This window comes from Cervus elaphus, chromosome 6 (assembly GCF_910594005.1).
Source record: "Cervus elaphus chromosome 6, mCerEla1.1, whole genome shotgun sequence".
Lineage (NCBI taxonomy): Eukaryota > Metazoa > Chordata > Mammalia > Artiodactyla > Cervidae > Cervus > Cervus elaphus.
Genome location: NC_057820.1, coordinates 42888291 through 43158205, shown reverse-complemented (window position 1 = coordinate 43158205; position 269915 = coordinate 42888291). Strand labels below are relative to the sequence as shown.

The 269915-nt window shown below is 41.2% G+C and overlaps 5 protein-coding genes, 3 long non-coding RNA genes and 3 pseudogenes across 20 annotated transcripts; 7 read left to right on the top strand and 4 right to left on the bottom strand.

Moving 5' to 3' along the window:
* Positions 1 to 9272: 9272 nt before the first annotated feature.
* Positions 9273 to 15790, bottom strand: LOC122696650 (annotated as a pseudogene). The gene is made up of 4 exons (XR_006341797.1): positions 15720 to 15790; positions 15098 to 15182; positions 14049 to 15002; positions 9273 to 13164 (listed from the first exon to the last, which is right to left on the bottom strand). The product of XR_006341797.1 is annotated as a nitric oxide-associated protein 1-like (transcript).
* Positions 15791 to 15930: 140 nt separating this feature from the next.
* On the top strand, positions 15931 to 32830 carry LOC122696557. 2 transcript variants are annotated; one of them, XR_006341785.1, is made up of 5 exons: positions 15931 to 16527; positions 22904 to 23013; positions 25730 to 25841; positions 29726 to 29882; positions 31688 to 32830. It is a non-coding gene; the product is annotated as an uncharacterized LOC122696557 (long non-coding RNA). The 2 variants fall into 2 exon arrangements; XR_006341786.1 differs by lacking the exon at positions 25730 to 25841.
* LOC122696687 lies at positions 28180 to 28328 on the top strand (annotated as a pseudogene).
* A 14991-nt stretch (positions 32831 to 47821) lies between the features above and the next one.
* Positions 47822 to 66994, bottom strand: LOC122696556 (serine protease inhibitor Kazal-type 2-like). 9 transcript variants are annotated; one of them, XR_006341778.1, is made up of 5 exons: positions 66882 to 66994; positions 65392 to 65435; positions 58185 to 58294; positions 52940 to 53089; positions 47822 to 48116 (listed from the first exon to the last, which is right to left on the bottom strand). XR_006341778.1 is itself a non-coding variant. In XM_043906670.1 (5 exons), exons 1-5 carry the CDS (start codon positions 66949 to 66951, stop codon positions 48111 to 48113), a joined length of 246 nt encoding a protein of 81 aa, XP_043762605.1. In that variant the 5' UTR covers positions 66952 to 66994; the 3' UTR covers positions 47822 to 48110. The 9 variants fall into 9 exon arrangements, 2 of the variants coding, with proteins under 2 accessions (XP_043762605.1, XP_043762604.1); XR_006341780.1 differs by lacking the exon at positions 52940 to 53089 and adding an exon at positions 49096 to 49198; XM_043906670.1 differs by lacking the exon at positions 52940 to 53089 and adding an exon at positions 49096 to 49111.
* Positions 66995 to 101506: 34512 nt separating this feature from the next.
* LOC122696555 (RE1-silencing transcription factor-like) lies at positions 101507 to 124932 on the top strand. 3 transcript variants are annotated; one of them, XM_043906668.1, is made up of 5 exons: positions 102722 to 102855; positions 110392 to 111295; positions 115412 to 115495; positions 119231 to 120198; positions 120247 to 124932. In XM_043906668.1, the coding sequence occupies exons 2-5, from the start codon at positions 110401 to 110403 to the stop codon at positions 121312 to 121314; spliced, it is 3015 nt and encodes a 1004-aa protein (XP_043762603.1). In that variant the 5' UTR covers positions 102722 to 102855; positions 110392 to 110400; the 3' UTR covers positions 121315 to 124932. The 3 variants fall into 3 exon arrangements, with proteins under 3 accessions (XP_043762602.1, XP_043762603.1, XP_043762601.1); XM_043906667.1 differs by lacking the exon at positions 102722 to 102855 and adding an exon at positions 101507 to 101851 and having other exon boundaries at positions 119231 to 124932; XM_043906666.1 differs by having other exon boundaries at positions 119231 to 124932.
* Positions 124933 to 136774: 11842 nt separating this feature from the next.
* LOC122696549 (nitric oxide-associated protein 1) lies at positions 136775 to 147373 on the bottom strand. The gene is made up of 7 exons (XM_043906663.1): positions 145908 to 147373; positions 144693 to 144857; positions 143866 to 144071; positions 141363 to 141494; positions 140205 to 140321; positions 137363 to 137483; positions 136775 to 137089 (listed from the first exon to the last, which is right to left on the bottom strand). The coding sequence occupies exons 1-7, from the start codon at positions 147052 to 147054 to the stop codon at positions 136893 to 136895; spliced, it is 2085 nt and encodes a 694-aa protein (XP_043762598.1). The 5' UTR covers positions 147055 to 147373; the 3' UTR covers positions 136775 to 136892.
* Positions 146743 to 191244, top strand: POLR2B (RNA polymerase II subunit B). Its single transcript, XM_043906661.1, has 26 exons — positions 146743 to 146853; positions 147845 to 148034; positions 151824 to 151896; positions 155442 to 155592; positions 159152 to 159264; positions 159391 to 159610; positions 159967 to 160125; positions 163830 to 163994; positions 165721 to 165917; positions 166068 to 166187; positions 166952 to 167138; positions 170054 to 170197; positions 170443 to 170582; positions 170680 to 170791; positions 174096 to 174250; positions 175362 to 175560; positions 175860 to 176028; positions 182469 to 182565; positions 183695 to 183789; positions 184785 to 185035; positions 185116 to 185205; positions 185675 to 185782; positions 186675 to 186788; positions 187196 to 187356; positions 190272 to 190467; positions 190993 to 191244. The coding sequence occupies exons 2-26, from the start codon at positions 148016 to 148018 to the stop codon at positions 191080 to 191082; spliced, it is 3525 nt and encodes a 1174-aa protein (XP_043762596.1). The 5' UTR covers positions 146743 to 146853; positions 147845 to 148015; the 3' UTR covers positions 191083 to 191244.
* LOC122696552 lies at positions 148056 to 150480 on the top strand (annotated as a pseudogene).
* Positions 167167 to 169763, top strand: LOC122696553. The gene is made up of 2 exons (XR_006341776.1): positions 167167 to 169631; positions 169730 to 169763. It is a non-coding gene; the product is annotated as an uncharacterized LOC122696553 (long non-coding RNA).
* IGFBP7 (insulin like growth factor binding protein 7) lies at positions 191160 to 265816 on the bottom strand. Its single transcript, XM_043906664.1, has 5 exons — positions 265231 to 265816; positions 203024 to 203133; positions 193540 to 193656; positions 192767 to 192893; positions 191160 to 191424 (listed from the first exon to the last, which is right to left on the bottom strand). Exons 1-5 carry the CDS (start codon positions 265703 to 265705, stop codon positions 191405 to 191407), a joined length of 849 nt encoding a protein of 282 aa, XP_043762599.1. The 5' UTR covers positions 265706 to 265816; the 3' UTR covers positions 191160 to 191404.
* Positions 214104 to 225216, top strand: LOC122696554. Its single transcript, XR_006341777.1, has 3 exons — positions 214104 to 214848; positions 215239 to 215307; positions 224653 to 225216. It is a non-coding gene; the product is annotated as an uncharacterized LOC122696554 (long non-coding RNA).
* Positions 265817 to 269915: the final 4099 nt, after the last annotated feature.

Genomic DNA, 269915 nt, shown 5'->3' with positions numbered 1-269915 from the left:
ACTTTAACCTATTCAGTACTGGGGGATACCCTTCTAAGCTAAGTGAGTTCTCCAGGCCAGAATACTGGGCTGGGTAGCCTTGCCCTTCTCCAGGGGATCTTCCCCACCCAGGGATGGAACCCAGTTCTCCCACATTGCAGACGGATTCTTTACCAGCTGAGCCACAAGGAAAGCCTAGGAATACTGGAGTGGGTAGCCTGTCCCTTCTCCAGCTGATCTTCCCAACCCAGGAATTGAACCGGGGTTTCCTGCACTGCAGGCAGATTCTTGACCAACTGAGCTATTAGCTGCAAATTAAGACAGGTCCCTGCTTGAGTGTGAGCTACAACAGTAGCTGGAATTTGCCATTTCTAGTGAACTAGTGTGGGGATGCCAGCAGGATTTTTATCTGCATGGAAGAACAGAGGTTTTTCTGATGTGATACAGCACATCCTACATATATGGAGAGTAAGGCAGACAAGTTTACCTACCTAGTAGCAAGCATGGGGCCTTGCAGTTAACAGGAGCAGAGGCAGCTGTAGGGATTGCATTACCCAGGGACTGGAGGGAGCCAAGGGCGTGAGTCTGCACTGCTTGTTAGTGCTGACATGGCCTCTTTGGTAGAGGTAGTGATGAACATGATTTTTCTGCAGGTCAGTCGTGGCAGCAGTGGAGTGCTGAGGCGTGCGTGTTTCTGCTCTGTGGCCTGTGTGCAGGAGTATGAAATCACACTAAAGGGAGCTGCTGTTGGAGAGGAAGGGACTGGCTGACTTCACATATGAGTAGGCTAGCCTTATTCATGATCCGTCTGAGCCACCCCTGGGGATACCCGGAAATAACTGGGAAACATATTGCATGGAACTGGAGATCTCACATGAACATGCAGGAGTAATCCTTTTCTAAGTACCAAGCACTCTTCTGAGCATTGCATTAACTCAGTCCTCTCAGCGTCCCCAAGAAGTAGGCTGGTGTTCCCACTTTGCTTCCTGCAAACAAGCAAATTGCCTAATGTCCCGCAGTGTATGCCACACTGCTTTTCTGATTAAGTGAATATTATGTGGGGAGATGGATGCTGTGGTAAATGGAGCAACGAGGAGTGGTGGTGAAAAGGATTTCAGCCTAATCTGAAGGTTTTCGATTTATAATAATGTGTTATTAACATGATAAAGAGGGTACTCTTTAAGCAGCCTTCCCTCTATCACAATACCTAACCAGTTCATAATATCTACCCGGAAGCTAAACATAGCTTTTATATGCCCAGCAGGCTTTCTCTCCTGTTCTGTTTCTGTTTTTGTGCCAGCACCATACTGTTTTGATTACTGTAGCATGGACATGGACAACAGACTGGTTCCAAATAGGAAACGGAGTCTGTCAAGGCTGTATATTGTCACCCTGCTTGTTTAACTTATATGCAGAGTACCTCATGAGAAACGCTGGACTGGATGAAGCACAAGCTGGAATCAAGATTGCTGGGAGAAATATCAATAACCTCAGATATGCAGATGACACCACCCTTATGGCAGAAAGTGAAGAACTAAAGAGTCTCTTGATGAAAGTGAAAGACGAGAGTGAAAAAGTTGGCTTAAAGCTCAACATTCAGAAAACAAAGGTCATAGCATCTGGTCCCATCACTTCATGGCAAATAGATGGGGAAACAATGGAAACAGTGGCAGACTTTATTTTTTGGGGTCCAAAATCACTGCAGATGGTGACTATAGCCATGAAATTAAAAGATGCAAGGCACATTGTTATAGTCACTAAGACAAAGCAATGTGGGGGAAAAAAACCCGTTTGTCCTCTCCTTGAGAGCCCCAGACCCCTTTCTCCTCCTCAGGGACCCTGGACTTCTTATCAACCTACCTAGTAATTGACTCTCAGCATGTTATACTGCATTTTCCTCAAGGTGATGAACATGCTGAAACCTTGTGATGGATGAAAATGGCTACAGATTCTTGGCAGCCCTTCCTGTCAGCCTGAGTCCCCGCCGCCACTGCGGCTTGCTCTGACCAGTGGAACACAGCAGAGTGACGCTGTGCGATGGTGAGCTTCAGCCTCCAGAGGCCTTGTAACTTCTGCTTGTGCTCTTTCTGAACACCATCACCTGTGAATGAGCTTGAACTGGCCTCCCTGAGGATGAGATCCTAGGTGGAGTGAGCCATGGGAAAAGACCCAGATTTCCCAGCTGCTAACAGCCATCCCAGGTGAAGTTCCTGATATGGAGTGAGGTCTGCAAATGGATGTCCCGTAGAGCCTAAGAAGCACTGATCTGAGCTCAGATTAAACTGCCAGTCCAAAGAATTGGAACAAAGCTTGTTTCAAGTCACTAAATTTGGGGGTGGTTAGTCACTCAGCAACGGATGTGGATGAGATGGTTGGATGGCATCACCGACTCAATGGACAGTCATTTGAGCAAACTCCAGGACATAGTGAAGAATAGGGAAGTTTGGCAGGCTGCAGTTCATGGAGTTGCAAAGAGACACAACTTAGTGATTGAACAACAGTCAGAGCAAAGCTTGTTTAAAGTCATTGTTTTGGGGTGGTTAGTTACTCAGCAACAAATATGGATACAAACCTAATTATGCCCTCAATGTAGTTTAAAAAGAAGCATTTCCAATTGACAAATGAGCAACTGTACCTAGAACTTTCTGAACCCATGCTGAGTTAGTGAGTTAGTAAATGGGACTGTTAAGCATTGTTTTCTTTTGTTGAGCAATCTCATCCAAGTTCCCATGCTATAAATTTTGTGCTTATATCTTGGAATTAATTTACATAATAGTTTTTTCATCCAGTGAAAAAGACATTTTCTTTACCAAGTATTTCAGTAAAATATACTATCTGGTATTTAAAGGAAAGTAGTCAGCATTTCTCTAATTTTTCTTGTGTTGAATATTTAACCTTAAAGTGAACGATAGAAAATGATAAATCTCTTCCAGCTAGATGTGTGTGCAACTAAAATCCCCTTTTAATGAAAGTCAGTAAGATATGAAAAGGAATAGGAAACAGGATGAGTGCTCAAGGAGAAAGGCAAGGCCATTTTTAAACAATTTTAAGGCCAAATTAATTTTTTAAATAATTGTTTTTGAAGCTATTTGACATGTGAATAAATAGAAACCACTAGTTTTTTAAAATCAGTTTCTTTTTTAGGATAGTTTACTGGTGTATTTCTTTGTGTATTTGCATTGCAAATTTCCTGTGAATCAGAATTGTGGGTCAGGTTCTCCACGCATGCTGTGATCTGTCCGTGGTACTTGGCAAAGCTCACTAGCAGTGTGTAAACATTCCCAGCCAGTCCCGAAAGCACTTTCGATTTAAAACTATCTGAGATGGTAAGACGGCACAGAATTCACAGTGGGACACAGTTTGGACAGCACTGCTGAAGTGAGCAAGGGTGCAGCCCATCTCGCACTCACGTGCTAGCTCTGGAGTATTCTTAGGCTGGGATTGTATATGGGAGGATTCAAAGGAAGCTAGAGGGAGAACTAAGTGGCACTAACAATTTCCAAGGAAATTGTTACCTTTGAGATCTTCAAAATGGGCTGCTTTTCTGAGATGTGTCCCTCCTAAGGTTGAAAAGTTCCCGCCTTTAGATTTGAGATGGATTCTAGTATATACAGGGACTGTTGTGTGGTGGTGATAACGCTGGGTGCTGTTAGAACTGTTACATTTTTTGATTATGCTGGTTAATGAGCTTATACATACATTAAAATCCAGAGAACTGTACATCAAAAGGGGAAAAAGTGAAGTTTTACTGTATAATTAAACCCACAAGGTGCTGGAGCACAACTGCTTGGGTTTGTTTGGAATCACAGATCCATCACTCCTTAATTCTGAGCTAATTACATGAACCTTAGGTTGCAATCTCTAAATGCAGGTAATAACAATACCTCCAGCATGGGGTGGTTGTAAGGATTCAGTTAATGTAAAGTGCTTAAAAGTGCCAGGCTCGTTGTACATGTTTAAATAAGATCTATTAGTAGTATTAAAAGACTATAAAGAAATAGGCACTCTATGGGTTATCATATGATCATAGTAACTGTGAATAGCCTCAAATACAACTGTCCTGAGGTTCTGTCTTTAGGCAGGATAGGAAGAAAAGTGTCAGTGCTACTAAGCAAATTTAATTCTGCTATCTTGCTATTTTTTAGGGAAGGCAAAACCAACTGCCGAAACAAAACGGTTCTCTCTTTTTCCTAATTCATTCATTCACGCTGGCTGCTTTCCATCATCTGCTTTCCAGGGACTTACTGAAAGCTTAGGAAGGATTTTGGCAATTTCTCATGTTCACAATCACTTGATGATGTCGTCTCTAGAACGTGTGTGTGTGTGTGTGTGTGTGTGTGTGTTTGTCTGTCTGTGTGTCTCTGTCTGTCTGTCTGTCTGGCCTCAGTTTTCTCAGCTCTACCAGTGTTTCTGGCCAGAGGTACTGACAGTATCTGATTAAGCATCATCTTATACCTACAGGGAGAATACTACAGCGAAATGCTTCCACCAGGTTAAACAGCCAGAAGGTAAATTCTGAGAATTGTTTGAGAAGCAAAAGGAAACTTCTGAAAAACAGGAACATGCGGCTCCAAGACATGGGTTTTTTAAGGATGGTCTAGACCTAAAAATATTCAGATCATGAAACTTCTGTTCTAAATGAGAAAATATTGGTGGTCTTTGACATGAAGGGACAAAGTGAAGCATTGTTCCTATATGATGTTAAAATACTAATCTCAAGCCGTTCCCACCTACTGCCAGGCATCAGTGGGACAGATAGCAGGACAAAGATATTAAGAGCAGGCAGAGGTGCTGCTGGGCTCACACGGGCCCAAAGTCTTGTTTTTATTGTTTAAGCATTACTCTGACATTTGAGAGAAAACAATCCCTTGGAGGAGAGCAGCCAAGAGAAGATGGAGCAGTCTAAGAAAGAATGGAAATGGTTGTTGCTCCACAAGCCAGCCAGGTGGGAGGGAAGCCAGGGTAAATGAGCAGAGGCCGTCTACAAAACAGCTCGCCTCAGCTGGAGCACGGGGTGCCTGCTCTGAAGCAGTGAGAGGTCTGCCGTGTCTGGCCCCACTGGAGCTCCAGTTAGTCATCTGCAGGAAACCAGCATGATCTCCATCCTGCAGAGAGTGAGTGATCAAGCAGAAGCACCCAGGATCGCGTCTGCGCTGCACTTCTCGGCTGTCAGGGGAAGTGTTGCAAGTTACAGAGACAAATGAGACACTGGGGAACTACACAGTAAAGCCCCACTGATTGGTAGGGCTTGCTGTTGATTGTGATGAAAAACTAAATGTGTTAAAAACATCACTTTGTCTCAGAAACTAAAGAAAATGCTGCTGTTTTACAGAAGGGAGGAAAGATATGGAACTTTAAAAAGATAAAACTGCATTTAATATCAGAGAAGTCAAAAAGCTCTTTGATGGCACATTTTTTACTTCTTCTAAGGTGTCATGAATACAAAAGAGGTGACATGCTGAACACAAGTCTGCAGAACCAAGTAAACAAACTCGTATAAAATTTGCTTAATCATTTTCTAGTCCCTTGGAACAACCCCTGTTCTGTGGACATGAGGGGTTGTCTTGACACCTTGCCATTAATACCTGCTCTCCTGATTCCTGTGTGCTGCCACAGTATAAATGATTAGAGAGAGGAAGTCAGTCTTCATCCTGAGATCAGTGGATTAGGAAGTATTAGGAAGCTGGCTGATGCTCAGAAGCCAACACAGTAACAGAACTTTCTTAAAGCAAATCCCCACTGGATCAATTGGATACAGCAACTGGGCTATCATTCTGGGCTGCACTAGGTTGCTGAATGTGTTATAAATTAATAGCAAATCCTAGCACCAGTCTCCACTGTCTATGCTCAGAGGGCCTTTTTCATCTGAGGTCTTGGAACCAACCTTTCTTGGCTTTCCTGCCTGTTTTTGCTGAGAATCATAAAAAGGATTGAGAAATATTTAGTGTCATTCCCTCATTTTATAGATGAGAAAATGAAGACCCAGAGAGATTAACTAATGTAACCAGTGAAACTGAAATTTACCTAGTAAATTTTACAGTTTGAAAGTTAGCAAGATACCTTGGAACATTTTTAGATATGCCTCAATCTAACCATAACCATTGAATATTAGAAGCAAGAGAAACCTGAGGATGTAAACTCTGAACATTTAAAAATGGAATCTTTGTCGATGTCTAAAAGCCTGTAAGTTTTCAGGTAAATAACAGCATCAGTTTTTGGGTTCTGTATTTTTCTAAGATGCACATTTACCATATTATCTTCTTGTCTAGATTCGGGACTAAGCTACAAACTATGAACAATACATAGAAATGTAATGGTCACAATTTTAACTTGTAAAGTTAACAGTATTTCATTCTCCAAAGTAAACTAGAAATCAGTTACCAATCATTTTCTCAACTTGGGAAGCTACCACCCTCTAGAGGGTGGGTCTGGAAATGCCAGGGGGGTTTCACCAGTGTCACAGTGAGTAATGGGGCAGGGCGTTTATGCTACATGCTAATGACATTTAGTATCTAGGGATGAAGGATGCACATTCCCCAAGGATGCACACCTTCCCCAGTATGCCAATAGTATTCACTTTGAAACACAACGAAAGTGAGATCTATGAAGTTTGTTTTTTTTACCAGTTTCATTTTAAAATACCATTTATCCAACAATGACTTAGTGAGAAGGGGGCTAGAGTGTACCTGTTGACAGAGAACCTGGACTATTAAGTTCATGGTAAACTTGAGTCTACAGGAAGTTCATGGATCTGCATTTCAGGCCAGCCTACTCCACAAGCATTTATCTCAACACTGGGACCTGGGACTTGACTCACCAATTCATTGTCCACAGCTATAGTGCCACTTGCTCAACTAAGCATACATAAAGGCACAGACTTCTGACTGGTGTAATGTTTTATGTACACTGTTTACAGGCAAATGCTGAGAAAATAGCTGAAGTGCTCTTATCCTTGCAGAATAGATCTCAGATACCAAAAAGATATAAATCATTTTCTACGATCTTTGGGCACTTTTAGATTACATAAGGGAAACTTCTATTTGTTTTCCAGATTTCTTTCACTGTTTCTTCCCTTAAGTAATAAACATCTGACTCTGCATTTCCGTCTACATCCTCCAGCTTCCCCATGGTGGGGGGTGGGGGGTGTGTGGCCATCGAACTGTTGCCCACTGGGCACTGTGATGCGGGCAACTTCCAGCTCTTCCCTTCTTTTCAGCAGGGTAGCTGCGTGCTCTTCACTCTCTTCTCATTGCTGTGTAAGGATGACAACCTGAGCAACCGCCTTAGACCCAGAGACGGAAGCCATGGAGTGTTCCCCAGTTGGGTGCTTGGCTGACTGCTTGAAGCACAGCCACTTACTCATTTCTCTTTCATTTAAGCCAGTGTATTTTGGAGACACTGACTTTCTGCCATTTTCTCTTATGCCAACTGCTAAGCTGCTCTTCAGATTCTAAATAAGAAATGCCATCTGGTCTCAATAACAAATACTAGTGGGAGAAATGTATGTTACATTCAGGAGAATCCTGAATGTAACAGAACTCCTTTTTAGGTATGTTTGAACCACAGATACACACATGTACATACCCTACTTAAAAAAAACTGTGTTTACAAACTTAATTCATTAAAAAGAGGCATGGTCTGCTCATGGATTGGAAGAATCAATATTGTCAAAATGGCTATTCTACCCAAAGCAATCTATAGATTCAATGCAATCCTTATCAAGCTACCAATGGTATTTTTCACAGAACTAGACCAAAGAATTTCACAATTTGTATGGAAATACAAAAAACCTCGAATAGCCAAAGTAATCTTGAGAAAGAAGAATGGAACTGGAGGAATCAACCTGCCTGACTTCAGACTCTACTACAAAGCCACAGTCATCAAGACAGTACGGTACTGGCACAAAGACAGAAATATAGACCAATGGAACAGAATAGAAAGCCCAGAGATAAATCCACGAACCTATGGACACCTTATCTTTGACAAAGGAGGCAAGGATATACAATGGAAAAAAGACAACCTCTTTAACAAGTGGTGCTGGGAAAACTGGTCAACCACTTGTAAAAGAATGAAACTAGAACACTTTCTAACACCATACACAAAAATAAACTCAAAATGGATTAAAGATCTCAATGTAAGACCAGAAACTATAAAACTCCTAGAGGAGAACATAGGCAAAACACTCTCCGACATAAATCACAGCAAGATCCTCTATGACCCACCTCCCAGAATATTGGAAATAAAAGCAAAACTAAACAAATGGGACCTAATGAAACTTAAAAGCTTTTGCACTACAAAGGAAACTATAAGTAAGGTGAAAAGACAGCCCTCAGATTGGGAGAAAACAATAGCAAATGAAGAAACAGACAAAGGATTAATCTCAAAAATATACAAGCAACTCCTGCAGATCAATTCCAGAAAAATAAATGACCCAATCAAAAAATGGGCCAAAGAACTAAACAGACATTTCTCCAAGGAAGACATACAGATGGCTAACAAACACATGAAAAAATGCTCAACATCACTCATTATTAGAGAAATGCAAATCAAAACCACAATGAGGTACCATTACACGCCAGTCAGGATGGCTGCTATCCAAAAGTCTACAAGCAATAAATGCTGGAGAGGGTGTGGAGAAAAGGGAACCCTCTTACACTGTTGGTGGGAATGCAAACTAGTACAGCCGCTATGGAAAACAGTGTGGAGATTTCTTAAAAAACTGGAAATAGACCTGCCATATGACCCAGCAATCCCACTTCTGGGCATACACACTGAGGAAACCAGATCTGAAAGAGACACGTGCACCCCAGTGTTCATCGCAGCACTGTTTATAATAGCCAGGACATGGAAGCAACCTAGATGCCCATCAGCAGATGAATGGATAAGGAAGCTATGGTACATATACACCATGGAATATTACTCAGCTGTCAAAAAGAATTCATTTGAACCAGTCCTGATGAGATGGATGAAACTGGAGCCCCTTATACAGAGTGAAGTAAGCCAGAAAGATAAAGAACATTACAGCATACTAACACATATATATGGAATTTAGAAAGATGGTAATGATAACCCTATATGCAAAACAGAAAAAGAGACACAGAAATACAGAACAGACTTTTGAACTCTGTGGGAGAATGTGAGGGTGGGATATTTCAAAAGAACAGCATGTATACTATCTATGGTGAAACAGATCACCAGCCCAGGTGGGATGCATGAGACAAGTGCTCCGGCCTGGTGCACTGGGAAGACCCAGAGGAATCGGGTGGAGAGGGAGGTGGGAGGGGGGATCGGGATGGGGAATACGTGTAAATCTATGGCTGATTCATATCAATGTATGACAAAACCCACTGAAATGTTGTGAAGTAATTAGCCTCCAACTAATAAAAAAAAAAAAAAAAAAAAGGCATGGTCCTTGGTAGGTTGAAAAGGGTGAGGGGGCTTTATTACAGTGATATTTAATAAAATGCAATGTGATGTACACAGTACATTCTATATAGTTCATCTTCAATGTGAACAGGTCAGCTTCATACAGCTATCTTTTTTTATTTTTCTGCAGATTGTACAATGTCAGAACTGTCCCTTGAGGTGTATAGCATCGGAGGTGCAGTCCTTAAACTTTGGCCTTACTGCTACCCAACCTATGTAGGCACACGACAGAATACAGATGGTATAGGCAACCATCCTGTTAAAAACACCAAACACAGCTCCAGATAGAGACCCAAGGGAAGCTACTGCTGTCTCACTCCATTTTTTTTTAAAGCATACAATGCATTTGTGAAAATGTACAGATTCATTTTCAGAGTAGGTTGCATCTTACAAATAATCTAGCATGTATTTCTTAAAATTTTCAGTTAATGTCGGTTAAGGCAACATATACATGCATATACTTCCATATTTTTATGCATAAAATACATATTTTTATACATGACTATAAAAATATGCTAAACATCAGTGTGTATGTGTTTGAGCTGCTCAGTCGTGTCCAACTCTTTGGAACCACATAGACTGTAACCCACCACGCTCCTCTGTCCATGGGATTCTCCAGGCAAGAATACTGGAGTGGGTTGCCAGTTTCTTCTCCAGGGGATCTTCCTGACCCAGGGATGGACCCAGGTCTCCCACACTGCAGGCAGTTTCTTTACCGTCTGAGCCACCAGGTAAGCCCAAAACATCAGGAAGGCTACATTATTCCCCTTTTGAAAAGTGCTTGGTATAAAATTATCTGCAGAGGAGAACTTGATGTCAGCCACTGCTTCAGATTCCTCAAATCCTTCATCTAATGTGATGTCTTAAGCAACAAGAGGAGGAAATCCTGCCATTCTTTCTTCACCCATTGGAACCTTCCATTGGGAGGAGATGAAGTTATTTGGAAATTCAAATGAAACCCCTGATAACTCTAATATTAAGTTAAGGCACTAATAAGATAATATTGTACAGGTTATCAAGAATAAAACCATTTTAAACATTAAACTATTGGGAAAAACCCTCAATCACTTCTAGATCAAATGAAAAGCCCAGGATCTCTGTGACAGGATGAAGCCTATGGATCCCAGTGATGAGGGCCCCATGGCATCCATCTGGTGGTCACCTCCAGACAGCAGAATCTTGTTTTATTAGCTTACACTGTTTTGACAGCCCTCCATAAAGCTTTAGACATAGTAACTGGGCAATTAAGGCAACAACCTTCCAAACACCTCAGTTCTTACAGGCCTAGCTAGACAGAAGTTACTCCCCGCCTCATTAGAATTGAAGGGTACCTGGTAAATGGGTAAGATTCAGCTCTGTGTTTACAAGTGTTTCCATGTATTGGAGGCATTAATAGATCTCTCTGTGTTTAGCACCAAGGACACAAAGATGGTACAATATGGTCTCTGATCCCCCAGGGAATCAGAAGGTGGAAGTAGAAGTAAATAATTTATAGGATAAGAAAAGCGATGAAAGTCATCTATTAAGTACTATGGTTGTGAAGAGAGTAATGAATGTGATTTGGTTAAGGGAAACATGAAGAGCAGAATTTTGAAAAATAGATTACTCAGTGCAAAGGTATTGTGGGTTAGAATCATGTACGGACACAAAATCTGGAAAAAGGATGATGAGTTCAGAGAACTGTAGTTTAACTGTGCAGAGTATGTTAGGTGTACGTGTGTGTGTGTGTGTGTGTGTGTGTGTTCTCTCAGTAATGTGGAACTAACAAGGAATTATATGCAGGAAAGAAAAGAATAAAAAATAATACTGTGACCAGCTTAGTATTTTGGAAAAGTTTGTGTAGTGCAGGTTTTGTCAACCTCAGCACTACTGACCTTTGAGGCCAAGTAATTCTTTGTCAAAGGAGACTGTCCTGTGCACTGCATGACTTTTAGCAGCTTCTTCTCGGTGTCCATCAGATTGTGAAAACCAAAACTGTCTGCAGGCTTTGCCAAACATTGCCTTGCGGTAAGAGTCAACCTGGTTGAGAACTACAGCTGTAGTGGAGTGGGGGTGGGAGGAAGACAATAAAACTGGAATCTAGGAAATACCTCATAATCTCAGAAAGCAGGCTACAGTTTGGACTGTGAGCCTGATCTCAGTGATGATTAGGAGGCAGGATTGACTTTGACCTGGGAGATGAATGAAAACCAGAAGGCAAGGCGGAGGCACAGAGCGGCCCAAGAAACTGTATGATGAGGGGAGAGAAACCTGAGTGTCACTTTGAGAAGTATCAGTGAGTCCACCCTGAAGACTACACAGATGCATGAAGGTGGGGCCCTCCCCTCAAATCCTACATGTGTCTGGAGCATCAACTTCAGGCCAGTTATTTCAATGGAGTCTTAATTTCACTCTGGCTTTTTTAGTTAGTCCAGAGAGAAAGAAGCATTTGCTTCTGCAGTCAGGTTGGTTTTATCCTGGTTGAAAGGCAGGTGTGTGTTTTGACTTATTTATAGTTGTATGAGCATTCATTAATGTAAATCATATCTGCATTGGATGCAGCTGGTGTTTTTGCAGGAGCTCTGTCCCAGCCCCCTCCTCATCACCACAAACACACGGCAGGGACAACGGTGCCCGGGCACTGGATCTTCTCCACAACCTCATGGTGTGGTCACAACAGACAGAGGTAGAGGACTTGCCCAAAGTCACACAGCTTCACTGAGTGGGGGGCAGAGCGGGACGTGAACCCAGCCTAGCTCCAGTGAGCTGAGCCGTCATGCACTACAGGCCAGCCGACGGTGTGTGCGCAGGTCTGCTTAAGGAGCCGCAAACCGGCCCCGCCTCTGGTGAACGTGGACCGATTTCAGCGGCACAGAAAGGCCACGGCAGGGACTGCAGAGGATGGGAGGTGAGGAGCAGCAGTCGGCGTGATTGCAAAGAAGAGGAAGGAGCGGGACAGAGTTTTGTTTTGTTTCTGAAAGATCAGAGAAATGTTCACACACTGCTTCACAGGTCAAAGGAAGGATCAAGTAACCAGGAGAGAAGATGTATGATAGCCTCTAAGTGTCTGTGATTGAACCTGGGAGGAGAGCTTTTCCACCCAGACAAGGGCTACTAAGCTCAGCACTCACATGTGGACCAGATGATTCCCTGTTGTAAGGGGCTGTCCTGTGCATGCATTATGCTTAGCATCATCTCTGGCCTCCACCCATTACATGCTGGTAGCATCACCCCATTGTGAGAAAATCCAGTGTCTCCTCACTCACATTATCCAGCACAACTTTTTGAAATGATGTGACCACTGGGCAGTTGAAAAGTGGCTAGTGCAAGTAAAGAACTAAATTTTAAAGTTTATTTAATTTTAATTAACTTATTGAAATAGCCACATGTTGGCTATTTAGCCACATAAGGCTACCATATTGGACAGTGTCACCTAGAGAAAACCCAGCTCTGTCAGTATCCTGGGATCAGTCCAATCCAACATCCCTCTTCTTATCAGAACCCATCTCACTTTATAGCCAAAATCCTCAAGGTGAACAAGGTCAGAGAGAGCTAGCTGATGGTGTAACAAAGATGGTTCTGTCCAACAAAGGCTTTTTATCAGGGCTGTGGGACTATCCACAGTGGGTGTTATTAACCTAACTATGCAACCATCAAAGCCTGTTGCCTCACCTTCAGTAGCATATGACCCATGTGCTTCTGATATATAGTATCCACCTTGTCCAACGAAACAGGAAGAAAGTTGGAAGCCACAACTATAAACCAAGCTGACTGGTTTCCCTTAAGAAAGAAAGAAGGAACTTATTTTATACAACAAAAATCTACCAACCAATATAAAACTGGTAAGTAAAAACAGGGTCTTAAAAGCACCTATTTTGCAATTATTACAGATGTTTCTTAAAGCCACCTATTTGACGTTTCTTCTCAACAAAGCCACAAATCATATTGCATTAGTGAAGAATTCAAATGTTAAATCTGTATAGTAGGGACTTCTCTGGTGGTACAATGGATAAAAATCCACCTGCCAATTCAGGGAACATGGATTCCATCCTCCATCCGGGGAAGATTTCACATGCTGTGGAGCAACTAAGCCTGTGCGCCACAACTACTGAGCCAGTGCTTTAGAGCCTGGGAGGGGTAACATGAAGCCCATGTACCCTAGAGCCTGTGATCAACAAGAGAAGCCCCCTCACTGCAATGAAGAGTAGTCCCCATTGGCTGCAACTAGAGAAAGCCCACACACAGCAACAAAGACCCAGCACAACCCAAAATAAGTAAATAATAATAATAAAAATCTGTATAGCATTCTCATGAGTAAACTCAAGATATAAAGAGGAAGACAGGAGTGGAGGAGGAGTAGAAAGTAAAAGAAGGATTTTCTGGAGAAACAAAGGACTAAAGCTACAAGGGAAACCTCCAAGAGAGCAGACACTGCCTTGTCCCCTGGTTCAGTGTTTAGAACAGTGGCTTGAACATCAGAGTACTCTAATTAGTTCTACTGAAAAGTTACTACAACATATACTGAATTTACAAGCACTAAGCTGATATGGAAGAGAAATGTGACCAAAGTAGGAAAAGCATGTTTTTAAAGGGAAGCATCCCACCAGCCCCTGCTGGACATTGAAGAAGACAGAATGAGGTGCCTGAAACATGATCAGACTTACAACTTTTCTGAAAACGAAGGAGATGGGCGCCCCAAGGCTAACCAGGCCAAGGGGAGGTGGCGGCCCTGTCGATAGCCTCAGCGCCCTTGGCGATGCAGTAATCGGACTCCAGAAGCGTAGTGAAAACAGTGGACTTGCCAGCGTTGGTGGCGCCAACCAGGTAGACGTCGCCGCGGCAGCGCCAGGAGCTCTGGAGCACGGAGATCTTGGCGCTGATGAGCCGCACGTCTCTGAGCACCTTGCGGATCTCGGACGGAAGATTTGCATTGTCCTCCCCGTCCCATGGCCGGTCCCCGCTGAGATGTTGTGGCCTTCGGTAGCCGCGGGGCGGCAGGAGCCCGGCGCCGATAGTCATCCCACAGTCGCTCCTGGAGTCGCTGCTGGTAGTCGGGAGTGTCCTGGGGCATAAGGGTCACCATGCTTCCCAGCACCATCAGCAGCTTGGGGCCCACCAGAGCGGGCAGATCCAGCAGGTCCACCTTGTACAGCACTAGGGCGGGCTCGGGCCGCCGCAGCGCGGCGCTCACCACCCCCGGAACTGTTCCGGCTCACCTGAAGGCGCAGGGCGCGCCGGTGATGCACCAGCACTCGGCAGTGCTGGCACACGGTCCGGGAGCGCCTGCTGGCCAGCCCGTAACTTCTGCAGCCGCCTCTCCTCCCCTCGCCGCTGCCGCCGTCGCGCCTCCTCCTCCCGCCGCTGCTGCAGCTTCCGCAGCTGGTCTTGGAGGGTCAGTTCCGGCTCCGAATCCCTGGACGCATTCGGGGAACAGAAAACTCTCCTCCAGGTCAGCCCCTCCTGGGATACCCCCAGTCGCCGTCGCGCCACGAGGAAGGCCACGTCCCAGGCCCGCTGGGGGCCGGGAGGAGGAGTCGGCTGCGCGTCTCCTGGAGGAGCGTCTCCCGGACGCCGTGGCGCGCTCCAGTGGGAGTGGGTCCCCGCAGGAAGCCGCAGAGCTTCCGCACGCGAGGGCGCGGGCAGCATCATTATGCTGGAGAGGGCAAAGGGGCGGAGCCGCCTGGGGCAGGAGCACTGTGGCTGGGGAAGCCACGGGGACAGGCCCGGAGGACCTGAGGATTGTCGCCCTGAAGCTACTTCTCCCGCGTCTAATGGCGTGAGTTCTCTGGATGAAGGCTCTATGGCCCAAGAACCCATCTGAAGCGGAGATCAAGACATCGGGGACTTAAGACTAGAGTGTGTTGGTGGAATAGGCTTGCGAGTGAGGGTCTGTTCATTTTCAGGCTTCTTCAGCGCGCCGCCGCTGGCACTACCCGCTAGTAAAAAATCTTATTTTTAAAATCTTAGTGTTTTTCGTCTTTGCAACTAGGAGAGGAAAAAAAAAAAAGTTGAAAATCGAATGCCGCAGACTTATAGCCACAACAGAAACCTTTTATTAATACATCTTCTTGGCTTTTCCCCCCATGTGTCATTATGCGTGCGCGCTCAGTCGCTTTAGTCGTGTCCGACTCTTTGCGACCCCAGGCTTCACTGTCTATGGGATTCTCCAGGCAAGAATACTGGAGTGGGTAGTCATTTCCTTCTCCACGGGATCTTCCCGACCCAGGGATCAAACCAGCGTCTCCTGCATTACAGGCGGATTCTGTATGGCTGAGCCACCAAGGATCCCTTGTGTCATTATGTAACAGGACTAAAAAGCAAAAACTTTTCATTGCCTATATCCGAGGCCGAGCGTGTAGGAGCGATCATCCCTGTCTGTAAACCGCTTGAAGCGTCCGCCTACCATTTGCGCATGTGCAGAATTTCTAGCCGTTAGGAAACCGTAACCTACGCTTTGCGCAGGCGCAGAATTTATATTCCCCCCCCCCCCCCCCCCGCCCCGCTCCCGCTCCCCTCCCCGCTCCCGCCCCCAGCGTAAGACGAAGAGCATTCTGGGAATGCCGGAGGCTGAGGTGCTCTGGTCTGACGATACCTGTGTGTGTGGTTGCTCGGCCATTCTGTCTGTGATTAAGAGTTTGTCGTGAACCGTTAATCAGTATGTGTGACGCACACAAGGGTACGTGAACATTCAGAACACTCCGCGGCGAGCCATCTAAGGCGGGAAACGTAGGGAGCTGGACGAATGAAGGGTTTGTGGCCTCATTCCCGATCCAGGATTTTGGGCTTCCCTGGTGGCTTAGGCGATAAAGAATCTACCTTCAATGCAGGAGACTCGGGTTGGATTCCTGGGTGAGGAATATCCTCTGGAGGAGGGCATGGCTACCCGCTCCAGTATTCCGGAGAATTGCCTGGAGAGAATTCCGTGGACAGAGGAGCCTGGCAGGCTACAGTTCTTGCGGTCGGAGGCGACTGAGCGACCAACATTCTTTCACTTTACCGGGCCGGTCGGACCACGTCCCCAGTCGTTTACCCACATTCTCCAGGCTGGGAAGGAGTCCGGGATTTTGAGAGGTGGAGGGTTCGGGAAACGTAGCCTTTATGATCTCGGTTGGAGGGACTCTTCTTTCGGTTGTCTGCTTCTCGGTAAATCTGACACTCCCTTCGCGTATTGAAAATAGCGTACAGAAACAGGACAAATTCCTCTGTTCTGACTTTGATGCAAAGGGCAGCTTTCTTGATTTCCCTTAAGGCCAAAGTTAATGGATTTATTGAGTTGGTGAATTTTTGAGCCTCAGCCTGTGCCAGGCACTGTGCTTGGCTCTGGAAATACACCGGGAGACAAAGAATGGAGTGGGCGGTGGGGAGCAGGGACTGATCTGGTTTGGCATTTCTTCATGATGTCATGTGCCTGTGTAAATTATCCTAAAAGATGACTTTTACATATCCTCTTTCCACAGATGATACAGTTATAGGCACATATATTACTGAACACGGTCAACATATCTCTTTTTATTTCTTTTATTATGTAGAATTCTTAGTCATGTCCAGTGTATTTTGAAAGCTCCCAGTTCCATTCTCTACAGCTTCTGTTTCAAACGTCGTTTTCTTCTAGCTCCTTATACCTTTTTCAACCCTTTCATTTCTCCTCATTCTCTCAGTTGCTTCATGGAGAAAAATAGATGAAGAAGCTTAAACGCTACTATTTATTTCTGTCACCTTGAGTCTAGAAATCATTACATTCAAAATTGAAACCGTTTTTTTAGCTCAGTTTTCGAGGTCATGTATTCTCGTGGTTCATAAACCATTAAAATGTTAACTGTGAGGTCTTATTCTTTTCCACCTTCCTTTCCTGTCCACCATCTGCTCCTCTGTAGGTAACCACTATTTTAGATTCTTAGCTCTCCAGATGCTTCATTTATATTCAAGGAAATACAAATAGTGTTCTATTTTTCCTGCTTTTACAAAGCAAAAGTAACTTGACACTTTTCTGTACTTTTATTTTTTGCTTTATATATCTATATCCAAAAGATTTTCATATCAGTACATAGAGAGCATCCTAATTTTTTTCACAGATATGTAGATTGTATGGATATACTATAACTAAAGTTGTGTCTTGATGTATAGTTGGGTTATTTCCAGTCTTTTTCCACTTCAGACAGTGCTGTAATGAATAATCTTGTACATATCATTTTGTTCAATACAAGTATATTCTGCAGGATAAAGTTTTAGGTATAGAATTTCAGGTTAGAAAATGGACACTTGTTACACAAATTATTAACATTTTGCTAAATGATTCCAAGCAACCACTGTAGTTGATTGTGTTAATTAATATTCTCATTAGCAATGTATAATAATCCTGTGGGAAAAGAAGTAATGTTAGATTGGTGATCACATTTGCTCTAGCATTGAGTCTTCATTAAATTCCTGATTGTGTCCTTTGATATCACTGTTAGATATGCTCTCATCGGGTTTTAGACACTTGTTTTTCAGCTGGCTTCTTTTTATGTGAAATATTAGCTCTCTCTTGTCCTTGGGAAAACATGTTGAATATTTCCTTTTTCTTTCAGTATTTTAAGAAAATGAGTGACATCTCAATTGATAAATAAAATGGACATTTTTAAAACCTTATGTAAACCTTTTGGTAGTCAACACTGTTGATGACTTTGCCATGAAAACTCCTTCCTTCCAACTGCTACATCCCTCTCACTTAATTCTCACCTGTGTGACTTTTTTTCTCATTCTCTTCTGCTGTTCACATTATTCCTGGATGATTTCATTCATTCTCTGTAGCTTCAGTTACCATGTATGAGTGGATGACTCCTAAGTACAGTTGGCCCTCCATATGGGTAGGTTCAGCATCTGGGGATTTAACTAACTTTGGATGGAAAATATTTGGGAAGAAAGTTCCAGAAAGGAAAATTTGAATTTACCTTGGGCTGACAAGTATTTATAGGCATGCTTTTAAAAATTTTGCTCCTCTTTATATGCTTCACAATATTACATTCTTTATAGATTTAGCTTTATGACAACCCTGAATTGAGCAAGTCTATTGATGCCATTTTTTAAACTGTATTTGTTCACTTCATGTCTCTGTGTCACATTTTGGCAATTCTTGCAATATTTCAGGCTTTTTCATTATTATGTTTTTTATGGTGATCTCTAATCAGTGATGTTTGATTTTACTACTGTGAGTGGCTGAAGGCTCAGATGATGGTTAGCATTTCTTCACAAAAAAATGTATTTTTAAATTAAGGTGAGTGCACTGTTTTTTTATTTTTAAAATTTATTTATTTTATTTATTTTTGGCTGTGCTGGGCCTCAGTGCTTTACAGGCTTTTCTCTAGTTGCATAGAACAGGGACTACTCTCTAGTGGTATGTGGGCTTCTCATTGCAGTGACTTCTGTTGGTACAGAGCATGGGCTTTAGGGTGTGTGAGTTGCAGCTCCAGGGCTGTGGAACACAGGCTCTGTAGTTGTGGTACACAGGTTTAGTTGCTTCATGTCATGTGGGATCTTCCCAGATCAGGAGTTGAACCCATATCTCCTGTTTTGGCAGGCAGATTTTCTACCAATGAGCCACCAGGGAAGCTCCTACATTTTTTTTTTAGACATAATGCTTAGTAGACTATGGTGTAGTGTAAACATAGCTTTTATATGCCCAGCAGGCTTTCTCTCCTGTTCTGTGTTTCTGTTTTTGTGCCAGTACCATGCTGTTTTGACTATTGTAGCTTTGTAATATAGTCTGAAGTCAGGGAGCCGGACTCCTCCAGCTCCATTTTTTCTTTCTCATGATTGCTTTGACTCATCTGGGTTTGTGTGTGTGTGTGTGTGTGTGTGTGTATTTCCATACAAATTTAAAATTTTTTTTCTAATTTTCTGAAAAATGCCATTGGTAATGTGAGAGATTTCATTGAATCTGTAAATATCCTTGGGAAGTATAGTCATTTTGACAAATTGATTCTTCCAATCCAAGAACAAGGATTTTCTTGGATCGGAAATGTTTGTGTCATCTTCCATTTCTTTGGCCACATTTTATAGTTTTGGGGATATAAATCTTTTGCCTTCTTAGATACGTTTATTCCTTGTGTGTGTTTTACTCTTTTTGATGTGATGGTAAATGGGATTGTTTCTTGAATTTCTCTTTCTGATCTTTTGTTGTTAGTGTACAGAAAAGCAAGAGATTTCTGTGTATGAATTTTGTATCTTACAACGTTACCAGATTCATTGATGAGCTCTAGTAGTTTTCTGGTAGCATCTGTAGGATTTTCTATGAATAGAACCATCTGCAAACAGTGACAGTTTTTCTTTCCCAAGTTGGATTCCTTTTATTTCTTTACTCTGATTGCTGTGGCTGGGACTTCTAAAACTGTGTTCAATAAAAGTGGCAAAGAGTGGATATCCTTGTCTTGTTTCTGATCATAGAAGAAATGCTTTCAGTTTTTCACTGTTCAGTATGATGTTAGCTATAGGTTTGTCATTTACAGATTTTGTTATGTTGAGATAGGGTCACTCTAAGCCCACTTCTGGGGGTTTATTACCATAAATGGGTGTTGAATTTTGTCAAAAGCTTTTTCTGCGTCTATTGAGATGATCATTTGGTTGTTGTTAATATTTTTCAACTTATAATGTGGTGAATCATACTGATTGATTTGTGGATATTGAAAAATCCTTACATCCCTGGGATAAATCCCACTTAATCATGGTGTATGATCCTTTTAATAGATTGTTGGATTTGGTTTACTAGTATTTTGTTTAGGATTTTCTATGTTCATCAGTTACATTGGCTTATAATTTTTTTCTTTTTTGTGTGTTATCTTTCTCTGATTTTGCTATCAAGTAGATGGTGGTCTCATAGAATGAGTTTGGAGTGTTCCTTCCTCTGAAATATTTTGGAATAGTTTCGGAAGGATAGGTGTTAACTATTCTTTAAATGTTTGGTAGAATTCACCTGTGAAGCCATATGTTCCTGGACTTTTGTTTGTTGGAAGCTTTTAAATTACAGTTTCAATTTCAGTGCTTGTGATTGGTGTATTCATATTTTTTATTTCTTCCTGGTTCAGTCTCAGAAGATTGTACCTTTCTAAGAAATTGCTCATGTATTCAAAGTTACCCATTTTATTGGCTTGCTTGTAGTAATCTCTTATGGATCTTTTATATTTCTATGGTGTCCCTTGTAACTTCTCCTTTTTCATTTCTAATTTTATTGATTTGAGTCCTCTTCCTTTTTTCTTGATGAATCTGGCAATAAGTTTATCAGTTTCCTTTGTCTTTTCAAAAACCTGGATTTTAGTTTAATTGATTTTTGCTATTTTTTTGGTCTCTATTTCATTTATTTCTGCTTGATCTTTTAAAAATAAACTTTTTATTTTGTATTAGAGTATAGTGTATTAACAATGTTGTGATAGATTCAGGTGAACAGTGAAGGGACTCAGCCATACATATACATGTATCCATTTTCCCCAAACTCCATTCCCATCCAGGCTGTGACATAACATTGAGTTTCTGCTCTGATCTTTGTGATTTCTTTCCTTCTACCAAGTTTGGGTTTTGTTTGTTCTTCTTTCTCTAGTGACTTTAGGTGTAAGGTTAGGTTCCTTATTTGAAATTTTCCTTATATCCTGAAGTTAAGATTGTATTAAAAGCAGAGACATTACTTTGCTGACAAAGGTTCATATAGTCGAAGCTATTATGGTTTTTCCAGTAGTCATTATTGGGATGTGAGAGTTGGACCATAAAGAAGGCTGAACACCGAGGAACTGATGTTTTTGAGCTGTGGTGTTGGAGAAGACTCTTGAGAGTCCCTTGGACTGCAAGGAGATTCACCCAGTCCATCCTAAAGGAAATCAATTCCTGAATGTTCATTGGAAGGACGATGCTGGAGCTGAAGCTCCAATACTTTGGCCACCTGATGCGAAGAATTGACTCACTGGAAAAGACACTGATGCTGGGAAAGTTTGAAGGTAGGTAGGGAAGGGGATGACTGAGGATCAGATAGTTGGATGGCATCACTGACTCAATGAATATGGGTTTGAGCAAGCTCTGGAAGATGATGATGGACAGTGAAGCCTGGCATGCTGCAGTCCATGGGGTTGCAAAGAGTCGGACACGACTGAGTGACTGAATGACAACAACAAGATTGTGTTACTATAAACTTCCCTTTTAGAACTGTCTTTGCTGTTCTAATCCATGGGTTTTGGATTCTTGTGTTTTCATTTTCATTCATTTTTATTTTATTTCTTCTTTGATTTGTTCAGTGATACATTGATTGTTTAGTAATATATGGTTTGGTCTCCATAAGTTTGTGTTTTTTACAGTTTTTTTCTTGTAGTTGATTTTTAATCTCATAGCACTGTGGTCAGAGAAGATGCTTAATACTGTGTCAGTTTTCTTAAATTTACTTAGGCTAGCCTAGTGGCCCAGCTTGTGATCTATCCTAGAGAATGTTCCATGTGCACTTGAGAAGAATGTGTATTCTGCTGCTTTCAGATGTAATGTACTATAAATATGAACTAAGCCCAATGGTGTAATATGTCTATTAAGATCTTTGTTTCCTTATTGATTTTCTGTCCATTGATGTAAGGGGATTGTTAAAAGTCCCCCACTATTATTGTATTACTATTGATTTCAGCTTTTATGATTGTTAGGATTTGCTTTCTATATTGAGGTGCTTTTATGTTGGGTGCATATGAATTTAGAAAGCTGAGACCTGGTGGCTTAGTCAGTAAAGAATCCTCCTGCAATGCAGGAGACCTGGGTTCGATCCCTGGATTGGGAAGATCCGCTGGAGAAGGAAATGGCAACACACTTCAATATTCTTGCCTGGGAAATCCCATGGACAAAGGAGCCTGGCAGGCTACAGTCCGTGGGGTCCATATTTACAATTATGCAAGACAGAAAAAGAGACACAGATGTATAGAACAATTATAATGTCTCTTCAGATTGATCCCTTGATTATTATGTAGTATCCATCATTGTCTCTTATAACAGTCTTTGTTTTATTTATTTTAAAAACTATTTGTTTATTTATTTGGCTGCGTCAGATCCTAGCTGCAGCACTTTGGATTTTCGTTTCATCATGCAGTATCTTTTGCTGTGGTGCATGGACTCTCTAGTTGCAGCATACGTGCTCAGTAGTTGCAGTGTGTGGGTTTAGTTGCTCTGTAGCATGTGGGGTCCTAGTTCCCCAACCAGGGTTTGAACTCACATCCCTTGGATTGCAGATGGATTCTTAAACACTGGAACACCAGCAAAGTCCGGGCATATGTATAGTTTTTATTTACTTGTGATATATTATTTCTATTTTTGCCTCTGTTTTAAGAAAGTGATGAAGTATAAAACTTAATGTCTATGGAATATGGCTGTTGACTCTGAAGAGTATCCGTATTTGTAAAGTGGATTAATTTAGCCAATTTATATGCCATCTTCTACTTAAAATGTCAATTTTGGTTTAAATGGAATCATCAAAACTTTTATGGAAAAATATTATTTGCCTTTTTTATGTTCTTTGTTTTCATTTTAGCCAAGATATTTGCTGAAGTTTGAATAAATTTACCTCTCCAAACCTACCCATTGGGAAAGAGATGATGCTACTTCAGTGATGCCTCATGAAGCCAGGTTAAGAAATCTCATGTAAGAAAGAGTTATTTTAGCAGCTGATACTGAAATAAAATAGAAAATGTAATTTTAATCAATTGAGAGTTTTAGCAATTACCTTACTATTAGTTTGTGATCTACTTTTATTTTCTGGTCCTCTTTATGTTGATATTATGGAAATAGTCATAAAGGAAGGTAAAGAACAACTTCAGGTGCAGCATCAGAAAACTTTCATGGTGAAACTCCAGTTATGTTGCAGTCAATATACTGCCTATTCAGTGGCTTAACAGATCATGATCTTTGTGAATTAAATGGATGCCCCTTGGATCCTGATGGCTCTTTCATTCTTAATGGATCAGAGAAGTATAGTAGCTTTATGTAAAAAAAAAAAAATTACACAATTAGCATTAGATTTATATTATGAAAGTTGAAATTAAAATGTAAGCCTTTATACAGAATAATCTGAAAGTGGCATTTGAATTATTTAGGAGGGTGACAGCTGAATTTACATACCAAAGTTTTACTCAGCTGCATATACTATGCACTAGAAATTTGGTTAGTTGTAGGTTTCTATGGAGCAGTTTTGCAAAGTGGAGTTTATAAAATTCAAGAGTTGATGTTTCAGTGAGCCTATGTGATGACATTAAATTAAGATGCAGCTTTCACTGTTCTTTCTACTTCAAGGACCTTGTGGGTTTTTATGGATATAACTTTTATTGTCCATGTAGGTTGTGACTGCTCAAGAGAAAATGGCAGCACAGTCTATGTGTTTGCCAAAAAGGATTCTAAATATATGTACACAGGATAGTGTGGATCATGTCTGGAGATGTGAAGTATCTCTGCAGAGATACTGATTCCGTAGGGCCTGATTCCCTGGGGCCACATTACCACACCTGTTTGTCCGTTAAGCTGTTCGAGGAGTCTTACTGGATTGTCTGGTTTCCCTTAGAGGCCCACCTACCCATGAATGCTCCCACCGAGGCCCTACACTCATCTTGATCCTCCTTAACTCCTTGCCTTTTTTCTGTAAGGCATAGTCTTTTTACTTCCTTGTGGCCTGTGACACTAGTTTATAACTCTTGAGAGAATATTATAAGTGCAAGAGGACTTCCCAGGTGGCACAGTAGAATCTGCCTGACTATGCAGGAGACGGGATTGGATCTTTGGGTCAGGAAGATCCCCTGGAGTAGAAAATGGCAACCCACTGCAGTATTCTTGCCTTGGAAATTCCATGGACAGAGGAGCCTGGTGGGCTGCATGGGGTTCCAATTAGTCCTGAGACACGACCGAGCAACACACATAAATGCAAAAAAAAAATCTTCTCTTGTTTTTATCTTGAATGTTTTGAAACACTGAAATTTTTGGAAAGGATAGACTTTTTTTTTTTTTTTGGTAGACTATCCTTCAATTTGGATTTTTCTAAAATTTCCTCATGATTATATTCAATTTATGCCATTTCTTGGCAGGACAAATCTAGAGGTCATATTGTGTGCTTCCCAGGACATCATATCAGGAGTCACATGATGTCATTATGTCCCATCATTGGTAATGTTAACTTCACAGTGGCAGCTGTTAGGTTCCTCCACTGTAAAGTTACTATTTTTGTGGAAAGTTTTATTGAGTCTAGATAAATATGCATTTCCTTATCAGTCTTTTCCATTGATGATCTTTGTCTAAGGCATAATTGATATTCATCAATGGAAAAGATTGCTGAGAAAATGCATATTTATCTAGACTCAAAGCTGGGCTGAATAAAGCATAAGCTGGAATCAAGATTGCTGGGAGAAGTATCAATAACCTCAGATATTCAGATGACACCACCCTTATGGCAGAAAGTGAAGAAGGACTAAAGAGCCTCTTAATGAAAGTGAAAGAGGAGAGTGAAAAAGTTGGCTTAAAGCTCAACATTCAGAAAACTAAGATCATGGCATCCGGTCCCATGACTTCATGCAACTAGATGGGGAAACGATGGAAACAGTGACGGACTTTATTTTCTTGGACTCCAAAATCACTGCAGATGGTGACTGCAGCCATGAAATTAAAAGACACTTGCTCCTTGGAAGAAAAGTATGACCAACCTAGACAGCATATTAAAAAGCAGAGACATTACTTTAAGGAAAGGTCCATATAGTCAGAGCTGTGGTTTTTCCAGTAGTCATGTATGGATGTGAGAGTTGGACCATAAGGAAAGCTGAGCACCAAAGAATTGATGCTTTTGAACTGTGGTGCTGGAGAAGACTCTTGAGAGTCCCTTGGACTGCAAGGAGATCCAACCAGTCCATCCTAAAGGAGATCAGTCCTGGGTGTTCATTGGAAGGACTGATGTTGAAGCTGAAACTCCAATACTTTGGCCACCTGATGGGAAGAACTGACTCATTGGAAAAGACCCTGATGCTGGGAAAGATTGAGGGCAGGAGGACAAGGGGATGACAGAGGATGAGATGGTTGGATGCCTCATGCCGACTCAATGGACATGAATTTGGGTAAACTCCAGGAGTTGGTGATGGACAGGGAGGCCTGGCGTGTTGCGGTCCATGGGGACACAACTGAGCAACTGAACTGAACTGAATAAAACTTTGCACAACAGTAATAACTTTATTTTACAGTGGAAGAACCTAACAGCTGCCACTGTGAAGAAACTTCTCACTGTGGCTGAGTGTGTATAGATGCAAAAAAAATTTTATTGTTAATCTTTAATTATAGCTTATTATAGGGTTACTAAGTATACAGTGCTTTTGATTTTACATTTTAGTGCAATCAAGATTTTTGTTAATGGCTGCTGAATTGGAATACATAAATATCTTGAACAGCATATGAATACTCTGTGGAAATTGTGGTGTCAGATGGACATCATTGTGTCCCAAGTAAGAGTCTTTAATTAACTAAGATCTATGGGATTTCCAAACAAGGCATAAGACTAGTGAAAGTTATCTTTGTATTTGTATCTTTCTTGAACTGCTTTCCTTTGAATTGTAAATTTTAGTCAAAAGTTTAAGTGATACTTTGAGCTAAATTTAATTATAAAATATTGCTGGCTTTATTGCTTGAGATATATGCATCTAAAATTTTTCTTTTGAGAATCTTTTTGTAAAGCTGACAACAATATTTTTTAAAAAATGAATGAGGAACTTCCCTGGTGATCCAGTGGTTAAGAATCTTCAGAGGGTACAGGTTCGAACCCTGGTCAAGGAAATAAGATCCTGCATGCAGCACAGTTTAGCCAAAAACTTTTTTAAAAAAGAGAGAGAAACAGAGAAAAATGGATGAGCATTCCATGATTTCCCCTTTGTCTTATTCTAGAGATTCATTCATGAAATGTGATACACCTCTAGATTTTCTCATGTTTAGATAGCTGTTAAAGTACCCTGGGATTAGGGTGAATTTTTTTTTAATCATTAAAATAGAGTATGAGTTCAGTTCCTCCCCAAAATAGGGCTTTTGCTTTTAGTGTACTGTATTGAGGGATAGGGCTCAGACTTTTGATTCTCTCAAATACGCATCTTGGAGTCTGTTTTGGTGAAAATGGGTTTAGAGAGAAACTGTAACACACTTTAGCCAGAGCTGGTCTTCTGTCTATGTAGCAAAGCAGAGAATTGAGATTTGGCTGCTCCAGGTTTTGCTCCAGTGGATGATAGACCCTGAGTTTTGACCTGAGTGTTTTCATAGCTTGAAGTTCAGGAGCAGCATGCTTCACTTGCAGGGATAAGAGAAAACCAGATAACCAACACTGGCTGTGTTTCTATGACTGAGAACTTACTGTTAATGCGTGTATTTCTGAAGAGAACTGCCTTCAGCTTTTCTGTGTTCTCTAGGGTAAAATTAAGTTCTTCATGTTGTTTTAGGCCTCTTTACCTTCCCATGGGCAAATTCCCTCAACCTGGAATGCTTGTGCAACCTATTTCCCATGCCTCCTCAAAAATGGGTAATAGGAAGAGGGGTGCTTATTACTTTTTTCAGGTAAATCTCACTTATTATGTAAAACTTTAGTATTGACTCTTCTTCAGTGTACTTTACCTGACCCCCCAATTTGATTTAGATCAGAGATTGGCTAACATTTTCTGTGAAGGGTCAGATATTAAATATTTTAGTCTTTGTTTACCTTACAGTGTCTGTTGTGTATTCAACCCTGCCATTGTAGTGAAAAGCAGCCATAGACAGTACATAAACCAATTAAACTTTATTTACAAAAGTAGGTGGCAGATGAAGGCAGATTTGGCCTGCAGGCTATTCTCTGAGCCCCTGATTTAGACCCATCTCTGTGACTGTATATGGCATATTTTCCTTAAATAAATTCTGACAGAATGTGTACACCAGATGGTAATTATTGGTATATTTGCCTACTTCACTCACTATACTATTCACTTCTCAGAGGCAGGGAATGTGTCTTAATAGGACTTTGTATTTTCAGCTCTGAGCATGGTGCCTGACACGTAGTGTCCGACAGTGAGTGTTTGTTGAACCTATAAATGGACCCTGTGTCCTTGGACTGGGCTCTTTAATCTCCTGTTGAAGAGCGTTAGGAGCCTCTAAGTAGGAATATTGTGTTTATTTTTCATGTCTAGTACTTTTCTCTTCCTTCATATTTTCTGATAACCAGAGGTCCTCATTTTGCTGGTTTCTAATAGACTTTCCTGTCAATAGTCCTTTCTAGATCTACTGAAACTCATATATTTCCTTTGGAGCACATGATACTGTTTAGTCTTCGAGGAGAACACAGCTCGCTTTATTTCTTCCTGTTAAAGACAACAGTTATATTCTATTAGCTCTATTGTAATATAATATTCTATGTTCTATTCTGAGTTCTCTAAGGATTCAAAGCAGGCGTTTGAGAATGCCACTCATACTGTTTTGGCTCCCAGTGTTTCATCTTAGGTTGTTTTCTATGGACTGGAAGTGGGCTCAGAATGTAGCACATTTTCTGTTTCTTGACTTTGGACTCTCTGGGAGAACTTGATGTTTTTGACCAAGCTTTTATGATTTACTATTGTTTTAAAACTTACTAATCCATGTAACTCCATGGCTGATTCATGTCAATGTATGACAAAACCCACTGCAATGTTGTGAAGTAATTAGCCTCCAACTAATAAAAATAAATGGAAAAAAAAAAAAAACTTACTAATCCAAGTCTTTTCCTAATAAACCTGATCTTTTTTTAAATAAAAGTATCCAGATGTGATTTTACTTTTTTAAAGTACTGTTGTGATCGCTTCTCAGCCTTTTGGCTAAGATCAAGTGTAAAGTACTATTGTGGAAAAATGCTGTTTTTCCATTTTCCAACTAACCAGCTGTTCGTTTCTTAGTTGACTTCCAAAATTATATATTAGATATAAATAATTCACTGGAAATTCTTCTTTGTTTACTTTTTGACTTATATCTTTATATATGCATGCATTCATGCTGAGTCGCTTCAGTCGTGTCCAACTCTTTGTGACCCTATGGACTTTTAGCTCTCCAGGCTCCTCTATCCATGGAACTCTTCTGGCAAGAATACTGGAGTGGATTGCCATGCTCTCCTCCAGGGGATCTTCCCGATCCAGGGATCAAACGGTTATCTCTTAAGTCTCCTGCATTGGCAGTCAGGTTCTTTACCACTAGTGCCGCCTGGGAAGCCCATCTTTATATACAGATACTTCAAAATCTGAAATGCTCTTAATAATTATTATGTCCTCTATTGCATATTTTCATGGAGTATATTTTCTAGTGCTTCTCAGTAGAAATAAAATGTAAGTTACATAAGCAATTAAAATTTTTCTAGTTAGCCATATTAAACTAAAAAAGAGATAGAGGAAAATAATTTTAATAATATTTTTATTTGACATGATAATCCAAAATATTTTAATTTCAACATACAATCAATGTAAAAATTATTAATGAGATTTTATATATTTTGTGTGTATGTGATATGTCTTTGAAGTTCAGTGTGTAGTTTATGCCAACAACATAATTCATTTCAGAATTGCCATATCTCAGGTGCCCAGTGACGACCTGTGGCTAGTGACTGCTCTGTTAGACAGCTTGACTACAGCCCGTTTGTCTGCTGGGCGATTGTGAGAAGTCAGGCTTATGATTGGGAAAGCCTGATCAAGGCAGAGTGATACAGGGCTGGATACTGAAAGATTACAGAGTGAAGTATGTATAATTATCAAAGAAGCAAAATAAGAAATTGTCATATACAGTTGACCCTTAAGCGACATAGGTTTAAATTACATGGTTTCACTTATATGTGGATTTTTTTTTTTTTAATTTTTTTTTGCCACACCACGTGGCATACGAGATCTGACCAGGGATTGAACCTGTGCCCCCTGCAGTGGGCAGCGTGGAGTCTTAATCACTGGACTGCCAGGGAAGTCCCGTATGTGGATTATTTTCAATAAACACATTAGAAAATTATTTGGAGATTTGGGACAATTTGAAAAACATCACAGACTAGCCATGTAACCTAGAAATATTGAAAAAAATAAGAAAGATATGTCATGAATGTATAAAATATATTTAGATACTAGTTTATTTGATCATTTTCTACCATAAGATATATAGTAATCTATTACAAGAAGTTAAAATTTGCCAAAATGGGTGCAATGACTTATAGATAGTACATGATCCAGTATACATGATCCATTTACATGCAAACATGTAAAGCTGCAATTTTGAATCATAACTGCATAAAATTAAATGTCGTGTACTATTATAATTGATCTCTTAATATTGTGGTAAGCTCAAGTGTGTTTTATTGTTTGTTGCTGTTTAGTTCCTAAGTCATGATCAACTCTTTTGCAACCCATGGACTGCACCCCAGGAGGCTCCTCTGTCCATGGGATTCTTCAGGCAAGAGTACTGGAGTGGGTTGCTATTTCTTCCTCTGGGGATATCCACTTAAAATGCCATGAGACACTAATCATTTCCAGGTGAGCACTTCATCTTTCCAGTAAACTGCATATCACAGTAAAAAGTGATCTCTTGCAGTTCTTGTATATTTTTCTTTGTGTTTAGTGCAATACTGCAGACCTTGAATAACACCATGAGACCAATATGAAGTGCCACTAGTGATTCTAGAAATGCTTCCATGAAGCAGAGAAAAGTCATGACATTTCAAGGAAGAGCTGAATTGCTTGATGTGTACTGTAGATTGAGGTCTGCAGCTGCAGTTGCCAGCCATTTCAAGATAAATGAATCCAGCATAAAAACCATTGTAAAAAGAAAAAAATGAAAGGAAATGTGTGAAAACATCATTACACCTATGCCAGCATGCATGAAAATTTACCTTTTGTGAAATAACTTTTTATCTTATATCAAAAATGCAGTTTTTATGTGGGTGTAGAATTACTATAAGAAAAGCATACCTACTAATATGATTTGAGAAAAAGCAGTCATTATTATATGATGACTTAAATGGGAAGGGAAGGATCTTAATGCCAGCAAGGGTTGATTTGATCATTTTAGAAAGGGGTTTGACTTAAAACATGTCAAGATAACAGGAGCAGCAGCTTCTGCTGACCAAGAAGCAGCAGATCAGTTCCCAGGCACCATTAAGAAAATCATTGAGGAGGAACAATAACAGGCTAAACAGGTTTTTAATGTAGACAAAAAGAGCCCTATTCTCGGTGGAGGGGGGCGGGGGGGAAGTGCCACAAAGGTCATTTACTAGTAAGGAAGGAAAGCGAGTACTAGTTTTAATTCAGGAAGGGATAGGCTAACTCTCCTGTTATGCACAAATGCAGTGGGGTTTAGGATAAGGACTGCCCTCATCTATAAGATCCATGGGTCGGGAAGATCCTCTGGAGAAGGAAATGGCAACCCACTCCAGTAGTCTTGCCTGGAAAATCCCATGGATGGAGAAGCGTGGTAGGCTACAGTCCATGGGGTTTCAAAGAGTCGGACATGACTGAGTGACTTCACTTTATCTATAAAGCTGCTGACCCACCAGCCTTGAAGGGAAAAGATAAAACACCAGCTGCCAGTGTTTTCATTGTACTGCAACAAGGAAGCCTGGATAATGAGAACCCTTTTCTTAGATTGGTTCCACTGATGCTTTGTCCTTGAAGTCAGTAATTATATTGCAAGTAAAGAACTGCCTTTCAAAGGTTTCTTTTTATTGGACAGTACCCCTGGCCACCCAGAACCCCAAGGATTCAACACTGAAGGTGTTGAAGTGGTCTTGCTGCCTCCAAATACAACATCTCTAATTCATTCTCTAGATCAGGGAGTCATAGGGACCATTATGTCTCATTACACGTAGTGCTCTATGTAAAGGATTACCAGTGCTATGGGAGAGAACTCCATGGAAAGGTCCTGGAAGTCTGGAAGGACTACACGATTGAAGATGCCATCATCACAGGAAAAGCTGTGAAGACCGTCAAGCCCAAAGCAATAAATTCTTGCTGGAGAAAACTGTGCCCATATATTGTGTATGACTTCACAGGATATACACAGAACCAATCAAGGAAATCATGAAGGACATTTTAGATAATGGCAAAAAAGGTGGGGGTGAAGGGTTTCAAGATAGGGAGCTTAGAGAAATTCAAGAGCTAATAGACACGATACAAGAGGAATTAGCAAGAGATGACTCCGACAGAGTGCTTCCGAACCAGTGCCACACGATGAGGAAAAAGACATGGAAGAAGGAAGAAGCAGTGCCAGGAAACAGACTGACATTAGACTATCTAGGGCGAGAGTTCTGATCATTAAAAACTGCTTTTGACTTCTTTTACAGCGTGGACCTTTCTATGTTCCTGGTGCTGGAACTGAAGCACACAGTGGAGGACGGATTCTTACTTTATGGAAACATTCATAGAAAAATAAAAAAGCAAAAAAGTCAGAAATTAGGGTGTATTTCCATCAAGTTACACCCAGTGTGCCTGCCTCTCTTGCCTCCCCTCCCATGCCTGGGACAGCAAAGCCAATCCCTCCTCCTCCGCCTCCTCAGCCGAGTCAATATGAATCAAAGACACCTAGGATGAAGACCTTTGTGAGGATCCACTTCCACTTAATGAATAGTAGATAATCATCATGTCCTGCAGTTAACCAACCTATCTGTTATGTATGTGTGTGGGTTCTTGTATTAAAGTCTAGTAACTGCTACAAGAACTGTATGAGATGCTGTGTCATCATCATCACCACCTAAGGAGTCACCATGTAGAACGTCATGTGCAAGACTTGTGTTGAAGTGGAAAGCCTACCTTATATAGAAATAAGATAAGTGGCATTTAATATTAATAATGTGTTAGTTTTCCTACTGCTTTATAAATTTGCTTTCAAAGAATTACATTATCATACAGTATGCATTTCTCTCCCTTCCAATTGGAGAACCTGTGTATCAGCCTGTTGTCATAGGTAGGTGGATTTTTTTTAATGTAACAGTGTTTCCAACACTGTATTATGAATATGACTGTAATACTGTATACCATAAAAGTTCTATAAGGATTCATTCACTGTGTCTAAGCTAGGCCACTGTGAAACAATTATATCAATTACACTAAGCTTAACCATAAAGTAATCATATTGCTGCTGCTTCATTATCGGTGCATGAGTCTTTAGATCTGTGAATATATAATATATAAATGTGAATTTGTTTTTCATGTTATCTTTTCATTTGTTATGTCTAGAATTAGTAATTCATATTGTATCTACAATGTTTTATCTCGTATATATAGTATGGATATAGGTGCTGATAGATAATCTTGTAAACAGATGATATTAACTTGTGGTATCAGTATCAATAGTCTCTAGTTTATTAAAAGAGTACAATCAGTCAGTTTAGTCGCTCAGTTATGTCCTACCCTGCGACCCCATGGACTGCAGCATGCCAGGCTTCCCTGTCCATCACCAACTTCCAGAGTTTGCTCAAACTCATGTCCATTGAGTCGGTGATGCCATCCAACCATCTCATCTTCTGTTGTTCCCTTCTTCTCCTGCCTTAAATCTTTCCCAGCATCAGAATCTTTTCCAATGAGTCAGTTCTTTGCATCACATGGCCAAAGTATTGGAGCTTCAGCTTCAGCATTAGTCCTTCCAATGAATATTCAGTACCGATTTCTTTTAGGATTGACTAGTTAGATCTCCTTGCAGTCCACAGGACTCTCAAGAGTCTTCTCCAGCACCACAGTTCAAAAGCATCAATTCTTTGGTGCTCAGCTTTCTTTATGGTCCAACTCTCACATTCATACATGACCACTGGAAAAACCATAGCTTTGACTATATGGACCTTTCCTTAAAGTAATGTCTCTGCTTTTTAATATGCTGTCTAGGTTGGTCATAGCTTTTCTCCCAAGGAGCAAGCATCTTTTAATTTCATGGCTGCAGTCACCATCTGCAGTGATTTTGAGTCCAAGAAAATAAAGTCTGTCAATGTTTTCCATTGTTTCCCCATCTATTTGCCATGAAGTAATGGGATTGGATACCATGATCTCAGTTTTTTGCATGTTGAGTTTTAAGCCAGCTTTTTCACTTTCCTCTTTCAATTTCATCTCGAGGCTCTTTAGTTCCTCTTCGCTTTCTGCCATAAGGGTGGTGTCATCTGCATATCTGAGGTTATTGATATTTCTCCCGCAATCTTGATTCCAGCTATTCTTCATCCAGTCCAGTATTTTGCATGATGTACTTTGCATATAAGTTAAATAAGCAGGGTGACAATATACAGCCTTGACGTACTCCTTTCCCAATTTGGGACCACTCAATTGTTCCATGTCTGGTTCTAATTGTTGCTTCTTGACCTGCATACAGATTTCTCAGGAGGTAGAAAAGGTGGTCTGATATTCCCATCTCTTGAAAAATTTTCCAGTTTGTTGGGAGCCACACAGTCAAAGACTTTAGTGTAGTCAATGAAACAGAAGTAGATGTATTTCTGGAATTCTCTTGCTTTTTCTAGGATCCAACGCATATTGGCAATTATATTGCTGATTCCTCTGCCTTTTCTAAATCCAGCTTGAACATCTGGAAGTTCTTGGTTCACGTACTGTTGAAGCCTAGCTTAGAGAATTTTGAGCGTTACTTTGCTAGCGTGTGAGATGAGTGCAATTGTGTGGTAATTTGAACATTCTTTGGCATTGCCTTTCTTTGGGATTGGAATGAAAACTGACCTTTTCCAATCCTTTAGCCACTGCTGAGTTTTCCAAATTTGCTGGCATATTGAGTGCAGCAGTTTCACAGCATCATCTTTTGGGATTTGAAATAGCTCAACTGGAATTCCATAACCTCTACTAGCTTCATTTGTAGTGATTCTTCCTAAGGCCCACCTGACTTCGCACTCTGAGATGCCTGGCTCTAGGTGAGTGATCACACCACTGTGGTTATCTGGGTCATTAAGATCTTTTTATATAGTTTTTCTGTGTATTCTTGCCACCTCTTAATATCTTCTGCTTCTGTTAGGTTCATACCATTTCTGTCCTTTATTGTGCCCATCTTTGCATGAAATGTTCCCTTGGTATCTCTGATTTTCTTGAAGAGATCTCTAGTCTTTCCCATGCTATTGTTTTTCTCTATTTCTTTGCATTGATCACTTAGGAAATCTTTCTTGTCTCTCCTTGCTTTTCTTTGGAACTCTGTATTCAGATGGATATATCTTTACTTTTTTCCTTTGCCTTTCACTTCTCTTGTTTTCTCAAATATTTGTAAGACCTCCTCAGACAGCCATTTTGCCTTTTTGCATTTCTTCTTCTTGGGGATGGTTTTGATCATTGCCTCCTATACAATGTTACAAACCTCCGTCCATAGTTCTTTAGGCACTCTACCAGATCTAATCCCTTGAATCTATTTGTCATTTCCACTGTATAATCGTAAGGGATTTGATTTAGATCATACCTGAATGGTCTAGTGGTTTTCCCTACTTTCTTCAATTTAAGTCTGAATTTTGCAATAAGGAATTCATGGTCTGACCAGAAACTATAAAATTCCTAGAGAAAAATATAGGCCAAACACTCTCTGACATAAATCACAGCGGGATCCTCAATCGCCCACCTCCCATAGTAATGGAAATAAAAGCAAAAATAAACAAATGGGACCCAATTAAACTTAAAAGCTTTTGCACAACAAAGGAAACTATAAGCAAGGTGAAAAGACAGCCTTCAGAATGGGAGAAAATAATAGCAAATGAAGCAACTGACAAAGAATTAATCTCAAAAATATACAAGCAGCTCCTGCAGCTCAATTCCAGAAAAATACACAACCCAATCAAAAAATGGGTCTAAGAACTAAACGGACATTTCTCCAAAGAAGACATACAGATGGCTAACAAACACATGAAAAAATGCTCAACACCACTCATTATCAGAGAAATGCAAATCAAAACTACAATGAGGTACCATCTCAGGCCAGTCAGAATGACTGCTATCAAAAAGTCTACAAACAATAAACGCTGGAGAGGGTGTGGGGGAAAAGGAACTCTCTTACACTGTTGGTGGGAATGCAAACTTGTACAGCCACTATGGAGAACAGTATGGAGATTCCTTAAAAAACTGGAAATAGAATTGCCATACGGCCCAGCAATCCCACTGCTGGGCATACACACTGAGGAAACCAGAATCGAAAGAGACACGTGCACCCCAGTGTTCATCGCAGCACTGTTTATAATAGCCAGGACATGGAAGCAACCTAGATGTCCATCAGCAGATGAATGGATAAGAAAGCTGTGGTACATATACACAATGGAATATTACTCAGCCATTAAAAAGTGCATTTGAATCAGTTCTAATGAGATGGATGAAACTGGAGCCCATTATACAGAGTGAAGTAAGTCAGAAAGAAAAACACCAATACAGTATACTAATGCATATATATGGAATTTAGAAAGATGGTAACGATAACCCTGTATGCGAGACAGCAAGAGAGACACAGATGTAAACCACAGTCTTTTGGACTCTGTTGGAGAAGGCGAGGATGGGATGATTTGAGAGGGTAGCATTGAAATGTGTATATTATCATATGTGAAGCGGATTGCGGGTCCAGTTTCAATGCATGAGGCAGGGTGCTCAGGGCTGGTGCACTGGGATGACCCTGGGGGATGTGATGGGGAGGGAGGTGGGAGGGGGGTTCAGGTTGGGGAACACATGTGCACCTGTGGCTGATTCATGTCGATGTTTGGCAAAAACCACTACAATATTGTAAAGTAATTAGCCTCCAATTAAAATAAATAAATTTTAAAAAAAAAGAAGAATTCATGGTCTGAGCCACAGTCAGCTCCTGGTCTTGTTTTTACTGATGGTATAGAGCTTCTCCATCTTTGGCTGCAAAGAATATATCGATCTAATTTCAAGAGTACAATAATATAGTGTATATATAGTTTACATGTATTTTGTGTAATAATACTATAATTATCATATAATAGTATTATACTATTGTATAATATTAATAGTATATATGTAGTATATAATACACATAAAATTATCTCGTAGTTGACTGTGTATATTATCTGTATGGCTTCTGGTCTGCAATAGCCTGTTGGTTGTTAAGTTTTGGAGGAGTCAAAAATTACGTGTGAATTTTTGGTGTTGGCGCCCCTAAACCCTGTGTTTTCAAGGGCTGCCTATACAAGCATCTTTGAAAAGATAGTCTGGATCAAAGCCAGTCACTGCCTTTGTTTACAATATATGTGAAACCATGAGATTCATGGAGAATTGTCTCCCAGCATTCAGTTGTTATTTGTAACAAGTGATATGCATACATTGAAAGGTAAATATTTTACTTTAACAACTGCAGTCACTTGGTGATAGAATATGTATACCTACAGGGCACTCCACAACTCCTCAAACCTTCAAATCAGTTTGGACAGCACTACCCCATTCCCTGTCGCATACTGATTTTCTCAGCGTTCCAGCTTTTTATCGTGGCAGCCACCGAAAACCTAGATTCAGAGATATCTCATGTTATCAAGAGGAGGCAATGCTCTCTGATGTTGGGATTGTGAATCTCCAGGTAGTGGTCTATGTGGTGTACATTACATTCTGAGGGTCACCATGTTTTCCTCAAAATGTTGACGCATCCTCTGAGTTCACTGAGGCTCTTTGGGACAACTTGGGAACCACAGTCCTAAGCAGTGGTGGAAGAAGGATTGATTCTGAATGACCTCTCAGACTAGTGCTGTCTTGGTAGTGTAGACTAAATGGTTGTTTTATCAGAGAGAAGTAAACTTCTATCCTCTTTCAGCCAGGTTTGTGGAAGTCCTTGTTGCAGTGGCAGAGTCTTTATCCTAACTAGTACAATCTCCTAATAAATGTGACTGTGTCTCAGTGTGGTATTTGATGACATGTTCTTACATGGTGAGAGACAGTATTCACTGTGTGTGTCTTTTGTCTTTCCAGCCTCAGTCATCACCTCAGTCCACATGTATTGAGCCCCTACAGTGCCCTGGCACTGGGCCAAGCATCCTCTCAAGTTCCAGTCCACTCCTATGTTCCTCAGTCCCCTCAGCTGCAGACCAGCTGCTCTTGACCATTTAGCCACATCTAAGCAAGTCCCTCCCCATTTAGCAAGTAGGGTCTGGAAGGTTCATTGATGCTTTACTCCCAGGAGTGGCTGGTATGCTTTCATTGCTGGCTGAGCTTGGGCCGGGAACTCAATGAGAATGGGAGTGATCTGAACTGAAACCTGGATCAGCCCTTTTTGGCCTGTCTGGGTAGGACTAAGAAACATCAGACCAAAAGCCAATCTGACACATCCAGCAGGACAGAATGTGTCCAGGAAGAAGCCTGCAGGGAGCAAGATAGACGGCACTTGTTTTCACTGCCTAGTGCTGAGCTGCATTGCCGCTGGGGTAGTGAGCACTGTGTGTGTCTATAAAAAGGAAGCAGGAAGGAGGACAGACTCTGGCCCGTCAGTGACTGAAAGGAGAGAAGAGGTGAGGGATGACTGGGGTGGCCCTGAGTGTTGGGAGAAGCAGACCCTTTGCCTACTCACTTAGGCTTAGACTTGTTGCTCTTTATCAAAAGACATAGTTTAGGAGACAAATTTTCCTAATAAATCAACTCTATGGCAAACAAAGGATTTCTTCACTCCTACAAAGACTAACACACCACATTGCAAGTTAGGGTCATCTGTCTCACAAATATTCATTGACAATTTCATATGCAGGGGTGCCCTGAAAGTCTTTGAGTGGCAAATGCTTCTACAGAACTGCCCTACCCTTCCCTTTCTCTTCAGAAAGAAATTTGTCCCTGAATGCCATAATCCAGATTCTGACACTTCCAATCTGCCCACGTCACACCCTTTATCCTGCAGCTTGGTCTGTGTTGCCAAACCAATGCAGTGTCCTTGGCACTGGATCCCCAACCTCTCATTGGTTCTTCTTATTATTATTAATTTATTTATTTGACTGTGATGGATCTTAGTCACAGCCAAGGAATCTTCAATCTTGGTTGCAGCATGTGGATTCCAGTTCCCCAACCCGCCTGGGCCCCCTGCATTGAGAACACAGTCTTAGCCACTGGACTACCAGGAAAGTCCTTCACTGATTTTTTATATTAGCTTTGGTCAGTATGATGGAATCTATTTCCAGTAAAAAAAAAAAAAAGAGTCAAAAGTGAAAGTGTTTCAAATGGCAAGTGAAAATATACGTGAAAGTGCTATACAGAGATTTCCCTGGTGGTCCAGTAGTTAAGACCTTGCCTTCCAGTGAAGGGGACACAGGTTGAATCCCCTGTGAATCCTCAGTCGGAAAACTGAGATCCTATCTGCCTTGCAACCAAAAGATAAAAATAAATATTTTAAGAAAGCACAAAGTATGAAAGAATTTGGAAACTGTAAATGTCCAGGTTAATATTTGATATTATGGATTTTCTGAATTAATGAATATGTTCACCCAGGCAGAATTTTAGTTATGATGAAAATCATTGAACCAGAGGGGGACAGGGAGGTAGAAAACCTAGAAAGGAAAAGTTGGTGGCTTTTTTATAACCCTGCCCACCACAGAAAAGCAGTCACCTCTTAGGCCTGTCAGGTCAGAGCTTTCTGCTCAAGTCAGACAAGCTTGTATGTAGCCTTCTCCTCTGGCAGCTTTGCAAACTCCAGCTATTCCAGCCGCGATCTGAAAGCCTGTGCTTAACTCCTTCTCCAGATGGTAAAATTGTTTTTATTTGTCATTGTTTTTAATTCACCTAGATCCTTGACCCCAATTAGCTCCAACTTGACCATTCATTCAGTGTTAGTCACAGAAATAGTATCTTCAAAGAATCAAAGCATTATTGTAAAGCAATTATCCTCCAATTAAAAATAAATAAATAAATGAAAGCTTGAGTCTTTAGGAGCAGTTTGCAAGTCAAGTGTGACTCTCCCAGGCCAGTGGCAATGCTCTAGAGAGACATCACTCAGCTGGCTTCAGGCTGAGCGGCAGGATTTGCTGGAATTGGCGGTTCCCAGGGAGCCACTGCCCCCTTGTGTCTCAGCGCTGGCCAGGAATTGTTCCATGACAGGGAGAACATTTGGCAAAAGTCTGTAAAAGATTATTGGTGGGCTATTTCTGGCTCTTAATTTGTTGCTTCAATTAAGATTTCCTGTCATCTTATGGCTTTTTAAGTTGTAATCGTCCTTCTTTTAAAACAGCAAAAATTTAAAAGGCATATTTGTTATAATTAAGGACTGCCCAGGTGGCGTTAGTGGTAAAGAACCTGCCTGCCAAATGCAGGAGACATAAGAGATGCAGGTTCAATCCTTGGGTCAGAAAGATCCCTTGGAGAAGGAAATAGCAACCCACTCTAGCATTCTTGTCTGGAAAATCCCATGGACAGAGGAGTTTGGTGGGCTAGTCCATGGGGTCACAAAGAGTTGGACACGACTGAAGTGACTTAGCATAGCACATTATAATTATAAATACTCTCCTCAAAAATTTGTGTAAAAATTTTTTGCTAAATTTTGATGTATTTCCTCTGTATTTTTTTTTCCTTCATGTAAAAATGCCTAATTTTACTTGGAGGCAGAAAAAAAAAAAGCCACAGAACCACTGAATCTAATTTTATCCTAAGTGTTATATAAATATGATCTCTTATCCACAATAAGAAAATCAACTTTTGAATATGCCAAAGTATTAAGAGTTGCCTTTTTTTTTTCTTACAAAATTTAAAATGTAAAGGATAGCATTTTTTTCAAGTTTTTTTGGTCACACTCGGCATGCAAGATCTTAGTTCCCTGACCAGGAATCAAACCTGTGCCCCTGGCAGTGGAAGCACAGAGTCTTAACCACTGGGACCACCAGGAAGTCCCAGGGGTATGTATTTTATATTTGGGCTTCACAGACAAAGTGTTTGGTTTAGTCAAGAAGAAGAAGAAAAGTGTGTCAAAATAACTGTATACCTTTAAAGAAATGATGAATAAAACAAAGTACTTCCTTAGTATTGTTGGGAATTCCATGGTGGTCCAGTGGTTAAGAATCTGCCTTGCAATGCAGGGTACACGAGTTGGTCCCTGGTCTGGGAACTAAGATCCCACATGCTGTGGAGCTACTAAGCATGCTTGCTGCAATTACTGAAGCCTCTGCTCCAGAGCCCTCACCCCATAGCTAGAGAACCTGCATGCCCCAACTAGAGAGAATCTGTGCAATGTATGCCGCATCTAAGATCACTAGAAGCCAATTAATTAATTAAAAGTAAATACTGTTGATCAACTATTCTGGTAAACTAGGATGCCTACATCAAGGCTCATGGCCAGGTGAGTTTCCTCCAGCACCTGGTGAGGAAGTGGCCATCCCTGAAGGTTGAATGGGAGTGATTTGTGTCTGACCTGCTTTACTGCCTGAATTTCAGATTCTCCTGCTGTTCAAGATACTCTTACCTTCCTAAATCTGGCCATAGAATAGAGAAGGCAACAGAATAGAACTGAGGTAAAGTAGCCAGCCCACAAGTATGTACCAACACTTACTGTGTACCAAGTTAGGAATACAGTAAAGAACATGACAAGTAAGGGTACTAGCCTCATGGAATTCACAGTCTATAGCAGATACCAGGCTTTCAGTTTCCAGAAGTGAGCGTTGTTTACTTTTCAGAGAAACTTAAGCGTATGATCCTGTAGGCTCTGCATGAACAGGGCAGTGCTTCATTCATCACTGTATCCTCAGTGCTCAACACATGTAATAGATATCTGCAAATATGAACGGCATAATTGAGAGAATGATCAGATGTAAACTGGATACTTAACAAAAAACCTAAACCAGGTTTGAGGTATGCTCTAAGAATTGTTCAAAATCATCTGGACATTCAGTCTCGTTCCCTTTTTCAGAGTAATGAAGGAAAAAATTGAAATTCATTGTTAGCCAAGAGTCAAAACTTTGTTTCCTTTGTAGCGTGTGGGTTGTGTGTTTTGCCTGTTTGGGTGGAAGGAAGGAATTCAGGGAGGTTAGTGATTTTGTTGTCATTATTTTTTGAGGCTTTCTGGGCTGTTTTTTTCCTTCCTTTAATCACTAAATATGGACTGCGGGCTTCGCTGGTGGCTCAGCTGGTAAAGAACCTGCCTGCCAATGCAGGGGACGCAGGTTCAATCCCTGGTCTAGGAAGATCCCACACACCGTGAAGCAGCTGGGACCAGGAGCCACACCTGTTGAGCCTGTGCTCTAGAGCCCGGGGGCTGCAACGAGATACTAGCCCCCGCTCGCCACAGACAGAGAAAGGCCTGCACAGCCGTGAAGACCCAGCACAGCCAAAAATATGGAAATAAAATAAATAAATACACACCGTGCCAGGCACTGCCCAAGCGCAGAAGATAACACGATTAGTAAGACTGGCAAGTACCCCAGCAGCTTCTGTTTCAGAACTTTCCATGGATTGGTGGGCTGTTTTCTTCTACACTTACTTTGGGTGATTATAATCACTACATATCACTTTTATAATGAGAACATTTTTAAGAAGGTATAAAAAGAGTCTTCTTTAACAGGATGGATACAAATCTGAGTTTTCAGTACAACTGAGCATATTTGGGCAGCACTGCTTCCATTGCACAAAATGAAAAGACCAGGCACTAATTTACCACAGAGAATATGTAAGCACAGCTTTTCAGTCCCTTTCAACATTTTAAATTTGTTTATTTTCTAACCAAGTGATTCCAGTTTTTTTAATTTATCCTACAGAGTGCTTGCATAAATAAAAAAGGACATATATGTGTGCACCATTATCTGTGATGGTAGAAAATGAAAAGTAATTGAAATGTTCATCACTCGAGAATTGCATAAATAGGTCATTGTATGTCCATGTAATAGAATATAATACTGTTCTCTTTAAAATGAAGTAGATCTAAATGTACTGACTTGGGAAAACATCCATGATATATTGTTACAGGATCAGGTATAGGGCCAAAAATCAGCCTACTGGTTTTACTCTTTCCTTAAAGGTATAGTTTTGTATAATAACCAGCGTTTTCAAGTGTTCTGAGCGCCTTATGTGTATGATCTTATTTACTCTTCACAGCAGCCCTGTGAAGTAAGTACCGTTACTATTCTCACTCTACAGATGAGGAAACTGACTTAAATTTGTAACTTGCCTAATGAACACAGATACCTGACTTTGTGCTCATGTGCTAAGTCCCTCTGCTATATTCAGGAACCAATTACATAATTCTATTTTTAGCTTAGACTAGTTTCAGTTGGAATTTTCAACTTTCAATCAAGAGAATTCTCAGAAACAATCCAAATAGAGATCAACATAGACTGGATAAATTATGAGACAACAATATAATGGAATACTATGCAGCTCTTAAAAAGAAGGAACTGCATATATTGACATGAAAACATACATAAAGGAGAAAAGCAACTTCATAGAATACGTGTGTTTTATAACAACAGAAGTTTGTACAGAAAAGCATGGAAGTAGTGATAGTTCAGTGTCATAAAAACAGTACTTTCACAAAAACCCTTATAGTACCTGTTTATACATTTGAGTTTCTTTTTGAAATACCATTATTATCAGTTTTTTTTCCTGAATATAAAAGTCTTCCATTGTCATTGTTGTGGGAAATAATTGTTTAGTTTACTCAGGAGAGGAGAATGGGACTAAAACGGGGAAACTCTTTCACTTCACACACTTCTGAATTGTTTGAATTTATTAGCCGAGTTTGTATGATGACAACCCAACTCAAACTGCTATAAGCAAAAAAAAATAAATAAAGTGTTGGAGGCAATATTGAATGAACAGCAGGCCAGCTCACAGAATCAAAGGAAAAGCTGACCAACCAAGTATAAGCCATGGCAAAGTAGACAACCGAGGTGCCCCAGGGACCCGAAGGCCTCAAACCCGAATGCTGAGCCCCACTGAGACTGTGGGCCTTTGGTCTCTGCCCCCCATGGCATGTTGGTCTCGTGCTCTCCCACCACAGTCTTGCTTTGTAGTGAGGGACCGCTGCTTCCAGCAGCTTCCAGTGACACAGACTGTCGATCCCACCACCTAAAAGGAAAAGGCTGTCCTCTGAGAAGGACTCTGAATGGTCAAAAACAGACTGCAGACCAACCTCTGTGACCAGGGTAGTGGGAATTACTACTGGTCATGATTGGTTTGATTTGAACTACGTGCTCACCCTTCAACCTATCACCAGGGACAGGATATGGGATTGACTAAGAAGGCAGTGGTTCCATTCAACCAGAAGTTGGGAGTGGACTGAAGAAGGACAGTTGGAGCTAGAAAAAAATGCCTTTTTTGGAGCAGAAGAAGGGAGAAATGCTGGGCAAGCCAAATGATTATGCTACATGAGCATAAATGGCCGCTAAACATTTTTTAAAGCTATTTTCGTCGTGTATATGTGTATTTAAGTGCCAAGAATGTGTTAAGAAGGATATTTTCTGAAACAGATTTATTATCATTAAAAATTGTAATAGTACAGATAAGCAATTATAGTTAACATCTACTGATTTTTTTCTTCTTGAATTTTCCCCTATTTTTCCTCTGGGAACATTGCACCCAATCTCTCATCTCAGCTGAACCAATCATATATCACCTTATTTCCTGTGACCACAATTGGGCCTAAATGGTGGGTGTGTGATCAACATGAACCAATCAGTGTCTTGGCCCAGAAAAGACTTTTTTTTTTTTTTTTAAGTAACAAGGCTGTGGGGCTGTGACTCCAGCACTCTTTTTCACCTGGAGTTGCTACAAAAGACTCATTTCCTGTCAGGTTAGGAAGTTGCTAGGATACGATCTAGAGCTGCCAATTTTGCCTCCAACTCAGGGGGGTAAAGCTAGTCTATGAATGAAGTTGTTTATGCTGAAATAAGCAAAGATGAACATGAAGAGACAAGGAGTCTTAATGCATTAGAGTCCCTGGTACTAGGCACCCTCTGAGGCTAATGCCACCTCTACCCTCCAGCTTTTCTGCAAATATGACTAAATGGGACAATTTCTTCTTTACCTAAGGCTAGCTTGAGTTGGGATTCCTCCAATTTCAGCCATAAGACTCCTAATAATATAAATACAGATCAATAGAGAGGGCTAACTTATGGCACAATAATAAAATTCTATGCAGCTTTTAAAAGAACTACATATATTGGTGTTAAAAACCCAAATATAAGGAGAAAAGTAAGTTTACAGACAGGGTGAATTTCTGTATGTGTGTGATTTTATATGTACCCACATATGTAGGGAGACTATATTCCAAAAGGTTATTGGTCACCTCTGGAGACTGCTATGGGCAAGACTTTCATCTTTAAATATACTTCTGTGTATTTTTAGCTTTCCTAAAATTTTATACTTTTTTTCCTATTATACTTTTATAAAACTTTTAAGCCAAAAATAACTATAGACATAATGTAGTTGTGGCACATTTATGTTATACAACTTCCTACTTTATTGCCTCTATTCTATTAAAAACAAAGGTCTGGGTATTTGGAGACCAGGCTTCTAGGCCACAAAAAATACGTGTTTTGCATGTATTCTATAACCTTTGGCAAGTTGGCTTGCCTCTGTGGGCCTCAGTTTCGTCCTTCCTAAGAGGGGTACTTGAAGTAACAGTAGCTACTATTTCAGTAGTGTCCATGGACCAAGTGCTATGCTAAGCAGTTTCCTCACAGCAGCTCCATGAGTTGAGCATGATCCTTCTTTTCCAGATAAGAAACAGAAGCCCAAGTAAATACTGGAATCAGAATTCAAATTCATGTTAAGCCCACTCCCCAAAGCCATGTTCTTTTTTACTACATACTCTCCCAGCCACCTCCTGTCTCATGTCTCAATTTTCTGGCCCCAGAACTCAGTTAAACACAAGACTCAACTCAAAATCCTCTACCTGGACAACACTATCTTTCTAAATTAACTTTTGGTCACTTTTATTATTGCTACATCTGTATGTATGTTGCATCATACTTGAAGACAGGATGTCTCTACCTCAGCACTATTGTACAGGAGCCAGTGACCAGAACCGTCCCAAACAAAAAGAAGTGCAAGAGGGCAAAGTGACTGTCTGAGGAGGCCTTACTAATAGCTGAGAAAAGAAGAGGAGGGAAAGACAAAGAAGAAAGGGAAAGACATACCCAACTCAATGCAGAGTTCCAGAGAACAGCAAGGGAGAGAAGAAAGCCTTCTTAAGTGAAAAACGCAAAGAAACAGAGGAAAACAATGGAATGGGAAAGACTAGAGATTTCTTCAAGAAAATTGGAGATACCAAGGGGACATGTTATGCAAAGATGGGCTCAATAAAGGACAGAAATGGCAAGGACCTAACAGAAGCAGAAGAGATTAAGAAGAGGTAGCAAGTATGACAAGACCCACTGAAATGTTGTGAAGTAATTGGCCTCCAACTAATAAAAAATTAAAAAAAAAAAAATAATAATAAATAAATGCAAAAAAAAAAAGAAGAGGTAGCAAGAATATACAGAAGAACTGTACAAAAAAAAAGGTGTTAATGACATGGATAACCATGATAGTGTGATCACTCACCTACAGCCAGACATCCTGGAGTGTTGAAATCAAGTGGGCCTTAGGAAGCATCATTACGAACAAAGCTAGTGGAGGTGATGGAATTCCAGTTGAGCTATTTCAAATCCTAAAAGATGATGCTGTGAAACTGCTGCACTCAATATGCCAGCAAATTTGGAAAATTCAGCAGTCACCACAGGACTGGAAAAGGTCAATCCTAAAAAAGGGCAATGCCAAAGAATGTTCAAACTACTGCAGAATTGCACTCATTTCACATGCTAGCAAGATCATGCTCAAAATCCTTCAAACTAGGCTTCAACAGTATGTGAACTGAGAATTTCCAGATGTTCAAGCTGGATTCAGAAAAGGCAGAGGAACCTGAGATCAAATCGCCAACACCCGCTGGATCATGGAAGAAGCAAGAGAATTTCAGAAAAACATCTACTTCTGCTCATTGACTACACTAAAGCCTTTGTGTGGGTCACAACAAACTGTGGAAAATTCTTCAAGAGATGGGACTACAGGACTATCTTACCTGCCTCCTGAGAAATCTGTATGCAGGTCAAGAAGCAACCGAACTGGACATGGAACAACTGAGTGGTTCCAAATTGGGAAAGGAGTACGTCAAGGCTGTATACTGTCACCTGGCTTATTTAACTTATATGCAAAGTACATCATGCAAAATACTGGACTGGATGAAACACAAGCTGGAATCAAGATTGCAGGGAGAAATACCAATAACCTCAGATATGCAGATGACACCACCCTTATGGCAGAAAGCGGAGAGGAACTAAGAGCCTCTTGATGAAGGTGAAAGAGGAGAGCGAAAAAGCTGGCTTAAATCTCAGCATTCAAAAAACTAAGATGATGGCATCTGGTCCCACCACTTCATGGCAAATAGATAGGGAAACAATGGAAACAGACAGACTTTATCTTCTTGGGCTCCAAAATCACTGCAGATGGTGACTGCAGCCATGAAATTAAAAGACAGTTGCTCCTTGGAAGAAAAGCTATGACAAACCTTGACAACATATTGAAAAGCAGAGAGATTATTTTACTGACAAAGGTCCCTCTAGTCAAAGCTATGGTTTTTCCAGTAGTCATGTATGGATGTGAGAATTGGACCATAAAGAAAGCTGAGTGCCAAAGAATTGATGCTTTCAAATTGTGGTACTGGAGAAGACTCTTGAGAGTCCCTTGGACAACAAGGAGATCAAACCAGTCAATCCTAAAAGAAATCAACCATGAATACTCATTGCAAGGACTAATGCTGAAGCTGAAGCTCCAATACTTTGGTCACCTGACATGAAGAGGTGACTCACTGGAAAGGCCCTGAAGCTGGGAAAGATCAAAGGCCAGAGAAGGGGACGACAAAGGATGAGATGATTGGATGGCATCACCGACTCAATGGGCATGAGTTTGAGCAAACTCTGGGAGCTAAGGACAGGGAAGGCTGGTGTGCTGCAGTCCATGGGGTTGCAAAGAGTTGGCCATAAGTTAGCGACTGAACAACTGACATTTTGGACTGAAAATATCTTTGTTGTGGGAGCTGGATGTGTTTGGCAGCATCCCTGGCTTCTGCCCACTAGATGTCAGGATCATCTACCATTCAAGTTGTGACACCCAAGATGCCTGTATAGTTCCAAAGGTCCTCTGGGGAAAATTCACCCAGGGTTCAGAATCACTGCTCTCAAAGAAGGGAAAAAGCAATTTCCTGCATTAACCCTGAAGGAAAATTGTACTGAAAGGAGATTATGTTTTTGTATTTTGTATCTTGCATTTTTAACTTTGTGATTCTTTTTGACTTTACCAACTCTGGCTAAAGTCAGCTCCAGTATACATATTATTTGCTCTGTGCAGAATGCTGTACCAGCTACACCTACATTGTACTTTCAAGATTTAGAAGAATGTGGAAGAATAAACCTTGCCTTCTCAAAAATGACCACTTCTCCCTTAGTGAAATTCACCCTTACTTGAGAGGAAAAGGTCCACATGAGGCTGCTGAGTGAGAATGGACAGTCGATAGCAAACAGTGGTGATTAAATACAGTGCTGATTTTATTCCAATTAAATAAAGCAATGCATAGGTCATATGGGCAATAAGCTTAACTAAAAGGATAACAGCCAAAAATGAGGATTTTGTAGTTGTTTTATCAGTCACTGCCCTCTTACACAACTTCAGAAAATCTCATGCAAAGAAATACAGGAAAAGAGAAAAGCGGGAAATGAAGTTCATTTAGTGTGCAGTGGAAGGTGGTTTCTCCAGTTCCTCTTCTGTGAACTGCTCCATCAGCATGGTCCACTTCGGATTATTTTAATATCATGACCATCATCCCTGCAAATTGAACAACCATAAAAACACGTTTATTATTAAATCCGCCCCCCCCCAACTGTCCTGAGTTCTTGTGGCTAGACTAAAAATAAAATGAACCCAAGACAGAGTCCCAGGAAGAAAAACAATTTTAATTCTTGTGCATGGAAGTCTCATAGAAATGAGACTTAATAAGTGACCAAAGCAGAGAGCTTTTATACTTTTTAGACAAACAATACATTTGTGAGGAATTAAAGAGGACAAAGAAACTTAGGCTTTGGCTGCTTAAAACTAGTAAAGAATCTATAAACAGTTTCTGCTTATGGTAGTAAATAACAAAAACCTCAAAGACCATGAATAGGACTAAAGTCTGTTTTATAGTGTGTATTATAGTTTCCTGCTGAAAGATAATTTTCTTTCTACAATTATTACCAAAGATGGCCAAATAAGACTAATTTTTTCATAAAATAGGTCTAGATTCAATAAACTTGGCCTGGTTGTTTACATAAGTACAGCAAGAATAATGATTGACCACATAGACTCTCTTAAATCTGCTTTGCAGGAACTTTTTATGAGGAACTTCAGATTGAATCTTTAATAGCCTCTCAAGGATAAGAAGTCAAGCCAAGCATTCACCAACCCACTTCGTCTGCAATAGATACAGATTTGGGTGAATTCCTCTCTTCACACAAGTCTCCAAAGTACACTGTTTCCTAAAGGTCCCAGGAAATGACCTTCCTTCCTTACCTGGTAAAGCTGCTGGGAAACCTGAAAGTAAGATTCTAGGCTGTTTTTCCAAAGGGCTTTATTGGCTCCGTAAAGTCAACCTTAGTTCCTCAAAGCTCTGTGGTCATATCTGAGTCTATGCATGTCTCTCTCCAATATGACATTCCAGTCAAAGCTTTGATACTACAATCAATGTTTCCAATTGTGTTCTAAGAAAAGCAGATTCTTACTGAACTTATGCAAATAACTATATTGCCAAGAAAATAAGAATACTCACTGAGAGTTTCTGACTTCTGAAGGGATCCAGTAGAGAGAAAAAGAAATGTTTCAGTGCTGCTTACAAATGTATAGTGGACCAAATTGCTCTAAGTCATAGTTAGCTTAAGAGAAAAGACAAAAAACTTTCCTTAAATCTGGAGAAAACATTTTTAAAACTCAGCAATGTTTCAGATTTTAATAAATATTAAAAAATTATAATTATCTTCCTCAGTTTATTTAATCTTGTAGTGAATTCTTGTTCCACTTGATCTTCTGTTAAAAAATTTTTGAAGCCATCAATTTCTCCATTAGGGTTCTGTAAATTCTTATCCAGGTATGATTTTAAAGTCATCAGACACCTATATTCTAGAATATTTGTTAGATTTCTTTCCATGAATTTCCCTGAAAATAAAACACATTTGCAGAAAGCCTTTGTAGAAGCATCTGAGTAAAAGAGTTCAGTTCAGTTCAGTCGCTCAGTCGTATCCAACTCTTTGCGACCCCATGAATTGCAGCATGCCAGGCCTCCCTGTCCATCACCAACTCCCAGAGTTTATTCAAACTCATGTCCATCGAGTCGGTGATGCCATCCAGCCATCTCATCCTCTGTCGTCCCCTTCTCCTCCTGCCCCCAAGTAAAAGAGTAACTGTGTGTAAATGATAAATGAGTTTAAAATGTCCGCTATTGAAGATATGATTCATTATAATGGAATTGATAAGAAAATTTGTTTATCTCTAAGACATACCATTTTAAGGTAGTAACTAGAATTATGGCTAACATATAATGACATATCCAAAGTTTAGGGATTTCATTTATTTTCTAGAATATTTATGTTAATAACAAATTTATCCATACAACTTAAGAAGGTTTATCATTTACTTGATAAATGTTTCCTATGTAATTTACATAAAAAAGAAGCCTAATTAGTTTAATAGCTCTTTAATAAGGACAGAAAATAAATTTTTGAGGTATCCAGGGGCCCTGTGGAAAACCCCAAAGTCATTTCCAGTTCAATTAAGAGTTGATTTGGAATTTGCAGAATTTGTCAAAAATATCAAACGTTTTTGAAACACATGGTCAAATAGGACCATTGGTCACTGTGAAACAATATTTAGCTACCCATATAATCAGTGACAAACATGTCCCTGGCAAATACAGAAAGCTAAATAGTTGTAAAAAACTTTAGTTCTTTTAATATTGAAAAGACTTAGGAGTTTTTTTGTGGGTGTCTTCTAAGTGATCAAAAACCTGATAAAGACAAAATATAGAATCTGGATTTCTATTAAAGGTAAAGAAAACTTTTTTTCTTTTACAATTTCTTATTAAGACTAGACCAACAATCTAAGAGAACTTTGTACTTTTGAACAAGAAAACTTTTTAACAGAGATAAACACCAAATTTTAATTTTGTACCAGTTTACTTTTGATATTCCTTTACTTAATTAAACTCATTCCAGTCTTAGTCTTGATCACACATAAAATTCCTTAAGATTATTTTTTCATAAACCTTTTGCAATTTTCTATGTTCATTTTATTTGTCCCTTGTTTTCTTTCCCATTTAGAAATAGCCAGCTTTAGGACAAAACCTCTTTCCTTTTCCTTAACAAAGGCACCTGTTTACCTTTTCTTAGCCCAAAACACTTAATACTTTTTTTTCATTTCTGGGACCTTTAACTGCATATATTAATTAGAATTATTAATCCTTTGAAATCTAAATTTTTGGAGGGAATAAAGAAGTAAACAACTGTGAACCGTATTTTGTGACTTGGCAAACTTATAAACACATTTCATAATTTCTAGAAATAAATGAATTTGTCAATAAAGCACAAGAGGGGCCTCCCTGGTGGTCCAGTGGTTAAGAATCCTCCTTGCAATGCAGGGAACATGGGTTCAATCCCTGGTAGGGGAACTAAGATCCCACTGGCCACAGAGTAACCCAGCCCACAGCTGCTGAGTCTGCATGCTCTGGAGTCCCAACACCACAACTAGGGAGCCCGTGTGCCGCAACTGGGGAGTCTGTGCACTGCAACGAAAGAGCCCATGGTGCAATGAAGATCCCACGCGCTGCAACATCTCTATTTTGGAAATGATACAGATATCCAGTGACCTCCCATCATTTAACTTAACAAACTCTAAGGGTGTAAATTAAATTACCGAAGAATTTAGAAAATTAAGTTCACTTACTGAGATGGCTAACCTCTTTTATTATTTGTGGGAAAGACTTAAACTCTGTATTTGCCCTTGACAAGCAGTTGTAGAGCAGTGTGATTAACTCAAATTTGGGCAAGAGATCCTTTCAGCAGTTTGTGTTTTAAAAGGGATCTTTCCTTCTTTTTCGGTTTCAGGTTCTACCAATTTAGCCAATCGAAGCTTAGTCTCAGGCAAGGTGGGCTGTGTTTACATATCAAAGATATGACAATATTTATAACCTTTAAGGCCAAAGAAAGGCCTTTTAAGGTCAGTTTTCCCGTAGGAGTTTTGGATTATATTTATCTATTATTATAAGTCTTAGGGTAATTATTATTTTAAAATAATTTTTAAAGTACAGGACAATTTTGCTCTAATATTGTGATCTTCTATAATATCTAAAGGCATTTTAAGAGGAACAGGTAAGCTTTGGGGAATGGTATAAACAAGTGGGTCTTGATTTGTTTCTACAGTTGCATTTCTGATTTTGTAGTTTTGCAAGACAAAAAAAACCCTGTTTCTATTAGCCCTTGATAATTGTTTGTATTAAGCTTCCAGCTAATCTACTTCCTGGTTATTCCTAGGAGGGCCTGAGGAATTGTAGAGGAGGTAGGCATTTTTTTTTTAAAGGGGAATTTATGTTGGATCTTACTTTTAAGTCTAATTTCTGTTTTTTTCATCTTAATAAGGGACTCTCTAAGGCTCACCATTATAGTTTATTTTTCTTTTCAATTTGTTCCTCCCATAAGTACCAATGTAATAGTTATTTACAATAAGAACTTTCAAATTTTTTTCCTCTTAAATACAACCTGCTTAAAGGATCTTTTGACCTATGGCTGATTAATGTATGGCAGAGACCAACACAATACTGTAAAGCAATTATCCTCCAATTAAAAATAATTTTTTTTTTAAAAAAGGATCCTTTGTCCGTTGATGAGTAGGACTTTATATTAATTTCAAATACAGACTCAAACCAGTAAGCCTTTTTTATGGCTTAACAAAAGATAAAAACGTGTTTCCAAGGATAGAGCTCTCACATGATTAAAAAGTTCACTCCCATGGATAGTCTAAGAAAATAAGGCAATGAAAAAAAAAAAACAAACAAAACAAAAAAAAGGCAATGAAAGCTGAGACAACAACAGCCCATTATGGATAGAGACCCCATGACCAACTCCCCTGAGAGCTGGTATGGCCGGACAAAGAGAGTGCTGACTTTGTGTCTCAGAACTCAAGTCTAGTCAACTGGCCACCAGACACACCTTTCAAATGGCAGAGCTCTCAGAACATAAAACAAGACGGAAGAACACATCTCATGTGGTTTTATATGGAAGACCCACAGGAAGGTCTGTTTAAGTAGATGCAGGTCTGGTGAGAACCATTAACTCACCAGTCTGTGAGACCGGCTCAAACAACAGGCTCACAGGGCCTGTGGCTGCCGGCTGCCCCGTGGTTCTTCCTTCTTATGGCAGACAACACAACAGACAGAGACAAAAAGCAGTGACCATCTCTGAGAAGAAAGGAATTTCCAAGAGTTACCAAATACGAGGAGCTAACTCGACAAATATTTTCTCCTGCTATTCTAAATTTAGAAAGGAAATAAGGAACTCTCGCCAACTTCCCCTTCCACCAGGCTTTGCAGGGAGAGATCAGGAAGCTGAGGCGGTAAGAAATCTTACCTTCTGCTGGTCTGCATCAGAGGGCCCAGGATCTCTCAGCTGCAGGAGCCTCAGGTTGGGAAGTGGCTTCCAGCCAGGATCCTCCTGGCTCACCAACTGTCAGGGTAAAAGAAATTTCCCCCTCTACCCTCTTGAGTTCTTGTGGCTGGACTAATAATAAAATGGACACAAGACAGATTAACAGGAGAAAAAGAAAAATTTTTATTCAGGGTGCACAGAGGTCTGATGGAAATGGGACCTAATAAGTGACCAAAACAGGCAACTTTTATTCGTTTTAGACAAAAAAAGCAATACATTGGTGAGGAATTGATAAGACAAAGAAACTTAGGCTTTGGGTACTTAATAAGTGAAGAATCTGTACAGAGTTTTGGCTTGGGGTAGTAAATTTAAAAAGTAACAAAGTTTGTTTATACAGGCTTTTTAGCTTTAAATTCCCAATCTCTGATATAAGAGTGTACCTTCAGAGGCAGGAAGTGCATCTTTCACATGACATTAATTTCCTGCTTTCAGGGAGAGAGACAGAAGGGTCAAAGCATCCCTCATGCATTGGCTTTTTCTTAAGCAACTTTAATACACAATAATATGCTACTGTGGCACATTTTGGGGTAGCCTGCCCTGGGCCACCATATTGAAACATCATCTGTCATATTGAAACTGCCCCACTATTTGTATTAAAAAGACCCATGTCATTATACATTATATTCTCTCCAGGGTGACAATCATTTTTAAAGCTAAATCTAGGAAACAGTGAGGGCGAAAGCCCAACTCTGCTATTTTTCTCCTAACCCTAGGGCACAGGGAACTGTTAACATTTCCAAGGACTCACTCTTGAGAAGACCTAGGTAACTCACTTAAGACTGAGGTCAAAAAAAAAAAAAAAGACTGAGGTCAGAGAATGGACCCCTGAAATACAAACCAGCATATCTGGAGGAGAAGGCATGGTCACATGAGCTGGTCGGGTGTTTTACAATAAGGGAATCGATGCAATATATTTATTACTAAGCATTCTACCAGATAGAGTTATTAAGACCTATTTTCCAGCTAATAGTGCAGGGTGTGTAGGTTGCCTGTACCTTCTGACTTTAAAAAAACACAATATTCTGCCACGGAGTTTAACTATTAAATATATTCTTGTTTTATTTAATTTTTATTTTATATTGGAGTATAACTGATTTACAGTGTTGCTTTAGTCTCAGGTATACAGCAAAGTGGTTCTTTTTCCTTTTAGGTTATTACAAAATAATACATATGCATATATCCATTCTTTTTCAGATTATTTCTCCCATATAGGTTATTACAGAATATTGAGTGAAGTTCCCTGTGCTGTGCAGTAGGTCTTGTTAATTATCTATTTTATATACAGTGATGTGCATGTTAACCCCCAACTCCTAATTTATCCCTCCCCCAACCTTTCCCTTTTGGTAACCATAAGTTTGTTTTTGAAGCCCCTGAGTCTGTTTCTGTTTTGTAGCTAAGTTCATTTGTATCATTTTTAAGATTATACATATAAGTGATACCATGGTATTTGTTTTTCTGTGTCTCTCGGCCCATCCACTTGCTGCAAGTGGCATTATTTCATTCTTTTTTATGGCTGAGTAGTATTGAATATATACCACATCTTCTTTATCCATTCCTCTGTCGATGGGCTATTTAGGCTGCTTCCGTCCTGACTGTTGCTGCTGTGAACATAGGGTTAAATGTATCTTTTCAAATTATGGTTTTCTCCAGGTATATGCCCAGGAATGGGATTACCGGATCATACAGTAGTTCTATTTCTAGTTTTTTGAGGACACTCCATAGTGGCTGTACCAATTTACATTTCCACCAACAATGTAGGTGGACCTTTTCCCCAACTCCCTTTTCTGGCTGTAAGCATTTGCTGTATATATTGAGGTGCTCCTATGTTGGAGACATATATATTTACAGTTGTAATTTCTTCTTGGATTGATCCCTTGATCATTATGTAGTGTCCTTCTTTGTCTCTTTTAACAGTCTTTATTTTACAGTCTATTTTGTCTTACCTAAGTGCTGCTACTCTAGCTTTCCTTTGCTTTCCATTTGTGTGAAATACCTTTTTCCAGACCCTCCCTTACAGTCTGCACGTGTTCTTGTATCTGAAGTAAGTCTCTAGTAGACAGCATGTATATGGCACTTTTTTTTTAATCCATTCAACCAGTCTATGTCTTATGGTTGGAGCATTTAATCCATTTACATTTAAGCTAATTATCTATCAGTTCAGTTCAGTCGCTCAGTCATGTCTGACTCTTTGCAATCCCATGGACTGCATCACACTAGGCCTCCCTGTCCATCATCAACTCCCAGAGCTTACTCAAACTCATGTCCATCAAGTCGGTGATGCCATCCAACCATCTCATCCTCTGTTGTTCCCTTCTCCTCCCACTTTCAATCTTTCCGAGCATCAGGGTCTTTTCCAATGAGTCAGTTCTTTGCATCAGGTGGCCAGTTATCTATAGGTATGGTCTTACTGCCATTTTGTTAATTGTTTTTGGGGGGTTTTTTGGTCTTTCTTCTTCCCTCCCTCTTTTGTTCTCTTTAGAGTTGTATTTGGATTGCTTTTTTCTCTGTGTGTATCTATTGTAGATTTTTGATTTGTGCTTATATGAGGTTTTATATATCAGTCTATATACATAGATAAATAGAGATATATACAAGATTGTTTTAAGGTGCTGGGCTCTTAATTTCAAATGCATTTCCAGTATCCTGCCTCTGTACTCTCCTCCTCTCACAGTTGCTGTTTGACTTCACCTTTGTGTGTAGATGATTTCCTACCTTTACTGTGTCTTTGCCTTTACCGGTGAGCTTTGCATTGGTAATTTTCTTGTTTCTAGTCATGGCCTTTTCTTTCTCATCTAGAGAAGTTCCTTTAGTATTTGTTGTAAAACTGGTTTGGTGGCACTGAATTATCTTAGCTTTTGCTTATCTATAAAGCTTTTGGTGTCTCTGTCAGATCTGAATAAGAGCCTTGCTGGGTAAAACATTCTTGGTCCTAGGTTTTCCCCTTTCATCACTTTAAATACACACTCCCTTCTGGCCTGCATAGTTTTTGCTGAAAAAAAAATCAACTGACAATCTTATGGGGATACCCTTGTATGTCATTTGTTGCTTTTGTCATTTCGTTTATTCTCTTTATTCCTTTATTTCCTCTGTCTTTAATTTTTATTAGTTTGATTTATATGTGTCTTGGCTTATTCCACCTTGTGTTTATCCAGTGTGGGGCTCTCTGCACTTCCTGGACTTAAATGTTTCCTTTCCCATGTTAGGGAAATTTCTGGTTATTATCTCTTCAAATGTTTTCTCAGGCCCTTTCTCTCTCTCTTCTCCTTCTAGGACCCCTATAATGCAAAATATTGGTGCATTTAATATTGTCACAGAGGTCTCTTAGACAGTCTTATTTCTTTTCATTCTTATTTATTCTGTTCTGCAGCAGTGTTTTCTACCAGTATGTCTTCCAGCTCATTTATTTGTTCTTCTGCCTCATTTATTCTGCTATTGATTCCTTCTAGTGTATTTTTCATTTCACATATTGTATCGTTCATCTCTGTTTGTTTGTTCTTTAAATCTTCCAGCTCTCCATTAAGCATTTCTTATGTCTTCTGAGCTGTGCTTCTGTTCTTTTTCTGAGACCTTGGGTCACCTTTACTGTCATTATTCTGACCCTTTTTCAGGCAGATCGCCTCTCTCCACCTCTCACTTAGCTGTTTCTCTGGGGTTTCATCTGGTTTCTGCATCTGAAACCTAACTCCTCTCCTATTTTACTTTGTCTAACTACCCGTGTTGTGGTCTCTGTTCCTCAGGTTGCAGAACTGGAGTTCTTCTTGCTTCTGATGTCTGTCCCCTGGTAGATGAGGTTGATCCAGGGGCTTGTGCAGGCTTTCTAGTGGGAGGAACTGGTACCTACCCACTGGTGGGTGGAGTTGGGTCTTGTCCCTCTGGTAGACAGGCTGTGTCAAGGGGTGTATTTAGAGGCAGATGTTGGTGCAGGACAACTTTAAGCACCTTGTCTGCTGATGGGTGGGGCTGCCAGCTGTTGGGTGGGGCCAGGAATCTTTGCGAAAATGGAGACTTCTAGGAGAGCTCATGCCAATGAATGTTTCACAAAGTCTCTCCCACCAGTGTCCTTGTCCCCCAGTGAGCCACAGCTGATCCCTGCCTCCCCAGGAGACCATCCCAGACCCACAGGTATGTTGGGTTCAGGCTCCTATGGAGTCACTGCTTTGCCCTAAGACTCAATATATGTGAAACCTTGTGTGTTCCCTCCAAGAGCAGAGTTTCTGTTCCTCCAGGCCTGTGGAGCTCCTCCACGCAAGCCTTGCTGACCTGCAAAGCCAAATGCTCTTGAATCTCCTCGTCTCGATGCTGGACTCCCCAGGCTGCAGAGCCTGACATGAGGCTCATACTCTTACTCCTGCAGGAGAACCTCTGCAATATAACTATTTTCCAGTTTGTGGGTCACCCATTTGGAGGGTATGAGATTTGATTATATCATGAAAGCACGCCTACTACTATCTTGTTGTGACTTCTTCTTTATCTTTGAAGGTAGAATATCTTTTTTGGTAGGCTCAAGCTTTTTTCTGTCAGTGGTTGTTCAGCAGTTAGTTGTAATTTTGGTGTTTTCATGAGAGGACATGTGCTTAAGTCTGTCTCCTGTCTCCTAAGGGACAAAGCATTCTTGATGGCCTGGGACATCCCTGCTCCCCTTCCTGCTATGCCAGGATGGGTGAGGTTGATAATGGGCTAGGGTTTTTTACATAGCAGCGCCTCAGTTCCATGATCTGCCTCGAAACCCAGAAATAGCTATCATTCCTTCCCTTGTCTTCTTTCATTCCTCTGAAAACACACTGAATCATAACCCTGGAACTGTCCATAGACACTGCATGACAGACCCAGGTCTTCTTTCTTGGTGGTCGGCACAGACTTGAGTGATGAGGCTGCAAACAGCACCACTGCTACAAGCCTAAATAAATTTTGGGAAACTACCCATCCCTGGATAGTACATTACTTAATTATCTCATCTATAATTGATTAATCACACACTTCTTTTTCTAACCTTGACCTAGAAAATACACTGAAAGATTCTGGGTCTTTTTAAATGTCAGTCTTAAAACAGAGCTACTTATGTCACATTTGATTCTTATGTCCAAGAAGAGTCACAACCTGCTAAGTTATCAAAATGCAAGAGAAGAACTAAAGAAAATGGGCCTAGTTTATATTATAAAATTGTTACCTGATTTTCATGCATAGAACACACTCAGTGGGATAAGTGGACATGTCGCTTCCACACACAGGGCTAAAGTCCCTGGGACATCCTGGTAATTTATACTGATCACAGTTTGGCTAGAAAAGAGAAAGGAAGACAGAAATTGGAGAATAACTTGAGATATTCTCATCAAACAGCAGTTTAGAGGAGGACAAAGCCCTAAGTTTTCCTAGATTTCCTGGAAATATCCTACAAAAAGATGTCTTTTTCCATACAAAAATATGTTTTTTTCTAATACAAAAATCAGATGCAGTGTTGAAGCAGTGGATCAGTATCTGCTATGTAGGAAAAAGGACCTCAAAGGAAGGTTCAATATGGCTGATTTTTAAAATGAAAGTCCAAGGCATGCCACCAAACGTACTTAACTATCTATCCTCCAGCTTCATAATTTGCTCTTCACTACCACCTACGTGAGAACGGCCTGTTCCATTCCCCTAATTCCTTGGCATAACACCCAGACATGCTCAGGAATCTAATCTTTTTCTCTGGACTTTTAATATACTGGCATTTGAACAACATCATTAAAGAAAGTAAGTAGTAGGTTCAGGATTAGACCTTCAGGGTTGTTATGGGTTTAACTGTGTTCACCCAGAGACATGTGTTAAAGTCCTAACCCCTAGCACCTCAGAATGTGACCTTATGTGGAATTAGGGTCTTTATATAGGAAATTATGTTAAAATAAGTTTAGGAGAGTGGGTCCTAATCTAATATGACTGGTGTTCTTATAAAAGGGAAAGTTTGGAAACAAAGTCACACACAGAGGGAAAATCATGTGAAGACACCAAGAGAATGCCATTTACAAGCCAAGGAATGCCTGAGACTACCAGATACTGGGAGAGAGGATTGGAACAGATTCTCCTTCACAGCCCTTAGAAGGAACCAACCCTGCCGACACCTTGAGTTTGGACATCCAGCCTTGAGAGCTGTGGGACAACCCATCTCTGGTGTTCAAGTCACTCAGTTTGTGGCTTTATTACAGCAGCCCTAACAAACTGATGTTGGATCGTGGATCTCAACCCTCAGATTCAATGGAATTGAGGCCAGAGAGGTAATAGGTCTTGCTCGTAACCTCTAGTCTCCAGCAGGACCAGGACTAGAACTGGTCACAGTGGTCACACCAAAGCATGCAGAGGCTCACTCTAAGAACAGGTTGAATATATGACCTGCTGTATTTGTTTTGTTTTAGTAATAGTGATCGTCTTTCCTCACTTCAGAATAAGTGTTTAGTACTCTGAATAAATGAAATATATCATTTCCTTCATATTCTATGGATTCATAGAGACCTAAGTAGACAGGGCATTGGCCAAACTCTGAACTAAAGAGAAACTTTTAACCCTTTCCACCCTCTGTTCAGCCTTCTATCTCCTTCTAGGAGCCTGATGTGTTCTTCCTGCTCAAGGCTCACTAAGATGATGACTTCCAGGGCAGCTTCCACAGGAGACTAGATACCCTTTTTCTCACTGGAAAAAGTTCCAATGAGATTGGGACAACTGGTAACTGGTCATTTTACTGAAAAAGTCAATTAAAGCAGGGAAACAATAACAAAAAATACATACCCTAAGCATTTTCTCTTAAAACATAAAAGAAAATAGGATCGCCAATCTTTTTGATGTAAGACAATGACAAGGCACATGGCCAGGGGTAATACTACTTACACTAAGAGAACTTCCCTTGCAGCTAGGTATGCCCACACGATCAAGATTAGGCTGACCGGATACAATGGGAGTATTGTGTAGTAGCTTCTGAGGACCTCCTTTAAAGGAAAATTGAGCCTGTCCTCTGGTTCCCCTAATTTTTAGTCTCCTTTGTCCATTCCTCTCTCCTGTTCCTGGGTGCATGAAACCCTCCCCTTTACAGACCGGGACAACAAAGGCCACATCCTAATGGCAGCTCCGTGAGCTATTATTTTGAATTCATGTTACTTGCAGCTGAATCTAATCCTACCTGACACCAGACATAAGACTTTTCCTATTAATGTTTCAAGGAATTGAGTTCTATGTGCTATCACTGCAAAAATCATACCCATAATAAATCACCTACGATTTCTTGTTTTGTTTTTTTTCAGAAGGGATTTCTCAACTGCACTCATATTTGGGGCCAGATAATTCTCTGCTGAGTGAGGTTGTCGTGTGCGTTGTGGGATGTTTAGTATTCTTTGTTCTTTATCTACCGGATGCCAGCAACAACTCCCTGGTGACGACAATCAAAATGACAGTCTACATGTCTCCCAGGGGTAAGACTACCCACTTTTAAATATGGCAAGAATGTAGAGACATGGTTACAACAAGGCAATGTACAATTAAAAAACAATTCCCCGATTACTTACTATTGTTTTACCTACACCTAATTCAAGAGCAATTATTTTGTTTTAGAATTTGTCTTTTAGCAAGTCTCAAAAGTATTTGACACAGTTCTCATATAAATGGCTTTATTTCTTTATAATCATGTTTATACTGTCTTTACATTTTTAATTAAAATAAGACTGGAAACTCTCATAATAGGCTTGTGAACACAGCCACTTGAGTCTTGGTGAAAATATAACTCCACTGATGGGAAATAGTCTGCTTCATAAGAGAGGAGTCATACAAGATAGTAATCTACAACCAGTCAGTGATTGGTCTCCTGTGGAAATTATTCAGAGAGAAAGGAGAGGGGCATTTGTAAGTTGCTTAAATGGAGGATGGGAGAGTGAATTTTCACTGTTATTATCCCCATTTTCTGAAAGAAATTCAAACTCAAGAAAAACTGAGTCACCTGAACAAAAATATTATTGGGTATCCACTAAGTGCTGAAAATTGGGCACCAAACAATAAGACATCACAAAATATACAGTTTATTGGGGGGAGACAGACAATTACAATTCATTGCTATGATGGGGTAATTAAAAGCACTGGATCTGAAGTCAGATGCCTAGGTTGGAACTACAGTTGCAGCATTTCCATGTGACCTTGGCCAGAGAGATAATAATGGTACCCACTGTTAGTGCTGTAAAAGATTAAGTGAGTGATTCTACACAAAGAATTTAGGACACTGATTGGTATCCTCTACTGTTAAAGAAACCCAGGCTATGTCACCCCAAAATATGGCTCCTTGACATAAACATTACTTGGAGCTAAAGGCAGTCAACATGCAGTTTTGACTTCCCCTTTACTGCCTAAAGGCAGAATATAAATTCTCATTTACTGGAAATGATTCTGGTTTCTTATCAGCCCAGAAATGGCACCTAAGGAACCTGCAAACAAATTTTATTCCATTAGTTTCCTCCCATTATTTATCTTCCTACTGTTTACCACCCTTGAAAGCCTAAAACTATTTTCCTTTGTCCTGTCATTTATCTACAAACATTGTTGTTATTCAGTCCCTAAGTTATGTCCAACTCTTTGCAACCTCATGGACTATATAGTATGCCAGTCTCCTCTGTCCTTCACTGTCTCCCAGAGCTTGCTTAAATTCATGTCCACTGAGTCGAAGATGCTATCTAACCATCTCATCCTCTGCTGCTTCCTTCTCCTTTTGCCTTCAATCTTTCCCAGCATCAAGGTCTTTTGCAATGAGTCAGCTGTTTGCATCAGGTGGCCAAAATATTGGAACCTCAGGTTTAGCAACAGTCCTTCCAATGAATATTCAGAGTTGATTTCCTTTAGGATTTACTGGTTTGATCTCCTTGCTGTCCAAGGGTCTCTCAAGAGTCTTCTCCAGCACCACAATTTGAAAGCATCAATTCTTTGGCACTCAGCTTTCTTTATGATCTGACTCTCACATCTGTCCACGACTACTGGAAAAACCATAGGTTTGACTATACGGACCTTTGTCGGCAAAGTGATGCCTCCGCTTTTAACATGCTGGCTAGGTTTGTCATAGCCTTCCTTCTGAGGAACAAGCATCTTTTGATTTCATGGCTGCAGTCCCGGCCACAGTGATTTTGGAGCCCAAGAAAATAAAATCTGTCACTGCTTCTACTTTTCCCCCTTCTATTTGTCATGAAGAGCTGGGACCAGATGCCATGATCTTAGTTTTTTGAATGCTGAGTTTTAAGCTAGCTTTTTTACTTTCCTCTTTCACCCTCATCAAAAGGCTCTTTAGTTCCTCTTCACATTGGAGTGGTATCATCTCATATCTGAGGTTGCTGATATTTTCCCAGCAATCTTGATTACAGTTTGTGAGTCATCCAGCCCACCATTCCACATGATATACACTGCATATAAGTTAAATAAGCAGTGTGACAATATATAGCCTTTACGTACTCCTTTCCCAATTTGGAACCAGTCAGTTGTTCCATTTCCAGTTATAACTGTTGCTTCTTGACCCATATACAGGTGTCTCAGGAGACAGGTAAGGTGGTCTGGAACTCCCATCTCTTTAAGAATTTTCCTTGGTTTGTTGTGATCCACACAGTCAAAGGCTTTAGTGTAGTCAATGAGGCAGAAGTTTTCTGGAACCCTCTTGCTTTCTCCATGAGCCAACGAATGTTGGCAATTTGAACTCTGGTTCCTCTACCTTTTCTAAACCCAACTTGTACATCTGGAAGTTATTGGTTCATATACTGCTGAAGCCAATCTTGAAGGATTTTGAGCATTACCTTATTAGTTAGTATCTGAAATGAGGACAATTGTACAGTAGTTGGAATATTCTTTGGCATTGCCCTTCTTTGGGATTGGAATGAAAACTGACCTTTTCCAGTCCTGTGGAAACACTGTGGCCAAGACTGGGTATTCCAAATTTGCTGACCTATTGAGTGCAGCACTTTAACAGCATCATAGTTTAGGACAGCTGGAATTCCATCACCTCCACTAGCTTTGTTCGTAGTAGTGCTTCCTAAGGCCCACTTGACCTCACTCATACTCCAGTCTGGCTCTAGGTGAGTGACCACACCATTGTGGTTATCTGCGTCATTAAGATTTTTTTTTTGGTATAGTTCTTCTGTGTATTCTTGCTACCTTTTCTTAATCTCCTCTGCTTGGTTAGGTCCTTACCATTTCTGTCCTTTATCATCCCCATCCTTGCATGAAATATTTCCTTGATAGCTCTAATTTTCTTGAAGAAATCTCTAGTCTTACCTATTCTTTTGTTTCCCTTTATTTCTTTGGATTGCTCATTTTAAGAAGGCCTTCTTATCTCTCCTGGCTATTCGCTAGAACTCTGCATTCAGTTGGATGTATCTTTCACATATTTATTGCTTTCTGTTAAATATGCAAGACAAGGCAGATTTCTAAGCCACCTCTTTGAGTTACTCATTTCTGAGTACTCCCATGTGTATGCACAATACACTTGTTAATAAACATTTGTTTGTTTTTCTCTGGTTGATCTCTCCTTTGTTGTATAGACCCCAGCTGAGAACTTAGAAGAGTAGAGGGAAGATTTTTTTCCTCCCCTACACTAGTATGGTGATGATGATGCAGTATAGTGTGAATGGAAACAAAGAGAAAGTGCATTTATGTCTACTTTGGAGGAAGAAAACAGGGTGGGAAGTTTCCTGGAAAAGGTCTGCACTGACATGAATACTCAAAGTTACCTTACCCACTGAGGTCAATATCCACGTATGTAAAATAATCATCTCTATTTATTTTACAAGGTCATTGTGAGAACAGAGATTGCATGGAAAAATGGACAGTGTCAGACCAGATATTAAAACAGAACTATGGCCCCAAACCTTAGCAAGCTAGCCAGGAAACCAGCCCATTATTGAGAATAACCAGTCCAGGAAGCCAACCTGCTGTGAATCAGACTTGTAAGAAATCAGACAGCTATCTCTCGTGACACCCAGGTAATCAAGCAGTGCGCTATGTACCAGTTGGCCCCAAACGGCTAAGACTTGATTAACAGCTGATATTTTCCCCAAATTTTACCCCTGCTTCCAACTTAGGCCCAATTAGAGAAAGCCAAATATGCCCTCTGAACCATTCACATACTATGCCTGCCTTTAGTTTCCCACCTCCAGCCTCCCCATGCCAACAGCCTCAATCAGGGCACACCTAATACCTTCCCTTTTTCCCATTATAAAGCTTTCCCACTCCTCTGCCTTTGAGTCTCAGCTAAAACACAAGTGACATGACTGACTCACTTGCTACATCAAGCTCTGAATAACTAGCTCTTTTTTTGATTAACTTAAGATAATTGACGTATAGTTATTTACAATGTTATGTTAGTTTCAGTGTACAGCAAAGTGATTTTCTAGATTCTTTTCCATTATAGCTCACTAGTAGACACTGAATACAGTTCCCCATGCTATACAACAGGCCCTTCTGTTTATCTGTTACATATATAGTAGTGTGTATATGTTAACCCCAAACTCCTAATTTATCCTTCCCTCCCCCACCCACTTGGCAACCACAAATCTGTTCTCCGTATCTGAGTCTGTTTCTGTTTCATAGATAGGTTAATTTGTGTCATAGTTTGGATTCACATTTAAATGATATCACATGATATTTGTCTTTCTCTGACTTACTTCACTTAATATGATAATCTCTATGTCTATCCATATTGCTGCAAATGGCATTATTTTATTCTTTTTTATGGCTGAGCAATATTCCTCTGTGTGTGTGTGCAATCTTATTTTTTCATTCATCTGTCAATGGACATTTAGATTGCTTCCATGTCTTAGCTATTGTAAATAGTGCTGCAATGAACACTGGGGTGCATGTTGAATAACTCCTTTTTCTTGTTCTTATTCGGTTGGTCTTCCTTTACTTTCACACAATCTAATTTGTTAATATACATAAAATGTCTAATACAACGTATAATTATTAGGCCCAGAACCTTCTGAATCATCAAAGGAAACAAAGCCCTGAGGCTCCCAAGGTCTGAGCTGTTTCCTTTCTTTTTAAAAATTATTTATTTATTTGGTTGTGCCAGGTTGCAGCTTGTGGGATCTTTAGTTTGTGGCATGCAACCTCTTAGTTACGGCATGCGTTTCCCTGATCAGGAATCAAACCCTGGCCCCCTGCCTTGGGAGCCCTAAGTCTTAGCTACTGGACCACCAGGGAGGTCCCAAGGACTGAGCCTTTTTCAACCAGAATTTACAGTGTTATCAAAACGCCTGCCTGATAATCTGGTTTCTAAAGGTTCAGTCAACTGTTTCCAAAGGGGCAGGTCAGACCTGAAAACCAGTCTCCAACCCCAACCTTTGTGGGCTTCATTGTATTAGTCGAAACAGTAGAAGTGGTTTCTTACTTACTGTTCTATGTTCTGAATGTTGACTAAATTGAGCATTCAAAGAGGCTGCAAGAAGAAAACAGACATTTAAAAGGATATGATTAAGGCCAACTCTTCATCATAAGGGGTTTTTTATTTTTTATTTTTATTTTTTTTATAAGGGGTTTTTAAAATCCAGCTTGTAATTTATACAAGCTGTACCTTCTCCCTTTCTCTCCCATGTCCAGCTTTTGAAGAACTTTAGAAGGTATATTCAGCTGTATTCTGGCACCTCTCTTAGCAGGCACACAGAAAACGTTTGGTACAGTTCTATAACTGACCACTCTAATAGGTCTGCTTGAGAGAGGACTTTGGAGCTACATAACAAAAGTCAGAGAAGAGGCGCTCACGCCTTCCTCAGATATATATATATGCACAGGGTTGGTGATCCTCTCCCCTCACCCCCACCAGCTGCTTCCTGAGAAGCCAGTGGAAGTTTAGAGATCAAAGAAAACCTCCCCTGAGCCTCAGTGGGAGAATGCTTACCCAACCCTTGGAGCAACCGAAGAGGCCATGTCCCACGGCCCACCTACTGTTCCTTGAGGGGGGCTTCCCAGAGGAACAGGATGGAGCTTCAGCTGCAACAGAACTCACTGCAGCTTTAGTCCCCGCGGAATGGGTCCCTGTATCCGGCAGGACATTCAGAGCCAGCGGAAAATGAACCCACAGCCGGTACTGACTGACACCTACCTCAGAGGTATGCCAGCCAAGAGATGCGAGCACCGGCTAATTCACAAACGGGACTGCAGGAAGACCCTGACTACTGCCCCCGGGGCTTCCCTAATGCCTCAGGATCCCTTGCTCTTTGCTCCACGGCCCTCCATCATCAGGGGACCATTTCCCCTCTCATCCTTCACAGTATTTAAGAAATAAAAAATCAACTTTCCTGGCTAAAAGAACCCAAAAGTCAGAGAAATAACTCAAAAATTCACGATATTCTTTTCCTTTGTTGCTCAGAATAATAAATACAAAGCTTACCACTAGATGTTACCATTTTAACTTCATTTTAAAGTGGGTGTCAAGTCTGGCTGGCCCGAGGCCCTTTTCTCATGAGCCCCAGAGTGCCTGGCACACTTGGCATTCACAATTCCTGACTCCTGTACATCTCCTGCCAAGGTTCTGTAGGGCCCCCGCTACATAAAAACCCGACCCCTGATCCTGGACTCCAGAAAATCTGCTTTAAGGGAGAAAGCGCAGGCAGCAGGGTCAGTAGAAAAGCCCAAGCAACAACACTGTGGCTCCAACATGTCACCCGCACACACCCCCGAGTTTGTGTCCTTAGACAATCGCGGGGCGGGCCTGGAACCGCCAGTAACGGGTGCGTGGAGGGGCAGTCGTTGGCGAGACCCTCTACATTTGATCCCAGTCAAAAGGCCGAGAAGCGATGAGACCCCCCCTCTCCACCCCTCCCCCCCCCACCCCCAGGTAACTCTTCCGCTTCCCTTGGCTGCCAAGCCCACTGGTGACCATTACCTGCCGAGTCCCCGACCAAGAACAACAGCAGCAAGCGCAGCCCCACGAGCGCCATCCCCCCGCGCGCCATCCCCCCGCGCGCGCCATCCCCCCGCGCGCGCCATCCATCCCCCCGCGCGCGCCATCCCCCCACGCGCGCGCCTTCCATCCCCCTGCGCGCCAGCCATCCCCCCCGCGCGCCATCCCCCTCGCCTGGCCAGCGGTCGGGTCCCGGGCGCCCAGCGCCTGCGCGCGGCACCCCTTCTGCCTCGGGCTGGACACGTGACAGAGGGCTGTGGAGGAAGGGTAGGCAGGAGGAGGGAGGAGGGAGGAGGGAGGAGGGCGGAGGGCCGGGGAAGGACAGACGCGGGGAGGGGGGATGGAGGAAGTGGGAAAGTAAGGTAGAGGAGGGTGGTTACTAGCTTCCCACTTCCCTACCGCCCACCCGCTTCTGTAGGAGAAAGCGACTAAGGCGGCCCTGTCCCTGCAGCAAACAAGAAGGGTGTCAGAGCCCTGGATAACCTTGTGAGTGACAGTCACCCCCAGGTTCTTCAGCATCTGTATCCCAGAAACTGTTTGGGGACTGAACTTTACAAAGGAGTTCAGGGCTCTCTAGAAGCTTTCTAGTGTAGGTGTTGGGGACGGGGTCACACAGGAAACCCCACAAGTGCCGTACAGTAATTTCTAAAATTAAGCTGGAGACTGGAACCAGCTGCCACTGCCAGTGAAGGGCCGAAGCTGGGTCACCACTGGAAGAAACAGTGAGTCCCTCCTCTGTCACCCTGACTTGGCGGTGTCCCCCGTACACATCCTATTGGCACAAGAAGCCAGCTAGCAAAGCAGATGCGAGGTCTGCAGAATTCTGTCATCAGAGTCTGAAAGGCTGGGTGTAGAGCTTGTGGTTGCTGCTCAGTTGCTCAGTCATGTTTGACTCTTTGCGACCCCATGGACTGCAGCACGCCAGGCTTTTCTGTCCTTCATCATCTCCTGGAGCTTGCTCAAACTCATGTCCATTGAGTCAGTGATGCCATCCTCTGTCGTCCCCTCCCCTCCTTCAATCTTTCCCAGCATCAGGGTCTTTCTAATGAGTGAGTTCTTCGAATCAGGTGGCCAAAGTACAGGAGCTTCAGCTTCAGCATCAGTCCTTCTAGAGATGACATACCACAGCCTAATGGTTGGTGCCATCATGTGCCCACCCCGTGATGTCAACAACATCAGATACAGGGACAAGAAGACAGTGTGTGCCAGGCACAGTGCTCGGCTAAAGCTCTGGCTAGTGTCCTGTTGAGGCCAGAGCATAAATTTGAAATGTGTTTATACTTTTCTGAGATATATAATGTAAATTCTTTGGACAAGAGTCTTAAAATGACTTATTTTGATCATAAATATGTTTTTTTTTTTGCTTTCATACCAAAATATTTTCTCAACTTTGTGAGATTTCTATCACCAGATATTAATAACATAGACACTTGCTTATAAACATCTTCCTCTTTGACGTTCAGGAACATAAACTGATATCTGAGCACAGATTCAGGGACAATGCTTAGAGTTGTGTTAAGAGGAATTTCAGCTTCAAACAGAAAACCATTTACCCCTCAAGGTAGATTCCTTATAAATTCATGCTGCTGCCTCTTTGTTATTTTGTTCCAAACAGTTGATATCACACCTTAGAAATATTTCATACCAGGGTGCTTTCCACATAACTATCAGCATTTGTCAGATGAGAATAAGAATAACAAAAATTTTTCTGTAAAGGGCCTGAGAATAAGTACTTTAGACTGTGGGTCATGCAGTCTGTCACAACTGATCACCTCTCCCATTGTAGTGCAAAAGCAGGCAGATTATGGGTGAGTCAGCAAAGGGACGTGGCTGTGTTCCAGCAAAACTTTATAAAAACAGGCAGCAAGCCATGTTTAGACTGTGGGCTGTAGTTTACTGACCCCTGGACAAACATGCCAAATAAAAATGGTCAATGCAGCCATTGGCGTGTTAGTAACACCAAGAGCAAGATAGGAGATGTGTTCTGAGGTTAATCCTTGTGGCTTTGTTTTTCGTCCTCCTCTAGTTACTCACTACTACTTAGATCTCCATAGCTCCAAATGAGTGAACATTTGATAAAGTATCTAGGCAATTTTGGCAAAATAAAAATTTTTTCTAGTCCTATTATATGGTCACTTCATTTAAATACATTTTTCTTTTCTCCTGAATCACCTGGTTGACTATGCCTCTAGGAAGTCAGATTTTTAACTTTAGTGTTCTGTTGATTACAGGTACTGGTGAATCTTCTGAAATTATGCAATATGAAGGTACTTTTACTGTTTCTCATGCTACAACCAAACAAGAGATCTTATATACAAACCCTATCATAGGAAATTATCCAGTCCATATTTAATTATTGATACGAGGCTTTTAAAAGGCATCCATCCATAAGCTTAGAAAAAGGAAGTCTTGTTACACTAAAATTAACTCAAAATGGAATGTGAATTTAAATGTAAAAGTGAAACTTTAAAATTTTAGAGATACGTAGAAAATCTTCAGAACTTAAGCAAGGAGTTCATAGACTTGACACAAAGGTATAGTTCATGAAAAGACAAACATAAATTGGACTTCATCAAAGGTAAAAAATTTTGCTCTGCAAAAAACCTTGTAAAGAGAATGAAAAGACAAACTACAGATTGGCCAAAAATATTTGCAAACCACATATCCAACAAAGGACTTGTATCTAGAATATGTAAAGAGATCTCAAAAATCACAGATGCTTCTAGTTAGCTGGAAAACAGAGAGGGGTCAAAACTGAGAATTTATTGAAAACATTTTTGCTAGCTTATTACATGCATGGTTCTCAGAATTTTTAAAAAACTATCAGTAAATGTAAATTGTACATCTTTGAAAAGAATTCTCAAGCACTTATGACTCTTACCACAAAGGTGTATTTAGAGTCCCTCCCCCAACGTTTTTAAAAGGAGATACTCTGCATATCACATTTGGAAATTACAAAAAAGAAAAATTTAAGATAAATAATTACTTTTGAATGAAACCATCCCTACTATCCAGAAGGAAGTACAGTCCTAGAAATATCACATTCATTTCATTCACTCATTCATTCCACAAATATTTACAAACTATTTACATGTGTACTGTCCTAGGAATCAGATTTAGCAGTGACTAAAACACACATCAGAATGAAAACCCCTGCCCTCAAGAAGCCTACATTATAGTGATTTTACTGTGACAAAAAGCCCAGTTAAAACAGCAAGAAACTGTTCAAATAATGTTCACGATCAATGTATACCTACTCTTAGTTGATTACACAAGACCTGTGGATCAGAGAACTCTTTCTTTTTTTTTTTTTTAACTTTTTGGACATTTCCTGTGGCATGTGGGATCCTAGTTCCCTGACCAGGGATTGAACCTGCACCCTCTGAATTGGAAGGTGGAGCCTTAATCACGGGACTACAGGGGAAGTCCCCAAGAGAATTTAAAAAAATTTTTTTAATTTAATGAGGGACTTCTCTGGTGGTCTAGCGCCTAAGATTCTGCACTACCAATTCATGGGGCCCAGGTTAAAGCCCTTGTCAGATAACTAGATCCCACCTGCTACAACTGAAGATCATGTAGGCTACTGATAAGAGCTGGCACAGCCAAATAAATAAACAAATATTTTTTTAAAAATAAAGTAAAAATAAAAATGGAATCAGTGTAGTAAATCAGGCTATATAAATACCAAAATGTATATGATCACTCCTAGGCCCATCTTGGGCCACCATGTTATCAAATCTCATCTAATCAGAAGTTGCAGAAGCACCAAAGGCTCTGTGGAAAACTTTAACTGGCTCCCCCTGAATCAAATCCAAACCTTTGTGGGGTTTTGGAATATGCAGTTCCTTTTCACAAAAATTATTTTGTTTATTTAAGTAATGAATATTATTATTTTAAATGAGTTAATAAATATTTTCTAAATTTCTTAGTTTAATTCTAATAACATTAAATACTGATAGACAAAACAGGAAACACTCTTTAGGATCTTCAATAATTTTTTTAAATGTTAAAAATATATTTGGACTCCAAGACCATATTTTGAAGATCAATTGCCAAATGAAATAAGCGGTATTCCCAATTTATATTTCATGTAAGTAGGGCCAAAATGGTCAGGAAGATGTAAAGGACAAGGCTAATTTGATCTTGTCTTCCTTTCTGTTCAGCTCTAAAAAGTAATAGATATTCATTTCATATTCTGAAACCAACATAAGTAGAATTCTACTGTATTAAGTGAACTTTGGCAACCTAGCATGTGTATTCCTATTGCCTCTGTTGTTTTTAAGTCACTAAGTCATGTCTGACTCTTTGGGACCCCTTGGAGTGCAGCACGCCAGGCTTCCCTGTCCACTATTTCCTAGAGTTTGCTCAAACTCATGTCCATTGAGTTGGTGATGCCATTCAACCATTTCATCCTCAGTCACCCCCTTCTCCTGCCCTCAATCTTTCCCAGCATCAGGGTCTTTTTTAATAAGTTGGCTCTTCACATCACGTGGCCAAAGTATTGGAGCTTCAGCTTCAGCATCAGTCCTTCCAATGAATATTCACTGTTGATTTCCTTTAGGATTGACTAGTTTGATCTCTTTGCATCCAAGGAACTTAAGAGTTTTCTCCAGCAACATCAAATTTAAACTTTTAAGAAAAATTATCCCAAATTTGGAAATAAAGCAAAATATTACTACATGCCTTTGTAAAGTCATACTAGAGCATTCTCTAAGAAGCCTAAAGGGGATCATCAAATTCTAGGGGCTGTCATCTTATATGGCTTATTATTTTACCCAGTAGAGCCTAGAGCGACAATATATAGACTTGACGTACTCCTGTTCCTATTTGGAACCAGTCTCTTCCATGTTCAGCTCTAACTGTTGCTTCCTGACCTGCATACTGGTTTCTCAAGAGGCAGGTCAGCTGATGTGGTATTCCCATCTCCTTCAGAATTTTCCACAGTTTATTGTGATCCACACAGTCAAAGGCTTTGGCATAGTCAATAAAGCAGAAATAGATGTTTTTCTGGAACTCTCTTGCTTTTTCGATGAGCCAGTGGATGTTGGCAATTTGATCTCTGGTTCTCTGCTTTTCTAAAACCAGCTTGAACATCTGCAGGTTCACAGTTCATGTATTGCTGAAGCCTGGCTTGGAGAATTTTGAGCATTACTTTACTAGCGTGTGAGATGAGCGCAATAGTGTAGTAGTTTGAGCAGTTTTTGGGATTGCCTTTCTTTGGGATTGGAATGAAAACTGACCTTTTCCAGTCCTGTGACCACTGCGAGTTTTCCAAATTTGCTGGCATACTGAGTGCAGCACTTTCACAGCATCGTCTTTCAAGATTTGAAATAGCTCAACTGGAATTCCATCACCTCCACTAGCTTTGTTCATAGTGATGCTTCCTAAGGCCCACTTGACTTCACGTTCCAGGATGTCTGGCTCCAGGTGAGTGATCACACCATCGTGATTATCTGGGTCATGAAGATCTTTTTGGTACAGTTCTGTGTATTCTTGCCACCTCTTCTTAATATCTTCTGCTTCTGTTAGGTCCCTACCATGTCTGTCCTTTATTGAGCCCATCTTTGCATAAAATGTTCCCTTGGTATCTCTAATTTTCTTGAAGAGATATCTAGTTTTTCCCGCTCTATTGTTTTCCTCTATTTCTTTGCACTGATCACTAGGAAAGGGAGTACGTCAAGGCTGTATATTGTCACCCTACTTATTTAACTTATATGCAGAGTACATCATGAGAAATGCTGGGCTCTGGAGGAAGCACAAGCTGGAATCAAGATTGCCAAAAGAAATATCAATAACCTCAGATATGCAGATGACACCACCCTTATGGCAGAGAGTGAAGAAGAACTAAAAAGCCTCTTGATGAGGATGAAGGAGGAGAGTGAAAAAGTTGGCTTAAAGCTCAACATTCAGAAAACTAAGATCATGGCATCTGGTCCCATCACTTCATGGCAAATAGATGGGGAAACAGTGGAAACAGTGGCTGACTATTTTTCTGGCCTCCAAAATCACTGCAGACGGTGATTGCAGCCATGAAATTAAAAGACGCTTACTCCTTGGAAGGAAAGTTATGACCAACCTAGACAGCATATTAAAAAGCAGAGACATTACTTTGCCAACAAAGGTACGTCTAGTCAAGGCTATGGTTTTTCCAGTGGTCATGTATGGATGTGAGAGCTGGACTATAAAGAAAGCTGAGCACCACGGAATTGATGCTTTTGAACTGTGGTGTTGGAGAAGACTTGAGAGTCCCTTGGACTACAAGGAGATCCAACCAGTCCATCCTAAAGGAGATCAGTCCTGGGTGTTCATTGGAAGGACTTATGTTGAAGCTGAAACTCCAATATTCTGGCCACCTGATGAGAAAAGCTGACTCATTGAAAAAGACCCTGATGCTGGGAAAGATTGAGGGCAGGAGGAGAAGGGGATGACAGAGGATGAGATGGTTGGATAGCATCACCAACTCGATAGACTTGGGTTTGAGTGGACTCCGGGAGTTGGTGATGGACTGGGAGGCCTGGCGTGCTACGGTTCATGGGGTCGCAAAGAGTCGGACACGACTGAGCAACTGAACTGACTGACTGACTGAGAGCCTAGAGTCTGTAAAATTAGATCTTAGCTTGTAGAAGATCTGTTATAAATGACTTTGTCAGGTAGAAAAGATTATGCTAAATGTTACTGTTTTCCTAATGTGTCAATAGTAGTAGTAATAGTATCAATAGGGCTTCCCAGGTAGCTCAGCTGGTAAAGAATCTGCCTGCAATGCAGGAGACCCTGGTTCGACTCCTGGGTCAGGAAGATCCCTTGGAGAAGGGATAGGCTACCCACTCCAGTATTCTTGGGCTTCCCTGGTGGCTCACATGGTAAAGAATCCACCTGCAATGCAAATGACCTGTGTTTGATCCTTGGATTGGGAAAATCCCCTGGAGGAGGGCATGACAACCCATTCTAGTATTCTTGCCTGGAGAATCTCCACGGACAGACGAGCCTGGTGGGCTACAGTCCATGAGGTCACAAAGAGCTGGACACGACTAAGTGACTAAGCACGATGTGTCAATAAAAAGCAGTGTTGTATTTAATTTTCAGTCTTATTCCAGCAGTCTTTTCTCCATAGACTGTGTGTTTACCAGTCTCCTCTATCCTCCTTGAACTGGACTTACCATCTTGCTCATTCCCTCACTAACTAATTAAATAAGAAGACTAAATAAGAAGCCAATTTTCCTAGCACATGGGGAAGAGGATCTTTCCCATTTGAGAAGACCAGCATGTGCAAAGGCTTCATGACTCCTTTAGAGAATTTTAAGAAGTTCAGTGTGGCTAGAACTGTGCTTCTCAGACTTTGATATGCATGCAAATCACTTAGATACAATAAGTCCAAGCTAAGGCCTAAGAGTCTGCGTTTCTACAGGCTTCCAGCTAAAGCTCTTGCTGCTGATATACTAACCACACTTTTAGTAACAAGGGGCTAGGCCCGAGCATAGGAGTATGTGAGACTCTCCAGAGCTGAAGATGGGAACTGAAGATGAATGTGGGTCTAGAATAGGCGATCTAATAAAAAATAACCTTTTTTTTTTTTTTTTTTAAACAATCTACATCAAACAGAAGATTCCTAGGGCCAAGTAGGAAGTCCACTCTTCTGAAATAATATATGTGCTCCAGCCCCATTTCAGTATAATTACAGAAGCGGGACAAGGCCTACTGAGTAACTGCATGAAAACTGTCCTGTTTTTTTGTTTTTTCCTTTTTGTTTTGGCCGCTCAACTTGTGGGCTCCTATCCTACTCCTGATCAAGAGTTGAGCCCAGCCTGTGGCAGTGACGTGAAGTGAGAATCACTCAGTCGCTCAGTCGTGTCCGACTCTTTGCGACCCCATGGACTAGGATGGAACCCTGGTCTCCCGCATTGCAGGTGGATTCTTTACTAGCTGAGCCACAAGGGAAGCCCATCTACCGGACCACAAGGAATTCACAGCTCCCTCAGTTCTTTGTTTAGTTGAGCTCAGCTGTATTTGATGATGTCTACTGCCATCTAGGGATTCCCTGGTAGCTCAGCTGGTAAAGAATCCACCTGCAATGCAGGAAACCCCGGTTCGCTTCCTGGGTTGGGAAGATCCCCTGGAGACGGGAAGGGCTACCCACTCCAGTATTCTGGCCTCCGGGTTGCAGAGAGTCAGACATGACTGAGTGACTTTTAATAAGCAACTGCCATCTAGTGGAAATGAGTGGACATTTTAACTATGCTGTGCTGCGCTCAGTCATGTCCCACTCTTTGCCACCCCATGGACTGCAGCCCGCCAGGCTTCTCTGTCCATGGGGATTCTCCAGGCAAGAATGCTGGAGTGGATAGCTGTCCCCTTCTCTAGGTGATCTTCCCAACCCAGGGATTGAACCCAGGTCTCCCACATTGCAGATGGATTCTTTACTGACTGAGCCACCAGGGAAACCAGACATTTTTTTTTGGCTGTGTAATGGGGTGCTTTATTCTCCTCAGAGTGATACGTGCTAAGGTGGGCTGGGTTTGGGCCGATGTTCCCATATGTTCAGAACGGAATAAAGTGAGTCTCTGAAAAGTCTGATCTGCCTCGATGTGGAGGGGAGCCAGGGAGGATGACAATGGATGTGACCACCAGGGTGTGTTCAGTCCTGCGCTGTTCCGTCCCTGCCTGGAATGCAGGGAGGTAAGGCAGTCCTCAGGGCGGTCACTTCTAGACGGGGGCAGCCTGCCGGGCTTGGAGGGCCTTTTGCACCCCATCTTCCCACTGGGCATCTGATATCTCACGAGCCCGGGCTGGAACCGCTGGTGCAGGCGGGCGTAAGCCAGCCATCGTCCTTTTCACCAGCTCTCCGTGTTCTGGGCCCACGGGAACAGAGCTGTGGCTGTTCAGTGCTGGAGCTCCCTCCTCATCGTCATCCTCACTTTCTAATGGGGGGTCTGGTAGATGAAGTCCCAGGGCCTGGTTTTGATCCCAGGTGAGGAAACTAGATCCCACATGCCGCAGCTAAAGACCCAGCACAGCCAAATGAATAAATATTTTTTAAAAAAGAGAAGAATTCAAACCCAGGAGAGGCAGTCATCACTGACACAAACTTTCTACTCCTTCTTCTCACCGTCCTCTTCCTTCCCTCTCACCATCATCCTCATTATCACAAACTATTATGATTATGTGCCGGGCATTTTCCTAAGCCCTTTACAGGTATTATATAATTTAATTCTCACAACTGATGTGAGTTAAGTATAATTATTATTCCTGTTTCATAGGCCCAGAGCAGTTAAGCAAGTTATCCAAGGTCATTAACTAAGGAAAGCATAGCCAGAATTGGGACTTGGGAAAATTTTGGGTTTTGTTTTAATATTTTAAAAATTTTAAATAAAATTTATGTCTTTAAAGTCTATGAAAAAAAAAAGTCTATGAAGTGAATTTTTTCTCATTTCTTATTTTGTTCTCCAGATTTATTGAGGTATTGCTGACATATAACATTGTTAAAGTTTAAGTATACTATATGATGATTTGATACTAAAATGTATGTAAAATGATTACCACAATAAGGCTAGTTAACATATTCATCACCTCACGTAATCATAAATTGCGTATGTGTATGATGAAAACATTTAAAATCTACTCTCTCAGCAATTTAAAAATACATAATACAGCATTATTGTCACCATGCTGTTCCCCAGAACTTGCTGGTGCAGCTAAAAAAAAAAAAGGTTTGGTACATGTATATAATGGAATGCTACTCAGCCCTAAAAAGAATGAAATAATGCCATTTGCAGCAACATGGATAGATTTAGAGATTATCAATACTAAGTGAAGTAAGTCAGATATACAAGTACCATATGATATCACTTATGTGTGAAATCTAAAATACGACACAAATGAACTTATTTATGAAACAGAAACAGACTCAGAGACGTAGAAAACAAACTTTGGTTACCAAAAGGAAAAGGGGGTGGGGGAGGGATAAATTGGAATTTGGGATTAGCAGATGCAAACTGCTATATATAAAATAGATAAGCAACAGGGTCCTACTGCATAGCACAGGGAACTATATTCGATGTCCTGTAATCACCAGTGATGGGAAAGTATTAAAAAGAATATATATGTATATATATATATAACTGAATCATGTAGCTGTACACCAGAAACTATACAACATTGTGAACCAACCATAACTTTAATGTTTTTAAAGGTGTACAGTTCTTTTCGTGTATTGTTGAATTTGGTTAGCTGATATTTTGCTGAGGATTTTTACACTTACATTCATCAGTGATATTAGCCTGTTATTTTCTTTTTGTGTGTTGTCTTTGTCTGGTTTTGGTATCAGGGTCATGCTGGCCTTGCAGGATGATTTCAAGAGGTTTTTTGGGTTTCTTTTTTCCCCTTCATTTTTTGGAATAGTTTGAGAAGGATAGATGTTAACTATTCTTTAGATGTTTGATAGAATACACCTATGAAGCTGTCTGGCACTGGACTTTTGCTTGTTGGGAGTTTTAAAAATTACTGATTCAAAAAAAAAAATTACTGATTCAGTTTCATTACAGGTAATGCGTTTGTTCACATTTTGAACTTCTGACTGAATCTTAGACATTGTACATTTCTAGGAATTTATTCATTTCTTCTAGGTTATCCATTTGATTGATTCTAATTGTTTATAGTAACCATTTATGTATCTCCAAAATCACTGCAGATGGTGATTGCAGCCATGAAATTAAAAGACGCTTACTCCTTGGAGCATCTTACTCCTCTTACTTACTCATCTTACTTCCAAGGAGCTTACTCCTTGGAAGGAAATTTATGACCAACCTAGACAGCATATTAAAAAACAGAGACATTACTTTGCCAACAAAGGTCCATCTAGTCAAGGCTATGGTTTTTCCAGTGGTCATGTATGGATGTGAGAGTTTGACTGTGAAGAAAGCTGAGTGCCGAAGAATTGATGCTTTTGAACTGTGGTGTTGGAGAAGACCCTTGAGAGTCCCTTGGACTGCAAGGAGATCCAACCAGTCCTTCCTAAAGGAGATCAGTCCTGGGTGCTCATTGGAAGGACTGATGCTGAAGCTGAAACTCCAATACTTTGGCCACCTCATGCGAAGAGTTGACTCATTGGAAAAGACCCTGATGCTGGGAAGGATTGGGGGCAGGAGGAGAAGGGGACGACAGAGGATGAGATGGCTGGATGGCATCACCAACTCGATGGACATGAGTTTGAGTAAACTTCGGGATTTGGTGATGGACAGAGAGGACTGGCGTGCTGCGATTCATGGGGTTGCAAAGAGTCGGACACGATTGAGCAACTGAACTGAGCTGAATGTTGATTATAACTTCTTTCATTTATGATTTTATTTATTTGGGCCCACTCTTTTTTGCTTAATGAACATTGCTAAAAGCTTTATCAATTTTGTCTGGTTTTCAAAGAACCCACATCTCCTGCATTGGCAGGCAGATTCTTTACCACTGAGCCACCAGGGAAGCCCTATAATAAGGGATAGGGATCTCAATTTTAGGCATATGTAGGAGTACTACCCAAAAAAAAGGAAGTTGAGAGTATATACATGAAAATATAAGCATATAAAATACTAAAAAAATTTGGGATCTATTCCTCAATATTAAGATAAGGAAAATAAGGGGAGCTGAATTTTCTGGGGGTCTTCAAAACATAAGATCTATCAGATTTTATAGCCACCTGGAGAGGAAGTTTTCCTGGTGGCCTGGAGCCATTATTGGCAAAAATAATTGACAGGGTGATAATTTGTGTAAGATCTCTGGTTTGAATTAATGTGCCTGTCTGCCCACCTCTGTGGTCAAATTGTCTTTTACCTGAAGCAATGCCTTGCACGTACTTGGTATCTGCTGTAAGCAAGAGAGGAGTATAAGGACTCACTGTGGAATGGAAAACAGATGTCACTACCTTGGAAATCTAATCAAACAGCTTTTGAGGTATAGGGAGGCATGCATTTGCAAATCAGGAAATATTCAACCCCAGGAAGCAGATGTGGTCAAAACTCCAGGGTCATATTTTTACTCTGGTGACTATCAAAACATTTAATCTGCCCAGGGAATTTATTTCCAAATGACATTCTGAGTGACTGCTTCCATTCACTACAAGCTGGGTTTTGCGATAATTGCCTTTGATGTCTGTTTTGTAGTCTTCCTTCCTCTCCTAACCCCTGCCACTGTCAATTACTCTGGGAGGCTGCCCACAACAATGGAGACTATGGCCTCAGTAAAGGTAGGGCCCACAGTGCCAGAGGTCACAGGCTCTGCTGAAAGCTATACTGAGAGAAAAGGGAACTTCTAAAGGTTCATTTGTACTGATATATATTATTTTCCTTTCTAAAGTGTATGCCCATCATCACATGGGCGAAACATGCCATTTGCAGCAGCAGTTTCATCTCAGATTTTCAGTGGATTTACTGCCTCTGCTGTGGGCCAAGTGATTCTTGACATTGCAGGACTGTAGCTGGGGAATTCCGAAGGCAGGTAGAGAAAGAGGGGATGCTTTCTAGGCCAATAACAGTACCTTAGTGCCCTAAGGGCTTCCATAAACTATTTCTACCTTCTATACCCAGCAATCTTTCTTGAAAGAGTAAGACATTTTAGGCAGTGCCAGAGAAAGGAACTAACATTTATTGGTTCATGATTATAGGTCAAAGGTTGTACAGATCCTTCTTAGTCCTAGAACATTATCAGACCCAATTTACAGATGAGGAAAAATTAAGCTACCTTGGGATCTAAGCTCAGATCCCTAGACCCTAAAATCATGTTCTTTCTCATACAGGGAGAGAGGGGAATGAGAGTGGGAGTCAATATTACTGGCTTGTTTGGGACAGCATCTCAGTAAATACACCAGGACAGTGGCATTCATAGGAATGGGCATAAAATAGTCTCCTCCAATATATTACTTTAGATATAATGGAACAAAATGCTCACCTTTAATTCATCCTGATTTGGGGGAAATAACTGAAAATTTAAGACTATTTAAAGTACCTGATTATAAATTTTTTAAAGTTAAATAAGTCCTGATTGTATCGCACCAAGCCCATCGTATCGCAACAACTAATCAAGGACCAGAGGCACCTTTTTCAGATCCTAACTCTCCAGGTTTCTGCTGTTGGCTATTTCCCAGTAAGATAAACACTAGATGCCTGTCATACTGGATAAAGTTGTACTTTGGGTTCCCACTGCCTTCCATAATTCATTACGTTTCAAATATGCCCAAGTAATATAAGCTGCACTCATCATAAAATTCTTAATGTCTTTTTGGGCTCACTCCTAACATTATTTAAAATTGACAATCTATACTTGCAAACATGATGACTAAAGTTGCAAGTAGATGTGTTTACAAAAAACCTTTGAAACTAAGAAGTTCACAGAAAAGACATTTTAAAATTATCAAATTCTTATGTGGAATAATACAAGAAACGAATTGTCATAGAGAACACTGAGTTGTCCACAAGCAGTAAAAGTTGAGTTTAGAAACAGGAAAAGAAGATTTTTTAAAGTGGCTACCATTGACTCTGGAAGGGAAAAATAAAAAAGAAGCTATGGCAAGGAAAGCCATTTGACTTCTCCTATTTGACCTATGTTCTTAGAGATGACTTTGTCCCAGGGCCAAGTCTAAAATAATGTGTCCTTTCCGTTGTCATTATTTAAGTCCTATTTATCAGTGAGAAAGGCCAACTCTCAAAAAAAGTTGAAAACTTAAAAAGGAGTTTAAGCATTCAGCTGTGGCAAGTCACTGGAATGAGTAGACAGAATGTCACAAGTTTTATTTTGAACTTGTACACCTGATTTTGGAAAACATTTGCATGATATGTTTAGTTTTAATTTGTCCTACTTCAGTGCAAAAATTCTTGGATCCTGGAAGTCTTCCTAAGTTCTTTTTACCTCCTTTGTAACCGTGCCTCTTCAACTTTAATGTGCACAGACAGCTTGTCAAAATGCAATTCTGATTCACTAGATCTGGGTTGGGCTTCAGACTGCATTTTTACTAAGCTCTCAGGTGATGACAGTGTTTCTGATTGATGGGCTACACTCTGTGAACCAAGACTTTAGATCAGAGAATTCTTAAAACTCAGTGGAATGATATCTCAAAGGCAGGAACTAAATGGATTTATTGTTGTTTAGTCACTAAGTCATGTCTTACTCTTTTGCGACCGCATGGACTGTAGCCCACCAGGCTCCTCTGTCCATGGGATTTCGCAGGCAAGAATACTGGAGTGGGTTGCTGCTTCGGATCTTCTGGACCCAGGGATCAAACCCAAGTCTCCTGCATTGGCCGGTGGGTTCTTTACCACAGAGCCACCAGGGAAGCCCAAATGGATTAACAGAGGAAGACTTTTACTCAGGGGACATTTAAGAGTGAAAAGAATATGAATAGGACTGCCCTTGTGGCCCAGAGGTTAAGAATCCACCTGCCAGTGTAGGGGACATGGGTTCAATCCCTGGTCCAGGAAGATTCCACATGCCACAGGGCAACTAAGCCCATGTGCTGCAACTACTAAGCCTGCCTGCCTAGAGCCTGTACTCCTCAACAAGAGAAGACATCACAATGAGAGTAGCCCTGAGTTCACTGTAACTGGAGAAAGCCCCACAAGCAGCAGTGAAGACCCAGCATTGCCAAAAATTAAATTAAATTAAATTTGAAAAAAGGATATGTATAGAAACTATCTTAAACCAGACACGCTTTACTATGGAGAGATACTGGTAGATTTAAAACAAGAAGGAACTTGATCAGATTGACTGATTATTAAATATCACTCCTTTCTTCCTAAGTAGTGATCTATTAGCAAGAGATAGACAACACACAAGCCACTACTGAGGAACATAGCTAGATAATTGCAACAAAGCCCTAGTCAAGTCTTTATCTTATCTCGACCTCCCTCTGTTCCTTGTGGTAGCTATGTGCAAGTTGAGAGATTTCAAGCTTGGATGACAGACATGGTCTTTATTCAAGATATTATCTCTACAATGGAGTCATGAACCAGAGTCTACTAACTACCCTTTTTTACAGACGAGGAAACTAAGACTCAGAGTTGTGGTAATTGCGGAATGTCATTGAGCTAGTTAGTAAAATAGCTGGAATTGGAGCCCAGGTGGTCAGGGTCTAGAATCCACATTTGAAACTTCCTCAAGTATTGCTCTCAGTATTTCAACATTGTAGCGCCATCGTGTGTGTGCTAGGCATCCAAACTTGTAGGTGAAATCATCAGGATTCCTCTAGGAATGTAATTAATGTTTGTAGAGTCTAAATCTCTTCCAGAAGTCTCAGGTACATCTGCATTATACGTTTTCTACTTTTAACATCTCCACATCTTTAACTTTCATTTACCCTTCAACCCATTCAGATTCAACCAGGCATCTGACTTCATCACTCACATGAAGTGATTTTTTTTTTTTTTTTTTTTGGCTGCAACATGCAGCATGCAGAATCTTAGTTCCTGGACCAGGGATCCAACCCATGTTCCCTGCAGTGGAAGCGCCGATTCCTAACCATTGGATCACCAAGGAAGTCCCCTAAGTGACCTTTGAAAAGCCCTGGCTGTCTCCCATGTTGCCAAATCTGGTATATGCATTCTACTCCTAATCTGACACAGCCTCTCAACAGCATTTGGTCCAGCCCTCTGGTTTCTCTGACACTGTACCATTTTGTTCTCTGATATCTCTGTTCCCTCTCCAGTCTCCTTTTGCTACCTCTTCATTCTCCATTCCAGCTTGATATTGTATCACAACAAACTGTGGAAAATTCTTAAAGAGCTAGGAATACCAGACTACCTTACCTGTCTCCCAAGAAACCTGTATGCAGGTCAAGAAGCAACAGAACAGGACATGAAACAATGAACTGGTTCAAAATTGGGAAAGGAGTACATCAAGGTTGTATATTGTCACCCTGCTTATTTAACTTCTGTGCAGAGTACATCATATGAAATGCCAGGCTGAATGAATCACAAGCTGGAATCAAGATTGCTGGGAGAAATATCAATAACCTCAGATATGCAAATAATACCACTCTAATAGCAGAAAGTGAAGAGGAACCAAAGAGCCTCTTGATGAGGATGAAAGAGGAGAGTGAAAAAGCTGGCTTAAAACCCAACATTCAAAAAACTAAGATCATGGCACCTGGTCCCATCACTTCATGGCAAATGGATGGGGAAAAAGCTGAAACAGTGACAGACTTTATTTTCCTGGGCTCCAAAATCACTGTGGACAGGGACTGCAGCCATGAAGTTAAAAGACGCTTGCTCCTTGAAAGAAAAGTTATGACAAACCCAGACAAAGTAATAAAAAAGCAGAGACACTGCTTTGTAGACAAAGGTCCATATGTCAAAGTGATGGTTTTGCCTGTAGTCATGTCCGGATGCGGAGAAGGCAATGGCAACCCACTCCAGTACTCTTGCCTGGAAAATCCCATGGACGGAGGAGCCTGGTAGGCTGCAGTCCGTGGAGTCGCTAAGAATCAGACATGACTGAGCGACTTCACTTTTACTTTCATGCATTGGAGAAGGAAATGACAACCCACTCCAGTGTTCTTGCTTGGAGAATCCCAGGGAAGGAGGAGCCTGGTAGGCTGCCGTCTATGGGATCACACAGAGTCAGACATTACTGAAGCGACTTAGCAGCAGCATGTCCGGATGTGAGAGCTGGACCATAAAGAAGGCTGAGGGCTGAAGAACTGTTATTTTCACAGTGAGGTACTAGAGAAGACTCTTGAGAGTCCCTTGGACTGCAAGGAGATCAAACCAGTCAATCCTAAAGGAAATCAACCCTAAATATTCATTGGAAGGACTGATGCTGAAGCTCCAATACTTTGGCCACCTGATGAGAAGAGCCAACTCATTGAAAAAGACCCTGATGCTGGGGAAGATTGAGAGCAGGAGAAGGAGGTGACAGAAGATGAGATGGTTGGATGGCATCACTGATTCAATGGACATGAGGTTGAGCAAACTCCGGGTACAGTGAAGGACAGGGAAGCCTGGCGTGCTGCAGTCCAATGGGGTCACAAAGAGTTGGAATGACTTAGGCAATGAACAACAACAGGTCAATTAATCTCTGTTGGTCTATTTCTTCTCTCATCTTTTCCCTTCCTTCATCCCTTCCTGTTTATCCTCATGACTTTAAATATCTTCTTAATGATGCAAATGACTCCCAAATTTACATTGTCAGCCCAGGCCCCTTCCCTGAACTCTAAACATAGAACTTTTACTTTGACTTCTCCACTGGCTTGTTTTACGGGCATTTTAACTTGCATTCAAAACTAAGTGTTTAGCAGAACTTCACATAGGCATGATGATCATACTGGTTATTGAGTACATGGTTCTTTGGTTTCAGGATAAATTTAAAAATTCTTAACCTGGTATCCAAGGCCAATTTGGGGCAGTCTTTGCCCAGGGATCTTTCTGTGATCATACTAGGATTTCCTTGATGGTTTCGTGGTTAAGACTCCATGATTCCAATGCAGGGGGTACAGGTTTGATTCCTGGTCAAGGAACTAAGATTCCACATGCTGCATGATTCAGTCAAAACAAAACAAAAAAAGGCTTACCTAGTTCCTGCTCATTTGTTAACTCAGCCTAACTTGGTGCTGACCAACAGTCACTCTGCTTACCACTCATTCTATGAGTGAGAAAAATGGATGGTACCTGACCACAGGGTAAGTTAGTCTGGCAGGCTATCAATGTCAGTATCTGAATATTCCTGAAAGGTCATTGAGACAGTTCCCCTCCCTCAGTGAACCCCTTCCCATATATAAAACTGTGTGAGGCTTGTTGGATGGATTTCCTCCACAAAGTTGTTACCCAAAAACTGGGTTTGCCTTTTGGTGGGTGTCAAGCCAAAAGATGTAACCAAGCCAAAGATTGGAAGAAGTAAGGATTTGTGAAATAAAAGTCATATTTTTGTGGTGATACAGGAGAAGTTTAAACAAGAAATCTTCTCAGCCCTTTGGAGTCCTCTCTCCCTGCACCATGTATTGTGTATCTGCATTATGCATTACCAAACCTCCTCTCCTCCCTGCCCCTGTAAAGGGGGAGGGGTACCTGCTCAACCTTAAAGAGCAACTTCTAGCATCAAAAAGAGGACTCCTTAAAAGATAACATTCTTTCCTGATGTTGTAAGGGGTCATATGACCTACCACAGTGACTCATTCGATGTCCAGCCCTCTGTCTCAAAAAAGCTTATATAACTGTGCCTTTACTTCTAAAGGATGTAATAGTTCTTGGAGCTGAGATGCTCTTCCCAGGTTGTAATCCTCCAGTTTGGCTCAGATAACATTTTCCATGTCTTTCTTAGATCAACTGATTAATTTTCCATCAACAGATTTATTACCTGTAGCAAGTAAGGAGAACACCAGAGAGCTTTCCCAAAGCAGTGTCTCCCCAAACAGCAAAATGTGGAAGTTTTAAGCAAAGGGTTCATGCATACTCATGAAAGGGCTTGGGCGGTATGTGTATATTCATGAAGGGAGAATTGAGTAAGAGAGATTTCAGTCTAGAATTGGTGCAAACTTGACAGAGTCCAAACTTTAGTGGAACGAAGTTGGAAAAGGTTGACATCATCAATTGATCCTCCACCTGGGTGGGGTCTTTAGTTCTTGTAGAACTCAAAGGTATGTATCAGATGGCTTTGTATACTCCCTGAGGAGGAACTAGAGTTCTGTTTTACTGCAGAACTGTTGTTTCCTGACTGCGTTTCCTTTGTTCCTTCATTCACTCACTTCCCTTAAGACCATTAATTACTGAGACCCGTTCAAGGGCAGTTATTGTGGCCAGGCTTAGATCACAAAATGGCTTATACCAAAAATGACTTCTCTTATGTCAAGAAAACCACGCCTGGTTCTCTTTGGGGATCCCCTCCCTTATCTGTTTACAGAGTCACTGTCTCCTTCAGTTAGCCTGTCCTGGTCCAGACTAGGTTAGGCATATCATTAATGGATGTCATTGGCTGCCATGCATAATTAAATAAATGGTGCTTACGACCACGACATCCAAGTACCAGGTGCTAACAGAGCTCATAGAGGCATAGTAGGACTTGATGTAGTTCAGGTGAAGTTTTTCTGGAAGACATGACATCTAAGCAAATTCCTGAAATGAGAACAAGTCCCCCAAGTCAAGTGGGTCCATGTTGGAGTGAGGATAGGTGCCCATAAGTACCGTCCAGGTAGTTGGAACAGCATGTGGAGATGGTTTAAGACTGGAAATGGCCATTGTGAAGGAGCTGGTGGCAGGAGAGGTAGCAGTCTAGGCCAGGCAGCTCCTTACTGAACTTGTTAAGCAGCTCAAACATTGCCCTAAAAGAAATGAGAAGGCTCGGAGGGGATTTTAGCACAGGAATGATGTGATCAGATGAACTGATTTGCATTTTTTAAAGTTGACCTTATAAGTCTTCTAGGTGAAGAATGGAATGCAGAGGAGCAGGAATGGGCAAGGGATATTAAGGCAAAGAGATAACGGTGGCTTGGCTTCCCTGGTGGCTCAGATGGAAAAAGAATCAGCCTGCAATGCAGGAGACCTGGGTTAGGGAGATTCCCTAGAGAAGAAAAAGGCAACCCACTCCAGTATTCATGCCTAGAGAATTCCATGGACAGAGGAGCCTGGTGGGCTAGAGTCCATGGAGTTGCAAAGAGTTGGACACAACTGAGCAATTAACACCACACCAATGCTTGTATATAGAGTGAATGACAGAACTTTCTAATCAAAGTATAGGTTACAAGGTCTGGAAAGTCCCCACACATACCTTTCAGGTTCCAGGTTTTATGTCTCAGTGAACAAGTCACCATGATTTTTTCAATACTAACTTATTCATCCTAGCTTGCTCATTCAATACTAGCTTGCTCAAAATCCTCCAAGCCAGACTTCAACAGTATGTGAACCGTGAACTTCCAGATGTTCAAACTGGATTTAGAAAAGGCAGAGGAACCAGAGTTCAAATTGCCAACATCCTCTGGATCATTGAAAAAGCAAGAGAGATCCAGAAAAACATCTACTTCTGCTTTATTGACTATGCCAAAGCCTTTGACTATGTGGATCACAATAAACTGTGGAAAATTTTTAAAGAGATGGGAATACCAGACCACATTACCTGCCTCCTGAGAAATCTGTATGCAGGTCAAGAAGCAACAGTTAGAACTGGACATGGAACAACAGATTGGTTCCAAATTGGGAAAGGAGTATGTCAAGGCTGTATATCGTCACCCTGCTTATTTAACTTATATGCAGAGTACATCATGAGAAATGCCAGGCTGGATGAAGCACAGACTGGAATCAAGATTGCAGGGAGAAATATCAATAACCTCAGATATGCAGATGACACCACCCTTATGGCAGAAAGTGAAGAAGAACAAAAGAGCCTCTTGATGAAAGTGAAAGAGGAGAGTGAAAAAGCTGGCTTAAAGCTCAACATTCAGAAAACTAAGATCATGGCATCTGGTTCCATCACTTCATGGCAAATAGAATAGAAGGGGAAACAATGGAAACAGTGAGAGACTTCATTTTGGGGGGCTCCAAAATCACTGCAGATGGTGACTGTGGCCACGAAATTAAAAGACGCTGATCCTTGGAAGAAAAGCTATGACCAACCCAGACAGCATATTAAAAAGCAGAGACATTACTTTGCCAACAAAGGTCCATCTAGTCAAAGCTGTAGTTTTTCCAGTAGCCATGTATGGATGTGAAAGTTGGACTATAAAGAAAGCTGAGTGCTGAAGAATTGATGCTTTTGAACTGTGGTGTCGGAGAAGACTCTTGAGAGTCCCTTGGACAGCAAGGAGCTCAAACCAGTCCATCCTAAAGGAGGTCAGTCCTGAATATTCATTGGAAGGACTGACACTGAAGCTGAAGCTCCAATCCTTTGGCCACCTGATGTGAAGAACTGACTCATTGGAGAAGACCCTGATGCTGGGAAAGATTGAAGGTGGGAGGAGACGGGGACAACAGAGGATAAGATGGTTAGATGGCATCACCGACTCAATGGAGATGAGTTTGAGTAAGCTCCGGGAGTTGGTGATGGACAGGGAGGCCTGGTGTGCTGCAGTCCATGGGGTCAGAAAGAGTCGGACATGACTGAGTGACTGAATTGAACTGAGCTTATTTATAGCAGAGCTAGGACTACACACCAATTGTGTATTTTTCTCTTGCTACCTTTCGTCATGAACCTCCTCATATGACTCAGTGAGTTTTCAAATTTTAAAAAAGTTGTGCCATACTAAATTACAGATATGGTCTCTCTACTTAGAGGTGTTTGAGAATTTTATAATAAACAGTTCTATATAAACAGTGCTTTAAAACTATTGGCATACAGGTACGAATTCCAGGCCTTTGAAATGAGGTTAGTGATGGAAACCTGTCCAGGGCTTCCTGAGGCTCTCATACACACACCACAGCCTCTGGGCCCCGACCTGGTAGACTCAGAGGGATGGCATCTGGGCTGATTGCTGTAGTCATAGATAATGTCAGATTTCTGAACTCCATGGCACTCACCAGGCGCAAGACACGGAACCTCCCTTTGAATCTGTTGTAAATTGGGAGTCCATACTGTCAAATGACAAAAATAATACAATTTAGTCATGAGCTTGATGTCCCTTATCCATGGGAAAGCCATCCACAGATTGAGGACTGCCTCATAGACAATAGAGCACTCTTCCTGCAGGAGTCTGGGCAACAGCGAGTTTATAGAGCTTCAAAGAAGAAACAGAAAAGAGGGCAAGATGACCTAGGAAGTCAGTTATTTCCTTATAAGCTTGTTTTTGTTGTTCAGTTGTTAAGTCATGTCTGACTCTTTTGTGACCCTGTGGACTGCAGCAAGCCAGGTTTCCCTGTCCTTCACCATCTCCTAGAGTTTGCTCAAACTCATGTCCATTGAGTCAGGGATGCCATCCAACCATCTTGACCTCTGTCGTCCCCTACTTCTCCTGCCCTCAGTCTTTCCCAGCATCAGGGTCTTTTCCAACGAGTCGGCTCTTGGCATCAGGTGGCCACAGTATTGCAGCTTCAGCTTATAAGCTTAGCAGGTCCTATTTTCCAGGGTGAGGTGAGCTAGCTAAAGCTGAGCTAGGGGATTGTGATGGGCGTAGGTTAGGTTTCCTCGACAGTGGGGCATTTTCTGGAAGTGCAGCCTGGCTTAGGTTTAGATTTGTGACCTGGGGCCAGCTGCTGCAGTGGCCTCCATTTTCTGGGTCCCCATATAGGAATTATATTTATCAATGCTTTTTATACAGGAGATGTTGTGAGAACAAAGTGAGTCTGTATTGGTCCCACATTCCTGATCATTGATAGCTTCTTTTTTTCTTAACTCTTACTTGACATTGAGTTATCAATGTCACCGCAGCTGTCTACATAAACTACCAAGTGGCGATATAGTGACCTATTTATGATTTATATTACATGTGAAAATAAGCTTGAAGAAGTCCTGGGTTGGTTTATTTAAGCTGGGGACTGTTACTCATTTAATAGCTTCTAAATATAGAAAGCAAAGATGACAGTTTATATTCACTGAAACAATTATATGGAAGGTAGGCTGTGATCATATACTGGTTAGGACTCTGCATTGTGGAAGGTGGATGAGTGGTGAGGTAATTCTAATGATTTTCAGTTTGAGGTCTCTAGGTCTTGGAGGGTGATGGTTGACAGTTAAAGGCAATAGCTCTAGCTATTAGTTTCTTTTCTGAAGCGACTGCTGTGGCAGGCGTTTCTTATGATTGTGATCAAGGAACTCTGCAAATAGCATCCTCTATTTTATCTTCTGGGCTTCCCTGGCTCAGTGGTAAAGAATCTACCTGCCAGTTCAGGAGATGCAGGTTTCATCCGTGGGTCAGGAAGATCCCCTGGAGAAGGAAATGGCAGTTTTCTTGCCTGGGAAATCTCATGGACAGAGGAGCCAGGTGGGCTGCAGTCTGTGGGGTCAGAAAAGAGTCAAACATGATATAGTGACTAAACATTTAATCTTCTACCTAGACTTTCTGCATCACGTAGATTCCCTGGTACAAGAAAGTATTCAGTTAGTCATCTCCTTATTTGCATTGGTGAGGGAAGATTCAAAAGACACATCATAAGTAACGAATAATTGTCAAATGGATGAAATAATTCATAAGCAAATTTGAGTCCTCTAATTTAAATATAACATTATAAGCTGCATAATAAAGGCATGTTTATTGTAGAAAGTGAAAGTACCCCGCCGTAAGTCTATTCCACAAAATAATCTTGGTTAACATTTTGACCACTAGTTTTACTAAAAAAACTGGATTGAATCTTCTTGTATATCAATGTACGCTGTAGGAGGTTTTGTTGGGTCAGAAGCCTTGTGAGCTTATGTGTATGTGTGTGTTTATTTTGGCAGTACCAACTTATTCTCCAAAGAGTTGTGGAAATTTTCACTCCCTCAAACATTCTGTTGTAAGAAATTCTAAGATTGTTTTATTTTACTTTTAAAATGCTTCTTTTCCCAACTTCCCTGGTGGTGCAGTGGTTAAGAAGCTGACTGCACATGGATTTGATCCCTGGTGCGGGAAGATTCCACATGCTGTGGAGCAACTAAGCCCATGCACCACAACTAGCCTAGAGGCCACGAGCCACAGCTGCTGGGCTGGCATGCTGCAGCTCCTGAAGCTTGTGTGCCTGGAGCCTGTGCACAAGAGAAGCCACCGCAAGGAGAAGCCCGGGCACTGCAGCGAAGAGCAGCCCCTGCTCGCTGCAACCGGAGAAAGCCTGCACACAGCAGCGAAGACCCAGAGCAGCCAAAAAACAAAGAAGAGAGAGAGGCCAACGAAATTATCTATCTGTTAAAAAAATTCTTGTTTTCCATATTATAAAACATCCTTTTGAGACAAATTAGAACAACTTGGGAGCATACAAAGTAAAAAATCCTGGTATTTCCCACCCTCCATCCAATTTTTAGGGTTATTTTAAAATGAGATGACAATATGGTTTCAATATAGAAACCTTTCAAAATCAATTTTAGTTTGTTTCTTCTTTTTCCCCTAGCATATGTAAACAACCTGTGTCACTGCTAAGAAATTCTGGGAGAACTGCCTAGGCCTCTGGGGCCTCAGGCACTTTTGTTTTTCAAGGCTCTCTTCCTTATATTCTATCAGTCAACTTCAGATGCCCCCACATCAAATACTATATGTATATATATATATATATATAGCATATATATATATATATATAGTATATGTATATATATACACACAATGGAAATAATTTAATATTTTTCTCTTAAAAATATTTGGATTTTAAGTAACCTATTTAACCTATCAGCCATGATTTCCCAATAATCATTCTGCATACTCAGCAGGATTTCTTGGGAAGTGAGAAAATGTAGTCTATAAGTTTTTAAAAATACATGATATTTGGGACTTCCCTGGTGGTCCAGTGGCAGGAATCTGCACTCTGAATGCAAGGGGACCAGATTCGATCCCTGGTCAGGCAACTAGATCCCACATGCTGCAAGTAGGAATTCCCATGCTGCAACTAAATATCCTGCATGTCAAACGAAGACCTGATGCAGCCAAAAAAAAAAAAAGAAAGAAAGTATGGTATAAAAAGTGTGGTATGGGGCTTACCTGGTGGCTCAGCTGGTAAAGAATTGGCCTGCTATGCGGGAGACCTGGGTTCAATCCCTGGGTTGGGAGAAGGAAAAGGTTACGCACTTCAGTATTCTGGCCTGGATAATTCCATGGGGTCCATGGGGTCACAAAGAGTTGGACATGACTGAGCGACTTTCACTTCACAAAAAAAGTGTGGTAAGTTATTAGCTACTCAGTCACTTTGTGAGCATGGGGTTAATGTCAGAAGAAATAATTTTATATCTAGGGACTTCCCTGATGACCCAGTGGTTAAGACTCCATGCTTCCAACACAGAGGGCCCAGGTGCAATCTGGTTGGGGAACTAAGGTCCCACATGCCGAGAAGCGTATGTGTGGATAATCTTTGCACCCATTCTGAGTCCAAAAAATCCAAGTCAACTGTGCTTGTCCTAAGCCTAGATTACGCACCTCTGTCAGCTTGTATCTCAACACTCTGCACAGTGTTAGGTAAACAGAGCCAATTTTTCCCCCTTCATTTTTCTCTTTTCTAGATTACTTGCAAACTAGCTTCTTCTGGAAACAATCTGTCTTCTGAGAACAATATGGGAATTTAGATTTCGTTTTTGTCCAGATCCATACACTTGATTCAGTTAAGGTTTCAAGGTGTTGATGTTGAAGACTTGGTCTCTATGCACCCAGTGCCAAATTGAATCTCAGAGGCAGAGTTTTGGATGAAGTAAGAAAGAATAGTTTTCTTGAATTGCCAGGCAAAGGGGAACATAGCAGGCTTCTGCTTCCGAAAACTCTTGTGTTCCAACTTGGGAGGATTTAATGAGGAGTTTTATAGCAGTAGTTCAAGGGTGGAGTTGTTGCCAAGATCAAGGTGTGCAGGTCCTACACTCCTCTAATCTGGTCTCAGGTAATCTTCTCGATGAGCCTTTCTGGTTTCTTTAATCTGGCCTCAGGTGATCTTCTCTGACACAATCCATTTGTTGGGTTTTATTCTATAAAGAGCTTAAAGATACTGTTGCGTGTATTCCTTGAAGTGGAACCAGGACCCTGCCCCAAGGCTGCACGACTGTTTCTAGACCTCTCCTCCTCTGTCTCTGCATCCACTCCCTTTCCTGATTAGCAACTGTTTGAACCTGCCCTTTGGAATTCTGGGAAGTTCACGGAAACTGAAGCCTACTCCCTATAAACAAGAAACAGGGGACACCGAAAGGCTTCCAGTACTGGGAGGACCACTAGGTCCTGCCTGGTTCCTGGTTTCATATTGAAAGGGTCAGTAACACTCACTCACTGTGACATAAAAAATTATCTTTATCAAAAGACATTTGAGTTTGTTAAATCTCTTACAGTCCTAAAAGCAGAACTAAGGACCAATTGTCATAAATCCCCTCCACTAGAGGCCATCCCTGGAATCCACCAGGGATGACTGACTCTTACCACGAGCAAAGACAATCTTCACACCACAAGTAAACCGACATTGTCACAAATCGATCTATTTTCCTGAGGCACATGTATCTTTCCAAAATGTCATTTGTTTTTGGATAAGCTCCCTTCTTCCTCCCCTTCCCTAATGGAGAACTCATTTATTTTCCCATTAGTGTCTTTCTTTTCTGTTCCTCTTCTTCCCCTATCAAGATGTTGTGTAAGCCCTCCATATAGAAATTCTGACTCCCCCTCTTGTCAAATTTTTCTGTGCACTCTCTATATACCTTAATGAAAATATGATGATTGAATGTTATCTTTTGTTAATCTGTCTTTTGTCAGTTGAATTCAAAAGACCTCAATCAAGAAAGTACAGGAAAAGTTTTTGTTGTGGTGGTTTTTTAAATTGAAGTTGATTTACAATGTTGTGTTAATTTTTGCTGTACAGGAAAGTGATTCAGTTATGCATGTAGATATATATATGTTTAAATATTTTTCCCATTATGGTTTATCATAGGATATTACATAAAGTTCCCTGTGCTGTAGAGTAGGAAGTACCTTGCTGTTTATCAATTCTATACATAATAGCTTACATCTGCTGAACCCAGTCTCCCACTCCATCCCTTCCCCAGCCTCCTCCCCCTTAGCAGCTGCAGGTCTGTTCTCTATGTCTGTGAGTCTGTTTCTGGTTTGCAGATAGGTTCATTCATGTCATATACGAAGGATATCATGTGGCACTTTTAAATTTCTCTTTCTGACTTCATTTAGTATGATAATCTCTAGATCCATTCATGTTGCCGTAAATGGCATTATTTTACTCTTTTTTAGGGCTGAGTGGTATTCCATTGTATGTATGTACACATCTTCTTTATCCATCCCTCTGTCGATGGACCCTTTAGATTGCTTCCATGTCTTGGCTATTGTGAATAGTGCTACTATGAGCATAGGGGTACCTGCATCTTTTTGAACTCGAGTTTTGTCTGGATATATGTGCAAGAGTGGGATTGCTGGATCATATAGTAATTCTATTCTTAGTTTTCTGAGGAGTTTCCATACTGTTTTCCATAGTGGCTGCATCAACTAACATTCCCACCAACAGTGTAGGCGGTTATACAGGAAACGTTTTAACTCCTGGACACTTTACTGTATGAATGTATTAAAATTTGTTTATCCCTTCATCAGTTGGGTTTTAGGGTTGTTTCATTTTTTGGACACTAATCTCTAGGGTTTTTTTGCATGGCATAAGTTTTCAATTCTCCTCAGTTAGTATCTAGAATTGGATATCTATATTATATTCTATGTGTCTCTATAAGAAACTTCAAGACTGTTTTCCAAAATGGTTGTTTTGGGAGATGTTGCACCAAAAGACACAAACCAAAACTTGGGAGAAGTAAGGATTTATTACTGGCAGTAAGTAAGGAGAATACCTGGGGTCTTTTCCAAAGCAGTGTCTCCACAAACAGCAAAATGGGAAACTTTTAAGCTAAGGGTACATGCATATTCTTAAAGGGGTTAGAGCAGGAAATTCCACATAGAATTGGGGCAAAGGCAGACAGAGCCCAGGCTTTAGCTGATAGAATTCGGAAAAGGTCAAAACCATCATTTCATCCTCCACCTGCGTAGGGGGATTGGTTCCTGCAGAACTCAAAGATACATAACAGAGTGTTATGTATATTCCTCATTGTTTAGTTTCTAAGTCATGTCTGACTCTGTGACCCCATGAACTGTAGCCCACCAGGCTCCTCTGTCCATGGGATTTTCCAGGCAAGAAGACTGGAGTGGGTTGCCATTTCTTTCTCCAGGGGAATCTTCCTGACCCCGGGATTGAACTCACAGCTCCTACATTGACAGGTGGATTCTTTACCACTCAGCCAACAAGGAACCCCAAGGGGCAGGAGCTAAAACTCTGTTTTATCTCTGAACTATTGTTTCTTGACTGCTTTTCCTTTGTTCCTGCTTCCCCTAACTTCCCTTAAGATCACTGATTATTGAGGCAAGCATGGGGCCAACTTAGATGCAAAAAACTTAGGCCAAATTGGTTTCTCTTACGTCAAGAAAACCATGCCTGGTTCTCTTTCTCTGAGGATCCCCTATCCTATCAGCTGTACCAGTTTTCATTTTCATTATCAGTAGATGAGAGTTCAAGTTGCTCAGTGTCCTCATTAGCACCTTATATGGTTAGCTGTTTTACTTTCAGTCATTTTGGTGGATAAAGTGATTATCTGAAGACAAATAAGGAAATGTCCATTGAAGAAATATTTATTTATAAAACCAGCACTGTGTGTTAGCTTTGACTGGGTTGATATACTTTGTTGCAAGTTTAATTTTACTGACTGTGTCAGAAATAAGAACACAATTCCCTATCTCTTCAGGTCCTCCTAGTCAGGTCAGAAACAGGAATGAAACTATGTTCAACAGTATACCTCTCATGGTACTCTGGAGGCTTTTGCCTCTTTCTGGAAGGAAGGAGAAGACTGCCACAAGTTGTATTTTGAATCAAGTCCCATTTCCCCTAAGTTGACAATTAGCTCTATAGGTTAAAATGTCAACGCTGCAACTGGAGTATTTTAAAAGCAATGGAGGAAAAGAAGGGTTTCCCTTGCCAGGAGATAACTAATCTTAACCTTAAAATAGGGTCAAGAGTTAAGGAAATGTGGATCTGGAGAGTATTTTAACCTCAGATATATATTGTATATCCATTGAACATAGTAGCTCACCAGGTCCAAAAGCTGTAAAAGATGTTTTAGGTAAGGGTGAGCTGCTGCCAGCGATTAGAATTTAAGGCACATTGGAAGAGCACTGGGCCAGTTGGAAATCTGTGTCCCTGGGTCCAAGTTCTGGCTGTGACCTAACTAGGTGAGCAAACATGGACAAGTCAAATGCTTGCAGGCCTGTGTTTTCTTCTATAAAACAGAGCTTGGATCCCTAAGATCGTTTTCAGTTGTGACATTTTGTGGCCTGCATATGACATGGAGAATTCTGGGAAGAAGGACAATAGGGAAAGCCAGAGCAAAGAGATAGAATGCAGGGGAGGGGCAGGGCTGTGCAGGGAGAGAGGTGTGGCTTATATGTAAAAAGGGGCAGGGAATTCCCTGGCGGTCCAGTGGTTAGGACTCCATGCTTTCACTGCTGAGAGCCTGGGTTCAGTCCCTGGTCCGGAAACTATGATCCTGCAAGCTGCATGATGACAAAGCTAAGAAAAATAAAACAAAACAACAACAAAACAAAAACACAAACAAACAAACAACAACAAAAACAGGGGCAAATAGAGGGACCCTTGAGGCCCAAACAGACTCTTAGAAAAATCCAAGGAAAGACTGGTGTGTGGAACTAGGAGTGCGCTAGGAGTACCATATGCAGAAGGGCAGGAATGGAGACTTTCAACAGGAAGGCAGTGCAGAGGAACCAGTGACCTAAGCATTTTTTTGCCCATTCAACAAATAGCTATTGAAAGGAAATATTTTAAGGGACAAAGAGCTGGGTCAGTATTCAGCATTAGGGAAGTCTGTGATGGGTGCTGAACTGGGGGTATGAGGGGCCCCACTGTGAGAGATTGTGATGCTAAGCTGGGATCCTGTAAATTTAAGAAACACATATTGAGCAACTACCACATTATAGGCATTGGAGATAAGGACTAATTTCTTTGTCATTTTGGACGTTCAGTTCTGTTCCCAAAATCTTGGCCCCCTGTACACCCGTGTTGAATAAAGAATATGGAGACAGAATTCAGAGGAAATAGGAAAATGACTTTATCTTTGCCTGGCACAGAGGAATACACAGCAGGCTAGCACCTCAAGAACTGAGCCCCTCTCCCCTGGGGAATACAGAGAGGTTTTACATCCTCATGAAGGTCTTGCGTGTGTGTGTATATATATATATATATATATATATATGTATATATATATATATATTTTTTTTTCTTTTTCTGCAAGTTGACAGCTAAAAGCTGGAGTCAGGCAGCTCAGCAACCTGATCTGGTATCCCTGAAGTTATAGGCCAAGAACTTCTTCCTTTTGAGATGCAGAATCCTAAATCCATGGCTGATTCATGTCAATGTATGGCAAAAACCACTACAATATTATAAAGTAATTGGCCTCCAACTAATAAAAATAAATGGAAAAACAAAAAAAAAGAGATGCAGAATCCTACTAGAGAGTGTAGGGGGAGAAAAATGCCAGGTGCAGAGTATAATTTATGTAGAATCAGATAGTAATTAGCTTTGTGAAGGACAAATCCAGCTACAAGTGTTTGTCAGTAGTAACGCCTAAAGAATACCCAAGATTATTTAACTCTTGCAGACATGTTTGGCTGGTATGTGCCAAAGGCTGTCTACTCTTTTTTGTTTTTGCTGCAACAGTTTTAGTAAGGAAAGATAAACAATAAATGGTAAATAAGTAAAATCCATGGCATGTATGTTAGCAATAAATGCTAATAGCAGGGAAGGACAGTAGGACTGGGTACAAAGGGGAGGAGCTGTAATTCTGAAGAATGTGGCTGCTGAGAAAAAGCTGCCATCTGGCCCAGGAGGGGAGGGAATGAGCTTGCATGGACAGAGAGGTACTGGATAGTCTTTAGATAAAGAACAGCAAGTTCTAGCAGCCAGGGTTCAAGGAGGCCAGGGAGTTGAGGGGAAGAAGAACAAGGGGAGAGTGGTACAAAATGTGATCTGGGCTCCCTGAGAAGCAGGAGGAGCCCAGCTTCTTTCAGAGCTCCTGGCTCACCTCCTTCCCTTCTCTCAGCATTTTTAGATACTGTTATGGATAAGACTCTATTCTGATTACCAGAACCAGAACAAAAGTTTGGGGCTCAACTGGCAGCAGGGGTAGATGAAGTTGCTGTCAACAGTGCTAGACCTGGCCTTAAATCTGTCTTCAGACACCATTAGTCTTTTCTTTTTTTTTTTGGTTCTGGCTGTACCACATGGCAAGTAACATCTTAGTTCCCTGACCAGGTGTCAAACCTGCATCCCCTGTGGACTCTTAACCACTGGACTGCCAGGGAAGTCCCCAGACACCAACAGTCCTAAAGCCAGTGTGGCTCAAGGCCTACACTGGTGGGTTTCCCCACGGAGTGCAAAAGAAGCTGCAGAGAAGAAACAAGGGCTGCCAGGTATGTTGAACTGAAAAAAATACATATATGATTGTTTTAGGAAATACCTGCACTAGATTCAAAATTTAACAGAATAAAAAGCATTTTAGGGATTTGCCTGGTTGTCCAGTGGTTAGAACTCTGTGCTGGTTCAATTCCTGATGAGGGAGTTAAGATCCTACATACTGTGAGTGGCAGCCAAAAAAAAACAGAATTCAGTCACAGTTCAAAGTCTTTATTTTTTTCAAAAGATCTTAAATTTTGGATACAGCAAAGTAAAATACAGCTTCTTGAAAAGCAATTAATAATTTGTTTATAGAACCAGCTTCCCCCAAGGAGAGTTCCTATTGATTTATAAATTTGGCCTTAAATTTGACCTGTGGCCTTCACGTCATGATGATTTGGGTCACTCTGAATATGACATCTCTGAAACAAGGACCTCTGCTAATTTTAAATGAATGCAGCTGCCCATTTGTCATTCATTTATTTGCATCACAATATGTTGGAATAAATTCCCAATTAATAAAACATTTCCTGTAAGCAGTCAGACTGAGGAAATGAAGGACATTTATCTAGTAAGTTTAAAAAGACATATTTCATTTTTGTGTTTTTTGGACATGAAAAAGGGGAAAACGTTTATATTTTTGCAGGCTGTGACAGGCCAGATTTGTTCCCAGGGCTACAGCATCTAAAAAATCCATATAAAAAGAGACATGTGCACCCCAGTGTTCATCGCAGCACTGTTTATAATAGCCAGGACATGGAAGCAACCTAGATGCCCATCAGCAGATGAATGGATAAAGAAGCTGTGGTACATATACACCATGGAATATTACTCAGCCATTAAAAAGAATTCATTTGAATCAGTTCTAATGAGATGGATGAAACTGGAGCCCATTATACAGAGTGAAGTAAGCCAGAAAGATAAAGACCAATACAGTATACTAATGCATATATATGGCATTTAGAAAGATGGTAATGATAACCCTATATGCAAAACAGAAAAAGAGACACAGATGTACAGAACAGACTTTTGGACTCTGTGGGAGAAGGCGAGGGTGGGATGTTTTGAGAGAACAGCATCGAAACATGTATATTATCTATAGTGAAACAGATCTCCAGCCCAGGTTGGATGCATGAGACAAGTGCTTGGGGCTGGTGCACTGGGAAGACCCAAAGGGATGGCATGGGGAGGGAGGTGGGAGGGGGGATCGGGATGGGGAATACATGTAAATCCATGGCTGATTCATGCCAATGGGTGGCAAAACCCATTACAATATTGTAAAGTAATTAGCCTCCAACTAATAAAAATAAATGGAAAAAAATAAAAATAGAAAATAAATAAAAAATCCATATAACCTCAAATTAGATTTTAGTGAAAAAAAAAATTTTTTTTTAAGTGAATAAAGGTAGAAAGTTTAGGGAATTCCCTGACTGTCCAGTGGTCCGAACCTGGCACTTTCACAGCCAGGGGCCGGGTTCGATCCCTGGGTCTACAGGCCGCATGAAAGTGAAAGTGGTAGTGCTTCACTTGTGTCTGACTCTCTGCGACCCCATAGACTGGTGTTCGCCAGGCTCCTCTGTCCATGGGATTCTCCAGGCAAGAATACTCGAGTGGGTTGCCATGCCCTCTTCTACGGGATCTTCCCGACCCAGGGATCAAATCTAGGTCTCCCAAATCACAGCTTCTTTACCATTAGAGCAACCCGGGGAAGCCGCATAGAGCGGCCAAAGAAAAAAGGAAAGAAAGAAAAAGTTTGCCCCAGGCCTACAAAGGTTTTTTTCCCCCTTCCTTTCCTTCCTTTTTTTTCTCCCTACCCAAACTCTCTCTTTTTTCTTTTTCACCCTTCCCTCCTGCATTTCTTTCTCTTTTGGGATCAATGAAAATGAATGTGTCTTAAGTTTGATTCATGGGGGATTTTGCATTTGAACAGCAAGGAGATCAAACCAGTCAATCCGAAAGGAAATCAACCCTGAATATTCATTGGAAGGACTGATGTTGTAGCTGAAGTGCCAATACTATGTCCATCTGACTCCAAGAGTCGACTCATTAGAAAAGACCCTCATGCTGGGAAAGATTGAAGGCAAGAGGAGGGTATGACAGAGAATAAGATGGTTGGAGCATCATCGATTCAATGGACTTGAGTATGAGCAAACTCGGAGACAATGGAGGACAGGGAGGTGAGCCTGGCATTCTGTAGTCCATGGGGTCGCAAAGATTTGGACACCACTGAGCGACTGAACAACAACAAATCAGAACCTTTGGTAGTTAAGCATGGAGGACCTTTCTTCCATTTCCCATTTGACCCTGTACGTTATTTAATAATGTACTGTCGACAATTAGAGAGACAGGGCTCCTAAGGAGTAGACCAGGAACATAGAGTGTGGCAGCTCTCTCGTAAAAGAAAAACCTAAAGGAAGGGACGGAACTGGCTAAACTGAGTAGGAGGTAGGGAAGCCTCAGGTGTTTTTTGAGCTTGCTGTTTTTACTGTGTATAATGTTCCTTCCCCTATTTTCCACCTGTTGAAATCTTCCCAATTCTCAAGACCAGATTGGATAATCATCTACTGTGACTGTTTCTAGATCCTATTAGAAACTAGCTTCCTCCTCTAAACCCCCAAAGCACTTGCTGCTACCTCTTTTGTAATGTTAGTGATAGTCCAACTTATCTTGATCTGGGTAGTCAGGGCCTTGAATGCCTTCCTAAGGAGTTTAAGAGAGTCATTAAATTTCTGAGGATATCTGTGAATTACAATACTTAGGCATTTCTGGGGCAAAAAGAAACTTTTTTCCCCTCTCTCTCCCTCCTTCCCTCTTTCTAGCCTATTACTGTGTGCCAAGTAGCAGGCTTGGTTAGTCCACTTTATAAACACGGACGCAGGTTACTCTCCAAAACTTGCTCAGGGAGCAGCCTCGAAGTCCTCACCTCCCGCTTTACCCTCTGTAACCAGAGGGTAACTGCTACACTGAAACGGTGCTTTGAAGGCTCCTCAATGACTTGATACCTTCCACGTTGAGAGACTTGTCCCCTCTGTCCTCATTCTCACAATTTTGAATCCACTTCCTTCCTGAAATACTTTGTTTTCACAACTTACTGCGTTTTTTTTTTTTTCCCTGGCTTATAGCTTAAAATTTGGAAAGCTTTTTTTTTTTTAATGTACACTCAAAACGAAGGTTAATTAGTTAAGGGTGGCTATGGGTCGAGATTAGAAGAGATTCTGAAAGGTATTTTTCAAGCATTTTAGACTTGAAAGGGAGGTGACAAAGCCTATAAGAGCGCTGCTTTTAAGAGCGCTAGTTTCTTGCATGCATTCCAGGGCTGGGGGATAACTTTTCTGTTGTTCGTTTATGAAGGAAATCAACAAAGGAAGCGGGCCTGGCTTCTTTTCTGACCTCAGAGCCCGAGTTCGAGACACTGAGGGAATTAGGTGCTGCTACGTCTGGGCGCTCCCCCATCCGAAGCCCGAGCCCCCAGCAGACTCCTTCGCCCAGGGGCGGGGCGCGCCAGGCGGCTCCGCTTCGGGCCGGCGGAGGGGGCGTGCCCGGCGGGCGCGCGCGGGCGCTGAGGGGGCGTGTCTCGGGAGTGGCGGCGGCGGCGCGGGTCGGGTGCGCGGCGCAGCCTCCTGTGCTGGAATGTGCGGCTCCCGCGAGCTCAGGGCGCAGGAGCAGAGCAAGCGCCGCCGAGGCCTGGGGCCCCAGAGCCCGCTGTGGCTGGCGGCGGCGGCCCGGAGCGCAGGGCGCGAGCCCGCGGCCTGAACACTCCCTGCAGCCCCACTGGGTCTTTGCGGGCCTCGACGGGCCCAGCGGCCAACTTTTCCAGCGCCTCCCTCCCCTCCCCCGAAACTCCTGCAACAAAGAAAAGTACTCCGTGAAGGAGCGGCGACGCGGGTCGTCGCCCCTCGTCGGCCAGGAAGGCCGGTAAGCGCGGCGCGGTCTGAGACACGGTCGGGTGGGGGCGGCGGGCCGGCCGGGCGGCCGTGGCCGCGGGAAGGGGAGGGCGCGGAAGGACGCGGAGCGAGGCGCTGTCCAGGGCTGATTTGCAGATACTGTGGCTCGGGCGGCGGCGAGCGCCGCGTCGGGCGGGGGCGGGCGGCCGGGCGGGATCGGGTTACATCGTCGCCGCCGGGGGGCTGGGCCGGGGGCGTCGGTGGGGAGCGGCGCGGCGCCGGGACCCCCTCCCCAGTGGAGGCCGGGCCGCCGCGTCCGCGCGGGCGCAGGCGGCGGGGATGTCTTGTCCTGCGGCCAGGAGCGGAGCTGCTTGGGGCCCTAGTCCTGAAACTTCCTCTCGTGCTCCTCCTGCTCCGGGTCCCGCCGCAGCCCCTCTCCTGCCGACGGCCCTCGCGTCCTCCTCCCTCCGCGGCCTCTCCCTTTGGCCGGAAGGCGCCGTTGAGTGCGGCCGGGCGGGTTGAGTCAGCCCGGGACCCGGGCGGTTCCGCCAATGGGGCTGGACAGCGATTTCTGCGCTCGGGCCGCCGGGCCGCCGAGGCCCTGCGTGCGGGGTCGTCTGGCCGCCGCAGTCGGCGGGGCCGGGGCGCGCGTCCCGCGGGGCGCCGTGGGGGAGTGAGCCTGAGACTTCCGGGGCGCAGGGGGCCCCCTCTGGCGCTCGGGGCCCGGCGCCTCGGGAGGGCGCCCGCGGAGGCTCCCGGCCCCCTGCGGAGGGCGAGCCCTGGGCGGGCGAGAAGCCGGACGACGACGACGCGGCAACTTCGCTCACTCTTGCCGGACTGGGGCGCGCGGGCCGGGAGGGGGCAGCCTGGCCTGGGAAGACTCGGTCTGGCCCAACGGCGCCCCGAGTTTGCCCGCCTGGCGTCTTCCGTGGTGGGGAGCCCAGCAGACGCTTCAGGACGACTTGGTGCGTCGGTGGTGCAGCGAGCGGGCCGAGGCGAGGGCGCCGGAGTTTGCGAAGAGCTGCTTTGTGTTTGGTACGTATTTTGAGAAAATGGCCGAATGCCTATTTCAGTCAGGAATGCCGCGGCCGAGGCCGGCGCTGAAGGCAGCACGTAGGATCCGAGCGGCACGTTGGGCTTTCGGGCGGTGCGCGGACGGCCTTCCTGGGTAATGTGGGGACGGTAGTTAGGGTTGGGGGAGAATTAGGAATTGCGAGTCGCCTGGGCTGTTTCGTTAAGGCCTTGGACAGCCTTTGCTTTGTGTGATGGCATTTGATTCCGACTTTCGTTGGTACCTGTGACTCAACGAGTTCGTGTTTATGCACTTGGGTGAAACTGATTACTGTTTGTATTTTGGGTGTAAAAGTTTTTTAGCCCTTGCCACTTTGCTTTTTCTAATTCGCAAGAGAACGTCTAATTTGAGAATTAACACCTTTTAGGTTGGAAAGTGATGAGGTTAAGACACTTTATTAAAAAGCCCAACGTTTTTTCAAAGTGATTTTTTTATGGCTCCTCTAGGCAGTTGAGTCAGATCAAACACGAGGCAAAAAGTTGCTGATTTGAAGATGAGTTATTCAGTTATGGGTGTTTGAAAGCTCTTGTGTTTTCATTTGTGTATATTTTGAATACACTAAACTTACCTTTTCACAGGAAAAAATATCTTTAATTTTTGTTTACTTTTAAACAGATCATCAAGAAAAGAAACTTAAGTAGTACTTTAGTGGTATTATGTACTTTTTCAAAGTACATTGGACTCTTGATCAACAGGAATTTGAACTGCGTGGGTTCACTTATATGTGGATTTCTTTCGAGAAATATATTGGAAAATTTCTCATAGATCTGCAACATTTTGCAGAAGTCTACAGATGACACACATAGCCTAGAAATATGGAAAAGTTAGAGAAAGGTACATCATGAATGCATAAAGTATACATAGATAATAGTGTATTTTATCATTTACTACCATAAAATGTATACAAATCTAATAAAAGTTATCAAAAATTACAGACCACCATGGCACCATTCCTGTCCAGAGAGATGTAAACAAATGTAAAGATCAGTCATTCACCCATAACTGCATATTAACTGTGGTCCATACTGTAGGTCTGTAATCATTTCATAGCTACCTCTTGTTGCTATTTTGGTGAGCCTCAAGTGTTGGAGGTATCCACTTAAAACGTCTTGTAAGTCTAATCATATCCGGGTGAGCAGTTCTCTCCAGTAAATTGTGCTTGCAGAAAAAAAGCCACCTCTCCCATTTCCTGAGTGTGTTTCATTGTGTTTAGTGGGATACCAGAAACCTTGAATGACTGCACGGGACCCATATAAAGTGCCACTGGTGATGCTGGAAATCCTCCCAAGCAGTAAAGTCATGACATTAGAAGGAAGAGTTAAATTGCTTGATATTGACCATATTAAGTTCTGCAGTTTCCATTACCCACCACTTTAAGATCAGTGAATCTAGTGTAAGGGTTATGGCAAAAAAAAGAAAAGAAAAGGAAATTTGGACACTATCTCTGTATTTTTTCCAGCAGACACGAAAGCCTTACACTTTTTGTAAAATGCCTTCTGTCTGATATTAAAAACACCTTTTTGGGAATTCCCTGGTTGTCCAGTGGTTGGGACACCATGCTTTCACACTTGAGAGTTCAGGTTTAATCCCTGGTTGGGGAACTAAGATACAACAAGCCACCAAGCCGCGTGATGTAACCTTAAAAAAAAAAAGAGAAAATGAAGTGAAGTCATTGTATGACAATTTAAAGCAAAAGGAAAATGAAGTTTCTAAATCTGGAGAATTTAATGCTGGCAGAGAATGGTTTGGTAATTTTAGAAAGAGTTTTGGCTGAAAAAATAACAAGATAGCAGAACCAGCTTTGAGTTCCCAGATGCTGTTAACAGAATTACTGAAGAGAAAGGCTGTCTGCTTAAACAGGTTTTTAATACAGAGTAATATGCCTTACTCTGGAAAAAGTTTCCAAAAAAGTCATTCATTACTAAAGAAGAGAAGTGAGCATTAATTTGGATTTGAGGCTGGTTGAAGACTAACTTGTTTTGTGCAAATTGAGTTTTTGATCAGGACTGTTCTTACCTATAAAGCTGCCAAGCCCACTTTTTTTTTTTTTTTTTAATGGAATTGTTTTTCTTTCATTCTTTGTCTTCCTTTCTTTTTTTTGGCTTGCACGATCTCAGTTCCCCCACCAGGGACTGAACCTGGGCCACTGCAGTGAAAGCCCAGAACCCTAATCATTAGGCCACCAGGGAACTGCATAAGCCCACTATCCTTAAAGATAAACACCAGTTACTATTCTTTTGGTTGTATAACAAGAAGGCCAGGGCAATGAGAATACTTATCTAAATTGGTTCCGTTGATGCTTTATCCCTGATTATGAAGTACTTTGCAGTAAGGGAACTGCATTTTAAGGTTCTTTGGTATTGGACAGTGACCCTGGCCACCTTAACCCCACGAGTTCAACATTGAAGGTGTCAAAGTGGTATTCATGCGTGTGTGCTAAGTTGCTTCAGTTGTATCCCACTCTTTGCAACCCTATGGACTGCAGTCGGTCAGGCTCTTCTGTCCATGGGATTCTCCAAGTAAAATACTGGACTGGGTTGCCATTTCCTCCTCCAGGGGATCTTTCCGACCCAGGGATTGAACCCAGGTCTCTTACATCCACATTGGCAGGCAAGTTCTTTACCACTAGCACCACCTGGGAAGCCTGTCAAAGTGGTTCCCAAACACAATGTCTTTGAATAAAGTATATTAAGGTATCATAAGGACCTTGAAGTCTCATTACACATGGTACTCTGTAGAAAGGATTGTCAGTGCTGTGGAAGACACCCCCGATAGAACATCATGAAAGTCTAGAAGGATCATACCGTTGAAGATGTTATCATTGTGATAGAAAAACTATGAAGGCCATCAAGCCTAATACAAGTTTCTGCTAGAAGAGACTGTGTCGTGCATGAACTCACAGGATTTACGGCAGCCAGTCAAGGAAGTCATGAAAGAGTGGCTATTGGAAAAAGGTTGGGGGTGGGGTGGATGAAAGGCTTCAAGATACATATTTTGGGAATATTCAAGAGTTAATAGATAGCATAACAGAGAAATTAATGGAAGTTAATTTGGAGATGAGTCCTTTTGAACCAGTGCAAGACCATAAGGAGAAAGACATGGAAGAAACAGTGCCAGAAAACAAATTGCCATTAGACAGTCTGGCAGCAAGGTTCCTTTTATTGAAGACTACTTTTGACTTCTTTTACAACTTGGCCCCTTGTATGACACTTGTAGACACTAAAACTAAAGCCCGTGGTTGAAGGATTAGTACCAAATAGAGACATTATTAGAGAAGTAGAAAAGGAAAATTTGGACAGAAATTAAGATACATTTCTCTCAAGTTACGCCTCTTTCCACTTCCTCCACCTCTTCTCTCTCTGTACCTCCTTCTGCCTTCCCTTCCACTTCTCTGCCTCTCCTCACTGCCGCTCCTGACTCAGCAAGAGCAACCCTTCCTCCCCCCGTCCCCCATCCTCAACAGAAGACAGGAGGATGAAGACCTTGATGATGATCCACTTCTCTGCTTAATGAATGTTAAACAATCATGCTGTTCAGTTAATAAACTTCTCTGTCGTGTATGCGTATGAGTGTCTTGTGAAAATCTAGTAATTGTACACCAAGAGCTGGAAGACATTGTGTCATCACCATTGTTACCTAAGTATTCATTGTGTGCAAGACTTGAGAAAGGTTTAAAGTGATATTTAATATGAAATTTATAATGTATTAGTTTTTCTACTGTTGTATAATTTTCTTTTAAATAATTACATTACCTGGAACTTCCTTGGTGGTCCAGTTGTTAAGAATCAATTGCCATAGCAGGGGATATATGTTCAGTCCCTGGTCTGGGAGGATCCTGCCCACACGCTGAGCAGCAATTAAGCCTCTGGGCTGCAACTACTAAAGCCTGGGCTCTAGAGCCCCAGCACTGCAACAAGAGAAGTCATTGCAACTACAGAGCAGCCTCTGCTCATCGAAACTAGAGAAAGCCAACACGCTGCAACGAAGACTCAGTACAGCCAAAAATAAATTTTCAGTCCAGCTCAGTCACTCAGTTGTGTCCAACTCTTTGTGACCCCATGGACTGTAGCATGCCAGGCTTCCCTGTCCATCACCAACTCCCATAGTTTACTGAAACCCGTGTCCATAGAATCGGTGATGCCATCCAACCATCTCATCCTCTGTCATCCCCTTCTACTGCTTTCAATCTTTCCCGGCATCAGGGTCTTTTCCAATGAGTCAGTTCTTCACATCAGGTGGCCAAAGGTTGGAGTTTCAGCTTCAGCGTCAGTCTTTCCAATGAATACTCAGGACTGATTTCCTTTAGGATTGACTGGTTAGATCTCCTTGCAGTCCAGGGGACTCAGAAGAGTCTTCTCCAACACCACTGTTCAAAAGCATCAATTCTTCAGTGCTTAGCTTTCTTTATAAAAGTCCAACTCTCACATCCACACATGACCACTGGAAAAACCATAGCCTTGACTAGACGGACCTTTGTTGGCAAAGTACTGTCTCTGGTTTTTAATATGCTATTTAGGTTGGTCATAACTTTCCTTGCAAGGAGTAAGTGTCTTTTAATTTCATGGCTGCCGTCACCATCTGCAGTGATTTTGGAACCCCCCCAAAATAAAGTCTGCCAGTGTTCCACTGTTTCCCCATCTATTTCCCATGAAGTGATGGGACCAGATGCCATGATCTTAGTTTTCTGAATGTTGAACTTTAAGCCAACTTTTTCACTCTCCTCTTTCACTTTCATCAAGAGGCTCTTTAGTTCTTCTTCACTTTCTGCCATAAGGGTGGTGTCATCTGCATATCTGAGGTTATTGATATTTCTTTTGGCAATCTTGAGTCCAGCTTGTGCTTCATCCAGCCTGGCATTTCTCATGATGTACTCTGCACATAAGTTAAATAAGCAGGGTGACATTATACAGCCTTGATGTGCTCCTTTCCTGATTTGGAACCAGTCTCTTGTTCCATGTCCAGTTGTAACTGTTGTTTCCTGACCTGCATACAGATTTCTCAAGAGGCAGGTAATGTGGTCTGGTATTCCCATCTCTTTCAGAATTTTCCACAATTTGTTGTGATTCACACAGTCAAAGGCTTTGGCATAGTCAATAAAGCAGAAGTAGATGTTTTTCTGGAACTTTCTTGCTTTTTCCATGATCCAGCGGCTGTTGGCAATTTGATCTCTGGTTCCTCTGCCTTTTCTAAATCCAGCTTGAACATCTGGAAGTTTACGGTTCATGTACTGTTGAAGCCTGGCTTCTAGAATTTTGAGCATTACTTTGCTAGTGTATGAGAGGAGTGCAAGTGTGCAGTAATTTGAGCATTCTTTGGCATTGCCTTTCTTTGGGATTGAAATGGAAACTGACCTTTTCCAGTCCTGTGGCCACTGCTGAGTTTTCCAAATTTGCTGGCATATTGAGTGCAGCACTTTCACAGCAGCATCTTTTAGGATTTGAAATAGCTCAACTGGAATTCCATCACCTCCACTAGCTTTGTTGGCAGTGATACTTCTTAAGGCCTACTTGACTTTGTACTCCAGGATTCCCTCTAGGTGAGTGATCACATTATCGTTATTATCTGGGTCATGAAGATCTTTTTTGTATAGTTCTTCTGTGTATTCTTGCCACCTCTTCTTAATATCTTCTGCTTCTGTTAGGTCCACACCATTTCTATCCTTTATTGTGCCTATCTTTGCTTGAAATGTTCCCTTGGTATATAATTTTCTTGAAGAGGTCTCTAGAGCCTCCCATTCTATTGTTTTCCTTTATTTCTTTGCATTGATCACCAAAGAAGGCTTTTTTATCTCTCCTTGCTATTCTTTGGAACACTGCATTCAAATGGATATGTTTCTTTTTCTCCTTTACCTTTGGCATCTTTTCTTTCCTCAACTATTTGTAAGGCCTCCTCAGAGGCCTTTTTGCATTTCCTTTTCTTTGGATGCTTCCGGTACAATGCTGGAACCTCTGTCCACAGTTCTTCAGGCACTCTGTGTGTTTCAGATCTAATCTTTTGAATCTATTTGTCACTTCCACTGTATAATCATAAGGGATTTGATTTAGGTCATACCTGAATGATCTAATGGTTTTCCCTACTTTCTTCAATTTAACTCTGAATTTGGGAATAAGGAGTTCATGATCTAAGCCACAGTCAGCTCCCGGTCTTGTTTTTGCCGACTGTATAGAACTTCTCCATCTTTGGCTGCAAAGAGTATAATCAGTCTGATTTCGGTGTTGGCCATGTGGTGATGTCCATGTGTAGAGTCTTGTGTTGTTGGAAGAGGGCGTTTGCTATGACCAGTGCGTCTCTTGGCAAAACTCTGTTAGTCTTTGACCTGCTTCGTTCTGTACTCCAAGGCCAAATTTGCCTGTTACTCCAGGTATCTCTTGACTTCTAACTTTTGTATTCCAGTCCCCTATAATGAAAAGGACATCTTTTTTGGGTGTTAGTTCTAGAAGGTCTTGTAGGTCTTCGTAGAAAAATAAATTGGAAAAAAAAAAAATTACATTACCATATGCTGTTTGAAAAACAGCATATCAGCCCATCATACATATATGCAGTTAAAAAAAAACTATTTCTAATACTATATTATGAAAATGCCTTACACTATATGCCATAAAAATTTTATGACTCATTTATTTGCATATAGGCTTGGCTACTGGGAAGCTGTCCTATCGATTGCAATAGATTTCAGTAAAGCAGTCATATCGTTGCTTCAACGTTATCAGTGCTTTGTTATAACTGTAAATGAGTATGAATTTCTTTTTCACAATATCTTTTCTCTTTTGTTGACTAGTGTTAGTAATGTGTATAATATCTGCAGTGTTTTGTATCACAGTATTGGTAAATGTATGACAGGTGTAATTCATCTGGTACACAGGGGTTGTAAACTTACTGTATTTATAAACACAGTACTGGAAATGTAATCCTTATGATTTTCTTAACAACTTTTTCATGTATCTATTATATAAATGCATGTAACATGCCAAATATATGTTTACTGACTTACCCTTAAGGCTTCTGGTCAACAGTAGGCTATTGGTACTCTTAGTTTTTGTGGAGCCAAAAAGATGCGATTTTTAACCGCACTGGGGGTTGGTGCCTCTAACCAGTTTGTACAAAGGTCAATTTAATTTTAATTAGCACTAAAAAAAAAAAAAAAATTAGCACTAAAAATGAAGGCTACTTACATTTTTCCAACAGAAAAGGTAAAAGTCCTTGAGGGAAGGCACGCTGTTGGTAGACTTAGTTGATAGATGAGTTGTGTCAAACACTTGATAGAATTTCTTATGGGGGTTACAGAAAATTTTTTGATGACTGCAGTAAAGAGAGTTTGGACTTAGAAAATGATTTTAAAGGCTGACTTTGAGTAGTTAATGAAGCTGATTGAGTTTAAAGATTACATGGGGAAATGTATTTTTTTAAGTTACAAATAACTACAGTGATGTTTTGTTGTAGACCGGTAAACGTTGTGCTTAAACTGGTGCTTTCGTGTGTTTTGTTTTGTTTGGATGCAGAGCACAGACATGGCCACCCAGGTGATGGGGCAGTCTTCCGGAGGAGGAGGGCTGTTCACGGGCAGTGGCCCCATGGGCATGGCCTTGCCAAATGACATGTACGACTTGCCCGATCTCTCTCGAGCTGAACTGGCTGCGCCTCAGCTCATCATGTTGGCAAACGTGGCCTTAACTGGGGAAGTAAATGGCGGCTGCTGTGATTATGTGGTTGGCGAAGAAAGACAGATGGCAGAATTGATGCCTGTTGGGGATAGCAACTTCTCAGATAGTGACGGAGAAGGACTTGAGGAGTCTCCTGAGGTGAAAGGCGAACCCAGTGGGCTGGAGAAGATGGAACTGGAAAGTTTGGAACTCAGCGTTGTCCAGCCACGGCCTGTGTTCGAGGCGTCCACTGCCTCAGAAACATACAGCTCCAACAAAGACCTTCCTCAGGAGACGCCCGCAGCAGAGGACAAGTGCAAGACCTTGAAGACCAAACCCTTCCGCTGTAAACCGTGCCAGTACGAGGCCGAATCTGAAGAGCAGTTTGTGCATCACATCCGAGTTCATAGCGCCAAGAAATTTTTTGTGGAGGAAAGTGCAGAGAAGCAAGCAAAAGCCAGGGAATCCGGCTCTTCTCCTGGGGAAGAGGGCGATTTCTCCAAGGGCCCCATCCGCTGTGACCGCTGTGGCTACAACACCAATCGCTATGATCACTACACTGCTCACCTGAAACATCACACCCGAGCCGGGGACAATGAGCGCGTCTACAAGTGCATCATATGCACGTACACCACAGTGAGCGAGTATCACTGGAGGAAGCACCTGAGAAACCACTTTCCAAGGAAGGTGTACACATGTGGGAAATGCAACTATTTTTCAGACAGAAAAAACAATTATGTTCAGCATGTTCGAACTCATACAGGTAAGAGGACCTTTCTCATTTATGAAGTGTACTGTACCCCCCAAAATGGAACAGTCTTAAAAATGTGAAAAATTTCAAACATCTCAAAGTAAAGAGAATTAAAGATGTGTAAATCTCATCTCAGAAGTAAATTACATCTCAAAAGTAAAGAGTAAAGATGGGTACCCACAGGTACCCATCACCTATCCCCAACAGTTATTAGTTATTAACATTTTATCACATTTGAAAATTCATGTTTTAAAATAACAGCTTTATGAGATGTACTCCACTTCCACGCAGTTCATCCATTTAGTGTTAGAATGCATTGGCTTTAGTATGTTTGCAGAATTGTGCAGCCAGTACCACAGTCAATTTTAGGACATCTTCACCCCAAAAGGAAGCACCTCTCAGTGGTTGCTCCTCATTTTCCCCAATACCCCTTATTTATTCATTTTTAAATTGACTTTCAAATCTTTGTACTTAAGGGGTCTTATTTTTTGAAAGCAATGTTTATAATATTGATAGTTGCATTACAGTTTCCTGGTGAGAATTGGTACCTTTGAGGACCGGTTACTGGTCTGAAGAAGATGGATAGGGTAACCTAGTACTCTGCTCCTCCCATCAGCAGTGAGAAGGGCTATGGAATGCTGTTTGCATCAGATCCCATCTGCAGTAGTTGTCACCCTGCAGCACTGAACCCTATGGGGAGTCCTCGTGAGGAGAGGAATTGATGTTGAAGTGGTAGACATAAACAAGGAGACTTGCAGGTGAAATTCCATTACAAGAAAGACATGTGTAGCAAGATTTCTAAACTCCAACAGATGGCTTCTGTGTAATTTATTTATTTATTTTTAAAGGCAAAATAATAATTTTAATGGCTTCTGTGTAATTTAAAGCTTAAAATCTAGTTATATAAAAGAATTTGAAATCTCTTTGGAATTTGTTATAATCTGTGGTTGTCTCTAGGCTTTGCAACCATTTTATCTCAAAAGTAAAAAAGTTTCAAAATTACATGGCATAGGAAATGAGAGTTACCGGACAGAATCCTACACCATTAATCACTTAAAGAGTTTTAATTAAACAAACTGTTAGACTAAAGTTAGACTAAACTAACCTCACCTGCAGTATCATAAAACAAACCCCAGATACCATATACACTTCAGCCATAAGTACTTCATGTTCCTTTAACAGTCTTGTGGAAACTTTGGGGCCTGATTTATCATAGAATTGGCCATAATCTGTAGAGCTTTTAGGTAATAAGTGTGATATACAGCGTAGTACATGACTTTTTCGTGTACACATTTATGAATTTTTAAAAATTGAGGTATTATTGACTGTGATGAATTTTTACAAATATATATACTTAATAACCACCATGCAAGTCACCATAAAAAATAATACCAGTGTCTTTATCTTACTAAATTTTTTTGGGGTGTCAGTTATATTTTTGATACTTTTAAAATTGTTGAGTCATTGAACAATTTAAAAGATTTTCCCCAAAATCTAAAAATGTTTGAACAATAAATTTAAATTAGTTGATTTAAGAGATTTTCAGAGTTAAGGAGAATGGAGAGAACTGGAAAAATTTCAGTTTGGTACGTATTTCCAATTTCTTATGTATACTTTAAAAAAAAATAAAACATAGGATCTCTACTTTTTGCCATTTCTTCTTTTTTTCTTATGGTGGTTTATTTTCATTTAATTACAATCTAGGCAACTAATTTTAATGGTTGTTTTTATATATTTCATCATTAATATTTTTTCTATATTAACTTAAAGTTGATATTTCCACAATTAAGGTTATGACTTACACAGCTAACTCTGGTTGTACGTATCTCATTTCACATTTAGTGTTAAACTTATTTGATCTTAATACTTTTTTTTTTTTTTTGGCCTTAATACTTTTTAAAAGCTCCCTTACTGTTGTATTACCTTATTTATGGTTTTTTTAAAAAAAATTTTCTAGGCAGTTTGGTGGTACACAAATAGAAGGTTATTTATTTTAATTATTTAAAATCTGAGAGTATCAATGGTATTAAATGCATGGTTCTAAAAATTGTGTTTATGGAAAAATTAATTCATCTAGCTCAGAAGAGCAGAGATAAATGATCATCAGCAGGAATCCATCATTTCTTATCTCTCACTTAGGTAGCCAGCTTTTCAGGTTCACTTACCAAGTCTGGTATGTTTCTTTATTGAGTGCTCAGGGTTAGGTCTTTCTTCTACTCTCTGCTAATCGTCAGAAAAATACGCTAAGAAAAACAGTTAAGTGTATTGAAAGCCTAAAGTATTGTACCCAGGGTCACATACAGCTAAGATTCAAAGTTCTGTATCTTTTTTTATAGGTAATATCATGGTAGGGGGCTGAGGATTTTCATTTGAGTCTTCAGTAGAAAGATTTTTCATTTTGTGGTTTTGCTATCCAACCAGTTCACAAATTCTATTTTGAAAGATGACATTTTTGCTTATATGTGTGAGTGAAAAATTACTAGTGTTTTTAGAGTATTTATGCCTATTTTGGTGAGTTGCACAGATAGATGCAATCTATTTTGTTATGAAGAATTTAAAAGTAAAGTATCTGTAGTTGATCCTTCATGTTAATCTTTAGGGTATTAAATTTTCCTTAGCTTTTTTTGGTAACAATTTGATACACAATTGATATACCATACAATTCACTGTGAATCGAACTGTTCTGAACACTTCATATCAATGGAATCAGATAATATGTGGCCCTCAGTGGCTACCTTCTTTCACTTATGTTTTCAAGGTTCATCCACATCAAAAGTACAGTGCTTGTTTTCCTTTTGTTGCTAAATACTGCTCTCAAATGGGTAGGCAACATTTTGTTTTTCTATTAGTTAAAGGATTTTTGGATTATTTCCACTTTTTGGCTATTGTGAGTAATGCTGCTATTGCTATTCTTATGCAAGGTTTTGTGTAGACATGTGTTTTTATTTTTCTTAGGTAAATATACACCTAGGAGTGGAATTGCTTAGCCATATGGTAATTATGTTTAATCATTTGAGGGACTGACAAGGTGTTTTCCAAAGTGGCTGCACTATTTTACAGTCCCACCAGCACTGTATTAGGGTTCTAAATTGTCCACAACCTAACAAATAAATGTTAACATCTGTTATTTTGATTATAGCCATCCTGGTGGGTGTGAAATCATCTCACTGTGGTTTTGATTTACATTTCTGTTGTGGCTAATGATACTGTGCATCTTTTCATGTGCTTGTTGTCAGTTATGTATCTTTTTACAGAAATACATTTCAACATTTTTTAAGTTACCAGAATTCTTCCAGGCTAAAGTAGGCGTCCTGTTGCCATGAACTATTTATGTCTAATCTATAGGTACCAGCTAATAATAGCTGGATAGCTACTAGGAACACATTTCACAGTTATCACCACATTCTTTCGTTGTTTTTTTCACTTTGTCTTTTCCTTTCCTTGTTCCATGGGTTTTTTGTTTGTTTTTTGTTTTTGGCCAAGCCACATGACATGTGGGATCTTTAGTTCTCCTACCAGGGATTGAACCTGTGCGCCCTGCAGTGGAAGTATGGAGTCTTAACCAGTTGACTGCCAGGAAAGTCCCTCCTTGTCCCTTGTTATTAGATACGTCTGTTGCTGTAATGCATGATATAGACAGAATAATAACGTATTTATTGAGGGCTCTATTTGTCAGGCACAGGGCTGAGGGCTATCCATGTATTATCTTAATTTAAATTCTCACAATTCTAGAAAGTTGAGGTGCTGTTACTTTTATAGATGAGGAAGCTTGCCTGAGGTCCTGATTGTTATCTTGTGGCCAAAAAATAGACAAATGTCACGGTATTTTTTTAGTATATTTTGTGGTCGACAACCCATGTCCAAAAAACACAATTTCTGCCTTTGAGACTTAGATTCTTTAGTTCTCTTATCTCCAGTTGCTGTCAGTCCCTGTGGCTTTATGAGTATAACTGGGACTTCCCTGGTGGGCATGAGTTCGATCCTTGGTCTGGGAACTAAGGTCTCACATGCTGAGTGAGCAGCCAAAAAAACCCCCCAAAACTCAGTATTAAATAATGTATGTATTGTTAGTGAGAATTGTAATTGCCTTATTTTATCATTTGAACATTAATCACTGTATTTTTGTAGGTGAACGTCCATATAAATGTGAACTTTGTCCTTACTCAAGTTCTCAGAAGACCCATTTAACCAGGCATATGCGTACTCATTCAGGTTGGTAAGAAATCATTCTATCATTTTTAGTAAACTACCATTATAAAGAAGTTGTTCTGTACCTGGAACTGGGTCATTACTTATGATTTATTTTTGATGTAATTTGGATATTTATATATTTTTTACATATAATTTCAGTGTGTGGTTGCTGGGTTCCAGGGATTCCTTGTTAGTTGCTTAGTTCCTGACATTTGGTTTTGTTCTCTTGAGAATTGTTAAGGCTTCTGAAGATTGATTTACAAAAGCCAAACTTTAAAGAGTGATGGGTAATCCATGTTCCTAATTTATTCACTTATAATAAATAAAATATAGGACTATAACCCCTGGGAGAATTGTCCACTCTAGAACTGAAATGATCATGATCACCATCCAGAATTGGCCCCCATTATGAATGTATGAAGATTGCGAAGTTAAAAAGTCAGTATTTGTGTAGGTGGTCTTGAGCGGATAATTTATTTCATTTTTGCCACACTGACGCTTGGGAGGTCCTGATATGATCCACAACTCTTCCTCTTCTAATTCTCAGTAGTTATGTTACCATTTCATCTTGAATGAAATATTTAGAACTGGAGGGAATGCGTCCAATTTGCATGTCCCTTTGTAATATTTTTGTAGGTATCATACTGGATAGTTCTTCCATCCTGCTAGCACAGGAATTAATTTTGAATATTTTCCAATTATGAGCACAGTGAATGTTTGTTAAAGGGAATTAACATCTTACTGAATTCTGTTACGGACTACTTATTTTTAAGATGGAAAAGTAATTTTTTCAGCAAAAACTATTTTCCCCCCATTGAGTACTTGGTGATTATTGTGGAGGCACTGTTTTTTGGTTTTTTTTTTTTTTCCCCTCTTGGCCAAGTGGCTTTCAGGATCTTAGTTCTCCAACCAGGGATCAAACCTGTGCCCACTGCAGTGGAAGCATGTAGTCCTAACCACTGGGCCACCAGTGAATTCCCTGAAAGGCATCATGTTTAATAGCTGGGTCATTTGAAACATATTATGGTTTGAGAGTCTTTTTGTGGGTTTTAGAATAATTTTTTTGAAGATTTATTGATGCATTTTATTTATTTACGTTTTTTGGCTGTGGTGGGTCTTGCTGCTGCATGTGTGCTTTCTCTAGTTGCAGCGAGCAGGGGCTACTTTTTGTTGCGGCACATGAGCTGAGTGGCTCTGTGGCATGTGGGATCCTCCCAGCCTGGGGACCAAACTGGTGTCCCTTGTGTGTTGCAAGACAGATTCTTAACCCCTGGACCATCAGGGAAGCCCTAGAATAACTTTTTAAACATATTTTATTAAGGTTTAATTTACCCGCATGAAAATGCACATGTATTAGGCATATAGGTCAGTGATTTTATGTATGCTTTCTCTTGTTTGACTGCCATTTTGGTGTAGATATGAAATATTTCTACTACCCTTAGAAAAGTTCCCTCCTTACTCTTCCTAGTCAGTACTCCCACATTCTTCCGTCAAGTGATACTCTGATTTCTGTTAAAGATTTAACATCCTTCTGTAAAATGTTTTCGAGAGTAATTCCATGCTGCGTTATCAGAATGTTGTGTTTATTGCTGAGTAGTACACCCCTATTACTCTTGAATTAAAAGTTCCTTCGTTATTCTATCTGGGCTCTACTTAATAAGAATGTGTATAAGCTTATAAAACTCCCTTTTTGAATTTGCCTTACATTTATAAATTAGTTTGGGAAGAATAAAACAGACACCTGGCACATTTACAAAGATGAAAAACAGGTAAAAATTTTTACTAGAACTGGAAAAGGAAATTAAATTGAAACTGTTGGTACAGGGCAAAAGAATCTTCATTCAGCTAGGTATTAATAAACTAATCAACTTGATGAATTGGTCTTCCAGTGTAACAGATTTAATGGCAATAAAGCAAAAATAGGGTGGGGTGAATAAAGCAAGTAAATGACGCCATTGGAGTTTTATTTAAACAGAGTAGTAGGAACTCCATTCCTTGATCACTTCACAGGTGAATGCTTGCATCTTGCTTGATGCTGGCTATGAAAATGCTCTCGTTCATTAGGGCTTATAAAGTGGTGACATTTTCTTTATAATTCTTTTAAGAGCACAAATATTTCCCTAACGAGATTGACTCCATTCATCAGCTCTTTGTTTACTCAAAGGTAAGGTTTATATAGTAAGGCAGGATAAGCACCTGAAATCTTCCTTTGTGTTTACCTATTCTATAGTATACCAGTTCATTCCAGAAGTCATAAATTACAGGTAATATGTATTGACTGGCCATCTGTTCTACACTATAGCTTACAGCACGTAAGAATAGTTTACAGATGAGGAAATTGAGCCTTAGAGAGTTTTCAGTAGCTTGCTCAAGACCTCATAGTAAGTTGCAGAGCCCGTACTTGGTCCCTGCAGGTAGGTATTCTTACTGTGGAACAAGTTCTTAACCGTTATGTCACATATCTTGTTTCCCCCATTCTGTTTCTATATATATTAAGTAGATGTTTGTCTCCATTGAAGTCATTCAGTGGGAAGGACAAGATAGCACCAAGTGGAGAGTAATTTAGCATATTGTTAGAAACCTCTCTTCATGAATCTGTTAGTGGACTAATGTGGAAAAGAACTTATAGTTTGACACACTTGGATAAGTTTTTGTTTTTGTGGTCAACTATGCTGTAATCAGATATCGTCTAATCATGTAAAGCTTACTATCTATGGTTTTACTTAATGTCTGAGTAGTTTTGCTTTACGAAAAAATTTAATAAGATTTTATGTGAATTTGAGAATGTTGAGAGATGAATTTTCATAAATGTCAATTTCCATTTTTCTGCTATGCATTCCATTGGACCAGTGGGGTATGGATACCGTTTGGTAATATTTGCTAGAGTGTGATCTAGATGGGTATGTATTCAGGTAGAATGAGTTAAATCTCATGCCTTTAATTTGGGGGTGGGAGGGCTTCTGGTCTTGTATGTGCCTGTGATTATAACTTGTGCTTATTTTATATGCCATATCTATTTGTATGCCCCTGGTTTCTTTGCTCATTCATTAGAAGAAAGTGGGAGAAAATCTAGAAAGGATTTTTGACTTGTTATACTTTGCTGTAGAATAGCAGCTTTGGCAGTGGAAAAATTTGCTGAGTGAAATCTGATTCAACTCTGCTACGATGGACAAAGGGTCAAAACATTGTTTTAAAGCTTTCACATAAAGGTTTGGGAGTATGGCCTAGAGTATGAAGTATTTTTTTTGAAGTCTCAAGGTTTATCTTAAATATATGGGAATTTTATGTTCTGCTCCTTTATAATTTGTTTTAACTACATAAAAACATTATGTAGTTAACATAATATAATTATGTTACCTTTTTGAGTGCCTTTGCCCAAGAATTAGCATCAAGAGCCTAAGTCACTTTTTCAGTAATTGTATATTTCTTGATGAATCTGTGTTCTTTAAGAGTGTTTGAGAACACTAACTTGATGAACTTTTTAGAAGATGATTAAGATAATTATTCCTTTGTTTAGAATGAGAATCAGAAGTCAAGGGATAGAGGAAAGATATACAAATAAATACAAAAGATATACAAATAAATATGGTAAATAAAAGTTGCATGATAAAGTCTTCATGAAATAGTTTCGGTGGTTTTGTTTTATTTATATATATATATCTGTATCTATCTCCACTTCTTGATGAGCATATTTGAATAAATCTTGAATTCATTTCTTAACGTGTGCCTTCTGTAACATGTCTTGTCTGCCTTCAGGTGAGAAGCCATTTAAGTGTGACCAGTGCAGCTATGTGGCCTCTAATCAGCATGAAGTAACCCGCCACGCAAGACAGGTTCACAACGGGCCCAAACCTCTAAACTGCCCCCACTGTGACTATAAAACAGCAGACAGAAGTAACTTCAAAAAGCACGTGGAGCTGCATGTGAATCCACGGCAGTTCAACTGCCCTGTGTGTGACTATGCAGCTTCCAAGAAGTGTAATCTGCAGTATCATTTCAAATCTAAGCATCCTACGTGTCCTAATAAAACCATGGATGTCTCAAAGGTGAAACTAAAGAAAACCAAGAAGCGAGAGGCTGACTTGCCTGATAACAAAATCACCAGTGAGAAACCAGAAACAGAGCAGGCAAAAGTAAAGGGGGATGTGACTGGGAAGAAAAACGAGAGGTCTGTAAAAGTGGAGAAGAAAGAGAATGTTTCAAAAGAGAAACGGCCTTGTAGTAACGCCTCAAGCCAGGTGACCACCAGAACTCGCAAATCGGCCATGGAAGCGAAAGAAGTGGATGTGTCCCCAGGAAACAATTCAGAAAAGAGCTGCAGAAGCAAGAAAAGCAAAAGGAAGGTGGAAGCTGAAGCCCATTCCTTACAAGAGCCTGTTAATGATGAGGAACCTGTGACAAAAAAGAAAAAGAAGGCAGAAAGCAAATCCAAAAATAGTCAGGAAGTGCCAAAGGGTGACAGCAAAGTAGAGGAGAATAAAAAGCAAAACATTTGCGTGAAAAACAAGAGGAAAACCGTGAGAAGTAAACCATGTAAGAAGAGCAGCCAGCCTGCTCAGAGGAGGCCCCCTCAGATGGAGTCTGCTCAGGTGGGGTGTGTGCAGACGGAGCCGCCCCCTCCTCCTCCCCCTTCCCCTCCCCCTCCTGTGGGGGGTGTTGAGGTCGAGGTTGTCCAGAAGGGGCCTGTTCAGATGGAGCCGCCTCCTCCCATGGAGCCTGTTCAGGCGACCCCTGTTCAGATGGAGCCGCCTCCTCCCCTGGAGCCTGTTCAGGTGACCCCTGTTCAGATGGAGCCTCCTCCTCCCCTTCCTCCTCCTCCCCTTCCCCCTCCTCCCCCAGAGCCTGCTCAGGTGGGGTCTGTTCAGACAGAGCCTCCTCCTCCCCCTTCCCCTCCTCCTCCTGTGGGGGATGCTGAGATGGAGGTGGTTCAGACGGGGCCTGTTCAGACAGAGCCTCCTCCTCCCACAGAGCCGATCCCCAGAAGGTCTCCTCGCAAAGATCATAGAAAGGAGAAGTCCAGCATGCTGAGTGAAAGGGCGCGGAAGGAGCAGGTCCTCATTGAGGTCGGCTTAGTGCCTGTTAAAGACACGCAGCGTCTGAAAGAAAGTGCCTGTGCTCAGGATCTCTCCCCACCATCACCACCCCTGCCAAAGGAAAACTTAAACGGGGAGGAATCGAAAGACCAACATTTGTTCCCTGCAGGCGAAGGAAAGAAAGAAGCCCCTCCTCAAAAAGCGGGAGCAGAAGAGGCAGATAAGAGTCTAGCTGGTCTTGGTGCTGTTATCAAGGCATCTGCCAACACTTCATCCTCTGAACAAAACTTGAATATGCCAGAGGGTGAAACTTCAGAGGATAAACATCAGGCCGAAGCTATGCTCTGTGAAATGGAGGTGGACACTGACGAGAAGAAAGCAGAGAATTTCCCCAGCAAAGACGTGGCAGTTGAAGAACCAGTTTCACCACCACTTCCTGCTCTGCCGCTAGAAAAACATGAAGCGGTGTCCACAGCGGCTGTGGCGTCCCCTCCTCTCACCGTGGCAGTGAGTGAGTCTCAGGAAATGGATGAAGACGAAGGCATCCACAGTCACGATGGGAGCGACCTGAGTGACAACACGTCAGAGGACAGTGACGATTCTGGATTGAACGGGGCTCGGCCAGTCCCACAGGAGACCAGTGGGAAAGATGGAAAGGAGGCCTTGGCTGCCAGAGTGGCCGAGGGAGATTTCGTTTGTATCTTCTGTGATCGTTCTTTTCGAAAGGAAAAAGATTACAGCAAACACCTCAATCGCCATCTGGTTAATGTATACTTCCTTGAAAAGGCAGCTCAAGGGCAGGAGTAATGACATTCTGGTCAAGGTTTCAGTTCTTAGTGGATAAGGTCTCTGACATTTTATATTCATTTGCAGTAGTAGACAGCCTTTTGTTTTTAAAATTAATTCCTGTCCAATCTTGATTTTTAAGTGGCACTCTTTTTCCTGGACTCCGTGTACCTACTTATGTACACATTTTAGTAAATCCAAGGGAGTTTCTGTCGCAGACATCTAAATCTCTAAGCTTTTTTTTTTTTTTTTAATCTGTTTTCATTTAATTTAAGGAGGCCAAGGTGGTATTAGAGCATTCTGTCAATTTGTTCAGCTATAACTTACCAGTTTTTTCCTCATGTCTGTCTTCCTATTTCATTTTAGTTTATTCTTTGTTTATAGCCCTATAAAAATTGGCTTACTTAAATAACAAATTACTTGAAGAATTTGCCTGCTTTATATAAAGTTAGCACTTTAAATTGTTCTAGCGATAAGAAGAGAGACATTGAATTTGAAGAGAAATTGTCCCAACAATGGATGTTCTATCAATCCAGGTATTTACCTTCCTGAATTTTGATCAGTATGTATGTTTATTTGTGTATGTGTTAATTGTCATAAAAACAATGATTTTGGTGGGTTTTTTGTTTTTTTTTTTTTTGGTGCTTTAATGCCTTAAGATGTTGCACATTGTTTTTTTTTTTAACCTATGCAGTTAAATTTTTTCTAGAAATAGCATTTGCGTTGTAATACTTTATATATGCATGTTTATTTTGATCTCTCTGGAGGGATGCTTTTTAGTATTGTTTGCAAAAGGGGCAGTTTTCTTTTTCCTTGCCGCAGTTGTCTTTTCTGCAGAATAGTAGTCTGTGAAAATTTGTGAGCAAATGAAAGATGCAGGTTTAGTCCATTGATTTTGATTTTAACATCTATGCCAGAATCTGTATTTCATATAAGTTATTTATTTTAAATTGATGTAGTGAGCTCACACCTTTCAGTTTGAACTTTGCAGTAAATAAACCACTAGATCTATGTTGAATGGATTTTTATATCAAATACCAACCATAGGTAAATTTTTTGGCTCATCTTAGTACATCTACTTCCTCAATGTGTGGTGTTAAGTTGTATCTTATAGGAAACCTCTTTTCCTGGATGGTTGGTGTTTATTTATATGTCTGCTCCGCTGAATAAAGAACTATAATTTTTATTTGGAAACTGCAAATCTGGAACTAGGAGGCATAATGACTCCTTCAAGTTACACACAATATCAGTTGTGAGATTCCAAAGCCATAGCAGTTACACAGAAAACCTAGGATGAGAGAGGCAGTGTGACTGCTGGTAGACCAGCTGCTCCTTCCTGTGAGTATAGTGAAAAGGGCTGGCGAAAACTGAAGTTCAGTCCAGATTAAAAAATCACACTTTCTCAGGGATCTCCTCTCACTAGTGGGTGTCCTGGCTGTTACCGGGACAGCCTTTTGCTACAGGTGAGGCCTCAAATGAATAACTATTTTGGTGTTCCTACGGGACCACTTTGTATGGAAAAGAGTATGTGGTCCAAACTTGGTAGATTCTTTGGCCAGTCACCAAAGAATATGAAAGAATCTAACATAGGTTTTTGTTTTTCCTTGTAAAATAAAGTATGATTCCGGTAAGGAACCTTGATTCTTATCCTCCCAGGTTCTATTCTGAAGTAATCACTTTATATTTTGTTTGTTTTCTTTTGTCTGATTGATCTCTGAGGCAGGTTTCAGGGTTTGGCAATGCAACATGAAAAATTAGGAAGAAGTATTAAACTGTGTGTGGAAAACTAGTTATTCTGAGAGTGGACGTTTAAGGTAAAGGACATTTGAACTTGGAATTGACTGGGAGGCCAAAGATTTAAAGAAGCAGAAAATTTTCTCAAGACATGAGTAAGTTGTGTATTATTGATGTGTGTTTTCTGTACATAATAGGGATTTGTAAATGATGTTGAATTCTAGGTGAATTCTCGGCTCCGACAATCATTGTCAAACAGATCAAGCTGCAGATATTTATGTTTTAAAACTTAAATTATAAAGCTAGTTAAACCTTTCTAACAACTAGATTTAATGTTCATTAGTACATTTTATATTAAAACGTTACCTTTTCCAGTACATAACAAAAATATTCATATTAAGTACAAATTGGAGATTAGGAATCAGTTTGGATTCTTTTGATACCTCAAAAGAAAAAAAATGACTTCTGGGGAATTGGACTTATTTTCTTATCTAGATTTTAAGACTAGAATGCCAAAACGAAAAATATGAAAGAAATTAAAACCCCTCATTAAAGTGATTTGTGAAAACATTGTTACTGGAAATTGAATGGGCTTGAGGCCTTTCCTCCAGAAAACAAGGACTTGTTTGTCAGGCCTATATTAGGTTCTGAACCTAGTGCCATGTATTTGTTCTTATTAAAAATCGTTTGATTAAAAAAATTGTTTCATTGAAAAATATATTAGTAATATGAACTTCTGGTCTAGTTCTTCCATTTGAAAAATGTGCTATTTGCTTTGAATCTTTTTTTTCTCACTTTCCCTTCCACTGGATCGGATTGAAGCTAGACTTTTCCCTTTTGATAAAGGAATAAAAAGTAAACATGTTGTAAACTGATGTTTAGTATTAAAGGTTGAAATACTTAGAATACCTTTATAAGCCTAATCCTAGGTAGCTTTGTAAAATGTATCTCTTAACTGTCTTCTGAACCTATGTTCACGTTGCTTTTCAGGATATTTTAAGTTATATTTTTTTCCTCTTTTCAGAGCTGCTTCATTGAGGCTTTTTTTTTTTTTAATTGATGTGTAATTCATAAAGAGCTATTCTTTTTTTTTTTGATTAGGCTTCTTTTAGCTATTGCCAGATGTTTTGCTCTAGTCTTCCAAGAAAGGCCATTTTATTTTTTAGAGTCACTTCTAAAGTCACATGGTCTTTAACTTTGGGGACTCTTGCATCTGAGTGCTAATTCAGATTTAAGCCTAAGTAACCTCATTGCCTCTCACCCCAAGAATGTTGAAATGGAAGAAATACTTTGCTGTAGTTCTGGACTAAAAAGCTGGGGAAGAAACTTCATTTTCTTTTTTGCACAAATCAGAAAAACAGCTACTGTGCAGAGTTTCCTTTTTGACTTCAGCTGATGAACTGGACTGCTAGTGTTAATTCAGAGTTAAGAAATTATCTGAATCTTTGTTTGGATAGATTTGGGATTTGCGTGTAATATTAACTAGATCAGATAGCTTTTTTATACTTTCACATGTATACATAGGCTCTCCCTACCCTTGTCAACACCATTAGTTATTGAACTTTGTGAACTGTCATTGAAACATTACAACAATGTTTTGTTGTACCAGTGTATAAACTTTTACAGTGCAATACATGGTGTTTTTCAGAGACAAACCAAAGGTTTATTTCTCAAGGTTCCTGCTGTTTGCTTTAACAGCATTTGATGGAGAATCTTTTATATACATTTTTAATAGATGAAAAACCAGATTGCAAATCCTTTTTATTGTTTTTTGTTTTTTGAAGCAAACCATGTACCAGGTTTTTGGTCCCAATTGTGTAGGATAAGTTAAATTGCATTCTATTAACCCATATATGAGTATATTTCTGTAAGCATAGTAATGTTGAAATAAAGTTTTAAAAAGCATTTTATGCCTTTGTTTATTTGTGGTACATCAAATGTTAAGGAACCCAAATTGATTTGACTGGAACTAGAAGTATTTTAATAATTCTCAAAACATTTTCACTCTGATAACGTAGGGTAAATAAGAAGGTGGTGAAAATCTTTGTTTGGGGATAACCAGTCTGTGGGTAGAAGTCCAAAGCCTCTCTTCCTGTAATCTGCTTTCTGGAAAGTGGATGTGTAGTAGGTAGGAGAGAAACGACCTGAAGACAATTTATAGGGAATCACATCCTTCCCAGTCACAGGTCCCGTAACAGTCATCGTCTGCATGTCTGTTCTCAGTGGCAAGCCTGCTCTCAGTAAATACTCACTTACTGGAAAAAGGTGCATTGAACGGAAAATAAGAGGAGTTACACGGACTTCACTGAGTGCTGGGGCGCTGATGTGATTAGTTTTACTCTGATGGAAGCCTGAGAAGGAAATGAAGTCCATGGGAAAGTGATAAGCCAGGTTATAAGGTTCTGCTTCCTTTGTTGCTGCTGCCAAGTCATGTCAGTCGTGTCTGACTCTGTGTGACCCCATAGAAGGCAGCCCACCAGGCTACCGTCCCTGGGATTCTCCAGGCAAGAACACTGGAGTGGGCTGCCATTTCCTTTTCCAGTGCATTAAAGTGAAAAGTGAAAGTTAAGTCGCTCAGTCATGTCCAACTCTTTGCGACCCCGTGGACTGTAGCCTACCAGGCTCTTCCGTCCATGGGATTTCTCAGGCAAGAGTACTGGAGTGGGTTGCCATTGCCTTCTCCAGCTTCCTTTGTTACTGGAAATGATTGTGCTGTATGTTGAAAAACAGTGTTGAAGATTTAGGTATTTCTGTGGACTTGAGAGAAAAGGGAGAACAAATTGGAGAAACATCAGAACAACTGGAGTGCATTTTGTCTTGATAGAGTAAGTGACCTAAAAGTTCATGAGTCAGGAAAGGATATTTAAATGTTATTGATGTGTGACTTGTTTGTTACCTTTAAGTGTGTTACCACAAGTGTGTTTTTCCAATCCCTTGCTATTCCCTTCTCAGAGGCTCACCCTGTTATGCTTTTTACAAGTGTCCGTTTTTCACTTAATCTTTGGCCATCCTTGTATTCTACCCAGGGGCAGTTAACGGTCCAGTAGTGGGCCCCCTCCAAGGGTACTCATCCAGCTCCATGAAGGTAGGTTGGTGAAGAGGCTAAGAACAATGTACTGATCTTTGGTAATCAGGGGAAGTTTCAGTGTAAACAAAATTGCTTATTTAAAGGATTATTATTGATGTTTGCTGTATCAAGTGCTCTGTGGCCCTTGCAGTTAGAGTTGGGTTCACTGTGGGCCTCTCTTTCTTACAACTATAATTTTGCAAATCATTTTTAACTTTGTTAAATCTGTTTCTTCATCCTGAAAATGAGGTCATATGGTACTAGTATTCATAGGGTGACTCTTGAGTGTTAACTGCTTTTGTTGGGTTTTTAAAACATTTTTTTGACTGTGCCACACCAAGCTTGGGGGAATCTTAGTTCCCCAGTCAGGGACTGAACCTGGGCCACAGCGCTGGAAGGGCTGAGTCCTAATCACTGGACCGCCAGAGAATTCCTGAGTGTTAAATTCCAGCTGAACTATTTCAAATCCTGAAAGATGAGGCTGTGAAAGTGCTGCACTGAGTATGCCCGAAAGTTTGGAAAACTCAGCAGGGGCCACAGGACTGGAAAAGGTCAGTTTTCATTCCAGTCCCAAAGAAGGGCACTGCCAAAGAATGTTCAAACTATCACACAATTGCACTCATTTCACAGGCAAGCAAAATAATGCTCAGAATTCTCCAAGCTAGGCTTCAACAGTATGTGAACCGAGAACTCCCACATGTTTAAGCTGGATTTAGAAAAGTCAGAGGAACCAGAGATGAAATTGCCAACATCCATTGGATCATAGAAAAACATCTGCTTCATTGATTATGCTAAAGCCTTTATTTAACTCTGGATCACCACAAACAGTGGAAAATTCTTTAAGAGACGGAAATACCAGACCACCTTACCTGTGTCCTGTGAAACCTGTATGTAGGTCAAGAAGCAACAGTTAGAACTGGACATGGAACAATAGATGGGTTCCAAATTGGGAAAGGAGTATGTGAAGGCTGTATATTGTCACCCTGCTTATTTAATTTAATATGCAAAGTGCTGGGCTGGGTGAAGCACAAGCTGGAATCAAGATTGCCAGGAGAGATATCAACAACCTCAGATATGCAGATGACACCACCCTAATGGCAGCAAGTGAGGAGGAGCCAAAGAGCCTCTTGATGAAGGTGAAAGAGAGTGAAAAAGCTGGCTTAAAACTCAGCATTCAAAAAACTACCATGGCATCTGGTCCCATCACTTCATGGCAGATAGATGGGGAAACAAGGGAAACATGACAGACTTTATTTTCCTGGGCTCCAAAATCACTGCAGATGGTGACTGCAGCCATGAAATTAAATGACGCTTGCTCCTTGGAAGAAAAGCTATGACAAACCTAGATAGCATATTAAAAAAGCAGAAACATTACTTTGCTGACAAAAGTCCATATAGTCAAAGCTATGGTTTTTCCAGTGGTCATGTATGGGTGTGAGAGTTGGACCATAAAGAAGGCTGAGTGCTGAAGACTTGATGCTTTTGAACTGTGATGTTGGAGAAGACTCTTGATAGTCCCTTGGACTGCAGGGAGATCAAACCAGTCAATTCTAAAGGAAATTAATCCCGAATATTCATTGGAAGAACTGATGCTGAAGCTGAAACTCCAGTACTTTGGCCACCTGATGTGAAGAACTGACTCATTAGAAAAGACCTTGATGCTTTGAAAGATTGAAGGCAGGAGGAGAAGGGGATGACAGAGGATGAGATGGTTGGATGGCATCACCGACTCAATGGACATGAGTTTGAGTAAGCTCCGGGAGTTGGTGATGGACAAGGAGGCCTGGCGTGCTGCAATGGGGTTGCAGAGTCGAACGTTACTGAGCGACTGGATAACAACAACAAATGTTTATTTGTTTATTGAGCACTTAGCCTAGTGCTTGACATGTAATTTTAGTATTAAGACATTTTCCACTAATAAAAAAGCAACTTAAGTATTCTTAAATATATAAAAGTGCTTCCTCTATTTGGCATAATTAAGGTGTATAATCCACCTGCCTCTCTTGCATGTCTTTTATAGTAGCTTTTAATGTTAAAATAGTATGAAGGCTTTTGTGTCAAATAATATAATTGCTACTCGAGTCAGAATGATTTTGTTCTCACTGCTTAACCCAAGTACCTCAAACAATACCTGGCCCTTGGAAAGGCAAATAGTTGTTGATTACTCAGGGCTACAGGTGTGTGTGTGTGATATTTTTCTGTGGGTGTGTTTCTCCTTGATTGCAACCAATTCATATACAGTGGTCATTTTACTGTAATTTTAAAATTCTGATGATACATAAATACTGTTTCATAGACTGAGTATTGTCTGAATGCATTCACGAGGCAAGGAGAGTTCACTCAGGTAGCAGGAAATAGCATGTCTTGAGAAAGTGACTTTGTTAAGAAACTGAGAAATGCTTAAGCTTACAGAGAAGTTGTGGGAATGGTACCCTGAAATCTTATGTACCCCTTATTTGGGATCTACCACTCAACGTTTGTTTTCTGCATATTATGTATATTATGTGGTGGAAGCCCAGAAATTAAGTTGAAAGCATACCTCTTCATCTCTGAATGTTTGTATCTCCTAAGGATAAGAGCACTGTCTTATACAATCATCCTATAATAATTAAATTCAGGACTTTAAAGATTGGTATAGTCTGTATAGTCTTAGATTCAGATTGTGCCAGATAACCTTAATAACTTTACATATCTCCCTGCTCCTGCCTCCTCGTTGTGCCCGGCTGTCACCTATCTTCATTTCTTTTAGTTTGGAACAACTCCTTAGCATTTGTGCTTCACAACATGAAGAGTTTGAAACTGTTTAAAGAATGTTTCTTAATTTGAATTATAGTATCATAATTACTTTCTCATGCTTCAGTTCAGGTTATGTGTCTTGGCAGGAATAGTCAGTACTGGTACATTACATCAGTACATTATATCAGAAGGCACATGATCCTGTTATTGGTTGTGTTAACTTTTATTGTTTGGTTAACGTGTTGTCTACCAGATTTCTCCACTGACATTATTTATTTCCCTTTATAATTAATATTCCTTGGGATGATATAGTGAAACTATCTTAATCCTTGAACAAACTCAGTGATTTTCTCATCTATTGGTTCTTGCTTGAGTCAGTTATATCTTTTATGGTAACTGATACTCTTTGTCAAGAAGAGCTTCCTTTCCCTTTTACCTACAGACCCAGGGTCTTGTTTCCTGTGGTAACTGGCACTTTACCCCCATTCATACAGTGGAAGGCGGAGGGGGATACTCTTTCAGGCTCTAAATGAGATTCTTAAGAGTGAGACTATTACCCTGAACAATTAAAACTCATATATCACATTTCTCCTTGCTTATAACAGTACTATAAAATTTATGAAAGCTTGAAAAAGTGTCTTAAGGATTAAATTGTGGAAACTTACCAGTACAGGATTCTACCAGCAGAAGGGGCAATTTAGAGACCAATATCCTAATTCTTTATGTTGATTTTGAAATACTGCACCTTTGATTTCTTTTTCTTTGTGCTCTAATTACTTTTTAAAGATCACAATGCAGGTACAACAGCAAACTCATAACAAGTTAAAATCTGTCTTGACTAGCTGTCTTCCTACTAATCCTCTTAGTCTCATTTGTTTCTTCTGCAGAATTAATTACTGTTAATGGCAATTATTAACTGAGAGTGGATGGGCGCGTGAAGTGAGTGGTTCAAGGAACCCATAATATCTTATAACCTTACAAGTTATGGTTATGTTTGTGTCCTTAAAATAGAACTTTCAGACTTGCTATAGTGATCAAGTCTGTCCTCTTCATTTTTTTTTTTTAACTGAAGATGTGTATATTTGGGATGTTTGATTTACTGTGGCTTAAAATAACAGAACGATGGGTAACATGTTCATGTAGCATTCAGCGTTGATACAGTAAGGGAGAGGAGATAACCTACATTTGCATCTGAATGGATTTTTTGCATTTTAAATTTATAGAAGTAATAGTGCACACTTTTCCTTAAAAACTTCCTAAAAGGCTTATGATGAGATCAAAATCGCACAACCTGTGTTCCCTCCTGTTCTCAGTCACACGGCTGTTCTACGTATCTGACTCCTGAGGTAAATTTAAGTCAGCATCGGTTTTCTTTCACGTTCATTCGTTTATCTGGCTGCATCTGGTCAGAGTTGCGGCACACAGGATCTTCACTGTGGTGCACAGGTTCAGTTGCCCTGTGGCATGTGAGATCTTAGTTCCCCACCAGGGATCGAACCCACTTCCCCTGCATTGCAAGGCGGATTCTTAACCACTGCACCACCAGGGAAGTCCCAGCATCAAATTTCTTGTTTGATAAATTTATAGTGGGTTCTCTTCACATAGGTCGGAACATACAGCATGTTGTACTGCGTTTGCCTCAGGGTGATGAACCTGCTGAAACTGTGTGGTGGATGAAAATGGATTCTTGGCAGCCTGAGTCCCCGCCGCCACTGCGGCTTGCTCTGACCAGTGGAACACAGCAGAGTGACGCTCTGTGATTTGAGCTTCAGCCTGCAGAGGCCTTGTAACTTCTGCTCCTGCTCTTTCTGAACACCATCACCTGTGAACGAGCCAGAACTGGCCTCCTGAGGGTGAGAGCCTAGGTGGAGAGAGTGACCCCTGGGAAAAGACCCAGGTTTCTCAGCTGTTAGAGCCGTCCCAGCTGAAGTTCCTGACATGGAGTGAGGTCTGCAGATGCATGTCCCCAAGGGGCGGAAGAACCCCTGAGCTGAGCCCAGATTAAACTGCCAAACTAAAGAATCAGAGCAAAGCTTTCAATTCACTAAGCTTTGAGGTGGTTACTTACTCAGCCATTAGATGTGGATACAAACCTAATTATGCCCTCAATTTAGTTAAAAAGAAGCATTTCCAATTGACAAGTGAGCAATTACACCTAGAAGTGACTGAAGCCACTCTTAATGGAGGAGTTAACAGGTAAATGGGACTGTTAAGCATCGTTTTGTTGGAACAATCTTAGCCAAGTTCCCTTGTTGCAAATCTTCAACACATTCCTCAGAACTAACTTTATAGAATAGCCTTAGTTGTCCAGTAAAAAAGCCATTTTCTTAAGTAATACTTCAGTACATCCTTCATCTGATATTTTAGGGAGAGTAGTCCCCATTTTTCTAATTTTCCTTCCTGTTGAATATTTAACCATGATTTAAACTCAAAGACAGGAAAAATAAATCTTTTTAGGCCCAGTGTTACATGCTGAGGAAAACTGGGCAACCAGGATCCCCTTTTAGTTAAATGTGAAAAGGAACAGGAAACAGGATGAGTGCTACACAAGTAGAAAAGACAAGGCCATTTGAACAAGTTCAGGGCCAAGTCTGGTTTTTGGAGCTATTTGATTTGTGAATACATAGGGACCACCAGTTCTCATGTGTCACTAAAGGATCAGGTTTTAGATTGGTTTTTCTTTTAGGATAGTTTCTTTCCTATGGTGTAATTCTTTGGATGTTTGCATTCCAAATTTCCTGTGTATGTTATTTTCTATTAATCAGAATTGTGGGTTAGGATCTCCTTTTATGCTGTGATCTGTCTGTGGTACTTAGCAAAGATCACTAACAATGTGTAAAGATTTTTGGCCGGCCATGAAAGTACTTTGAATTTTTTTGTTTTTCGAAAATGTATTGAAGTATCGTTGATTTCCAGCATGTTAACGTCTACTGTACAAGTGACGCAGTCATGCCTGTACCCGTGTGTGGGCGTAGACACGGCCCGGTGTGAGGCGCTCCCTGCTCCCCTCTGCAGCCCTCCTCGCTGACGCTCCCACTGCGACCTGAAAACCCTGGACTGCTCCGCTCCTCGCTGACGCTGACGCTGCGACCTGATGACCCTGGACTGCTCCGCTCCTCCCGCACACCTGTGCCCTTTCCTCCCTTCCTTCCGGCTATTAAGAGGTTTTCTCCATTTTTCTTGAAAACTTGATTCTGCCCTCCTCCCAGGCTTGGGCTATTTCCAAATACACACATGTAATGTGTATATTGTACATACACACATTTTTCATATTCTTCCCTAATATGGTTTATTTTAGTTCCCTGAAAGCACCTTTCATTTAAAACTACATGGTATGGGAAAGACAGCATAGAAATTACAGAAGAACACTTGTATAGATTTGGGTAAGGGTATAGGCCATCTCACACACACACCCTGCCTATGAAGAATATTATTCTTTTTTTTTTAATTGTGTGTGTGTATGTATGTATTTTGGAGGAATATTCCTCTCAGACTGGAATTTTACATGGGAGGATTAAAATGAAGCTAGGAAGTGTCTATAACACAGGGTTTCCAAGGAAATTGTGTCATTACCTTTGAGGTCTTCAAGTGGGTTGATTTTTTTTTAGATGGTGCTAGTGGTAAAGAACGTGCCTGCCAATGCTGGAGATGTAAGAGACTCTGATTTGATCCCTGGTTGGGAAGATCCCCTGGTGAAGGGCATGGCAAACCACTCCAGTCTTCTTGCCTGGAGAATCCCATGGACAGAGGAGCCTGGAGGGCTGCAGTCCGTAGGGTCACAGAGATTCAGACACAACTGAAGTGACTTAGTGCACATGCGTGTATATATTAAAATCCATAGAACTGTACATCAAAAGGGAAAAAGTCAGTTTCACTGTATAAAGGTGCTAGAAGCTTGTGTTTGTTTGAATTGTGAATCCCATCTGTGTCATTCATTAATTATGTGACCCTGGCTAGTTACTTTTGCCCCAGTTCCATCTCTAAATACAGATGGTAGTATATACCTCCTGCATGGGGTTGTCGACTCTGCGACCTAGTGGACCGTAGCCCTCCAGGTTTCTCTGTCCATGGGATTCTCCAGGCAAGAATACCAGAGTGGGTTGCCATGCCCTCCTCCAGGGGATCTTCCCAACAGAGGGATTGAATCTGCGTCTCCTGTGTCTCCTCTTTACCACTAGCACCACCTGGGAAGTCATCATGATCATAGCAGCAATGAATGCTCTCAAATAGAACTGTTTTGAGGTACTGCCTTTAGGCAGGACAGGAAGAAATCCTAGAAAAGTGTCAATGCTAAGTCAGCTTTCCATTTTTCAGAGAAGGCAAAAATCAAGCCCTCAGAAAAGTCCCTTTGTTCTCCTAATTCATTGATACGTTGAATCCATACAGCTATTTTCTGGGGACTTAGTGAAAAGTTAGAAAGGAACTTTGGCTGTCTCACCTGTCCAAAATCACCTGATAATGTGGTCTCTATCCCACACTAAGAAACATAATGTGTCTTTCTGTGTGTGTGTGGCCTCAGTTTTCTCAGATCTACCAGTGCTCCTGGCCAGAGGTACTCACAGTGTCTGTGATTAAGCATCATACCTATTGTACCTACCAGTGAGAATATTAAGACCAAAGAAATCTTTCCACTAGGTTTATGACTCAGAAGGCAAATTCTGAGAATTATATGAGAAACAAAAGGAAGCTTCTGAAAAAACAAGAACCTGAAGCTCCAAGCCACAGGTATTTGCTCTATAACTCTAGACTTAGGAATTGTCAGATCATGAAACTCTTGTACTAAATGAGAGAATATCTGTGGTCTCTGACATGATGGGGAAAAGTGATGCATTGTTCGTACATGATGTTAAATTATTAATCTCAATCCGTTCCCACCTACTACAGGGCATCTGTGAGACAGACAACAGGACAAAGATACTAAGAGCAGGCAGAGGTACTATCTGTTGGGTTCACACGAGCCTGAAGTTTTGTTTTTGTTTTTATTGTTTAAGCATTACTCTGACTTTTGAGAGAAAACAATCCCTCAGGGAGGAGGAGAGCAGCCAAGAGAAAATGGAGCAGTCTGAGAAAGAATGGAAATGGTTGTTGCTCCACAAGACAGCCAGGTGGGAGGGAAGCCAGGGTAAATGAGCAGAGGCCGTCTACAAAACAGCTCGCCTCAGCTGGAGCACGGGGTGCCTGCTCTGAAGCAGTGAGAGGTCTGCCACGTCTGGCCCCACTGGAGCTCCAAGTTAGTCATCTGCAGGAAACCAGCGTGATCTCCATCCTGCAGAGAGAGTGATCTAGCACAAGCACCCAGGATCGCGTCTGTGCTGCACTTCTCGGCTGTCAGGGGAAGTGTTGCAAGTTACAGAGACAAATGAGACACTGGGGAACTACACAGTAAAGCCCCACTGATTGGTAGGGCTTGCTGTTGATGGTGATTAGAAATACAAAATACGTTGAACTTCACTGATACTTTGAAAAAAATGCTGTTATTTTAAAAGGGGAGAAAAAGAGAAGATGGAACTTCAGCCCGTATTCTGTGGACATGAGGGGCTGTCCTGACACCTTGCCGTTAACTTCTACTCTTTGCTGATTCCTGCATGTTGCCATGGTATAAATGAGTCATGCTGGAAGGGTACTCTTCGTATTGTGACCAGTGGATTAAGAAGTATCAGTAAGCCGACTTATACTCAGAAACCAGCACAGTAAGAGAACTTTCTTATAGCAAATCCACTGTGGATCAGTTGGATAGACCAGCAGTGATCTGGGCTGCACTAGGTTGGCAGAATGTGGTGTAAATTAACAGCAAAACCTAGCACCAGTCTCTACTGTCTATGCTCAGAGGGCTTTTTTCATCTGAGGTCTTGTAACCACCCTTTCTTGGCTTCCCTGCCTGTTTTTGCTGAGAATCCTATAAAGTTAGGACTGAGAAATATATAGTGTAATTCCCTCATTTTATAGATGAGAAAATGAAGACCCAAAGAGATTAAAATCAGGGAAACTGAAACTTACTTAGTAAATTGCACTGTTTAAAACTGCTAGCAAAGTACCTTGGAACATTTTTAGATGTGCCTCAGTGAAAACATAACCATTGAATTTTAGAGGTAAGAGAAACCTGAGAATATAAACTAAACATTTAAAAATGGAATCTCTGCTCGTTGAGACGTCTGAAAGCCTAAAGAAAAGATAAGGGAGAAATGTTTGGCTTTCTAAAATACATAGGTTTTCAGGGTAAATACAGCATCAGGTTTTGGGTTCTATATTTTTCCGTAAATGCACGTTTACCATATTTTCTTCTTTTTAATCTAAAGATTCAGGCCTAAGCTCCAAACTGCAAACAGTACACAAATACAATGGTCACAGTTTTAAGTTACAAAATTTACAGTTTCATTTTCTCCAAAATAAACTAGAAATCAGCTACCATTTTCTTCACTTGGGAAGCTGCCGCCCTCTAGAGGGTGGGTCTGGAAACGCCGGGGTTCTCCATTGTCAGTGAGGAATAGGGCAGGGCTGCTGCTAGTGGCATGTGGCATTTGGGGATGAAGGATGCACATAGAGAACCATTTTCCCCAAGATGCCAATCGTATTCACTTTGAAACGTAATGAAAGGGAGACCTATGGTTTTTACAAGTAGTAGGGTTTTTTTTTTTTTTTTTAGTTTATTTTTGCCTGTGCTGGGTCTTTGTTGGTGAAGCTGACTTTTTTCTAGTTGTGGGTAGCAGGGCCTACTCTAGGTGCAGTGCATGGGTGTCTCACTGTGGTGGCATCTCTTGTCATGGAACATGGGCTCTAGGGTGCATGGGCTTCAGTAGTTGCTGCCCCGTCTCTAGAGCACAGGCTGTCAGTTGTGGCTCACAGACTTAGTTGCTCCACACCACGTGGGATCATCCCGGACCAGGGATTGAACCCGTGTCTCCTGCATTGGCAGGCAGATTCTTTTCCGCTGAGCTACCAAAAAGCCCTACAAGTTGCATCTTAAAAGACTGACCATTTATCCTATAATGATCTACTTAGTGAGGGGGGAGGGGGGGCCTCGAGTGTATATGTTGTCAGAGAATGCAGGACTATTAGAAAGTTAATGCTAACCCTAAGTCTACAGGAAGTTCAGGGATCTGTTTCAGGCCAGTTAACGTCACAGCATTCATCTCATCATGGGACCTGGGACTTGACTTGCCAATTCATTGTCCACAGCTGTAGGGCCACTTACTCTACTAGGAATGCCTGAAGGTAAAGACTTCTGACTGGTGTAATGTTTTATGTACAGTGTTTACAGACAAATGTTATAAAATGGTTGAAGTGCTCTGATCCTTGCAGAATAGACCTCAGATTCCAAAAAGATATAACATAAATCCTTTTCTAAGATTTTCAGGCACTTTTAGATTATGTAAGGGAAATTTCTACTTGTTTTCCAGATTTCTTTCACTGCTGCTTCCTCTAAGTAATACAAATCTGACTCCGCATTTCCGTTTACATCCTCCAGCTTCCTCATGGCAGGGTGTGGCCGTGGAAATATTGACCACGGGACACTGTGATGTGGGCAGCTTCCAGCTCTTCCCTTCTTTCAGGGCGGTAGCTGCGTGCTCTTCACTCTCTAATCTCTTCCCGTTGCTGTGAGAGGATGACAACCTGAGCAACCGCCTTAGACCCAGAGACGGACGCCATGGAGTGTTCCCCAGTTGGGTGCTTGGCTGACCACGTGAAGTGCAGCCGCTTACTCACTTCTCTCTCATTTAAGCCAGCATAGTTTGGAGAAATTAACTTTCTGCCATTTTCTCTTAAGCCAACTGCTAAGCTCCTCTTTCAACTAGATTCTAAATGAGAAGTGCCATCTGGTCTCAATAACAAATACTAGTGGGAGAAAACAATGTAGCAGAACTCTTTTTTAGGTATGTTTGAATCACAGATACACACCTGTATGTACCCTCCAAACTCAATTCATTAAAAAGAGGCATGGTCCTTGGCAGTTTAAAAAGGATGAGGGGGCTTTATTATAGCAGTATTTAATAAAATGCAATGTGGTGCACACAGAATGTTCTATACAGTTCATCTTCAGTGTGAACAGGTCAGCTCCACGTGCCTATCTTTTCTTCTGCAGATTGTACACGAGGGCTGGAGGCCTTTTGGTTTGATACGCCACACTTCCTCTGATGCGCTTTCCTTTGATGTTAACTATATGTGGCAAGAGAGGACGCCGGACTGTCAGAACTGTCCCTTGAGGTGTATAGCCTCGGAGGTGCAGTGTGTCCTTAAACTGTGGTGTTACTGCTACCCAACCTGTGCAGGCACACGAGAAAAAACAGACGGTGTTAGCAACCATCCTATTAAAAACACCAAACACAGCTCCAGATGGAGACCCAAGGGAGGCTACTGCTGCTTCACTCTATTTTTTTAAAAAGTATCAATGCATTTGTGAAAATGTACAGATTCATTTTCAGAGCAGGTGGCATCTTATGAGTAATCTAGCATGTATTAAAATATTTGGCTGATGTCAGTTAAGGCAAATCTGTATAAAAATATGCTAAACTCTTGTGCTTGGTGTAAAATTACCTGCAGAGGAGAACTTGATGTCAGCCACTGCTTCAGACTGCCCAAGTCCTCCATGTAATGTGATGTCTTCAGCAACAAGAGGAGGAAATTCTGCCATTCTTTCTTCTCCACCCATTGGTACCTTCCATTGGGAGGAGGTAAAGTTATTTGGAAATTCAAATGAAACCCCTGATAACTAATATTAAGTAAGGCACTGATAATACTGTACAGGTATCAAAAATAAAATGCTTTTAACCATTAAACTATTGAAAAAAATGCTCTTTCACTTCTAGATCAAATGAAAAGCCCAGGAGCTCTGTGACGGGATGAAGCCTATGGATCCCAGTGACAAGGGCCCCATGGCATCCATCTGGTGGTCACCTCCAGACAGCAGAATCTTATTAGCTTACACTGTTTTGAGAGCCCTTCATAATGGTTTAAACACAGTAACTTTGGGCAATTAAGGCACCATCCCTCCAACTACCTTGGGTCTTACAGGCCTGTCTGGACACACAGGTTAATCCCTGCCTCATTGGAAATCAAGGGTACATGGATAATAGTTAACATCAGCTCTGTGTTTACAGGTGTTTCCATGTATTGGAAATAAGTGAATAATAATTTACTTATTTATTAATGGATTTCTCTGTGTTTATAACTAAGAATACAAACATAGATGTTATAGTATGGTCCCTGCTCCCGAGGAGATCAGAAGGTGGAAACAGCAAGTAAATAAAAGGTTAGAAATGTGATGAGAGGCAATCTCTTAAGTACTATGATAATGAAGGGAATAATGAATGTGGCTTGGTCAAGTAAAATATTAATGAGCAGAATTTTGAAAAATAGATTAAAGTTACTCAGTGTTGAAAGGTATTCTGAGTAACATACAGACATAAAAACTGGAAAAAGGATGATGAGTTCAGAGAACTGTAGTTTAACTGTGCAGAGTGTGTTGTGTGTGTGTGTCTGTATTAGTGATGAGGCTTTCAGTTTCGACTTCTCAGTAATGTGGAACTAACAAGGAATTATAAGCAGGAAAGAAAAAAGAATGAAAATACTGTGACCTGCTTTATATTTTGGAAAAACCTGTACAGTGCAGGATTTGTCAACCTCAGCACTACTGACCTTTTGAGTCAAATAATTTTTTTGTTGGGGGAGGCTGTCTTGGGTATTGCACAATTTTTAGCAGCCTCTACCTAGCATCCATTAAGTTGTGAAAACCAAAACTGTCTGCAGGCTTTGCCAAACGTTGCCGTGCGGGAAGAGTCAAGCCTGGTTGAGAACTACAGCTGTAGTGGGGTGGGGGTGGGAGGAAGACAATAAAACTGGAATCTAGGAAATACCTCATAATCTCAGAAAGCAGGCTACAGTTTGGACTGTGAGCCTGATCTCAGTGATGATTAGGAGGCAGGATTGACTTTGACTTGGGAGATGAATGAAAACCAGAAGGTGAGGAGGCACAGAGCGGCCCAAGAAACTATGATGAGGGGAGAGAAACCTGAGTGTGGCTTTGAGAAGTATCAGTGAGTCCACCCTGAAGACTACACAGATGCATGAAGGTGGGGCCCTCCCCTCAAATACTACATGTGTCTGGAGCATCAACTTCAGGCCAGTTATTTCAATGGAGTCTTAATTTCACTCTGGCTTTTTTAGTTAGTCCAGAGAGAAAGAAGCATTTGCTTCTGCAGTCAGGTTGGTTTTATCCTGGTTGAAAGGCAGGTGTGTGTTTTGACTTATTTATAGTTGTATGAGCATTCATTAATGTAAATCACATCTGCATTGGATGCAGCTGGTGTTTTTGCAGGAGCTCTGTCCCAGCCCCCTCCTCATCACCACAAACACACGGCAGGGACAGCGGTGCCCGGGCACTGGATGTTCTCCACAACCGCATGGTGTGGCCACAACAGACAGAGGTAGAGGACTTGCCCAAAGTCACACAGCTTCACTGAGTGGGGGGCAGAGCGGGACGTGAACCCAGCCTAGCTCCAGTGAGCTGAGCCGTCATGCACTACAGGCCAGCCGACGGTGTGTGCGCAGGTCTGCTTAAGGAGCCGCAAACCGGCCCCGCCTCTGGTGAACGTGGACCGATTTCAGCGGCACAGAAAGGCCACGGCAGGGACTGCAGAGGATGGGAGGTGAGGAGCAGCAGTCGGCGTGATTGCAAAGAAGAGGAAGGAGCGGGACAGAGTTTTGTTTCTGAAAGATCAGAGAAATGTTCACACACTGCTTCACAGGTCAAAGGAAGGATCAAGTAAGCAGGAGAGAAGATGTACAATAGTCTCGAAGTGTCTGTGATTAAGAACCTGGGAGGAGAGCTTTTCCACCCAGACAAGGGCTGCTAAGCTCAGCACTCACATGTGGACCAGATAATTCCCTGTTGTGAGGGGCTGTCCTGTGCATGCATTATGCTTAGCATCCTCTCTGGCCTCCACCCATTACATGCCGGTAGCATCACCCCATTGTGAGAAAATCCAGCGTCTCCTCACTCACATTATCCAGCACAACTTTTTGAAATGATGTGACCACTGGGCAGTTGAAAAGTGGCTACTGCAAGAACTAAATTTTAAAGTTTATTTAATTTTAATTAACTTACTGAAATAGCCACATGTGGCTACCATACCGGACAGTGTCATCCAGAGAAAACCCAGCTCTGTCAGTATCCTGGGATCAGTCCAATCCAACATCCCTTTTCTTATTACAGCCTGTCTCACTTTATAGCCAAAATCCTCATGGTGAACAAGGTCAGGGAGAGCTAGCTGATGGTGTAACAAAGATGGTTCTGTCCCACAAAGGCTTTTTATCAGGGCTGTGGGACTACCAGGGTGTATTAACGTAACTATTCAACCATCAAATCATATTGGCTCACCTTCAGTAGCATATGACCTGCGTGCTTCTGATACATAGTATCCGCCTTGTCCAACGAAGTAATGTGAACAGGAAGGAAGTTGGAAGCCACAACTGTAAACCAAGCTGACTGATTTCCCTTAAGAAAGGAAGAAAGAACTTATCTGTATAATGAAAACTTGGAAAACCAGCACATTACAAGGTACAATTAAAAAATTTGGGGAATTCCCTGGCAGTCTGGTCCTTATTGCTCTGTGCTTCTATTGCAGTGGCCTGGGTTCAGTCTCTGTTTGGGGAACCAACATACTGTTGGTTCTACATAGTCCTACATAGTCCTACATAGTTGGTTCTACATAGGACTATGTGGTGTGGCCAAAAAAACAAAGAGGAAGGTAGGAGAAAGATGGCAGAAGCAGTGCACTTAACCCATGTAAATAAACCTATGATACCTTATATACACTGTGGATACTAAATGTCTGTTTTTATGAAAAACATGAAAATACCATCTGCTTTAATTGTCCCTGTATAAAGTTTGGTTTAAAATGTTAACATTGTATGGTCTCTAAAAATGTATGTAAGGTTTGAAGTGTGTAAGGCCAAATTTTCAATAAATTATGAACAAACAGAAAGCAAGACGTGTGCTAAGGCAGCGCCCGCAGGTCGCACTGAGCGTGGTTGGACACATCCATCTTTCACTTTCCATTTTTCTGCTCACTTTGGCAAAAATGGGGAGCAGTTCTATAGATGCTCTACAATCTCTGAATGATGCTATGTAAATGAATACCAAGCCAAAAAAATACATGTATAAAGGTATACATGTCATCGGATATGGAGTGTGGAATTAACTGAATGCATATTAACCCTGCCCCTAAACGTATGACCTCTGATTTCCACAGAAAAGAATACCACAGGAGAGGGAAACTATCTTTTTAATGTCAAGCTGTGTGGGACATTCAACTGTTTTTTGAAGACAGTTTTTTTTAAGACCTATTACTTTTTCCCACCATTTCATTATCCCAGGTTTCTATTACATACATTTTAAAACACACACATAAAAGGATATCAACCCCCACACAGTCATGACCTAGTTATCAACATTTTGCTAGTCTTGATAATATCTGCTTGCTTAAAGTAAACCCCAAAAATAAAGTCATTTTTCAATGGTACAGACTTTCCTTACCTTCAGAAAATCTATGCGGCCTAAGGCACCCAAAAATAGAACCATTCCTGGTTTTAGCATAAAAGTTCTTGGAATAATGGAATGTGTTGGCAATACAACATTTACTTCTTTTTCTGTTAGAAGACTTAAAATCTGTAAAGCAAAGCGCAGATTTTTTTTTTGAGAATTACTTTCAATGAACATATGCTGTATCGTGCTTTACCTGTAAGATAAAAAGTTATGATTATATATTCCAGGCTTCACAATACATCAAAGTATGTATTCCAGAATTTGCTGTACATAAATTCATAGCTTCTGTCTGTCTAATGGAATCAATTTATAGTTGGCTCTACTCTTGTTTCACAACTTAATCTTAAGTAATGGCAATATACAGGTATTGAAACAACAGCATCCTCCGAATTCTGTCAAATTTGGTGTCATCTGAGCACTCATGATTCAATCCCAGGATAGAAAAATATGTTTTCTTGTCAAGGCTTCTAGGGAGCAGCAATTCTCAACTCATGGTAAGGTCATGTGCTGTGTTTTGTCCTCTTGGCAGCTATGTATGCATTAAATGAGAGTGATCACCCCATTCTAGGCTCAAGTAAAAAGCTTGAAGAACCTTTTCTAAACTCTAGTATTCACTTTCCTTATTTCGTACAAATACTCAGCAAAAAAACAAAAAAACAAACACAAAGATTGGATCCTGTGACTTCTGGGGATGAAGATTCCTAAGTAGACTAGAGAAAGTAGAAAAGAAAAGCCAGGAAGTACAAGATTCTGGTGAGACTAAAATCAAAATCTGACTCAAAAAATGCGAGAAAGTAAAAAAATGGCTTTTTGTGAACTTGTTTCTTAACGAAAAGTAATAAGAAAATTAAAAAAAATGTAATATCTGGGGAGACTTGAAAGAAAATATGTAAGGGGTGGCAAGTAGTTTTCTTCGATGCTTGTGTTTGAAAAGCACATTTAAAGCCCCTGGTAGGAGAGAAATACTTTAACCCTTTTAGCAAAGACCCTCATACTTCCATTTGACAACAGAGTTCCTTGCTTTAGTTTGGGAAACACTGGTTCAGGCATTAAATAAATATATCAATAAACTGACAGAGAATCAAACTGCCTGAGAGAACTTTTCTATCTAAAAACTTGAGGGTCTCAGTGCCGGCTTTAGTAGTTAGCAGATTCTTGCCTTTCTGACCAACTGACAAGAGGGTGTACCTGACTAAAGGAACTGAATCCCTGACCTGCTGCTGCTGCTAAATTGCTTCAGTCATGTCATTGCCCTAACTGAGTCTAAAAGTTAAAGATGAGTGGGTCAAGTTAAAGCGATAGAATATTACTAGGAAGCAGTAGGAATGTTCAGTAGTAATGGGAACCAGTTTCCTAAGCTGAAGCAAGGAACTCTGTTGTGAAATGGAAGTATTAGGGTCTCTGCTAAAAGGATTAAAATATTTCTTTCCTGCATGTGCTTTTCAAACACAAATACTGAAGAAAACTACTTGATACCCCCTTAGATTATTTTCTTCCGAATCTCCCTGGATACTACATTTTAAAAAATTTCCTTGTTACTTTTCTTTAAGAAACAAGTTCGTTCGCAAAAGTTTTTTAGCCATTTTTTTTACTTTCTCAAATTTTTAAAGTCAGATTTTGGTTTAAATCTTATCAAATTCTTGTACTCCTTGGCCTTTTCTTTACTCTGTGAAGTTCTGAATTGCTAAGGGAGTAAAGATTGGACATCAACAATGAGTTGATCCTATTCTAAATGAGGTTCATCTGAGGGGGCGCCTACTTACGAAATTTAGTACTTTGTGTCACTTTAAGAACAAAAACAAATTAGAACTCATGCTGGAAAGTGTCCTGTGTTCATAGCTATTCTCAGAATAGCTCCAGGAAATGAAGACAAAGCATCTGGATTATGTCAGCACAGTCCCCATGTTTGTAGGATGAATTAATGACAGAGAAGAAAAGTGTAGAGTAAGAAAGAGAGGCCATTATACTTTAAAACATTTCAATGTCTGGCAAAGGGGCCGAGGCGTTACATTTATTCCATACACCTTTGGGGAACAATAAGTACAAAGTATGTACAGGGAGACTGCCCAGTTCAATATAAAGAGCAGGTCAAAGATCAAATGGGTGACCTTGGGACGTGAGGCGACACTGCTTTAGCTGAGGGCGAGTCCCTCCTTACTTCAGTTCAAGGTGGGTGCACCTCTTGGTGAACATGTTATAGAGGGAATTCAAGTATGGAACAGGCGGCTGGACCTCAGTGACATTTATGATTTCTTCCAACCTTAAAATCTGGGATTCTGTAAATATTTCTCTAACTAAGGTAAAAACCACAAAGACAGAAGTAGGTTGTCAGCAGCGACGCCTGCCAAATGGCATACAGATTCACCAAGGAGACAGTTCGGTGAATGAGTCAGAACTGAGTCTGAAATGAAAGGGTGCCTTTTTTTCTTCTGCTGATTAAAATAATACTCCTGCACTTGAAAGTTAATGTTTCTAAAAGACATGAAATACATACACAATTTTCTTTTGTAATTCCAGGGGTGTCATAAAACCAGTGGGCATCTTTCACATCTTCTGGGGTCAGTTTTACTCGTTTGGTGGATTTATCTGCGGCCATAACAGGTTCATTTCCCATGTCAAAGGCAAACGAATCGGCATCAAATTCAAAGGCAGCTTTATCCTTCTGTGCTTCTGAATATGAGAATGTTCTTCCAACCCTTCCTAGAACAAGTTATATTGAAGTTAGCAGTCACTCGTTTAAAGCTTTTGACTCGTAATTTTTATGTTTGCTTCAAACAAGTTACTAAGACTAACTATGGTGTTTGGAGGGAAGTGAGACTACAGTGATACTTTTGCTCTGTTTCTGAATGCAGCCAGAGTCAGACTCTTGCAATGATGAAATGCGTGTGGCTAGCTGTACACATCTGGTGGAGGACAGGAGTGTTGGAAATCAGTTTTTCGTAAATAGAGGTTGGAAAGAGATACCAAGGAAAGGGGGACAATCCAATTTAAAGCTGTTACAGTTCAACAACGTATACGATCTGCAAGGCGGGGGCTGGTATCTTAGTACAGATACTTCTACTTCCAACAACAGCCAGATAGACACTTATTCACATTTCATTTCCTAGATTTCTTCAAGTAGCTACTGTCACAATTTTCCCAGTGCAATGAATTCTGGACTTCCAAACAACAGCCTTGCCTTTAAAAGGTCTCTACGTTCTAAAAAGAGGAAGTGTCTCTTCCCATAAAAAACTGGCTAGCCCTAGAGAGCTGTATTTCAAAGATGCTCAACAAAAAATTTTAGCATAGAGTTACACTAGTTTTCCTATAGAAGACACTTACCTACTAAATAACCATGCTTTTTTAAGAGATTCAGTTTATTTTGTTCTTGTTGACTAAGATTTTCTTCTGCTTCAGTTGCATCTCTTTTAAGCCTTTTTTGCCTTTGAAACATTCTGTAAGGAGTTGGGTTACAAATAGGAAACTTCAGAAGATTTAATGTAGTACCTGAAATACCAAATACATACACTGTTATAAACACTGTACAGGAAAATGGAATAAAACATTGAAGAGGATCTATACCATCTTGAGTACTGTGATTATTTCTCTTAACTTTAATGACAAAGGTGAAAGTGAAGTGGCTCAGTCGTGTCTGACTCTTGGCAACCCCATGGACTGTACCCACCAGGCTCCTCCATCCATGGAGTTTTCTAGGCAAGAGTACTGGAGTGGGTTGCCATTGCCTTCTCCAGGGCATAGTCCCTCTACAAAATTATTCTTACTCTACAGATAAGGCAATAGGCTCAAAGACTGGCTCACAGGCTCAACTAGGATATGAATGCCAAATCTATAGGCCTGATCTCTTTCCATCTTCTGCATATTACTAACTGATATAAAAAGCACTTCTGTGTATAAGTCTCCCAAAGTCCAGGACAGAGAATACAGTTTACCAAGCAAAGTTAAACACTGCTTTCAAAGGAACAAATGAAGTAGTTCATTTTGCCAACTGTTACATAAAAACAGGTCACAGAAGGATTCATTCTGCAATTACTACAGATGTTTCCTGGAGCCACAAAGTTGACTTTTATTTTCAACAAAGCCACACATCATATTGCATCAGTGAATTATTCATATGTTAAATCTGTATAGAATTCTCGTGAGTAAACTCAAGGTATGAAGGGTAAGACTGAGGGATGGAAGGAGGCTTTTCTCTACAAAGTAAAAGGACTTTCTGGAGAAACTTACAAAGGACTAAAACTACAAGGGAAACCTTGAAGAGAGCAAACACTGGTTTGTCCTCTGGTTCACCTACAGTGCTTAGAACAGTGGCTTGAACATAGGAATACTCTTGAGTATTTCTATTTCTATTGAAAAGTTACAACATATACTGACTTTGCAAGCACTAAGCTGCCACGGAAGCGAAATGAGAACAAGGTAGAGAATTTTTAAAGGGAAGCCTCCCACCAGCTCCTGATGGACATTAAGGAAGAATACATGACTAGGAGAGTGAATCACGATCAGACTATCAGCTTCTCAGAAAACGAAGGGGACGCTCACCAGGCCAAGGGGAGATGGTGGCCCTGTCGATAGCTTCAGCGCCCTTGGCGATGCAATAATCGGACTCCAGAAGCGTATTGAAAAGAGTGGACTTGCCAGCGTTGGTGGCGCCAACCAGGTAGACGTCGCCGCGGTAGCGCCAGGAGCGCTGGAGCGCGGAGATCAACTCCTCAACTCCATAACCCGTCTTGGCGCTGATGAGCCTCACGTCTCTGAGCACCGTGCTGGACTTCGACGGAAGATTCGCGTTGTCCTCCCCGTCCCGTGGCCGGTCCCCGCTGGGATGTTGAGGTCTTCGGTAGCCGCGGGGCGGCAGGAGCCCGGCGCCGATACATTCGTCCCACAGTCGCTCCCGGAGCCGCTGCCGGTAGTTGGGAGTGTCCTGGGGCAGCAGGTCCACCTTGTTTCCCAGCACGATCAGTTGCTTGGGGCCCACCAGGGCGGGCAGGTGGGGCAGCAGGGCGTCGGGCAGATCCAGTAGGTCCACCATGTACAGCACCAGGGCGGGCTCGGGCCGCCGCAGCGCGGCGCTCACCAGCTCCAGGAACTGTTCCTGGCTCACCTGAAGGCGCAGGGCGCGCCGGTGATGCACCAGCAGCCAGCACCGCTGGCATACGGTCCGCTCCAGCCCCCCTTCCTCCGCCACCGCGCTGTTAAACTTCTCGCTGGGCAGGTAGCCGGGCACGCCGGGGTCCTGGCAGTGCAGCTCCGCACCGCAGCCAGAACAGTTCTGGCCGCTGGGCGGCACCGTCGGGTCCGGGTGCCCCACCGCTTGGTGCACCCGCCGGCCGGCGCCTAACTTCCGCTGCCGCCTCTCCTCCCGCCGCTGCTCTATCCGTCTCTCCTCCTCCTCCTGCCGCTGCTGGAGCTCCCGCAGCTGGTCTTGGAGGGTCGCTTCCGATTCCGAATCCGGGATGTACTCAGGGAACAGAAAACTCTCCTCCGGGTCAGCCCCTCCTGGGTTACCCCCAGTCGCCGTCGCGCCACGAGGAAGGCCACGTCCCAGGCCCGCTGGGTGTCGGGGGGAGGAATCGGTAGCGCATCTCCTCTGGAGGAGCGTCTCCCGGACGCCGTGGCGCGTTACAGTGGGAGTGGGTCCCCGCAAGAAGCCGCAAAGAAGCCTGCGAGCTAGGCGCGCGGGCAGCATGAGAAATGCGCAGTGGGCAAAGGGGCGGAGCCACCTTTTCGCACGTGCACTGTGGCCCCAGATGAGCGTAAAACAGCAGAGACAGGCCGGGAGGACCTGAGAGCTGTCATTCGTCAGCGTCGCACTGAAGCACCTCCTTCCACGTCTAATCTCGTGAGTTCCCGCGATGAAGGCTCTGTGGCCCAGAAACCTACTTAAAGCGATACCGCGGACTTAGATTAGCGTAGGTCGGTCGAATAGGCTAGTTAGTGAGGGTTTATCCACTTTCAGACTTGTTTAACGCGCTGTCCCACCTGCTGTTAAGAAATCACATTGTTAGAAGCTACGTGTTTGTCTTTTGAACTGGAAAATTAAAAATCGAATGTCGCAGACTTACAGCCACAATTAAAACCTTTTATTAATACATCCGCTTGGCTTTTTTCGGGTATCATTCATTATTCGTGCAACAGCATTAAAATCACATTTCTTAAACATTTTTTTAAAAGAATATGACGCATAGTTGGTGTACACAAATCCTTAAAATCTTCGTGTTTTTAAATCTTTGGAACTGAAAAAAATAGAGCACGGGGACAATTAAACCTTTTATTATTAAATCTTCTTTCTTTCTTTTTTTTTTTGGTGCCATTATTTGTGCAACACTAGAAAACAAAGCTTCATTTGCAGGAGCCAGCTCGGAGACAGTAGGCTGCGGCTCTCCCACTCAAGAAGAGGAAACCTCAACCCATAAATTGCGCATGTGCAATACTAACCCTTAACCACCTTTTTTTCCCCCGCCTTGCCCTTCGCGCAGGCGCAGACCTTAACTGGAGCCTTTTTGGGCGGGGCTTCGTGTGGGACGCAGAGTATTCTGGGAACGCCGGAGACGGAAATTACTTCGCCTCACTCTGCTGTGGTCAGTGGCAGCTACGCGCCTTTCTGCGTGTGATTTCGAGATTGAGGGGCTCGGGAACCGTTTGCCAAGATGTATGACGCGGACGAGGGTAGGTGACCAGTCAGGGCACTCCCCAGCGACACATTTAAAGGGGGGAAGCGTGGGGAGTTGGACGAATGAAGGATTTGCGGCCCCCTCCCCAACCTCCCCCACCACGTCCCCAGTCGTTTCCCCACATCCCCAGGCCGGATCCGAGATTTTGAGAGTTGGAGGGTGCGGGGAACGTAGCCTTTATGTTCTCGGTCAGGAGGACTTTTGTTCTCTTGGTTGAACCTGATACTCCCTTCCCGTTTTGAAAGTAACCTGCAGAACCATACGACAGGTACAGTTTTGATATCGTCTGAAGCTGAGCTCCTTTTCTTTTCTTTTTTCATTTATTTTTATTAGTTGGAGGCTAATTACTTCACAATATTGTAGTGGTTTTTGCCATACATTGACATGAATCAGCCATGGATTTACATGTATTCCCCATCCCGATCCCCCCTCCCACCTCCCTCTCCACCCGAATCCTCTGGGTCGTTAAGGCCAGCGCTAGTGGATTTGTTGAATAGTTTTTGAGCGTCGGCCTGTGCCAAACATTGGGCTAAGTTATGGAAATACACCGGGGACAAAGAATATAGTTTCTGTATATGTGTGTGTGTGGAGGGGGGGCAGAGTTTGATCTAGTTTGGCATTCCTGGTAGCTCAGACAGTAAAGCGTCTGCCTACAATGCGGGAGACGGGTTCGATCCCTGGGTCGGGAAGATTCCCTGGAGAAGGAGACGGCAACCCACTCCAGTATTCATGCCTGGAAAACCCCATGGACAGAGGAGCCTGGTCGGCTACAGTCCATGGGGTCGCAAAGAGTCGGACACGACTGAGCGACTTCACTTCACTTCACTTCATGTTGTTATATGCCTAAGTAAATTATCTTGAAAGGTGATATTTACATTTTCTCTTACCACGAGATGACACAGTTCTCGATGGTATGTATTTTACTGAACAGGGACGCTTTATGTCTTTTTTTCTTTTTACATGTAGAAGTCTTAGTCCTGAGTAGTGTATTTTCATTGTATATTTTTAATGCTCCCTCTTCCATTCTCCACAACTCCTTTTTCAGAGTTCATTTTCTTCTAGCTCCCAACCTCCTGGTTGCCCCTCACTCTTCTGTTCCTTCACTTACTTAATGGAGAAACTAGAAGCGGAAACTTAAGGTCTACTGTTTAAACTTGTTTCATTTTTATCTTGCATCTAGAAATTTATTGGTATCATTGTATTCTTTTTCTTAACTTCTGTCTGCGTAAAAAATTTAAAAAAATCTTAGCTTAATTTTTTAGTAGGTGATATATTCTCATTTCTCACAAGCTAAAAGACATAAGAAATGTTAAAAGGGATAAATGATCGATAAATATAAAACTGACTTCATTATTACGGCTGCTTTTCCAGCCTTATTAGCTTCTCCTGTGTGCCTGTGATAATAACACCTAGTGTGTCATCAAAGCTAGAAATCTTTAAGCCATTTTAGATACCTTAGTTTTTTTTTTTTTACCTCTTTTCCCACATGTAGGAGTCAGCAATTCCAGACGATTCAAGAAGCATTTATTAATATAATTGATTTTGGATTATACATCAAATTTTGAATCAGAGTTATTAAGTTTTACACAGTCTATATAGGTCAGAATAGAAAAAAAAAATACAGCACACACACTCTTACATAAGATGACGAGACCGTGTGTCATGGAGAAGCTTCCGCAGGTCCTGAGCGGCCAGGACAAGGAGGAACAGGGCCTGACCCTGCCGGTCCTTGATGCCTTGTCCCTTAGTTTTAACACCAAGCTGAAGTCGTTTGCCATATGCTTCATCAGTGGCATCTTCTGCATCCTTGGAACTGGATTGCTGTGTCTCCCTGGAGGCATAAAGCTTTTTGCAGTGTTTTAAACCTTTGGAAACACTGCTGCCTTAGCCAGTACATGCTTTTTAATGGGACCCGTGAGACAACTGAAGAAAATGTTTGAAACGATGAGATTTTTTGCAGCATTTATGCTTTTGTGTTTCGTCCTCATCCTGTGTGCTGCTCTTGGGTGGCACGAGAAGGGACTGGCCGTATTATTCTGCAGATTGCAGTTCTGTCGATGACCTGGTATAGGCTGTCATACATCCCATGTGCAAGGGATGCAGTAATTAAATGCTGTTCTTCTCTCCTGAGCTGAGAGCTCTTTGAAGAGAAGGAGACTGGAAGGACCTTTTGAAAGTCCATGTTCTGTTTTTGGTGACGTGGCCTTTTCCTGATATAGTGATCACTCCAGAACAACTGCAGCGACTATCTAAGACCATTTTGTATACTGATAAAACTACATACCCATTAAACTGTTAAGTGCTTGTGACAGTGAATTCATTATGTGCCATTAATACGCTGTTTCAGAGACAAGGATATTTTAATCATTGCCAATTGTAAATGATTTTTAGCAAGTTTTAAAATCTTTCCTAAACAGCATTTGAGATGTAAATACTTAAGGATAAACCTACACTGCAAGATATAGTCAGCTTTTTTGGTGGCTTTTATGTGTTTACATTTTTAAAATATCTTTTTAAAATAAAAACTTTAAATGTGAAAGTTTTTACTTTAAGCTAAGCATTGCTTTATTGTATGTAATAAAAAATAATTAGAAATTTCATGATTTTGAAATAAACCCACACTTGGAAAAGAAATTAAAAAAAAAAGATGAGACTAATATTAGGACTAGTACACACTGATTTTTCAAATGCTCCATTGTACACATGACTATTGCTGCATGACTACCCCAAAATTTGGCTGCTTAGAAATTATTTAATATGTTCGTGAATTAAATGGGCTCGGAATTTGGGCAGAGCATGGTGGGAATGGCTTGACTGTTCCCTGATGCCAGTGGCTGGCAGACACAAAGGCTGGATATTGACAGCTGGGGATTGTGATCTGGAGTGTTTACTCACACTCTGCTCTCGGTGCAGACTCTGCATCTGGCACCTAGCCTAGGAAAATTCAAGGCCTGGGATTGCTGACTGGAACATCTCTAAGTGGCTCCTCTGCTTAGGCCTTCTCACCTAAGTATACCAGCCTTAGAGTAGTAGAGCTTCTTAATCACAGCTCCAAAAGTAAGTATTTCAGCAAACAAGGTGGAATTGCATTGTTTTTCCTGATCTATAGCTTCTAAAATTGTATAACATTGGTTCAACTGTATTCTCTTAGTTATGGGAGATTCAAAAACCCATCCAGAATCAAGGGGAAGAAGCATAGACCAACCTCCCCTGCCCTTATATCTTGACCATAGGAGTGTTAAAACCACTTTATAAAAGCACATATAAAATGGAAGATACAGTGTGGCCATTTTTGGAAAATATAGGCAGTCATCCCTGTCCATATATGAAATGTTGCTGTAAGAGACACTGTGCCTTAATGTATTGCCCAGCTACTGGAATCCTTTGCTGACTCCTCCCTCTTAGCCTTATCTCTGACTTTGGATCAGAGGACTGTGAGCTTGCTGTTAGTTATTATATATTTAGCTGTTAATAAGAGTAACATGAGCTTTCTGGAGAGGACGGAACAGTTATAAATTCCTATGACTTGTACTGAACATTTCTCATGAGACCTCTTTGTGAATTGGGAGAATACCTATGTGACATAGACTCATGTATATGTAGATACATATATACAATATTTCATTACAATTCAAGTAATGATTGAGATTTTACAGAAATAGGGTAAAGCAATTGTTTTTTATTTAGTATAGATAAATGTGTTTCTGCTACCTCACATGATAGGAGTGAGATGTGAACTAGTACTACTTATTGCAAGTGAGAATAATTTTTTTTTTTTTTGCAGATATGCAATATGATGAAGATGATGATGAAATCACCCCAGATTTATGGCAGGAGGCTTGTTGGATTGTAATCAGGTAATGTTTTAGACCAAACTGAATAAGTTTTAAAAGGCACTGTAAACCATCCAGAGATTTCCTGCTTATTCTTTGCTTGAAAATTAGATGTTTTATGTGAATACACTTCATGAGTGCTGGCTTGTTATTTATTTAAGTATCTAACTTTAACTTGCAAGGTATTTTGATTTATAGAAAAATTATGCGAGAATTCATGTGTATACTTCACCTAGATTCCCTAAAGGTTAACCTTATGCTATGTTTTCTTTTCCTTATTCTTTATCTATCTGCATTTTTTCCTGAAATATTTGAGACTTAGTGACTTACCTAGGAATATTCTTTCACATAATCATAATCTAGGTCATTAAAATAAGGAAATTAATTAATACAGTAATCTCATTTAACTTAGAGACCTTACCCATATTTTGCTGGTGTCCCACTGAAGTTGTTTGAAACAAAACAAAAATTTTCTGATCCTGGATCGAACATAAGATCATATATTACATTTAGTTTTCATGACTTATTCTTTTGTCTCTTATAATCTAGGACAGTTCTTTAGTCTTCCTTTTTTTTGTTTGGTTTTTGGTTCTGAAACCCACTATCTTTCCAAACCGTCCCATGGCCTCACTTTTTTTTTTTTGACCTTGACGTTTTTGAAGAATACAGGCTAATTATTTTTTAGACTGCCCCTCAGTTTGGGTTTGTCTGATGCTCATAATTAGATGATTACTTTTGGTAACAGTGATGTTCTGCTCTCAGTGCATTATATCAGGAGGCATATGATGCCTGTTTGTTACATTACTGGTGCTGTTACTTTGATTCCTTGGTTTTCTCACTGTTTTAACTGGATAAAGTCATAACAGGTTGTATTTCAACCCACATTCCCATCCAAGTCTAAGTGTAATTAAACTGTTAATAAAACTGAGCAGGAAGCGTTACATATAGGTAAGAAAAATAACTTTTAAGTAATAAAGTCACCTCTTGCTATGTTAGGATGTAAAATGCTACAATTCTCTCTTACCAAAGAGACAGTTGCTTTGTATATAGTAATATGATGATGCCTCAGCCTCTTCCCTTTCGAAGAATACACGCTTCTGGATTCTGCTAGTTGTATTTGGAGTAAAACTGAAGCTTTGCTAAAGATTGTTTTGTTAGAAATATATGGAGTTTATGGGATGTAAGTATGTATGTATTTTTCCTATTAAACGTGGACTGTAAAGTTCATACTGAGACATTTACATCTTCTATGATTTTCAGTATTAAACACCAAGAGACACTTTACTAGGAAACGATAACCAGCTAGATGTTTGGAGGATGCCTGTATTTGGTGATTGCCAGGGAGAAAGAATGTTTTGATCTTAGCCAAAAAAATAATTGTTTTCAACTTATGTGGCAAATTGCTGAAGGATTAAATACACTGTTTGACAAGTCCTTGCATTTAATGTTTCTTAGAGAATAAAATATTGTTTGATTTTTGCATTTTAATTGATTATAGGAGCTTTATTGTGAGATGATGTTTTGTTTTTCCACTATTTGATATCAAGTGATCTTTCCCAGGCATTGTTAATGTGATAATACTTAATATCATAGTGACTTTAGTAAGATGACCTCTTGTACATCAGTCATGGTAGTTGTTATTTAGTCACTGTGTCCGACTCTTTTGTGACCCCATGGACTATGGCCTTCCAGGTTCCTTCTGTACATGAGATTTCCCAGGCAAGAATACTGGAGTGGGTTGCGATTTCTTCTCCAGAGGATCTTCTTGACCCAGGGAATGAACCGATGTCTCCTGCATTGGCAGGCGGATTCTTTACAACTGAATCTGGGAATTCAGGGATACCATTGTAGTAGATACCATAAATAAGAACTATTCAAAATAATAACTATTCATAAATAAGAACTATAGGTGTTTAAAGGGTGGCATTCTAATGAGGTACTGTTCTGATGATTTGGGGAAAAGTAGTAATGGTTCAGCTTCTTGGGAGCATGAAACTTGTCCTTAGTTTTTTAAAAGATTTTTCATTGTAAATTGTCCATAAAAACCATTGTTGTTTACTTTGCAGCTAGTGCCTTCCATGTGTCTCTTATATACCAATGGCTGACCCAAATGGTTGTGAGAAATTTCTTTGCTGTTAGCTCACAGTCTCTACTGAAGGAAATTACCTTCACCATTCTATATTTACTTACTTTTATTTATTTATTTGCTGTACCAGGTCTTAGTTGTGGCATGTGGGAATTTTTGATTTTGGCCCACGAACTCTTAGTTGTGGCATTTGGGACCTAGTTCCCTGACGGAGGATCAAAACTAGCTCCCTGCATTGGGAGCACAGGGTCTTAGCCACTGGACCACCAAGGAAGTCTCTGCCTCCATCTTTCTTGAAGCTGTACCTTATATACGGGTGATTGTTACTGTGTTCTCTGCCATAGAGAACTTCTGATATTGGTAGCCATGGGTGACTGAATCAGGGTGGGACCCAAAGCCAGCCAATCTGCAGGCTGGCCAGCAACCTGTCAGATGATCTCCTGATGCAGAAATAGGAAGCTGATGGTTTGTTGGGCTATGCATGTCACTCAGAAAATTGGTGTGACATGAGGGAGCTAGTTAATAAGCAAAAGGGGCTAGAAGCTAGGTCCAGCTATGCAGCTCTTCCTGTGTGGTGGTGAGGGGAAAGGGTCTTCTTGCAGATAATAAGTTGTTTCTTTTTGAGCCTCTGTCCTTCATTAGGGCTTTCACAGTTTGATTTCTGTGTCTATACCACTAGCTCTGATCTCTCAACCTTGCTCCATTTTTAGTGATCAGTTGTTTGCTGAGTATTTTCACTTAAATGACTTTGCCTCATCTTACCTTTAACATATACAGAGGATAACCTTTAATCTAAAATTGAAATTCTTAACATGCTGTATTTTAGTCACTGACATCATCATCTTTTTTCTTATTAAAATTAAAGTTCTTATAGTTGAACATCTGAATATACCACAGAGGGATCACCGCCAGAGTCTAGTTATCATCCATCACCATACATTTTACCCCCTTCACCAATTTCACCTATAACACTAACTGCCTTCTCTCTCTAGCAACCTCTTATCTGTTCTCTATGTCTGTGAGTTTTTTTTCTTTTGTTTGTCTGTTGTTTTCGGTTTGGGTTTTTTTTCTTTTTTTTTAAAAGAGTCCTCATATGAGTGAAATCATGTGCTGTTTTTCTCTTATTTATTTCTCTTAGCGTAATATTCTCATGGCCCATCCATGTTAACGTTTTTCTCTTTGACTATACATTTTCTTTAGTTTCAAGAAATGTTTCAGAGAGATTGGATAAAGTTTATAAGGGATAGTTATAAGTTAGGGCTTCCTTCCTTACAGTTCTTATGTTGTGTTTTAGTAATTTTACCCATAAGTCTCATTTCCTCATATTTAACAATAAGTTCTACAAAGAAAGTGTTCCTAGTCTCATCCCCTTTTTTGGATACATGATAGTATTTTATATAGTGATGGGTACAGAGTGATTTCTATTTTATGATTAATATTTGTTGAATGAGTTGTAACTGATTGTAAACTCATATTTTCCCAGTTCCTATTTTGATGAGAAAGGTTTGGTGAGACAACAACTGGATTCTTTTGATGAGTTTATTCAGATGTCTGTTCAAAGAATTGTGGAAGATGCTCCACCTATAGACCTACAAGCTGAAGCTCAGCATGCTAGTGGAGAAGTTGAGGAACCGGTAAGATGGTTATTTTAATAAAGTAACGTAAATAAGGGTATTGATTTGAAATTTCAGTCCTTTTCTCACCTGGCTTAAAGGTTAAAAAAGAAAGTTGGTATTTTTTGTAGTGTACTTAAAACAGTTTCTGTCAGCTCTTGATTTACTCTTAAGAGATGCATTTTTGCAAGTAATGCACAATTGTTAATTCTTATTTAGATAGTAGGTATTTAATAGTCAGAAGAGGAAACTCAGAGATATGATGAGCTACTAAGAGAAGCAAGCCAGAAATAGTCATATTACTTCAGAAAATCCTCCTTTTTTCTTTCCAAGTGTAAGGAATCAAAAGAAAAAGTAGATGAAGGACTTCCCCTTGATTATTTGTTGCATGAAATACATTATTATATCAATATAAGAGATAACAAGGGAAAATCACCCAAATATATCAGCTCTTTTAATTTTTCTAAATTCGTTTGTATTTTTTTTTTTTAACACATGCATGTTTTCAGCACTGTTAAAATCATAGCAGGGCTGTCATTTTAGAATCTAGTTTTAAGTGAGTGATTGTAAAGAAGTGTGTATGTAGTCGAAAATAATGACTAGTTTTTTTTTCCTTATTTATTTTTAATTGGAGGATAATCGCTTGACAGTGTTGTTGGTTTCTGCCATACGTCACCGTGAATCAGCCATAGGTATACATATTTCCCCTCCCTCATGAAACTTTTTCCCACCCCAGTTGTTTTTTTTTTTTTAAAGCACTATTTATTTATTGGCTGCATGGTTTGGGGGATCTCAGTTTCCCCAACCAGGGATCAAATCCACGCCATAGCAGTGAAAGCCCAGAATCCTAGCCACTAAGCCACCTGGGAATTCCATGTTCCCAGTTTTTGAGTAGAGAGGCAGCTTGATTGCTCTTGAGGAACAGGGAAAACTGAAAACCAAAATGAGGTAGAAAAGAAGTAGAATTAGACAGAGGGAGAGATTATCATTTCCTGCCAGATCAGTCCCTCTTTTCCGTAGCTTATCTCATAAGGGCTGGTGTATTATTCTCATTTTGGGTGGAGATACTGCATAGACTTTGCTCTTGAGAACAAAAATAATTGACTCTTCTGGCACTGTGTTGGAAAAATGAGTGTAAAATGTCTTTTTTTTTTAATGTATGGCATTTTTTTCTATATGGTCTTTTCAAAATGAGAGATAACAATATAGCATATTCAGAGTTACAAAATAAGTACTATGGAAGGAAGAGATCTCTCAAGCTTTGGTATCAGAGCTTAGTGAAAAAGATGGGAGGGACTTAAGCTGACCATGAAGGGCATTTGTCTTAGTACAGAAAAGATATTTAATCATTTCAGCAAAAGATACTTTATGTATTTGGCTTGTGGTTGGAATGGAGGGACCACTGTAGTCAGTATATTGTTTTTGACTTGATCTCTTTTTGATAGTGGAAGGTAAGATGGAACTAGGTTGTTACGTGCTTGGATGTCATTGGCTGTCTTGGGAAATTGTGTAAAGACTGTCAAAGAATGTATATAAAGCATTATTTTAAAAAGGTTGCTTTGGAAATGATGTTTACTGGGAATGGGAAGAAATTTTGAAATAGCTTAAGTTTCAGATAATAATGGCTGAATTCCTTTTGCTTCATTATCACCAGTAGTTCTTTTTGCTCTTTACCTACTCTAAGAGGCTTGGGAAACTTGGGTATTAATAATTTTCCTTTAGTGACCTGCTTAGTTCCATCTTTTCCTTTTCTGAGGTTTGATTTAGAGAGAAATTCTGTATCCATTTAACTCTGGAAAGTTCTCTTGCATCTTGTTTTATTGGGTAGCAGATAGATATTTAATTGAAAAATTTTTTCTTTCTTTTCTTTTTTTAACTGTGAAATAAGCTATAGTCAGCCATGGTTGGAAATTCTCATTCCTTTATGTAGAATAGTAATTAGGATTTTCTGTTGTTGTTGGTTTTGGTTTTTTTTTTTTATTCCCCTTTGCACTCAGTATTATAAGAAGGTGGCTATCATACTGATTCCATACATCTCTTACACAGAAATGCCCCCTCAAGGATTCCCAGTTATCTGCCCATGGGAATTGGCAGTTAGTGAATGGGACAGAATGCTAAGTCTCAGGAAGGTTTCTTGAGACATTTTTGTGGGAAGTTTTGGGTCAAAGGGAAAGATGAAACCCAACAATGAGCATTCCATCCTTCATCTTCCTGGGGAAGTTCCCATCCCAAAGGTTTTCTGAAGAAAGGCACCTCTCTCAGCAACCTAGAGATGGGAGGTGCCCAGACCTACTGCCTGGATTGGGTTGAGGCAGAAGAGGACAGCGTTAAGCAGCAGAGCTCACAGACCCAGGGCAGAGAAGTGAAATGCCTGTTGGGGAGAGAAGGGGACTAAAAGAGCCCAGAGGTCCAAGTCATAAATTCCACCCTGTCTCCAGTTCTGAGCAGAAACTCTTCTTCCCAAGACTCAAGTGGAGTTTTAATTCAGGGACTGGCTTTTCTCCAGGACACAGAGAGGACAAGTCAGGCGGAGATCCAATGGTAGTGAAGGTGGAGAGTTAAGGTATCAGACACAGAGGCGGACACTCCCACAACAAACACAGACCCCAGCAGTTTGGAAGCTATAAGCCAGGATCAGGGTAAAAAAAAATTCCAGCTGTGTTTGAAATACAGGATTTTGTAGACCCTCTTCAATAAAATTTAAATCACTGCTTCCATGCTGCCCCTTCCTAAGTTCCCAGTATTTTTTCCAAGACTAGAGGTCTGGGCAGTAAGAAGAAATAGGAGGAAATACCAACACTGGAAATGCCACTACCCACCCCCACTGTTCTATACAAAAGAGTGCTCTGTCCTTCCCCTCGCTGTTGGGGTGAAGGCTGGGTGAAGGCAAAAGGAGGAGAACCCTCAGCATGGTCCTTCTCGCGCTTTGAAGTGTAATTGCATCACAGGGCATAGAAGTGGTGGAGAAAATACAGGCTCTAGGAGATCGTGGGAGCATAATCCCGTCAAAGGAGGAGGAGGGCGCTTTCTTCAGATGCTGCCTGTGTCAGATGTGCTCAGAGCCTGCCTTCCAGTGCTGACAAAGAGGATTGAGAAGGAAGGGGAGGTGGGCAGAGGTTGGGGTGAGGGTGGGGCACCTACAGACAAGATGGAGTCTTAGTCCCTGTGACCCCAGATGATCCTGCAAGCATCACTTGGGGGACTGGATGAGAAGTCACCCAGGAGCTCTTCTTGGATTTTTTGAGGGAGTGAAGAGCCAGGAATGGTGGTCTTCACCGGAGTGACTGCTGGATCTTTTCTTTGGCTGACTGCAGCACCTGATACTTGATCTGCTCCTTAATGCCACCAGGTGTACCACTTTTTTCTCTTTCACCTTAAGAGAGTGATGAAGTATAAAACTTGATGTCTATGGAATATGGATAGTGACTGTGGAGAGTCACCATTTTAGTAAAGTGGATGAACTTTGGCATTTTCTAGAGCTGTTTCTACTCAAAATGTTAATGTTGATTAAAACGGAATCATTAAACCTTTTATGGAAAAAATTATTTACTTTTTTCCATGGTTTTTGGTTTCATTTTAGCCAAGATATTTGCTGAAGTTTGAACAGATTTACCTGTCCAAGCCCACCCATTGGGAAAGAGATGGTGCTCCATCACCAATGATGCCAAATGAGGCCAGATTAAGAAATCTCACGTAAGAAACCGTGTTTCTTTTCCAGCAGCTGATTTTGAAATAAAAATCAGAAAATAAAATTTTGGCCAGTTGAGAGTTTTAGCAAATACCTTACTGTTAACTTGTGATCTACTTTTATTTTCAAAGGTACTCTGCTCCACTTTATGTTGACATAACAAAAACAGTCATTAAAGAAGGTGAAGAACAACTTCAGACACAGCATCAGAAAACTTTTATAGGAAAAATTCCAATTATGTTGCGTTCAACTTACTGCCTATTGAATGGCTTAACCGATCGTGATCTTTGTGAGTTAAATGAATGTCCCTTGGATCCTGGTGGCTACTTCATTATTAATGGATCAGAAAAGGTATAGTAGCATTATTTATAAAAAAACACCAAATGATCATTAAGCTCATGAAAGTTGAAATTAAAAGTAAATTTTTGTGTAATAATCTGGAAGTAGAAGTTGAATTATTAGGGAGGTGACAGCTGAATTTATATTAAATCAAAACTTTGTTTAGCTGTATATAATATATACTAGAAATTTGGTCAGTTTGAGCTTAATGTGTTTCAGTGAAGTGTTTATGCAAAGTGGAATATGTAAAGTTTAAGAATTGTCATTTCAGTGAGCTTGTATAGTCAGGTTAAGATGCAGCTTTCACTGTTCTTTCTAGTTCAGAGACCTTGTGTGTTTTATGGCTGTAACTTTTATTGTCCATGTAGGTTCTGATTGCTCAAGAGAAAATGGCAACAAACACAGTCTATGTGTTTGCCAAAAAGGATTCTAAATATGCCTACACAGGAGAGTGTAGATCATGTCTGGAGAATTCTTCTCGACCCACAAGCACTATCTGGGTTAGCATGCTGGCAAGAGGAGGACAGGTATGGAATATTACATGATATTGTTTGGGTTTATTCCTTCTGATTTAGTTCTGTAAGTTATCAGGCTGCATGCTTTGTCAAAAAGTTTTTCTGGAGCATACTATCAGTGTTGTATGAAAGGAATTTTATTCTTTATTAATACTTACTGCTGTGTAGCAAATTACTCCAGTGACAACATTTATCCTGTGTCAGTTTCTGGGTGTGGATTAGCTGGGTCCTCTGGTCGCAAGGCTGCGATCAGGGTTTTTGGGCCACAGTCATTGTAAGGCTCCTTCTTGTGGTGGTTGGCAAGGTTCAGTTCCTTGCCACGTGGTGCCCCTCCATATCGCCCCTGGCAACATGGCAGCTTGCTTGTCAGAGTGATTGAGCAGAGCCATAGAGCGTATGAACAAGATGGAAATGGCCGTCTTTTATGCCTTGATCTTGAGGGCAACATCCTGTCGTCTGTGCCATGTTCTTTTTGTTAGTTGCAATTCAGCACATCCAGTCTATTCTCCAGGGGGACCACACAGGGCAGTCATAGAGGCAGGGATCATTGAGCGTCATCGTAGAAGCCACCCAGCATAGGCACGTTACTTACGATAATGTAATCTAACAAAGGCATTTCTTGACTATAGCTGTGTGCCAACTATGTTACTTAGGTCACTTGATTTAATTTTTGTGTTTCCCCTGGAAATTTGTTGTAATTAATTTCATGTATGTTTTTATTTGTTAAAATTTTTAATGTAAGTCATTTATGCACATTAAAGTGGTTCAGAAAAGTACAAAAAAATGTATTCTATAAAAAGTAGTCTTCCTTTGACCTCTAGATCTCTTCCCTTAGAAGCAGCTACTTTTGACAATTTCTCACGAGTCCATTCAGAAATGTCTTCATTCAAAAACAATGTTTGAAAAGAAAAAAAAAAAAAAAAAAACAATGTTTGCACCTTGCTGGTATCTTTTAAAGACAAGTTTAGCCCCGCCGTCCCCGCCGGCGGGCCGTCGCCCGCGTCCCTCGGGGCGCGGCGCGGCGCGCCCCGCCGCGCGTCGGGACCGGGGTCCGGTGCGGAGAGCCCTTCGTCCCGGGACACGGGGCGCGGCCGGAAAGGCGGCCGCCCCCTCGCCCGTCACGCACCGCACGTTCGTGGGGAACCTGGTGCTAAACCATTCGTAGACGACCTGCTTCTGGGTCGGGGTTTCGTATGTAGCAGAGCAGCTCCCTCGCTGCGATCTATTGAAAGTCAGCCCTCGACACAAGGGTTTGTAAAATCTTTTTTAAAAAAAAAAAAAAAAAATAAAGACAAGTTTAGGTCAGCAGTTTTTCACTGTTTCTGAGATGTGACGCTCCACGTATGGAGGTAGTGTAATTTATTGAGCCATTCCCTGTGATGGATGTTTAGGTTTCCAGTCTTGTGCTCTTACAAACACTTCTGCAGAGTGCCATGTCACTGTGATGTTTTATAAAGAAGAACTTAACATAGAGGTTTAAGAGCCTCAAGTTAAAAATCTCATGTAGAATAAGTGTTTTAAAGAATTAAAATGGTTTTTTCTTGTGACTGGGGGTAGAATGGAGCCCAGCTACAAGTGTTTGGGAAAGATCCCCCGGTGATTGTGATGTGGATTCTTAATTGATAAGTATTGGCTTGGATTATGGAGGGCAGAGGTATAAGGAACACAGTATATTAGGGAGATTATCATGGAAGCTATGGGCAAAATCAATTAATCAGAGGCAGAGAAAGGAAAATCATCTAGTTTTAGTGATAAAGTTTGATATAATATGAGGATGACTCAGGATCCTATGGTTCTTTCCAGAATTTTCATTTAATCAGTTGAGGAATGGGGCTTGAGGACTCATGTTGTATTTAATTCCCTGGAATATTCTCATGCGAAGCCAGAGTTGAAAATCACTAAGCAAAAACATAAGGTCTTTGTCTTATAATCATGAAATAAAATGAAAAGGATAACATTTTAAAGGGAACGAAATGAACAGTTGAGGTGTATGGTCTTTATTTTGGTGACATTTCAATATACATGTATATTTCTATGTAGTTATTTTTAGGGGATTTTGCTTTTGCTTTTTCTGACTGTGCCATGTGGTTTGCAAGATCTTAGTTCCCTAACCAGGGATTGAACCCATGCCCCAGCAGTGAAAGGGCTAAGTCCTAACCACTGGACCAGCAGGCAACTCCCTCTATGTAGTGTTTTTAACATTTTTAAATTCAGAGATAATTGTTCATAGTGATTCTGTCCACTTGGAAGTTGTGGCTAAAAGGTGTCGCCACCTGCCCGTTCCCATCCTCTGTATGCTTTTGCCGTGCTCTAGTCAAATCTGCCCGAGCGTGGGACACTTGGTATCACAGCTGTTTGCATCAGCCGGGCTTTGTATAATCATTGCCCAGGGCCTCACTGTCTTTTGCCTGTTTGTGCCCACAGTAGCTATTTTATAACAATCTGAAACCTTCCCTCACCTCTTGAAATTTACAAATTAGGAAATGGAGTTTAATTACTTGCATTGGGCCTTGAGGCTTGCTGACAAACAGACTGAAATTAGTATTCTCAGCCATTGAATTTCCTGTACTTTATTAAGCTCCTGAAGTGCGTGTGCCCCAAAAGATGACTAGTCGGTCTGCCTGAAGTGCAAACACTGTGGTTATGAGTGTCAATAGCCTATAGGTAGCCATGGGAAAAAAAAAAGATTGTATTGTTCTATCCTGAGGTTTAAGATAAAGTAGGGAACTTCCAAGAATTGATTTTTAGAGAGAATGTAGTGATGCGAGCAGTACATGATGTAGGCATTCTTTTTAAATGTTTTGCATATTCTGAAAAAGGTCTATGATGAAACAGGTGGAGTAATTGTTGAAATAACCGAATGGAGGTTGGAGTTGTGAGGATTATGGGTACAGGAAAAAGACCAAGGTGAAGATTTAGGTATCATTTGTGAAAAGTTGTTACTGAACACTCGTGAGATGAAATAAGGTTTCTAAGGAAGGAGGCCTGAAGTAGGAGGAAGACAACAGAAACAGTTATTAAGTGGACCATGATAATGTAGGATTATGAGGCTAAGAGAAGATAGAGTTTGATACTAAAGGAAAGAAATTTGATTAAAATTGAGATACCACGTGTTTGTATGCCAGGGAAGGCTGGTGACTTATTTCATTTCTGTGTGCAATTGAAGAGAGAAATTGTAGAAGAGAAGCTTATATGGAAGAGACTGTTTTTTAATATTGAATAATCATTCGTATTTGGAGATACCTCACCGACCAACTCTCCGTTTATTTTTCATTCTGTTCTTAGCTTTTTCCCACATTTGCCTATCTATTGTCTCTCTTATCTTTCCTTCATCAATTTCTTCCAAACTTCCTAATTTTTTTGGTTGGGGGAAAGGACGAAGGGTAGTCTGTGTTTATGTTCTTTTGCAGTCAGAGTTTCCAGATACAGTCTTGAGGTGTTCTAGAGAATCTTGGCAAACAGAAAGTAGAGAATGGAAATTCTCTCAGGTCTGAATGACCAGCCTGTCTGTCAAATAAGTAAACCTGTTGCAGTGGTTTTTGAAAAGCAGCCGTAGGAATATGAGTATTTCCTTAAGAGTATGAGAGGCATGTAAGGCATGAGAGGCATGCTTTTTTTGAAATACATACAATGGACATTTATATGAAATCATTCTTATGATGTTTATATAGGCTGTAATCTCTGTATTCTCATATTCTAATGATTTTTTTTCCTAGGGTGCAAAAAAGAGTGCTATTGGTCAACGTATTGTGGCAACCCTACCGTATATCAAGCAAGAAGTTCCCATCATTATTGTGTTTAGAGCGTTAGGTTTTGTGTCTGACAGAGATATTTTAGAGCATATTATTTATGATTTTGAAGATCCAGAGATGATGGAAATGGTAATGTGCAAGCAAAATGTATTCATAGTGTTTTTTAAGAGGTTTAAAGTTACTGACTGTTGTTAATCCTAAAACACAAAAGAAAGCTGCTCTGAAGATCACTTTAACTGTTGTAAACCCCATTCTATTTACTGTATAGCAAAAGCCTTCAGCCCTGCTTTGACTTTTTTTTCTGACAATGGTATGTAAAATTGACCTGAAAACTAGAGGCAGCCAGAGTTCATTGACAGCAGTAAAGCAGAAATAGTAATAAGGAAAATCGTAAAGGCACACTAGTCTGATGCAGTTTAGTAAGGGGAACAGAAGAGTTGGTATCTTTAAAAAACACAAAACACTTTTGTTTTGAAAACATTCCAAACTTACAGAAAAGTTACAGATAACTCTTATGTAGCCTGTGCCTGTCTTTAGCAGCTGTTACCTTTGCCACATTTGTTTTAGGATTCTTTTTATCTATGTATACACATTGTTTTTTTCTGGATCATTTAAAAGTGAGTTTTAGGCATCATGCCCCTTTATTCCTAAATACTTCAGTGTGTATTTCATAAGAATCAGGATATTTACTCATAATCATAGTGCAGTTTTGAAAATTGGTATTTTGGTGTAGTACATACTGTTAACCTGGAGATATTCAAGTTTTTGCCAGAGATATTGATAATGTCCTTAAGGGCATTTTTTCCCCCCTGGTTCAAAATCCAGTCAATCATCTATTACATGTTGTTTTTAATGTTTGCTTAATCTCTTTTAATCTTCCCTGTCTCCGGTTGTTTCATAACACTGAAGTTTTTCAGGCGGGTAGGCCATTATATTTTGAATATCCTTCAACTTGGATTTTTCTGATATTTCCTTATGATTAGATTCAGTTTATGCCATTTGTTGGCAGGACAAATCTAGAGGTCATATTGTGTGCTTCCCAGGGCATGACATCAGGAGTCACATGATGTCATTTTGTCCCATCATTGGTAATGTTAACTTCACAGCGGCAGCTGTTAGGTTCCTCCACTGTAAAGTTACTACTTTTATGGGAAGGTTTGTTGAGTCTAGATAAATATGCATTTCCTCATCAATCGTCCTTGTCTAAGGTGTACTTGGTATTCTTAAAGTTGTCCTGAATTATCCAAAGTCTTTAAGACTACAGAGAAATAAAGTAAAATATAGGCTAAACATTGGTCACAAAGTTAGAAAGTGAAGTATATTTTAGAGTATTGATATGATTACATGACAAAATGGATTCTGTTTAGATTTTACTTTAAGCTTTTGGCAATAGTTATGCTTTTTTTCCCCTTAATACTTAAAGATAAGTATTTAGATAGTTAAAGGATAAACCTCTTAAACCAAGGCTGACAACATTATGACACATTTATTCATTTGAGCTTAGTTTGGGTGTTAAACTTCTCTAAATTGATTTTAGATATTTGAAAGGAACTTTTTTAAGCTACTGTTTATTAAAATTAAAAAAAAAACCCTCAAACCCACTGTGCTCTGTTATAATGGAATTATTTGTATTTTTCTGGAAAAGTATGATTGTCCATGCTGATCATTTTTTTCAGAGTTCCCTAAATCAATAAGGTGTTTTTAAGTTCTAGGATTTTGTGGTTCCTTGAATTTTTAAAAATATTTGCATATTTAGTTAGGTGTTCATAGGGATATTTAACATATTATAAATTGACAATTGCCTTATCTTAAAGATAATGAATTAAAAAATAATTTTATTTTAATTAATGGATAGGTTAAACCATCACTCGATGAAGCTTTTGTCATCCAAGAACAGAATGTTGCACTAAATTTCATTGGTTCAAGAGGGGCAAAGCCTGGTGTTACCAAAGAGAAAAGAATTAAATATGCCAAGGAAGTATTACAGAAAGAAATGCTCCCTCATGTTGGTGTCAGTGATTTTTGTGAGACAAAGAAAGCTTATTTCTTGGGGTAGGTCATATTTCATTGTTTTGAGTTCTTTGCTAAGATGCGGTTGAGATGAAGTTTTTCTTAAAGCTGAAAATGTCAAAATTGATGTTTTTAATATATGTTAAAAAAGAACGCCAAAACCATGTGCTTTCTCTTTCTCTTTTTCTAAAGGTACATGGTTCATAGGTTGCTGCTAGCAGCTTTGGGTAGAAGAGAATTAGATGACAGAGATCACTATGGAAACAAAAGATTGGACCTTGCTGGACCACTACTTGCATTCTTATTTAGAGGGTAAGAAATTATAGAATGATACTCTTAAAAGTAGATAAATTTCACTTTAGATTGGTTACGGCACATGGGGGTGCTAAAAAACTATCTTGGCGTGCATAATGGGTACATGTGAAGTTAGGTACGTTCTTTGCCACTTGTACAGTTTAGTTCTGCTTCATATCTGAGAATTTCAAGATTGTGGGGACATTTATCACTTGTGTACATTTTCTTTATTCCTCTCCACCATTGCAAAGCATTTGAGAAAGCTCAATTATTGATTGACTTTCTGAGTGCTGATATTGGAATTCTTATTAACTCTGCTTTGACGTTTATAAAAACACAAAAACTAGAGAGGAAGCAGTGGTTGTGTCAGAATTAAGGTTATATGTGATTTTTATTTTATTCTTAATATGTTTTTATATTTTCTATAATGAACATATACTACTATAATTGGAAAAACTTATTTGTAAAAATTAGGTAGACAGTTCAGCACAAAAATGATATTAGCAATGTTTTGTGCATGTTCTGTTATTTATTGTGTTGTATATTAGTGTTTTTCAACCTTGTTTTGTTACCACCCACTAAGGAACCCTCTTTCGACTATTTTTTCCCTTACTGCTTTACTTGTGTGTGTTTTTGTACTGTATGTACATCTGTGCTTTTCATGTAAAAAAGAATACCCACCCCCCCATCTCAATCACTTTTCACTTCCTGTGGGTAACAGTGTCCTTGTTAAAGAATTCATATTACAGACCCTGACATGTTTAAAACATTTTATTGGGCAGAATGTTTAAGAATTTGCTTAAAGAAGTACGGATCTATGCCCAGAAGTTCATTGATCGTGGAAAAGATTTCAACTTGGAATTGGCAATTAAAACAAGGATTATATCTGATGGCCTAAAATATTCTTTGGCTACTGGAAACTGGGGTGATCAAAAGAAAGCTCATCAAGCCAGAGCTGGAGTATCTCAGGTAAGGATGTCAACTGTGACTACAGGTTTGGTAAGAAAGCAGTATGAAACTAATAGAATCTTCATTTATTGAATGTAAATTGTTTTCCCTTTTTTTTTCTTGGTCAGATATAAAAGCACCTGGAGGCTTTTGAATTATGAAGGTGAAAATTTTCTTAAGTTAGCTGTTAGCATTACTAAGAGATTTTAAAGTTTTGACTCTCATCAAGATATCTAATAAATTCACGTAGGTTCTTAGGAGGTAAAACAGTCTATGTTCTTGAAATTTTTGTCTTAAAAATTCCATATTAGAAACTGATACCCAGGGAATGAATTAATTTGTGTAATGTAATACTTGTAACACAGATTTCTGTATGTTGCCCTGTTTTATGTACAGTGACTGCAGTAGGTACTCTCAGAATGATTAATGGGGGAAACATTTTACAAAAATGTCTCACCAGGTGTTTTTATTTATTTTTCGTAATTACTTTTCATATGAGATTTAAAACGTACCATGTACATGTTTAGCTTTATGGACGGGATCTCCCCCTCATTTGCTTTTCTTTTTTTTTTTTTAAAACAAGTCTGCACCAGCATCACCTGAGTAATTTGGCATTCAGACACCAACTTTAACCTCCTGATTCCTGGAAGCCTAAATATCTTAAGAATTATGGAAGGATGCTCATAGCCCAGTTAAATTCCTAGTTTCTTTTAGTTTAGTAAGGATTTGTTGACTCTAGTTGGTGTTTGTGATGCTGGGTTCACAGGTTGATTCCAGCCCTCAAGGAGCTCACCATCTATTAGAGGAAACATTTGCCCTTGTATGTCTCACCATGCCTTGAGTCGAATTATGATAAATGCCATCCTGCCAGTTGAGTTCAGTTCCTGGGTTTTAAGATGTGCCAAGAGCACTGTCACACATTGGGTCTGCAAAAAATGAGTAAAACATGATCCCTGGTCTTCAGTAGCTTACAGTCTGTACTCACAGATGTAAACAGATATCACGGCGTGGTACAGGGAGTATTAAATGAGAGCTATGCACGCTTGCTCTGTGGGCCTGCTGGAGAAAGGCATAGAGCACTGCCCGAGAGTGTGAACAGAAATGTTTTCTTTAGGAGGTGGCACGTGGGCTGGATTTTGAAGGTTAGTTGAGAAATAGCCCAAGCCTTGGAGGAGGGTAGAACCAATAGCTTATAGGAAAACTGGAGAAAATTTCTTTATATCCTGAAAAGAGGGACAGAGGGAGAAAAGGGCACATGTATGTGGGAGGAGCTAGATCATTCTAATGTTTTCAAATCAAAGTGGGAGAGTTAGAAAGGTGGGATTGGAGAAGGGCGCTTGGGAACACCTCGTAGAGGGGCATTCATTTTTGCTTTTAAGGTAGCTTCACAGTAAATGTCATTGTGGAGAAAATATTTGAGAAGGGCATAGTTGGTGGCAGAAAGATTGTTGCAACAGATTGGGAGCCTGCAGTAGAACAGTTCTATGGAGGTAGAGAGTGGTGTCAGATTTGAGAAATATAGGAAGTTTGGAAAGCTGTGTGATTGGCTGAATGATGGAAAACTCCATAGAACAGAGAGAAGAGAACAGTTCTTCCTGGAGGTGGTCAGATGTCTTCTGTAGAAGTGGTAGAGTTTCCCCAAGCAGAGCAGAATGGGGAGTGCATCCCATGCCGTGGCAGTTGCGTGTCAGAGTTGTGGAGGTGAGGAGGGTTTGGCAGTGTGGGTGGAGGACAGGAGTTCTGAAGACTGTGGGAGGGGAAGGTTGTCTGGGACTCCCTTGAAAAGAGCTTCAGTGTCATGCTCCTCTAGCTGGTGGAGAACTGTCTAATATTTTTTAATTTGGTGAGTGATGTGAACTTACCTGTATCTGTGCTTTAATAATTCTGGTAACTGAGCAGAGTAGATTGGAGAGGACATTGCAGGGACTTAGGAGCTGATGATAGTAGTACAGGTAAGAGGTGAGGAGCTGGTTTTTTGCTGTGACACTGGGAATGGACGGTTTAGCTTTTTGGGGAAGTTGGGAAATAGAGTTGACAGGATATGTTTATTAATGTATGAAAGGAGGAAGTCAGAGACAAAGATGTCGTGAGATTTCTAGGTTGGGAGATAAAGGGAACCATGATAGATTTAGGAAGAGGAAAGAGGATGGATTGTTGTAGGTGTGGGGAAAGAGGTGATGTGTTTCTAGGTACACTGAGATGGTGTTGATTGCTTTATATCTCTCTAAATATTACCGTACTTACACAAGTCTTACCTTGCTTAGTGTTCTATAAATATTGAATCTCTGTGTTGGGTTCAGAGGCCTCAACCTGGAAAAAGTTCTGGGACAGGTAAGTGATGTTCGCTATGGTCAAAGGAATGAGAGTTGGTAGCATATAGCACTTAGTGCCTGATGTTTGCTAAGTACTGTTCTAGGTACGGGGGACAGGTAAGTGATGTTCGCTATGGTCAAAGGAATGAGAGTTGGTAGCATATAGCACTTAGTGCCTGATGTTTGCTAAGTACTGTTCTAGGTACGGGGGACAGGTAAGTGATGTTCGCTATGGTCAAAGGAATGAGAGTTGGTAGCATATAGCACTTAGTGCCTGATGTTTGCTAAGTACTGTTCTAGGTACGGGGATACAACGGAGAACAAAACAAGTTAAGAAAACCCCACTAACATCCAAATGTTTGGAGATAGGCCATAACACATTTATGTGGCATGTTAGAACTGTGTGTCATATATTTGCCATCCTTGCTGTAAGGATCAGTTAAGTTAAAAGAGTGAACAGAATTATCCAGGGCAGATTGGAGAAAGGAAGGATGGAAACAGTTGGACGCTGAGTGGATTATATGTGAAAATATGACTTTGCCTCATTTTAGCATTTGCCAAAAATATGATAGTGTGAGTAACAGAAATGCCCAAGCTCTGTAAAGATTTGTTATTGTTTTCTAGGTATTAAATCGCCTGACTTTTGCATCTACTCTTTCTCACCTGCGTCGTTTAAATTCTCCCATTGGTAGAGATGGCAAGCTAGCAAAACCCAGACAATTGCATAATACATTATGGGGAATGGTGTGTCCTGCTGAGACCCCAGAGGTAATACATTAGAATTTATGTTCAAGACAAAAAGTACAAGAATTATCGTGTAGAGTATGATTACTTTTATAAGTACTTTTTAATTTTATTTAATTATTTAAGTGTAGTATAGAACTAAGATATTATAATTTTGTTTTTAGGAAGTAAGAATATATTCTGAAATCAAATTGGAGGGGAAGTGTGGAAAAGAATTTTGAAAGGCATGTTAAATCAGTATGAGTAATATGTACTTTATTTATTCCAAGGGTCATGCTGTAGGACTTGTGAAGAATTTAGCCCTGATGGCTTATATTTCAGTTGGATCTCAACCTTCTCCAATTCTGGAATTTTTGGAAGAATGGAGTATGGAAAATTTAGAAGAAATTTCTCCTGCAGCTATTGCTGAGTTTGTATAGATGCAGTTAAAAAAAAACTTGTTAATTTTTGGTTATAGCTTATTACAGAGTTACTAAGTACAAAATACTTTTGGTTTTCTATTTTAGTGCAACCAAGATTTTTGTTAATGGCTGTTGGGTTGGAATACATAAAGATCCTGAACAGCTTATGAACACACTACGGAAGTTGCGGCGTCAGATGGACATCATTGTGTCTGAAGTAAGAATCTTTAATTATTTAAGAGGATGTGATCTCTGGAATTTCTGAACAAGGCATAAGGCTAAGTGAAAGTTATCTTTGCAATGATACCTTTCTTGAACTGGTGTCCTTTGAATTTTAAAGTACGCTCTAAAAAGTCTAGATGATGTTTTGAGCTAGATTTAATAATAAGGTATTGCTTGCTTTAATGCCTTAGATATATACATCTAAAGTTTTGACATGTAATTTATTATTATATTTTGGAATTCAGATTACATTTTAAAGTACATTCTTTTGAGACTCTTTTTGTGAAGCTGACAGTGCTTTTAAAAAGGGAATGATCATCTCTGATAACCTCCTTTGTTGGAATCCAGAGATTGATTCTTGAAATGTGGTACCCCTCTAATTAGATTCTTTTATGTTTAGGTGGATGTTGACGTGCTCTGGGTATAGGATTTTTTTTTTTTAATCATCAAAATACCAAATGAACTTTATTTCTCCCCAAAATATGGCTTTTACTTTCAGTGTAATACGTTGAGGTCTGGACTCAGTCTTTTTTTGATTTCCCCAAATCTGCACCTTTGGGTCTTGCTGGGTGAAAGTGGATTTGAAGAGAAGCTAACACACTTAAGCTGGCCACCTGTCTATCTAGCATAGCAGAGAATCAGGTTTGGCTGCTCCAAGTCTTCCTCTAGCAGGCAGACTCTGGGTGTTGAGCCTTGGGGTATTCAGAGCTTGAAGTCAGGAGCAGCTTGCTTCACTTGGGGGCAGTGGGCAGAGATAAGAGAAAGCCCAAGAACTGGCATTGTCTTTTTTATGATTGAGAATTTTGTTAATGCCATTTGTTTCTGCTGAGGTTTGCTGCTGTGTTCTCTAGGATAAAATTAAGTTCTTCCTGCTGTTTAGGCCTCTTTACCTTTCCACGGGCCCTTTCCCTCAACCTGGAATGCTGTGCTCCCTGTCACCCATGCCTCCTCAGAAATGGGTAATAGGGCGAAGGGGGTTTTTACTTTTTTTTTTAGATAAATCTCACTAATTCTGCCAAACTCACTAGTATTGACTCTTGTCTTCTTCAGGATACTTTACCTGAGCCCCCAGTTTGATTTAGATCAGAGGTTGGCAAACATTTTCTTTAAAGGACCACATATTAAATATTTCAGTCTTTGTTCGCCTTAAGTGTCTGTGGTGTATTCAGCTCTGCTGTTGTAGTGAAAAGCAGCCATAGCCAGTACACAAATCAGTATGATTCTATTTTTTTAAAAATAGATGGCAGGTAAGGGCAGGTTTGGTCTGTTGGGCTCTTCACTGAGCCCCTGATTTAGACCTATCTCTGTGACTATATATAGCATATTTTCCTTGAATGAGTTCTGACAGAATGCATATACCAGATAGTAACTATTGATTTATGTGCCCGCTTCTCTCACTATACTGTTAACTTCTCAGAGGCAAGGAATGTGTCTTAATATGACTTTGTATTTTCAGCTCTGAGTGTGGTGCCTGGTATGTAGTGTCTGACAGTGAGTGTTTGTTGAAACTATAAATGGGCCCTGTGTCCTTGAGCTGGGCTGTTTAATCTCCTGTTGGAGAATGTTGTTGGGAGCCTCTTAGTAGGAGAATTGTATATATTTTTTAGGAGTCTAGTACTTTTTCTTTTTCTTTTCCTTTATGTTTTCTGATAACCAGAGGTTCTCATCTTATCCATTTCTGACTTTACCTTTGTGTTGGACCTGTTAGGCTTTCCTGTCTGTAGTCTCTCGAGAACACCTGTTTCCTTTGGAATACAAGATTTTGTTTGGCCTTTGAGGAGACACAGCTCAGTTATGTCTTTCTGTTAAGACAAAAGAGCTATTTTCTGTTATTGTAATATAATATTTTATATTCTATTAGTAATTCTCTAAGGATTCAAGGAAAGCATTTGAGAATGCTGTTCATGGTGTTTTTGCTCACACACAGTTTCATCTCAGATTTTTTCTAAGGATAGGAAGTGGGTCTAAGAATGTGGGACATTTTCTTTTTCTTGGCTTTTGACTCTTTACACTTTGGGAGAACTTAGTGTTTTTTGATTAAGCTTTAATGATTTACTGTTGTTTTAAAACTGAATAATCCAAACTTTTTCTTTAAATAAACCCAATCTTTTTTTTTCCATGGCTATGTCACATGGCTTGTGGGGTCTTAGTTCCCCCACCAGGTTTTGAACCTGGGCCCCAGCAGTGAAAGCACAGACCAACAGGGAATTCCCTACCCAATCTTTTCTTTAAGAAAAGTATCCAGTTGTGATTTCACTTTTTGAAAGTACTTTTATGTAGAAATACCTGTCTATTTTTCCATTTCCCAGCTCATTAGCAATTCATTTTTTAGTTGACTTTTAAGATTATATATTAGATCTAGAATATTCAATGGAAATCTTTATTTGTTTACTTCTTGATATTGGCACTTCAAATTCCGTAGTGCTTTTAATATTATGTTCTTTATTGTAAATTTCTCCAAAATATTTTTGATATTTTCCAGGAATATATTTTCTAGCACTATCCAGTAGAAATACAATGTAAGTTACATAGACAATTAAATTTTTCTAGTAGTCATGTTAAAAAAATTAAAGGAAAAAAAAAAGGGTATTTCCTGGTGGTCCAGCTACCTGCTTTCACTGCAGAGGGTGTGAGTTCATCTCCTGGTCGGGGAGCTAAGATCCCACGACCACATTGTGTGGCAGAAAAAAAGAAAAGAAAATAAGAAATAGACGAAAATAAATGTGTTTTGTTTAGCTTAATACATCAAAAATAGTACAAATTCAACATATAATCCTTGGAAAATTATCATTGAAATTCAGTAAGTAGTTTATACTCACAGCATATCTCCTTTTAGAATGGCCACATTTCAAGTGCTTAGTAGTGACCTGTGGCTAGTGACTGCTGTATTAGGCATCTAGATTGTAAACCATTTGCTGATAGACTAGCATGAGCAGTCAGGCTTACCACTGGGAAAGCTTGATTGAATCAGTGACACAGGGCTGGATATTGAAAGGTTACACAGTGAAGTATATGTAATTATCAGAGACAAAAATAAGAAATTGTCGCATATTAGTGTTTTGATATCCAAAATGCATTTTCTTCATATTTTATTTTGCATGACATTACTACTAGATGTTGTTCAGCTCTATAATTATCAAGGCTAATTTTAAATTATACCTAGGTTTTTAGGATACTGAACAATGATCAACTAAGATCTGTTAGTTTTATCTGATAATTTATTAATGTTATTTTATCTCAGCCTTAATGATACAGAGAAAATGTAAGTTCATGAGACTATTTTGTCTTCTTATGTATAGGTTTCTATGATCAGAGATATTCGAGAGAGGGAGATTCGGATCTATACAGATGCAGGCCGTATTTGTAGACCACTTCTAATTGTGGAAAAACAAAAGCTGCTTTTGAAGAAGAGACACATTGATCAATTGAAAGAGAGAGAATATAACAATTACAGGTAAGAACATGCAGTTAGGAAAAAAAATGAGATATAATTAACATGACATAAAACATTTTAAAGTGCGTCATGAGTGGTTTTTAGTATAATCACAAGATTGTACAACCATTGCCACTATAATTCCAGAATATTTTCTTTGACCCAAAAAACAAAAAAAGAAACTCTGTACTCATAAGCTATTACATTTGTTGTTCTTAATTTTTCTTAAGTAAGAGACTTGGGGTTTCCCTGGTGGCTCAGATGGTAAAGAATCTGCCTGTAATTCAGGAGACCAGGTTCAGTCCTAGGTTGGGAAGATACCCTGGAGAAGGGAATGGCTACCCACTGCAGTATTCTTGCCTGGAGAATTCCATGGACAGAGGAGTCTGGCGGGCTACAGTCAAGGGGTTGTTATCAGTTGCCTACAACTGAGTGACTTAACACTTTCTTTCAAGAGACTTGTATGGTCTTATTTAAGAATAAAAGTCTTTGTGACATGGTAAAGTCTATCTCTACTAATAAAAAATGACCCACATAGGACTCTGAGCTTCCACTGCTCGGAGGGGGCTCGGGTTTGATCCCTGGTCAGGGACCTGGAATCCCACATGCCATGTGGTGTGGCCAAAGAAAAAGAAATAATCTATGTGATGAAGTAATATATAACATATGAACAAAATAATAAATTTAATAAGAATCTTTTACAATTTATTATTAGTGATATATGAATGTATATAGTTTTGTTGTAAAAAAAAATTTCAAAAAATAGGTATAATAAAATGTATAAAAGCTTCCAGTTCACACCTTCCTTTTCGAAAGTAAGTTCTGTTACCAATTCGGGCATATATTCTTCCAGACCTTATTCTTTGTTTTTATATACTCACCCTCTAGCTGCACAAATAGGTTCTTTAGATCAGAGCAGATAAAAACAAACCAATAGTACTTACAGAGCCATACTTTATGTGTATTTTTCAGTAACTTTTTTTTTTCTCCCACTTTAACAATAATATACGTATTTTAGGACTCTTCCTATATGAGTACATACAGATACAGGAATACTCTTTATTAAGTAGGGAGCCTAGTTAACTAAGATAGTTGAGGAGGTAAGGAAATTAAATGAATTGTTCTTTTTTAGTTGGCAGGATCTTGTGGCCAGTGGGGTGGTAGAATATATTGATACTCTTGAAGAAGAAACAGTGATGCTTGCAATGACCCCAGATGATTTACAGGAGAAAGAAGTAGCTTATTGTTCCACATATACACACTGTGAAATTCATCCATCAATGATTCTTGGTGTCTGTGCCTCTATTATTCCTTTTCCTGATCATAACCAGGTTGGTACCAGTTTTTAACTATGCTTTGTGAGGAATTGGGGTGGAAGTAGAATAAAAATTAGAAATCAGTCTATAGTTTTTTTCTGAAAGAAAAGCCTTGTAGTGTAAAGGCTATGGATTACAGCATTTAATAGGCATATTCTTATGTTTGACTCTTAAGAGCTGTAATTGCCTTATTCCAGAAAAAGTAGAAACTTTACCAACCATATTTCTGATTTATGAAGTACCCTGTAGAGTCTATCTATTTATTTAGAAGTAAATAAATTTTCATTGATTCTACTTTTCATTTCTACTTTTAGTCCCCTAGAAACACATACCAGTCTGCTATGGGTAAGCAGGCTATGGGGGTTTATATCACCAACTTTCATGTTCGTATGGATACGTTGGCCCATGTTCTGTATTATCCTCAAAAACCACTTGTGACTACACGGTCTATGGAATATCTGCGATTTAGAGAGCTGCCAGCAGGTATGTTCAGTTTTGCTCTACATTTTGTAAGATCCTGCCCTGGTTAAGGCATTTTTGTGGGTGCTTTGAAGGATTAATAAAATGCATATGACGCAGTCTCTGTTCTCATAGAATTTACAATGTGGCAGGAAAATATGAGCACAATTAAATAAAAAGGTAAATGTGTGGAAAGTGTTACAATGGAGATATAGATTCCTTTGGGAGCACAGAGTGAAAGAAATGATTGATTCTTATGGAAGTCTAGTGCCAATTTCATGGGGGAGGTAGCATTTTCACCTAGAGTAAAGTTGATGAAAGGGTAATTGAATTTGAGAGGTGGTTTGAGCTAGGGCCTGGATGCATGAAGGCAGCTGTCAGTACTTATGTCAGTTTAGTATGGCTGGAATGGAAATGCATGGGAGTGATACTTGATCTCATGAGATGGAGACAGCCGGTTGAATTTTATTTTGAGAATGAAAATGTCTAGCCTTTTTGAACAAGGAAGTAATACAATTGGAAGTTTATTTTGAATGTCATTCTGGCTACCACCTAAAAGAGTCAGATATGGTATTAAGTAGGGAGATAACTTAGAGGTTCTTGCAGTGGTCTAAGTGAGAATTGGTACAGTTCTTACTAAGAAGTGAAAAAGTATAAGGGGTTGAAACACCTGTTGGAATACACTTGATAGGACTTGATCACTGATTGAATGTGAAATTATGAAGAGAGGGAAGAAAGGAATTGGAAATATTTTTGGTGTTCTTGGCTTGGGTGATCTGGCAGAGAGAGAGACTCTTAATAATATTTGGGAGCATGTTAGGAGAAAGAAGAGGCTTTGTTTTTAAAATTACTATTTATTGGAGTATAGTTGGTGTACAATATTGTGTTAAATTCTGCTCTACAGCACAGTAAGGCAGTTATACGTACATCCACTCTCTTTAGGTTGAAAGAAGAGGTTTTAGAGGTAAGATAACAAGTTCAGTTTTTGACATGTTGGTTTTGAGTCCGCCACAACATCTCAGGAATGATCTTCCAACAGTGAGTTGCAAATATAGTTAGAAGAAATGTCAAATCAAGAGCTGTGAAGTTTTTGTTATGTTAATGATAATTATAGATGATTGTGAAATTGCTCAGGGAAAATTCAGAGTGAGAATAAAGTCAGAGACAGCCAGAACTTTGGGAAAAGAAATCAGGAGAAGAGATTTGAGATGGATCTGATAAGGAGAAAACCCTGGAATTTCCAGGAAGAGATTTCAGAACAACAGTCTCTTGAAATAGTGCAGAGAAATCTGAAGGGTATAAGAGAGTTGGATGTAAAGGAGACAGCATGGTTCTTCTGCACAGTTGTTGTCTTACCATATTATTAGCAGAATTTTGGCTTTGACTGTGGATAACATTATTTAGTAAAGTGTACCTTGTAAATAACGGCTTTAAATCATTTACTGTAATATGGGATCTAGCATTTTGATAGCAGATTCTCACAGCTTAGAATGATTTATTTTCAGAGTCCTCCACAAGGGGTTACTCTTGTCTAGAAAAAGAAACTAGAAAAACAAAATCTGTTACTTTGTCTGCAGTGTGCCGGTATCTTTGGTCTGTGTTTGCAGTGCGGTATTTTCTTCCACATTTAGATGATACTTTCTTTATGGCTAGAGAAGAAAAGAAATACTGGCGAAGGATTGAATTTGAAATAGAATGTTCCTTTGGCACTGATGTGAAGTGGTGAGGGCATGGCTGGTAGGGACCACGTGCCTTTCAGTTTTGTTACTGCTTCATGCCTTAATCTTGTTAGCTATTTAAAAACTTTATTTTGAGATAATTTAAAGCTTTCAGAAAAGTTGCAAGACTGTCAAAAAGAACTCGTGTATACTGTCCATCCAGACCTCAGGTTCACATTTTACCACACTTGCAGTATTCTTTCCGTTTCTTTTTCTTCCTAAACCATTTGCAAGTAACTTGCAGGCATGGAAGCCCCATCACTCTAGTTTTTCAGTGTATATTTTCTAAAAACAAGACATGCTTCACAGTACATCTGTCACCATCAGGGGGTCAACACTGATCCCCATCTAATCAGCAGTCCCCCAGTTCAGATTTTGCCAGTGGTCCTTATAGTGTCCTTTATGGGCCTGGGGTCTGATCCAGGATTCTGCCTGTCTCTTTAGTCTGAAGCAGTTCTTTGGTCTTTCCTTGTCTCTTAGGACCGTCACATTTGTGAAGAGTCCAGTCAAGTTACTTTATACATTGTCTCTCAATTTCAGTTTGACTGTGGTTTCCTGTGGTTTATATTCAGATATGAATTCTTGGCAGGGCTAACAGAAGTGGTGCTTCAGTCTCAGGGCATCGTGTCAGGAGGCGTATGCTGTGTCTATGTCCCATTGTTAGTGATTCTAATTTTATCATGTAATTAAGATAGTGACTGTCAGGCTTCTCCACATTTTATTAATTATGAGTATTGTGTACTTGCCCAGTTCCATTCAGTCACTCAGTCATGTCCGACTCTGCGACCCCATGGACTGTAGCACGCCAGGCTTCCCTGTCCATCATGAACTCCTGGAGCTTGCTCAAACCCATGTCCATCGAGTTGGTGACGCTATCCAACCATCTCATCCTCTGTCGTCCCCTTCTCCTCCTGCCTTCAGTTTTTCCCAGCATCAGGGTCTTTTCCAGTGAGTCAGTTCTTCGCATCAGGTGGCCCAAATATTGGAGTTTCAGCTTCAGCATCAGTCCTTCCAATGAATATTCAGGACTGATCTCCTTTAGGGTGGACTGGTTGGATCTCCTTGCAGTCCAAGGGATTCTCAAGAGTCTTCTCCAGCACCACAGTTCAGAAGCATCAGTTCTTTAGTGCTCAACTTTCTTTATGGTCCAACTCTCACATCCATACATGACTATTGGAAAAACCATAGCTTTGACTAGACGGACCTCTGTTGGCAAAGTAATGTCTTTGCTTTTTAATATGCTGTCTAGGTTGGTTATAGCTTTTCTTCCAAGGAGCAAGTGCCTTTTAATTTCATGACTGCAGTCACCATCTGCAGTGATTTTGAAGTCCAAAAAAAAAAAAAACCCAAAGTCTGTCACTGTTTCCATTGTTTCCCCATCTATTTGCCATGAAGTGATGGGACCGGTTGCCATGATCTTAGTTTTCTGAATGTTGAGTTTTAAGCCAACTTTTTCACTCTCTCTTTCACTTTCATCAAGAGGCTCTTTAGTTTCTTTTCGCTTTCTGCCATAAGGGTGGTGTCATCTGCATATCTGAGGTTATTGATATTTCTTCCAGCAATCTTACATTAAATAAGTAGTAAGTCTCTGTTAGAAGATACTTTGAAAGGATGTAAATATCCCATTTCTTATCTCACTTCCGGCCACTAGTTTACTGTGTAAGTGTTGCCAAATGGTGATCTTCTAATTTTATCATTCTTTCCTTTTTGATGCTGAAATTGTCCCAGATTTTCCAGTGAGAGCATCTTCAAGATGACTCCGTTAGGTCCTCATCATTCTTTAAGCACTTCCTTACCTTTTGTCTCATCTTGTGCTTTTCTTCCCCTAAACTTGGACTTGGCCATTTCTTCTTTCAGTGAAGGATAGTGTGTGGAAACCAAAATCTGGGTGCTGGGCTTAGTCCTTGGTATTAGAATGTCATCATTTCTAGGTCCTCTCAGCTGCCAGAGCTAGGAAAATATGTGTATGCATATACTTCTCTCACTTCTAACTATTTTTATATCTATATATACTAAAGAACTGTGAGTTTATACCGTATCTCCCAGTACAGCACTGTAGTGTTTATTTTAGAACTCCATTCTCTTTATTTTAGAACTCCATTCTCTGACAGAAACCTGGCTCCCATTGTCCCCACTATGTTGAGTTATTTGCTACGTCTGTTGATGTAACCAGTCTCCTGACCCTCCTGGCTAAACACTTAGCTCTGTCCCTGCCTAATATGCCAGCTGCATTGACCAAATTCTGATCTCTAAGGGGAAGGGGCAGACTGGGTTATCTTAAGTGATCTTTTGATTAGTATCATTCCTATTTCTATATGGTACTGTTACCTTGGATGGTGTCTTCTAGGAGCAAAGATCCTTGTGACAGAAGTTCACCTTAATTTAAAGTGGGTCAGGGTACTTAGAGATTCCTTAGTGCTGAGCTGAGGTTTGAAGTGGGTGGGGAGGGAGTCACTGAAAGGGTTTGAGCCTGACTGACAGATGAATTGTAATCCTAGGTTTCACATGTTGATAGTCTTTGAGATAACAGATAATATTTTAAAAATTACTGGTATTTTTTGAGCAGTTTGTGAAATACCGTCCAAAGTACTTTACACATATTATTTCTAAGCATCATAAAAGCTTTGTGATGTTTTTTCACCTACAAACTGCCTCAAAGCTTTTGTGATGATTAAATGGTTATATCCACTTAAAACTCATGGCTTTGTGCCTAGCACTTAATAAGGGAGAAATAAATGTTAGCTGATTAGTAATAGTGGTGGTTATATCCTCTTTGTTTTACAAATGTGGAGACAGGATCAGAAAGGTTATTTGCCCAAAGTTGTACAACTTATTTTGTAAACCCAGAATGCAGACTCTGGCTTTTCTTTTTTTAAGACCAAAAATAGGTCTTTCCCCCATTTTCCTTTTTTGTTCTCTTTTCTCTTCACTACACTGTGTTTTGATTTTTGGCGTTTAAGCTAAGAAGAAAGGATTAGAAGTAAAATTCAGAAGTTTACTGTTTTTAGCTAAATTTAGCTGATCTTTCAGACTTGCCTGCATACCTTGGATGAAGGTTGTAGGATGGAGGGGGTTGCTTCCTGGGGTGTAGTACCCACTACTAGTAGCGTGTGTGGGCTGTCGGGTTGTCACAGCAGAGGAGGAAGGCCCTGCAGGGGCCAAGACCGTTTAGCAACTACCGGCTGTGTCACCTGGGCAGGAGGGAGGGCCGTAGGGAGCACGTATGTCGTGAGGATGCGCCAGGGACGTCCTGCCCATTCCATGGATCGTAAATGTCACGTAAGTCCCGCTGCTGGCTTCCGTAGCAGTAGGAGCACATCACGTCTCCCAGGACCCTGGGATTTCTGCAAGTTGTCGTCTATCTTCAGACCCCCCTACCTTGAGGATCCTGCATCTTTATGTGCTTTCTCTGCGTTATACAGCTTGACCATGTTGATGGACACTTACGTTGCTTCCATACCTTAGCTATTACAAATACTGCAGTTGTGAACATTGGGGTGCATGTATCTTTTTGAAGTCGCGTTTTCATCTTTTCTGGATGTATGCCCAGGAGTGGAATTGCTGGATTATGTGGTAACTCTTGTTTTTGTTTTTTCTTTAGTTTGCTAATATCTTGTTGAGGATTTTGTGTCTGCATTCATACTGTGTTTTGTGTCTGTGTTCATACAGGCAGACTGGCCTGTAATTTTCTTTTTGTGGTATCTTTCTCTGGTTTTGATATCAGGGTCATGATGGTCTCATAGAAGGAGTTTAGCAGTGTTCTGTCCTCTGCAACTGTTTGGAATAGTTTCAGGAGGATAGGTCTTAATTCTTCTCTAAGTGTTTGATAGACTTCACCTCTGTAGCCATCTGGTCCTACTCTTTTGTTTGTTGGAAATTTTTAAATCACAGCTTCAATTTTAGTACTTGTGATTCATCTGTTTATATTTTCTAGTTCTCCCTGGTTCAGTCTTTTTCTAAGAATTTGTCCATTTCTTCTCGGTGGTTCGTTTTATTGGTGTATAGTCACTTGCAGTAATCTCTTCTGACTCCTTGTATTTATGTGGTATCAGTTGTAGCTCGTGTGTTTTCATATCTAATTTTTGATTTGTGCCCTCACCCTTTTTTTCTTGATGAGTGTGGCTAAAGGTTTATCAGTTTTGTTTGTCAGTACTTGATATTTTAAGTCTTAAGTTCTCATCAGAAGTAGTTTTGGCAGTAGCAACTAAGTGAAATGGAGGTAGAAAGATGCTACCCCTTTTCTTTGTAGTGTAGGGAGAGGCTCTAGGCGCAGAGCAGGCTGCGGAGAGAGGAGCAGGGCGGCGCCGGGTCAGACTTGTCAGGAGACAAGAGCTGGGACTCGACTCTGTTGCCTATTAACTTTGACATCATGGATAAGCTTTATTTTGTTAGATCTTTCTAATAATGCAAATAATAATACTTGCCTTGTTTACGGCACAGGGTTGTGGTGAGAATCATGAAACCTGGTTGGGGGAGGGACTTTATAAATATGCGGTTACATGTATATAATCACTGACTAGAAAGTCATTGGGAGTGACTACTGTTAGGATTTGCTTATATTAGACATTTAACCATCAGAGTAGTTTTCTCACAGATTGCTTTTTCCAGGAGGAGTAGACTTTGACAGTTACCATGGTGAAAATATTTGCAGTAAATATAGTTAAATAAGATAGATTTAAAAGAAAGAGGTGAGTTTTCTTTGTTTCTCATGTGATGCTTTAATGTTTGCTATTGAATATACTACAGGTATCAACTCAATTGTAGCCATTGCATCATACACTGGATATAATCAAGAAGACTCTGTTATCATGAATCGTTCAGCTGTAGACCGAGGCTTTTTCAGGTCAGCTATTTATAACAGTTTCCAAAATACAGATATAGTGGAAATACTAATATTTTAATTTTTTAAAGAAATTTTTTAAAAACAGGTGTGGGAACGTCCCTGGGGGTCCAGGGTGCCTCCAGTGCAGGGGGCATGGTTCCCCTGGTTGGGGAACTAAGGTCCCACGTATCATGTGGTCCAGCCAGAAAGAAGAAAAAGGTGTGACTTGTGTGTGTCCAAAGTTTTTGGTGGTTTTGAATGTCAGGCGAGAAGAAATTTTGATCTGACAGCAGGGAAATTTTTTTGTTAAGATAGGTAATCTTGTCTCCATTCATAAAACTTTGTGTATACCTGTCAGACACAGGTGTTGTATGGTTGCCTGTATGGAGGTTAAAGTGGTGAAATCAGTGTCCTGCTCCAGAAAGTGGGAGGCTCGACTGATGGTCCTGAGCAGCTAAAGACGTTGCTGCTTGTATCAGTATTTTCAGGCACTAATATTTTAGTGCCACCCCCCCCCCCCCCACCTTTTTTTGTAAGCCAATAAATATTTGCATTTAGATAATACAGAAGTATCTAAAGAAGGAATAAAGATAAACCTAAGAGTTTTAGGGCCCTTAAATTAACTACTGTTAAAATTATAGTATGCTTTCTTTTTCAGCTTTATTTTCTGTTATTCAGTTTATTGTCAAACATTAATCACAAATCCATGGCATGTGAAAATTGGTTAAAACTGAGAATTTAGAAGAGAGGATAGATTTTTTTCTATATAGTTGTCAGAGGATATTAGACCAGAGGTGGACATTATAGCTTAATATAATAAATTTCTCACTAGAAATACTGGGGCAGATCCTGGGTGACCATCTATGAGGGTTGTTACGGAAGGGATTCTTATTTTAGGTCAAGGGTTGGACTTAGTTTTCCTATTCTCACAGTTCAAGCTGTGTTAAGGATCAAATGTTACATGGGTGACCTGTGTAGTAGCTCTTAGGACTTAAGTTTGACCCTTCATACAGTTAACTCCTGTCTTAGATTCATAGTTTAATTGCTATGGTTAAAATTACCAGATATCAACTAAGTAAAAATTATTGGTATGTTCTCAGTTGTATTATTAAAGGAAAATAAAGTTCACTTTAGAACCATGTATTTTTAGGTCTGTTTTCTATCGATCATACAAAGAACAGGAATCTAAAAAAGGCTTTGATCAAGAAGAAGTTTTTGAGAAGCCTACACGTGAAACTTGCCAGGGTAAGTGATACTGACAGTGAAATTATGGAATTCAAAGTTAACTCCTGATTAGTTTTTCTGGGTTTTGTCTTCCCATCCTCCTTTTTGCAGTGTGGGAGTATGTTTGCTTGTCATTCTCAGAGCTTATGTTTAAGGAAATAGATATATTTGCCAGAAGTCTTTACACCTGGAGTGGGCTTGCTATAGTTCTTCTATTCTGCTAGGTCCTGCATTGAGGAAGGGATTTAGGAAAGTAGAGAGGCCATGTAATTGCATGGGACACACCCAGCCTCATTCTCACTTGTACCATGCCCTTTCCCTTAGTTTATGTATTTGCACGGGAACTTCCTCCCCTCTTCACATCCTGATGTGACTATAGTGTTTGTCTGGCCACAGTATATGTATATATTTAGCAGATAAATAATGAGAGAATGTCTACAGCTTTGTTTCTTCTGAAAACCTCACATTTATTTTCTAGTTACTATTTTTACAGACATTTATAAGCTGTATACAGCTTTTGGGATGGATGGGATGTTCCCAGGGAATATCTGCTACAGTTTTGGCCTCTAATAGTATTGCATGAAGTAAATTGTTGTTGTATTCCCGTTTCCTGTGGGTGCTTCTATGTAGTAGTGAACTGATTTTCCATGGAGTTAAGGTTACAGTTTAGATTCAAGTTTTCTGTGGGAGATTTTGTATAGAGGACATAGATAACTCTTTCTCATGTAATATAGGGAGCAAAAGATGGCAACACATTTATTCAAAGTCACTTAGCAAATGGAGAATCTTGATTTTCCAGTACTCAGTCCAATGCTTTTTTTAAAGTTCAGAATCGTTTATAATGTTTGGAATAAGGGCATGTTACAGTAACATGTGTTAGACATTCCTATGAACTTCTCTCTGGTTAAAACTGATGTATATATTTGCTTTTTAATCTTTTTGAGAGAGGGATTATGTGACATTTTAAATACTTTTCTTTATGGTATTACATTTCAGAAAATTCTCTTTCTTCTCAGGTATGAGACATGCTATTTATGACAAGCTGGATGATGATGGTTTGATAGCTCCTGGAGTCCGTGTCTCAGGAGATGACGTTATTATAGGCAAAACAGTCACCTTGCCTGAAAATGAAGATGAATTGGAGGGCACTAACAGACGCTATACAAAGAGAGACTGTAGCACTTTCCTCAGGACCAGTGAGACGGGCATCGTGGATCAGGTCATGGTAACGCTCAACCAAGAAGGGTACAAGTTTTGTAAAATAAGGGTAAGTGTAGCTTTGTCATATTGTTGTTTATAGAAAGTAAACCAGAATGACCTAACTAACTTATTTTTATGTGAATTCAGGTACGCTCTGTTAGAATTCCACAGATTGGAGACAAATTTGCTAGTCGACATGGTCAAAAGGGTACTTGTGGTATTCAGTATAGACAGGAGGTAGGTATCTTTCATCACCTCTGACTCACAGTTTTATTGATCATTTTATTAAAATGTGCTTTAACTTAAGAGTCCAGAGGCAGCTAAAGGCTTTACTTTTAATTGTAGTGATGAACAAGTAGGTGAATATCTATGTTGAGGGCTTCCCAGGTGCTAGTGGTAAAGGACCCGCCTGCCAGTGCAGGAGGCATAAGAGCTGCAGGTTCGATCCCGGATTGGGAAGATCCCCTGGAGGAGGGCGTGGCAACCCACTTTAGTATTCTTGCTGGAGAGTCCCATGGACAGAGGCGCCTGGCAGGCTATAGTCCATAGAGTTGCGGAGTCAGACATGACTGAAGCAATTTAGCATGCATACTATGTTGAACAGAGTTTAGGACATAGAAAAATTCAGATGAAGGGGAGTTAGTTCTAGTTCTGTAGCTAAGAGATTTTAAGTTTTTAAAGTGTCTTTTAAAAAATTCCTTTATAGGATATGCCTTTCACCTGTGAAGGTATCACTCCCGATATCATCATAAATCCCCATGCCATCCCCTCTCGTATGACCATTGGTCACTTGATTGAATGTCTTCAAGGGAAGGTAAGAGATTTTCTTTACAGATATAGGTCTCAAATTGATGTTTCTTCCAAAGTGTTAGGTGATTTCTCTCTTTCTGAGCCAGGGTACTGTGGAAAAAGCCAGTGTGACACTTACTTTCCTGCTTTTAAATTGGTTTGATTATGTCTGTCTGTCTTTTTGCAAAAATTTGCAAAGTTATGACTAAAAATTCTTGCAAAATTTACTATATACAGTCTTTGAATGTATGGTTATTCTTTTGATTGGTTCTTCCTTATTAGTGATGGTTAGTTCATTGTGACCCTAATGGTTTTATAGCTGTGATATTAGCTATGCATGTGTCTTTCAGTGGAGGTTTTCTATTTTTAAGGATCTTATTAAGGTGGAGTAGCTACAGCTTAACACATGGATGGCTTGGTTTTAAGGATTAAAATGTCATCTTCCTTGAGTCATAGGAAGTATTGAGAGTCACATTCTTTTTGTATGTGGTCTCACAGAGAGCTTCCTATTTGAAGGCTTAATAGGTAGTTTGTTCCATTTTATGTAAGATGCTAATAAAGTGCACCTTATGATGTTACAGCTTTCTATAACATAGATATTTAAGTTAATTTGTAATCTTACTTTCAAAATCTTCCTTTTTTTTTTTTTTTGCATTCTTGCACAGTTTTAATTCAGTTCTTGCAACACCAACATAGGTGAGTCAGTGACAGTGTTAATAGGACATATTCAAAGATATCCAGAAGCCAGGAGTAGAAGTGAGCTGGAATGCTCCTTATCATGGTGACCTCAATTCCATGACCCCAATCTTCCCTTTCTTAGAAAGGTTTTTTTTTTTTAATCTGACTATATTTGTATTAACATAGACTTCTAAAGAGAGACAGAAGGAAGCAACCAAACATTACTTTTCTTTTTAAAGGTATCAGCTAACAAGGGTGAAATTGGTGATGCCACTCCATTCAATGATGCTGTTAATGTGCAGAAGATTTCTAATCTTTTATCTGATTATGGCTACCATCTCAGAGGAAATGAGGTATGTTTGCTTTTACATTGGTAATTTGTTAAGTATACTCTTTTTTTGCACATGTGTTATTTCATCCTTAAAAAAATAAATCTTTCATTGAAGTATACCACATACTTCAAATATATACATAAGCCATAAATGTTCAGGTTGATAAATTTTCACAAAGTGAAAGGTGTGACTGGCACCTAGATCTTGAAAAGAAAATGATCAGAATCCTTTTCTGCCTGATGCTCTCTTGTGTCCCCTTCCAGTCACTATCTTCATACCCCAAGCCCAAGGTAATTACTCCTTTTATAGCATAGATTATTTTAGTCTGTTTTAATTTGTATAGAAATGGAATGTGTAGTATATGTACATATATTCTTTGAACTTGTTTAATAATTTTAAGTCTGTACTTCAAAATCTGCTTGTTTCAGGTCTTATACAATGGATTCACTGGTCGAAAAATCACATCACAGATTTTTATTGGCCCCACTTATTACCAGCGTTTGAAGCATATGGTGGATGATAAGATTCATTCTCGTGCTCGGGGTCCTATTCAGATTCTTAATAGACAGCCGATGGAGGGTAGATCTCGGTAAGAGAGCTGCATCATTGATCTTATATAAAAGAATCGTTCTCCTATTTCTTGATTACAGGATCCCAAAAGGCTTTTGTGTGGGAGCTGGTATCTTTTGATATTTATCATGTTAGAAATTAAAACTGAGAAAGGTTTAAAATATTTATGGTTTAAAAAATAATAGTAACAAATCCATTATACATTAACATGAATAACATTTTAAGTGAAAAATATTTTCCAGATAAATATAGTGATAAGTGACATTGGTTTATCTTTTTGCAAATCTTCTTAATGAACTGGTTCATGAGAAGATAGCTAGATTCTTGATTCTTGTGTTTGCTTCTGCATTTAATCCATTGCAGGATTTTATTTTTTATAATTAACTATGTGACCTCACACAGACTTATGGTTGGAAGGGAAGAATATTTTAGTAATTTTTAGGTGATTATGAATTTTTTTTGATGCTGCACTAGAGTGACAAGTTATCCTTTCTGAAAGGTTAGTTGTGATGTAGAATCTGGAACCACTAAAGTGAATCTTTTATATTGAAATCCATTGGCCTGTCTTATACTTTGATTGTATCTTGTATACTTACATAGTTTCGTAGTCTCGTAATTGGTTATTTGGAAAATATTTTCATTGAGTTGTGTAGATTTTTACATGTTGTCACATTTCATTATACCAAAAAAAATTTCACATTTGTGAATATCACCACCATGTCATCAGAAAGTTTTTAAGTATTGGGAAGTTATCAAGCTCAGAGTGTTGGATAGAGGTTTTCTTTTTCTAAAATTCTCCTTTTTGATTGAAAACTCAATTTTTAATAATTTACAACAAATATTTAAAATTGTTTTCCTTGAGTGAAAAAAATGTCTGCCAAATATCTTAAGGCTGAATTAACATAGTTGGTGCTAATGTTGGCAGATTAACATAATTGGTGTCAGCTGTTTTTTCAAGTATAAAAGATATTCCATGATAAAAGTGACCAGTTCAGAATTGTGCAAGCACTTTACTTCAAGACCACCATCTTTAGTATACAACTAAAGTGCCTTATGAGAACTCATTTTATCAGAGTTAAAACTAGGTACTCAGGGGTCAAAGTTGAATAAAACTAATCATTTTTTCAACTGCTTCATTAATGACATTCTTTATATAAAACTGGTTTTCTCACCTTCAGATACACTGGAGAAAATGATTGCTAGTAAAGGACGGTTCTGCCCGCCTGAGGGGTTCAGGTGCCAGCGGTTGTGCCGTTACTTGTGCAACTGTCAGTGCAAGTGTCAACACAGTGAAAGAAGCAAATGTGTCGTTAGTGTTATTGTAAAAGCAGAGTTCATCCTCCAGAGTCCACAGACCACACTCTCAGAACTCCTGCTTTAAAAGAAGAGGGATGGGGTGGGGAGGGAGGTGGGAGGGGGGATCGGGATGGGGAACACATGGAAATCCATGGCTGATTCATGTCAATGTATGGCAAAAACCATTACAATATTGTAAAGTAATTTGCCTCCAACTAATAAAAATAATTGGAAAAAAAATAAAATAAAATTTTTAAAAAAGGAAAAAAAAATTAAGGAAAGTTATAAAAGCAATCACAGTATCTCCTTAATATTATTAAATATCTAGTGTTCAGATTTCCTTGACAGTTGCATAGTTTTTAAAAAACGTTTGTTGGTTTCAATTAGGATACAAATAAGGCCCATGCTTTGCAGTTGATTGATACATCTCAAGTTTTTTTCCTTAATCTATGGGTTACCCTTCGACTTTTTTTCCTTGCACTTTATTTGTTGGATTGTTTGTCATGGAGGGTTTCTCACAGACTGGATTTTTTGAATTGTGGGATCTTAGTTCTCCAACCAGAGGTTGAACCTGGGCGCCAGCAATGAAAGCGCCAAGTCTTAACCACTGGACTGCCAGGGAATTCCCTCTCACAGTCTGGATTTTTGTTGATTGCATTCCTGGGCTATGTGTGCCTATTTCTTGTAAATAGCTAATTGGATCTAGAGCCTTGATGAGTTGAAGGGTTTGTGTTCTTTAATAGTAATACTTAAAAGGCAGTATTCAAAATTGTATACTTTCCATGTCTGGTTGTTTCTCTTTTGTGACTTTAGTAGCTATTAATGATCATTAATGTTCATTACCTAAAACCTTTAATTAAATAGGGACTGCAGACTGATGAGATTCTAATTTTATCATTCCTTCATTGATGAGCTGAAACACTTTCATAGAGAGAAATTTTGTTTCATCATCTGGTTACCTGCTGACATAGTTCGTATAGTAAAAGACATGATAAATGCTTGATTCTTTCCTTTTATTTACCAGTTTTCAAAATGATGAGTAGGTTACTTAGAATCCTATAAAACTGACCAAGTGTTTTGTTTTTGGTAATATCATTATCTTTTATATAGAAGAACATTAAGGAAGCCATCACCATCTACTTGCCTGGCCAGCAGAACAATGCATTTCATTTCACTTACTAAGCTGGGGAAACCTGAAACTGATTCACCTGTTCTTTCCATTACTTGTGCCAATGTGCATTTATTGTTTCAGGTTTGATTGCTTGGGAGTCTCATTCATGGAGAAGCTACTTTATTTAGATTAACTTTTATTATTAAATTTTTAGCATACAGATGAATTTGAATAAGTTAAATGATAATCTTACAAGATTTTATTCTGTATGTCATTGTATTTTATTTAAAGTATATGCTATACTTAAGAAACTAATGTGTTTACTCTGTTTGGGGACCTTCTAGTGCACATCAAATAGTTGGTAGACTTCTTAGCCTCCTAACCATGTTGACAGAATACAAGAGTAGAAAAATTGGAGTCTAGTTCTCATTCTTTACTAATGTTACTTTTTATACTTGCCATTAGTCAAAGTGGTATTGATAATAGAAAATCAGTACAAAATAGCCTGTTGTTTTTTCCCATAATAGTGATGGTGGCTTGCGTTTTGGAGAAATGGAACGAGACTGTCAGATTGCCCATGGAGCAGCCCAGTTTTTAAGGGAAAGATTGTTTGAGGCATCAGATCCATATCAGGTTCATGTTTGCAATCTTTGTGGAATAATGGCAATTGCTAACACCAGGACCCATACATATGAATGCAGGGGCTGCCGAAATAAAACCCAGGTATGTATAGACATTCCTGTCAGTTATTATCTATTCAGGACATAACCATGTTTGCCTAATCATCCAGGCAGATTTAGTGTGGTGAACAGATTGGTGTTTTCACAATTTTGGTAGCATTTTTCTATAAGATTCCTGGTTTTAAATGAAGAAAAAGATATCGGTTCGGTTTTTCTAAAAACTAGTTTAAGTTTTAGCGTGGTAATTTCTCTAAGCTGTTCATCTTTTGGAAATAATAAGGTCTTGTACAAGGAATTTTAAACAATGAGTTTTTTTTTTTTTTTTTTTTTTAAAAAAAAACTTTTTCATTGAGAAGGGTGAATATAAATTAAGTCTGACAGAAAGGGTAAAATACCAAAGCCTGTTAGGAGAAAAAGCCACCATAGGCCAAGGTGATAGGATGAGTGTTAGCAGCCCACTCATTTGTTCATTGTCTCTAGTACCAAGTCTGTGGCTTTTCCGGGGGGTAGGGAAGTGGAGTTGCTTCAGTACAGCTTTGCTAATTGCCTCTTTTTTCTCCTTCCCCAGATCTCTTTGGTTCGAATGCCTTATGCGTGCAAACTGCTGTTTCAGGAGCTCATGTCGATGAGCATTGCACCTCGAATGATGAGTGTTTAGCTCTTTTAAAACATCTTTGTGTCTTGTTTCTATGATACAGCTTAAAAATTTTTTTTAAAAACAAAAATGTACTGCGCTGTGAGAAAACACACTTTATTTGTTTTGTTTAATGATATGCATGCTTTTCTTCTGTAAATAGACAATAAATTTTTGTAGATAGTCTTGGTGTGTTATCTTAATTTTGTATTTCACTGTGTAAAATCAGTGAATATAGCTAAAGTGTTAGTGGACTGGATGAAAAGAAACTGGTTACTAGGCAAGAACAGGGGCTGTAGTTCCCCACGACTACTTTTAGCTGTGCAGACTAATACATTCTGCAGGTTTACAGCTCAGCACCTTCACCTGTTTAAAAAAAAAAAGAAAGATAAAAATTAGTTACACATATGGATATGGTTTGATTTTCTAATTTTGAGGTAGTGTAGTGTTTCCAAATAAATGAAGATGTTAAAATGTGGGGATAAAGAATGTGTGAGGATAAATTGGTAACGGTGGATGGTGGGAGTGCTCTTTGCATTTGAACTACCTGTATATGATTTTTAGATGTGGAAGGTGATTTTGTTGTACTGGTCCATCTGTAAGAGAGGGACCTTATTATAGAACTGGGAGAAGCACATTTCTTTTTTTTTTTTTTTTTTGAGAAGCACATTTCATAGATGAGCAAGATAAGCTAGAGAGACACTAAGGAACTTTCCTTTGTCTTCCAGTTCTTATTCAGAATTGAAAGTGGAATAATCAATGGCAGAGCTGAGGCTCAAACATGCCTCTGAGCTACTGCTGTTTGTTCCATCACTTGGCTTTACACATCTTGGCTGAAAAGAATCTGACCAAACACATCTTTACTTCATATTTCTTCCTTTCATACCACAGCTGAGTGGTCCACACAGTGGAATGGTTTTTACAAATGCTCACAATAAATTTTGTTTTTATTTTTGGCTTAAGAAAAAACCAGTTCAGATATCAGTCTAACAGAACTATATAAATGGAAAGTAGCATGACTCTCATTGACAGTGAAGTGGATAGAGGCAGAACAGAATTGAATACCTGCCAATATACTCTTTCAGGTTTTTTCTTATAAAAGCTCAAAGTGAAGGGCCAGAATTGTCTACAAATCACTTCCTTTTAAACGGGAATCTAATAGTCACAACATCAAGGAAAATGTGGTGAAGATAGAAAGTTATGGAAAATATAAACCATTCTAATCAGGTTTGAGTTTTGACTCTTACATGTAAGATAAAGTGAAAGCATCTAAGTCATAATAGCATTCCATCAACCACTGAATGTTCTCTTGGAGCCATGCACTCTAAATTTTGATTACATACTTAATGCCATTCCCTTGTGGATTCCTAACATCAACAGAATTTCATTAAGAGCTGTCTGATACTTTTATACTTGGTTTTGTGCTTTATTAAACAGAAGCACTAAGGAAACAAATGTTAATCGCTCAGTCGTATCTGACTCTTGTGCGACCCCATGGACTATAGCCCACCAGGCTCCTCTGCCCATGAGATTCTCCAGGCAAGAGTACTGGAATGGGTTGCCATTCCCTTCTCCAGGGGATCTTCCCAACCCAGGGATCAAACCCAGGTCTCCCACATTGCAGGCAGATTTTTTACTGCCTGAGCCATAGGGAAGCCCAAACAAAAGCACCAGTCATTTTTAAATGCTTATGAGATTTATTAGCTACCTTTTTTCACTGGTATTTCATGTAAGGCATCAACCACTGTAATTTTTGCTGATGCTGAAGCCTGTCCTTGGGAGTTGGATGCATGGCACTCGTATTCTCCGGCGTCTTCCTTACTAAGAGGAGATACCTGTGAAAGAAAAAAAGATCTTCAGTTTCTCTGTGGTGGTCATCTTTTTCCAGTGGCCTCAATTAAGTCAATTTCATAAGTTTCCTAACATGACCAAGGGGGTTCATTGCAAAGATGCTGCTAGAAATAGTACTAGTCCTGTGCTAGGAGTAATTATGTAGCTATCAAATGCTCTGCCAGGAGGATTCCTACTATGAGAAAAAGCCATGGACAACCTTAGATCACACTGCATAGGTTAAAAACAGGATAGGTGCACATATCCTTGTTTGAGGGAGACTCTGGTGTAGGGTATGTGATCTAAGAACTAGGGACACTAGCCTTGCATGTCCATGGCTATCAAAGATCAAGTAAAATAAAGTAATAACTTATTAAGGCTTGGGTCATTTAGTTCCCTTTTGCTTTGAACTCCTAGGGGGCAAAAATTTGTTCTCATTTATTTGGTTGTTTCCAAAACATCCTAATAAACTCCATCCAGCTGTTTCTTTTTGTCTGTTTCCTCTGAAAGAGAAAGCCGCTCTGTGGTAAGACTGTTCTAAAGAGATGTGGAGGAGCAGGCGAATGCTTCGAGCCTGGCAGGACTGGCACCTCCAGCAGGTTTGCTGTGTCTTAATTCTAAGGGTGAAGCACTTGTCAGCTTGGTACTCACCAGCACCCAGCCAGTGACTTCATGCTTCTCTGGACCGCCCCGGGTCTGGATGGCCAGATTGTCTCGGTCGCCAGGCAAGAGTTCTGTTCTTTGAACTCCATAGTGACCCCTTTTTACCTGCAAAAAAAGCAGGGAGGCGGGGGAACAGTCAGTTCTCTGCACTGAATCATCAACTTGGAAGTGGCCAGTATTTCTAGAATTGCATCAGAATTTCTAACTGGATTAAACCTAGAAGTTTCCATATTACTCTCTCCTACATACGTAGAATATACATTCTCTTTTATTCCTTCCTCTAAGCTTGTGTATTTAAAATTAATGTATTTTTTTGCATGCTTGGGGAATATGAACTCGTACTTTCCTGCCACTGGCTGCCGTCATTCAAACCCTTGTAAATTTGCTTGTCAGCGTTGGGCCTTGTTTGCCATATGCCATTTTGACAAACCGTCGCCGTCTTAGGTCTGATACTTGGGACCTTGTGTAAGAGCGCAACTCCTGCAGCTCTTCCCTAACAGCCTCATCAACAGAAAATAATGAGTCCAAAGCCGATACCGTTACTCTGTTCGGAGGGCTAAGGGTTTGTTCATCAAATGATTTACTAAAAGGCCTGAGAGCAAAAATGCCTGTCAAGTACAAGCTGTCATTGTTCTCTTACAACAAAACTTGCTGCATATACCTGTGCATGTCATGATGAGATTCAGAAAGAGGAAGAAAAAACTCAGTTTCCTTGGCTTGAGGCCACTAGTGAATACTTCTACTTCCCTCCCCTCATTTTTTAAAAGGGCAAACTTAATATCTGTTCATCATATAAACTTGGGAAAATATATAAAGATTCACAAAACAATAAAATTCGCCCATAACCTCTCCATACATACACATTTAGCATAAATTTCTAGAAGCAGAATTGTTGAGACACAGAATATAAATATTTTACGGCTTGTGATAACGATAGGTTTAAAAATATATATCAAAGAATACATGAGGCAATGTTTATTTCCATCCCAGGCCATCTTTAAGAATTAGGTTGATGTTTATTGTTATTAACCTTTGTAATTAGAAAGATGGATTTACATTCTCAAATAGGTAGTTTTCCTTTCCTCTTATAGTTAAGCAAATCTTGAGTTAGACCACAGTACCTACTTATTTTGACACTTTACATCAGATTTGCTTCTCTTACTTGTGAGCCCACTGCCACCACACAGTTACTAAACTGTTATCTCAGCATCAAAACCACCCTTTTATTTTCTGCTTCATGATAGCGGGATTGGCACTCTGCAAACCGTGTGGAATCTAGGCTAACTCCTACTCTGTTAAAAAAAAAAAAACCTAGGCGTTACTGATCTGGAGTGGCTGGTTTTCACCTGTTTGCTTTTTTTTGCCCTGAAAGTCCCCATTTTGCCACTATTAGAGAAAACTAGGTATCTGAGTATTTTTCTCAAGTGAATTTTATAAAGGCAGATACATTTAATAGGCCTTTTCTTCCCGTCCCTTCCCCAGGTAGCTGGCAGAAATGGTTTACACTAGTGCAGATTCTGAAGCACTTACTTAAAAATGGTTTTAAATAATGGCTTTAAGTATTAATTTGATTCAGTGGTTAAAGTAATATGTCTCTGGTCTTGATATTCAGAATTCTTTAAGGGTTTTGTATGTGACCAAAAACAGAAAAACACTACTGCATCAGATAGTGAATCTTGGCAGCCTAGCTGTTTGTCCTCAGCTCATGTAGCTCTCAGGAAACTGCGTCTCTGCCAATTAATGACTCACTCTGTACCAAGAAACTTTTAAGTACTTGATTGTAAAATGAATACCTATATTCAACAAAACTCATATTTAATTAGCAGACTGTAAAAGTTTTATACCATGTAGAAAACACAGAAGAAGTACAAACAATTTTTACACGGAAAATTTTTTTACAGCAAACTCCTTTACCGCATTACTTACGTAAGGGGAACTTGTTGATAAATACATTTTTGGTTTGAGAAAAAGATGCAGGCTGGGCTGACAGAAGTTCTACATATGTGTCATGGACTGGAGATTTGTACAGCAGAAAAAACCGCCTAGAAGTCACTGCTCACCACAGACTCAACTAGGGGGAGACCCAGAAGGGGGAGACCCAGGAAGTCACCTCAGCCCTCTCCAGTTGTATTTCAGCTGCAGCGAGCAATAACTAAGAAAAAGGTGCCAATGACCGCAGAATGATGCATTAGTCTGATTCCTACAGGTTGATAAACATCAAGCATTCACTGAATTTCAGGGATCTTTTATGCAGCTTAGAACATATTTGCTGTGCCTTTCTGGTGAAGTTTCAGAACTTTAAGATGAAAGAGAATCTGTAACTATTACAATTTTCAGCCCCACAGCCACTGTAAACAAAAGACAAAATGGTTGTCTAGGAAAAAAATCTGTAATACATGACAAAGGGTCATTATCCTGAATGTGCAAAAAAACCACAAAATGATAATAAGAATCGACCCCGTGGAGAAATGAGTAAAGGCTACAAACAGGTAATTCATATAAAAAGAAAATCTAAATATGAAAATATTTTCAATGTAGTCAAGGAAATAAAAGCAATAATGATACTTCTACTCATCATTAACAAAAACTAAAAAGGGGTAATATTCAGTGCTGGTGAGTATGCAGGGAAATGACACCCATACATTGCTGGCGGGGAGGGTGAACTGTTACAATGAATTTAGAAAGTAATCTGACACCACAGCAATCAGACAAGAGAAAGAAAAGATAATCCAAGTGGAAGGGAAGAGGTAAAATTGTCATTATATTCAGATGGCATGATTCTGTATATAGAAACCCCTAACAATCCCATAAAACTACTAGCACTGATAAATGAATTCAGCAGGATACAAGAATAACATACAGAAACCAGTTACGTTTCTTGACATTAACAATGAAATACTGAAAGGGAATGCAAAAAAAAAAAAAAAAACCTTTCAAAATTGCATCCCCCAAAATAAAACACTTAGAAATGAACGTGGGCAAGGATGTGAAAGACATATTCTGAGAACTGTAAAACATTAATAAAGAAAACTGAAGATGATTCAAGGACATGGAAAGATCCCCTGGAGAAGGGAATGGTTACCCACTCCAGTATTCTTGCCTGGAGAACTCCATGGACAGAGGAGCCTGGCGGGCTACATAGTCCATGAAGTGGAAAAGAGTTGGACATGACTGAACAACTTTCACTCACTCACTCACTCATGTTCTTGGAATGGAGGAATTAATATTGTTAAAATGGCCATACTACCCAAAGCAATCTACAGATTGAATGCAATCCCTGTCAAATTACCCATGACACAGAAAATTACTTATTTTTCACAGAACTAGAACAAGTAATCCTCAATTTATATGGAACCATAAAAGACCCAGAATTGTCAAAGCAGTCTTGAAGAAAAAACAAAGCAGGAGGCATAAGCCTCCAAGGCTTCAGACAACACTGCAAAGCTACAGATATTGACACAAACAGACATGGATCAATGGAACAGATAGAGCACAGAAATAAACCCACACACCTGTGGTTGGTTAGTATTTGACACAGGAGGCAAAAATACACAATGTGAAAAACAGCCTCCTCAACAAGTGGTATTGGGAAAGCTGGATAGCCACACGTAAATCAATGAGTTTAGAATATACCCTCTCACCATACACAAAATATATACAAACAGCTCATACAACTTAATAACAACAAAAAAAACCCAATTCAGTCGAAACGTGGTAAGACATAAATAGACATTTCTCCAAAGAAATACAAATGGTAATAGGCACATGAGAAGATACTCAACATCACTAATTAGTAGAGAAATGTGAATCAAAACTACAATGGTAGGTATCACCTCACACCAGTCAGAGTGGCCTTCATTAAAATCTACAAATAACCAATGCTGGAGAGGATGTGGAGACAAGGGAACCCTCCTACATCGTTGGTGAGAACGTTAGTTGGTGCAGCCACTATGGAAAACAGTGTGCAGTTTCTTCAGAGAACTAGAATTTTAATTTATGATTCAGCAATCCCACTCCTGGGTATATATCCAAACAAGACTATAATCCAAAAAGATACATGCACCCCTATGTTCATAGCATTATTCACAATATCCAAGACATGGAAACAAGTAAATATCCATTGACAGATGAATGGATAAAGAAGATATAGACTTATATACAGCGGGATACTACTCAGCCACAAAAAGAGCAAAATAACGCCATCTGCAGTAACACGGATCTAGAGATTATCATACCAAGTGAGGTGAATCAGGAGAAAGGCAAACACCGTATAGTATCATTTATATGTGGACTCCAATATGGCACAAATGAACCTATTAACACAAAACAGACATAGACCCACAGACAGAGGGGAGGGGTTTGCGGAGGGATCGAGTGGGAAGCTGGGATCAGCAGATGAAAGCTATTAATGCATACAGAATGGGTAAACAACAAGGTCGTATGTATAGCTCAGATCATAATATTCAGTACCCTATGATAAACCATAATGGAGAAGAATGTAAAAAAAGAGAATGTATATATCTATAACTGAATCACTTTGCCGTACAGCAGAAATTAACACAACATTGTAAATCAACTACAATGAAAAAGAAAAGAAACAAGACAGAACTCCTTGAAGACAGGAACCAATGAGACTAGCAGAACGCATGAGACATTGCAGATAAGAAATAACGTTTATTGTATTCAGGGTACTAAGGAGTTCTCTCAAAAGGTACAGTGCCTCCAACATGTTTAACATTTTCATAATTATTAAAATCAGGTGGTAAAATTTTTTTTAAAAGAAAATATTCTGACAATGTCTATTAAAACTAAAATAAATCTTTTGACCTAGTCATGTATCTTTGGGGGAATCTGTCCTATAGGGAAAAAAGTCAGTTGCATGTAGGATATGTATACTCAAATATTTAAGGTGATTTATTTAAGGTGATGAAAAGTTAGAAACACAGAAATTGTGTTTAATAATTATGGAACACCCACAGTTGGAATATTATGTAGTCCTTGAGAAGCAGGCTTGGAGGGATGCCCATGAAATATTTCTTGAAAAAAACAATTTCAAAAAAAAAAACAAAACAATTTCAGAGTAATTGCAAACTTCATTCCCATTTCAACCCATACTCTGGGAATATGTGTTTGTATACATATGGGCATGAATGGGGTATAGAAAGATACAAAGTTCATATTGGTTATTTCAAGGAGGGGAAGGAGGTGGGAGGACATTATGAACATCTTTGGATAGTTTCTCCTTCTTTAACAATCACTCTTTTTTTTAACTGAAAAAAAAAATATTCTTAGAGGTTCTGAGCCCTAATCTGAAAAAATGTTCAGGCAGGAAAAGAATGGAATAGAAAGCCTCTTAATCTTGGAAACACCTAAATGTTTGGGAGGAATTCTGGTCTCTTGCCTTCCCTGTAAGCATCCCTCTGACTTACCAGAGTTAAGGTAAATACAGCTTTTTCAGTTCATTTCCCCATTTCAGAATATGGCTCTTGTAATCTTTGTAGGCTGGTTTTTTTTTTTCATTTATTTTTATTAGTTGGAGGCTAATTACTTTACAATATTGTAGTGGTTTTTGCAATACATTGACATGAATCAGCCATGGATTTGCCTGTGTTCCCCATCCCGATCCCTCCTCCCGCCTCCCTCCCCATCCCATCCCTCTGGGTCTTCCCAGTGCACCAGCCCTGAGCACTGTCTCATGCATCCAACCTGGGCTGGTGATCTGTTTCACCCTTGATAGTATACTTGTTTCAGTGCTATTCTCTCAGAACATCCCACCCTCGCCTTCTTTTTTTTTAATAAAAAAGTTTTTATTGGGGTATAGCTGTTCACTCTAGAGCAAACTCCAGGAGATAGTGGAGGGCAGGGAAGGCTGTGGTCCATGGGGTCACAGAGTCGAACACAACTTAGCAAGTGAACAACAACTGCTTTACAATGTTGTGTTATCTTTCACTGCAGCAAAGTGAGTTAGCTATCTGTGTGCATACACCCCCTCTCCTTAATCTCTCCTTCCCACTGAGCTCACCCCAGGGCACTGGGGAGAATGCCCTGTGCTGACCAGTGCATCAGTTACCCATTTCACACACACTGCTCTGCCGTGCTGAGTCGCTCAGCCGTGTCCAACTCCTGGCAACCCATGGGCTGTGGCCCGCCAGGCTCCTCTGTCCATGGGGATTCTCCAGGAAAGAATACTGGAGTGGGTTGCCATGCCCTCCTCCAGCGGGTCTTCCCAACCTAGGGATCGAACCCAGGTCTCCTGCACTGCAGGTGGATTCTTCACTGAGCCCCCAGGGAAGCCCATTTTATACACAGTAGTATATATGCCAATCCCGGGAGTTTTGTTTAAAAAAAAGAGGAAAAAAAATAGATGTATGGGACTTGTTAAGGTCACGCGATAAGTACTGGACAGAATAGCACAGGCCACTCAGCAGGCTGGGCCTGCCATAGAACTGTCCTTGTCGCCAGAAGGGCCTCAGAGAGAAGTCATCCTGTCAGTTCTGCTGCTGCTAAGAATCTTTGAGCAAGAAAGACACGCTACCTACTTGGAACCTCAGTTTAACAAGGGAGGATTCTAAGATTCATTTATGTCCAAAAAGCAGTTCCATGCTTAAACTGGATTTGACAGGTAATCTTAAGTATAAATCTGTATTTCTTAACAGTCTGGTTACAAGGGGAGTGGAGGAGAAAATAAATGGCCTGTTTAATTCTTTAGGTCAGTGACTTTCAAAGTGCTCTGACATGGCTCATAGTAAGAAACACATTTTGCATTGCTATCTGGAATATACAGAAGAAAAGTTTTATGAAATACCTTTACTAAAGGACTTTCCTGGTGGTACAGTGGATAAGAATCCACCTGCCAATGCAGTGGACATGGGTTGTATCCCTGGTCCAGGAAGATCCCATATGCCTCAGAGCAACTACAATCCATGTGCCACAAGTACTGAGGCTGCGTGCCACAAGTACTGAGGCTGCGTGCTGCAACTACTGAAGCCTGTGCGCCTAGAACCTGTGCTCTCCAACAAGAGAAGCTACCCCAAGAAGCCTGTGCATCTCAACAAAGAGTAACCCCCGACTCATTGCAACTAGAGAAAGCCTGCGTGCAGCAACAAAGACTGTAACCAAACATAAATAAATAAGAAATACCTTTACTAAATGTGGCTTTACTTAAGGTATTTTCTGTTCTACTTTTTAGTCTTTAAGAAAATACTGGTTGTGATCTCTACATTAAATTCAAGACTCACTGATGGGTCACGGTCTATAGTTTGAACAACACTGCTTTAGGTCATGCATGTGGCAAATTACATTATGAAGACAGAAGAAAATCAGCAGAACCTGGAAGTAGGGTTTTTGTTTGTTTCAGACGGTCTATAGAAAAAAATTTTTTCTGTTTCTTTCTCTTCGCTCCCACTCCATCCATTCCCACCGTCCCCCAGAACTCCTCCAGTTGACAAGCCCTCAAGGGACCCAAGGGATCAATCCCAGAGGATCTCCAAGTTTAAAGGAAAAGATTCCCGAGGCTAATTTACTCCCTGTGTGTGGGTACATTAGCTGCAAGGATGGCCAGAGAAAGGACTGAATTACTCTCTGCCAAGATCTGTCATGATGTTGGGTCTTGTCAAGATCTTTCATGATCTTTCATGACCTGGGTCACCCTGGCTTCTCACTGTGTGACCCTTAGAGAGCTGCACAGAGGTTTTCATGGGAATCCTTTGAAAAAGTTGTTCCTTCCCTCTTCACCCCCTGGAACAAACCAGAAACCTCCGAATAAGCAATGAGGAGCACCAGCAGCTTTCACTGAAGGCCAAGAGGAATACATCCACCAGTTGAGTTTATGCTCGTCACTGCTCCTGCCTTCCCTTTAAAAAAGTAGTTTACTGAGGTAAAGTTTCACCCCTCCATTTATAGAAATCTCAGCTGTAAAGAGCGGCTTGCATCACCTCTGCCTACCCCTACCCCAGGCAGGTTCTGGAGTCACCCTTGTTCCGCTCCACGAGGGCGCCACACCCCTCTGGCCACACGGGGGAGCCAGAGGTTAGCAGGTGACCCAACCTGGGTCAGAGTCCTTCCCTGGGAATTTCACAAAGTAGCATGGGGATACCCTCTTTCCTCTGAGGTCTTTGGAGTTGCTGGCGACAATATCGCCCATAGCACGGAGGAATCTTTCTGCAGCACAAGGAGAAAACAAGATCCCCTACACCAAGAACAAACAGCCAAGAGTTGGAGTTGTGACCCCACTGGGCGCCCGGACGCAGGTGCCCTTGAGGCTAGAATCATCCCTCTCCCCCACCCCCGTTTTGTTGTTGTTCCCTAAACTAGTGTGAAGTGAGTCTCTACAACTTGCAGCAGAAAGAGTTCTGACTATGGGAGCCACAATCACTCCTGGAGTTCCAGGAGTTGCTCCTCTGTTCAGACACAAAATCAAGTAATCAGGACAGACGTCATCCACCTCAGAGCCTGCTCGAGAAGCAAATCAACTGAAGAGGGACTTCTGGCTATGCCTCTCAACTGAAACAAGGTTTCCCTTTTGTTAGCATGAGCTCGATGATCTATACTCCACAGACTTGTGAGGTTTAAACAAGTCAAAATGTAAGGGCACTAATGTAATGTACATTATGGCTGCGAAGTGTTACAGTATCACCTGATTTGGCCAATCTTTTCTCGTCCCTTCTACAGGCGTGCAAGGAGTTTGTTGTCCTTCATGTGTGAAGATAACACTCATATACAAGATAACGCTCTTCAAAGGGAAACATTTTCAGGAAGAGTAGCTAACTTTGCCTGAGCACCAGTGATTTGGCCGGGCGACTTCCTATGTAATCTCTACAAGAATTCCAAGCTGCGTTCATCACACAGTGGAAAAACTGAGGGCTAGGGTGACCTTCTCCCCAGGGAACATTTGATAACGTCTGGAAGCATTTTTAGCTGTCACAGTGGGATGTGTGTGTGTGTGTGCGTGTGTGTGTGTGTGTGTGCGCGTGTGTGTGTGTGTGTGTGTGTGCACGCACATGTGAGAATGCACACGTGCTCCTGGCATCTAGGGGGTAGAGGCCAGGGACGCTGCAAACTACATACAGTGCACAGGGCAGCCCCTGCAATAAAGAAGCATCTGGTTCAAGATGCCAACAGTGCTGACGCCGAGACACCCTGACCTAGAGAGAACCCAGCCAGCCCGCCTGAGGAGCTCACAATCTTAGGCACCATGTTATACTGAGGTACACATGTGCACTCAGAGGGTGGGATGTGTGCCCAGCATCACAGCTCCTCCAGCCCCTCAGGCTCGGTGCTGGGGGACTGCTAACAAGAGCAAAGAGGGACTATTCCGGAGGTCAGGGAGGTCGTTTGATGAGACACAGGGCCGGTGTCTAGAAGACTGTGGGAAAGCTTTGACTGGCTGAGGATTCTAGGCCGTTCCTCTCCCGTGCGGTCCAAATACTCATTGGTCAGTCTAGGGTGTCTTCCTGAAGTCTCTGCCACTGACCTTGTTCCAGATGAGGACAGGGGTGGGGATTCCGATGACCTCGCAGCTCAAATACACCTGGGCACCAGTGACATTCCAGATGTCCTTGGGGGGCGTCACGATGGAAGGACCTAGGGGAGGGTGCACAAAGCCAAATCATGTTTTTAAACAGTCTTTAATATCCGTCAGCACGCTAGAGATCTGCAAGAGTTACTAGAAGTAAATACTTGGTTATGTTTGGGAGACTGTCCCCTCCATTGGTTATCTGAAGTTACTTTCAAAGACCAGACCAGCTTCCCCCAGCCACCAGCAGGATTTTAAGCTATACTTTGGTGATGCATACATTTTGACAGTCAGAAAACAATTAGGAAGAAAAATTTATTGCTTACAAAATTTTCTTCTCCTGTGATTCATGCTTAAATGAGTTTTAATTTACCAGCTGTTGTGCTTATCTGCAACTTTCCAATTAATATTGTGAACTCCCAAAATATTTAATGTTTTTCTTTTTTATATACTAGTATTTCTGTTTGGAGAGGGGGGCAACAACCAATCTTTACTCTTTGGGTAATAGAAGGAAAAAAAAAGTCTCAGAAGATTTTTGCAAATGCGCTCCACTGTTAATTCACCGGGCACAGCCCCAGGCGCCCGAGAGAGTCCACGTTAGAGGGAAGCAGCCTGGAATCCCGGGAGACAGTACAGTCCTTCCAGAACCAAACCTGGCCCAAAGTCAAAGCTCGAGGCCATTTCTTCAAAGAATGAGTTAATTATTCCCTCTGAATTTCAGCTCTCCACTGCTTTGGGTCTTGGAGCTGAATAAAGTATCTAACTGCAAGGACATCTTGCATCAGAGTCCTGGGAAAGGGACAACCTTCCCTTGGGGCCTGGAAAGTTTTCTGGCATAATCAGCATTCAAAGGGCACGAAGTCTCCCCTCTTGCAACAGGCTATTTCCAGCCCACAATTAATTTCTTGAAACAGAAAGGAAATGACAACAGCATGTAAGAGTTTTCCCACTCATCTCAAGTACTGAAAGCTGATTTTTAAAAAATCCCTCAGGGTAGTTTTATTTTTTCCCTTTGTAAGAGCAGGCAAAACATAGTTTTGAAAGCTCTAAATATATTTCTTGCTTCCTTCCCTCTAAAGCCTAGATCTGAAAGGAAGCATGTCTCTCAGCCAGGGGTCTCAGGCATTTCTGTGGCAAACGTGGGCACAGTGAGCACAGCGGGTGTGGACTGCTGGCTCTGTGTCCGACGCCGCCTCGTCTGTCCTCACCAACACGGGGCCCCCGCAAAGGGCAGGGCTGGGCCTCACCGCATCTTGGGCTTCCTCTAGGGCCCTGGGACCCAAAGAACTTGGACAGCACACAGCGGATCTGGCTCAAGCCTGAGGGCCCCGTGAGGCTGTCCTCCTTCCCACACAGACTTGGCGGGACAGCCTCAAAGCTCAGGGGATCTCAAGGGAGTGTTCTGAGAAGAATGCACCAGGGTTCAGAGACTGGGGGGCCCCGGGAACAAAGCTGCCTCTCACGTAGCAAAACCACATGCGAGATTCCTGTGAGATTCGAGTGCCTCAGCCTTGCAACAAGCCACTTATTTCAACTCGCAGCCGTTTCTCTATAGACGGAGCAAGGAGCAGGGTCACTGGTCTTAGCCAAGGCAGTTTCTGGAGCCCACATGGAAGAACTCTAGCCTGATTTTCTGTCCCCTGTCTTGAAGACATGTTATGGATTCTCTGACAGCCTAATTTTAAAGCTAAGATGTCCTTAGTTTTAATGTAGTCCAATGTATCAAAGTTTTCTTTTATGATTGATGCTTTTCGTGTTCTGTTAGATTTTTTTTTTCTTTTTTTTTGGGCCCAGACCAACCCCATAAAGATCTCCCGTTTTCTTCTACAAGCTCCATGGGTTCACCTTTCATATTCAGGTTTTGGTCCATCTTGAATTAACTGTTGTGTATGCTAGGAAGTAGAGGTCAAAGTTCATCACCCCTCCCCAAAAGACAACTGACTGCTTTGGCATCATTTGTTGAAAAGACTATCCTTTTCCTCCTGTAAGTGGTGCCTTTGAAGTAAATCCATTGCTTATATATATGTGAGTCTATTTCTGGACTCTCTACTCAGTTCCATTGCATTTAGCCTTGTACCAACAACCATGGTATGATTTAGAAATAACTATTAAAACTAAAACACTGAATGGAGGCTAGATCCATTATATCCATCTCCCTTCAATTCTCTCCTTATTCCAAGAGGCAGAACATTTCAGGAGGAGCAAAACTTCTTTAAAAACATCTTAAGTGAAAGTTGCTCAGTCATGTCCAACTCTTTGTGACCCCATGGACTATATAGTCTGGAGAGGGTAGCTTTTCCTTCTCCAGGGTATCTTCCCAACCCAGGGAGTGAACCCAGATCTCCCACATTGCTGGCGGATTCTTTACCAGTTGAGCCACAAGGGAAGCGCTACCCAGAAATACTTTGAATAAGCACCAGCCCCAGAGCATTCAGATAAGGACAAATCATGCTGTGAGTTCCCACCCCCTCTCTCCCCATGCTTTGAATATATATTCAACCTCAGGTGAATGCGCTGAGTCAATATTCAGACCAGAATTTGTCAACTCTGCTACCAGGCCATGCCTAGAATTCTACAAGAATTCTATACCATGAAAATCTGTTTTACTCACTGACTCCTGTTGAGTTGACGGGGTGGAGAGGCAAAGGAGGAACCATTTGGATCAGTCCCCTGCACAACATTTATGAAAACCTTTGCTATTTCAAACATCCCTGAACAAATGCTGACCCACAGAGACACCAGGTGGACATGATTTGTATGGAAGTGAAGGATGGTGAAAACATTTGGGGCTGATGTGGTGGCAGACCCAACACCGCACCCCTCCCCACTCTGAAGAACCACCATCCCACATATTCCATTGACAAGCAGTTTCACTGCCTGAATTACCTCGAATTGCATGTGTACCACACAATTAATTTCCTGAAGGTTCTGTCCTACCTCAAGAGAGCAGCTGACAAAATGACTCTTTACCAAATAACTTCTAACTCTTTCCATGTTGCCTTTTTTTCCCAAGAAGGCCAAAGCAGATCCAGAATTATTTCTGTTTTTAAGGATAAAGGAACTTCTAGTTCATTCTGAGCTTATTTTCGGGCAGAAAGCTCAAAATCAGTCCTCAAGGCCAAGCCAAGGGTAATAAAATTGCCATCTAAATCATGCTCTGTGTTTGGATTCCATTTAAAACAAGTCACAGACTATTTAAACATATAGGGACAAACACCCGGATAGGTTCAGGTTCAATTATTTATTTATCCTTGTCTTTCTTTGTTCCAGTAAAGACTTCAAGCCACTCAAACATATGTCTAGCAGACATCCTGCAAAGAGTAACTGCCCACTGCCTCTCTCCTCCCCTCCCCACCATGGACCTCCAGGCAGCGACCAAGCTGCAGCAGTGAGGTCCGGTGGCTGGAGTGGGGAAAAATCCATCCCAAGACCTTCCTCACTTCCAACTCTCCCTCCTTTTCTGTTTCAGATGAGTGCCTCCGACCAGGGTACTCCATGTTTCTTTCTTACCTTTCTCAACTCACTTAGTTCTTATTCCATTTCATTTGATCTTTCTCAGCTCTCTACATGTATTATATTGCTCCCTTATTTTTCATAATTCTTGCCTGGTAAGCTTAGGTGGTCTCTTCCTTTTAGTCATTCCTTGAAGGGAAAGAGGAAGAAAAGGAAGGGAGGAAGGGAGGAGGCAGAGGAGAAGGAGAGGAAAGAGAAAATGAAATACAGAAAGAGCCGGATCTTAAAGTCATAAGGAAGAAGAAAGTTCTAAGTTTGGAAGAAAAGTGAAATTCAATTTAGTGAGTCAGTGTCACCTTAAAAGTACCTGGAAAGAGTCCGATCATCCTAGGGAATCTCCACCTAAGTCTACGTTCTCTCCCTCAGACACCTTTTTTTTTTGGCTGCGCCATGTGACATGTGTGATCTTCGTTCCCCGACTAGGGATTGAATCCACACCCTGTGCATTGGAAGCTTGTTAAGCCAGAGACTTAGAGAGACTTTTAATTAAGTTCTAGACAAATGACCTACAGACTACAGATTACTTACTGCTATAAATAGCAATGTTCTGAGAAATCACTAAAGATACAGAAAAGGAAGAACTGTTGACAGATTTAAATTTGGAATATTTCAATTAGATTCTGAAGAGTTAAAGAAGGGCAGTTCCCACAAAACACACAAATGTCATGAGGAAAAGATCCTGAAATAGGATTAACTTTGAACTTGACAAGCAATTCATTTAAGCCAATCTTATACAAAGCTGTAGTAGAGAGGAGAGAGTTAAAATCTGTTGTCCTATAAAAAGCATGGGAATACTAAAAAAGAAATATGTGAACAATTTCCTAGTCTCTTACAGAACACAAAACACTCCCTAGACATGACCTGAGATGCCTTCACCATGTTATCATTAAAATAACAAACAAAACCCCCAGAGCTCTTTTGGGGAGAGAACACTTGGCCCTGGAGGCTTGTCTACCGCTTATAGTTAGGAGACCTTAGACAAGCCACTTAACCCATTTGTACAGAAGAAACTGGGGCAGGTCTGAGAATTTTCTTTTGGGTCAGAAGTGAATGTATCCATCAGAATGTGCCGTAGAGCACATTCATATGGCATCTTTAATATCCATGAAGTTTCGAGCTTCCACTGCCTGGTTCTGGGAGCTCTCACACCTCACAAATCAGTCTAGTGCACCACTTCATCTACCTAAGTGCAATGTACAAGACTCATAACAAAGTTCATTCTCCCAGTGATCAAGAAAAATAGAGCTTTAATTATAAAGGTATCCATGGTTACCAAGATAACTAATTAATTAATCTGAAAAAGCTGCACAGAAGATGTTAGGAGAGGTCACATGTTGGAGCTAAACATATGTACTCCATTGAACCTGGGAAGTGGTCAAAAGTCAAATTCTTCCTAATAGTCAATTTTTGTCCAGTTTTGTTGATATACTATTCAACCACATTTTCCTCTTCACTGCCTTCTTCATTTCTTCCATCATCTCTCCCATGTTTATCCTACAAATTCACCCTTCTTTCTTATTCTCACCAAAACTCATTCTCTGCTCCTAGCATTCATGCCCACTCCCTCATTACATGCTTATTGCTACTTCTAGAACCTTTGCTTATGCTGATGCACTTGCCTACGTGGGATGTCCTCCTTCCTTTCATCTGTTATCTATATCTTATTCTTTATTTGGAGCTCTAAGGCTGAAATTTCATCTCCCTTTTGAAATTTTTCTCACAGTTCCAGTTCCCTCTTAAATCTCTGCAATCTTGTTGGACTCAGAATTAGTGCCATGCGGCTTAGTGCATGATTGTTCTCTAATGCTTTCCCCAGCAGCGCTAATTGAGAGATGTCAGTCTCCTGACAGAATTATAACTGAGCCAGAAACTCTGGAACCAGACATACTTCCTGTTCATTGGTAGGAGGGACAGATAAGATTGTATACAGTGGAAAAAGGGCAGCAGAAAACTCAGAACATAACATGACTAGTTATATGGAACTAAGAAGATAGCCACTATCTTGAAAATACACCAGTGTACACATTGCCTAGGTACCTAACCAAATGGTGCTATAGTCACTTCTTATTTATCAGCTAGAAGATTATTCATTGTGCTTTTCTTTAATCTTCCACTTGACTTCCTCTTTCTTCTAGGCTATTGTCCATTCACCAATGAATTTGCACATGATGAGGGATGCAAAATAATTTAAATCTATGTTAGCCAAGCAAGTTCCAATGAGAAGGGTAGATCTGCTGTGGGGAAAGATCATCAGTCATCCTCACATCAAAAACAGGACTTCTATAATATGCAGGGTTATACCATTGACATTATAACTGAGTATTGATTAATGTGGCTAAGAGAGTCAAGTATAAAGACGTCTCCAAGGTATGGCAGATTTGCAGACCACACTAATCTTGTCTCTTAATGATGCTGGGTCCTAAAATAGCTCATAGGGAGTATGTGCATTCACACCAAAAAAGGAGGGTTTAAAAACGAAGTGAGATACCACATATGGAGATAAAATGTTCAGACAACTTGGCAAAAATCCCCAGATTGGATTCCGATAACACACTGAAGGGAAAAGCACCAAACAAAAGTACAAAATGGGAAAAGAATAGTAGGAAGGCACTATGTCCAAGAGGGGGAAGGGGATGAAACACATGGACACTTCCTGATATTAAATAAGGGGAAGCAGGAACTGAACAGCTAATTAAAGGGCAGAGCCATCTGCCAAGGCGAGTCATTTCGGGAACTTCTGGAGGTGGGGTGACGCAGCAGCTGACCCCAGGTAGGGGAATGAGGCACACAGTCTCATGGGTGCAGGGCAGCAAGGGCAGGAGAAGAAGCACTGTATCGTAAGCAGCACCGCCCAGATGTAATTTCAGGGCTTTGGTTTAAGGCAACGTCACCTGGTTATGGACGCTCCAGTTGGTCGTTTACCTTTCAGTGTGAGTGAAGACGCTGATGCTTGTGTTCAGTCGCTCAGTCATGTCTAACTCTTTGCAGCCCCAGGGACTGCAGCCCGCCAGGCTCCTCTGTCCATGGGATTTCCCAGCAAGAATACGGGAGTAAGTAGCCATTTCCTTCTCCAGGGGTCTACCCGACCCAGGGATGGAACCCATGTCTCCTGTGTCTCCTGCACTGCAGGTGGGTTCTTTACTGCTGACAGGCCACTGGGGAAGCCCTTATCATGACGGGGCTCTCTCAAACACTGCTGGGGTAAGAGCATGTAACAGATGATTCCTCTTCTTCAGATAACAATGCATTGAGGTGAGACGGGGATGTTTAACACATACAGACAGATCAAAATGCTACGGAGGCAATAGACTGTGATGAGCTTGCAGCGCAGACTTTGGAATTAGGAATTCTGCTCTACCTACCACTTCTGAGTTACGTGACACGGAAGAAGTTATTTGACATTTCTCAGTTTCTTCATCTGTGAAATGGGATAATACCTAAGTCATTAGATTATCAGAAAGATCAAACAAGATACAGCAATTAGCACAGGAGCTGGCATGTGCGAGGTCAGTACGTATTGCTGTGCTGTGTTTAGTCGCTCAGTAGCATCCGACTCCTTGTGACCTCATGGATGGTAGCCTGTCAGGCTCCTCTATCCCTGGGGATTCTCCAGGCAAGAATACTAGGGTGGGTTGCCATGCCCTCCTCCAGGGGACAGTCCCAACCCAGGGATTGAACCCAGGTCTCCCGCATTGCAGGTGGGTTCTTTACCAGGTGAGCCACCAGGGAAGCCCCAGTATTACTTACTGCTTTAATTTCAAAGCAAATTCTTATGACTGAAGCTGATATAAATTGCTTCTTCAGAGAATGGAGAGGACACATGACTTGGGCAGGGGGTGGCTGGGAAAGGAGCTGGCATTTGACCAGGCCCTGAAGTTCAGAAGTCAGCCTCCTCTCAGGGACAGGTTTTCACTTTCAGAGACCTGCCTGAGCAGAGGTGTGCAGGCAGGAAAACACAGACCGGCTGATGGAACAGTGAGCACCCCAGTCCGGCTGGGGAAGAGGGAGGCAGAAGAGCTGAGACTCAGGTGCCGGGCACAGCGGAAGGTGGAGGGGGCGGGGTTTGGGGCCCAGTGTGTCTTTGAATGTCAGAGAGATGAGATTCAAGTGGCATTTTGGGAGTTGACTTTAGAGGCCTTGACAGCAGGACTGGGACTGGTTAGGGATTAGGAGCTTAAATCAAGGTGGTAGTAATGTGAACAGGCTAATGGAATTCTGCCAAGAGAACACACTGGTCATAGCAAACACCCTCTTCTAACAACACAAGAGAAGACTCTACACATGGAGATCATCAGATGGTCAACACTGAAACCAGGTTGATTATATTCTTTGCAGCCAAAGATGGAGAAGCTCTATACAGTCAGCAAAAACAAGACCGGGAGCTGACTGTGGCTCAGGTCCTGAACTCCTTATTGCCAAATTCAGACCTAAACTGAGGAAAGCAGGGAAAACCACTAGACCATTCAGGTATGACCTAAACCAAATCCCTAATGATTATACAGTGGAAATGGCTGTCTGAGGAGGCCTTACAAATAGCTGTGAAAAGAAGAGAAGCCAAAAGCAAAGGAGGAAAGGAAATATATAAGCATATGAATGCAGAGTTCCAAAGAAGAGCAAGGAGAGATAAGAAAGCCTTTCTCAGTGATCAGTGCAAAGAAATAGAGGAAAACAATAGAATGGGAAAGACTAGAGATCTCTTCAAGAAAATTAGAGATACCTAGGGAACATTTCATGCAAAGATGGGCTCAATAAAGGACAGAAATGGTAGGGACCTAACAGAAGCAGAAGATATTAAGAAGAGGTGGCAAGAATACACATAACTGTACAAAAAAGATCTTCATGACCCAGATAATCATGACGGTGTGATCACTCACCTAGAGCCAGACACCTGGAATGTGAAGTCAAGTGGGCCTTAGGAAGCATCACTGAGAACAAAGCTAGTGGAGGTGATGGAATTCCAGTTGAGCTATTTCAAATCCTGAAAGATGATGCTGTGAAAGTGCTGTACTCAATGTGCCAGCAAATTTGGAAAACTCAGCAGTGGCCAAGGAACTGGAAAAGGTCAGTTTTCATTCCAATTCCAAAGAAAGGCAATGCCAAGAATGTTCAAACTACCACACAATTGTACTCATCTTACATGCTAGCAAAGTAATGCTCAAAATTCTCCAAGCTAGGCTCCAACAATACGTGAACTGTGAACTTCCAGATATTCAAGCTGGATTTAGAAAAGGCAGAGGAACAAGAGATCAAATTTCCAACATCTGCGAGATCATCGAAAAAGCAAGAGAGTTCCAGGAAAACATCTAGTTCTGCTTTATTGACTATGCCAAAGTCTATGTGTGGATCAAAATAAACTGTGGAAAATTCTGAAAGAGATGGGAATACCAGAAAACCTGACATGCCTCTTGAGAAATCCATATGCAGGTCAGGAAGCAACAGTTAGAACTGGACATGGAACAACAGACTGGTTCCAAATAGAAAAAGGAGTACGCCAAGGCTGTATATTGTCACCGTGCTTATTTAACTTATATGCAGAGTACATCATGAGAAACGCTGGGTTGGATGAAGCACAAGCTGGAATCAAGATTGCCGGGAGAAATGTCAATAACCTCAGATATGCAGATGACACCACCCTCATGGCAGAAAGTGAAGAACTAAAGAGCCTCTTGATGAAAGTGAAAGAGGAGAATGAAAAAGTTGGCTTAAAGCTCAACACTCAGAAAACAAAGATCATGGCATCCGGGCCCATCACTTCATGGCAAATAGATGGGGAAAGAGTGGAAACAGTGTCAGACTTTATTTTTTTGGGGTCCAAAATCACTGCAGATGGTGACTGCAGCCATGAAATTAAGATGCTTACTCTTTGGAAGAAAAGTTATGACCAACCTAGACAGCATATTGAAAAGTAGACACATTACTTTGCCAGCAAAGGTCTGTCTAGTCAAGGCTATGGTTTTTCCAGTGGTCAAGTACGGATGTGAGAGTTGGATTATAAAGAAAGCTGAGCGCTGAAGAATTGATGCTTTTCAACTGTGGTGTTGGAGAAGACTGTTGAGAGTCCCTTGGACTGCAAGGAGATCCAACCAGTCCATCCTAAAGGAAATCAGTCCTGAATGGTCATTGGAAGGACTGATGTTGAAGCTGAAACTCCAATATTTTGGCCACCTGATTTGAAGAGCTGACTCATTTGAAAAGACCCTGATGCTGGGAAAGATTGAAGGCAGGAGGAGAAGGGGTGGACAGAGGATGAGACAGCTGGATGGCATCACCAACTCGATGGAGATGAGTTTGAGTAAACTCCGGGAGTTGGTGATGGACAGGGAGGCCTGGCGTGCTGAAGTCCATGGGGTCACAAAGAGTCGGACACGACTGAGCGACTAACTGAACTAATGCAAACAGAGAGGAAAGAGGAAGACTTGAGAGATTATTCAGGAAGAACCAACACTGGCCAGGAACTGACTGGATATGGGGAAGAGGGAATGAGCTAAAAGTTGTAAGAGGGGGCTGTGACACTATGAATAGGAACTGAATCTGAGGCGTCACCCTGGGCAATGAGGAGGTACGAATCCCACAGAGAGAAAGGAAACAGACGGGGACCAGTGGTACCAAGGTAAACATGGTCTACTTTACGCTTTAGCCCTGGAAGGCTGGGTGGGTTCCCTGGTACAGAAGGAAAACTGCTTTCCTGGCTCTTCCCTGGACAGCTTCTCTGGAGGGCATCCCATCTGCTCACTGCTGACACCTGGCCCATTCTCACCGCACACCATCCCAGGTAAAGCCGGGGAGTAGACAGCTGAGACACTGCTTAGCAACCTGCTACTCACCGGCAGGGGCAGTGCATCTGAGTGCAGACTGTCCGGTATGATACAACCCTAGTGATGGCAAACACAGATCCTGAGAATTGCATCCTGTCTGACAGCTAGTTACCTCTGGGTTAATGAGACACCCCATTGTGGTTCCAATCTTTGATGCCAAAAATCTTCCTAGGCTACGTTTTCTGTCATAGACATTATTCAGATAGTATTCAGATGTCTCTCTATGACTGAATCGTGCAAGGTCTCAGAATTATCACAGGTTTGAACTGACCATGGAACATAAACAGAAAGTTGCTTCTTACAATCTGTTGCTTGTAAAGCAATCTCTTATTTGATGATGTCTTCTTATTCTTTTCCCCTAACATGGAAGAGCTCAACACAAGATGAACAGAATAATGACCAAGGGTCTGACTCCAGGCTGAGATTCCCATGCACGGGTGCTTCTGGTACATGCAGTCTGAGATTATCCTTGGACGAGTCCTGCATTAGGTGAAATAAATCCATGAAAGATTCAAAGCCAAGTTCAGACATGTAAGGTGAAGAGATCACTCGGGTGACCATGTGGGGGCTGAGCTAACCTGGGGCTGTGTCAGCAACATTGCCCATGGGTGAGCTCATGTATTCGGCAGAGCTCCCACAGAAGCTGAAATAGCTAGACTGCCTGTTTGACACTGGACTGACTGACAAGTTAAACGAGTGGGCTACATTTTTATTTGGTTTGAGCACAAGGAAGAACTGACTTCATACAGAGTACCTTTATGAATGGAAACTCCCAGGTTATGTAAGTGTACCTTGTTCATGCTAATGGAGCCTTGGAAATACTTTTTTCCCCCTGCATTTCATGGGCCTGTCCTATTTGGACTATGACTCACCTTAAACCCAACATATTACAATTTTGGGTCAGTTTTTCCTAGTCTGCCAGCACAGAACTGGGTGGGGAAGTTTCCACAGAAGGGCACTTATTGCCACCTGAATCTGGGCTTTCTAGAAACCCAGAGAGCGAGTTCCCCCAGGATCCTTCATCTTTGCCTCCCTGCCTCCCAGTGCCTGGCACTGTCAAACATCAGAAGTGTTTCTTGAACCGATCTGTGAGCTGCAAGAGGAACTCTTCCAGAAACTGGAGGCTACCTGCCCCCAGAACTTAGCCTCTGTCCACAGGCCCTAAGCTGACTGACAAGCACTGCAGTCTGGGCAGATCCAAAGAAAGATGTTCCTGAACCTCTGCCCCTGGAGGGAAGGATATGAGGGACTGTCCAGTGGTCTTTGACTTAAAAGAGGGTTGGACTGGCTAGAAGGCTGAAGGAGGCTAAGGCCTGAGCTCCCAGGAGGCCCTGGAAGGATCCCACCAGGGGGCCACTCCTGCTCTTTCTTGTCCACTGGATAGCCTGGCTTCCAGGGAGCTTCCCGCCGGGGTATTTCGTAGAAGACTAAAGTCATCAGCTCCCGGAGAACTAGGTAAGCTCTCTACTCCACTTTGTTCAAGGAGGAGACTTCTGTGGTTGGGAATCCCTCAGTCCAGGGTCCCCCTTTAGATGTGGAGTTATCAAAAAGAGGAGCTGTGTTCAGCCTCTGGGAGGTCATGCAGGTTGGAAGAGATCTCACAGAGGGGCGTCTGCAGGAATAACAGGTGCCAGACACACAACCAAAGGCGCCAGCCCCGGCCGCCCGGGAACCTGCCTATAAGAGGGATCCTATCCTGCCTGCCATGGCTGCCAAGCCTGGCCCTCACTGGGCTCCTCCGGGAATGTTTAACTGGACAAGCCCGGGCCTGGGCTGCAGTCCCAGAGTTTCTCAGTCTGGGCGTGGGGCCTGGCCCTGGAATTATTTTTTTTTTCCACTCCCCAGGTAAAACCACTCAACTAAAACATGGCTGCAGAGGAGGAGATTCTCAGATGCTGAACACAAAGGTGGAGGGTAAGAGAGGAGGAGAGATTTGGAGAAACATTGCTCCCAAGTCTTCTTAGGGAGAGGCCGAGGGCAGTGGGCCAAGATTCAAGGAGAAGAGAGGACAGTCCCTGGAACTGGGGTGAGGGGTGAAGCGTGTAGAGACCCCATCACAACGCTCCTTAGTGTTACTATTACCGCGTTAGCTCTCTGGGGGATTGGGGGGCCATGTCTGACTTCCCCTCCTTTGTCAGGCGCTTGGAGTTGCCTGCTCTCAGAGTCTTAGCAGTCCTCCTTCGGTGCTGTTTTCCATCTTCTTAAAAATAAAGCGTTTGGCTCACAGCCCCAGCCTCGCCCCCGCCCGCCCTTAATGGCAACACCAGAGATGGGGCTCTGCGTGTGTTTGTGAGTCTCCCTAAAGAGCTCACTGAATCTGGACCCTTTGCCCATTTAGAGTCAGGTCACCTCTCTGCTAAGACATGTTCAGCTCGCCTTTGCCAGGGCCCAGAGCTGGAAAAAACACAAGCGAGGCACCCCCTCACCCCCACCACCCCCAGCCACAGGACACGGTGTGGGGTGTGCCGAGCCAGCCGAGCCTGGCTGGTTTTACCGTGGGGATGTCTGCGCCCGTCAGGCCCCAGGCTCTAGAGCGCTTGTGGTTACAGTTGCCTCCTTGGCTGACAACCCCAGACACTCAGCAGCCGTGCCTAACAGCTCCTCCCTTCCCTTTCTCAGGGGTTTTCCTCTCCTTCTCTGGGGCCCTCCGGTTATTGTCTGTGCTCTGTGAGCTCCGCAGACTCGAAAGCTCGCAGTTATTTACCCCAGTCTCACTCTGTTTATCTCTGCCTTGCTGAGTGTTCTCAGATCTCCTCCCAGCTTTCTCGGGGGGGACTCAGCGTTACTCCTCCCACGTTCTGCATGTTCCCAGCGCTGCCCTCCAGGCTCAGGCTGGAGCAGGACTTGTCTCACTTCGTGGGCGAGTTCTCAGGTGTGTCTCCGAGCACTTGGATGACATTCGCTGCAGTGCACTCGCTTTGTGGACATGCTGTGTGCTCCCAGTATAACAAGACCTTCTTTCTGAGTGCTGAGGGGAAACATATTCCAGGAGGCGCTAGATGTGGGTGACATAGATTACCTGAGCTGGGAAGGGCTGGATTGCTCAAGGAGCCTCAGAAGTGTCAGGAAACACAGCCCTGGAAGCCAGCGAAATGGGCATGTCCCTCTGATCACGGGGGAACGAGGACCTCTCCCATAGGAACTGGGGGATTTGAATAAAGGTTTTGTATTTTCATTAGTGAGGCAAGTCTTGCTTGCTCTTATCTGGTGGAGGCTGACCTGGAGCCCACCCTGCTGGGTGTGAGCTATGAAAAATGGAAACCAGGTAATGAATGGAAAGCTATGTCACCGCATGGGAGTAGTTACCCTAGAAGGAGGGCCCCTGGGGGTATGAGAAGGCTCTTTGCTGCTCTTGTGCTTCAGTGGTATCTGATTCCTTGTGACCCCCTGGACTGTAGCCTGCCAGGCTCCTCTGTCCATGGGATTCTCCAGGCAAGAATGCTGGAGCGGGTTGCCATGCCCTCCTTGAAGGGATCTTCCTGACCCAGGGATTGAACTTATGATTCTATGTCTTCTGCATTGGCAGTTGGGTTCTTCACCACTAGCACCACCTGGAAGCCCTCTTACTTTATAGGACCAGACAGCTTTACCTTGGCATTTTAATTTATTTTCAGACTGATTATTTTTCTATAATTAGTGGTACTTTCTCTCTCTCTCTCTTTTTGAGTTTTGTTTTCCTTGAGTTATAAATTCCTTTTATAATGCAGGGGGAAAAAAGAAGCTTTCATGGATTTGGTAGTAAACTGGGTTTTAAAGGTGAAGACATTGCATCTTTATGAGGACTGGGAGCAACTGCATGTGAGGAAACCCATGGGGCCTGTGGCTGAAACATCCTTTCCCTCTGCAGGTGTTCCTTCTAGAGCAGCCATCAGCTCCAGCCTTGGAAATTTAATTCTTTTGTTTAAGTCAAGAAAAAGAATTTCCTCAGAGCAGCAGCTGGGATTTCAGACTTGGTACCTCTTCAGAGCAGCTATACATAAAAATAGGAAACTCATTCTTGACAAACTTGGGGGAGAAAATGTTCTTGAGTTTCCTGAAACTGATGTAGAAGCTGTGCTTTTTGCCTCCTTAGTCTGTGCCTTTGGGTATATTCTCAGGATATCTTTAGCAAATGTGTGGCCCCTTTAGGAAGGTGGGGGCTTCAGAGATGAGGCTGGTTCATAAAGGAGCTGATGCCTGCTCTGCTTGTGAACAAGTGAAAGAGCTGAAAAGCAGTCCAGACTTGTCTAGTCCATGGGAAATGATGATGGTCCCTGAGCTTGGAAATCAAACTGACACCTGAAGAGAAGGAAAGTCAAAGTAGACTCAAATAGATAACATATGAGGAGACCCCTGGGACAAACGCGATGTTGATAAGTATGGCAGCTTGATAAGTCGACAAGTATGACGTCATGTAACCTGCCTCCACTCACCCACGGGAACTTGGCCTCTGTGGAAACTGAGGGTCATGATCTCTGGAGCTGAGAGCTTAATCCCACTCACGGACAGTTCTGAATAATTTTTTGAAAAATAAGTAAGCAGCATTTTAACCTACACAGCAATAATGAGGAATAACAAATCCACAAATACGCCATAGTGTCAGCACTGGACAGGTTTCTCAAGGTCATAACATGCTCAGATGATTAAAGAATGGATCTTTCTGTAACGTATCGGTCATCAACTATAAAACTGGACTGCCCAGAAATTTAATCCCTAATAAGAAAGAGAAACGTCATCTATTCATCATTAGTATTCATTTCCTGGAATGAGAACACTAATTTCTACTATTGGCTAGATGAATTTACTCACTGAAGGAAAATCTCTGTGGAAAAAGGTATAAAAGTTGAGAAAGATTCACAATGATACTAACTAAATCGAATTTCAGCATTGCATGGCGCTGAGCAGGTGAAAGCATCGAGTGGATCCACGAACTAAATGCTGCGCTGGGGGACAGGAGGGATGGAAAGATGATGGGGTTGTCAAAAAAAAAAAAAAAAAAGATGATGGGGTTGGACTCCTACCTGATGCGGATTTACAAAACACGAAGTATAGGCAAGTATACAAGTACAGAAGGAATTATAATATGGGAGGAGTGTGACTAGTCCTATGATATAAATATGAAAAGCATCTGGGGACGTCCCTGGTAGTCCAGCGGTTAAGAATCCACCTTGCAAAGAAGGGGATGCAGGTTCGATCCCTAGTTGGGGAACCAAGATCCTGTGTGCCTCGGAGCAACTGAGCCCTCCAGCTGCAACTACTGAGCCTGCGCGCCGCTAGAGAATCCTTGCGCTGCAACCAAAGATCTCGCATGACGCACCTAAGACCCGACACAGCCAAATAAGTAAACTTTCTTTCTTTTTTTTTTTTAAACACGCATTCTGACCAAGTAGGTCAGAACTGAATTCATGGAAGAGGAAAAGGGCTTTCAAAGTTAAAGCTAGTGGGTGGAGTTGGTGAGGAAATTCCAAGGAAAGGATCAGCCTGCTCAAAGAGGTGGAATGTGGCTTTATACTGGTATTAGGGTTTACAGCCCACAGAGTTTTTATATTCATTACTTCATTTTGATTTTCCCCACAGTCTTGCGAGTTAAGGTAGTCCTTTTACAGGTAAAGACACTGAGGTTCAGTAAGGTTAACTATTTTGTGCTAAGTCCCAGCCTGGAAGTGGTATGTCTGGAACATGAAGCTGTGTTTTCTAAGTCCAAACCCAGAGCTTTCCTAGGCTCCTGCGGAGCTTCTCTACATAACCTAGGATGAGTGAAATGTTCTATCTTGCTTTGTTTTGCTAGAGATGAGGGATCTGGGGGCTTTCCAGGTGGTGCAGTGGTAAAGAATCCGCCCGCCCATGAAGAAGACTCAGGAGTCACAGGTTTGATTCCTGGGATAGGAAGATCTCCTGGAGAAGGAAATGGCAACCCACTCCAGTATTCTTGCCTGGGAAATCTCATGGACAGAGGAGCCTGGTGGATTGTAGTCCAGGGGTTCACAAAGAGTTGGACACGACTGAGCATGCAGCATGAGGGGTTTGGGGAGAAGGAAAAGAAATCTTGAGAACTGGAGACCAGACATGATTGCAGAGGTTTTCAGTATCAAGCCAAGGAAATCATGCAGAAAAATAAGAGAATAAAAACATTCATGTATTTTGGAGAAAAGATTACACAATTATGAGAATCACAAACAGAGGGCACCATTCACATTCTGGCCTCAACTATTTCACAGGTATTTTCTGAGTTGTTCTGGGTAAGCGGTTTGGACTGGCAACCCCAGACAGGTGAGAATACCCTCCTCATTCTGAATGCTGGGTGCCCCAGGTGGTACTAGTGGTAAAGAACCTGCAAGTCAACGCAAGAGATGCAGGAGACTTGGGTTCCATCCCTGGGTCAGGGATGATCCCCTGGAGCAGGGCATGGCAACCCACTCCAGTCTTCTTGCCTGGAGATCCCACAGACAGAGGAGCCTGGTGGACTACAGTTTACAGAGTCAGACATGGCTGAAGCGACTTAGCACCACACCTACTGAATCCTGAGTAGATGTTAACCCTACCGTGATCACATGCTTAGAGTCCCACCCACGTCTTATTAGAACAAAGCAATCTGGGAACTCCAGAACTTTTCATTAGATTTTAATGGTTTCAATGAATGTTGTGAAAATCAGTATATGAAAATACGCCTCATGTTTTGTTTCTCAAATCATTAGGAAGATGCCACCCTCTTAGAAAACACCTTACATAGACAGCAATCCTATGAAAAATTTAGAAGTCAATGTTAACAGTCAGTAAACGTTCCTGGGCAGAACCAAGCAATTCCCATATTAGTGAAAATATTTCCTCTTTGGGATTGGATATGTTTACCTCCTTAAAGATTTACATCCTTATCTTGAGAAAAAATTTAACGGCCAGAAAGGGGATATATTTATCTAAAGTATAAAATCCAGAATAAATAAGAGCTGGCCCTGAGTACATTCTCAGCCTAATTTCTTGCTTCATTCCTCCTGAACTCTGAGCTCCACCCCTAATGAACTTCTGTCTTCCTCAAATGTGTCCTGCTCTCCCTGGCCCCAAGCCTTTGTGCATTTCATTCCTTTTCCTGGGAAATTCTCCCCGTTTCCCATTCTTCCCCATCTTTGCCTTTAGATCAAGGCGTAGTTATCCTTTTGCATAACAAACCTCCCTTAACCCTTATTTTCCTATCCTCCTCCCCAGACCCACTTAGAACGGGGGCCTCCTTCCTGGTTCTCCTATTTACTCTCATCCCAACACCTTCTCTAAAGGACCTCCCTGTAGCTCAAATGGTAACGAATCTGCCTGCAATGCAGGAGACACGGGTTCGATCCCTGAGTCAGGAAGATTCCCTCTGGAGGAGGGAATGGCAATCCACTCCAATATTCTTGCCTGGAGAATTCCATGGACAGAGAAGCCTGGTGGGCTACAGTCCACGGGGTTGCAAAGTCAGACACGACTGAGCATTATGTGCCAGGCGTGCATCATCTTCTGGTTCTCTTATGTACCTTCATCACAGCATCTTCTCAGGGCTGTAACTGTCTTTGCGAACCCCAGTATACTGTAGGATCAATGCTGGTAATGACAGGTCAACTTCTCTCTAGTTCTGTTTTGTATCCCAGTGCCTGGAACTAAGTAGATGATTAACAAACCTGAGTAGCTGAGTGAACTGATGCCAATACCTAAATATACACCAGATTTTGTACTTCCAATTCAAGGTTTTAGGAAGATTTCAGGAAGCACTCCAAGAGATTGGCTTCCTTCATTGTGGATTTTGTGGGGCTAGCTAGCTATAACTACTTTTATTCAAGAATTTGTACAAAGATGTGTCATTGGGCAGAGATTTTGATTACTATGGCTATTCAAACATTGGTCCTCAGCTGTTCAAAGGAACAAACAGGCCAATGTTTAGGGAGGCCCTGCTTATGTTCCTGACCCAGGTACTCAACTAGAGCAATAAGATGGCCAGACTTGCTGATGCCATATTTTCACACTTACATTATATGGATCATACGTTAAAAATATCTACAAAAGCAGTAATCTCATTTAAAATTTAGATAAAACTCAGGAGACCAAAGATAAAGGCTGACCCTCTAGGAAAATGCTGCCTTATCAGTCAATTTATAAGATTTAAAAATTGAGGGTCATCGGTCAGACTTTTAGTAGGAGAAACCAGAGTGAAGTTGGGGGCAACTATTTAAAAGTACAAAAGTGCAAGTCTGTGTTGACAAGCAATAATATTATATTGGAAAAGATGGATTTAAAAGAAACAACCAGCAAAGCATAAACCCCAGTCCCCTAAAGATGTTAAAAACATTTATATGAGGTTTTAAGTACAAAAGGTCAACTTAAAAGTCTGTTTCCAAATATGAAAGAAGCACTGTTGATTCCACATGCAGAGGAAAAGCTCCAGCTGACAGACAATCCCCTTCCAGGAGAATAGTCACAGGAGACAGTACTGAGATTCTCCTCTTGTGGTAAATAACTGCTACCTCATTCTTAAATTACCATATAGCCAGCTACCTGTAGCCATGTAGGAGGACTCCAAGAACCATCTTGTCCAAATTCTCATTTTATAGGTGAGGCTTGGGGATGGGGAGGGGATGGTTAAACATTTGCCTACTCACTCATCATTGCCAGGATGCTGGCAGAAATGGAACTAGAACTGTTTGAATTCATCTCCTTGTACTTTATTAATAATCAGAAAAAACATTATCTGCTTTCAATCAGCTGGCCACCATTTAAACAGTGTGAAGCTGAGAGATTAGAAAGGCGCTGAGCAAAAGCATTAAGCATGAACAGCTGCATTTCACAAGCAGAAGGGCAGCACACAGTTTAGTGGGAGGATGTCCAATTTGCATGAATGGAACAGGGACAAGATAAAACCGGCTCCAGAAAAGTAATTCCCCCAATTCCCATGAGCCTTGGAATTGGCAAACTGCAGTCTGCTCAGGGATTCGAGGACATGACAAATGGTCCTGGGTAGACCTCCCCAGATGACCTCAGCCCACGCATGCATGGAGGCTTGTCAAGGTCCCAGGTGCTGGCTTACCCACAGCTTGTGGCTGAGACAGAAAAACGAAGAAAAAAAGTCTTCCCCACACATGCACATAAGCAAAAACTATCTTCCTGTGTTCTCTGCCAAGAGAGCTGGAGCCAAAGAGAGGAGTTCAAGACTCTGATTTATCCATCAAGACAAATCGACTCAGTCTAAGGAGGTTAGGAAGGCAATTTAGGAAGTAAACAAAAGTTGGGTTTCAGAAAGAAGCTTTGGAGAAAACAAAGAGGCTATCCCTGGAATCCAACTCCATAATGAAAACAGAAAAGCGCTGCTAAGGCAGGGAATTCTGAAAATGCCAACAGATGGACGCATTCAAAGGGGCAACTCCAGAGGCAAATGGCATCAAGATGTCAGCCCTCCCACCATGAGGAGTCTGGTTTCTGAGCCAGTGCCTTGCTGAGCTGAAGAAGCATCTCTAGTGAAGAAGGCCTAACAGCACTGCTCAAGTTCAGCAACAGCAAAGAGAGATTGGTGAAAAGTGCTCCCCTTCCCGGAGTGCCGAGCTCCTGGGCTGGCCTGGAGCATCCACCCTTGTGCTTTTCCTTCTATCACTTTTCTGGTTGCCTGCCCAGCTGTTCCCCTGTCTCCCGTCCCTCCCTCTTGGCCCCCATGCCAGCCACAGATGAGAGTTATGTCCACATGCTCTTTCTCTTTGCCTCCCAGGCATCACTAGAGTATCAGGTCTGGGTCCTGTTCATCCCTTCTGCAATGTGAGTTTCCCATCTCCTCATCAAATCCTCCCTTTTTAGGTGGAGCCAAATCCTGCTCCCCTTGAATGTGAGCTAGACTTAGTGACTCCCTTCTAAGGAACAGAATGTGGTGGAAGAGACAATGTGTGAATTCTGAGACCAGGTCATTAAAGGCACTGCAGCTTCCTTCCTGTTTCTTCTTAGATCACTTGCTCTGGGGGAAGTCAGCCTCCATGTTGTCAGGATGCTCAAGCAGTGCAATGGAGATGTCCATGTGATGAGGCGCTAAGTCCTCATGACAATAGTCATGTGAGTGAGCCGAGCTGGAAACAGATCCTCCAACCTCAAACCTTCAGATGACTAGTCCCCACTGACATCTTGACTGTAACCGCATGAGAGACCCCCCCCCCAAGCCAAAGACCACCTAGATAAGCCAGTCCCAAGTTTCTGACCCACACAAACTGTATGAGATAACAGATATTCATAGTTGCTTTATTCAGGCTGCAAGTTTTGGACTAATTTACTGAGTAGCAGTAAATAACTAGAATAAATGCAACATCTTTGAACTTTTCAGTTGAATCATCAACGAGAATTGTCCCTTGTTCATCTTCTCTTTTTAGAGAAGGAGATTTTCTTGTTTGTTTGTTTTGTCTTTGTCACAAAGTCCTTTCCTCAAGGGTTAGGGCAAAACCACTCATATTTATACAGTCCTCATGGAGGGAATTTTACTGCTTTGGGGTCATTATGGCTCAATCCTAAGGGGATGACTACAAGAATGATAGTATCTATTTTCAAGAACTGTTCTTTGTACATGCTATCCTAGAATCTCTTATGTTAGTTTATCATTATATTAAAAATATTGCACCTTACATCTCCCTAGGATCCTCCAAACATAAGCCTTAACTGTGAACATCTGTAACCTTAAACAGCCCATAGGAAATATAAGGGACTTCTTTTCCTTAAGAGTCTTGTATTTCCATTTTAGGAAATAGTGAGAGAGATTAAACTGCCATATACTACAACATGGATGAACCTTGAGGACATTACGCTAAGTGAAATAAGCCAGTCACAGAAGGACAAATGCTGCATGATTTCACTGACATGAGGGATCTAAAGTAGTTAAGTTCACAGAAGCAGAAAGCAGAAAGGTGGTTGCCATGGATTAGGGGGAGAGGAAGTGAGGAGTTGCTGTTCAATGTTCCTGCAAGACGAAAAAGTTGTAGGAATCCATACACCAGTGTGCATATATGTAACAATACTGTACGTACACTTAATTTGTTAAGATGGTAGGTTTTATGTTATGTGATTTTGCCCTTAATTTTTTTTTTGCCCTTAATTTTTTAAAAAGGAAACACTGAGATTAAAATGACCTATTTATTTCAAGATCCACAGTAGTGATTCCTTTTTTGCAATACTCCATGACTCTTTCAACACACCATTAAGTGTCATATGCTCCCCAAAACTCCTCAAGCCTAAGAAAGTTTTACTTGTTTTTATATTAAAAACAGAAATGTTTCTCTCTTCTTTCTGCAGGATTCACAGGGTGGGAAAGGAGGGGTATCTCATATAAACCAGACATAAGGATAGGATCCTGCAACTCCCAGAAGTTTGGAAATCATGGATCTGAAGATATGTTGAGGTTTCAGAAGAAGTGGTCTTTAAAAACATCTGAGTGTTTGAAATGCTAAATTCTAAAGGATTGCTGTCACCAGTTCACTAATTCTCCACAAGAGCCAAGACCTGTAGACACAGTGCCCAAGAGATCAAGGCAAAACAGAAGCCAGTGAAGACTCAGATAAGCAATGAGCTAATGCCCAGATGAGAAGAGCCTATTAATACAGAAGTGATGGAAGAGATAAATAAGAAGGCTGAAATACTTTCTATTCATTAAGACATGACTGAGGGGTCAAAAATGAGGAACATACAGGTAGCGAGATTCTGTTCTATCATTTTCCATAAAAAGGAATGAAAATATCAAAAGAGAGGAAATAGTAGACCAAGGGCTGATTATCGTTGCCGGGTAAACCAGGAGTGGGGTTAGTGGAAGGAAGGGAGGACGTGAAAGGAAACTTTGGGTGTTAAACAAACAAGGAGAAAGGGACACATTATGTTTAATTTTCGAACATATACTAATGCTCTCAAAGTTGACTGATGACTGGAGTGTGCTTTCTCTTTAGTCATTCTTTAGCTAGCTACCTTTTTTTTAAAAAAACATTAAAAGCTGATTTTGTGAAGCTTTTCAACTGCCACTCTGGGGTGCAAGATCCGTCTGAAGGACATGGGAGAAAAGCCAAGCTCTAAGGAGGCCTTTCTGGCCAAGACTAGAGACGTGTTCTGAGCCTCTTGCTCAGACATATCAGAGGGTCCAGGGTGGGTGTCTTCCGTGAGGGGTGCCCCCAGGAGTCAGGGTGAAGGAGACTGTTGTATCCTCTTCTTGTCCAGTAAGTCCCCTACATAAGAACCGTCGTGAGCTTTCAAACATGCCAACAAGTCCCTGTATGCCGGCTGTCATACTGTACTATTCCATGTATTGTACCTTAAGATTAAAAATGTTTTATTTTTTTGTGTTTTTTAATGTATAATTTTGTGAAAAGTATTATAAACCTATTACAGTACAGCACTATATAGCCCACTGTGTTAGTTGGGTACCTAGGCTAACTTTGTTGGACTTATGAACAAACTGGATTTACAAATGCACTCTGGAACTGTGAAACCTCTTCATATGTAGATGACTTAATGTATTATTTCAGGACAGAATGTTACCATGAGACACACTGACTTGTTCAGGAAGAAAACTCACATTAGTGTACAAGCATTAAGGCTTCTCTGAGTCTCTTGGGCCATCTGCGAGGCTGGATGGAGCAGAAGAGAAGATTGTTCAGTTGCCCAGTTGCATCTGACTCTTTGTGACCCCATGGACTGCTGCACACCAGGCTTCCCTGTCCTCTACTATCTCCTGGAGTTTTCTCAAATTCATGTCCATTGGGTGATACCAGCTAACCATCTCCTCTTTCGCCGGCCCCTTATCCTTTTGCCTTCAATCTTTCCCAGCATCAGGGTCTTTTCCAATGAGTCAGCTCTTTGCATCAGATGTCCCAAGTATTGGAGCTTCAGCTTCAGCCCTTCCAATGAATATTCAGTTATTTCATGAATGTTCATTGGAAGAGAAGAAAAAGATGGTAAATGAGCAGAAGCTGGGGAGGAACCAGAGGCTGGGCCACAGGGGAACCTCCAGTTACTGGGCTCTCTCTCTTCAGGTTATTTATAGTCCCTCACAACAAAACCCAGACGAGAGGCTGGCCATCAGAAGCCTTCAGCACCGGTAGTTCTCTTTAGATCTCTTGCGGGAATCTTAGGTGAATTTTCTTTCTTCTAAAAGTCCTCCCAGAGCAAGACATTGTCTCTTCAAAATGCTCAGAACACTGTATAATATCTTATTAAGAAATTAATTTTATTAAGAGGAGGCTGGTGTAAATAAAAATGAAAAGCAAGGAGACACTCATTTCATGTTTGACAGAGATTTTTCTGTCTTTGTTTCCTCTATTCTGTCCCCTCCTCCCCTGATGAGCTTATTATATTCACACAGATTCTGTTTATCTATGCATTTCCATTACAGCTAACAAATTAAAAAAAGCGCGTTTCCCACTGAAAATCACATTTAACGGATCCCTTTGGGGACAGAAAGACGTGCACACCATTTAAAACGATTAGTTTATGGGAGGAAGAAGTCAGCCCCCAGTCACTCCTCTGTATTAAGCTCTAGTTAAAATGAGGTGGGCACCCCAGGCCACATTTATAATGATGGAAGCCTCTCAATCTCTGACTGCAGTACTGAACCTCTATGAGACCACAATCGTTCTCAACACTATGCAAAATGAACCACCAAAAGCTTACATAAGAATGCTTCTCTTCTGAATGCCTAAGAACACTTGAGCCAGCTCACAAACTGCAGGGAGGAGTAATAAGCAATGAACATGGGATGGGGAGAGGGGCTCAGTGCATTTTTCTATTAGATTAAGATTATTTCCTCCTGAAAAACAAATGCAATTGATCTTGAAGATCATTGTTAAATGGTACAACACAATGTATTAAATAATTTATTGAGGGAACTTCCTTGGCAGTCCAGTGGTTAGGACTCTGGGCTTTCACTGCCAAGGGCGTGGATTCAAACCCTAGTTGGGGTACAATCCCTCAAACCAGGATGTGTGGCCAGAAAAAAAAATCTATTGAAATAAAACTGCTAACTGAAAAGGCCAATTTTTCTGCATATGGGCTCTCCCTACATGTGTTCATTTTACACTACGTTCTATTTCTTCTGCTCTGAACACACCAGGCTGACCTGGTTAATGCAGCCCCTCAGTCTATTGCATATGGCGGCAGCGAAACCCGGCTGGAGGAAGTGTGTGAATGGGTACAAGATGCAGCACAAGGATATTTGAGTCAAAAGTGATGCCGATCAGCACACAACTCTAGGTCCTGCTGACGGTCCCATCTATACATCCGGGGTCTGAAACGCTAGACTGGAATTTACAAAGAATGTTCCTCCTGCTACAGTCTTTGGAAAGCCTCTTCACCCCAAGCTGCCGCTGAGTACACACAGGTCTCGTTAAATCAGGCGAGTTCTACAGAAGGCCTGCTGGGGCTGTCTCCCTCCTCCATCTGTGCTGACCAGCGGATGTTCGCTTTCCGTCCGGCACTGTCCCTGGTTCTTGATCATTTAGGCTTAGATTAAGCACCCCCAGATTCTAACACACACAGGGTAAGACAGCCTCCCTTGGTTTTTCCTGGGTGGTCACTCAGTGGGCAGGCTCCCCCAGTGGCAGGCACTGGGGCATCCTCCCCGCCCATAGTCCTGGTGCCCAGCCCAGCAGAAAGGGCTGGCCTCAGTCAATACGGCAGGTCTAAGGGAGCCACGATGCTGTAATGCACATGGTCCTCCCTTGGTATCTGTTGGGGGTTGGTACCAGGAGTCCTGTGGATATCAAAATCCACAGATGCTCAAGTCCCTTACATGGAATGATACAATACAATGAATACAGGCAGCTCTCGGAATCTGAGAATGCAAAAATCTGTGGATATGGAGGGCTGACTGTGCTTGGCATGGAAGATATCTGGGTACTCAGGAAGGCAGGTCCACACCGGGTTTCAAAACTTTGAGTCTGCTTAGGAGGACTTGTCTTTTTTTTTTTTTTTTTAATTGCAATATTTGCTTTATTGTGGTGGTCTGGAACCAAACTTGCAGTGTCTCTGAGGTGTGCCTATACATTCTTTGTTAACAGCTTTATTGAGATGTAATTTACACACCATTCAATTCACCCGTTTTAAGTGTATAATTCAGTGATTTTCAGTGTATTTAGAGTAATGCAGCCATCATCACAATAGAATTTTAGAATATTTTCATCATCCCCCAAAGAAACCCCACACCAAGTTTATTCCTTATCCCCACCATTTCTTGGCAACCACAAATCTACTTTCAGTTTCTGTAGACTTACCTATTCTGGATATTCCATACAAATGGAATCATATGTTTATACATTGCCATATATAAAACAGGTAATCAATAAGAACCTGCTGAATAGCACAGGGAACTACATATTTTATAAGAATCTATAAGGGAATCACTGTGATGCACACCTAAAGCTAACACAACACTGTATATCAACTATACTTTAGTTAAAAAAATGGAATTATATAACACGTGGGGCTTCCCTGTCGACTCAGTAGTCAAGAATCTACCTGTAATGCAGGAGGAGACTCAAGAGATGCAGGTTCGATCCCTGGGCTGGGACGATCCCCTAGAGAAGGAAATGGCAACCCACTCTAGTATTCTTGCCTGAGAAATCACACGGACAGAGGAGCCTGGTGGGCTACGTACATGGGGTCGCAAAGAGTTGGACTCAACTGAGGAGAACTTGTCTTGAAGAGTTTTTCTCTGAGGATTGTGAACCCTTCCTTCAGGAAGAGAGGTGGCTATGAAGAAAGCCTCAGACTGTCTGGGATTACCAGGTCTCTGGATCTGCAGGGGCAGTGGGATGGGCCTCCTGGGCAGCCCTATAAGCTTGCACAGCTGCAAGGGGATTGGCAAGGCTTTGCGCCAGGCTGGATACGCCGCCCCAGTCATAACCATCGCCTCCAATGTCCCCCAGGTCACTGCCCACTTGTGGAGAACTTTCTAAAGTGTGTTATCTTACCCGCCCCACAGCACAGCGCTGTGAAGTTGGCTGGGAGCCTCTGTGACCCTAATGCATGGAGGTGAGGAGCGGGGGTGGGCACAAGGGGTGGGACTCGGGGTGATCGGGACTAAGTAACCTGCCCAGGCCAGCGGCTGACATAGCAGGTCCTGGTCTAAGCATGCAGATGTCCAAATGGCCTGCGCTGCTTTCCTCCTTGGAAAGCGTACCTCAAACCCAAAACTAAACCATTTTTATTGTCTCTGCCCTTCCATTCCTCTCTTCTACCTGCCTTGGAAGGTATTAAAAGGTGGAAGTGAGCCATGACTGGCGTCTGGGTTCTGCCTGTCAATCAGACACGTCTAAAAGCACCACTGGCTTCTCTCATTTATGTCTGTCAATGTTCAGGAGGCCCCAACTTCCTCTCCAGCCTGACTTCAGGGGCTTAACATCACTCTTGCCAAAACACTCCATTCCTTTCCTTTTATCTCTTGAAATTGAAGGAGGCCCTCCTTTCATACGATCACTTGCTTTCTGCCCTCTATATACCACTCTAAAAACTGGGCCCTCTTTTTTTTTTTTTAAAAACACTTTTTCAGACTGCTTGCATCAAGTCTTTCAGTTAAAAGAAAAAAGATACAGCTCCTAAAAAAAAAAGTCACCAGCACCTAAGTATTGCCATGCTTTAGAAACCTGTACTTCATTTGGTATAATCTGTGTTAAAACAACATAGCATTATCTACTGTGAATGCACTAGAAGCCCTCGGGGTAGTGTTTTTGTATGAGAGGTATTAAATCTGGTTGGAACTTGACAAGAAACAGTGTCATGTGGGGGAAATTCGTGCCCAATGAACCCTTGACTGATCACATTTCAAAGCCTAGTGCTTTGCTAAAGGGCATCTTTCTTTAAAAAATAAAGCAATCCTATTACTCAGAGCCTTCTCTGCACACCATAGCTTTGAAGGAATTTGATAGTTTGCAAATTCGAACTTGAAAATTAAAAACCCACGAATAAGACTTGAATCCATTTATTCATGGTAAAATGAATATCGCTTTGAAAAGTCTATCCTCATTAGGATCATTTCGATGTAATCTGTGATCTGGTGTGAGTCTGTTTAACTAGGCTCTTGCCACAGAAAGAGACCCATTTTCTAAAAAAATGAAGCACTGTCTTCAAAGGACTCAGGAGGTACCATAGAATAATATTAACTGAAGTGCAATTCGTTTTCAAGGATGTTTCATTGTTTTCTTAATCAGTGTTATTTTTATTTTGCCAGATTTAGCGTAGCTCTTCCCCTTCCCCCTCAAAGGCATTAAAATAAATCCTGGCCCCTGCAGGAGAGATCAGAGCCTCCCAGTTCACAGAGGAATGTCCGTCCCTCCAAGCTTGGGGAGGTTTCCTAACTAATGAACTAGAACACTGTCAGACGTCTCGTTGCCAAGTAATATATTAAAGTGCTTTTCTAATGAGATTTCTGCAAGGTAACTATAAAACCATAAAAAGTACACTAAGCTTCAGTGAAGCAAAAACATTAAAAAAATAATCAAATGCCTTTAAGGAAAAGAATTCAACACAGCAGTTAAAAAGCTGAAGAGAATTTGACAAGTGGAAAAAATAAAGCTCAACAATTTCACGTCTGAGAAAAAGGGTGTAGAGAAAGCAGAGCAGTGCAGGGGTGAGATCTGCCTGGTGATCTCCGTACCCGCCTTTCAACATCTCCTTTCCACGCATCCCTGTCTATTCGTAACATGGACCTGTGATAAACATGTCAACAGATGTCCCCTTGTATGGAAAGAAGGAATAGCTCTTCATTTTTAGAACATGTGCCTGAGAATTTAGGAACAAATCTTGAATACCAAGGCTCTCTTGTTAGACCAGCATAGCAGGAACTCTCACTTGAAATACAAACAATAGCAATGACACTCAGCCTCTACTATGGACCACTCAGAAAGTGTTTGGGGGAAATCCTTCTGTTGGCTCCTGCTTATCCCTGGCATTTGTGCTCAGTCATCTCTGACTCTTTGCAACCCTATGGACTGTAGCCCGCCGGGCTCCTCTATCCATGGGATTCTCCAGGCGAGAAGAGTGGAGTGGGTTGCCATTTCCTTCTCCAGGGGATCTTCCTGACCCAGGAATAGAACAGTATCTCCTGCATTGGCAGGTGGATTCTTTGTAACTGAGCTCTCTGGGAAGCCCCCATATCACCCTGCCTTTATAATTGGACCATGGAGCCCAGAATGACATCAGTGAGTCTGAGAGGCTGGAGGTCAGTGTCTGTGTCTGCAATTGTGTGACCCTATAGCTCCAGTGTGTTCTGTGCTGTTCTGTTCTGGCCAGTCCTGCAGCCCTGGGTCTTGTTCAAGAGGTGAAGAGTGGAAGCCACCCATCAAAGACTGGTGTGGGGTCTGAAAACCAACACAGAAGATGATGTGGGTGTTTAGCTTAAAGAAGAGAAGCCTGGGGTGGGGGACTACCTGTCAATATCTTCTAACATCTGAAGGGGTGCCATGAGAAATCTTGATTTTAGTTACTCCTGAAGGAAGCACTAAGATCAAAGACACATCACATATTTAAGGTCAAGGTAACAAAGCATTCATCAGCAGTTAAAGATCTCTAAGAATAAACAGACTTGCTTAGTGTGCATTCATGCGTGGATGAACAATGGCTGAGTTGCCAGAGATGAATTCTTTATTTTATTTACAATTGCAATCAAATCCAGTCAAACGATGAACTGATTCCAGAGGAAAGTTTTTTATTATCTGATATTATCATTTCTTTGAAACAGTTAACATAGCACTGGGAAATAATTTACTCAAGTTTAATAGGATGAAAGTATTTTTCAAAATATGGTACCCTGATTTATATGGAGCAAAACCAAAGGAGGCATGTATTCATGGATATTAAATATCTGCTTCAAAGAGAACTTTAGAACACAATAATCAGTCCTGCCTTTGCAGAGATTCTCCAAGGAAAGACTACTTTAAAAAGGCAAATAATTGACAGGACAATGACCCTGACCCTCCAAGTCCAATGCAAATGCTGGGATGAGACACTTCAGTTGAATTCTGTCCCAAAGCATTTGTCTTGGAAAAGTGATAGAAAACAGAAAGCAAAGGGAATAGAACTGTTGTGTTATGAACATAATCTCTGGATTCAGACAGATCTAGGTGATGTTGGGTAAGTTATCTAACATTTTGAGCCTCAGTTTTCTCACCTACAAAACGGGGTAATAATAAGTACCCAGGTCTCATGGGATTGCTATGTTAAATGCACAGGGCTTCCCTGCTTTCTGGCACACAATGAGCACTCAGTAAATGGTCACTGTTATTTATGATTTCAAAATAGTTATTTCAAAGTGGGATAGGATATGTTTTCCTGGTTAAGGAGGAAGCTGGACCAAATGACTTTCACAGTATCTAACCACCATATTCTATTGTTATCCCATTTCATGTTAACTGTTTCCCCTCTCAACTCAGTCATGCCCCTCCGCATCAGTGGCATTAACAACAATATATAGGCCTATTCATTGACTGCTCACCATGGGCATTCAGATGTGCGACTAATTTAACCTTCTCAACCACTCCGTGAGGTTGGGGCTATCTCCCGTCTTACAGAGGAGACAACCGAGGCACGAGGAAAGTTGAGTGATTTGCCTAAAGTCACGAGGAAGAGCCAGGATTCAGAACCAGGCAATTTGGTTCTAGAACGCAGGCTCGTAGCCAGCATCCCATATTACCTTATAAGTAACCTAAAACTCTGCCTCAACATATGGATCAACCAAATACAGTCAACTCTGTGCTGCAGCTGATGAAACAGTGGCACAAGACCCAGTGCATGCTTTCAGTCTCCATCATAGATCTTCTAGCTTTACACCCCAGAGCTTCATTCCTAATCATCAGTTTCGCTCCCTTCCTTCCCACAGAACACTCTTACCCGTGATGGACCAGGGATATAAATATGCATTCCCATTCACTTCTGGGTTTAGGGAAAAAACTTGACTCTGCCAAGTTCCTCTGCTAGTGATACAGACCAGGTCCCTGGAGGGCTGGCTAACCCTGAGCTTAACAGAGCCCTGAGCACAGTCAGGCATCTCAGAAATGCACTTAGATGATGACGAGGGGGTTACTCTAACAATGAAAAGTTCCCAATAAAGCTGTCAGGACTTGAGAGGACCAGCTCCACCACCCCACCCTGCTGGCCTGGGAGCTGCCACTGGGGCCCTGCTGGCTCCCCACCCACAGGGAACCCAATCCTCCTGGATCAACTAACTCCATGCCTCTGGCTGCGGCTGTTCGTTTCCTCTTGTTCCACGTGTTTGCTCCAGTACTGATGGCTAATGGCCACTCTTTTGGAAAAATGACCTTGCTCTCCATGCAAGTAGGGGCCACCCATTCCATCTAAAACAGAAGTACACAGCTACTAGATTCAGCACAAGAGTATCCTCTCTGCGGTCTTCCTGTCACTTTTTCAATCAAGGTATTACATTGTCTTGTCATTTCCTTTTTATCTCTTAAAATGAAAACAAATTGCAGGTGATCCCTTGCATTTTGTGTTGCTAAAATTCACATTCTGCTGTACTTCATTAGTAAAAGCTCTTTCTCCCCCACCTTTCAACAGGGCTCTATGAGATGCAAATAGAACCATTTCAGTTTTCCAGTTGAACAGCCAGGGAAAGAAGTAGAAAAGAAGGAGCAGCACTCTGCTTATCTCCATGTTACACATTAACATGGTTCTCCTTTGCAGAGGTTCTTCAAGGTAAGCACACTTTAAAAGTCAAATAATTGACAGAATAATTACCTTAGCACTCTAAGGTCAATGCAAATGCTGGGATGCAGTCTTCAGTTGAATTCTGCACCAAAGTGTCAGTCTTCAGGAATGTAATAGAAAGTGGAATGCAAAGGGAATGGAATTTCCCAATTTGTCCACTAAGATGTGATTGAAAAATACAACAGAGCTTAAGGGAAAGAAAGCCCAAAAGTCAGGTTTTCTATGAAATTTTCCCAAGGTCTGTCCGACAAACTCTCCCCTGCTGAAACCTATCACTTCTGCTTTGCTCTCTCACTCCTGTGCTAGAGGTCTCATTAATAATGATAATAATTGCTAACAATGAAAACTATTACTATTCTTACCATCGCCACTAATACTGCCTCTACCACCATTTACTGAGCTTAATATATGCCAGGCATGGCACAGGCTTTCCCATATTATCTCGGGAAACTCTCACAAGAATCCAGTGAGGTGTTTATGTTCATTAGCCCCATTTTCAGGTGAGAAATCAGAGGCTCTGAGAGGTTAAATAACTCACACAGAGCCTGTCAGTCAGTAGCAGGGTCAGGGGTCTACGGTAGGTTTAACTCCAGAACTTTCATCCTGATCAAGATTCCCAGTTTTCTGAGTAATGGCCCTTTGACATGACCCTCCCACCACAGGGCTTGGAGGGCACTTGAATGAATGAATGACTACATGAAGGAACAAGCCAATAAACAAGTGAATGTGCTTTAAAGTAAAGTTCTCTCTCTGCCAGAACACCAAGAAATGTCTAAAATTGAGTATGGGAATTTTCATGACTTCAAAATGAGATCTTTCCTCCACATCTTTAAAATTCAGCAGAGAGGAACTGACATGATTGCATTCTACCTCTGTTGGTTCTCCGTGCTCCTGGCCACAGGCGTGATGGCTGAAATAACCGAAGCTGACATATTCAAAAGAACCTTGATTCCAGAGACATGAAGGTTTCCACCAAAGTTAACATCAATGTCTTTTCTTCCAGTACTGAACTCCCTTCCTCCCACTTTAGAGGGAGCTTGCTGAGTGACATTTACTCTTCTTGCTTTTTATTTAGTATTAGGGATAGAGAATATTAATCTTTACCCACATCTCCTCCTGCCAATACACACCCAAACGACCCATGGGCATGAACGTGCTCAAGCCGTTAGATCAGTACTACCGATGAAAGTGCTCTGGGTCACAGAGGCCGTACTGCTTTCTTTACCCCCATGAAGGGGACATCTATGCTGGCTCCACGCTCTTCAATCTCTCCTCCCTCTCCTGGGCCAGCATTCCCAGAATTCCTTGGGTGGGCTAAGGATGCTGAGAAGTGCCATCTGGTCCACCTTACCTTTCCTCCTATGAGAGGCAAGGCCAATTTCCTCTACAGAGCTTCCCCCTTTTGTCAGCATAGGAAGTGAGCATCCCAACTGGGGTACTTACATTGTGCAGTAAGAGGATGTCTTTTGGAGCACTCCTGGCCTCTGGGTGGGGACCAGGGAAACCTGACCTAACTGCCTCGCTTAGCTCTAAACTTTCCTGGTAATCACTTTGGTAATCACTTTGGAGTTGTCCGATCTTCACAGATTCCATTCCTCTCCTTTTTTTTTGGCAAGCACCTAGCTATGGGTTCTAAGTATAAAAGCCTGGTAGGCTATTAAAAATGGCTGCTGTTAAAAATGCTTAAGAATTATGGAAGGAGGAAGCTGATGTTTGGATTTATTCCCCTCTACTCCCTCCCACTCACACCATAGACCGCATAGTTTCCCCTTAGAAAGGAAAACATTCTTGACCTCTGTTTAAATGTTTATCAGAAGTTGTCTCGACTTGCAGAGTCTCTGAAGTCACATTCAGTATTAGTCACATCCTTCTTGGTGTGTGGTGTAAACCTCCTATCAGGCCAGGAGAAATACTTGGACTTTCTGCAGAAACCATTTGATGTTGGAAGCATCCATTCCCAACCGGGGCTTTTCATTTAGCCCAAACACAAGCAGAATCTGAGTAAAGAACCTGAGCTTCCTGATGGTGTCAGGGCTTTGAATAGGTAGGAAAAAAAATCCTGGGGGACCTTGATTTTAAAACAAAGCTCTATCTAGGGTGAAACAGATCACCAGCCCAGGCTGGATGCATGAGACAAGTGCTCGGGCCTGGTGCACTAGGAAGACCCAGAGGAATTGGGTGGAGAGGGAGGTGGGAGGGGGGATCGGGATGGGGAATACTTGTAAATCCATGGCTGACTCATGTCAATGTATGACAAAAACAACTACAATATTGTAAAGTAGTTAGCCTCCAACTAATAAAAATAAATGAAAAAAAAATAAAACAAAGCTCTAGCATTTGGAACCAGTAGAGGTTGGAACCAGTAGAGGTTCTAGGTCCTCAGCACAAACTGAAAAACTCAGAGTTTTATTCTTGCTCCAAAACACTTCTACTCTGGAGTAGGAAGGCAAATCACTTTGCCTTTTTGGTTTTTCAATACTGATAAATCAGCTTCAGAAGTTTTGTAAGTAGTATGTATCTATCAGACCCTGTATCCATGGCTGAAAGGCACTGTATGTAGAATAAACTAGGTGACGCTGGTGTGTGTGTGAGAGAAAGTTATGACTAGGGCAACAGAAAGTGCACTGGTCTGGCAGGCAGGATGAGTGAGTTTTGGTACCAGTTCTCACTGGAGGCAGGTTACATATTCCACTTGTCCTCAGTTTTTCATCTTTAAAATGAGAGGTTTGAAGCAATTATCTTGGAGGTCCTTTGGGGGCCCAGAATAATTTCTGATTTTTCCCTCTAATATCCAAAGTTGAGAAAATAGGAATAAGTTTCAGTCCAAAGGACATCAGTCACAATAAGGAAGACTTTCCTGAGAACAATATGGGTTTGCAAAGGACACTCTGGAATTTCACCCTCTAGAGTGGATCTTAAACTGTTGTCCAAGAGGACTCTTCCAGGACAGATGGTTTAGAGCTGTCATATCTGAAATCTCATAGACTGGGATGATACAGAGAAGTGGGTAGTGGATAGTTAATGATGAACTAACATATCACACAAGAACCATTCTAGATCTATGAGTCTACACTTTAATTAGGTTTTTCAGTAATTAAAAGAATGGAAAGAAAATACCTTCACAACTTTAGCAGCTTTTATCATGTTACAAAGGGAACACCAATGCTATAATGGTACAGTATTTTTAAAAATTTTGTTGGTATTTAGAAAAACACAAAAGTACATGCTCATCAACGTTATTTATGATAAAGACTCTCAACAAAGTGGCTATACATGGAACATACCTTAACATAATGAAGGCCACATATGATCAGCCCATAGCTAACATACTCAATGGTGAAAAGAAAAAAGCTTTTCCTCAAAGATTATGAACCAGACAAAGATACCCTCTCTTGCCATTTGTATTCAACATAGCATTGGGAGTCCTAGCCAGAGCAATTAGGCAAGAAAAATAAAAGCATCCAAATTAAAAAGGAAGCAGTAACACTGCCATTTTTGCAGATGACATAATGTTACATAGAGAAAACCTAAAAACTCTACCAAAAAACTGTTTGAACTAATAAACATATTCAGTAAAATTACAGAATGCAAAGTAAATATAAAAAAAACCAGTTGCATTTCTACATGTCAACAATAAACTATCAGAAAGGGAAATTAAGAAAAGCAGTACCCACCCCCCCAAAAAAAGAAAAGAAAAGCAGTCCCATTTACAACAGCATTGAAAAGAATAAAATTCTTAGGAATATATTTAGCCAAGAAGGGGAAAGATCCATACACTGAAAACTATAAGACACTGATGAAAGGAACTGAAGAAAATACAAATAAAAGAAAGGTATCTGTTGTTCATGGGTTGGAAGCATTAATATTGTTAAAATGTCTATACTATCCAAAGAAATCTACAGATTCAATGTAATCCTTATCAAAATGGTATTTTTTATAGAAATAGAAAAAAATCCTAAAACTTGTATAGAAGCACAAAAGACCCTGAATAGCCAAAGCAATCTTGAGGAAGAAGAAGAAAGTTGGAGGCATCATGTGTCTTGACTTCAAACTATATTACAAAGCTGTAGTAATCAAAAGAGTATGGTATTGGTATAAAAACAGACATACAGATCAATGGAACAGAATAGAGAGCCCAGAAATAGCCCAAACACTTATGGTTAATTAACTTATGACAAAGGAGCCAAGAATTTACAATGGGAAAAGAATAGTCTCTTTAACAGCTGTGTTGGGGAAACTGGAGAGCCACATCAAAAGAATGAATCTGGACCACCATATTATACCACACACACAAATTATCTCAAAATTAATAAAAGACTTGAAAGTAAGACCTGGTACCATAAAGCTCCTAGAAAAAACATAGTGGGTAAGCTCCTCAACACTGATTTTGGCAGTGATTTTTCAAACCTGACTACAAAAACAAGTGAGACCACCTCAAATTAAAAAGCTTTTGTACAGCAAAGGAAACAATCAACAAAATGAAAAGGTAACCTACCAAATGAGAGAAAATATTCACAAATCACATTATCTCATAAGGGGTTAATATCCAAAACATATAAAGAATTCACATTCAACAGCAAAAAAAAAAAAAAAAAAAAAAAATCTGATTGAAAAATAGGCAGATGATCTGAACAGACATTTTTTTTCCAAAGAAGACATACAGATGGCCAACAGATACATGAATAGGTGCTCAGTATCACTAATCATCAGGGAAATGCAAACCAAAACCACAGTGAGATAACACCTCACACCTGTTAGAATGGCTACTATCAAAAAAGAAGAAATAACAAGTGTTGGTGAGGACGTGGAGAAAAGCGAACCCTTGTGCACTGCTGGTGGCAATGTAAATTGGTGCAGTCACAGTGGAAAAAGGTGGTTCCTCAAAAAATTAAAACTAGAACTACCATATGATTCAGCAATTCCTCATCTGGGTATTTGTCTGAAGGAACCAAAAACACTAACTTGAAAATACACACACTCCTATGTTCACTGCAGCATTATTTACACTAGCCAAGACATGGAAGTAACCTACAGTCCCCTGATGGATGAATGGATAAAGAAGATGTGGTGTACATATACAATGGAAAAATCTTGTCCGTGTGCACACTCAGTCGTGTCCAACTCTTTGTGAACCCATGGATTGTAGCTGCCAGGGTCCTCTGTCCATGGAGTTTTCCAGGCAAGAATACTGGAGGGCATTGCCATTTCCTATTCCTGACCCAGGGGATCTTCCTGGCCCAGGGACTGAACCCTTGTTTCTTGTGTCTCCTGCATTGGCAGGCAGATTGTTTACCACTGTGCCACCTGAGAAGCCCACAAAGGAATAATACTCAGCCATACAAAAAGGAAGTCTTGCCTTGCAACAACAGGGATGGATTTTGAAGGCATTATGCTAGGTGAAATAAGTCGGACAGAGAAAGACAAATACCGTCATGATCTCACTTGCATGCAGAATTTAAGACAAAAACAGAACTCACAGGTACAGAGAACAGAGTGTGGTTACTAGAGGTAGGGGTGAGGTGAAGGGACAAAAGGTACAAAAATTTCTAGCTACAAAATAAATAAGTCACAAGGATGTAATAATGTACAGCATGGTAACTACATTGACAATACTATATTCGAAAGTTCCTAAAAGAGTAGATCTTAAAAGTTCTCATCACAAGAAAAAATATGACTATGTGTGATGATGGATGTTAACTAGACTTATTGTGGTAGCCATTTCACAATATATACAAATACTGAAGCATTATGTTGTACACCTGAAACTAATATAATGTATGTCAATTATATCTCAACAAAGAGACCTTTAACAAAAATGACTATAAATCTCACTATATAATACTAAGCTATTATAAAACTTTTGAGGTTGGGGGAACTTCTCTGGTGGTCCAATGGTGGGGACTCCGAGCTTCCACTCCTGGGGGTGTGGGTCCAATCCCTTCTTGGGGAACTAACATCCCATATGTTGTGCTGCAGGGACCGAAAAAAATTAAAAAAAAATAAACAACTGTTGGGGTTGGAAGCAATCTTGAGTCATTTAATCCAACCCTAAAATTGGATACAAAAGTTTGCTCTCTACCAGTTTATGGTTCTCTGCAGGAACACTTCCAGAGACCCTCCCCCAAGGTTCCCAAATCCATTGCTGCATCACCATTGTTGTTAGAAAGTTTTCCCTTAGGTGAACTAAAATCAGCCTTCCTGCAAACTCCACCACCGATTACAGTTCCATTCTCCAAAACATCATGGAATAAATTAAATTGTTTTTCAAGATGATAAAAAAAGAAGTCCATGCTCATTGCAACAATTAAAACAATACACAGTACATAGAGAGGCAGTAAATTGTCTACTTTAATCTCATGATAATCCGAACACCACAGTAACCTGTTGGAGGAGGAAATGGCAATCCACTCCAGTATCCTTGCCTGGGAAATCCCATGGACAGAGGCGCCCGGTGGGCTACAGTCCATGGGGTCACAAAGAGTCTGACACGACTGAGCAACTAACACAGTAACCTATGCTAACAGTTCATACATCCATATACTTTTTCAGTTTATTTTTTTAATTAAAATTTTCACATTTAGCCGACACACTGCCTGTTGTCCGTGAACAATCAGTGTATCATATGATGATTTATTAGGTCAATATCCATAAAACAACTTCATTCTTTTCAATAACTACAAAATGTTCCATAACATGGGTGTAGTTCTTTAAGAGCATTCAGGATGTTTCCCTTTTTTTTTCTGTATACAAACTGTGATACAATAAATATTCTTACACATATGTCCTTATGTATTAGAGCTTCTGTCTCTGTGGGATAGGCTCCAAGAAAAGTGCTTTCTGGGTCAAAGGGTGTGAGAATGCTTAGTTTTCATAGACATTCTTAGATTGTGTTCAAAAAAGTTGTTAGGGATTCTTGTCTTTGGTGATAATATACCAGAGTGCTCATTTCCTCACACATTTCCCAGCAGCGGGACGCAGGGATTTTTAAAAATGAGGCCCAGTTGAAGGGGGAGACGCTGTCCATCACTGTTGTTCTAATTCCATTTTCAGGACTGCTTGTGAAGTAGAGCAACTTATCAGGGCAACTCTTCACAAGTTTATTGGCCACTGGCAGTTGTTTTCATTTTAATTCACTATAACTTTTGTTTATTCATCTTTGGGTTTTTTAAAAAATCACTGTATATGAACTCTTGTTTATTTCAGATATTTACTCTTTTGGTGGTGGTGTAGTGGCTAAGCTGTGTTCGACTCTTGCGACTCCAAGGACAGCAGCCCGCCAGCCTCCTCTGTCCATGGGATTTCCCAGGCAAGAATACTGGAGTGTGTTTCCATTTCCTTCTTCAGGCGACTTTTCTGACCCAGGGATCAAACCCACATCTCAGGCATTGAAGACAAATTCTTCACCGCTGAGCCAGCAGAGAAGCCCCATTTATTTGTGGTACTGGTTGTCACGTAGCCTGTAAGCTCATTGAGAGCAGCGAGCTGGTTTTTTAGCACACCGCTATACCTTCAGCATTTAAAACAGTGCCCAGCACATAGTCGGTTCTCAGTAAAAATGACTGAATGAAGAATACATAAGCTTAAAACTTTCATGTAGCCAAATCTGTCAATCCTTCCCTTTATGATTTCTGGGTTATCAGAATAGTTTTATTACTTTTACTTTTTTGCAATTAATCCTTTAATCCAGCTTGAATTTTTTGTTCAGAAAGTTTTTGTTTTTTTTTTCCTATTTGGAGTTCAGGGTCAAGCACTTTACCCTACTTCCTACCACATACAAATTCTACATTAATATAGGCATATACCCTATCACTTTATGTGCTATTAAAATATTTTTGGTTAAGAGCAGTGGCCCTTGAATGGCTCACTCAACTATTATGTGATCTCACAGTTAGAAATGTTTGGCAAAAGACTAGGGAAAAGAGATGAGATACTACATGTAGAAGCATCTATACTACTGCATCAGGAGAAAAAGGCGTCAGAGGACTACCACCATACGGTGTAGAGGTCTGAGAGGAAACCCAACAGGTTATCTAGACAGAAGAGCTTAAACAAAATTCAGAGGATAAAACAGAAACCAACTGAAGAGCCATCAGAGCTTCTAGAAAGGCTTCATCAAGCTTACACACGCTACACAGATAGAGACCCTGAGACCCGTGAGAATGTAAGGATGATAAATAAGACCTTCACCAGGCAAAGCACCCCACAGATTACAAAATTATGGAAATTAGATTATTTGAAATGAACCCTTCTCAATTAGTAGATGTTGTTTTTAAAAGTATTCAGCCACAGGCAACAATGTCAGAAGCAAGGAGATGCTTGTTTTTCAGGTAGCAGCATTGAAAGCAAGTAACCTAAAGGAGGGCTTCTCAGCTGGTTCAGTGGTTAAGAATCTGCCTGTCAATGCAGGAGATGCAGGAGACGTGGGTTCAATCTCTTGGTTGGAAAGATCCCCTGGAGAAGGGCATAGCAACCCACTCCAGTATTCTTGTCTGGAAAATTCCATGGACAGAGGAGCCTGGTTGGCTAGAGTCCATGGGGTTGCAAAGAATTGGACACAACTGAATGACTGAGCATGCATGCAATTCACTGTTAATTAATTTGGTTAATTCTGTCTTTAATAGCACATAGAAATAACCAAATGAATTTAATTAACTATCAATTAACCAAAAAATAAAGATAATTTGCTTTTTGTGATTTTCTGTTATATTTCTCTCTCCAGCTCCTTTTTACCTCTCCACTGGAAAATTTTTAAAAATTTTATGTAATTGGTGCTGAGTTGAGCCCTAGGAGAATAACTTGACAAAAGACCCAGGTGCTTCTTGAGAATAATTCTACTTACACAATAAAATTATGTCACAGGATTGAATGTGGTTGACTATATTATAGTCCAGGAACCTTAAAGATAGAAATCATACTTATTCCTTCTATATCCTGCCATAATTCAAAGATCATTTTGATATATTGGTCAAGAAAATGTATCTAAACCTCTTCCTTTTCTCCCGTTGTGGTTAAGCTGTCTTGCAATCACAAGGACCTAAGTCACTCCCCAACTGGCTCTGTCTTTCCTTCATCTTTACTGTCTCTTTCCTGCTCAGTTTTGATTCTACTTCCAGAAATTTCTCCTGGGTGAAGGACCCTGTCCTGGAAGGGAGCCCTAAGCCAGTCAGTTGTGAGAATTCATGGGGCTCAGAGCGCTCCAGCTCCACAGGGCCCCCCACGGCTCCCCTGCGCTCACCGACTAATGGACTGGGTGCATCACACTTTCCAGGAGCGAGTACCTGTTGGCTGTGCTGGAATTTTCTTGCTATCATGTCTGTCATCACCTCGTTATTCTCCGCTGCTTCCTTCTACAAAGCTGCGGACATCATGCAGGTCTTCCAGCAGAGCTGGCTTGCTTTAACCCGCTTACTTCACAGGGCTAGCTTGCTACCTTTTGTGTGGTTAAGTGTTGTCCAGGGGGTTTTGATTTTGGTGATCTAGTGGCTTTATTTTTACTTTTAAAAAACAGTAGTAAAATACACATCATAAAACTTACCATCTTAGCAGTGTTTGAGCATATAGTTCATAGAGTTAGGCATATTCACATTGTTGTGCAATAGATCCTCAGAACTCTTTTCATCTTGTAAAACTGAAACTGTATCTATAGCCACTCAACAACTCCCTACTCCTCCTTTCCCCCAGCTCCTGGCAACCATCCTTCTCCTGGCTGTTTTTCTGAGGGGATTGAATTCAGAGAGATCAACAAACTCTGCTGCTGCCAGCAGCCCCACTATTAAATCGTAACTCTTGGAGGCTGGAGGAGCCTGTGTTCCATGCCCACAGGGCCAGGGTAGCACCTGAAACAAAGAAACCACTCCCATACTTAACTGAGGAGGGAGTTGTTCTTTTTTGCAACTTTATTTATTTATTTTTTGGGAGTTGTTCTTAATTCCTGTTCCTTTTGGCAGGGTGATAGGATGCTTTCTTGTACTCATTAAAGTGATTGATGGTTAACATAAAAGTTGCCATCTTTATCTGGACTGATGCCTTTCCAGGTCAATATGCAACACATGCTCCTAGATGGGAGAGCACTGCCAATTCTTCATTACCCAACTAAGGGAGGGCGGGGGAAGGATAGACTAGCTCAAATGGATGCTGATTTTGAAAGCACCTTATATTTTGCTGTGTATGAGTTTGTTGTGGCAGGTTTCCTTACCAATTACCTTTGGTTCAGGCTAACATTATAAAATAAGCAGTTCCCAGGCACTATTTGCTGGTAGTGATTTGAAGGGAAGGTATACACAGGGTGGCCTATTAAAAAGTAGACATTTGACACAAATGTACACAAGGTAGTTAATTGGGCATATTTGAGAGTTGTTGTTATAGTAATTGGTGAGATCAAAGGGAATACAATCTTGCATTCATATAGGGCTTTACAAAAAGCCTTCAAATCCATTACCTCATTTCTTTCCCTTGACTCTAACCCTTGGATACAGGCCTTGATAGCGCCACTTCACAGTGAGGAAATGGACAGGCCTGGGAGGTTAAGTAATATAACCACACATTTAGTCAACGTATAATCAGGACTGTTTTCTTCTCAGATTAGCTTATTTTAAAATTTTAAAATACTTTTATAAAAAATTATCATAAGTTTTGCCCTCTCCTTTTTATTCTTAATACCATATATTCATATCCTCTCTTTTTAAATTTTATTATTTTTAATTAAAGTTTAATTGACCTACTAACATTATGTTAGTTCCACATATTAAAGCAAATAAGGCACAAACTCACAAATCTGTTAGCCATCATTTCAGTTAAAGAGACTTAAGGAGTGAAATATTGTTTCTTTCAAAACGGTCTCTACGAAGATCTCTGGCACCTTTCATATACGACTTCTTCCCTCTTCCCACTGAATTTTGGGAATGACATTTTTCTAGAAAGCTCTTTTTTTTTTTTCAGTCATGATCTATTTTATCACCTGCTCCTCAAAAGTGATTGGTAATTGATTACTGTTCAGTGACCTCTGACGGGGTCTGTGGACTCTCAAACACTGAAGTCATCCCTTAAGTGAACTGTTTCTAAGACTAAAAACTGCTGCCCAGCTCTGGCAGACACTTCAGGTAGGCCCTAATCGCCTCCTTCTCAGTCTTTCCTGCTGCTAGAGGTAGTCAAGTGACCCGTCTTCAGCCAATGAAGCAGACGTTTGCTGAGAGGAGAGTGTGTGGGAACCCTTTGCTCATTTGGTAGAATGGGACATATGACAGGCACTGCCTTGGATGAGGACTCAGTGATCGGAGGCACTGTAGTCTCCTTGTGACCATCAAGCATGAGGTAAAAATCCACACACAAAGGACGGCAGAGCACAAAGAATGAACCTGGGTCCTCCACGCTGTTATCGTTGAGCTGGTAAAGCCTCACCAACAGCTGTCTACACCTGACCGTTCCGCAGGCCACTAAACGCCTTCTGAGGGAGCCGCTGAAGCCAGCTTCTGTGTTACTCTGGCTGAACACATTCCTTACTGAGAGACCAACTGTTGCCCTTTCGGGTTATCATTCTTCCTGCCCCTTCCCCAACTCCAAGCATCTCCTTAACCATTGTAGGAATTGGCACAGAATGGCACTTTCACATCAGGTACACATAACCTAAAAGTATTTACAAACTGAAATATAATTACATGACGGATTCAGAAAATGGCTGACAAGCGTTCACCTCTGCCTAAGAATTTCTTCAGTCTGAGATAAATGTCACGCTTCCATGAGGCACCTACTATTTCCCACTTTTTTTTTTTTGGCAGTGTGTGTCAGAGGTCAAGATCTTCTAGTTCTTATGATGTACTCTGTTGGTTTTAGAGATCTAAAACCAACACATTCCACAGAGATATGAAGCAAATCCACATGAAGGCATGTGACACAAGAAAAAATATGAAATCTCTCTGAGACTCAATTTTATTCAACTGATTAGAAATTTGTTCTCATGCTCTTCAGTGATGTTGGTTTTATTTTTTTAGAAAACATGTGAAAGCAGAGATTTACCTGGTTACCTTTTCTAACTTATTTTGCATTTTCTTCAGAACACTGAACGGCACATTGGTTGGTTACTTCACTGAGCAAAGCTTATGGATCCAGGCAGTGTGCTTGCTTTGGGAATTGGATCACTTGTAATTAACCAAGTTAATCACCAGCACTTGGGGAATAATTATATCATGCTATATTAGACAGATGCTACTGCCAAACCTTGAATTTCAGTTATTTACTAAAGCAACAGCTTTAGGATCTCTAGAGAGTGTTCTTAAAAAACACATATATGGTTTAACAAAACAAGCACAAGTATATGCATTTCCATATGTTAGTAATAATCAGAGTAACTGAAAATTGTGGAACTGTAGCGTATTAGCAATACAGGCAGTTTAAAGGAGACACAAGTTTAGGAATGGAAACTGAAATTCACAGATTAAGAACTGGAATGAAATATTTCTTATGTTTAGCTGTCTCTGAAACTCAATGTTAGCTTCCTGTGGCTTTAAATGTGGGTACACATGTGTGTCCATCGACACAACAGCTCAACTGAAACCCTTGCTTCACTGGATTCCCACTTAATTAGGCTCTGCTTGGGCACTCAAACTGAATCATGGTTGCCTAATATATAATGTGAGGACAACACACCACAGGGTTCTGGTGGGGATTAAAAAGGTGTTATATGTGTGCACCTATGTGAAAATTCTTATAACTGTACTGTGCTATGCTGAATTAAGGTCTTGTTAGTATTCCTCTCTCCCAGTCAAATATGGGAAAAATTCCATCAGAACAATCACACACAGCTTTTCCATTTTATAAATATATTTTCTACACTGTTAAGTTACTCTCTTAGCTGGAATAACTGCCTTACAGAGGACTATTGTTGCTGAATGTGCTGGAGATTAAAGGATTTAAGGAAAAAAGAAACGAGGCTTTGCCAGTCTCTAAGAACCCAAGGACAGCTCCAAGGACACGTGTAGTAAAATGTTGTAAGTAGGTCCTTTTCCAGTTTTATGAAGTGAAGCAGGCCACAGGCTCTCCCGGAGAGGTGGAGAGGAACAGTGCATCTCACCCTGAGACGAAACAGGGGTCAAACCATGGTCTCAGTATTATGCACAGAACTTGTATTTAAAGAGATGCTAAGAATCAACTATATGTGTATTTGACTGTATGTAGTCAGAGTTGTGAAGGCTATTTTTTTTCTTCTGTGAAAAAAATACTAAAGACAAACCTTCCAAATTTCACAGTTTTTTACTGTTTACGTCTCACATAGATGCCTGCCACTGCAACATTTTCAAGCTAGACTGGCAGGGCTGCACGGACTTTTTATAAATCCCAGTTCAGTGATGGAAGCAGAGTTCTAACTGATCTGGTCTACTCTCGATGCCTGGAAGTCTCGGATGCAAACTAGGGCCCTTGGGTTTTTGGCCAGTCATTACAAATATCCCAAATAGGGCTTAAGGAACAACTCCCAACGGTCTCCAGGCCATCAGAGAGGGTCTGTCACAAGTATGATCCAAATCTGAAGAGAATTAAAAAGTAATTTCAATGGCATAGTGAAATGTTTTGCTTTTGGCTTTTTGTTTTTAGAAGATGTGTTTAAATTATTTTGGAGAGACTAATTTTTAAACTGAAGTCCATCAATATCAATATATATCAACATTTTAAAAGAATCTTCACACCTTTGAATAAGTAAGTCTAATTTGGGATCTAGTCTAAAGAAACAATGCAGAAGAAATAAGATCTATAAATCCAAAGATGTGAATTTAAATTTTATTTTGGATAGAGGAAAACTGGAATATATTATGGCTCATTCAAATGCTTATGCACATTATAAATATTTATAAAACATTTTAAACATATGGAAAATAATTATAAATAAAAACAAGATGCAAAAAATACTGTCAAAATGGTTGTATAACATATGCCTGGAAAAACACTAGAATAAAATATAATAAAACACGAACTTGGTAGAATAAAAGCATTAATGATTTCAATGAATTCTACAATTTTATTTAATATTTTTCTTAAATAACAAAAAAAGTCTTTATTGAAAATGAAATTTAATTCTGGGAATTAACATTCCTAAAACACACAGCTGAAATTAATTTAATTAACAAGGTATGTAAGTCTAGAATTTATAACCCACTGTGGCTTGTCCAAAAAGCTAAACAACTGCAAAATATATCCTCCTGGTCTCAAAAGGTCATTGCACCTGTTTAAAACTGTGCTTTTACATATTGCCAGGGCAAGGTGAATTTATTGCATATTTTTCCTTAGTGTTACCGAAGTATTTAAACACCATCTTAAAGATTCTTTTGAATCAATATTCTATTCTTCAATTCTGAGCCAACGAAAACAAAATTCACTCATCTCTCCAGAATGTCACTTTGGGCAAAGTAATAACTAACTTTATATTATATCTTTAGGCCTAGTATATTATTTACAAGCCCTTAAGTCTGTAGTTATGATGTATTCTTAGGCCACAAACATGAATGTAACTTCACTCATCTTTTCCCTTCCAGTATGAATTGCACAGAAAACACATCCTTCCAATGATGAAGAGTTGAGGTGAGTACATGTATCTGTGTGTATCCTCGGCGCCTATGCATTCTTACTGACCAGATTTACAAGGAGCTCTTTTGTTTTAGCCTAACTGCCACTTCTGCCTTCCCACACTTCACAAACCAGCTGGACCACAGGTTCGTGGGATCCTTAGAGAAAAGGCATTATCTTTTTCCTCACTGCAAATTTCCTTGTGATGGCTCTTTGCCCAGCATTGACAAAAAGCAGGCACTTGACATGACTGACAGGGAAATTATTATAATTTTCCACTTCTGATGACAGTGAAGATCAGGCAAACTTTGTTTCCTGAGCTAAGTGATGGGTGAGCTCAGTTAGGCCAGGGCAGAATTTAACTGCTCCACATAAACCTGGAGAGGGAGGAGAGGCCTGGCTGCAGGCGATGTGAGGGATGATACCTCGAGCCTGGCTCTGCGCGAGGGAAGGAAAGGCATGAGGGGGTCAGCTGGTGGGAAGGCTGGGGGGGAAAGTGGGAGGGCCTGCCTCCTCCCCGTGAAGATTCAGTGAAATCTGCACTTCGCATCAGGGCCTGTGGAGTGGGAGTCCTGCTTGCAGGTGGGTGCAGGGCAGCTAGAGACTGGCCACGGGGACAGTCAACACAGGGGTAGCATGTATGTTTGTTAACCTGGGTCAAGAGTCCAAGAATAATCTTCTAAGTGCCTGTTTAACAAGCATCTCTAGGCACCAGAACCAAGCAAAGGATGCATAACCCCTGCGTGTGCTCTGCTTTCAAAAACCCTGGCAGTTCCCTAAGGCTTATCACGATCTGACCCTTCCCAACAGTGCTGATCATCATCATTCATGAGTTCCATATGTGCAAATCCACCTACTTGCTAAAATGTATTTATCGGTTCAGTTCAGTTCAGTCGCTCAGTCGTGTCCGACTCTTTGCGACCCCGTGCACCGCGGCACGCCAGGCCTCCCTGTCCATCACCAACTCCCAGAGTTTACTCAAACTCATCTCCATCGAGTCGGTGATGCCATCCAGCCATCTCATCCTCTGTCATCCCCTTCTCCTCCTGCCCCCAATCCCTCCCAGCATCAGAGTCTTTTCTAATGAGTCAACTCTTCACATGAGGTGGCCAAAGTATTGGAGTTTCAGCTTCAGCATCAGTCCTTCCAATGAACACCCAGGACTGATCTCCTTCAGGATGGACTGGTTGGATCTCCTTGCAGTCCAAGGGACTCTCAAGAGTCTTCTCCAACACCACAGTTCAAAAGCATCAATTCTTCGGCGCTCAGTTTTCTTCACAGTCCAACTCTCACATCCATACATGACCACTGGAAAAACCAGAGCCTTGACTAGATGGACCTTTGTTGGCAAAGTAATGTCTCTGCTTTTTAATATGCTGTCTAGGTTGGTCATAACTTTCCTTCCAAGGAGTAAGCGTCTCTTAATTTCATGGCTGCAATCACCATCTGCAGTGATTTTGGAGCCCAGAAAAATAAAGTCTGATACTGTTTCCACTGTCTCCCCATCTATTTCCCATGAGGTGATGGGACCGGATGCCATGATCTTAGTTTTCTGAATGTTGAGTTTTAAGCCAACTTTTTCACTCTCCTCTTTCACTTTCATCAAGAGACTTTTTAGTTCCTCTTCACTTTCTGCCATAAGGGTGGTGTCATCTGCATATCTGAGGTTATTGATATTTCTCCTGGCAATCTTGATTCCAGCTTGTGCTTCATCCAGCCCAGCGTTTCTCATGATGTGCTCTTAAGTTAAATATACCCTCCCCCCCCTCCAAATAAGCTCATCCTTGGACTGGCACAGAGTGGCAAAAACCGTGAGGCCCCAGCTGAGGTCAAACAAGACGACATTCCACCTTCTTGTTTCTGGTCTCCCACTGGGACTTTGCAGTCTAATACCATTGAGAACTCAACAAAACATTAAAAAAAGCCCTGAGCTCATGGAACTTAAGTTCCAGCGACACGACTGAGAGACTGGATTGTGTAGACTTAGGTGAATACCTAAAGCACTGTGTTACTCAAACTTTCATCACTACCAACAGTACTGATGGATGCAGGAACATTTTCATTCTGTAGATTCAGATTATGGCGCTCGAACAGTCGAGGAGATAAAAAGCCGCCAAAGCGTCAGCCTGCTTGTACTGTATCCAGTGACCATGTTTTCTAGGGCTTTCGCTTCCTACCATGTATCAGGGAGCCTGAAAAGTCACCCCGCTGTAAAACACTAGAAGCTGGATAAATTGAGCATAATTGGCCTCTTGTTATTATAATTATCCCAAGGAAACGATGCTCCCTCAAAGACACAGTAAGTCTTTTTAGGACACTGGTTCTGAACCTAGCCTGGACCTTAAAATCATCTCGGAAGCTTATATAAGGCTCGCTGCCCAGGTAACAAGAAAACCACTGAAACCAGAATCTTGGCATTGGAACTCAGGCGTCAGCATTTTATAAAATTCCCTAGGTGATCTGGTGTCCAGCTGAGGTCCAGAACTACCATTGTAGAAGGTTCCTGGAGAGGCGTTAGTCCCGATGTTCTGTCAGCTTATTCAAAATTCCTAATGCCTGGGGAATCTGAAAAGTTATCCAGCTTCTTAAATATTTTCTCCACAGCTTCATTTCTTGTGCTCTCCCCTCTATCCTGGGAGGTGGATGTTATCACTTTTCAGATGGATACAGAGAACCAACCTAAGTGGGTACCTTCCTGAGGCTAAATATGCCCATTGATAGTTAAACATTTCATTTTTTAAAATGAGCTCCTGCCAAGGCTACATGTGAAAGCCAAAGCAGAGATACATGAATCACAAGCAAAAGATTTTATTATTTCTACCAATGAGTCTCTAAACGTCAAGGATAACACCCAATATGTACATAATGGATACCGATCATACTATTCCTCTGCCAATCTCTGTGATTCTGGTTCACCCTCCTCTTTGGAGACAGTACCTCCGTTTCTAAAAAACGAACCAACCAACAAAACCGTGAAACATTTCCTATATGTTCATGGAAGAAACAGACCAGTAATGACTGAATTTGAGTGTCTCCTGAATCCAAAACCTCCTCTACGTGTAAAAGATGTTATTAGGAAATACTGTGTGTGATCTGAGCTGGAACATGGAAATATTCCGTGCTGTGAAAACAAAGTGAACCCTCTGGCCAGCATCCTGGGGGTCCCATGTGACTGTCTGCATTTGGACTCCCTGCCCTGGAATCCTTGAAGAACAAGAACAAAAGCTCAATGGAAGTTTCCACAGATTTGTTTATAAGAACATCATCCTGCTTTTTTTGTTTGCAGAGATCTAAACACTGGTTTTAGATCTCACTTGAAGATAGTCTGGATTGGTTAAAGTGAGACATCACATGTTACAGTCAAGGCACTTATAAACTAACTCATACCAGGGTTTATGATGCCAATAACAATGAAAATGAAACTGTATTTAATGAGACTTTACTATACGCCAGGTGCCAGGCCTTTTCATGAATCTCACTTAAGCTCCCAATAACCCCAAGTGGCAGACGTTATTATTATATTTGTTTTGAAAGTAAGAAAACTAAATCGAGGCAGTTAGAGTCACACAGTTAAGTGGCAGAGGACTTTGACTCAGGTGGTCTGAGCCCCAAGTCCACACTCTTGACCACTCTGCTATATTTCCTTACAAACAATCAGCCATGTTCTGGCTTCTGTGTGACCAGCACAGTCACAAGAGGTGAAGACAAGGGTCAGACCTGGGGTCAGCCTTGGGGGTCTGTTAAACCCACGATCACCAGGGGGTATGCCTGTTCTCCCACACCCTGGACTGGGCCTGAGATGGGTCACAGGGTGTGGGGCTGATGCATGGAATGGATTAGGCTCCTAAAACACTGAGAAAGCTTCCTCCCAAAGGAGTGTCAATACAAGAAGGGACAGCCATCTCCTGCATGATGTGGGCTGAGCTGGCTGCCTCTAGGGGTGGATATCAAGTGTTTACTTATTCACCATCTTCTGCGAGAAGCCAGGCGATGGCTCATGAGTCTGGGGATGGAGTCGAGGGAGAAGCCAGCAGACCGCACCATTTATAAAGTTGCTGGCCAGGCTCTGTAGCTAAGAGAAGGCTGAGAGGTGGAGAAAGAAAACCCCCCTTCTTTGCACTCCATCAGACAGGATAAAAGGGTGGCCTGTAATGACAGGCCAGGCAGAGCAGGTGAAAAGAAAGAAGCCTCAGATGAGGCAGGGCTGCAGGAGGGGGCTGCCAACTTGCCCACATCACGGCTGGGTCCTGAACAGGCCCGCCCCGGCCCTGACAGTTATCTTCTCATGAACCACAGGCTCAGTGATGCAGCAAGAACCAAGCTGGATCAGCTTCTGCCTCCTGCTCTGCAGCTCTGATCTGAGACACCCCTGAGCACAGAGGGGCCTCCGGCTCCACAGTCCCGACCCGTCAAAACTCAGGCAGCATCTTGATCTCCGCTCCGGCCCAGCCTCTCCAGCTGGGCTGCACATCTCTAATAAGCGGCCTCACTGCACGGGTCCCTCGCCCCGACTCCTCTCACTCAGGTCTGCGCTGCCACCCAAGCCCTTCATCCAGGATCACAGGCTCCACGGTTTCCTGAGGGGTCCTTTGGAAGCCAGGGCTGCAGTGTAATTGCTACAGCTGCTATTGAAATTCACTCTTGGATTTCTGTTCCCTGAGCAGAAAGTTCTGAAAGCTCCCACGGAGAAGAAGCGGGCTTTGCATCCTTCAGGCGTGGGCTGTTCCGACAGATTCCTAAAGCCTCATTTCTGTGTGGTCTCTTTCAAAACCTTCTGAAGGTGCCAGGAGATCCACTTCTTGATAAAAATTTTTCTCCCATGCTTGGGGTCAGGCCAGAAAATTGCTGAACAGATGTTAGATCTGAAGCTTTCTCAATTCAGCCACTTGACCACCGGCCTGCTAATCTGCCTGGATGTAAATGAGATGTCTTTGAGCTTCTCTCACTCAGGGAAAAAAGACAAGATTCCAAAAAAGCTGGAGTCATCCCCTCCTCAAGAAAAACAATATGAAAGAACAGGGTGATTGGAGTCAGCTGCATTTCTGCCTGTTAAGACTATTAAAGTGCTCTTTTTTTTTTTTCTTTCTCAGGAAGTCACAATGGATTATACTTAATTGAGTCCTCAAACTCCTACATGGATTTTTCTTCTTCGGCAAGTTGTCACTTGACTGACAAAAAATACGCTCCAGTCCCTAAAAGTGCAAATTCCCTAAAGAGAGTATACGGACCTATGTATGATGAACTACTGCTGAGATATGGAGTAAATATTATTATCCCAGCCAGGGATGTTGATGGTTCTGTGCTGGAGGGGCAGGCCTCAGTCAGCATGCGTGGCTGAAACCTCAGATGAAAGACCACACTTGAGTGTGTTGGCGGTTTTCTTAGGGATCTTCTCCTATACCCTACTCAGAGTTACCGGAAAGGCCTGGCCAATGACCAAACACCACACACAAACGGTATCTCCCAAGAGGTCCTGCTTAGGAGAATCTTCACGCCAGCTGCTCCTAGCATACTGGATCTTTAAGAGCCTCTTGGTGAGGAACCTCCCTGGTAGTGCAGTGGTTAGGAAAGAGTCTCCTGGCTGCAACTGAAGAGGCTTGCTCTTACGTTTCCCATCTGACCCTGGAAGGGCCAACTCTAGACTGGGCACTCAGGGACCTGTACAAAGTCCCCTTGGAGACATCCATTCATAGAAGGCATACCATCTTTCACTGAATGTAACATATTTATTACAAGTTGCACCACACTACCACAAAAAGCCAGTTGAACCATGACATCAACTCTCTTATCGTATAGAAATTCTCTTTTATGCTAGTGGAAAAGCTCTTTCAGAGCAGTTTAGACAGGAATGTATCTTATATCCCTTTTGTTAACTCATCAAAAGGAAAAGAGAAGTAAGATAAATTCATTAAGGTATTCCTAACACTTTTTCACACCCAGGAGTTTGACTTTTGTGAACCACTTTTAAGTTGTTAACTTTGAAATAATTTCAGGTTCACAGAAGAGAAGGACAAGATATACAGAGAGCCGATGCCACTGGTCTGCAAACCACGCTGTGAACGGCAAGGCTGCAGAATACCTAGATTTATGTCCTAAAACTGCTAGTTACTGGCTGTGTGACCGCTGACCTTCAGTTCCCTTGTCTGGAAGCTGGGACAACAGCTCCCCTTACCTCCCAAGGCCATTCTGTGGCTTCCGAGGCAGCATCCCCGGGAGCCTGCAGTAAAGCGTGAAACAAATACGGGTTATCATTATCACACCCTACAAGGCGCTCTGCAGAGTTCTGGCCCAGAGGAGTCCACAGACTCATCAATAATGGCTCTGTACATTTCTTGGTGCTGCTCAGTATTACAGAATGATTTCATGTCCATTCTGTAATCTGACCTTTGCAATAATTCTGTGAAGTAGGGAGAATACACTGTGCCTTCACTTACGCAATTTACATGTAATAGTATATCTTAATCTATATATACTAATTTAAGTATATATAATTAATATATATCTTAATTTATATATATATATAATGTTATTCTGAGGTTTTTGGGGGGGTGGCTTTTTCATAGTGGTAAACTCTAGTCTGGACATGTTGATTCTCCCTGCCTTGCCAACACTCCTCTGTAAGTAACTTCATAGCATCTGAATGGGGCTTTGTCAACCCTGGGTTACTAGGTCTGTTTTACCTGGTCTGAACCTTTCTTACTTTTCAGACAAACTTTGCAACCTGGCCCTGCTTTCGGACCCAGGCAGTTTCATGCACGACTCCTCTCTGTGACCCGTGACTTGGTGGAGGCACTGAGGAGGCAGGGTTCTTGGCAGGCATCAGCTATTTCTGATTAACCCAACCCTGCTTTCCTTTGCAGGATGGTTAGGTCAAACTCAACAAGTTAAATATTTAAAAAGCACTATTTAGAATAAGAAGAAATTTCTCGGGCCTCGGGAATCCATGTCCATTTACTCTGAGCTCCTTTATTTAATAAGTTATTTTTGGGTCTCTGTTGCACTGGGTCTCTGTTGCTGTATGCACGCTTTCTCGAGTTGCAGCGAGCAGGGGCTACTCTTTGTTGCAGTGCAAGGACTTCTCACTGCAGTGACTTCTCTTGTTGCAGAGCACAGGCTCTAGGTATGCGGGCTTCAGTAGTTGTGGCACACAGGCTCAGATGTCCATGGCGTGTGGGATCTTGGCATCTGGACCAGGGATTGAAACTGTGTCCCCTGCACTGGCAGGCGGATTCCCAACCACTAGACCCCCAGGGGAGCCGAAGTTAGTATTTTCAAAGGCATTGGATCATTTGCCATTAATCCAACTTGGGATAAAACAAAATTCAACTATTTCACACATTACTTTTAAGTCATAAATAAACACTCCCCCCGCTAATATCAACCTTTTTTCTTTTTCCTGACCACCTCACCTTCTCTCAGAGGCTTCATGGAGGTGATGGGATGCTGGTGGGGTGGTGGTCTTAAATCAGCCTGAAAGAGCCACATAGATCAGGCTTGGCAAAGTTTCCCTCGGGTATTTCTATAGTCTTTCCCATTCTCCTATGCCCCTCATAAAGAGTAAAGGACTCACTGGAAAAACTTTAAAATTTCCTGACATAACCAGGCTCATTCATTAACGTGTTCCTAAATCTTCCAAAGTCTTCTTCCATCTCAAAGCTTTTTAACAGTGCCACTCCTGATCTAAATTACAAAAGAAGGTTATACTCATATGCTCCCTGGCATAAAAGTTCTTTTGACATATTTCAAGGTTCTCTTTTTACCCCCAAACAGTTGGCTAAAAACAAGATGTTATTTGTCTTACAGTTAAAAACTCAGACGAGGTGAGATCATTTGTGGGGTAGCTTAAAGTGAAGGAAGCACCATAATCTTATCCACTGGGGGAGGAATTTAGAATGAGGGAAGGCTGGCTGGCCTTGGACTCTATTCAAGGGAGTTCTGTCACTAAACTACACAAAAGAGAGCCTTATAAGGCAGTTTCTTCTAGAAGGCAAGTCTATGATAAATCCAGAGGGTAAGCTCTAGAGAAAGATGGGAAAGCATATTTAAGGGCATTAAATAAATGCCTTCTCAGCTCAATCACTCCATCTCATATGTCTAGAACGTAAAACGTCTTAAAAGACCTTTTATAACCTTATAACATCATCTCCCAGACACTTCCCCTCTTCCCTTAGGTTATCTCTCAGTTTCATAAGAAAGAATCTTTGAAACAGAATTCTCCTGACTCCCACAAGAGCACGTTACAGTATTCAACAGCTTTTACTGCAAGTTCTTACTTGTGTGTAATCTAAAAGTGCCTCCTGGCTATTTAATTCCAAGCCTGTTAATTTGTCTCCTGAAGAATGGTAGAACAGTAGGTCAGGCACCTTCCATTTAATAACTAATTTCTAAACCATGAAGAAATATTAACTTGTTCTTTGGACTACTTTCCTCTAAAAGAATCTTAAAGCAACATATGGAATGGGAGAAAATATTTGCAAGTGATGCAACTAACAAGAGTTCAATTTCCAAAATATACACACAGCTCATACAACTTAACAACAACAACAAAAAAAATGACTCGATCGAAAAATGAACAGAAGACCTAAACAGACATTTCTCCAAAGAATACATACAGATGGCCAATAGGTACATGATGCTCAACAATACTATTAGAGAAACGTAAATCAAAATGACAGTTAGGTACTACCTCACACCAGTCAGAATGGCCATCATCAAAAGTCTACAGACAATAAATGATGGAGAGTATGTGGAGAAAAGGGAATCCTCTTACACTGTTAGTGGGATATAAACTGTTAGAGCCACTATGGAGAACAGTAGGGAAGTTTCTTAAAAAATGAAAAATAGAGCTACCATATGACCTAGGAATCCCACTCTTGGGCAAACATCTAGAGAAAATCATAATTCAAAAGATATATGCACCTCAATATTCATTGCTGCACTATTTACAATAACCAAGCCATGAAGAAATCTGAGTCCACTGACATACGGAAGGATAAAGGAGATATGGTCCACGCTCAGTCACTCAGTCATGTCTGACTCTGTGTGACCCCATGGACTGCAGCCCACTGGGCTCCTCAGCTAGTGGGATTTCCCAGGCAAGAATACTAGAGTGGGTTGCCATTTCCTCCTCCAGGGGATCTTCCCAATCCAGGGATCGAACCAGTTTCTCCTGCATTGGCAGGTGGATTCTTTACCACCGAACTACCTAGGAAGCCTCAAAAGAAGATGTGGTACATGTATACAATTGAATACTACTTAGCCATAAAAAAAAGAACAAAATAATGCCATTTGCAGCAACATGGATGCAGCTAGAGATGATCATATACATTAAATGAGAAAGAGAAAAGACATATATGATATCACTTACATGTGAAATCTATAATATGGTGCAAACTTATCTATGAAACAGAAACAGACTCAGTGACATAGAGAACCAACTTGTGCTTGTTGGGGAGGGAGAGTTGTCAAGATGCAGCCCCTCTTTCAGGATGCTCCGTCTAGTGGGGAAGACAGACATTCCAAGAGCCCTTTCTAGGCAATGGAAGGCGCTACACCAACTGAAGAGCTCCTTCTTCTCCCAGGAGCTCTGCTCCATCGCTGGAATCCTCACAAGGGCCCTCAGCACGGCTTGGCCCACCCCCACTTGAAGCTGCTCATCCACCCTTCGTTTCTATCCTATTTCCCTTGTGTACATTCTTCACAGCACATACTATGTGAAACTACCTGTTTATTTGTTTGTGTTTAAAGTTTATGGTAGATGCCATGAGAGAGGGATCTTGTCTATCTTATTCAAGGCTGCTTACCCTGAGACTAGAAAGAGCACCTAAAAATTCATATATTCATTCATTCAACATATATTCAAAGCATTTACTAATGCCAGGCACTGATTCAGGCCCTTGAGGAGAGAACAGGGAGTGAAAATCCCCTTCCCTCATAGAGCTTGTTTTTAAGTTGAAAAATGACAACAATGGATATTCATTGAGTGCTTTCTATGGATCATCTTATTGAATCTTCACAACAGTTCTAAGAGATAGGTATGACTATAATTCTTTTTTTTTTTTTTATAATTCTTATATTACAGGTGAGGAACCAAGGCCCAGAGAGGTCAAGGATCATGCTCAAAGCTAAGTAAGTGGCAGAGTTAAGATTTACACCCGGGAGTATGGTTCTGGAGCTCAGCGTCTTAACTATGCTGCTAGAAGAATGCCTTGTACTCACACACACATAGTCCATGTGCAATAAATATCAGCTAGAAGGCAGAGGAGCTGAATAGGTGTTTGCCCCAAGAAGACATACAGAGGGCCAATAGGCACATGAAAAGATGTTCAGCATCACTAATGGTTAGGGAAATGCACATCAAAACCACCATGAAGTATCACCTCCTGCCTGTCAGAATGGCTATTACCAAAAAGGCAAGAAATAACAGGTGTCGGTGAAGATGTGCAGAAAAGGGAACCTTTGTACTCTGTTGGTGGGAATGTAAATTGGTGCAGAAACTATGGAAAACCATACGGATACTCCTCAAAAAATTAACAATAGAACCACCATGGGATACAGTTATCCCACTTCTGGCTACTTACCCCGAGAATACAAAAACACTAATTTGAAAAGATAAATGAGGTGGTTAGATAGCATCACCAACTCATTGGACATGAATTTGAGCAAACTCTGGGGGACAGCAGAGAACAGAAGAGTCTGGAATACTGCAGTCCATGGAATTGGAAAGAGTCAGTTACAACTTAGCAACTGAACAACAAAGTTTGAAAAGATATATGCACCTTATGTTTATCACAGAATTATTTACAATGGTACAATAGCGAAGATAGAGAAACAATGTTAAGTGCCCAGAGACACATGAATGGATAAAGATGTGGTACACAAACACACACACACACACAATAGAATATTACTAAACCATAAAGAAGATTAAATCTTATCATTGGTGACAACATGGAATGGATCTGGAGGGTACAGTGCTAAGTGAAATAAGTCAGAAGGAAAAAGACAAATACTGTATGATATCACTTATATGTGTAATTAAAAAAAACCGCAAGACCCAAAATAAATGAACAAACCAAACCAAACATAAACAAACACGCAGCTACAGAGAACAGAGCCGCGATGACCAGAGCGGGTCGGGCGGGGTAGACAGCAAAATGAGCAAAGGGGGTCAACTGTATGGAGACAGGTGGAAACAAAAGTTTTGGTGATGAGCACCCTGTTGGGTATACAGAGGTAGAAGTATAATGTTGTATACTTGAAATATATCTAATGTTATAAACCAATGTTACCCCAATAAAAAATAAAGTAACACCCTCCACCCCCCACAGAGTGTATAAACAGACTCAGAACATTAAAAAAAAAAAAAAAGATGCCTGGAAGCCTACACAAAGTTGAAGAAGGACAAGAACATAATTAGGAGGGGTGGGGAGGGGAGAGACAGGGGGTTTCATAAAGACAGCGATACTAGCTGATCCTTGAAGGCTAAGAGTTCCAAGAGTGGAAAGATAAGTGAGGGTGAGACTGCAAACAATAGCCAAGAGCAAACAATTACTGTGGCTGGGCCATAAAGCTGGTTGGAGAGAAGAGGCCAAAATAAGAGTTATTGTGAAGTGCTAGGTAGTTTTAACTTGGTCCTAGAGGTGCTAGCTGAGCTAGGCAAAATCCTTTAAGATGATGCTGTTAAAGTGCTGCACTCAATATGTCAGCAAATTTAGAAAACTCAGCAATGGCCACAGGACTAAAAAGGTCAGTTTTCATTCCAATCCCAAAGAAGGGCAGTGCCAAAGAATGTTCAAGTGAAAGTGTCAGTCACGCAGTACAGTCTGACTCTGCGACCACATGGACTGTAGTCTGCCAGGGCTCCTCTGTCCATGGAATTCTCTAGGCAAGAATATTGGAGTGGGAAGCCATTCCCTTCTCCAGGGGATCTTCTTGACCCAGGAATCAAACCCCAACCTCTTGCATTGCGGGCAGATTCTTTACTGTCTGAGCCATTTGCTTATTTCACATGCTAGCAATGCTGTGCTCAAAATCCTTCAATAGGCTTCAGCAGAACATGAACTGAGAAATTCCAGACGTACAAGCTGGGTTTAGAAAAAGCAGAGGAACCAGAGATCAAATTGCCAACACTCGTTGGATCATGGAGAAAGCAAGGGAAGAACATCTATTTCTGCTTCATTGACTATGCTAAAGCCTTTGACTGTGTGGATCACAACAAACTGGGAAATTCTTGGAGATGGGTGTACCAGACCACCTTATCTGTCTCCTAAGAAACCTGTTTGCAGGTCAAAAAGTAACAGTTAGAACCAGACATGGAACAAGGGAACAACTTCAAAATTGGGAAAGGAGTATGACAAGACTGTATATTGTCACCCTGCTTATTTAACTTATATGCAAATTATTATTTATTTGTAGTCACTCAGTTGTGTCCGACTCTTAGCAATCCTGTGATCTGTAGACTACCAGATTTCTCTGTCCATGGAGTTTTTCAGCCAAGAATACTGGAGTGGGTTGCCATTCCCTTCTCCAGGGGATCTTCCTGACCCAGGAATCAAACCTGGTTCTCCTGCATTGCAGGCAGATTCTTTACCAACTGAGCCACCAGGGAAGCCTATTTGCAAAATATATCATGTGAAGTGCTGGGCTGGATGAATCACAAACTGCAATCAGGATTGCCGGGAGAAATATCAACAACCTAACCTCAGTGGAGAAATATCAACAACCTCAGTTATGGAGATGATACTACCCTAATGGCATAAAGTGAAGAGGAACCAAAGAGCCTCTTAATGAGGTTGAGAGGAGAGTAAAAAGGTGGCTTGAAACTCAACATTCATAAAATTCATGGCATAGGATCACGGCATTTGATCCCATCACTTCATGGCAAATAGATGGGGAAAAAGTGGAAGCAGTGACAGATTTTATTTTCTAGGGCTCCAAAATCACTGCAGATGGTGACTGCGGCCATGAAACTAAAAGACACTTACTCCTTGGAAGGAAAGCTATGACAAATGTAGAGAGTGTATATAAAAGCAGAGACATCACTTTGTCCACAAAGGTCCGTATAGTCAAAACTATGGGTTTTCCAGTGGTCATGTACAGATGTGAGAGTTGGACCATAAAGAAGGATGAGCGCCAAAGAATTGATGCTTTCAAATTGTAGTGCTGGAGAAGACTCTTGAGAATCTCTTAGACAGCAAAGAGATCAAATCAGTCAATCCTAAAGGAAATCAACCCTGAATATTCACTGGAAGGACAGATGGTGAAGCTGAAGTTCCAGTACTTTGGTCATCTGATGTGAAGAGCTGACTCATGGGAAAAAGACTCTGATGCTGGAAAAGACTGAAGGCGAAAGGAGAAGGAGGCAGCAGAGAATGAGATGGTTGGTTGCATGGCCTCACTGACTCAAGGGACATGAATTTGAGTAAACTCCAGGAGATGTTGGAGGAGAGTGGAGTCTAGTGTGCTGAAGTCCATGGGGTCACAAAGAGTCGGACATGACTTACGACGGAATAATAGCAAACAACAAAGGTACTAGAAAGAAAGACTCATAAGAATGAATTCTGATTCTACAAGTGAAAACTTAATTCTGAGGGAGAAGAGGGAATGAGACACAAGGACCAAGGGATTGCCAAGTAACTCAGACATAAAGGATTATGCACAAAAAGAGTAACCAAGACATAGAATAAAGAGGCATGGTGTTCTTCCCTGTGAGATTTTATTACACATCTTGGCATCTCTATTAACTTTTAAAAAAAAATTATTTGTTTGGCTGTGCCAAGTCTTGGTTGTGGCATGTGGACTCTTATTTGCAGCAAACAGTCCATCCTAAAGGAGATCAGCCCTGGGTGTTCATTGGAAGGACTGATGCTGAAGCTGAAACTCTAATACTTTGGCCACCTGATGCGAAGAGCTGACTCACTGGAAAAGACCTTGATGCTGGGAAAGATTGAAGGCAGGAGGAGAAGGGGACGACAGAGGATGAGATGGCGGGATGGCATCACCGACTCAATGGACATGGGTTTGGGTAAACTCCAGGAGTTGGTGATGGACAGGGAGGCCTGGCGTGCTGCAGTTCATGGGGTCGCAGAGTCGGACACAACTGAGCGACTGAACTGAACTGAACTGGGATCTAGTTCCCTGACCAGGGATCGAACCCAGGTCCTCTGCATAGGGAGCACAGAGTCTTAGCCACTGGACCACTAGGGAAGTCCCTTTATTAACTTTTTATTAAACTGAATTTTCAAATCTCTTCTAGTTACTCATGGCTTCAGGGACCTCAATAAGATCTATTGGCACTAAATTCATGATGACAGTCTTAGGTGAAATTACTAGGTCACTACCTTTCAGATCAGGGTTCTCCAGGGCTCCAGGGAAAGTGCTCTGGGTGACAGGTCTGTAACTTGTATGGAAACTTTGTTAATCAGCAAGACCAGACTTCTTCTGTGCATCCTCAACGGCATAGCATCTAGCAAGAGTGCCGACACCTGCCACATGCTCTCAGTAAACGCAGGTTAAGCGAGACAAACAGCGATGCCCTCTCCATCTCAGTACTTGAGGAGGCATAACTCAAGTCTCTTCTGAGGGTAGAAGAACCCTTTCTAGACTGAAGAACCTGGAGAATGCATTTCTATTCTTTGCAAAGCCCCAGTACTAAACGGCACAGAGGTTAAAGGCACTCTGATGGGCTTGCTTCTATGATGTGTCAGAACACCTTCAGGAGTCAGGAGAAACAGATTACATCTGGCTTTAGCCCCATTTATCTCTGCTGTGGAAACGTACTCTGGTGGACCTCACATTCTTTTCTGCTCTCCCCGACTTTTTTCTATAAAATGGTCTCAGGCACTAGACTCCTTATCTCTAAATTTAGATTGGGTGGGGGGAGTAATTTATGACAAGGTTTCCAGTTTCAGAAGTTATTTCTCTTAACATTTTCCCAAACATAAAGGAAAACTAGGTCTGTATCCTCATGACGTTTAAAGTTTGGAGAAATGCTGAGGATCAAGGATTACATGATAATGAGGTTACATGACTACTTCTACATGACTATCAGTCTAAATATTTTACAGTTGCACTGTGTGAGTGTTTAGAGATGTAAATAGCAATGAGAGAAGATGAATAAAACTAGCTACAGGCTAGAAGTGACCGTAATACTTAAATAATCTTCTAGCTAACCTTTTGCTCTGATAAGGCAAATTCCATTGATTTGGAGGCTGTGGGGAAAAATTCCCCTTGGAATGTGTAAGAAAAATGTCAATACTTGGAATGAATTCTCCAACTATGCGCATTTCTTTTTTCATGGTATGACCGATAAGTTAGATCCAAAGGAACAAATGCCTGTTTCTGTTGGAAAAGCATGTGGATTACCTTGCAGGGCGGTTTTTCTAAGTTTAAGGTGATGATAATATAAATAGTTAACATTGGTTACACTACTTAAGGCTTTCAATCAGCCACAGATGACCTACTTGCCATTTGGACTTCTGGGAAAAACTCTAACAAAATAACTGCTTGGGGAGCTTGGAGAAAGTCTGAGCTGAGTTAAAGGAGCAACTGCTTCTGACATTTCAGGAGAACTGCCTCCTCTCTCCCTTTCTCTGCCTTGGCTGGGACCAGGAATGGGGCTGCCAAGGTTGGATTTCTAACTTTCCCCTGAAACTGCTTTCTATGGAAAATGTTATTTCAGACACGAGAATTAAAAGCCCCCTCCTTTTATTTTGGAAGTCCAGGCTCTCTTTATTTTCCCCTTTCATTTATGGCAAGCTTGGACTTGTCTGGAATAAAATAAACGACCAAATATAAACTCAAACGCATTCCTGCTGAAAAGTGCATCCTAGGGACAAATTATTCAAAGGAAAAAAAAAAAAAAGAGAGAAAAAGAAAGAAAAGAAGGAAGAAGAAAGAAAAACAAAATGGTCATAAGGTTCACAATATATATGACATCTTTAAAGAGGGTTTTTTTTTAAACCCACAAATAACTAGATAGTTTAAATTACTGTTTGAGAATCTGTAACGTCCAGTAAGTGAATTATTTCCCTTAACATTGAGAAACCATGAAATCTAATTTTTAAAATTCTTACAATCTAGTTCATCAAACACGAGACTTCTCTCTGAAAGGCCTTATTCTGTATTTCGTCATCAAACTCCTTTCCCCTATCTCTTGCCTTCCTCGCTATCAAGACACTCAAGCCAAGAAAGAATGAAGCGAAAATGTATTTCTGGGCTCCCCAAAGAGTGGGGGCAGCTTTTGTGAATCGATTTGCCAGTTGTTAGTATGAGCCGGGTGGGCTTTGGGGACGGGTGAGTCTATGGTATCGGGACATCTTTTTTATATATCCGCTCGCTCCACGAGTCCTCACTTTCTTGGCGCATGCACCGAACTCTCAAAATAAAATTACCAAAAAAAAAAAAAAAAAGAGAAGAGGAAGCGTCGCCCATCCCTCCCTCGCGGCATCCCACGACCGCCGACTCCCCCAGCTCCTGTCTCCTGGGATGCCCACGGGAGGAGCGGCGGGAATCAGCCGGGCGCGCCGGCCGCAGACGCCCTGCCGGCTCTGCGCCGCCAGGGGGCGCCCGGCTCTCTCAGCGGGGCGGGGCGGGACCCACGGGGAAGGCGCCGGTGCCCACCTTGCTCGCAGGTGCCCTTGCTGACCTGGGTGATGGCCTTCTCCCCGCGGCTCTCGGCCCTGAGGCTGGCGGCGCGCAGCTGGCAGCCGCTGGAGTAGGTGACGCCGTCGCTGCCGCACACGGGGTAGCGGCTCTTGCACACGCACACGCCGCTCACCAGCGGGCCGCCGGCTGCTGCCCCGGCTTTACCCTTCCGCCTCTTGCGGCTCTTCACGCACTCCATGCCCGGCGCGCAGTGCCCCCTGCCGGCGCCGCCGCCCCCGCACGGCTCGCCCTCGCCGCGGGCGCACACCGGGCAGCAGCCGCACGCGTCGCGGGTCTCGCCCAGCTGGCAGCCCCGCGGGGGCAGGGGCGGGCAGGCGGCCGGCTCGCAGGGGCCGCAGGCGTCCGAAGAGGAGGAAGAGGAGAGGGGCAGGAGCAGGAGCAGCAGCCCGGCGGCGCCGAGGAGTAGGGCGGGCAGCGGGGGCCGCTCCATGGCGGGGCGCGGCGGCGGCGGCGGCGGCGGCGGGAGCGCGAGTGAGCCGGGCCCCGCGGGCCAGCGTTTTAAACCCGGCCGCGGGAACCACACCCCGGGGCGGCGAGAGCGGGGCCGCTGGGCCCGCGCCGCCCCGCCCGGGAGCGCGGGGCTCGAGCGCGCCCCTGCTGGCGGGGCCGGGCGGGGCGGCGCGGGCCCGGGGATGCTCGGCCCCCTGCTCCCCAGGGCGGCGTGCACCCCATCCTTGGGGGATCGCCCGCAGTGAGAACAGCTCCCCCACACCCTTGGCCCTTGGCTCTCGCAGTCCGAATAGTCATACTTCTTCACAACAACTTTGCGATGGCCTCCTGTGTAATCCATTATATTCTCGTGGGTCTGGGAGACCGGAGTATTGATCCTTCTGCGGTTTGCGAAGCTCTTTTAAGGACAATTCGTTTTCCACACCCCACGTGGAGATTTTGTGTCCCGGTTGGCCACAGGCCCGGTGTGGTCTTGGGTGCCAAGCTTAAAGGACAAATTGTTGCCAACCGCTCCTCTTTCTGGAGCCGCATAACCGCCTGCTCCCCGTGTGTTTTCTTATGTCAGGTTTTATCTGTGAGTACTGGAACCCATGCGAGAGCTGGTTGTGTCCTCAGCTTGTAATATGTGGTGCTGGACTCTGCCTTCAAACCCGTCGGCAGGCCTGAGCACGACTTAGGGGGTGCGGCCTCCGAGGCCCCTAGAGCGCCCAGCTTTCACCAGTCGTTCTGTTGAGTTTTTTTTTTTTTTTTTTTAATATATAAACGGCTGACGGTTCCCCCTCAATCTTCCTGAAAACTACTCTGGGAACTCAACTTCAAAGCTTTTTTCCAAGAGAAAGGGCTCCATAAATCCCTCTTATTAAGCAGACCTTTAAGTTGTTTTCATGTTTATGAAGCTTACAGCACTGCCGTGTGTCATTCTACGCATTGCATTTGAATTCTTTGAATTCTTTTTTCTTAGCCTAAGTCCAAGGCTTTATAGGATTGCTAACTCAAAGTGTGCGGTTCACCATACCACCAGCAGTCTCTAGATGCCACTCTCACCAGAGTCTTCCTAGGATAACTATTGTATAATTTTTTTGAAAATTAGTCACAAAATTCAGAGAATAAAATATCAAGCACCCTCCTATCGGGAAAACTTAGCTCTTATTCTCTGGCCTCTCCTTAGCATATTCTAGAAAAGTGGCACTTTTTTCTTTTAAAGGTCTATGTTGACAAGAAAATTGTTTATAAAACAATGAAAAGTCTTTACAGCAGATATTCCATACGTGTTCTTACCTTTGTCTCCCAGTTATAGAGTTTACATGACCCAGTCTACTGTCCCAAATTGAGCCAAATGCAGAGAGGGCACTCTGATACTGCCTGTTCCATTTCAGTTTTATGAATTCCCTGGTCAAGGTCCACTAAGTTGATTTCATGACCCGCTGTGACTATTGCAGTTTTCAGATCTCCAGAACCTGAGACAAGGGTTCCTGTGCAAGTCTTACCTGGGGTCAGGATGTATCAGCTGAGGGGAGGGGACAGAGGCAGGAGGAGATGAGCAGGGGGAAGACAGCCAGGATTGGTGATTGATTATCCACCGGCTCTGGGCAGGGTGGGCTCTGTGACCGAGGAAGCCCTCAGGCTGTATGCGGTTTTGTGTAGGGAGGGTTTGGGGAGTCGGGGCAGGCCCCGACAGCAGCTGCACCACTGAGGGCCATAGCTCACAGAGTTTGCACACCCTGAGTGGAGTCAGCAGTAAGAACACAAACGCGTGGCACACGAGTGTGTCTTTGATGGGGGGACCTCATTGCCCAGCACGTGGAAGAGCAAGCCCGGTGTTTATCACTGAAGGGGGTGCCTTGGCTCTGTGTGATGACGCCAATCTGGAGGACCTGAAAATAGAGCGCTGTGGTTATTCAGAAGGAGAAAAGGCAGGAAGGGAGTTTTTGCAAAGAAACTTGATACTGTTTCCCATTCAGCTTCAGCTCTGGTGAGAGGAAAAGCCTAGATATGTAGGTGAGATATGTTCTCTGCAAACAGAATTTTCCTCTTCCTGTTTTATCTGGATGCTCTGTATCTTTTTCCTGCCTAATTGCCCTGGTTAGAACCTCTAGCATTACATTATATATAATATATATACAATGTATACATCTATATATATTATATATAATGTTATATAATAGAAATGGTGAGAGTAAGCATCCTTGCCTAGTTCCTGATCTCAGAGGTACCGCTTTCAGTCTTTTGCCATTAACTAAGATGTTAGTTGTGGGTTTTTCATAGATGTTCTTGTTACATTGAGGAAATTACCTTCTATTTCCAATATGTGGAGTGCTTTTATCATGAAGAGGTATTGCATTTTGTCAAATGCCTTTTTTGCATCTATTGAAATGATCAATAAAGATGTATTTTATTCTATGATATAATGTTTTACATTAATTGATTTTTGGATGTTAAACCAAAATTGCCTTCCTGGAATAAATTTCACTTGGCCATGATATATAGACCCCCCCCCCCTTTTTTTAAATATGTTTCTAGATGGGATTTGCTAATATTTTGCTAGGATTTTTGCATCTGTTTTCATAGGAGATATTGGATTGTAATTTTCTTTGTGTGTGATGTCTTTGGTTTTGATATCACAGTAATAGTGGTTTTGTAGGATGAATCAGAAAGTATTTCTTTATCTTCTGCTTGTTTTGGAGGTTTCTGAAGAATTGGTACAATTCTTCTTTAAATGGTTAGTAAAATTCAGTGAAAGAGTTCCCAAAGAAAGGCAATGCCAAATAATGCTCAAACTACTGCACACTTGCACTCACCTCACACGCTAGTAAAGTAATGCTCAAAATTCTCCAAGACAGGCTTCAACGATACGTGAACTGTGAACTTCCAAATGTTCAGGCTGGTTTTAGAAAAGGCAGAGGAACCAGAGATCAAATTGCCAACATCCGTTGGATCACGGAAAAAGCAAGAGAGTTTCAGAAAAATATCTACTTCTGCTTTATTGACAATGCCAAAGCCTTTGACTGTGTGGATCATAATAAACTGTGGAAAATTCTGAAAGAGATGGGAATACCAGACAACCTGTCCTGTCTCTTGAGAAACCTGTATGCAGGTCAGGAAGCAACAGTTAGAACTGGACATGGAACAACAGACTGGTTCCAAATAGGAAAAGGAGCACGTCAAGGCTGTATATTGTCACCGTGCTTATTTTACTTATATGCAGAGTACATCATGAGAAACACTGGGCTGGGTGAAGCACAAGCTGGAATCAAGATTGCCAGGAGAAATATCAATAACCTCAGATATGCAGATGACACCACCCTTATGGCAGAAAGTGAAGAGGAACTAAAAAGCCTCTTAATGAAAGTGAAAGAGGAGAGTGAAAAAGTTCGCTTAAAGCTCAACATTCAGAAAACTAAGATCATGGCATCTGGTCCCATCACTTCATGGGAAATAGATGGAGAAATAGTGGAAACAGTGTCAGACTTCATATTTTGGGGGGCTCCAAAATCACTGCAGATGGTGACTGCAGCCATGAAGTTAAAAGACGCTTACTCCTTGGAAGAAAAGTTATGACCAACCTAGATAGCATATTAAAAAGCAGAGACATTACTTTGCCAACAAAGGTCCATCTAGTCAAGGCTATGGTTTTTCCAGTAGTCATGTATGGCTGTGAGAGTTGGTCTATAAAGAAAGCTGAGTGCCGAAGAATTGATGCTTTTGAACTGTGCTGTTGGAGAAGACTCCTGAGAGTCCCTTGGACTGCAAGGAGATCCAACCAGTCCATTCTAAAGGAAATCAGTCCTGAATGGTCATTGGAAGGACTGATGCTGAAGCTGAAACTCCAATACTTTGGCCACCTTATGCGAAGAGCTGACTCATTTGAAAAGACCCTGATGCTGGGAAAGATTGAAGGTGGGTGAGAAGGGGATGACAGAGGATGAGATGGTTGGATGGCATCACTGACTCAATGGACATGAGTTTGAGTAAACTCTGGGAGTTGGTGATGGACAGGGAGGCCCGGCGTGCTGCAGTCCATGGGGTCGCAAAGAGTCATACACGAGTGAGCGACTGAAATGAACTGAAAATCCAGTGAAGCCATCTGGGCCTGGGCTTTTTCTGCACTGGAAGTGTTCGGTTATTATTTCTGTCTCTTTACTTGTTATAGGCCTGTGTTAGTTTGCTATGGCTACCATAATACAATACCC

What these genes read in the sequence shown, in the direction of transcription:
- LOC122696549 (XM_043906663.1), bottom strand. Translation starts at nt 147,054, where the DNA reads ATGCTGCCCGCGCGCCTAGCTCGCAGGCTTCTTTGCGGCTTCTTGCGG. An exon ending in GAATTACAAAAGAAAATTGT is followed by an intron (nt 141,495 to 143,865) that starts GTATGTATTTCA and finishes TTTGCTTTACAG; the next exon opens with ATTTTAAGTCTTCTAACAGA. An exon ending in CAGGTCATATGCTACTGAAG is followed by an intron (nt 137,484 to 140,204) that starts GTGAGCCAATAT and finishes TCCCAATGGAAG; the next exon opens with GTACCAATGGGTGGAGAAGA.
- LOC122696556 (XM_043906669.1), bottom strand. Translation starts at nt 66,951, where the DNA reads ATGGCGCGCGGGGGGATGGCGCTCGTGGGGCTGCGCTTGCTGCTGTTG. An exon ending in CTTGGTCGGGGACTCGGCAG is followed by an intron (nt 65,436 to 66,881) that starts GTAATGGTCACC and finishes TTCTTCTTGCAG; the next exon opens with CCTCTTTGAATGCTCAATTT. An exon ending in AACATTCAGAACATAGAACA is followed by an intron (nt 58,295 to 65,391) that starts GTAAGTAAGAAA and finishes TCTCTTTTCTAG; the next exon opens with CCAAACTGTGATCAGTATAA.
- POLR2B (XM_043906661.1), top strand. An exon ending in CTTGCATTCTTATTTAGAGG is followed by an intron (nt 166,188 to 166,951) that starts GTAAGAAATTAT and finishes TTTATTGGGCAG; the next exon opens with AATGTTTAAGAATTTGCTTA. An exon ending in TGGACATCATTGTGTCTGAA is followed by an intron (nt 170,792 to 174,095) that starts GTAAGAATCTTT and finishes TCTTATGTATAG; the next exon opens with GTTTCTATGATCAGAGATAT.
- LOC122696555 (XM_043906667.1), top strand. Translation starts at nt 110,401, where the DNA reads ATGGCCACCCAGGTGATGGGGCAGTCTTCCGGAGGAGGAGGGCTGTTC. An exon ending in GCATGTTCGAACTCATACAG is followed by an intron (nt 111,296 to 115,411) that starts GTAAGAGGACCT and finishes GTATTTTTGTAG; the next exon opens with GTGAACGTCCATATAAATGT. An exon ending in GCATATGCGTACTCATTCAG is followed by an intron (nt 115,496 to 119,230) that starts GTTGGTAAGAAA and finishes GTCTGCCTTCAG; the next exon opens with GTGAGAAGCCATTTAAGTGT.
- IGFBP7 (XM_043906664.1), bottom strand. Translation starts at nt 265,705, where the DNA reads ATGGAGCGGCCCCCGCTGCCCGCCCTACTCCTCGGCGCCGCCGGGCTG. An exon ending in CAAGGGCACCTGCGAGCAAG is followed by an intron (nt 203,134 to 265,230) that starts GTGGGCACCGGC and finishes ACCCTCCCCTAG; the next exon opens with GTCCTTCCATCGTGACGCCC. An exon ending in AAGTCACTGGCTGGGTGCTG is followed by an intron (nt 192,894 to 193,539) that starts GTGAGTACCAAG and finishes TTTCTTTCACAG; the next exon opens with GTATCTCCTCTTAGTAAGGA.